General features: G+C 50.8%; 12 protein-coding genes across 28 annotated transcripts in view; 8 read left to right on the top strand and 4 right to left on the bottom strand.

Annotated features, from left to right (window-relative positions):
• R3HDM2 (R3H domain containing 2) overlaps positions 1-50,574 on the top strand; it is a 114,487-nt gene extending 63,913 nt beyond the window's left edge. For 4 of the 12 annotated variants that reach the window (XM_080935226.1, XM_080935232.1, XM_080935231.1 and 1 more), the window contains 24 exons: positions 769-967; positions 7,478-7,519; positions 8,102-8,188; positions 10,054-10,180; positions 12,639-12,717; positions 13,303-13,362; positions 14,015-14,155; positions 14,571-14,679; positions 17,179-17,274; positions 20,031-20,062; positions 20,176-20,229; positions 26,296-26,525; positions 31,184-31,350; positions 35,773-35,874; positions 37,925-38,167; positions 38,462-38,588; positions 38,821-38,981; positions 39,411-39,565; positions 41,366-41,466; positions 45,499-45,668; positions 46,442-46,589; positions 48,373-48,470; positions 48,792-48,876; positions 49,596-50,574. In XM_080935226.1, the coding sequence (XP_080791352.1) occupies positions 803-967; positions 7,478-7,519; positions 8,102-8,188; positions 10,054-10,180; positions 12,639-12,717; positions 13,303-13,362; positions 14,015-14,155; positions 14,571-14,679; positions 17,179-17,274; positions 20,031-20,062; positions 20,176-20,229; positions 26,296-26,525; positions 31,184-31,350; positions 35,773-35,874; positions 37,925-38,167; positions 38,462-38,588; positions 38,821-38,981; positions 39,411-39,565; positions 41,366-41,466; positions 45,499-45,668; positions 46,442-46,589; positions 48,373-48,470; positions 48,792-48,876; positions 49,596-49,936 (3,120 nt within the window). In that variant the 5' untranslated portion in view covers positions 769-802 and the 3' untranslated portion in view covers positions 49,937-50,574. The remainder of the gene's footprint in view (positions 1-768; positions 968-7,477; positions 7,520-8,101; positions 8,189-10,053; positions 10,181-12,638; positions 12,718-13,302; positions 13,363-14,014; positions 14,156-14,570; positions 14,680-17,178; positions 17,275-20,030; positions 20,063-20,175; positions 20,230-26,295; positions 26,526-31,183; positions 31,351-35,772; positions 35,875-37,924; positions 38,168-38,461; positions 38,589-38,820; positions 38,982-39,410; positions 39,566-41,365; positions 41,467-45,498; positions 45,669-46,441; positions 46,590-48,372; positions 48,471-48,791; positions 48,877-49,595) is intronic. The other 8 variants (XM_080935233.1, XM_080935235.1, XM_080935234.1 and 5 more) reach the window with 8 other exon arrangements.
• Positions 50,575-52,851: 2,277 nt separating this feature from the next.
• STAC3 (SH3 and cysteine rich domain 3) lies at positions 52,852-59,461 on the top strand. Of its 2 annotated transcripts, XM_080935034.1 has the most exons (12): positions 52,852-53,048; positions 53,778-53,844; positions 54,079-54,343; positions 54,574-54,671; positions 54,864-54,936; positions 55,896-55,993; positions 57,964-58,030; positions 58,213-58,265; positions 58,401-58,486; positions 58,623-58,674; positions 58,773-58,910; positions 59,054-59,461. In XM_080935034.1, the coding sequence occupies exons 2-12, from the start codon at positions 53,779-53,781 to the stop codon at positions 59,150-59,152; spliced, it is 1,095 nt and encodes a 364-aa protein (XP_080791160.1). In that variant the 5' UTR covers positions 52,852-53,048; position 53,778; the 3' UTR covers positions 59,153-59,461. The 2 variants fall into 2 exon arrangements, with proteins under 2 accessions (XP_080791160.1, XP_080791161.1); XM_080935035.1 differs by lacking the exon at positions 53,778-53,844.
• A 5,900-nt stretch (positions 59,462-65,361) lies between these two features.
• Positions 65,362-67,387, top strand: NDUFA4L2 (NDUFA4 mitochondrial complex associated like 2; the record flags this gene model as incomplete). The annotated part of the gene is made up of 4 exons (XM_080935350.1): positions 65,362-65,418; positions 65,764-65,852; positions 66,578-66,635; positions 66,740-67,387. The coding sequence occupies 4 exons, from the start codon at positions 65,362-65,364 to the stop codon at positions 66,794-66,796; spliced, it is 261 nt and encodes an 86-aa protein (XP_080791476.1). The 3' UTR covers positions 66,797-67,387.
• A 110-nt stretch (positions 67,388-67,497) lies between these two features.
• SHMT2 (serine hydroxymethyltransferase 2) lies at positions 67,498-72,533 on the bottom strand. Of its 3 annotated transcripts, none has more exons than XM_080935323.1 (12): positions 72,401-72,533; positions 71,002-71,199; positions 70,494-70,573; positions 70,127-70,327; positions 69,849-69,930; positions 69,645-69,767; positions 69,389-69,528; positions 69,027-69,192; positions 68,754-68,853; positions 68,515-68,670; positions 68,315-68,422; positions 67,498-68,197 (listed from the first exon to the last, which is right to left on the bottom strand). In XM_080935323.1, the coding sequence occupies exons 1-12, from the start codon at positions 72,431-72,433 to the stop codon at positions 68,070-68,072; spliced, it is 1,515 nt and encodes a 504-aa protein (XP_080791449.1). In that variant the 5' UTR covers positions 72,434-72,533; the 3' UTR covers positions 67,498-68,069. The 3 variants fall into 3 exon arrangements, with proteins under 3 accessions (XP_080791449.1, XP_080791450.1, XP_080791451.1); XM_080935324.1 differs by having other exon boundaries at positions 71,002-71,190; positions 72,401-72,519; XM_080935325.1 differs by lacking the exons at positions 70,494-70,573; positions 72,401-72,533 and having other exon boundaries at positions 71,002-71,185.
• Positions 72,534-75,889: 3,356 nt separating this feature from the next.
• On the bottom strand, positions 75,890-84,587 carry NXPH4 (neurexophilin 4; the record flags this gene model as incomplete). Its single annotated transcript, XM_080935317.1, has 2 exons — positions 75,890-77,283; positions 84,531-84,587. The coding sequence occupies 2 exons, from the start codon at positions 84,585-84,587 to the stop codon at positions 76,426-76,428; spliced, it is 915 nt and encodes a 304-aa protein (XP_080791443.1). The 3' UTR covers positions 75,890-76,425.
• A 4,109-nt stretch (positions 84,588-88,696) lies between these two features.
• LRP1 (LDL receptor related protein 1) lies at positions 88,697-163,695 on the bottom strand. The gene is made up of 89 exons (XM_080935572.1): positions 163,201-163,695; positions 155,376-155,498; positions 153,450-153,587; positions 151,448-151,567; positions 149,684-149,812; positions 149,308-149,571; positions 139,720-139,882; positions 139,385-139,607; positions 138,257-138,446; positions 137,829-137,972; positions 136,562-136,798; positions 135,364-135,544; positions 134,421-134,643; positions 133,194-133,395; positions 132,838-132,963; positions 129,771-129,911; positions 129,536-129,661; positions 129,085-129,201; positions 128,672-128,752; positions 127,007-127,174; positions 124,316-124,498; positions 123,646-123,846; positions 122,569-122,814; positions 122,267-122,464; positions 120,873-121,077; positions 120,598-120,762; positions 119,908-120,152; positions 119,604-119,735; positions 119,010-119,237; positions 118,641-118,815; positions 118,461-118,555; positions 118,123-118,272; positions 117,819-117,959; positions 117,163-117,297; positions 115,396-115,527; positions 115,009-115,143; positions 114,718-114,847; positions 114,482-114,608; positions 113,407-113,558; positions 113,198-113,322; positions 112,563-112,940; positions 111,359-111,548; positions 108,381-108,585; positions 107,922-108,114; positions 107,081-107,206; positions 106,824-106,952; positions 106,563-106,682; positions 105,814-105,927; positions 105,281-105,430; positions 105,073-105,195; positions 104,756-104,872; positions 104,501-104,629; positions 104,169-104,291; positions 103,950-104,090; positions 103,610-103,800; positions 102,949-103,132; positions 102,684-102,769; positions 102,389-102,508; positions 101,905-102,092; positions 101,582-101,787; positions 100,961-101,149; positions 100,385-100,533; positions 99,967-100,060; positions 99,448-99,564; positions 99,136-99,255; positions 98,762-98,884; positions 98,520-98,645; positions 98,036-98,152; positions 97,317-97,423; positions 97,094-97,226; positions 96,173-96,292; positions 95,725-95,847; positions 95,318-95,458; positions 95,100-95,234; positions 94,904-95,023; positions 93,785-94,053; positions 92,691-92,869; positions 92,189-92,295; positions 91,869-91,985; positions 91,349-91,525; positions 91,116-91,256; positions 90,839-91,012; positions 90,493-90,654; positions 89,966-90,140; positions 89,746-89,847; positions 89,532-89,596; positions 89,337-89,427; positions 89,104-89,248; positions 88,697-88,971 (listed from the first exon to the last, which is right to left on the bottom strand). The coding sequence occupies exons 1-89, from the start codon at positions 163,265-163,267 to the stop codon at positions 88,831-88,833; spliced, it is 13,635 nt and encodes a 4,544-aa protein (XP_080791698.1). The 5' UTR covers positions 163,268-163,695; the 3' UTR covers positions 88,697-88,830.
• Positions 163,696-178,915: 15,220 nt separating this feature from the next.
• Positions 178,916-195,284, top strand: STAT6 (signal transducer and activator of transcription 6). Of its 2 annotated transcripts, none has more exons than XM_080935787.1 (22): positions 178,916-179,098; positions 182,685-182,821; positions 183,406-183,544; positions 183,834-183,917; positions 186,187-186,325; positions 186,433-186,485; positions 186,639-186,787; positions 187,400-187,531; positions 187,640-187,828; positions 188,402-188,489; positions 188,612-188,728; positions 190,326-190,418; positions 190,685-190,891; positions 191,713-191,807; positions 191,896-192,032; positions 192,302-192,448; positions 192,634-192,697; positions 192,781-192,885; positions 193,027-193,110; positions 193,866-193,931; positions 194,018-194,146; positions 194,222-195,284. In XM_080935787.1, exons 2-22 carry the CDS (start codon positions 182,706-182,708, stop codon positions 194,406-194,408), a joined length of 2,520 nt encoding a protein of 839 aa, XP_080791913.1. In that variant the 5' UTR covers positions 178,916-179,098; positions 182,685-182,705; the 3' UTR covers positions 194,409-195,284. The 2 variants fall into 2 exon arrangements, with proteins under 2 accessions (XP_080791913.1, XP_080791914.1); XM_080935788.1 differs by lacking the exon at positions 178,916-179,098 and adding an exon at positions 180,098-180,195.
• Positions 195,285-195,361: 77 nt separating this feature from the next.
• NAB2 (NGFI-A binding protein 2) lies at positions 195,362-200,857 on the bottom strand. 2 transcript variants are annotated; one of them, XM_080935892.1, is made up of 7 exons: positions 200,644-200,857; positions 198,456-199,329; positions 197,969-198,102; positions 197,653-197,704; positions 197,435-197,567; positions 197,035-197,226; positions 195,362-196,093 (listed from the first exon to the last, which is right to left on the bottom strand). In XM_080935892.1, exons 1-7 carry the CDS (start codon positions 200,724-200,726, stop codon positions 195,984-195,986), a joined length of 1,578 nt encoding a protein of 525 aa, XP_080792018.1. In that variant the 5' UTR covers positions 200,727-200,857; the 3' UTR covers positions 195,362-195,983. The 2 variants fall into 2 exon arrangements, with proteins under 2 accessions (XP_080792018.1, XP_080792019.1); XM_080935893.1 differs by lacking the exon at positions 197,035-197,226.
• Positions 200,858-209,851: 8,994 nt separating this feature from the next.
• On the top strand, positions 209,852-230,326 carry NEMP1 (nuclear envelope integral membrane protein 1). The gene is made up of 9 exons (XM_080935275.1): positions 209,852-209,996; positions 219,641-219,762; positions 220,601-220,820; positions 221,965-222,037; positions 225,101-225,194; positions 225,625-225,739; positions 227,192-227,417; positions 228,100-228,273; positions 229,080-230,326. The coding sequence occupies exons 1-9, from the start codon at positions 209,870-209,872 to the stop codon at positions 229,219-229,221; spliced, it is 1,293 nt and encodes a 430-aa protein (XP_080791401.1). The 5' UTR covers positions 209,852-209,869; the 3' UTR covers positions 229,222-230,326.
• Positions 230,327-237,873: 7,547 nt separating this feature from the next.
• Positions 237,874-252,581, top strand: MYO1A (myosin IA; the record flags this gene model as incomplete). The annotated part of the gene is made up of 27 exons (XM_080935241.1): positions 237,874-237,987; positions 238,084-238,199; positions 238,420-238,514; positions 239,161-239,265; positions 239,437-239,483; positions 239,617-239,680; positions 239,861-239,959; positions 242,005-242,108; positions 242,236-242,383; positions 242,752-242,870; positions 242,949-243,035; positions 244,160-244,225; positions 244,327-244,431; positions 245,237-245,299; positions 245,456-245,656; positions 245,767-245,993; positions 246,294-246,494; positions 246,662-246,755; positions 247,020-247,169; positions 247,258-247,326; positions 247,654-247,728; positions 250,425-250,559; positions 251,157-251,263; positions 251,553-251,685; positions 251,782-251,934; positions 252,060-252,187; positions 252,455-252,581. 27 exons carry the CDS (start codon positions 237,874-237,876, stop codon positions 252,579-252,581), a joined length of 3,132 nt encoding a protein of 1,043 aa, XP_080791367.1.
• A 5,083-nt stretch (positions 252,582-257,664) lies between these two features.
• TAC3 (tachykinin precursor 3) lies at positions 257,665-261,226 on the top strand (the record flags this gene model as incomplete). The annotated part of the gene is made up of 5 exons (XM_080935242.1): positions 257,665-257,769; positions 259,902-260,007; positions 260,194-260,223; positions 260,819-260,872; positions 261,171-261,226. 5 exons carry the CDS (start codon positions 257,665-257,667, stop codon positions 261,224-261,226), a joined length of 351 nt encoding a protein of 116 aa, XP_080791368.1.
• Positions 261,227-270,440: 9,214 nt separating this feature from the next.
• Positions 270,441-278,002, top strand: ZBTB39 (zinc finger and BTB domain containing 39). The gene is made up of 2 exons (XM_080935967.1): positions 270,441-270,545; positions 272,274-278,002. The coding sequence occupies exon 2, from the start codon at positions 272,318-272,320 to the stop codon at positions 274,457-274,459; it is 2,142 nt and encodes a 713-aa protein (XP_080792093.1). The 5' UTR covers positions 270,441-270,545; positions 272,274-272,317; the 3' UTR covers positions 274,460-278,002.
• Positions 278,003-279,571: the final 1,569 nt, after the last annotated feature.

Raw genomic sequence — 279,571 nt, 5'->3', positions numbered from 1 at the left:
TGACATGATTTACACCTCATCAGATTTGCATTTCAGTTTACATAGGTATCCTGACCTGATAGCACATGCTTGTAACCAGTGTGAGCTTGAGGGAAGCCTGCTTTATCTATATATGAAATTCTAGGCTAGCCAGGACAACACAGAACACCCTATCTCTAAACGTGTAATGTAATTAATCAGATATATGCTATATTACATGTCAGTTTTACTACAATAAAGTTTAAAATGAAAGCTGGGTGTGGTTAGTACACACTTTTTAAAAGACTTATTTACCCACCCTGCCCCTGTGTGTGTGTGTGTGTGTTTGCGCGTGCGTGTGCGTGTGTGCGCGCTGTCACTGTCTTCAGACACACTAGAAGAGAGCATTCAATTGCATTACAGATGGTTGTGAGACACCATGTATTGCTGGGAGTTGAACTCAGGACCTCTGGAAGAGCAGCCAGTGCTCTTAACCACTGAGCCATCTCTCCAGCCCTAGTATACATTTTAAAACCCAGTACTCAAGAGGCAGGCAGATCTTTGTGAGTTCCAGGACAGCCAGGGCTACCTACATGGTGGTACTTTGTCTTAGAAAAACAGAAAATAAAAGCATAAGTGGAAATCAATTAATTAAGTAATTAATAAAAGAAATTAATCCAAGGGCAGCATTTACTAGAGGACTTTAGGAGGGAGACTGCTGGCAGTGTGTGGGTCTGCGTGTGTTTAAACAAGTCTTGTGTGTGCACACAAAGCTGTGATTCTCATCACTTGCCTTTCCTGTTTGTTCAGAAATCCGTAGAAGCTGCTGTGCCTGCTGCAGAACATGTCTAACAGTAACACTACTCAGCAGACTCTAGAAATAATGAAAGAGTCAGAAAAAAAACTGGTGGAAGAATCTGTAAACAAAAATAAATTTATATCCAAAACTCCAAGTAAGGAAGAAGTTGAGAAGGACGGTGAAGAGAACAGTCTGCGTCAGGAGACACAGGTAAGGGTTAAGTGTTCACAGTCCTTTAACTGTCGGAATCTGCTGATTACTGATGTCACTCTCCCCAGCTTCACCCGGAGCCAGGCATAGTGGTGCACTGGTGTCCTCGTTTGTTCCTGTTGCTGTGGTAGAGCACCGAGGAGAAGCTCGGGGGAGGAAAGGGGTCATCTCAGCTCACAGGTCACAGTTTATCTTCTGGGGAGGCCAGATCAGGGGCTCAAGCAGAAACCATGGAATTATTGCAGAAGGCTGCTTCCTGGGCCTTCCATCCAGCTTCCTTATACAGCCCAGGCGCACTGCCTAGGGATGCCACCATCCACAGTGCACTAGGCCTTCTGCATCAATTAGCAACTAAGAAAGTGCCTTTAATCCTAGTGTTCAGGAGACAGAGGCAGGCAGAGGCCAGCATGGTCTGTGTAGAGTTTCAGGACTGGCAGGGCTACACAAAGAAAGATGGCATAGCAGAGGTAAAGAGAGAGACAAAGTCAGTGCTACACAAAGAAAGACGGCATAGCAGAGGTAAAGAGAGACAAAGTTCCTCACACGTATGACCAGTCAGTCTGATTAAGGCAGTTCTTCAGTTAATGTTCCCTCTTCCCAAGTGACAGTAGGTTTGTGTCAGTCAAAAGCTGATGCCCCCTGTAATGGCGTGCAGTCCCTCAGCAAGCAAGGGCAGAACAGTCAGAAGGTCAGAGTCATCGCTGGCTTGGAGAAAGTTCAGGGCCAGGCTACCTTAAAACTGCCCATTTTAGTCACGGAGTCCAAGATGAAGTAAAAAAAGAAATCTTGACTGCTTGGACCTGAGCTCACTGGTTTCTTATGCAGTTCCTACACTTTCTTCTGATTCTGCCTCAGCCCTTATTGTATAAGAGGAAGGGAAACTCCACAACTTTCTTAGGCACATGGTCAGATATTCATTTTAGTATAATTTGGATTGCTTCCTTCTACACAAAACGGAATCGATTCTAAAATAGTTTATGAAAAAGAGTAACATCACCAACCATAAACTTTATATGGATACAAAAATATAAAATGGCCAGAATAGCATCATTTTATATCAAAACAGGCTTCAAAATGTCTTGAACAATGACAGGTACATTTTCTGAGCCCAGTCAGGCAAACTCATTCTTTTCTTTTTGGGGATCCAAGAAGAAAGTTCCTCCATCTGATCTGGTGGTCCTGTGCTTACTCCTAAGTGCAGGGTGTACTGTGGTCGTCCCTCTGTCCAGCAAGAGCCCTTGCTGTAGGAGGCTGACACTGTGTGTTTGCTATAGGGGGGCACAGCTCGCCTTGGTGCAGCCATCAGCTTGCTCTGGGGTCCTGGCTGCTAAGCTTTCTTCTGTCAGAGGCACACTGAGCTCAGTGCTGGCAACCTGGTGGGAAGAAGGCAAAGTAAGGGAGTGGACATGGGGGAAGGATTACCCCCTTCTCTTTATTGGTTGGCAGAACTAAGGTCCTGCAGCCCCAGGCAGCATTGCTTGCCTTTGTCAACATAGCATCTTCTATCCAAAAGGGAGGTGTCTTCTGCATTTCTGGCAGCATCTCCAACCAGTGAGAAGACAGGTGTTTTCTCCTCCACTTAATTACTCTACAATCAGGGTTGCAACTAAAAAACAGGCCCAGCACAGGGACACCCACTGCAGTGTCCTGGGCCAGACCACAGGGACACCCACTGCAGTGTTCTGGGACAGACCCTGGGTGGCTGTGCTGTACTGAGTACATGGAGAACCTATACTTGCACTTTTTTATTTATTTGCTTATTTCCTTTTAGTGTTTTCATGACAGTTCAAGCTGTCTCTAAAACATGTTATATAGTCCAGGCGGATGGATGGATGGATGGATGGATGGATGGATGGATGGATGGATGGATGGATGGATAGGGAGAGGAAAGAGAGAATGAGAAACAGAATGAGTATTTTGTCTTCATGCACATCTGTTCATCATGTTGTATATTCAGTGCCTACAGAGGCCAGAAGAGGGCCTTGGATCCTCTGGGGCTAGAGTTAAACAGTTGTTAGCCACCATGTGGATGATGGAAACTGAGCCTAGGTCCTGTACAACAGCACCCAGTGCGCTTAACTACTGGCCTGTCTCTTTATACCCAGCAGTGATACTGATGTTTTGAGGTTTTATTTACTTCTATGTGTTTTAGTGCTTTACTGTATGTATGTCTGCACCATGTGTTCTGCAGTACCTGTGGTGTTGGACCTACCCGAGTTACAGCAGTTGTGAGCTACTCACCATGTGGTGCTAGGGACTGAATTCAGGTCTTTTGGAATAGCACCCAGTGCTTTTAACCACTGAACCATGTCCCCAGCCCTACCAGCAATATTTTTTAACTATCAAAAAATAAACTGCTGCTGGCTATGGTAGCACACGCCTTAGTCCCAGCATTCAGGAAGCAAAGGAGGCAGATCTTTGTGAGTTCAAGATCAGCCTCATCTATATACTGTTTTTGCCTAGCCAGGGCTACATAGTCTCAGACTGCTAACTGAACATAGTGAGTTGTACATACCTGCATGTCCAGCATTTGAAAAGTAGAGACTGAAGAGCAGCCCAGATGTAAGACACTGCCTTAAACAGAACAAAACAAACTTTGCATATAGACACAAATTTAGCAAGTAATAATTGCTGATTGGGTGGCTCAGTAGCTAAATGCATCTGACACAAAGCCTGAATCCAGTCCCCAGGACCCAGAGCATAGTTCTTTGGTGCCCAATTCTGAGCCTTTTCTAGCTAGGCAAGTAGAGGCTTTTTTGTGTGTGGTTACTCTAATTTTCTTTGGCTACACAAGCCCCATTTCTGTAAATCCTTCGTTTTATTCCTAAGGGTAAGAGTAGTCTTTGTTATAATCCCAGGAGATAGAACATTAACTCCAGCAAAAGTCAGATCAGAGCCAGGAACAATCTCAATTTGGACAAGAAACTTGATGCATAATTTTTCTTCCTTCCTTCCTTCCTTCCTTCCTTCCTTCCTTCCTTCCTTCCTTCCTTCCTTCCTTCCTTCCTTTTTGAAGCATAATTTTTCAAGACAGCTTAATTCACCTAGGCCTTGTCTTCTGTTAAGATTAAAGCAACAACCTACAGAGATGAAATAAAGTCACACAGCTCCCCCAGCTGGGTGTTCTGCAGCTGTCTGCTGTCTTCTTCCTCTTACAGCATGCCAGGTCTTTCCTGGATGCTTTCCTCTTCATTGTCTTTTCCATGGCAATTGTCATTCCCTCCAGAATATGTGGAGACAGTTTGCCACAGCTCCAAATAGACTTCCAGCCTCTACTGATACCAAGAATGAATTTTAAATACTCAAGACAGATAAGGGATGAATGTCTAATTATATGTTATCAAGATTACATGAAAAATAATTGTGAACTTTTAGATCCAAATTATTTGTTCACAATTATCTTCCGAAGTCCTGTTGTGTATATTTCTTAGAGATAGACAGTAAAGAAAGAACATTTATAGGCTTTATAATTCCTATGAGGCAGTCATATCACAGTAAACAAATAATTTGTAGGTAGTGTTGGAAGAAGCCTTCTTCCCCACTTCCTTAGCTCCTTTTGTTCTGAGCAGGGCAGCTGGAGTCAGTGCTGCCGTCTTTTGGAGATCTTTCTCCTTTTACAGTCCTTGGTTCTGTTATTGACCTTGGATCCCTTAGCAATCTCTTAGGAAGCCTTCTGTCCTCTTAACATACAGATATTTCTTGAACAGCCATGAAAATCCATCTTCCTCGCTCCTGCTCAGCTTCTGTGTCTCTCTTCCTTCTGCAGTCTTCCCAACAGTCTGGCTTGTGTCATCAAGGACGTCTCTGTCCAGAGTGGAAGCTGGAGAGTTTGAAAGGCAGGAGGTGTTTTTACGAGGCCTTGTGATGTGGTTGTGGGGGTCAGTTATTCAGACCAGCTTTTATAGGGAGATGTAGTGACACACAATGCAGGCTCTGAGATTCTTCTTACAATGAGTAAGCCATCAGTGTAACACGTACTGAGTTCGGGTGCCATATACAGAACCAGCTCAGTGTGGCCTCCTAATTGGGCTTTCTGTCTTTGTATATCTTTGGATTCGTCTGTTGTGCTGCCTGACAGCAGGTCCCATTGTCTCCATCATGTGACCTAGTCCCTTAACCCCAGCCACTGGTGCTGTATTTTATGCTCGCCTTCTCTCTCTGCCTGGTACCTGGTACCTGGTGCGTGTTAGGCTTTAACCTGAATTTGGCTATTCTGTGAAAACTGCATTATGGGGAGTAGATATACTGTATTTATAGATATACTCAATGCCATTGTCACTGTTTATACTTTTACAGATTAGAAACATTCTGATGGTCTATATAATTATCGGGGTTGGTAATAAACTGTAGCACGCACAATGTAGCCACACAATGGAACACTATATATCAATTACCAAAAGTAGTACATTTTCTGTGGAATGGTATCTCTGAAAATCAGTTGATCCATAAAGCTCAGAGCAGTGTATATAGTTGAGTTTTTCAGTGTACGTATTTGTAGCAAGCTTGTATGCATAGAAGTCTATGGATAAACTTTTTAAGATTTGTACTGATTGACTAGGAAGGAACCAGGTCAGATATTTGTGGGACAGATTAGAAACTACTCTAGATAACTCTGTTATTCCTGCTGTGTTTGTACTGGCTACACCTCTTACCTGTTTGAAAAGGCAGTAAAAAGCACTGCTCTGTGTTTTTGGACAACCCATCCCCCTGGTTGCAACAGGTTTTCCACTAACCAGCCAGTTCTCCTGCCATTTCTTGCCTTTTCCCCAGTCGCTCACCACCACTCACTTCTCCATTTTGTGGTGTGGCAAGTTGTTTGTTTAATTTGTAAAGACAAAGGGAAGAGAAATCCTTATCTCACCAAAACTATGTTGATATTCTACCTCTGTCTTGTCTTCCTCTCCATCCTCCAGCCTCAGTTTTTTTTTACATGCTCACCCCTTCCTCAGAGCCTGGACTTCTGACTTCTCACATGTGTGCTCAGAAACCATAACAGGTGCTTAGTGGTTTGTATCCACATCCTGCCTCCAGGGTTCTTCCTCTTCCTCGGCAGATGCCGTGTCCGCACCGCTCTGATTTGTCTGCAGCTCTTGTCCCCGTCTGCCATGCTGTTTGCTTTTTATCTAGAGAAGCTATGATACCATCACTGGATACTTAGAACTAGGAGAATTATCTTGTTTAAGAAGGGAAGCATTGCTCAGGAGGCAGAGGCAGGGGGGATCTCAGAGTTGGAGGCTACACTAGTCTACATGAATTCTAGGACAGTCATAGACTCTGTCTCATTAAAAAACCAACCAAAAGCATGGCAGTGGAGGGAGAAGCATTTGGAGGGAAGATTCCCCATTTCTGCAGCTATAGATAGCTGTGTTCTGGGCACAGTTCAGCAGGTGAATGTGCTTGTGGGGAAACGTACTTGTTGCCAAGCCTGATACCCTGATTTTGATCCCTGAAACACATGTGGTGGGAAACCACAGACAACTCTGCAAGTTATCCGCTTACTGCCACTGCATTCCATGGCATTCTTGTAACACACACACATACACACATGTGTGCACGGAAAATATAATTAAAATATGTTATTGAGGCTGGAGGTAAGAAGACTGGATGATTTTCCAGAGGAACTGGTTTTATTTTCAGAACCTACATGCTGCTCACAGCTGTCAACAGTTCTAGTTCCAAGGGCTCTAATACCCTTCTCGGATGTCCATGCATACCAGGCACATGTGCACAAACATGCAGGTAAAACACCTATACACATAAAAAAAAATAACTGAAATTAGTTGCATACATCTCTGACTCCAGGGCTTGGGAGGTTAATGCAGAGGGTTGCAAGTTCAGGGGTAGCCTAGGCTACTTAGTGAGAGACAATGACAAATGAGGAAGGGAGGAAGAGTGGGAACTCACTTGGTCCAGTGCCTGACTGGCATGCACATAATCCTGAGTTTGATCCCCAAGCATGGTATAAACCTCATGTGGTAATGGATGCCTGTAGGATTAAGACGGTCAAGGTCTATATATATGCATGCGCGCGCACACACACACACACACACACACACACATACATGTGTGTATACACATACGCACACAATATATATAGTGGGTTCAAGGCCAGCTGGAATACATGAGAGAGAGAGAGAGACATGGAGAAATCATATTTCATTTCGTTATAGATTAAATAGACCTCTTTGAGCAAGCTTTTAAGGAAAACATACTTCATGCTTTAGTAGTGCATACAGTCAGGAGAGGATCCCATGATTTGTCTAAAGCTTTTATCAGTATAATAACCTAGGAAAATTGTTGTCTCCTGACTCTTTATGATGGATGGTGCTCTGACAGTAGATAGTACAGGATCTGTTCTGTGTGACAGCTGCTGGAGTTGGAATCAGGCAACACCACAGGTTACTGACTTCATGTGGCAGCATTAAAACCAGTTGATGATAGTGTGCTGTCGTTAACATGCATTGCTTGTAAGTATTGATTATCTGTATCTTTTTTTAATCCTCTTAACAGAGACGGACATCCAGTCATGGCCATGCCAGGAAAAGAGCCAAGGTGGGTGTTCTTCCCCCGTCACTCACTCTGACGTTATCCATTCTGCAGTTAGAAGTGTGTGTCAGTGGAACCTGCTTTGTTCAGCTTAAACAGAAGTAAAGCTTTCTTCTGCTGTTGGTATCTCAGTCTCGGGGATACATCACACACAGTGTGAATGTGGTCACATGCATGTGCACACACATTTCCCACTGCAAAGTCTGGCTTGTTCTCTCCCATTCAGGTAGTCTGTATCTGAAGTGACACCTGACAGGACTCCGGGGAGCCTAAGAGTGTTTGGTATCATTCATACTGAACTGCTGCTTTCTCTGCTCACTCAGAGCTTCTCTAGAATGGCTGTTTGTATGAGTAATAATATTCACCAAATTCTCCCTGTGCCAACTTGGTCTACATCGTGAGTTCCAGGGCAGCCAGAGCCACAAGGCTAGGCACTGTTTCAATATAAAAATGGGAAAAAACAAAGCAAAGAACAACAACACTACTTGATAAAATTGCAACTAACAGTGTGTGTACACATGCACACATGCATATAGAAGGTATATTTTTTGATGTTTGTGCCATTTTGGTTTTTTTTTTTTTTTTCAGTCTAATTCTAAGCTCAAGTTGGTACGCAGTCTGGCAGTATGTGAGGAATCCTCTACTCCATTTATCGATGGGCCATTAGACACCCAGGTAGGTCTTTTACAAGCTTGAGTAAACATGACATGGGTTATTTATTCTGAGCATGACAGTTGTTGGGTAAAGCATGGTAGCAACCCCAGCATGGACACTGGACCTCGAAATCAAGAAACAAAGTGTCATTTTGTTCTGAGACATGGGCTTATGTATCTCAAATTAGCCTCAAACTCCACATGTAGCTAAAGATGGCTTGAACTTCTTATCCTCCAGCCTCTATGTCTCAAGTGATAGAATTACAGACCTGGGTCACTGAGACTTACATGGAAAGGTACCTTAAAGAAGAGGTCCTGGGGGCTGGAGAGATAGCTCAGGGATTAGGAGCACTAGCTGCTTTTCCAGAGCTCACAACTATCTGTAACTCCATTTCCAGAGGATCTGACACCCTCACACAGACATACACACAGGCTAAACACAAAAATAAGAATGCACTTAAAATAAGAATAAATAAATCATTGAAAAAGAATGAAGCATGGGGCTGGAGAGATGGCTCAGAGGTTAAGAACATTGTTCTTCCAGAGGTCCTGAGTTTAAATCCCAGAAACCACATGGTGACTCACAACCATCTGTAGTGGGGTCCAGAGCCCTCTTCTGGTGTGTCTGAAGAGAGCAACAGTATACTCACATACAATAAATTTAAAAAATTTTTTTAAAAAAGAAACAAAGAAAAAGGCTCTAGTGGTAATCTACAAGACATCGAGGAGGATTTCGAGTCTTCATGTCTTGCTCACGTGGCAGAGGACCTGAGGCTGAACACACCCTTCCTGACACACCCTTCCCATCCCATTCTTACTGGGCTAGCCAGAGCAGCTTCAGCTGCGAATTCTGACAGGAGAAGGTTGCCCTCTGCTGTTAGTGGAACAAAAAAGCAAAGTAATTAACAATAGACACGCTTCTTCTTCTGTAAGATAAAGGTGGGGCAGGGGAGGTGATCCTGTGGGTGTCTTAGTCAGTGTTCAGTTGCTGTGATGAGACACCAGGAGCACAGCAACTCTTACAAAGCAGAGCATTTAACTGGGGCTGTCTCGCAGGTCAGAGAGTTAGTCCATTGTCGCCATGGCAGGAAGCACTGCGGTATGCATGCACGGTGGCATGCAGACATGTTAGCTGTGAGTGCTACATCCAGATCCACGGGCAGCAGGAGGTGAGCCGCTGGGCCTGGCTTGGGCTTCTGAAACCTTAGAGCCCATCCCTAGTGGCAGACTTCCTCCAACAAGGCCACATCTTCTCATCCTTTCTAATAGTGCCACTCCCTGGTGACTAAACAGTCAAAGCCATGAGCAGGTAGTGGCCATTTTTACAGCACAGTGGATAAAGCCTTGTTCTGTCAGTATAAGGACCTGAGTTCATATGCCTACCATATGTGCTCCTACAGGAAGGTAAGAGGCAAAGACAAGAATCTCAACAGGGTAAAGGCTAACTGGCCTGGGACACACTACATACAGGAAACCCTATCTCAAGCAAGGTTCTCTGACCTTCACAAGTTTACTGACACAAACATAGAGACGCATGCATTTGCGCATGCACACACACACACACACACACACACACACACACACACACACACACACATTAAAAAATGAAGAAAAGATAAATCTTTCCTCCCAAGATTTGCTAATTGGATTTTGAGGGAAACACAGAAAGTTTGGTTTTTAAAAGATTTATTTTATGTGTGTGACCATTTTGCCTGGTGCCTGCAGACCTCAGAAGAGGTCGTCGGATCCCCTGAAAGCCGAGTTGCAGATGGCTGTGAGCTGCCATGAGGATCTGAGAAGTGAATGCAGGCTCTCTGTCAGAGCAGCAAGTGCTCTCAATGGAGCGGAGCCCTTTTCTCCACTTTATACTTCTTAACTTTCTTTAAGGATATAATTCAACTGCACATCAGCTGCCCCTCTGACAAGGAGGAAGAAAAGTCCACAAAAGATGTCTCTGAAAAGGAAGACAAGGACAAAAGCAAAGAAAAGGTCCCAAGGAAGATGCTATCCAGAGGTAAGGGCTGTCCTTTCATCCCACTTAGCCCAATGTCACAGTATGCTGTCTGTCTGTCTCCCCTCCCTTATTTTTTAAGGGGGAAGGTGTTTTATTTATTTTTATTTTTTTTACATATTTTTGAGAGACTAGCCTTTTGCTGACCTGGAATTTACTATGTAGACCAGGTTGGCCTTGAACTCCTAGATACCTTTCTGCCTCTGCCTCCCGGTGCTGGATTAAAGGCGTGCGCCACCTCTGCCAGCTCTCATTTTCTTTTCAGGATTTATCTTTATATTATGTGCATTTGTGTACCATGTACATGTACCAGAAGAGGGTGCCAGTTCTCCAGGGACTGGAGTTACAGACAGTAAAGGGCCACCATGTGGTTGCTGGGAATCAAACCTAGAACCTCTGGAAGAGCAGTCAGTGCTTTTAACTGCTAAGCCAACCCTCCAGATCCTTCTCTCTTAGATTTTGAGGCAGGGTCTCATGTGGGCTGCTTGGCCTATTACTTACTATGTAACTGAAGATGACTTGAACTTATGATTTCCCTTCTTCTCCCTCCTGAGTCCAAGGATTACAGGGTGTGCCACTGTGCCTGCTTTTACTGGACCCTCTACCAACTGAGCTGCACCCACAGCTCACTCTCCCACTAGGGATTGAACCCAGCCCTTGCACTTGTTAGGCAAGCAAGCACTCTACCACTAAGCTATGTCTCTACCCATCTTTTACTTTAAATGTTGAGGCATAATCTCACCAAGTTTTCCAGGCTGTCTTTTGAGCTTAGATTGTAGTCCAGACGTGCCTTGAATTTTCCTGCTTCAGCCTTTGGAACAGCTAGGAGTAAAAACCACAGTATTCTTTCTTTCTGTCTTAACACTCTGCGTCCACTGCAGTTCAGTGTTTCCTGCTGCCTTGGTTACTTGGGGGAGTCATTAACTGTATTACGTACTTTTTTTTTCTTCTTTAACCACTCTTGCCTCAAGACCTTACATACCACAGAGAGGTACTCTGTCAACATTGACACTACCTAGACAAGGCAGTGTAGTCAATGTCCTGACGTTTATGCTCCAGGATTGATGGTGGTAGCGTATCTTCCATTGGGGGTGCCAACGGTGATCCACTTACGTATTTCTTTATCTTCAAGCAGGGTTCGCATACTTTGGCCTTGACCCTCCTTCTACCTCCATCTCCTGAGAACTGGGCTTACCATGCCAATTTATTGGTGCTAGGATCAATCCCAGCTTCATTTGTGTTCGCTAAACCCTCTACCATCTGACCAGCACCTGCCCTGCTATGTTATGCTTTAGAATACAGATCCACTTTTGTTAGAATCTGGCGTCAAAGACACAATCTATAAAAATTATTATATTTGAGGTGCAGCAAAATAGTTGTGTGGATAAAAATGTTTGCAATGCAAGCCTAACGACCTGAATTCAGTCCCTGGAATCCACACGAAGATATAAGGAAAAAAGTGACTCTACACAGCTGTGCTCTGCCCTCCTGTGCCAGGGTTGTGGATCTACACCACACACACACACACACACACACCATACATACACACACATCACATACCACACATACACTAAACATTTTAATTGTATCGACAAAGCAATTTGAGATTAAAAAATAAAGCTGGACAAATTTCCTGAGACTTTAGAAAATTCAAGTGTGATTGCCCTTACCTGTTTTCATTTGTAAAATGAAGCCTGCTTTGTTTTCATCAGGACATTCAGTAGATACTTACTAATGTGAAATAGTATTTTAGTGTAATATTGACACAGTACTGTAGCCCAAATAGTCATCCTTCTGTTGCTGCAGTGTGTGTTCACGTGTGTGGAGGACAGAGGTTGAAGTCAGGTGTCCTTCTCTTGCCCTCTACCTTATTTTTTTAACACATATTTCTGTGTGTGTTTGTTTGCTTACTGTTTGTGTGATATCTGTTTAGAGGTCAGGGACACCTTTTAGGAGTTAGTTCTTTTCTTCCACTGAATAAGTTTTGGGAATCAAGTTCAGGTCACCAGCTGTGGCACCAGCACCTTCACTTCTGAGCAGCTAACCAGCCTCTCCACCTTATTTTGAATAGAGTGTCTACACTGAGCCTAGAGCTGACTCAGCCAAACTTGCTGGGCAGTGGGTCCCCAGCATCGGCTCAGCTCTGCTGTGGGTGCTTGGCGTCTACACGTGTCCACCCAGCTGTGTCCTCAGCTCATGACTCCCTTTTGTCTTTAGCAGTCCTTGGAATTGAACCTCGGACCGAGCGTGTGCGAGACCAGTGCTTTACCACAGCCCAGCCCTCACAGGAACCTGACAGAGCTGGCGGCAGATGCCATTCAGGCTTCTGTGCTGAAGCCTTTAGTGTAGTTCTAGTGTCCTATTAGCATGATGTCTGTGTAGACGTTGCCTTTTGTTTAAAATGAGATAGTATAAAAACAGTTTCATTTCTTTTACATTTCTTTTGTTGTGGTGGCTCTAGACTCCAGCCAAGAATATACCGACTCCACTGGAATAGATCTACATGAATTTCTTGTCAATACACTGAAAAAGAACCCAAGGTAATAACATGATCTCTGTGAGGGGAAAGGGGAGCAGTGGGAGGGGCTCTGAAGCCAGACGGCTGTCCAGCACTTCTCTATTATTAGAATATAGAATGCCCACTGCTGCTTAATTCTTCTAGAGCATTGTTTTTATGTTTGAAGTATTTGGGATATTGTGACACTGAGAGTTATGTACTTTGAAGAGCTGAGAAAATGTTGTAAAAGAAGAGAATGATGATTGAGAATCAAGAGCCTGCACCCACTGCCTACAATCCACAGGAACAGCCATAGCTGCTTTAGAGCCTCTGAGCCCTGGGTGGGAAAGTGCAGTGTCAAGACTTACAGAGTACGTGTTTACATGAATCTGCTGCTAACACTCAGAGGACATTAGGAATGATCTATAAAATATGCACTTGACTTGGTGTTCTTTTTCAGAATACCATAGGACAGTCTACGGAGGTTCCTTGGCGTGTGCATTATTATGTCCATTATTGATTAGAGTTTGGATACATCCCTCAGTTTTTGAGATGAACAAGTTGGTTTTCAGTCCTGCTTTTAATGTCTATGGGAGGGCTGTGTTTTGTTTTAATTTTGTTTAAACAGGGACAGAATGATGCTGCTAAAGTTAGAGCAAGAGATTCTGGACTTCATCAGTGACAACAAGTAGGTCACTCTGATGAAATGCACTTGAGAGATGGGGGGGACACTGGGAAGGAAGGGGGGCAGCCTTGGCATTAGTCTTTCCTCAAAGGAAGAACTTTGAAGTGATTACTTCCTGGGTAAAAGAATTTGGGAGAGGGGTTGGAGAGATGGCTCAGTTAAGAGCACTGACTATTCTTCCACCTGAGTTCAATTCTCAGCAGCCACATGGTGGCTCACAACCGTCTGTGATGAGATCTGATACCCTCTCCTGTGTGTCTGCAGATGGCTATAGTGTACTCATATTCATTAAATAAATAAATAATTCTTTAAAAAGAAGGACTGGGGAGAAAGGAACAGTCTGGAAATATTCAACGTGAGCCAACGAGGATTTATATTGTTTTTTAGCAGCTAGGTATTGCCCCAGATAACACTCTGCTTCCCCCATTTTCCTTTAACAGACACCATTCAGATGGGTGGGAGCGAGGCCTTAAGTAACATCACTCACTGGGGCTGTAACAAATTAATCTACAAAATACTGAGAGAAACTTATTTTATTCTCATAGAATTTTTTTGTATCTTATCCTCCTAATTTTTTCCCCCATTAGACACTTAAGAAAAATTACTTGGCTTCTATTGTTGCTGTCTTTTACTTTTTACCCTGGTATCTCTTTAGTAACCAGTTCAAGAAGTTCCCTCAGATGACCTCGTATCACCGGATGCTATTACACCGGGTAGCTGCCTACTTTGGGATGGACCACAATGTTGATCAAACGGGGAAAGCTGTCATCATCAACAAAACCAGCAGCACGAGGATGTAAGGAGAATCTGGGGGAGGGAGGAGGGCATCTCATCAGTTCCTACTTCCTTTGAGGTCTTCGAGATAGATTCTGATTAGAGATAGTGGGGCTTCATGTAGACTGGCCCTAGCTTCTGTTCACCTTGCATAGGCCAGACACAACTTTGAATGAAGAGGGTCACACTGAGAACAGGCATCATGTAGTGGTGTGCACCTGTGGTCTTAGTGCCAGACTACAGAGCTGCTATCTCAAGAAGGAGGACGGGTCAGACACAGAGGTTTCACTTGAACCTTCATGTGACTTTGTGGATTCCTAACACCAGAAATTCTCTTGAGTAACGATGTGGAATTTAGGAGAAGTGTGCATAGAAGTTTTTCTCCCTAATAAAAAGTCTCTTTTTCCTCCCCTTTCACATTTCTTTCCAAATCTCAGCCCTGAACAGAGGTTCTCAGAACATATAAAAGATGAGAAGAACACAGAATTTCAACAGAGATTTATTCTCAAGAGAGATGACGCCAGTATGGACCGCGATGATAACCAGGTAAAGAATGGAGGAGGGGTACAAAGGGTGGGCTATAAAGAGAGATGCTGGGGAGAGAGGAGGGTTTGGGGGTAGAAGAAATTGAAAATATCTTAGAATGGAAAAATACATAGAGCTGTTATCTTGACTTGGTTGGGGCTTAACAGTGGTGATTGGCTACAGTTGTTGAGCCAGACACCATGCTCGGAGCCCCAGAGAGACTTGGTGCTGAGGTCTCATTTGGCCTACAGTTCTTTAGGTTTGCCTCTAACTTGTAACTACATTTCATTTTGGACAAACACGGTCCCTCCCTGTGTCAACCTTGAGCTAACTGACTTCAGTGTCACCTCCCCCTGCCCACCCTCCCCCGACTCACATAACTTACATTGGGAGCTACCAAAATAGGCAAAAGTGACTTTATCCCATTTCTACTCTTACTCTTGCTGAGGGCTAATCTTAAAGTGACAGTTATACAGGTGTGTCTCTGATCCCCTTTGGTAAACGACTTAATCTCTCCCAACTCCTGCCACCACAGTGAGCTAATCTGACTTTCAGTGCTGGGAACTCAGGTTCCTTTTGATCTGCTCTGGTGCAACTAGCAGTAAACATTAAACTGTCCTATCCCTTCATTTATGGTGGGGCTGGCTGCTGTTCTGTCCACTGTCCCTTTAGGTAGCAAATGATTGAGGATCAGTTTTCTTAGCTAAATAGAGTTTAGACTTATTCTGCATCTGCTTGGCTGCCAGAGGGGATTAGATTCAAAGAGAATGGTTGGGTAGAACCACCAATATTAGTCTTGGTGAGGAGTAGTAACTATATAATACCACTCTTGTACGGTCATACTTAGGTTTCTTGAAATACTATATGGTCTTGTGACCAACTTGAATGTGAAAGGGAGTCCTTTTAAGAAAGACACCATTATCTAATGTGGACAAACACGCTGGGTCTGATTGAAAGCAAAGAAAACTACAAAAAGACAAATTTTTGTAAAACAAGAGAAAGCCTTTCCATCCTGATGCCCTTCTCTACATTTTCCCAAAGCCCCTGTCATGAGCAGGAAGTCCTCAGGTGCATTTCAATGGAAGGTGCTCTGCTCCCACTGTGGGCTTTTTGTCTCACAGCTTCAGGCTTGGCCCCTCTAAGGTAGATTCTCTGTGCTTTGTGGCTGTGGAGTTAGTAACAAGCATGGTATGGTCATTTTATTGTTTTTCTTGGCTGAGCTTTGCTTTAAACATATATATGTTATCTCTTTTAATCCTTCTCACAGCCCAGTGTAAATGGGTTATTAACCCCACTTTACACATAAGAATACTGAGTCCACCAGATGTTAAGTCACTTGCCTGAAGTCAGTTTACTGATGCCCCATTATGCTTTCTACTCTGCTTGAAGGGTCTTTTGTCTCCTTGTAATAGAGCTGATGAAACTATTAGGAGAATACAGGTTCCAAAGAGTAGGGAGGACAATATCTAATCAGAGTTAAGACCTCAGAAGTCTTGGGCTGCCTTCAGAACTGGGTAAAGACAGAGCAGTGGTTTCCTCAGCTTCATCTGGAGCCTCTGACCTAAGGTCACAGTTGTGTGTAGCATGATGACATTGAGTAGTGAGTTCCCTCTTGGAGCTCCTTGCCTTTGTAGTCACCATAGAGGGTCTCTGTTACACTGGCTCAGGACATTGTTCACAAATAACAGTTCCAGAGGAAAACCGGTGGCGGGAATCTAGGTGACGGCTAGCCAGAAGTGGTCATTTGCCCATCCAACATCACTATTGGTCTGTCACTCTGTCTGTCGGAGAACATGAACATCTCTGTCCCCTGTCCCCTCCTCCACCCTTGCTGTCTTCCACGCCTCCTTTCACTGTGCCTCACATTCTCTGCTTGTTTTTTCCATTTGCTCTCTCTTTCTCCTATGTTGCGCTGTTCTCTTCCTATTTCTGTCTCGGCTCCCTTCAATTGCTATAATTAAGATGAGAAAAATGCTTAGTCTTTGAGTTTAGCCCCACTCCTGAGATTTTGCTAAGCCCTGTTTGACTTGGATTGCTAGGCTGTGGCATTAGTGACTGAAGAAGGTTCTGCTAAGTGCTAGCTCTATACACCTCCTCTACACTCAGCTGTGCTAAACACTTCTTCGCCCTTCTCAGCTTCCTTCTTCCCCTTACGTGCCCTCCAAAGCACTGTGGTTTGTTTTCCCAGGGCTGTTTCTTGATCTTTACTTACTGAGCAGTACCTGAGTACTCCAGGGAATCAACCCAATTCTTATACATAGCTGTCAATCTTGATATTTGGGGTTTGGGGGAGGGTGGAAAGTCCTCTACCATCCAGAAAAGCTGATCTCCCAAACTGCATGATCAGGTGTACCCAGTGAAACCTGTCCAGGGACTGGAGATTTTATTTTATTTCTTTATTTTCCTTTTTTTTTTTTTTATGGCAACTATAAACTTTCCTGGTTTCTCTTCCTTGCTGGTGTGCAGTGAGCTTGCAGTACGAGGAGAACTTAACTAGCTTAATTCTGCTCACCGATCTAGATGAGAGTTCCATTGCAGGATGGAAGGAGGAGCAAGTCAATAGAAGAGAGAGAGGAGGAATATCAAAGGGTCCGAGAGAGAATATTTGCCCGAGAGGTAAGTGTAGCTTCTGAGAGTTGTCAGACCATAGCTTTTAGCTCTTAATCTTTGGAACTGTGAATGGAATGAACCCTCCGTAAATGTTGTTGGGTCTTTTGTTTCTTTTTCTTTTCACCAACATCAGTCAGTCCCAGATTTGACCTTTAACCCTGAGTGTGGCTTCTTGAGAACCATATTGTGCTTTGTGCTATATAAAGAGAACCAAAACTTGGAGTGGCTGAATTTGGTAAATATGACTAGACTGGAAAGGGAATTGGTTTTGGTAGAACTGATGAAAGGGCCTTAAGTCTCACCTGCCTAGCCTCCTCCAACTCCCCCTCCAGACTCCCCTCCCCCCCTCCCCTCCAGGTCCCTCCCCTCCCTTCCAGACTCCTCCCCCTCCCCCTCCAGACTCCTGCTGTTTGTTCTACACATCTTTGCTTCTCAGTAGAAGACTCAGCATCTGTGCAGGCTCAACACACATCTTGTTTGGCCAGTTTGTTTTTAGGACATATTGATGCTTTATTAAAGCGCTGCTCTGGCATCATCTACAGATCCCATAGTCCCTATGCACAAAGGGCACCCCCAATTCCCTGCACTCACTACTGGGATGGGGAAACCTTCTTTTCCTATTTCTTACCTTGCTCCTAGAACAGGAATGACTTTGTAGTCCAAAGGGCAACAGCTTAGGTAACTTTGTCTTTAAATCTGTGGGCCATATCAAATGCACTTGTCACCCTGTGTCTAGCTAGTTGCCTTTGCCTGATAGGTCTAAGAGCTATAGAGCAGGATTTCAGGAACAGGTTAGATAAACAACAAATGAACAGACCTCCAAAACACGTGGACCCAGACAGAGTAATATCGTAGCAACAAAGGAGGTTTAAGTCATGTGGATGGCCACTGTTCTCCTTCCCTTCCTCTGTTCTTCTTCATTCATCAAGACACCCTCCCATTTTTATATCACACACAAACGCACACAAGACAACGTGTGTGTCTTCTCATCATCACCTCACTCAGAAAAATAGTGTCTCCACTCCAGAAAAACGTTTGTTTGTGGTCTAGCAGAGAGCCAAGCGCTTACAACTCCTGTGAACATGGCGCACATCAAGCTTTCTGGCCTAGAATTCAAGAGGCAGTCTTCTTACCTTCTATTAGACTTCCATAGTGGGTCAGGAAGGTCTGTCTTCCAAATTATCCCTGCTCAAGAGAGTTCAGTATAGTACTTGTAAAGCAGGTGGGTAGATAAGAGGAGAGATGTCATGGTTACAGCCAGGATGACCGTAACCTGTGAATAGAAATGCTTATGTAGCACTTACTTTCCTTTGGGCATTTCTTGTAGGTTAACTTATGTCATCTTCACAACAGGTCTGTGAAGTCATTTTAATTATTTTTCTCACTTTATAAGTGAGAATCTAAGACACAGAGAGATTTGTAACAACCTATTATAACATTGCCAGTTAGCCAGAGTGCTGGTGTTTGTGTGGACAGTCTGGGCCCAGAGTCCATGCTGACAGCCTGATGGAAGCTGCCTCTTGATAGCTTGCTCTGCTCTGGGCTCTTAAACTAGGTCGTCCCAGCAATGACAGCCTACCTGACTGTCTGTGTCCTCCTCTGCTTCACTGGCACATGGGAAATGACTGCCTCACCGTGTCAAGTTATCTGAAAGCACAGATGGCTTATTACAGGACATCAGAGCTAGTTTTCAGCCGTAATGGAACATGGCTACCTACAGCCATAGTAAAGGCAAAGTTAGCGCTTCTCTCCTTTTTCTTCCTGGTTTCTAGTCTCTCAAGCCTCTACTAATACATGTATTCTTTATTAAATCCTTGTGGATTTATCACTTTCATTTCAGTATTTCCTAGCTCTTGTAGTAGAGGCCTCGGGAATTTCAGAAGATCTAGATGAGAAATGGCCAAAGCCCACCATCATCCAAAGAGTCCATGTGGAGAGGAGCCTGCCCAGTCAGAGGGGATGAGGAGGGGTAGAGTGAGGACAAGGACAGGCTCAGAAGAGCGGGAAGTGCCAAGAAGGGTGTTCGGATGGAAATGCTGCTGCTGCAGCCTTCTCTAGAGCCTGAGCTGCCTGGGAAAGCTGCCCTGTGCAGAACTGCTGTGCTTGACAGCTGGACGCCCATCCTCGGCCTTTCTGTGGTCTGGGCTCCACCACAGTGGAGCTTCACTCAGCTCAGTGGCTTTGTCAGAAACGATCCTGGTGGAACTGTCTCAGACCTTAGTGTCCTCGGTGTTTTAAGGCTCTAAAAAGTATCTGCTTCCCCAACATCGAACCCATAATGGGGCTCAAGGCACAGCACCTTTCATTTGGGCAAATGGAAAGGGCAGAAAGAGAAGCAGCCACTGAGGTTGTTAATTTCTAAAAACATGAAGTTTCCTTTGCACGTCTTCTCCCTTTGGACATGCTTAAGACAAAGTATGTCAGTCACCACACTCACTCACTGCTAGAGCAATGAGTGGAGAGCTAACAAGGAGGGAGGGCTAGCCAGGCTCGCAGCTTTCCTGTGCCTCCTCGAATGCTTCTCCCTTACCCACCTTCATGGTAAAGTGTGGAAAGGCTAACACTGCCAAACGGTTTCACACGAAAGCTGAGAGGCTAGTCTGGGGTAAGTCGGTGGGTTCCCTAGCCAGGCTCCCTCTCCCTGCTGATGGGTGAGAGCTTCGGTTTGGAGAATGTGGGTATTCATAGCATCGTGGACATCCTTTTCTGTTGTGCCTTATTATTTTCTTATGAGTTATTTTTCCATTTTCTCCCCTACCTAGACTGGCCAGAATGGATATCTAAATGACATCAGGTTAGTACCACTCAGCATGCTCTCTGCCTTTCACTCAGCTTTCTCAGTGAGGTTAATAAAATCCTGTAATGATACAATTCTTGTTTTGTTTTGTTTTTGATATTAACCAACAGACTCTCCAAAGAAGCCTTTTCTTCTAGTTCTCACAAGAGAAGGCAGATTTTTAGGTACCTGTGTGTGATCTATATCTCTCCTTTTTATTTTTAATTTTGTTTTGCTGTAATCTTTTCAGTGGAGTGAGTTTGCTCCATGCATGGCTGCTTGTGAAATAATGAAATGTGTGAGATTTGCAATACTGGATTCTTTTTTCCTTTGGGGGGAACAAAAGGCTCTACCTCAGTGACTTTATTGTTGCCACTGTCACTGAGCCCTGAGTAGATGTGTAAGAGGCGGGTGCCCCCCGTGCATACACAGATGGGCTGAGGGCGGCACTTTGAAGAGGTCCACACATGCGCCTGTTGTGAGGTAAAGGATGGGCTCTGCTGACGGCCTTTGCTTACTCTGTGGGAAGGTGTGGACAGCTGACATCTGAGTCTAGAACAGGGACTGATGATACCCGCACATATATAAATACATATGCGAATAGCTCTGTGTGTGAGAGACAGTGTAATATCTAAGACACCAACCTCAGAGAGGGTAGATGTGCACTAGAAAGGACGTAGGGCATGTCCTGTATCGACTTACTGTCTGTTCCTTACCCTTCATTTTGAGGAGAGCTGCTGTTCCTTGCTGTACTAACTTCTCCAGTACCCAATACTAATACTCTTACTTTTTTCACAAAACAAACATAATAAGATCTTTTCGTTTTGAACTCTCAGTCTTATCCTAAGGGATAATGTAAGTTGGGGTGAGAGAAATACCCTATGCTGGTACCAACTCATTCTTCCTAACTTGGCAACAGAAAAACTTCAGGATGTAGAGAGCCTGAGAGTCTTGTCCATTTTTTTTTAAATCCTCATTACGATAGAAGACTCAGCATATAGGTCTCACTTCTGATAAGTGTCCTCTCCTAGTGCCCTTCCTGAAGCTGAGCTGTTCAGTGGTCACCAGTGTGCACTGTTCTACAGAGACCTGAGTTTCTTCCCAGCACTCACATCAGGTGACTCACAGGGAGGGGCCCTCTGGCTCTGCGAACACTAGCATTCTACTTTGATTCATGTCTGCCTACTCCACACAAAGATGCACACATACATATCAGTAAAAATAAATCTTAAAAGGGAGAAAGAGACACTGACATTTCCCACTTTTGGGAAGGATAGAGAAATTTACATTTTTCTGAAATTTTTAAAGATTTATTTTATGTGTATGTACCACATACACAGTGCCCATAGAGGCTAGAGGAGGGTGTTGGAGTCCCTGAAAGAAGTTACAGACAGTTGTGAGCTGCCATGGCAGTCCTAGGAATCAAACCGAGGTCTTCTGGGAGAGCATCCAGTGTTCTTAACCAGTGAGCCTTATCTCCATCCCCTCTAAACTCTAGACAGTGCCACCTTGAAGTCCATCTGAAAACCAGAGGCTGAGTGAGCTTTGCATTGTTGATGTATCAAACAAAAATTTTCACATTTTAAAAAATGAAATTTTGTAGTCATAATTGTTTTGGAGAACAGTGCCTTATAGTTGCTGAAGTATCTTACCTGGTTCAACTTTCTTGGAAGAAACAGATGCTAGAGATGGAATAGGGAGCCCTAGTTTACGTGGCTGTAAGCAGCAAGACTGAGGCTGATTTTGTCCAGTGTTCTCTTTATTGTCCCACACCAGATCTTTACAAACAGCCCTTCTTCCTCTCAAACATGTGTTCTATTTGAAGCCTAATTCAAATTCACTGCTCAGACTGATGCTTTCCTGTGAGCATCAGGCTACAGCAAACTGTGCAGATAATAGCTTGGAGAATCGGGTGAGCAGGTGCAGCCCTCACCTCTACAAATCTTTTTTTCAAGCCTGAAAAATCAAACTGTGTTTTGATTAAAGACCTGGGTGAAGACCAGTGGGATGGCTCAGCAGGTGAATACAGCTGTCAGCAACCCTGGTGACCTGAGCTCAGACCCAGGAGTTACGTGATGGGAGGAGAGAACAAGCTTCTGGGAATTGTCCTCTGACCTTCACACACACAAATATAGGAAATGATTAACAATTAAAAATAAAAGTGGGACTAGAACAATGTCTCAGCAATTAAGAGCACATACTGATCTTGCAGAGGACCCTGAGTTCAGTTCTCAGCACTCACGTTAGGAAGTTCACAACTGCCTATAATTATAGCTTCCTGGAATCGTACACCCTCTTCTGGGCACATTGCATGCACATAGCCTCCTACTGACACTCACATATACTCATTATTCAAAATAAAAGTTTTTAAAAATAAACAACTGGGTATGGTGATGCACACCTTTGATCCCAAAGGACAGAGGTAGAGTTATGAAGATCTTTGTGAGTTCAAGGCCAACATGGTCTACATAACAAGTTCTCAGACAGCCAGGGCTGTCTCACATAATCAGATGAATAAATTAAAAGAAAACTCAGATTTAAGAACAAGAGCATTTTTTTAAAACCTGCGTTAGGAGCTGGTGATGTGGTCGAGCTGGTGGAATACTTAGTGTACCAAGGACCTGGGTTCAGGAGTAGCACAGGAAGTGGGGATAGTGTACACGCCTGGAATCTCAGCACTCGGGAGGAGGGGACCAGACGTTCAAGACCATCTTTATCTGCTTAGGTACTTTGAGGCAAGCTTGAGCTGCATAATGCCCTGTCTCAAGAAAGAAAAAAAATGTAATTTAAATGCAGATCCTGGACTGACTGCCTACCCTGTTTTGGATCATAGTCCAGAATCTTACTAGTAAAATGCCTCATACATTTCTGTTTGTTTCATGTTTTTGAAAATGTATAACATACCAAATTTTAACATCTACACTGACACTAACTCTGGCACCCCCCAGTTCTTTGGAATCCACAGAGAAGCCTAGTGCTCTTTATCAGGTGCCTCTGTACAACCCACCATTTCTCAGACCCGACAAACTGGATGTTCTCCTATAAGAAACTAAATTAAATCTACTTTAGAACTAAATCAGAAAGGTGGGGTAAAGCCCAGTTGATAGTATTCTTCTTGCCTAACATGTGTGAAGCCCTGGATTTGATCTTCATACCACAAGAACAGAGTCTAGAGTCACACACCAAGTCCCGGCACTAAGGAAGTAGACACAGGAGGGTCCTTGGCTGCATGCCTGGCTTGGGACCCATTGGACTACATGTGCCCCATCTTGAAACAGCAGCAGAAACCAGTGCTAAGTTAGCCTACAGTAGCTCTGGTTTTCAAACACATGAGGTAAGGGTGTGTTCTTTTTCCTTACCCAACCCAATCATTCCTCAGAATGGAATTTAAGTAGCTTTCCTAAATTACCATATATTTGGTGATATGATTATTTATAGAGAAAGAAACTGATATGTTTTTTTTCTGGGTTCTCTGTCAAGAGAATAATGTATTAAATCATCAGATAATCCATTTTTGAGCATTTGACCATTACTGCTTGGAGAACTGGCAGGTCCAGAAGCACTATTTCTTAACTAGTTCCTAAGGCACTTAGTTCAAAGATGCCTCATTCTCCATCTGCCTCAGGTACCAAGAACAAGTAAATGACAGGCGATCCTGATGCATGCAATGTTTTAGTTGAGAAGACCAACAGACTCTATGCTCTAGTGTTTAATGAACAGCTTCATCCATTGGCACTGCCAGTAACCTACATACACATATTGTTGAGTCTTCAATATCCTGGCTTAGACAGAGCTGTTGGCTCTTGCTACAATCCTGCTTCTGTTTTGAACAGTGTCTGATTTATGTTTGTTTCCTTTGCACTTGGCATCTGGAGAATAAAGGTTAAGTTTTAGAGAAGCAGGACTGTGGTACAGTCCCTTATTCTAGCTCCATGTAGAGAAGCGTGAGATCCCGTGTATTCAGGGTAGCAAAGAAGAACTGGCATATTCCTCATCGCTGTGCCAGTGTGGTGTTAGCTCTCTGTGGCATGGTCAGTACAAACCAGGAAAGTGACTGCCAGCCATGGCTCTCGTCCGCAGTCCCTGCACAGCAGAGGGAGGCAGAGGCGGGTGGGTCTTCAGACCGAGTTCCAGGATGGGCAGCACAGAGTGATGGGATTCTGTCTGAGGGAAGAGAGGGAACAGGGGAGGAAGGAAGCTAGCTCACTCTCTCAAAATAACCCAACAAAGGGCCTTTGGAGTTAAAGTGATTGGGGTAGCATTTTCTATTTAGTTTTGATGGGATAATGATAAAAAGAAGGGAATCCACACCACTGTGATTTTGCCAAGTTACTCACCAATATATATACCAAAATCTTAGTGATTGTTGTCATGTAGTTCCCTCAGGTAGATGTTGGGATGAAACTACAGTGAAGGAAGTAGCTGCTTTTAGTAAGAAAAGCAGAGGAGAGGCTAAGGAGACAGTGTCTGTGCAGTCATGGAGACCTGACTGTAGATTCCCAACACCTTTAGAAGAACTGGCCATGGCAACACAGCTGTATCCCTGTTCTGGGAGAAGGGCTAGAGACAAAGGCAGAGTATCCATAGAGCTTATTGGCCAGAAGTCTAATTGCATTGATTACTTACCCAGTTTTGGTGAGGGCCAGTGTCTCAGAAATAAAGGTGGAAGGCCGGTGGGAGGATCAGTGAGTAAAGACACCAGCCACCAAGCCCGAGACCTGAGTTTGATCCCAGGAGTCACATGGTAGGAGAGAAACAAGCACACCTGCAAGTTGTCCTCTGACCTACACACAACATAAATATACTCATGTAGTAATGAAAACATTTTCAACATACTAGAACCTGATCAAGAAAAATACACACATGGAAACACAAAACTCCCTACACAACTCACAAGAACAACAAAATTTGAATCCCAGCACCCACACATGTTGGCTGACAACTTTGTACTCCACGGGATCCTCTCTTCTGTTTTCCTTTGGCATCTGCACACTTGTGGCATTCACACACAGAGACACAGGTACATGTAATCAAAAACTAAATCTCTAGGGGCTGGAGAGATGACTCAGCAGTTAAGAGCACTGGTTGCTCCGGCAGAGGACCTGGATTCAGTTCCCAGCACCCCAGTGGCTGCATATGACCATCCTTAACTACAGTTCCAGGAGATGTTACCCTCTTTGGGCTTTGTGAACACCAGGCACATCATAGGTGATAGACAGTCATTTATACAACCAATGCCTAACTACACCTCTTTTTTTAAAGACCAGGCAAAGTTTTCAGATCAGCGGTGGTTATTTTGAGGCATACTGCTATTTTTAACCACAGGCATTTTTTTTTTTTTTTTTTTTTTTGAGACAGGGTTTCTGTGTATAACCCTGGCTGTCCTGGAACCTGCTCTATAGACCAGAGTATCCTCAGCCACCTGCCTCGGCTTTCTGAGTGCAAGGATTAAAGGCATACACAGTCAACACCCTGTGCAGACAGTGCTTTTAATGTCAGGATAAGCCTGACATTTTATAGCAAACAGGAACAGAAGAATCCCTCTCTCAGTAGTTTTGTGCCTTGCCCAAGGCTGTGAGATAAGTTAAGTACAGTCAAACCCCTGTCCCTTTCTACCAAGTCCCAGGCGTATCTTTGATATTCCTGACATTGGTCCTTAGCAACTGTGGCATCTCTTGTTCTCTGATACCAAGACAGTCAGAATGTTCACTGTCATCTCCCAAGCCCTGGAAAGATACCATAAGTAGTGCCTCCGCTGGCTTAGATGCATGCTGTCTGGAAGATCTGTGGGACTTACTCATGTCACCGGCTACTCCCACTTCCTACCAACAGTAACTTCTCGGAGTCCTCTTGTTGTAAGAAGTCCCAGAAGTTGCTGCTACCCTTATGTTGCCCTTCATTTCCTGCATGTGTGAGATCCCTGCAGGGTGCGGAAGGGAGGCCACGGTCAGTCTTAGTACGGTATATGTTGCTTCCTATTTGCCTTGGATGTCGCACTGTGTTGAACTAGCTGCCAGTGCGCTGTCTTTCAGACTTGCCTCTGTGCTCTTTGTACTGGACCTTGTTCTGTCTGCTCCCATCAGATCTCAGTTGGCCAGCCAAATAACAAGAAGTCAGTGTCCACACCCTTCCCCCTCTTCTTTATTTAGTGAGAGAATAAAAAAGGAACTCTCTTTCTCCTGGCCTTTCTGCTGAATTAGAGGGCTGGGGGAGGTGGGGGGGAGGTCCTCTGACCACTGTGGTTTCTGCAGGGGAAACCGTGAAGGGCTGAGCCGCACCTCCAGCAGCCGACAGAGCAGCACAGACAGCGAACTCAAATCTCTGGAGCCACGGCCTTGGAGCAGCACAGACTCAGATGGCTCTGTTCGCAGTATGCGACCGCCTGTCACCAAAGCCAGCAGCTTCAGTGGAATCTCCATCCTCACCCGAGGTGACAGCATTGGCAGTAAAGGCGGCAGTGCAGGCAGGCTCTCCAGGCCAGGTACCACAGCTGCTCTTCCTTCACCTCACACTGTCCTTGCTTGTCTTTTGCAAAGTCCCTCTAGTAACTCACTTCAGGTGAAATATCAGGTGCGGTGCAGTTGCTTGGAAACTTAACAGCATTTCTAGAAGAGAGGAAATCTGACTTCCTGGATCCATTACCCATTATTTTAAATCTCTGTCCGTTAGTTTTTTTGAGATATGGTTTCTCTATGGAGCCCTTGCTGTCCTGGAACTCACTCTGTAGACCAGGCTGGCCTGGACCTCAGGTCCACCTGCCTCTGTGTCCTGAGTGCTGGGATTAAAGGCATGAGCCACAACACCTGGTGCCATTACTCATTCTTAAATCTAGTTGCCTCTTTGATTTTTCTTTCAGACTTTGTTCTTTTTTTTCTTTTTAGGAAGGCAGGCTGGTTGGAGTTGAGTTATTTTGTGTATTATCTAACTGAGGTTACATGGTAAGATGTAAATGACAGGTGCCTCCATTCTGTGCCCCGTGGGAATGTAACTGTTTATAACCAGTCAGCAGTAGCCAGCATGCCAGAACTTACTAGACAGGTCCTGCTGCACCTGCTTCTCTGGAGTGTAGTTACTAGGAAGAAGGAGACTCTCATGTTCTGCATGACAGCCTGTCGCCACCTTCCCATGCTCTGGGTCACCCTCTGTCCCTGCTGAGGTCTTACCAGAGGACCGTTTAGTCTGTGTGAGGTTGACCTGTATCTTGGCACCGTTGCCCCTGTGAAAAATTCCTTGAATCTCACACCACAAGATCTAATTGGTCTTATCTTCAGTAGATACCACTAGTGGTGGAGCCCTTTGCTTCTATTGGATTTCTCCTAACCTTTTCTCTTAATCCCCTTTTCTAATACCACTGTCTCTGCCTCTAACTAGGCCTTCATTTTATTAAATTATGGTATTAGCTCCATGATAATCTCTCCACCCTATTCTAAGCCATCTTTAGAGCAAATTTACTAATCTAAAACACAGATCTACTCACTTTTTGTCTCCTCCTAAAAATGTTCATATTAGAGCCAAGTAGATAGTTCAGAAGGTAAAACTCCCACTGTGCAAGCATGATGACCTGAGTTTGATCTCTAGCATCTGTGTAAAAGGCCAGGCATGGAGGCTGGAGAGATGGCTCAGCAGCTCAGCAGTGAGAAGCATGGGTTACCCTTTCTCTTTCCTTTTTTTTTTTTTTTTTTTTGTCTCCAGTAATTTAATTTTTATTCACTTTATATCCTGATTGCAGCTCCTCTCCTCCCAGCCCTATCCTTATATATCCTTCCCCCATCCCCCTTTCCCTTCAGAAAGTACCCCTTGGGTATACCACACCACCCTAGGATATCTAGTCCCAGCATGACTAGGCACATCCTCTCCCACTGAGGCATGGGATCCAGTGGCAGGGAACAGAGTCAGAAACAGTCCCCGTTCTACGAACAGTCTGCGAATTTTATACAAATGCTTTCTGGTTGGTGGCCCAGGCTTGGGCTCAGATTAGCTGGCCCTGTAGGCCTTGTTGTGTTGTTCTTGACTCCTGGCTTCTTCAATTCTATTCCCAACTCTTCCACAAGAGTCCCCAAGTTCTGCCTGATGTTTGACTGTAGGTTTCTGTACCTGTTCCATCTGCTGCTAGAGGGAGCCTCTAAGGAAACAGCAGTGCTAGGTTTCTGTCTGCAACCATAGCTCAGTGTTGTTGGTAGTGTCAGTGATGGGCCTCATTGGTTGGCTATCCCTGCACAATCTTGTATTCAAGACACATTTTGGGTTAAAGGTTTTGTAGGTGGATTAATGTCCCTCTTCCTCCTCTAGAAGTCTCACCTGGCTACAAGAGGTGGCCACTTTAGTCTCTGTATCCCTCTCTGGTAGGAATCTCCGGTAGGAAGCTAGGGTCGCCCTTATACACTCCCATATCCCTCCTCCCAGAGATGCCACTGATGTCATTCTCACTTCAACCCTCTCCTGCCCCCCCATATCTGATTGCCATCCCTGTTCCCCTCCTCATCCCCTCTCCTACAGTTCCTTCTCTCCATCCACCTCTCCTGAGTGAGACATTTGCATCCTCCCTGGAGATCTCCTTACCACCCAGTTTCTTTGGTCTGTGGAATGTAGCATCCTTACCATGTGTGTCTTTCTGGCTCTGGGTTTGATTCCCAAGGTTGATACAAACGTCTGTAAATGCAGTTCAGGGTCAGAAGCTCTCATTAGTCCCTGTTGGCTCCAGGCGTAGTGCACACAGATAAATAAGGTGCAGGCAGAACGTCTTCATAAAATAAAGTTATTTTAAAAAGCTAAGCATGACGATGTGCACTCACAATGCCAGCTGGGAAGAGAGACAAGCTTTCACTGGTGAACCAGCGTAGCTCAACAGATCCACACAGCAAAGTGAATGGTTCCTGAAAAACAGCACCCATTGTTGACCTTGGAGATACTCGAGCGAGCACACACACACACACACACACACACACACACACACACACACACACACACACACACGCCCATACAAGTTCTTGTTTGTACATCACCTATATAAAAAGCAGGGCAAGGTGGCAGCCTGGGAAGCTAAGGCTAATGTTTGAAAGCACACCCATCTCCAGCTCTCAACCATTTCTTGAATATGACATTAGCTTTATCCCCTCTCAATCTGATAAACTTTTTGTTATCCCTCAAATGCACCTCTTTTATTAACTTCTCTTTCTCGACCCTAGGCTTCTCTCTCACTCAGCTTCTCTCTCTCACCCAGCTTCTCTCTCTCTCTCTCACTCTCTCACCCAGCTTCTCTCTCTCTTTCACCCAGCTTCTCTCTCTCTCTCTCTCTCACCCAGCTTCTCTCTCTCAACCCAGCTTCTCTCTCTCACCCAGCTTCTCTCTCTCAACCCAGCTTCTCTCTCTCACCCAGCTTCTCTCTCTCACTCTCTCTCACCCAGCTTCTCTCTCTCACTCTCTCTCACCCAGCTTCTCTCTCTCACTCTCTCTCACCCAGCTTCTCTCTCTCTCACCCAGATTCTCTCTCTCACTCAGCTTCTCTCTCTTTCTCTCTCAACCCAACTTCTCTCTCTCACCCAGCTTCTCTCTCTCACTCTCTCATCCAGCTTCTCTCTCTCTCTCACCCAGCTTCTCTCTCTCACTCAGCTTCTCTCTCTCTCTTTCTCTCTCTCTCTCACCCAGCTTCTCTCTCACACTCAGCTTCTCTCTTTCTCTCTCTCTCTCTCTCACCCAGCTTCTCTCTCTCACTCAGCTTCTCTTTCTCTCTCTCACCCAGCTTCTCTCTCTCACTCAGCTTCTCTCTTTCTCTCTCTCTCTCTCACTCAGCTTCTCTCTCTCTCTCTCTCTCTCTCTCTCTCTCTCTCTCTCTCTCTCTCTCTCTCTCTCTCTCCAGCTTCTATCTCTCACTCAACTTCTCTCTCTCACTCACACTGCTTTGGTGATAGTACTACCAGTTAGTTCTCTGTCTTCTTAGCAGATTTTAGGAGCTGCCAAGGATGGTACCATTCATTACAGGATCCATCTTGTATATAGTTAGTAAAAGTTTGCAGTATGCTGAGCCAGAATAAACCCTAATCTCTTTATTAAAAAATGTGTTGTGTGACTATTGCAAATGCCTGAGCAAGCCTGGAAATAGGAATGGATGCTGGTGATGGAAGTTGTTTTCTCAGCAGCTTTCAGAAAGGACAGTGCTTCACATGTGGGAAGGAAGAAGGTAGGTGACAAAGTCCCACAGTGGGCAAGAGTCTCTGTAGCTTCATATTTTAAGCTTTCCCATATGAGACACAGATTGACTTTAGACACACAGTGAGGAGCTGTTTAGTTAGCCGGCTTTTTTTTAAGGTTTATTTATTTCATGTATGAGCACACTGTCCCTGTCTTCAGACACACCAGAAGAGGCATCAGATCCCATTACAGACGGTTGTGAGCCACCATGTGGTTGCTGGGATTTGAACTCAGGACCTCTCCATGCTCTTAACCACTGAGCCACCTCTCCAACCCTTGGTTGTTTTTTTTTTTTTGTTTGTTTGTTTTGGTTTGGTTTTTAATTGTTTGTGTGTGTGTGTGTGAGAGAGAGAGACAGGTTTCTCTATGTAGTCCTGGCTGTCCTGGAACTTATTGTGTAGACTAAACAGGCCTTCAACTCAACAGAGATCGGCCTACCTCTATCTTGAGAACAGAGTTCTCAACCTTCCTAATGCTGTGACCTCTTAATACAGTTCCTCATGTTGCGGTGACCCCCAGCCATACAATTATTTTTGTTGCTACTTCATAACCATTATTTTGCTGCTGTTCTGAACTGTAGTTTAAATAGCTGGTAATGTAAATGGTGACTCTGTGAAAGGTTGTTTGACACCTACTCCCAAAAGGGATTGCGAGCCACAGGTTGAAAACTGCTGCTGTAGAACATCTTTCTTGTTCAGTTCTCAAACCAGCCGTTAGCATTCAAGGTGTTTCCTGACCCTAGGGAGCAGAACCCTTCTAAGAGTTGGACTCCTATCAGCAGAAAAGCTGTAATATAGCTATATCTTTTCATGGATCTTTGGCCAGCTGTGGGGAATAGGAAGAAGGAAGTAAGCAGAAAGGGCAAGGAAAAAGTAAAATCCATATCTGGGCCTTCAAAATTACATTTGTGCTTTGTATTTACAACTTGGGTGGGTCTCCTCTTTGCCTTAGGCATGGCACTAGGTGCCCCAGAAGTGTGCAACCAGGTCACCTCACCCCAGTCTGTCCGGGGCCTTCTTCCTTGTACTGCCCAGCAGCAGCAGCAGCAGCAGCAGCAGCTTCCTGCCCTCCCACCCACTCAACAACAGCCACCCTTGAATAATCACATGATTTCACAGGTGAGTCACTGCTCAAGTGTCCAGCACCCTTTGCTCTGATCCACTGAAGCTCTAGAAGTGAGGCCACCATACCATTTGTGGAAGTATTCCATGCCTGCCTCCATTTCTTACTTGTTAGTTGTGGGGAGGGCAGGATAAGGGCAAATGTTTGGCCAAAGCATTTCTTTTGTTGTTTGTTTCTTTATGACTAGGTGTCATGAAGCCAATGTTAGCTTTAAAGTTTAGGCTTGGGGCAGCCTCAGCTGATGTCCTGGTGTCATCCCGACACTTCCCCGATGCTGGCATTACAGATGTGCACTGTCACACATGGCTAACCTGAGAACTCCGTTTTACATTTCTTCCTCTTCTTATGAGACAGGATCTGTCTGTGCAGCCCTGGCTGGCCTGGAACTCAGAGTCCACCTGCCTCTGCCTCCTGAGTGCTGAGAATTTAAAGGTGTGCACCTAACAGCTAACCCCTGGTTATCTGAGAATTTGTGGGTCTTTTACTGCATATTGTGTTTCTATTGTACCCTTTAAAGTCCCATGTAAAATTAGCAGTAATTCTGCTCACCAGATCTGTGTATGGAACTCGAAAATAGCACAGCCAGGCCTCCTACCCACATAGTCCAACAGGATATGTTGATCCATAAACACACACAATTTACCTACTTGTTGGTTTACAGGGGGAATAACATAAGACCCCACAACTTATTACTGTAAACCAGGTAGCATGGCACATGCTGCGGTGGGAGGGTCGAGTGTGAAGATGGGCGGGGCTACAGAGTGAGTCTGAGCTCTGTGAGCTGCTGAGTAAGAGCTTCCTTTAAAGACAAAAGGCTCTGGCCTTTAGTCACAGCACTCAGGACACAGAAACATGCAGATCTCTGATCGAGGCCAGCATGGTCTTCAGAGCGAGTTCCAGGACAGCCAGGGCTACACAGAGAAACCTTGGTTGATGTTGCTGTTAACCGGGGTTTGAGAAGCATTGTGCTTCCGTGCAGACCATGAAAGCCTGAGGTCAGCTCTTCTGTCAGTTGAATCTTAATACTCTGAGTGGAGATCTATAAGTGGAGCACTTCATGGCAAGAGGCCCATGTGAACCTGGCTGTCCTCTGCAGTGGGAAGCCTGTGCTCTGCTCCTGAGCGTCCTCCCTGTCCAACATGGCAGCTCTAAGGCAGGAGTCGGCTCCCTGCCACTCTGACTGCTGCCTCATATGCCATGTTGGGGTGATGTCCACGGGAGGCCTGCCCTTTCTGAAGAGAAATGAAGAAGGAGTGGATGGGGAGGGGCAGTGAGGAGGTTGGGACTAGGAACTGGGAGGAGAGGAGGGAGAAAAATAGCAGTCGGGATATAATAATAATTAATAATAATAATAATAATTTTGTTTTTTAAAAGAAGAATCAGTTCCCAACCTGGTCAGTATAAACTGGAAACCCAGGATGCCTGTTAGGTCTTGTTCATACTAGCTTAGGTCTCTGCTAAGACATGCTCTTGGGTCCGTTGCTCTGACTGTGAGTGGGTAGTGTTCCTCCCCCAGCCTCCCATGGTGTTCTGTATTCCATCTCACTTGCTAAGGTCCCAGCGTTTTGTAGTCTTCTTCTCTGAAGTGCGGATATTTTAAACTGTCCTGCTCCCTTTCTCCCTCTTAGTCTTTGTCCTTTCCTCCACCTACCGTCCACACTTCAAACACAGCAAGAATGGAGAAGAGATAGAGAGAGGAGTGATGTTTGCGACTAATATTCGGAATAAGTGTCAAGGGGTAGGCTCTAAGTTCCAGCCTTATTCGCCTGCTCCTGCTGTTTAGTGGAGGGTTTGTTGGTATATGTGGCATTGAGTTAGATGTTACGGATTGTCCTCTCAGAATATACTCTGAAAGTTAATCATAATTACAGACTCACAAAACAGCCCTACCTGGGGTTAGGTTGAATGTCCAGAAGCATTTATTGGAGCTGTTAACCTTACCATCATCTGATACGTGTCCCTGCCTTACCTCTTCTCTGTACCCCTCGCTTCTTCCATGGCCTCTCCTTACTTCAGTTCTTCTCCTCCGTCTTCTGTGGTGCTGACTTTGCCCTTGAGCCTCTCTTTCCTCACCTCCATTCCTGCCTTCCTGTTCTCCTTGTTGTCTGTCCTCATGGCTGTCAGCACTGTGGGGCTGTGAAGTTTCACAGAAGTAATCACCAAATGTAGCAGTGTAGAAATGAAGGAGTGGCCAAATAAACATATTGTGTTTTTTCTTTCTTTCTTTTTTCACTCAGTAGGTATTTATTTAAAAAGAAAAACGGTGGCATGAAGCTGGAAAGTGGGCATGAGGGGAGGTCTGAGAGGGACTGGAGGTGACAGGAGACATAGAAATGTGCTATGCGTGTGTATAAAATGCTCAAAAATAAGAATAAGTCATATATGTATAATACATAGTCCTCAAAGTCTAAACCATGTCAGTACATGCCTCTAATGTCAACATTAATGAGGCAGAGGCAGGAGGAGCTCTGTCAGCTCAAGGCCGGCCTGGTCTACACAGTGAGTTCCAGGACAGTAAGAATTACACACTGAGTCCCTGTCAGAAAAAAAAAAAAAGGAACAAAGGACAAGACATCAAATCATTACTTGCCAGAGTCATCCCCACTCACTGGCTTATAATCTAGAGAATTCCAGACAGGCTATGACCTGATTTGCACAAGATGTAGCTAGGCATAAACCACATTTTTAAGACTCACATTCTTCTTGGGATGCTTCCTCTCACTAAACAGAACTGACCTCCTGCACCAGTGACAGGTGCCTCCAGGGAGTCAGGCTCAGTGGCTGGGTTATGTTGAGTTGAGTTGAGACTGGAGTGAATGTTAACCTTGTAGCAAATCCCTGAATTCACCAGTAGGTGGCAGCAGATGTCCTGTGGTCTCTTAGAGATATCCTGGTTCTGGACTTTTGAGACCATCCAAGAAAATACTGGTAGAATAACCAAAACCAAACCACCACCAACAGAGCAACAGTGGCAGTCCTGAAGAGACAGTGCAGTAGTGGCTGTTCTTAGAGAAGACCCAGATGGGAAACACCTAGACACATTAACCAGAAGGGACTCCCTCCCTTACTATGACCCTTCCTAGTTAAGGAGCCAGAGGGACACTGTCCTGTCACCTCCTTCTCCTTTCATGTCCTTATTATGTAATGTGACCCTGGAACTCCCTGTGCAGAGCAGCCTGCCTCTGCCTCCCACTGCTACAGTTAAGGTGTGTGCCGCACTCCCAGCTCGCTCTCCTTTAAAACTGACAAGTGTGTAGAAAATCAAAAGGCCTGAACCAGGGTAAGTTCTCCCCTGGAGGTTTAGGAAAACAGAAAATGTACGTATGAACCACCAACAGCATTCATAGCTAATGTTGGACAGCTTGGCCAGCAGTTACGGTCATTGCCATTGATTGGTGTGTAGGACGCCAGCAGGGCTGAGCTAACTTCCCAGGCTTCAGCAATATCCAGTCCTCTGCCGCCGCCTCCAGTCCCCTTTGGGTTTCAAGCCATGTTCTTTGGTAGTTCTGTGATCCCAGGTGGGCCACTTGGTTTCTCTGTTGCTTGGGGTTGGGCTGAGCCCTGCACTGCCAGGCAGGTGCTCTGCTCAGGTAGAAGTTACCCTGTCTCTAGATACTCTCTACGGCTGTTGTGAAGTGGTGTCTCCATTCTTTCCTCTTTGTTCCTTCTCTGGTCTCTCATCTTCCTGCACCCGGGCTGCAGCTAGAGAACTGTTGAAGTGATCCAAAGGATAGACAGGAAGATGTGAGGGAACTGTACTTAGTTGATTTATAGCACTGTGTGTGCTCAGTAAACAGACTCCTTCCTGAGGCTAGCGAAGGGATTCAGGAGTAAAAACCACAGCCTCTGGTTGTACTTTACTCCAAGTTTACCCCATTCACTCATGAGGGCATTTTCATATTGTCCTCACAACTTGAAGGAGCACAAAGAAAGTCATGAGTCAAGAATGTACGATTGTTTATTCATTTTCTTCTCTGTAGAGCAGATGTCTCTGTGGGTGAGCACTTCCTCTAGGAGAACTGCCCTTGGGTGTGCACAGTATCCCTCAGGTGGGCATTTAGGGAGGTGTTGATGGCGCACCTCAGTGATGCATGGTCAGCACAAAATACATCTGGGGAAGCCGGTGCTTGGACTCACACCGCAGGCCTTGGTCCTGAGAGGCCTGAGAAAACTCACAGCTGCAGAGTTTAAGCGGCTAATGGGGCAGAGAATATACTAGGTCTCTTCTGTGAGAGAGGAGAGACTGCTTCTCTGAGAGAGACGTGAAAGCCACCGGCTATCCCAGGCTCAGTGGGCAGCCTGCTCAGTGTCCATGTGATTCATATGGAGTGTCTTCTATGATTAACCTGTTCCTTCCGTCTGCCCTCCGCCTCCCTTATGCTTTTCTCTTCCTCTCCACATGCCTGTGCTGCCCACAGCCAGTCCCGGCCCTGCAGCCCTCTCCGCAGCCGGTTCAGTTCTCTCCAAGCTCCTGTCCCCAAGTCCTTCTGCCAGTCTCTCCGCCCCAGCAGTACAACATGGTATAACCACCACTGCCCATCTTGTCCTGTCCCTGTGTGGCCTGTTTCTGTGGGATGTCTGGGTCAGTCTTTGATGGCCTTGCAAGCATGTGGTGCTTTTGGAAGAGATGTAGAAAGTTGTTTCTTGAAGGACAAGCACAGCATGCAAAAGATACAGTAAAGCCAGGGCAGGGATGGTGGGCTCCTGAGTGTCAGGAGGAGTCTAACCACCCCGCCCTCAGCTCCACCCTCTGTCCTTCATGGCAATTTCCCAGTTTGCTCTGTTCAGACTTGTTCTCTCTACTTCCTTCATTGCAGACTCCTCAGGTCCCCGTTCAAATCCTCCCTATCCCTCTGTATCAGTTTATGTTCTGTCTAGATGCTTAAGACATGCTGTGTAGATTGTCTGTAAAGTGAATGCAGTGGCACAGACTTTTAATCCCAGCACTTAGGAAGATAAGGCAGAAGGATTGCCCTGAGTGCCAGGCCAGCCTAGGCTACATAGTAAATTCCAGTCCAGTCTGGGTTAAAGTAATATCCTGTCTCAAAAATAGAAAAAATATTTTATTTTTAAAGGAAAAAATAGCAAAAATAAATAAATAAAATTAAAAATAAATTATTTGCATCCTAAATACAAATCCTTTGCAAATCTAATTTGCCTCATAGTTGATTACTTCATGGTGGTAATGAACCCTTCCTTTTTTACTTTATATTAATCACACCTCTCTGCTTTTTCACTAGAATCCCCTTTTCCTCCTACCTCTTAATCTCCATTCTGAAAAGTGCTGGAATATGGACCTCAAATTAATCTGCAATCTAGTCCTCTTGTCATCTATTCCTGACCAAGAAGGTAGCAAAAAGTTCCCTGAAAATGGAATGGAACTAGGGCAACATTTTCTTTTGGTGTCTAGTATTTTCTTTTGCAAAAGAATTACTCTGATATGTGTGCATGTGTGTTTGTATGTGAATTACTGTTCAGAGCACAGAAATCAGAACAGGAAGCTAAGAAACTAACCTGTCATCACAGGAGTAAGATGGCACACCCTCACTCTGAAAGAGGTAATTACAACCCAGCCAGCTTCTCCCTCAAGTTCAGCCACTCTGGCCTCCTTTCAGAGGTGAGAATTGGAAGTGGTTTTTAAAGGGCAGGAGAACTCTAGGCTAGTGTCAAAGAACAAAGGTGGAAATGAGAGAGTATGAGACAGCAGCAGGAGTGAGCCCACAGCTCTGGCTGTCTGTCCTGGTCTGTGAGGCTGTGTTCTGTAGGGACAGGATTTGTGGCAATTCAGGAGCATGAGGAATACTGGAGACAGAGTCATATCATCTTTAATTCTCATTTATCCTATGTTCCTGTAGGTAGCCCCATCTGAAGAATAACTCTAATTAACAGCTGTGATCAGGGCAGCCATTGTTAACAGTTCACAGAGATACTGTTTCTAATATCCAGAGCAACAGCTGTGATCAGGGCAGCCATTGTTGCACTTTATAGAGACTGTTTCTGGGTTTAGGCTTCACACAGTTATCAGTTTAAAATGCCTTGACATAGTCTTGAGGCTAAAATGCATTTCTCAATGCAGAGAGCAGACTATCCCAAGTGGTATAGGGAATGCTGTAGAGCAGTGGTTCTCAACCTGTGGGTTGCCTAAGACCATTGGAAAACTTGCATTATAATATACTTGCATTACAATTCATAACAGTAGTAACACTGCAAAGTTACAAGGTAACAGTGAAAATAATTTCATAGTTGAGGGGTCAGCACACCATGACAAAATGTGATTAAAGGGTAGCAGCATTAGGATGGTTGAGAACCTCTTCTGCAGAGCATGGCTAGTGTGTCTTTCTGTTCTTGGTTTGGTTATTAGTATATTTGAGACAAGGCCTATATAGGCCAGGCTGTCGTAGAACTTAGTATGTAGCTGAAGCTAGTCATGAGCTGGTGATCCTCCAGCCTCTACCTCCCAAGTGCTGAGATTACAAGCGTGTGCCACCCCATCCAGCTCTGTGTGTCGTCTGTATTGAAGCCAAATTCGGAGGTTTAACACAGTCCTTCAGTCCCCTACTCTCTCAACAGGCAGAAGACCTCAGCAACCCCTTTGGTCAAATGAGCCTTAGCCGCCAAGGTTCTACTGAAGCAGCTGACCCATCCTCAGCTTTGTTCCAGCCCCCACTTCTCCCCCAGCATCCTCAGCAAGCTAGTTTCATCATGGCTTCCGCAGGACAGCCCCTTCCTACTTCCAACTACTCCACCTCTAGTCATGCACCACCTACCCAGCAAGTCCTGCCACCCCAAGGCTACATGCAGCCCCCTCAGCAGGTAAACACCCCTCCCACTCCCTCCATTAGTGCACCAGCTATCCCTTATCACAGTCCTTCTTCCACTAGTGTACACGGGCGGGAAGGATGCTGTGCTCATTGTCGGCTGTGGGCAGCTACCATTCTGCAGAACACAAGTGTGCTTCATTTCAGACTTGTATAGTCATCCTAGAGATGTGAACCAAACTGTCCCCACTTAGAAAATTCTGATTATCAGCCCCTGAGGCATTTAGTAAATTTGCAAGTGTTATGTCTTGATTAGAGAGACCTCTTGCATATCTGTTTCCTCTCATAGATCCAGGTTTCTTACTACCCTCCTGGACAGTATCCCAATTCCAACCAGCAATATCGACCTCTGTCTCACCCGGTGGCCTATAGCCCACAGCGTGGTCAACAGCTGCCTCAAGCATCCCAGCAGCCTGGTAAGAGGACTGCTGCTGTAAGATGGTGGTGCCCAAGGAGGACAGAGACCTGGGGAACAAGTGCTTCCCATCTGGGGGTTAAAGTGGGGGCGAGGAGTGGGAACGATTAACTTTCTAAGGAGGGGTCAGGATCCGTGGAAGAAGAAAGGTAAGAGTGGAGGGGGCAGCAGTTTGAGATAGTGGGGCTTCTATAGATTTGTACTGACATTTTCTGTGCCTGGACCATTTCTAGGCTTACAGCCCATGATGTCTAGCCAGCAGCAGACGGCTTTCCAAGGCATGCTTGGGGTCCAGCAGCCTCAGAACCAGGGCCTACTCAACAACCAGAGGAGCAGCATGGGAGGCCAGATGCCGGGCCTGGTGGTTCAATACACTCCACTGCCTTCTTACCAAGTGGGTATATTCTGTGTTAGGAAAGATCACTGAGGCTTAGCAAAGCCAAAAGGATGGCTTCCCCCAGTTATGCAGACTTAAGATTCCAGTACTGAGATGTCATGTTTCCCCTAGAACCTCTCTGGGTATTTTCTTCTCAAAGCAAGCCCAGAGAGTTTGAGAAGAGTTTAAATTGTGGTCTTTATACAGTCATATAAGTGAATGTGTGTCCAGGAAGCATCTGAGAGGAAATCAGAGCTCCTTCCTTGTGTCTGCTATCTCAGGGTAGTGTTTAAGGGAGAAAATGTTGAGATGGCTTTGTGAGTGTTTGCTTTGGGCAGAGGAGGGCTGCTGCAAGAGCCCCTCAGTGGGAGGGGCTGTGTGGTGTACTCATGAGAAGCCTGTGGGTGAGCTCGGTGAGATGACCTTACCCATGTTCTTCTCCACCAGGTCCCAGTGGGCAGTGACTCACAAAATGTGGTCCAGCCGCCTTTCCAGCAGCCCATGCTGGTCCCTGCCAGCCAGTCTGTGCAAGGAGGCCTCCCAGCAGGAGGTGTGCCTGTGTACTACAGCATGATCCCACCAGCTCAGCAGAACGGCACGAGGTGAGGACTGCCGGAGAGCCGCCACGAATTTCCCATTGACCTTTAGCGATTGCTACACTATCTGTCTTTTTGTCTTCACTGGTCTAAGAAGGCCAGTATTACCCCAGCCAGTCTCCTGGCACAGTGGCACACATACAATCCCAGCAGCACTTGAGAAGCTAATATGTGAGGGTCACAACTCCAGATGAGCCTGGACTACCTGGTGAAAAAGTGTGTGTGTAGGAGTCACTCTCTTTCTCCTCATTGGTTTGATATTTGCATAGAGCTTTGCAGCAAGAACTGCCTGCTTCCAAGACACTGGTTACAATGACCCCAGTGCTTGTCAGTCAGGTAGCCAGTCTCAGAACTGTGAGATAGGGACTGGTCACGATTAAAACAACCAATTTTACCATATACCCATAGTCTTCTTTTACTGTAGAGAGAGTGCAGAGACATCATGGCTAAGATCATTGTAGCAGAAGAAACATCTTAGGAATAACCTAGTATACTACCCTAGTTTTATTTGTTTCTTTGTGAGACTTTTTGGTTCTACTATGTAACCTAGGCTGGCCCTGAGCCCTGTGCCTTTCTACCTCAGCCTCTTGAGTGTTGCTGAGATTATAGTGTGTAGCACCATGACTGTATCTTGATACATTTTTAGAAACAGGATCTTTGCTCAGGCTGGCCCCCAATTTATGGTTACATGATAAGTCACTATGTCCTGGTGCGTTCTCTCTCTCTCTCTCTCTCTCTCACTGTGTGTGTGTGTGTGTGTGTGTGTGTGTCAAAGGGGAGTGGGATATACTCAAAAGGCAGAAGTGAATGTTAGATCTCATAGAAGTAGAGTTAGAGATTTAGAGGTGGTTATGAGCTGCCATGAGGGGGAGCTAGGAGTTGAACTTTGCTCTTCTGAAAGACCAAAACTGTTCTTAACCACAGAGTAATCTTATCTATCTCTTCAGCCCTCTCATTGGGTTGGATGGTTGGTTGGTTGAGTTTGGTTTTTGGTTTTTTGGTTTGTTTAGGGTTTTTTTGTTTGTTTTTTGGTTTGTTTTTTGTTTGTTTGTTTGTTTTGCTTTGGGTTTTGTTCAGTTTTTTGAGACAGGATTTCTCTGTGTAGCCCTGGCTGTCCTGAAACTCACTCTGTAGACTAGGCTAGCCTTGAATTCAGAAATCCACTGACTTTTGCCTCCTGGGTTCGAGGATTAAAGGCATATATGCCTCCTTTTTTTTTTTTTTTTTTTAATGAAGAAATTCAAGCTAGGAATCATAACAAACCTACAGTCACAGAGCTGGATAGAAGTAATGTCTGTCTATTGTATGTGTCTGTGTGCGCATCTCCAATGTGTGTGCTTACCTGTCTATATGTGTCCATGCTGTGTTGAATTTTGCAGTATGTTTCTCTTGTTTGTCTTGAGGGAGCCCCAGTGTTAACCACTGTGTGTAAATCCTCAGTCATTCACCCTTTAGTTCTTTTCATTCCTTTTTCTAGCACTGTGGTCTGACCCTGACTTGATTTAGTTCTTTTTTGTTTTTAAAACCTCTGTGTGTTTGGTGTTCTGTATTGTTAGGAAGAGCATGCGCTGCTAACATTCCATATTTAGTGCAGATTAGCAGTTTCCTAATTGAAAGATGATCAAGTACAAATATATATAATTAAGTTTCAACTGATGAGTGATTTTAGAAATTGCCTGGTAAATTGGTCTGGGAATGACTTGTAGCTGCCTCTGCCTCCTAGGGGAGGCCTAGGGAGCAGCAGCTGTTTGTCAGAAGCTGTTTCTCCCTCTGTCCTGTTACTACTCCTTTCTTCTCCCCTCCCAGCCCTTCTGTGGGGTTTCTACAGCCTCCTGGCTCTGAGCAGTACCAGATGCCTCCGTCTCCCTCTCCCTGCAGCCCACCACAGATACCACAGCAGTACTCAGGTAAGGGCAGAGTCTGGGGTAGGCTTGGGCACTGGCCACGGCATGCACTCCTGAAGGGCTTGCATGATAAAGCACGGAACGGTTCAGGGGTGGGCTCTGCTCTCATCACAAAGGCCTGAGTCTTTTACACAGGGCAGTGCACACCTTGATCCTACCTCTCAGAAGGTAGAGACAGAAAGGTCATGGTTTCCTTGTGCTTTTGTTGGTACCTGTGTACCAACACTCACTGTCAGAAAACCCTCTGTCTCCTGCACTCCTTCATTCTTTAGACAGCTTTTCTCTCTCTTGGGAATGTGAAAAACAAAGCTGAGAAATGCTTTTTAAAGCATCATAGATCTGTTTAGCAGATTTTAGTGAGTGCTCACATGCACAGTGATGTTTTTATTCTGACCACAATCTATAATGAAATCTAAGACTTAAGAGTGGATATTGTACTGAAGGTCATCATAGTTCCAGGACTGGACCTTAGGACTTTTGTCTTTGTGTCCCCTGTGAGCCACATTGCCAGTCACAGGTCTTCAGGAGACTTTGTGCTCTATCCCTTTCTGTTCAGGAAGGAAGCGGTTTTATGTTAAACACCTACAGGACTTCAAAGGGGCTGGCTATGCCATGCAAGTGCATATGGCCATGTGGCCCGTGGCTGTCTGTCCCAGAATACAAGGGACAGGGGCCCTTGTCTGTTTGTCTCTCAGAGCTCCTACACAGACATGGTACAGTCAAAAAAAAACTTCAGGGCTTTGGAGAAGAAGCCTAAACTCATCCTCAAGACATCCCCATTTTGCTCTGTATAGATCTTCTCTCTCTTTTGGTGACAGGGAGCCATTTGGCTGGGTTTTCCATTTGGAATGAAATGCTTTCACCTAAGATGTTTTGTACTTTTGCTGCTAGGTGCTTTGGGCAATTACAGAATTAATCTCGCTCATAAGATATATTTCACCTTTAAGGTGAAATGACTTCTGGTTTCATCTAGACCAAATGGGGATCTCTCACAAGCCAAGGTTTTAAATCCATCCACCCTTTATTACGTGAGTGAGCTCTCTGGATGCCTTTTCTGTCTGCCAAGGGCACTTGGCCTTGAATGTCCCTGTGGAAGTATAGCTCTTCGGTCTCTGGTATCTGTTGTTCAATATAAAACGGCCTTGAATCAAAAACAAAGCCATTGGAAATAGTTATGTATCACTTACTTGGTCTAGTACTAAGCTGACTAAAACATCTTTTGTTCTGGAGACCAGCAACACTGGAAACCAAGGCTTTGGGTGAAAGGAGGAAGTAGTCCAGACTTCCCAGGTCAAGGAAATGAGAAACCTTCCCCATCGTCTGTTCTCCTTGCTGCTTAGGAATTTCTCCCAGTTAAATCTCCATTCTTCCCTGAGCTGACCTACACTTCTGACAGTTTGTGCCTTCTCTCAGCCCTACATCCTAACCTAGGACATGATGCTCACATAACCATGATGTTTAAATGTTTACTGTCTGCTCACAGGAAGTAAAGACATTTTTAAAAAGAAACCAGTGTCTCTTACACTTTCCTTTCCAGTTTACTGTTGACTTGGAAGAGAGATGGCAGGAATGGCCCACAGAGGTCACCCTCACCTTCAACATGGTCACTTTTCCAAAAATAAAGGCAGGGATTAGGATTGGCTGTTCCTGGAACAACTGCTGTGGTTTATTAATACCTTTTTGTAGTTGCCCAGTTCATCTGAACCTTAATTCTGCAACTATAATACTACATATAACTCTAAGTCCAGGAAATACCTTGTCACCACAAAAATGGTGGCTTACAGGTCCCCTGAGGTTTATACAGGCAGGACTCCTGTTTGGGAAAGTCCACACAGATAAGAAATGACAGTGACACAGCAGCAGAGACGCCATGCAGAACAAACAGGCCTCTCACACACTTATGGCTCAGCTTTAAGGGTTTTCAAGACTGAGAATATCTTCCACTTTAGAAAGATCTTCCTCTCCCCTGCCAAGTAAGGATAGGGGCAGCGGAGCCAAGATGCTGGTTTCTGTCCTGTCATTTTGACTTCATTTCTTTTTCATAGATTTGGTCCCTGCTGGTGAGGAAGAATCCCTATCAGTTTTCAGTTTTCTCTCTCAATGATCTAAAAAAAAAAATCTAAACAAAAAACGAAAACCAATTCTGCCAGACATAAATGTCATCTGCTTGTATTTATGTGGTTTGCTCTGCCCATCGACCTTTCTACCCGGGTTTAATGATGCCACTTAAAAAGCCATTCACACGTCCCCTCTCCTTTCTTAGCTCTCAAGCTGAAATTGATTTCCTTACTCAGCCCCCTTCTCCCTCTTACCAGACTCTCAGTCCAGGCTCCTTCCCCAACCTGAGGAGAAGGAAGTGTATCCCTGGGCAGTGGATTTTTTTTTTTAATTGCCATGTCCATTAAGAAGTAGGGACAGCTCAGCTGTTAACAGACGCCACCTGCTTTTGGCTCGAGGAAGAGAGGCATAAAATCAGCTCATCAATTGAGCAGTGCTAGGTGTCCTCGGTTGAGTGAAGGAACAACGCTCCAGGCCAGCGGGGGAGGACTGAGTGGGGAGGAGTTCAGAGCAGAGACTGCAACCAGGAACACTGGCTTTATTATCGTTGTTGGAGTTAGAGAAAATAATATAAAGACTTTGTCTTTTTCTTCCCTCCTGTGGAGCCCCCAGTAGTTCCTGTGTGTATATTCAGAGGAGCTGTTTTCTTTGTCCTGCTTTCATCGAATAGACCCTGGCACATGCCCCACCTTTTCCAGCCCAGGGCATTAGGCTCCAATCATGAACTGCCTTCCAGAAGAGCTGCAGATCTGATTGTTTCTTCCTTGGGCCCTCAGGTTGCAGTGAGGAGTTTGAATAAAGTCAATTGCAGTGTTGTTGGTAGAGGATGTTAGAGTGGGTAGGGCTGGTAGGATGGGAAGTAACGTGCCCGGAGCAACTTCAGCAAGCAGAGAGTTGTTATGGATGCATAGCACACCACAACTGTGTCCTGTGGCCCTTTCTGTAAGCCACACTGATAGATGCCCTTTCCCTCCTCCACCTGCAGATTAGAGGAAGTAACAGTGGCTGCCAGCACCAGAGCTCACAGTCATACCCAGTTGGGCCCTGGAGTCTGCCAACGTAGCCTTCAGTGCAGACATTATCCTTCTGGCTACCTCCTACAGAACTTCCTGCTTCATTCTTCCTACCCTAGACCCCTTCTTCCTTTGCCCTATTCATTTAGCCAATGCATGTACAAAGTGAGCTTCACCAAGCACTGGTCCTGTCCCAGAATCTCTAGGGCACACTCCAAGTGTCTATCAGAATGTACCTCAGACTCTGCTACCAGCTCTTGTTTTAATTTCTGCATTGTTAATAGACTATCTTTCTTGTGAAGACAGTGACCGGGCTTGTCTGTGGTACACTCAGTGTCCAGCATAAGTACTAGCACATAGCAAACATACAATAAATGTTTGTTAAATAAGCTTCTTATCTCTTAGTGTTTTCCCACAGTACAGTTATACCTTAGCACCTCAAAATTATTCCTCATTTTCTGAATATGACTTGTGCCCTCTGCTTGAGCTGTACCCCCACATAACCAGCTGGTGGCAAACAGTGCTTTGTAAGGTGATCTAGAAGCTGTGAGATTCTGCCTTCTCCAGAACAATAGAGTTTGCTGGCATTACCTGCAATCCTTCCCAGAGAAACTTGAACATATCTGTAGCCCTGGCCTGTGACCCAAACCCAGATGCAGATCTGACCTAGGTGTTTGGTAATATCAATTTGGACAGAATGGAGTAGTTTTTCTGCCAATCATAACAAAATGCCCTCAGCAGGTGAAGGGCAGGAGAGCACTAGCGTCTGGAACCATTTCTCTTCCACTCAAACCTCCACTGGTTAGGGGGTGGGGGTGAGAATCAGAAGCCAAATCAGCAGCTGTTTCAGATTCTTGGCAGGACACAGTTAGAATGGCCCTGAAACAAGTGGGTGGATTTGCTTGCTGGCTTCTCCATTCAGAGATAACTCTATTCCAAAAACTGCTTTCCTCCTGCTACTCAGGAGTGTCACCTTCTGGACCAGGTGTGGTGGTCATGCAACTGAATGTCCCTAATGGACCCCAGACCCCCCAGAATCCATCCATGGTCCAGTGGAGTCACTGCAAATACTACAGTGTGGACCAGCGTGGTCAGAAGCCTGGAGACCTGTACCGTCCTGACGGTGACCCCCAGGTAAGCCCAGACCTTGTTGTTTGTCTTGTCTGGTTGGTTTCCAGGGTCTCACTGAATAGCTCTGGAACTCACTGTATAGACCAGGCTGGCCTCAGACACTCAAGCTCACAGAATTAAAGGGGTCCAGGCAGCTAGGATGACACACTGACTCCATCAAGGCTCCTCCTCATGGTACCCCTCCCTGGCTGAGTGTACTCAAGCCACCACAGATGGGTCTACTGAAGGACTCTTTCATCAGGGTGGGTTCCATTCACTGAGAGACTAAGCTCAAGATAAAGGTCTAAACAGTACCCAGGATTTGGGGGAAACTCAAGAAGGATGACTCCATAGAATAGCAAAGATCATGAGGTCGACAGACAGTATCCCCTCTGGCCTTCTGGGTGACCAAGCACTACCTAAAACCCTTTGAAGAAAATAGGCCTTCGTGTTTACCAAGTCTTTTCCTCCAATGCTATCTCTGACTGTGCCTTCTAAACACGTACACACAGTTTGGTCAAGAATGGGAACTAAAAACACAGGGTAGGGCTGTCAGGATAGGTGAGTGGTTCACTGCTTGCCTAGCATGCATGAAGCCCTAGGTTTGATCCCAAGCATCAGAAGTAAGATTAGTACATAATAACAAACTAGGGAGCAAGAAGGCGGTTGGGAGCGGCAGTCTGACTTGGGCAGTGCTTACAAGACCACTGTGTTTCTTGCCAATTATGAATTGGAAGCCGTGCAGGCACACAAAGGATATTCTGTGTTTATGTGATATGTGCTCTTCTCTTTCACAGACCAATGCACAAATGGGCAGCAGCCCCGTCACATCTCCGACCCAGTCTCCAGCACCCTCTCCTGTCACAAGCCTCAGCAACGTCTGCACTGGACTCAGTCCCCTGCCTGTCCTCACACCATTTCCCCGGCCTGGAGGTCCCGCACAGGGTAGGCAGTCAGATGAAGGTGGGCTGCTCTGGAGCTCAGCATTCATATTCCATTACAAAGGGAAAGACTAGAAGATAGTGACAGGGAGGGAACATATCTTCTAATAGCTGCTGAGGCAAAGGACACCGGCCTCCTGCTGCTCTTCTGTAACTGACCCCAGCATCCTCCACAGACTTGGTATTAGCTAGTGAATGTGAGGCTGTGTCAGAACAGTATGGCCTTGGCTGTAAGATTGTTTCACTAGGCACGCCTCAGGAAGCAGAGGCAAGAGGATGTCTGAATTTGAGGTCAGCCTGGTATACAAAGTGAGTTTCAGGACAGCTAGGGCTGTTACACAGAGAAATCTTGTCTCAGGATGGAAAATATATATGTATATATAATATATATATATATGTATATATATATATCATATATCATATATATTATATGTGTGTATATGCATGTGTGTATGTATAAAATTTTCTTATTTATGTGCTGTTCCTATGTAAGTTTATATATTTTTTGAACTGGACTCACATGTGGTTGTGAGATACTGATGTGGGTGTGGGAACCAAACCAAGTCCCCTGTAGGAGCTAAGTGCTCTTAGCGGATGAGCATCTCCCCAGCTCCAAGAAGAATGTGATTTCTAAACAGGCAACAATGAATTTCAGTTAATCAGGACAAAGTAGCTTTGTGATGTTGAACAAGTTACTTAACTTTGTAAGTAGACCTTAGTTCCCTCATCTGTAAAATGGGCTTAAACATATTTAAGATGGAAACAGTCTTAGTGCTTTTTGCTTTGGCCATTACAAGTAGTCTAAAAATAAGATTAAGATGTTACTTAAAAACTTCAAAAAATTTTTAAGACTTATTAATTTTATATAGGTGAGTACACTGTCAGTGTCTTCAGACACAAGAAGAGGGCATCAGATCCCATTACAGATGGTTGTGAGCCACCATGTTGTTGCTGAGATTTGAACTCAGGACTTTTGGAAGAGCGGTCAGTGCTCTTAACCCCTGAGCCATCTCTCCAGCCTGTTTAAAAACTTTAAAATACTCCAAAATAAATCATTTGTGAATAGTAAGTTACAAGTGCTTTATGGGCTGTGTTCATCTGGCTGTGATCCAGCAGGACCAAACGGGGCTCTCCTAGCATTGCATCTGCCGTACACAGCCAGCATTTCCAACGGGGCCTCACCTGCGCTCTCTCATGAGTCAGGAACTGATATCCCTGAGGAGATGAGGGACATGCATAAAGGTTCTTCCCTGGTCATTTTCCTTTTCTCATTTTCTTGAGACTAAGTTTCACTTTGTATCCCAGACTGGCTTGGAATTGACTGTGTAGTCCAGGCTAGCCTCAAACTCACAGCAATCCTCCTGCTTCAGTTTCCCAAGTGTTAGAATAACAGGCATGTACACCGAACTCTTCCCTGACAATTTACATAGGGTCTACAATGGAGAGAACTCAGAGGGATCTAATAGTCCTGCTCAAAGTTTAGGAAGGGACATAGCTGTTAGTTTGTTTTGTTTTTCTGAGGCAGGGTCTTACTATGTAGCTATGGCTGTCCTTGAACTCTCAATGTAGACTAGGCTGAGCTTGAACCCATAGATCTGCCTGCTTCTGCTGAGTGCTGGGATTAAAGTGTGTGCTACCACATAGAAATGTAGCTCTTAAATCAGTTACATAGGCACTCCCAGCATAGGAAAGGTAGGAATAGGATGCATTGCTGTTTACCTAAGGTCTCAGACTAGACTCACCGTGAGGCTTAAGCTCCTGCAGAACCATCTGCTCTCACTCCTTAGGTGATGGGCGCTATTCCCTGTTGGGTCAGCCATTACAGTACAATCTGTCCATCTGCCCTCCCTTGCTCCATGGCCAGTCAGCGTACACGGTGCACCAGGTAAGCATATCTGCTTCAGTCTTGAGGCATCAGACTCCCCTTCTCATCTGGGCCCTGCCTGTGAGCCGTCTGCGTCAGCCACCTGGGTGGACACAGGAGAAAACAGAATGGACAAAGCAAAGAGTTTTGCCCTATTCTTGTGCTTCTGACTCCACCTCGATGCCCAGAGGGAGAGGTTTTATGTCCTGCTCCCTGGGAACTCTAACTACCTGACTGGGCAGGGTCCACAGGGTGGAATGCTGCTCCTCGGAGTCTAGGGCAGATGTTGGGGCACAGGGCAGTCAGTGCTCACATGGCTGAGAGTTGTGTTGGCTATTGAAGGGACAGAGTGGACTGAAGCACGGGAACCGAGGCAAGAGGCAAGCACTCAAGTCTGCCTCCACTGACCTGGGGACGGCAGATGTTGGTGAGTAGCAGAAATCCAGACACCTCAGGAGAAATGCCCTTCATTGCCATCCCAGTACAAGTGGGAGCAAGCTGAGAGTGGGGGGTAAGGTCTTCTCTGCGCAAGAGCAATCAGAAGGTAGAGCAATGAAGTGTCTGTGTCCCTGAGCCACTATGCAGGGTCTAGAGACATTTGGAATAACACAGTATGGGTGGCTAAGCCTCTTGTTATCTGCAGTCTGCTAGAGGCCCTCCTGTCCCTAATCTAGGACATCTCCCCTTGCTCATCCTAGACTGATTTGGGAGTGTAGGGAGAAGCTTTTCTCCTCAGGCTTCCATGCTTGGCACACAGGTCTTTGGGATTCTAGTCTGCAGCTGCCCCTGTGGACCAGCCTCTGGGTGGAAAGGGAGCCACTGAGTTCATTAAAGGTTTCTAGAAAACTGCATTTCACAGCAGGGACTCCCTGGAAGGAATGCAGTTGTAGGTGCAGATCCTAATTCTCAGTCCCTTCTTACTTACATCTCTGGGTTAGGAGAAAGGAAGGTTCATCTTAGCACCATGGCTGCCCTCTACACTCCCTCCCTTATCTTGATGGGGTTAAGTTAGGTTGATCTGAGCAGATGCTAAGAGGGAAAGGTCGGGCTTTTGAGGACTTTTTGGGTACAGGCTTGGTCAGTGACATAGCCAGGCCACTGTCCAGTCTTTATTGTCACAACCGTTTGTCTCTTCTCCCCTTTCAGTGCTGGGAAGGGTGCTGGAGGTGACCGATCTCCCTGAAGGAATCACTCGCACAGAGGCAGACAAACTCTTCACCCAGCTCGCCATGTCTGGTGCCAAGATCCAGTGGCTTAAGGATGCTCAGGGGCTGCCTGGTGCAGGAGGCGGGGACAACAGTGGGACTGCTGAGAATGGCCGCCACTCGGACCTCGCTGCCTTGTACACGATAGTGGCTGTGTTTCCCAGCCCCCTGGCTGCTCAGAACGCCTCCCTGCGCCTCAACAACTCTGTGAGTCGCTTCAAACTTCGAGTGGCTAAAAAGAACTATGACCTGAGGATCCTGGAGCGAGCGAGCTCTCAATAGCTGCAGGGGAGAGGGGCTGGCACAGGGAGCCAAGGCGGACGATTGGGCAAGAGCCTACCACATTATGGCTGAAGAGAGAAACAGACAGATTCTCATACCGGCACGGGACTCCTTGCCATGGCCCCCTTTCTCCTGGTTGGTCCCCTTCTGTCTCCCTCTCCTTCTCATCATCTGTCATTTTTAAATCTCTTCTCCCACCGTGAAATTAATTTCTTTCATATTTTTGGCCAAGTAAAGTTGAGAGGGCCCAGCCCTCCCCTTCTCCCATTTCATCACCAGCCCAACTGCCCTTCCCTCTTTTGGTCTTCATGAATATATTTATATGGACAGAATTAAGAAAAATAAATTGATTTCCCCATTCATTCACTTCCCCCATCTTGTCTCCCCAAACCCCACAGAGTTAAAACTTGGGACACCCCCACCCCTAATCCATCCCCAGAACACTTGTATATTGTTTGTTTGAGGTTTGTGCCACAGTAACAGACACAGTATTTAATTGCACATACAGATGTTTGCTGGGTTCACTGTAAATTTTATTTAATCTGTTTTTTTTTTTTTTTGTTTGTTTGTTTGGGGAGTTACTTGGGGGGAGGTTGGTTTTGTTTATAAATATAAAAAAGCAAAAACCTGTCACTGGCCACCAGTTGCTGTCTGACTGTTTCTCTGTGGGTATGGGCTGGGCTGGAAGCTCTGAATAGGCCCAGTTCCCCAACTGCTCAACGGGATGCAGCTTAGGAAGGTTTCCCTAGTGCACATGTTTCCTAACTCCTTCCAGCATCCTCTCCCCTGTACACAATTCTCAAAGGCTGCTGAGTCTCTGGAATTGTGGTCTGTGGTTCTCAAACTCTGCAAACTGCTCTTCACCAAACTTATTGCTCCTCAACTCTGGGCCTTTGTGTCCACACCAGAGGTTCCTCTTGCTCATTAATTCTAATATTCATTATAGCCTGACTGCCCAGCTGGGCAAGTCTGGTCCAGAACTAGGTCAGGATGCTGGCCTCATTTCTGTCCATCTGATCTTCCAAAACCTTCAGGGATGAAGAACTTGCACCTTTAATCCTTAAAAGCGTAGCGGTAGGTTCTTAGCAGAAGCACAGTGAACTCGCAGTGCCAAGACCTGTCCCTGTCCCTGTCCTCTGCAGTTGACAGCTGAGAATTACAGATTACCACTTGCAAGGCAGAGCTGTCTGGAGGAGTCTTCACCTGCCTCAGTAATACAACCTGTTCATCCCAGCACTTAGGAAGCAGACAGGCAAACCTTAGAATTTAAGACCAGCTTGAACATAGCAAGTTCCAGGACAACCAGGGCTACATAATAAGGCCTTCCCCAAAACAAACAGAATCTATACACAGTCATAACCTTAACAAATGACCCACAGAATAGAGAAAGCTGTGTCTCCCAAGAATGCAGCTGCCCCCTTGGCCTCTCTGTTCCCATGTGGGGCTGTCCAAGTGAGGTGGCGCTGCCATTAAAATGGGTAAAGACTACAGCTTGGCAATCTAGAGTTTACAGTTCTCGTGGGAAGGAGCATTCTTCACAGATGATAAGAGCTCAATATGTGGCCATCAAGATGGCTCAGTGAATAGATGCTTGCTGCTAAGCCTAAAAGGTTTAATCCCAAGATACGTAGAGAAAGGGGAGAACTAAGTCCCGTGTGTTTTCCTTTGGCCACATGTTAGAGGGCATGCTCCAGTAAGTATACACACATAGCTTAAATGACAAACGTATTCTTGGACAGAAGCCTCTCTATGGAAGACCGCTGTGGGCCGGTGAGATTGGTTAATAGCAGTGGTGCTTGTGTGTAAACTGGCAACCCTGGTCCAATCCCCAGATCCCACAGGGTGGCAGGAGAGCACTGACTGCTAGAGTTGGCCCCTGACCTCTGACCTCTGACTTCCACACACACCTGGGTTCACACACAGATACAGACAAGCAGAGAGGACAGAGTTGGCTGTAACCTTTCCAGAGTTAACTACGCTCATCTGCTCCTGAGACCACCAGGACCAGCCTTTGTTCTTTTAAGTTTATCTATTTTTATTTTATGTGTATAAGAGGTTTGCCTACATGTATTTATATACACAGTGTATCTGCCTAGTGCTTAAGGAGACCAGAAGAGGGCATAGGTTGTCTGGAGCTGGAGCGGGTGCTGGGGACTGAACCCAGGTCCTCGGGAAGAGAAGCTTTCAGTTTGCCACCATCTTTTCCAGTAACATGTATTCTCTTCATCTTAAGGACAGGGTTTTATCGGGAAAGGGAGAGAAATGCACCTGTGCACTTCAGAAAGCGCTGCATCCTCTTTGACAGGCTGCAGGTGAGAATGGTTGACAGCATTCTGAGTCACACCCTCTTCTCAGCTCCAAACCCTTTCCTAGCCTAAGGTTTGGTGTTGGCTAGGCAGGGTGGCACACACCGTTAATCTCGGGACTCAGGAGGCAGAGGCAGAAGACTGCTCTCTGAGTTCAAGGCCTGCCTGGTGTACAGAGCAAGTTCTGGGACAGCCACAGCTATACAGAGAAACCCCCGGGGGGAGCATAAGATCCAAGAATGTAACTGAAATGAGCCCAGGGAGGGAAGAATTGAAACAGTTATTTGAGCCTTAAGGGGAGAGTATGGGGACTTCACCATCAGTTCTAAAGTTCCCTCATGCGACTGTCCAGAACAGAAGTTCCTTTCCTGCTGTGGTTCGGCACATAGTGTGCAAAACCCTGGGTTCAATTCCCGGTACTTGGGAGTGGCGTGGGGTGCTACAGTGCTGGAAAATGGGTGGAAAATGCCCCTTCCTGATAAGCCAGTACTGACCTGTAGACACTCAGAAAAGCAGCTCTGGGGGGATGGGAGGAGTCAGGGTCGAGCCCTGCCCCAGACCTGGTTCTAATTTCTGCCTGTCAGCTGTGCTCTCAGCTGTCCACTGCCCTCCAGCCCTGTCACTTCAGCTCTGCCACCCCGGTGGGAGGCTCCAAGGCCTGCCAATACTGTCTGGGTAGGTGGTGTGGGCCCAGAAGGTCCCAGAGGGGGCTTACCGTGAAGAAAGAGGGCTGGCCTGCCCCAGCAGCACAATCGAGGTCTTGGGGATGCCCTGTCTACAGTGAGCTGATTTAGGGAGTCTCCAAAGTAAGTTGTCTCTATATTATCCTCTCATTTCTCCTGCCTTGAGTCTGTTGGGCTCCTCTGTCCTCACTGTGAGTAGTTTGGGTTTTTGAAGTGAAATTGTCCTAGTTCAGGATGAGCCAAGATTAAAGGAGGGGGTGCCGGTGGTGGGGTCCAGGGAATGGAGAAGGAAGGGAAGAGAAGGCTCTCATGTTACTCTGAAAACCTAAAATAGCTGAGGCCTAAGACAGGCCAGGAAAGAACTAGACACAAGGCCCCCAAGGCTCAAAAGAGAGGTAGGGAAGGGCAGATCTCAGGACACACCTTCATACATGCAGATGGGTTAATCCTGTTAACCAGGTTAAATCTGAAGCCATTAGAAGATGTGTATTATCGATCAGGACAGCCGTTCTCAGCCTGTTGGCCACATATCAAACATCCTGCACGTCAGATATTTACATCACAATTCATGATAAATACATAGCAAAATTATAGTTGGGAGTAGCAATGACATAATTGTATGGGTCACCACCGCCTAAGGAACTGTATTAAAGGGTAACAGCATTAGGAAGGAAGAACCTAGAAGCCAATGGCCTTGAGTAGCATATTGGGTTTGTCAACTCATGGACTGTTCCTTGATGTGGAAAGTATCAATTTAAGGAACTGGGCCACCTACTGTGTGCAGCAAGAAGGCTGGGATAGAAGAACAGCAGTCAGAGATTAGATCTCATAGTGGGGTCCAACCTCTTGTAGGATGACAGAAAAAGAGGTGGTGGAGTCCCCTCAGACCCCCTTTCCAGGAGAGACTCCGCAAAGTGGGGTGAGTTTAGACCTGTGTCCTCTGGTGGGGAGGGGGTCCAAAGGTCTGGGAAGCCATCACAGCATCTGCTTGAGTTGATATCACTTGTGTGTGACTTGTCTGCTACTGGGGTAGCCAACACCTGCAACACCCAGTACCCTAATCCCAGGGACATCCCAGGGACATCCCAGGGACATTGATTGAAGAAGAACGTGACTGTCATTCAACATTGGGCTTCCTTCACCCCTCCCTCAGCTACAGCGACTGAAGCAGTTATTCAAGAAGGGCTCTCCAGAGACAACAGAGATGGAGCCTCCCCCAGAGCCCCAGGCCAATGGAGAGGCAGTGGGGGCTGGGGGCGGGCCAATCTACTATATCTATGAGGAAGAAGAAGAGGAAGAGGAAGAGGAGGAACCACCCCCAGAACCTCCTAAGCTTGTCAATGACAAGCCCCACAAGTTCAAAGAACATTTCTTCAAGAAGCCCAAGTTCTGTGATGTCTGTGCCCGGATGATTGTGCGTGAGTCTCGAAGGGGAGCAGAGAGTAGGATGGAAGGGTCATGGGAGAGGGACAGGACCTAGGAGAGATGTGTCTGTGTAGACAAACTGTGGCAAGATCCACCCTATGAGAATACTGAGGTTGACAGTGTAGGGTCCCAGAAGAGGGCAGGCAGATCAGAGCTGAAGAAGCCACGGGGTACAAAGGAAAGAGGGCATCCAGAACCTCACTCAAATGTTCTCCCCCTAAAGTCAATAACAAGTTTGGACTCCGCTGTAAGAACTGCAAAACCAACATCCATGAACATTGTCAGTCCTACGTGGAGATGCAGAGGTGCTTCGGCAAGATAGTGAGTACTGAGGTTCTGGGGAGCGAGAACGTGGAAGGGGAGGAACAGGCCGTCAAGTACTTCTTGCCGGCCCCTGAAGCCAACCCGTGAATCTGCTTTCTCTTCCTCTAAGGGCTGAGCATGCACTTGTGGGTGGGGGGATTCTAGACCCTGCCTTGCTTCCTCTAACGCTCTCCCCATCCCGTCCTACAGCCCCCTGGTTTCCGTCGGGCCTATAGCTCCCCACTCTACAGCAACCAGCAGTGCGCTTGTGTCAAAGATCTCTGTAAGTGTACAGGACCTGAGGGAGGGAGCAGGCCTCCGAGGTGGAGTCATAGCACCCCTTAGGGAAATAAATTCTGAAACAGAATCATTCTCTTTCCATGGCTCTCCCTCGGTGTAGCCTTTGTACAGCTATTTCTGGTGCAATGGTGAGTCCCTTGGTTTGTGGCTGAGAGAGACATGAGTGAGCCAGTTAGACGCAGAGACAAGGACGAAACTTTAGACTGTGCCCTTTAAACCGCTTTTAAGCAGGAACAAGGATTTAGACTGTTTCTACCCTGTTACAGAGTGATGCCGAATTCCGGGCCTGCTCGTGAACTTACGGATATCCCCTCGCACAAGCTCCTAATATGGCATCCCCTAAAAGGGTATTGCATTGGTGTTTCGGGCCTTGAATCTAGTGCTCACAAGGCAGAGGCAGGCAGCTCGCTCTGGCTTCCATATGTAGCCAGGCAACATAGCAAGACTGTCTCAAAAGAGGAAACACAGTGGCAGGGGCCTGTGTGCAGAGCCCCTGTTTCTTTTGGACACTTGGTGTGCACAGAGGCTGAAAACACCCAGATTTGTTTGGCAGAGAAGCTGGATTCTGTGAAGAGCGTGGGTACAGAAGAACGTGCCGGCGGTAACACCCCAGCTTGCACACGTGCCACTTAACAGGCAGGACAGTAGTGACCCCAAGCATGCCCCAACTCCCAGTAAACTTACCAACTCAGTCTTTCCAACACTGTCTAGTACTCTGCCTGGAAAGGGTCCCATCACAAGGCATTCCCAGTAGCGGTTTAGAGCCCTTACAGACTGGTGACCTAGGTGCTACATTGCCGGCCCTTCCCTCTTCCCTCCATCTCTAATCCCCAACAAGCCCTGTGGGCATCAGCCAAATCCAGATGCCCCTCTGAGGGGTCTCTCCTCCAAACCCTCCTCTTCCTTCCCAGTAATGTCTTCTTCTTCCTCCCATCTCACCAGCTGCTGCCAATCGCAATGACCCCGTATTCGAAACCCTGCGAGTCGGGGTGATCATGGCCAACAAGGAACGGAAGAAGGGGCAGGCGGATAAGAAGAATGTAAGCACTGCGTGTCCCCACAGAGGCCCCGTGGGTCAGGTCATTTCTCCCTCAGGAACCTCTGTGTGAGAATTCCTGCCACGGGGCTGACAGTGTAGTTCAGTGGTGGAGTACTTGCCTCGGGTGCATGTGTGAGGCATCCTGGTTTAAAACCCAGTCCTGAAAAACAAACTGGCTCCTGCCACAGAGACACTTCATCTGCTCCCTTCTAAAACTGAGAGATTGCCACAGCAGGCTGCGTCCAGACCCCAGCACTGCTGCACAATGGGCTAGGTCTGTGCTTTTACATTTGGAGGAGAGAATTTGTCATTCCAAGTAAGGAGAAAATTGTAGAGCCAGCAGGTGTCCATGAAGAACTTCTGGTGTGAGTGTGCATCTTGTAGGTGAAACTGAGGTACAAAGCCACTGGTCAAGGGCAACTTCCTTGTCTTTTACAATAGACTTTCCAGGTTGGTAATGGCAGAAATGTGTTTGCCTGGGCAAGCAATTAATTTCTCCCTGGACAACCTTTTGAACTAATAGGAAAGGCATTAGTTAACTCAGTTCCAGTCCCGGGGTCTCTGTGGGCACCTGGCATGCACCTGGCATGCACCTGGCATGCACCTGGCATGCAGACGCCATGCAGGCAAAGCACACACGCACATGTAAAGTGAAAACAATCTTCGGGGACAGCAAACACTCATCGCCGTGCGCTGGCCCTCTTGCCTTCATTCCCCAGGTGCTAGAGTTACCGTCACTTATCACCACACTGCTTTGTGCGACGGTGGGGATGAGAACCAGGGCATCGTGCATTCTGGGCAAGCCTTCTACTGAGGGAACCATACCTCTGACCCACACCCCTTTCCATCTGCTCTGAGGGCCTTGCTATCCAGCACAGGGTGCCTGTAACCTCATAGGAGAAAATTTTATTTTTCTTGGATGGAAAAAAAAAACTGCCCAGAAACAAAGATAGAGATCTCAAAGTAGTTGATGTACAGCCTGGGTGCAGATAGCAAATTTCAGTCAGTGAACTATGCACGGCAAGGCTGTCTCAGGAAAAGCACCCATATTCTTAGATCCTGTTCTCAACAGGGAGATGCGAAAGGGCATTGCCAAATAGGTAAGGTGAGGTATACTTATTGTCCCAGCACTGTGGAGCTGGAGGCCAGGGGGTCAGAAATCCAAGGACAGGAGGCTGGAGAGATGGCTCAGTGGTTAGAGCACTGACTGCTCTTCCAGAGGGCCTGAGTTCAATTCCCAGCAACCACATGGTGGCTCACAACTATCTGTAATGAAATTGGATGCCCTCTTCTGGTGTGTCTGAAGACAGCAACAGTGTACTCATACATGAAATAAATATATAAATCTTTAAAAAGAAAAGAGAAAGGAATAAAGAAAGATCCCAGGTTAGTTCTGGCCAGGTAAAGAGAGGACAGCTGGGTTGTCTCCAAACAACCAAGAGAAGAGGAAAAAGAGAAAACTATGCTTCCCGCCCCCCTCCCCCTACACAGACCTTTTCTTACGCACTGGAGTATTTTTACTCCAGATATAATGAAGGGCCTGAAGTCTAGCACATAGGGGTGATTAGAAGGGACTAAAGATTGCCGGGGAAGAAAAGCCAGAAAGCGCATGTTTGCTGTTCTTAGATTTTTAAAGGGACCCCATTTGCTCAACGTGTAAAGCTCAGGACAGTAAAGCAAGACAAATAACCACAGACAATACAGACTCCATGAGAGAGTTTTGAAATCGTGTAAGGTAATAAACTCCCTGCCATTAGCTCTACTCAGCACAGACAGTATGGGTGACCTACCTGGCAGCATATTTCAGAAGAAATCTCTGACTTTCTTCTGGTGCTTGGACCAGACACTTCCTCCAAGTATCCTCCCAGAGAATAAGTACGATTGCTTTACTGCTCTCTGGCCTGCCTGGAGAGGCAGAGAAAACGCAGGATCCTGAGACAGTCTGTCTCTAACTCTGGTGTCCCTCTCTAGCCTCTGGCAGCCATGATGGAGGAGGAGCCAGAGTCAGCCAGGCCAGAGGAGGGCAAATCACAGGATGGTGAGTGTCACCCATGTGTATCTATGGAGATGGGATGGATGAGGTCAAGGGTTTGGCTGCTATGTAGCAGGTGGAGAGAGAACGGCTGAACCCAGGGTGAGCAAAGTCTCACCACAGAAGTGGGGGGAGTCATGGATGCCCTCCTAGAGGCAGAAGCAATTTGTCCGTATTTCCCATCCAAGGAAACAATACAGAAAAGGACAAGAAGTCTGAGAAGAAAACACCTGATGACAAAGTAAGTCTTTCCTCCCAGTCAAGGTGTGACATCACCGGCAGCTCTTCCCGTCACTCCCCACCACCCCCTCCATACTGAAACAGACACACAAAACGATACGGAGTCCGGTAACTTGTCTTCCTCTTGCACCCTCAGCACAAGCAGCCTGGTTTCCAGCAGTCTCATTACTTCGTGGCTCTCTATCGGTTCAAAGCCCTGGAGAAGGACGATCTGGATTTCCCGTGAGAAGGCCTCCAAGGGAGGCGGGAGTGTGGGGCACCGATGGGAATGGGAAAGGAAGAAGGGCGGGTACCCTGCAGCACAGGCAGGCGCGGGCATGTGAGTGTAACTTATAGAGAAGACCTCCTTCCTGTCCAGGCCTGGGGAGAAGATCACAGTCATTGATGACTCCAATGAGGAATGGTGGCGGGTAAGACATGGCCACCGCCAAGGTGGCCGGGAAGACATGACATGGGAGATGGGTAGTGTAGAACCTGAGCACTTCAGCCTGCCCACTGCCTTCTCTAGGGGAAAATCGGAGAGAAGGTGGGCTTCTTCCCCCCAAACTTCATCATTCGGGTCCGAGCTGGAGAGCGTGTGCACCGCGTGACCAGATCCTTCGTGGGGAACCGCGAGATTGGGCAGATCACGCTCAAGAAGGACCAGGTAACTCGAGTACCTTAACCTAATCCCAGGCCTGGTCACACCTCTCCATCCACACACGTCGGAGGGAGAGCCTAACCCAGGAGTGTGAACGACCCTCCCCAGCGTCCTCAGTTTTTCTATTCCTCAACCCTTTCAACCCCTAGATCGTAGTGCAGAAAGGAGAGGAAGTTGGTGGCTACGTCAAGGTCTACACCGGCCGCAAGGTGGGGCTGTTTCCCACCGACTTCCTGGAGGAGATTTAGGTGTACTGGCGCCTGCTGGCGGGAGACACCCACGCCTCATTCTGGGCGGGGCCCAGTGCGAGCCGAGGAAGGAAGGGGCTAGGAGAGTACTGGATGAAGAGGGTCGGAAAGGCCTGCCAGAGCATAATGACATTTTCGGGGAGGGTCTGGCTCCCACCTCTCTCCCCTGCCTAGGGCTTTGGATACCTGGCAGCCTGCACCGACAAGGCCCATACAACCTTCAAGCGCTTGGGGATGGGGGATGGGGAAGCATCTCCATAAGGAGGGGCAGAACTGTCAAATGTTTCGAATTTATTAAAGTTTTGACAAAAGTTAGGAAAGTTCGTTTTGTTTTGTTTTAAACTGCGGACGAAGAGAAGGCCTGCGGAGGCAAGGAGAATGGAGTGTTCCCTGGCTGCTCCCCCAAACTGTCAGGTTTTGGAACCCCAAGGCTGGTGTGAGCAGTCAGACTTGCGCTCGCTAGGCTAGACTTCTGCCGGAAGTGAAGAAAAAGCAGCGCTGGAGTCTCAGCCTAGTGCCCTGTGGTTGGGAGAACAGCAGAGTAGGTACCTCCGCTGGATCATGCCCATTTAGCCCATGCAGTTCGGAACCTGGCTCAGAGCCCAGCTTGGCCACCAGGGGGCGATGCAAGATCTCAGTTGGAGAGAGGGATGGGGAGGGGCTGGAGGGGTGGCTAAGGGGAAAGAACTGAAGACACCAAGCCTGAGACCCTAGGTCTGGGAGGGGGGTGGGGTGCGTGCCGTCTCCATGGCAACACTTCCTCTAGTCCTCAGGGAATGGAGCTAGCGAGGCCGGGGGGCCTAACCCCTCCCGCACGGCCCCTGCCCCAGCCCTTTTCCGACAGGTACTGAGAGGACGGCTGGCAGACAGCTAACCGGTTCTAGCGGAGACCCCCCCTGCGGCGCGTCGTATGCAAATGTTATTATTTGCATATGCAAATATGCAAATGTTCCGGCCCTGGTCAGGGCGGCAGGTGGTGAGGAGCGGGAAGGTGTGCGGAAGGGAGCAGAAGGAGATGAGGAGTTTGGGGACCTGAGAGCCGACCATTGAGAAGCAGTTTGGGGTGGTCGCTGGAGTGGGGCAGGCGGAGGGTCTTGGGTTTGATAGCGAGTGGGGGAGGGTCGGCCTGGCCAGCCAGAAGCTCCTTTTCTACTCTATGGGTTGTCTGCCAGGACTGAGGTTGGCACCGCCTAGCAAGGTTGGCAGCGGGAGCCCGGGCACCATCTGCTGCTGGAGGAGGGGGGAGGGCAGAGGCTCAGCTGGGCTGGGGAGAGGAGGGCCCCGGGACGGGCACCCCCTCCCCTTCTGCACAGAAAGATGAGGTGTGCTGGGGGTAGGGAAGCACACAACAAAACTCATTGCAAAACCGGGTTTAGTTTCTTGTTCCCTTCGCCCTTGGCTGTGACGCTCGAAGCCTGGAGGTGAGAGCCAGGACCTTAGAGGAACACTCGGACAGTCCCCCTTTTTATCATGACTGGACTGGAACAGGAGCAGATCACAGGCACACACCCCCAAAACACACAAGTCAACCTTTTGCCCTATCCCTCCTGGGAATCTGCCTACCACAAGTAAGGGGAGGGAGGACGGAGGAGGACCTGCCCGTAGTCATCAAGAGGTCTGAGCACTGAGCACCCCCCTGTCAAGAGTCCCCCAAAAATACTGAAGCAAAACCAATTTACTGGCTCATTGGGTGGCAGTGTTGATGTAGGGGTGTCGGAGGAGCGGGGAGAGCGGCTGTTCTCTCCCTATACTTGCAGGGTGCCCCCCTTCTCCCTCGCCTTACCGAGCCGGCAGCTGTCCCTAATTAGAGCGGCGGTTTAATTGGATTTATCAGCAGTTAATAGGAAATTAAGCAAAGGGCCCGAGAGAAGGGGGGCGGGAGGAGCCGGGAGACAGGCTGTGCTTAACCGGAAGGAGAGAAGCTGGGGTCCCAGGATTGGAGGACACTGTCTTGATTGGACCCGGTGATCACACCTCCCCCTCAGCTTCCTGCCAGTTGAGTTAGTCCCTGACCAGTCCCAAGAGAGGGCAGGAGGTTTGACAGGGACACTGTTTGCCCCCCCCCCCGCCTCCCACTCCCACGAGCCAGCTGCCTGGTGATGGATGAGTCCGCCACACTGCGCAAAGGTCATAAGTCTAGGCCAAGGAGCAGACTGAATTGAAAATAGATCAGAGAAAGGGCGTTACAGGGTCCAGGACACAATGTACACGCCCCTCCAGGTTCTAATTGCTATTACAAAAAGAAGGGAAGGAAGGAAAGAAGGAAGGAAGAAAGGGAGCTCTTTTTCTTCAGTGACTGGGCAGCATGCCTGAGGATGTGAGGGACAGACTGACCCTGTCTTCAGTGTCTTCAACCTTCATCTCACCTCAGCTGGGACTTCTGGGGACCCCTTTGTGGTTCTTGCTTGTGTGGCACCGGCCACCATTCTCCCTTTCAGATGTTTAAGTTGGGGTTGTCAGGGCATGATGCAGAAGGGACAGAGGAGATCTGGACCTGAAGGTCTGGGAAGGTAGCTTGTGGGTCACACGGGCCTCTGAGTCCACAGCCTCGGGCAGCGCCTGTCACCACCCCCTCATTACACTGCTAGCCTAATGTGGGCTAACAAGGCTTGCTGGGGGTGGAGGGGACTCAGCGATTTCTCAGACACTCAACCCCTCAGGGCACAAATGGCAGCTCCTGCTTGCGCATGGGTGCAGCCCCTTGAGTGGGTGTATAAGGGTCCCCTCTGCACTCCCAGTGTATGGTATGTGTGTGCCTGGAGGTGTGATGTGTGTGATGTGTGTCTTTATCCCAACTCCAGATGTTCCTGTATGTATTTTGATTTTGTCGGTGCCTCTGGGTCTATACTGCCCGGTTTATCATTTCTATAATTTCTGTCTGTAAGTCCCAGGGTGGCTAGGTATGTTGAGCATTCTTTCAAAACATGCTTCCACACCCATGTCAATGTGCCTGTGCACTCTGAGTCTGGATGTGCTTCCAGGAACGTATGTGTGAAAATCAAGAACCACTGCTGTGTGTTTGTGTGTGAGCCTGTGTGTGTGTGTGTGAGAGAGAGAGAGAGAGAGAGAGAGAGAGAGAGGCATGCGTGTGCGCACGCTGCTCTGGTGTCTGCTTGCAGGTGTGTGTGTGTCTCGGTGACAGTGCGTGGGCGTGTGCCTGGGTGTGAGCTGCGCGGCAGCAAGTACCCGAATGACAGTGGGACACCCGCGCCCGCGCGCGTTCCCGAGCTCGAGAACCTCTGATTGAGTCTCCCGCCCCCGCTTCTTTTTCTCCCCATTTCTATTCCTCTCTCCTTTCCCGGCCGGCTTGCCGTCCGCATCATCTCCATCCATTATTGAAGAAACAGCGCGTCCTCTCCAATCACATCAACACCCCGCCCCCTCCCTGTTGTGCTCGCCCCGTGGCCCCTCTGGCTGCTGGGGAGGAGGGGATGCCGGGGCGTAGCGGGAGCCCTGGGCAGAAGTGGGTTCATGACCCTGTGCCCCGGTCTGGGCAAGGTACCGGGACACCAGGGTCCCTGGCGGTGAGCGCTTTGCATAAACAGATGGCGCAGCGTCTTTGTCTCGCTTGCTAGCCTGCTTGCCGCCAGGCTCCCGGCTCCACTTGTGTCTGGCTGATGCAATCATGATCATCTCAGAGCCTCAGGACCCAGCGCCCTTAATAGTGGCAGCGGGGGTCAAGGGCCCGAGGGGCTCCTGAGCAGATGCAGGGCATTGTGGCTTCCCTCTCGGGCGCCCTCTCCAGTACCTCAGCTGCAGCGGGAAGAGAAGGCCGCTGCCAGGTGACAGGGATGTTGAAGAGATGGGAGGGGACCCTGAGCAGCGCCCCAAGGTGTCCGCGGGCTGTTCTGTTGGGTTGCTGCAGCTCCCCGGGGACAGGTACTAAGTCACAGAATAGAAATAGAGCTAAAGGAGGGGCGGGGGGATAAATTTGCAAAGAGACCACAGCAAGGTAGAGGGGTGTAGAAGGAAGAGACTAGCAAGAGACCCGACACAGACACAGAAGGACTAAGCTAGGCTGAGAGCAGAGCGACATGGACAAACCTAAAGACAGTCTGAAGGGGGAAAAAAAAAAGCAAAGAGAACCAGGGAACTGAGGGGAGGCCAAGTCAGAAGGAGGTCCCGGTGGTGGTGCTAGGGCAGAAGCCCCAGGTGTCTGCGGCCAGCATGGCAAGGAGAGGCTCCAGCCCGAACATGGATACCATGGGCCTCTGGCGACATAGTCTTCCTCGTCCCATCTATGTCGTCTGGCTGAGAGACTCCACTACCTTGATGGCTTGAGCGAGTAAGCCAGCAGGCACAGACCTGTATACACACTCCTGACTTAACTTGAACACTGGAAATGCAGAGTAGGCTCTGCCCGACAGGGGGAACCCGAGACCTCGTCCCGCAACCTGAGAGCGGCTCGGCCTCCAGAGGGCGCCGGCACCCACGGACCACCGTAATCGGCTCGCTCCGGAGAGCACAGCTGCATTTGACTTGCTGCGCCGCCAGCCACACGGATTAGTATCCTGGAGCGGTTTAGAGTTGAAGAGTCTGGTCCCCTAGGGACCACGGGTTGTGCCTAATCCTCGGCTAACGACTCACGTTGTCCATCACCTACTGGACCAGCATGACCTGAGTTATCCTAGGGGGAAAGTACTAGGAAGGAGGTGGGGAGGAAAGACCTAGAACCCCAAAGACCACGTTCAAACATGGAAACACAGGAAGGGAAGGGTCTCACAGATGGGCCCAAAGAGCCCCCCTCCCGGGTCAGGAGCATGCAAAACGTGAAATTGTGGAAAGGCAAGAGCAGATGCGACAGTGGAATGGCTGAGCTTAAGAATAGACTGGACACCTAAGGGAGGAGAAATGGTGGAGTTTCCAAAATAGAGAGGCTCTGGGTCCAGGTCACCAGCACCAGGCAAGCCAGGGCCAAGAGCAAAGGGGCATAAAGCAAGGGCCAGATGTCCCTCCCAGAGTCCTGGATCTCCAGCTGTGCCACAGAGTACCAGATGTGCAGCCCAGCTGGGCAGCTGCTGGGGCCTGAGCTCCAAGATTGGTATTTAGCACCTCGACCACCACCACCCTTATGGGTCCAGGCTTGGGGACGCTGGTGACAGGACACACCTTCCCTGGCCTGGCTCTAGAGGTGGGGATGCTCAGGAAGGGCCCTGTTCTGCTCCAGGCTCTGACATCCCATCAGCCCCCACTCCTCCACCCCATCCCCTCCCCCACGCGCGTCTCAGTGAGTCTCTGTCTCTTTGTTCTCGCCACGTCTCTGACACTTTATCTCATTATCCGCCGGAGGGAGGCGGAGAGCCCGGACCCCGCAGCCTAATTACAGCAGAGCTTGTCAGCTCAAGGGGCAGCGAGGTATCTGTGTGTAAGACAGGGAGGGGACCCTCAGAAAGGGTTGTCTCCCTCCCTGTACCCCAGGGAGGCAGTGGCAGTACACAGCTCATCCCAGCAGGGGCCCACCACAGTACAAGTTCTTTAGGGGAGAAATGGGGGCGTATGGCAGGATCTAGAGGCAGGAGCTAAGTGAGGGGGTGATAGAAATTAACATGGGAGTGAGGAGATGAGGTTCATGTCCTGTGTCCCCAAAACCAGTCCCTGCCCTGGCAATATAGTATATACCTAATTCCCCCCCCACCCCCGTTTCAACATCTCTTCTAGCTTTCTATGGCTACCTTCATTCAGAGACCTTCCTCTAGTCCCAAAGCTAGAGATGACTATGATGGCCTCCCCTCGGAGAGCACTGCTCCTTAAACTGCTACAGCTGCTGTCTTATGCTTTGAGCAGTGCAGAGACTCACACACCTGCACCCTCCACCTCTAACTACTCCAAGCCAAGCACAGCTCAGCAAAACCGCCCAGACCAAGAGGGGCTGGCGGCACCCACATTGCTCCCTAGCCTCATAAGGCTGTCTGCTTGTCTGTCCCACATCCGGAACCCCCTTCAGTCTCTGGAAGCTGGAGAGGTCCCTCCCTCAGATACTCAAAGACCCAAGTGTAATGGTGTGTCATGGGCCAGGGTTTCTCTTTTAGTGTGAGTGAGTTGGGGAGGAGAAACTCTAAGGCTCCCCAGCAACTTCCAGACTGTTTTTGCAGGGAGAAAGTAAGCTGGGTGCGGCTGGCGAGGCTAGGCTGACCCCTCCCCGATGAGGGGCGGGACCCCAGGGGGAGGAATAGAACAGCTCCACGGAGAAGACCAGACACTGGAACAAGATGGCAGGAACCAGTCTAGGGTCCCGCTTCTCCCGGCAGATAAAAAGACACCCTGGGGTGAGTTCAGTCAGAAGATCTAATCTCCCCTCTGTCACCCTGCCTCTCAAGCCCTCTTACCCCCAAATCCTGCTTCCTGTCTGTTTCTTTAATGTTTCCAAGTTTTCCCAGGGACACTCATGACCTATCTCTGCAATGTACCCCCGTCCCTGCAGCCTGCCTTGGACAGGGTCACCGTAGAGTTAGGGTGTCCCACATGCTGAAGAAGTGTGTGGCTGTAGGTTTCAGGCCCCACTCCCGAAGAGAAGGTGGCATCAGACCTTGAGTGAAGGGTCTGAAAACTAGGACAGAGTGAGCAGGAACGGGGCAGAGTCCCGACCCTAAGAGTGCCTGGTCTCTCTGCAGCTCATCCCAATGATTGGCTTCATCTGCTTGGGCATGGGCAGTGCTGGACTTTACTTGCTGCGACTTGCCCTGCGAAGCCCTGATGTCTGGTAACAACAGGTCTTGGGAGACAAGGGGGGCGGGAGGAAGGAAATGGGAAGGTGCGTGCGACCCTAGCAGGCACCTCGGCCTGTGTCCGTCCTTATTCCCACTTCTGCCCAGCATTTCTGAGGGTTGCAGTGGCCCCTGACCAGAGAGACCCTCACCTCCCCTCTGGACCACCTGGTGGCTCACTGTCCGTGGCTAGACATGTGGGGTAGCTGGAAACCCAGCAGCTCGCCACAGAGTTGCCATGGTGACACAGCTCTACTGGCCATGCCTGGCTTTTAGGTGCCTCTGTGCCTGACCGGAAGTGCTGGAGGTCTAGCATTGTGGTGGTGCGGGACGAGAGGGTCTTTGGTAGTAATGGGACTTCTCTCCTGCGGAAGCATCAGGGGGTCCTTTGACAGGCAGAAGCCCAAAACACCCACCCACTCTGATCGTGGAGTCTGAGGCACACCACTGAAAGCCCTCCTGTGGGGTTTCTGCCTGATTCCCAGGACCCTGCTCTGAGCAGTTAGGTGAGGGAGGAAGGAGTCCTGGAGAGACTGTCTTTTGTCCTTCTTGCCAGCACCTGCTGACACGTCCCCTTTTCTGTCAGTCTCTTGGAAATGTACTCCCCTTCTCAGGGTAGGGACCGAGGAGGAATGGTGATACTGAGGTCATGTTTAATGCTTAATGTTTAAAATCCTGGTTCCCAGGAAAGAAACTCTTAACTCTCCTGTCCTGTTCACAGCTGGGACAGAAAGAACCCAGAGCCCTGGAACCGCATGAGTCCCAATGACCAGTACAAGGTAACTGTGACTCTACTGTTCCCCTATCCCCTTCTCTCCCAGTCCCCAAGTCAGTGCCACACACAAGACAGCGATGCCCTTTCAACTCCTTCCCCTCTCCACAGTTTCTTGCTGTTTCCACCGACTACAAGAAGCTGAAGAAGGACCGGCCGGACTTCTAAGGCAGGGCAGCAGGGTTCCATGTAAATCACTCTCTTCCACTCCCAGTCTCAGACCCTAGGGCGTCAGTCTAGCAACAACGTTCAGCTTCTGCTTACACAGGCTGGATTCCCACGCAGAGGGGAGGCGGTCCCACCCCCACCCTTGCTCCCAGGAGAGGAAAAGCCTCTGACCCTCCGCTTGAGTCCCACGTGGGGGAGGGGACTCAAGCAGGCACACAGCAGTTGGGGTTGACCCAAAAAGCCCAAGCCAGTTCCCCTCTCCTCTTGCCCCTCCCCGTGCCTGACTGGGTGTGGCGCAGGCTACGTGTTGAGCGTGACTGTCGTGCGCCAACCGCAAGCAGGGGGCCTGAGTGCCAGCAACGTGGCAGGCCCCACATTAGTTCGAGTTTTGAGAAGGGTTCAGGGCGGGGTCTGCCCAGGCTCGACTGGGCTCACCCTGAGTACCTAGCCTGCCTGGGATGGGGCACCTCTACCGTGCAGTGAGCTTCTTTCCTGCCCAAGCCTGCAGCCTCTCATCAAGGACACCCCCTCCCGCCTTGCACCTGGGCAGCCCCGTGCCTTTCCCCACCCCTCCCTTCCCTTGCTTCTCTGTCCCTGGGGATCAAACAGAAGCAGCCGTGGGCAAAATACAATTTCATTTAACAAATTGAATTTGCTGCGCCTGCTAATCACGTCTGGTGTCGGCTCTGATCAGACGGGAGGCTACAGCCCCGGGGGTCCTTGTGGTGGTGGGAGGGAAGGAGAAATCCATGTTGAGGGAGTCGAATCACTGGCTGGCCCAGGGGACCCCTCCCACAGTAATAGGAACTGGGGGCAGGTTAGCATTTTATTAGATAAAAACAGGAAGGAGGGTGCTTGCCCACCCCTTCCTCTGGCTCAGCTTGCCAACTCCCTTTCCCCAGGAAAGAGCAGGAGTCTGTAACACTGAGATGTGGTGTAGGGTCGGGGAAGCCAAGGGTGAAGTTGGGTGTCACGGTGCATACCTATAACCCCAGCACTTGGGAAATGGAGGTAGGAGGGTTGGTCCAAGGCCAGTCTTAGCTAAGTGAGACCCCCGTCTTGAAAACAAGCCGGATGTGTATTGGGTGCTTACATGGTTACAAATCAGGGATCTCAGCTACAAATTCTGGGGGTAGTTTATGCCTGGCTCTTGCCCTAAATGGAAGGCCTTCTTCCCGCCACTAAAACCCAAAGGGATGAGTAACATCTCTTTTGTGGTCCAGGGAGGTGGAAAGAAAGGTAACTTCCGCTCTGTGGGCTTTGCCAGCTGTCCTCAACGTTCGTCAAACCCAGGCATCGGGAAGCCCCTGGCAAACTGTTCCACCTGTTGCCGGAGGCTGGCCAAACGCTGGCTTGTTTCTGGGTCCTTGAGCAGGAAGGACTTGAAATCCTGGAGCTTGGCTGAGAACGTGGGGAAAGTTGGTCAGAGGGCCTCTGGGCAGGGCCGGGAGCTTGGCTGAAGGGGCAGAGCCTACGGTGGGTGGAACCAGTTGACCGCTGACCCCTGGAGCTACTCACCAGTCTTGCGCTTCACCTCCAAGCCAATGCTGACTCCTTCATCGATAAAATCAACGACTCTCCGGAAGTCATCCTCACGGAATTGGCGAGAAGTCAATGCTGGGGCCCCTGGAAGAGGGTAGAAGATGGTTAATTAACATGGCCAAGACACAGACGACCCCAGTGGGGAAACCTTCCCCTCCTCAGACCCCAGGTCTCACCAAGCCTCAAGCCTCCCGGGGTAATTGCGCTCCGGTCTCCAGGACAGGTGTTCTTGTTGGCCGTGATGGACACCAGCTCCAGCACACGCTCTGCCCGTGCTCCGTCCAGGCCCTTGGGCCGCAGGTCCACCAGCACCAGGTGGGTGTCAGTGCCACCTGAGAGGGGCAGTGACAGGGGATTGGGGAGTCCTGGGCCTCTGCTGGAGGCCACAAAGGCCTTCACCCACCCCCTGGCTTACCAGACACCAGCGAGTATCCTCTCTTGAGCAGGGCATCAGCCATGGCCTGGGCATTCCTCAACACTTGTAAGGAGTACTCCCGGAACATAGGGGTGCAGGCCTACAGATGAGACAGGAGCCTCAGCCCTGTCTTGTACTGAACAAGACCCTGAGACCCCAGCCCTGCTGCCTCCCAGCTTAGCCATTTTCCTTCCATCAGCCTCAGCTTTAGTTACGAGAAGGAAGCGAAACCTCTGGATCAATGCACCCCGACACAAGGGAAGGTCCCCCAACCTGCTTGAGAGCCACAGCTACTGCAGCAATGGCATGGTTGTGGGGGCCCCCCTGTAAGGATGGGAACACAGCGAAGTTGATTCGGTCCTCAAAAGTATAAGGGATCTCTTGGCCAGTCTTGGGGTCTACGGTCCGCACTCCCTTCCGGTAAAAGATGAGTCCTGACCTGTGTGGAGAACTCATGGTCAGACGCTAAAAGGAGGAACAAGTGATGGGGGAAGGGTGGGAGATGCCTGGCTTAGGTGCTCAGGGCATCCGGGTCCCCTCAATTGAGAGGCTGCACTGGGTTCCAGGGGTAGAAGGGACCAGCCTCAGTCCACCCCAAAGTCCCCTAGCAAGGTGTGACCCCAGAGAATTCTGACCTGGCCCCCCGAAGAGTCTTGTGAGTGGTTGTGGTAACAACGTCCGCATACTTGAAAGGCGAAGGGATCACTTTGGCAGCCACTAGGCCACTGATATGGGCCATGTCTGCCAGCAGATGTGCCCTGACCTCATCACAGACCTGGGCAGGCAGAGAGACAGGTCTCAGCCTGGGGAAGAGCCAGACAGGTATACACAGGGCAGCTTCCGCCCCGCCCCCAGAGTAGAGGGGCGCTTGGTCTGCAGTCCGCCACTGACCTCTCTCATGCGTGCATAGTCAATGAGGCGGGCATAGGCACTGGTGCCTGCTATGATGAGCCGCGGTCGGAAAAGCCGAGCAGTCAGCGCCAGCTGGTCGTAGTCGATGAGGCCAGTTTGGGGCTGGACAGACAGACAGACAGCTAAAGCCCATGCTCCTGGAGGCTGAGGGCTGCCCAGAGCTCCAGCCCCTGGGACACTTACGTTGAGCTTATACGGCATAGACTCAAAGAAGATGGACGTGGCGGAGATCCGCTTGACATCGGACATGTAGCCGTGGGTGAGACTGGAAAGAAGGGAGATCTCAAAGTGATGTGGCCTGACTTAGTCGGCTGCTTCCAGCCACCTAGCAGACCTGTCCCCACAGCACTGGTTCCAGCTTCCCTCACCCCCACTGCTCCACCCATGTCATGCTAGGCACTCAGTGTAACATAGACCTAACGCGTATTCACTGACTAACTCCTGCCCTGTGTCATACTCACTGGCCCCCGTCGGGCAGGTCCAACCCCATGATTCGGTCGTGAGGCTGCAGAAGGGCGGTGTAGGCGGCCAGATTAGCGGGGGACCCCGAGTATGGCTGCACATTGACTCCCCAGTGTGCAGGGTCCAGGTCAAAGGCTTCCAGGGCCCGGCGCTGGCAAAGCCGTTCAATCTCGTCCACCACTTCCGCTCCCCCGTAGTATCTGCCGCAGAGAAGGTGCGTGAGGGCGGGGAGGAAGCACCCTTGACCAGCAGCAAAGGACTGGGCAGCCGCTGTTCCGTAAAAAAACGCTAATAGGGCTCAAGAAGGTTCCGCCACTGGGGGTGCCATCCCTGCTGCTGCCCTCCAGGCCTCTGGTCTAGCCTCACCTCTTGCCAGGGTAACCCTCCGAGTACTTGTTGTTGAGACAGGACCCCAGGGCCTCCAGCGCAGCTCGGCTGCAGAAGTTCTGGGGTGGTGGGGGGGCAATGTCAGAAGGCAACAAGCCTCCCTTCCCCTGGACTCCCACGGCCCCACCCCTGCCAGAGCCCACAGGCTGCAGGGGTGGGACACGATACACAAGAAGCAACAACATTCTCAAAAACTCAGCTGCCGTGACCGGTGGCCCCAATAGGGCTACCTGTCCACTCAACCCGTGTTTCCAGGTTTCTCTTTCTTCCGATGAGAGGAGGTAAGGAAGAGATGAAGCTATATGGCTCTAGAAGCTCCCTAACGCCCAAGCCCCATAAACTGGTCCTGCTCTATGCTTCAGAGGACAGTACAAAGAGGGAAAAGCTCTGAGTCTGACAGGAAGGCGTGGAGAAGTCACGGTAAGGTGACGTGTTGTTCCCTGCACGCACGGCAGCTTGCTCTTTGACCCATATCCTCATGTCCTACCTCTGAGGCGATGAGCTCCAGGCCACGACACTGCCTGTCCTTCTCCCTCTGCAGAAGCTCCCATATCTCAGGGTCACTGTCTGATAACCTCTCCTGGCCCGTCCAGCCTCCAGCTGCTCCCTCAGCCTGCGTCTGGGCCACCTTGCTGTGCTGGGCCCGGGCAGCCATGCAGACGAGCTGACCACATCTCTGCAGAGGCTCAGGGCAGAAAAGCCAGGATTAATTAAAAATTGTCCAGATCTCTCCCAATCGCCCTTGGTCATAGGTACAGGTAGAGCCCTCTGGCTGAGTAGGCAGCCCAGTCCAGCCAGCAGCCAGCTCTCTCTACCCCCACTGTCATCTTGAAAAGCAAGTTCTAGTGTCAAAGGTTCAGATCATTATCCAAAGGGCAGTTCTGACCAACTCTAACACAATGCACTCCCAATCTCCCTTCGCATCACCCTGAGTGACTCTGCAAAGTCACAGAGCAAAACTTGTGCTCCAGAAGCCCATGTGCCCCGAATCCAGGTGACAGACACTGAGATTCCAGAGTCTCCCCACACGCAGGAACAAAAGGGCTATCCCAGGTCTGGAGAGGTGGTTCTGTAGATAAGAGCACTGGCTCTTGTACAGGACAGGGGTTCATCTTTAAGCGCCCACAAAACAGCTAACAACCATCTGTAACCCCAGTTTCCAAGAGATCTGATGCCCTCCTGACCTCTGTGGGTACCCAGACATGCACGCAGTGCCCATATAGTGTGGTCAAAATATTTGTGAACATAAAGGGGAGGACTTCTTACAGGGCCTCCATACGTGAACACTCCAATGAGAAAAGAAACCAAGTAAGTGAACAGGGATCAACGCAAGGGTGATTTCCAGAGCAACTAAAGTAGGACGACTATTAAGCAGTTCTTGGAAAGAGGTGTGTACTGGCGGGAGTGAGGGTAGGGTGAAGGTGTCTGCCCAAAGGGAAGCCAAAAATACTAATTTTATCTCACACACACACACACACACACAGCACCTCGCTACTTCCTGCCCACACAGCAGCAGGACCCTTGCGTGATGAAAGTACCGAGGCTCGGTTGCATCATCTCCATAGCTCAGAGCTGGCGGGAAAAATTCAACTACCGCATCGAAGCCGGGAACCCCACTTCTTCGCTAGGATAGTGCTAACACAGCGTCTGCAGACCTTTATCTTAAGAGCCGAGTTAACCAGGCGATTACAAGACCCTAGAACGTCTGATCACCTGAACTAGGGGCCCAGGGTACCGCACGCGCGCTGTCTCAGGGATTTCCTGGTTAAGCATCCGTTCCCCGAGGCCACAGAACACGTGCGGCGAGAAGCCAGGGGAACCCCACTTTGTGAAAGGCGGGATGGGCCTTTCCACTAGTCATCTTGCATTTGGAACCCTGTTCTTACCCGAGTGGTCCGAAGCAAAGAGAAGGGTACCATCGCTACCGGAGGCCACAGGAGGACTAGCCGCTAACTCTATATTAGTGTAGTGCCGGGGTCGGAAAAACCGGCTGCTCCTAGAGCGCTTGCGCGAGAAAAATGCCCCCGTGAAGTCCAAGTTAAAGGGGCGTTCCCTGCGCATGCGCATCACTGATCTTAAAATTGCCTTCTGGGAATTGTAGTTTTTCTTTATCCTTCTTTCCCATCTATATGTCCCGGTTTAGAGAGCTTTGCCTGAAAGAGATTTAGAGCTCCTCCATGTCCTTTCTTGAAGCACTTCAGAGTTTTTGTTTTGTTTTTCCTGCCGGTTGTCCAGACAAGCGCTTTTTGGTTTGTTTTCGTGTGGTTTATGCTTACCAAGTAGCCAGCATATGGTTCTCAGGGAGATTCAAGACATATATAGAAGGTAAATAAACTATGATGCAATGAAAACAAATGTAGTTTACAGTGCAACAGCTCTTCCGGTCCTTCTTCCCCAGTGAAACCATGACGTCATCCCGGCACTAGGGAAGTGGAGACAGGAAGATTCAGAGTTCAAGGCTAGCTACATATGAAGTTAGAGGCCAGTGGACCACAAACGAACCTGTCACACCTTGCCCCCTCCAACGCAAAGATCTTGTAGAAGGGATTAAATGGAACTGTGCGTGTGAACCTGATTCACGGCCTGCCTGCTTTCTCCATGTCCATTGAGCCATGGCTGAAAGCAGAGTAACCACCTTTTCTTTTCTCTTGTTTACACGTTGCTCATCCACCAGCGGTCGCCCACTTCTTGAAACTGGTCTGAGTAAACCTTCAAGTGGGGTGCTCACTGATCTCTCCAGGGGAAGAGTCTAAGGGAGCTGGGGACATTGTTTTTGTGTTAACTTAGAGACCAGGGTTTGTAGTGGCTATTCCTGGTTGTCAACTTGACTATATATGGAATGAACCACAATCCAGAATTGGAGGGCTCACCTGTGATCCAATACTTGAGGCTGGAAGACACAAGTTTCTGACCTGGATGATGGCATGGAGATCTTGAGGCATAGGGGCCATGAAAAGTTTAGGCCCAGGTAAGGTAGTGCACACTTTTAATCCCAGTTCAAGGTCAGTCTGGGAGAAAGCAAGTCCCAGATCCAGGCTTGGTGGCACACCATTAATCTGGGCCACACCTGCTGAAAACCACACATAAGCACATTGGAAGAAGGAAGAGATCTGCTCTTCAACTGCTTTGCACTTACTTGCCAGCACATTTGCTAGAACCTACTTCTACAGAAGAGTAGTTTAAATAACTAGCCTCGTGGGACTGAGCAACTACAAGATTCTTGGACTTCATCCACTGCTGGGTGGGTTGTATGGCAGACTACGTCATCACAATAAATTCCCTCCATACAGAGAACCATTCCATGCGTCTTCTGTGTATCCTGGAACTCACTTTGTAGACCAGGCTGGCCTCAAATTCAGAGCTCCACCTGCCTCTGCCTCACTGGTGCTGAGATTAAAAGCATGCACTGGACTTGGGGCTACCTTCTGAAGGCCTCTACTTAAGTGGCTCTCAAACACACACAACCAGACCTCTTGGGGATTCCAGTAAGCAGCGGTTTTGAGAACCATTGGCCTCCGATAGTCATTTTACACCTTTGTTCACCCGGTAGACATGGAGCCTTAGCCCTGGAGACACAGGGACTCACTGATGGCCGTGAAGAGTCCAACAGTGACGGTACTGAGCACTTCACCCTGTTCTCTTACACCCAGATGAACGAGGGAGAGAGGAAGGCATAGCCTTGGAGGAAGTCTGTCAGTCAGGGTTTGGTGATGGGTTTTGTTTTTTTTTTGGGGGGGGGCGGAGGTTGGTTTTTTTGGAGACAGGTTCCACTGTGTAGCACTGGCTGTCCTGGAACTCTGTGTAGACCAGGCTGGTCTCCAGCTCACAGAGCTCTGCCTACCTCTGCTTCAGTGCTAGAGATAAAATCTAGGGCTCATGTACGTATGCTGGTTGTTTTTTTTGTTTGTTTAAAACATTTTTTAAATGTAGATGAATACACTATTGCTCTCTTCAGACACACCAGAAGAGGGCATCAGATCCCATTACAGATGGTTGTGAGCCACCACGTGGTTGCTGGGAATTGAACTCAGGACCTCTGGAAGAGCAGTCAGGGCTCTAACCACTGAGCAATCTCTCCAGCCCTGTGTATAATGTTTCATTGAGTTGCAAGTGAGGAGATGGAATCTGCTGATTTCAGTCACTGCCCTCCTAAGCATCTCCACCTGGGTTCACAGGAGTGTCTATTGATGTTAACCGCCTTCTCTTTACAGCCTGGTTTCCCTCAACAAGCCCGGAATGAGGAAAACACCTCCCATCTTCTCCTCTCACACCAACTGGTTCCTTATCCTTCCTACATTTGTTTATGTACTGAACCCAGGGCCTCGTGCATCCCAGCCTGGGAGAGCTACATCCCCAGCTCCAGATATTTATGACATGGTCAGATCCATCTCTAACTCAGAGTCCGAATGAGCTGTGGGCAATCCTGTGGAGGACACTGCCCCCTTCTCTTCCCGGTGGGCACCTTTACCAGGGGCTCCAATAAAGTCAGACTTAAGAGGAAGAGACTCTGCCTCAGCTTGTCTGCACCCCGCAAGCCCCAGTCAGGGGGTCCCAAGGGGAAGGGGGGCTGTTGAGCTGAGAACTACTAATGAAGCCTCAGCCAATTAACGCCCGGTCCAGGGTTGGGGGCGGATAAAATTAGCAGCCAGGGCTGCGGGAGGGAGCTGAAGGCGGGAGGGGGAGGGGGCGGGGGTGGAAATGGTGAGCAGCTGGCTGAAGGGGGCTGTCCGCTAGCTATCCGCTACCAGCAGGGACTCCGCCCCGCCCTCCAAACCTGAGCCGGTCCCTTCCCCCATCACCTCGTCCCAATGCTCCCTCCCTCCCTCGTCCGTCTGCAAACTCAGCGCCCACGAAATTAGGAAGGAAAAGGAAGATCGATGGCTCCAGATGCCACAAACACCGTTCCCCTTCCCTCCCAACCTTCCGCTTCTCTAAGCCCGGTGGAGCTTACCAGGTTGTCATCGCTCTGCCTACGCTGTCCCTGCTTCTCCACCCCACTCAAGGTCTTCAACCTCCTTTCCCCTAAATCTCCCAAACAGACTGCCGGAAGTCCCACCCCAGGTCTAGTCCCCGCTCTAATTGCCTCCACGAGCGTCTTCCCACCTTAGATAATCCCCACCTGGGCAGACGCACCTTTGGTTGCTCACTCCTTGATCAGGTCTGAAATGAACTGCAAGGTGCTGTGTCTGTTAGTCTTTGCCTCGGTTTCACCAATGTGCGCCAAGAAGTCCAGGTTAGCCTCTGCCAGACAAAAACCCACACCTACCCCCGCTCCTTTCCTACAAAGGTCTCACACAGGCGAGTATTGGATTTCGCTTTATTTGGTTCCCTTCCCGTCTGTTTTGGTCTTAAAAAAAAAAAATCACGGAGAGGAAGCAGCCAGAGGGTAGGTGGAGCTGGACTGGGGGCGCCAGAGGGAAATGGGAAGGCAGAGCGCATGGGCCAGGCAGAGCCCCTTGATCAGGACTTTTACTTCAGCAAGGTTAGGAAGGGGGACTGACACGGGGCACGCAGAACGGGAAATGGCTAGATGGGCTTTTAGACTTTTACAGTCTCGGAAGGGAGGACTAGGGCTCGGGGAAGGAGTGCCAGGCCAGGCGTCACTGCGGCGGCGTGGGCAATACGTATTCATGGGAACCCTAAGAAACCCTCAAGCCCCACCTACTCTGGGACTATGCTCTTACTCCTGCAGTTTACCCTTTGAAGGGACCACCCCAGTCTCAGGGACACTCGGTACCACTAGGAAATGGAGGGCCACACTGGCTGATAGTCCCGGGGAAGGCTGTTTTTCTCCACCTTACCCGTAGTGGAAGAAGTGGGGGCAGTCACAGGAGCATGGGGTATACAGGGAGGGGGTCCCACCTACTGAGACTGCGATCTGGTGGGAAGCTCAGGGCCCAGGACAGGGGCGTTATCCAAAGTAAGGGTGCTCACTCTGGAAGTTATAGTCTGGACACACCTTCTGCACCAGTTTGTAGTCAAAACTGAGGAAGGAGACGAAGATACAGATGACTTTGAAGGGCTTGGCGCAGAGCCAGGCAGCTTGGCTCTGCGTGTGCTCGGTGAAGCACACCTGTGACGGGTCGTACAGGCACGGGCGGTGCTTGCGAGCGCGGTTTGTCTTCTCGTATTCCACGTGGCAATTAAAAGTGCGCGACTCTTTGGCCCCGGGAACTCCCAGAGCGCCTCCAAGAGGACCGGCAAGAGCGCCCCCGAGGTTACCCCCCAGCCCCTGCCCCGCCATCCCCAGAGGGGGCCCCAGTCCAGGAAGCACCCCTTCTAATGCCAGCGTGGACTGTAGAGGGTGGGGGGCAGGCCCAGGCAGCCAGACTCCCCCGAACTCCACACGCTTGGAGGGCGGCACGATACTAACACTTAGGTTACCCAGGCTGGAGGAATTGTGACGGAAGTACACACTGAAGGTACCGTTGACATGGTCCACGATCTTGCCGGTCACCAGCAGCGAGAACTTGAGGGTATGCACACGAAAGTAAAAGTCCCCCCATCCGAAAATCTTCTTGGCGCGGGCCGCTTTAATGGATGGCTTCCTTTTGGTGCGCGGCACGGGCGGGCCCCCGGCTGCCCCCGGCTTGGCCAGCGCCCCGGTGTGGTTAGCCGGCCAAGCCCAGCTCCAGGAGCGCACCGGATTCAGGCCCTCGGAAGACGCGGGCGCCGGGAGCTGCTGGCCGCGGGCGCCCCCTCCGGCCATGGCGGGACGCAGGTCCAGGTACTGTGGCCTCCCGGACTCCACGATCTGGCCGCAGACAGCCTGTGTGGGGAGAAAGAAGGGAGACGCTGGCCTGGGCCACCCACAGCGGTGGCTCAGACGTGTGCTCTGGGGTCAGACATCGAAGCCCTTTCAAGCTCTGTGATCTTGGTCACGTCATTTAGTGTATCTGACCGAAGCTTCTGTACCTGAGAAGTGATCTGATGAACGCTAGGTTGTCACAGAGCTCCAGGGTGGGCATAAAGACAAAGCCAGCTTTGGTGTGGGTGAGGAAAAGGGAGAGGTCCCTTCTGGATAGTCCGTTCTGTAATGTTCCCAGTGATGGGCCTGACAACGGAGGTAAAGAGATGGGGAGAGCTTCCTGACTTCTGCAGTACCATCTCCATCCTATCCTTCATCCTTCCGGGAGGGGCCTCTAAGAACCCCTCGGCTTGGAGGGGCTGGAGGAGTCACCCTGCCCGCCCACGGTGCTGGCCTGTCTCAGGTGGCCAGGGATCTGGGAGACAGCGCAGATGCTAATACAAGATGGATCGAGAGGCGGAGCGGCCGGGCCAGGTCCGGGCCATCAATTATCTTGGGGTGTGTGTAGAGGGGTGGCCGGGAGTGAAGGAGCAGGGAGAGAGCGACGGGAGAGTGAGAGGAAGAAATATGGAGATGGGAGATGCCGCTCCGCACAGGGAGCGGGAGGGAGGGGAGCGGAGCGTCAGAGTGTCAGTCAGCCAGCACTAGACCCCACCGGTAGTGTGGCCCTGACAGCTGCCTGCCAGTCCCTTGGGAGAGGCAGTTCCACGAGTGCCTGGGGTGTTGTGTATATGTGTCCATGTGTTCTGTCTGGGGGAGCTTGTACATATTTAGTCTGTGAAGGCTGTGCGTGCGTGCGTGCGTGTGTGTGTGTGTGTGTGTGTGTGTGTGTGTGTCTGTATTGCCTATGTACATCAGCCTGAGGAGGCTGTGTGTGTGTCTGTGTGTCCCATCTGCTCTCAATGGCTGCCTATTCATTGTGTATTTGTGCCTGGATTACCTAGGGTATATCTGTCTGTTGTGATATGTGAAACTGTGTGTCAATTTGTGGTAGTGTGTAGCTATAGTATCTGTATGCCCATGTGTGCATGTATATATATATATATAATGTATGTATTATGTGTGTATTATCTATGTGTATGTATGTATGTGTTACATGTGTGTATGTATGCATGTATATATGTATGTATTATCTATGTGTATGTATGTATGTACTGTGTATTATGTATTACATATGTGTGTATGTATGTATGTAGTATGTATGTAGTATTATGTGGTTGTGTGGTTGTCTAGAGGTGTTACTTTTCTTGTGAGTGGCCCTGTGTCAGGGTCTTTCTAAGTGTGTGTCTGCAAAATGAGAGTGCCCTGTGTTCATACCACAGGAGTGTGTGTATTATACACACACACACACACACACACACACACACACACACACACGACATGTATTTTCCTACCAACCTTTACAAATTGTGTATGAACAACAGGCATGCTGACTTTAGGCTGAGGGACTCTTCAGGGGGTCAAAGGCCTGGAAGCACAGGTGACCTGTCTGTTTGCATACACCCGCGTCTCTATATACACTGTGTCCACAGGGGACAAGAATGGCCGAGCTGGGCTAGAATCTCTCCTGGCTGGTCTCCGTCCCTGCGACGCCTGGGTTATTAATGCCGCCGCCCGCTCATCATACATATTTATTGCCCCCTCATTTCTTCTCCTATCCAGTCCTCCTCCCAACCCAGGTGAGGGTGGTGGAGGTGGTGAGAGTGATTGACTCACGAAGACAAGCAAGAGCTAGCATCTAACGCCCAGAGGGTGCACCTGAGTCGGGCTGGGGATGGGGGCTTAGGATGGAGAAGGGGGCAGGGGAAAAGCTGGGGAGGTGGAACTAAACCCTCCTGGAGGGCGCCGGAGACAGAAGTGAGTGAGGCTTCTGGGAAAGCCAAAGGGTGGGTCGTTGAAATCTTACCCCCTAATCTCTCCCCCTCTGGACCAAACCCCTCCTGTTTCTAGTGAAGTCCTGTTTCCAGCTGGTCCAGCCCCCCCCCCCAAGCTGCTCAATGCTAGGACATCAAATGCCACCAAGCTACTACTTCCCACGACATCCTTGAGCTCTTTGCCCTGCACCTAACCCGGAGACCTGCTCAGGGCTGCCGGGCTCACTCTCAGAAAGAGATGGGGGAGGGGGTGAGGTTTGGCAGGACAGAGAGGTGCCAGGATGTCCCCCCACCTCTGATCCCAGACAAATTGCTGTCTCTGCTTCTGTGATCCTGGCAAATCCCTGGGCTTTGGTACCCATAGCCCCCACCTACTGCTGGAGACAGCTAAGATAAAAAGGAAGAGTTGGGGGGGGGGTAGGCAGCTGAAGCGACCTTGGGAGTGGGGAGCTTGGACCAGGAGGGGCGAGAGTCTGAAAGGAAACGAGCCGAGAAATGGGAACACGGAATAAAATAAAATAAAATCCTCCCTCTGGCTTCCTTGATCGCTCACGCTCGCTCTCCCTCTCTTGCTCTCCCTCTTTCACTGGTTCTCTCTCTCTCTCTCTCTCTCTCTCTCTCTCCCTACACACACACACACACACACTCTCTCTTTTTTTCAATCTCTCTGTCTCTGTTTCTCCCCCTCCACCATCTCTTGATTTCCAGTTCTGGGGCGTCCCCCTTTCTGTCTGTCCTTCTGGCTGTCTGTTTTAGCAATGGGTGGGGGCAGGGAACACAAGGTGGTATGGGAGCTCCTTTTTGCCACAGCCACCCCCTTCCCAATGACTGGGCCTGAGCGGGGTGTTGACCAAGGGGAACTCCTCCCAACTTGAAAGCTAGTTTAATTAAACTAATTGGGCGCAGTGACATTTGCAGAGGGGAGAGGCTAGCAGGCTGGCTGGCTGCTGGGGTAGGAGGTGGAGGTGTGGTTAGGGGGGCTTTCAGTAGACTCCTTCGGGCATATTTGGGAGAAACTCAGCCAGGAACACTTTGCCCCAGGGCAGCAGGCCCACGCACCTGAGGGGGAGTTGAGGCCACCTCCTGATGCTAAACAAACTCCATCAAGGCTCTTTGGGGATAGGCTGGCTGGCTGGGGATTGAGAGGGAGGACCGGGATGACAGGCCCCTTAGCCGCATTGCAGGGTGCACTCCCCAGGGGCCTCCAAACTAGTCCGTTGCTTCTCTTTTCCCTTTGGGTCAGAAAGAACTTACAGTTCATCAGAGGAAGAAACCAGCCTGGGTTTGGGGAAGCAGGTGATGTGACTACTGAGTCTATGCAAGGAGAGAGTCTCTGCAGTCAGGTCAGGGTGGGGTGACTGGGAATAATGGTGTATGTGCCAGGGTGGGGGTGGACAGGAGGGCTGAGGTGAGAGCTAGGGCAGAGATGGTTTGGGACTAGGATTGGGTACTAGGCTGGTAGGAGCGCAGTGTACCAAGATGAGGATCCACAAAGGTAGACCTGGGGACAAGAATGGAGAGGTTGGAAATGACGACCAGGTACTGGGCAGAGACCTAGAAGGCGATGATGGGTCCGGAGGCCAAAGATGGGACCTGAAATGGGACGGGCACGCTCAATGACAAATGGGCTCTAGAGACTGGCTGGCGTTGAGTTGAAGATGGGCCAGGGAGACAGTGACAGGGACAGGATGGGGCAAAACAGAAAGGGGGGAAGGAAGATGGCTGTTAGGAAAGAAAGATGCTGATGGGTAGAGAGACCTAGGAGATGAGGTCGGGGAAGCCACTGGGAGGGTTGGAATGGGAACCAGAAAAGTGACAGTATGGAAACAGCTTGAGGACAGGTATTCGGGTGAGACAGGAAAAGGCAGAAGGCCAGCTTCACTATCAAGTTTGGGAGGGGGGTCAGGCAAGTGGAGGCAGTGACACCTCTTCCAGACACTCCTACAGAGCAGGGTGAAGGTCTGCTGGGGAGTTGGGCTCTGTCCTTGGGCCAATCGCCCTCTCCCCCGCAGCCCCACCCTCTCGCCTGCCCGCGGCCTGCTGCACAAGGCTCACCGTTATCTGAATTTTGATTTTATTTTATTTTATTTTATTTCCTTGCTTCCTAGAGCCGGCGCGGTCCCCCCGGGAACGGCTGCCCCCCCGCCCCCCGCCCCGCGCCTCACTTTATTATTGCAATAAATGTGCCTATAAAGGCGCCGGCTCCAGGGCGCGGTGGGGGTAGGGGGGAGCCGCGGAGCGGGGATGTAATTTCCCGAAGCCTGAGCCGGAGGGGGAGTGGGCGGGGTGGAGGTGGAGGAGGGGCAGGCGGGGGAGAAGGGGAGACTCGCCAATTTCCAGCGTTCAAGGCCGCAGGAGTGCTCCCTGTCCCGGTTCTCTGCTTCTACTGTGTGTCTTGGGAACCCCTTTACGCTTGAACCAAAAAAACCTCTCTTCACAACCCGACCCCCTCTCTGTTAACCTTGTCCCCTTGCCCACACCTATTCTGGGTTACAGGGTTTTCTATTCAAAGTTCCCTAGCTCCCTGAGAATTGCTCCTTACTGACCCAAGGGTCCTTCCACCTACCTGCTGGCTTTCAATGTTTTTCTTGCCACTCTCCCAACTGTGGGTCCCTGACCCTAGTGACTCTTCTTAACCTGCCTTCTGCTTCCTTACCAAATATCTTCACCATTGCCTCTTAGAGCTCTGGCTAGCTCCTCAGCTAGCCCAACCATGACCCTCTGTAAAGTCTCTTTTCCAACAGTGCCCCTCCCATTCAGGATCTGAGGTTTGGCTGCAAGCTCTGGCCCAAGGGGACAGTCACTTTAGACCCCCTCCTCCAGTATCCCTGGCCCAGCTGCGGCCCCTGATTACCCCAAATCCCAGCCAGCAGCTCTGGGACCAAGCCCAGGCTGGTGCGTGCCTAAGTGGCCCAGCCAGAGATTAGTTAGGGGGCTTGAGGAGGGTAAGGAGCTAGAAGGTGGTGGTTGGCACAGGGTTGTGGCTGGCCTAGACTGAGAGACTTGTGTAGCTGTAATCCTTCCCTGAGGCAGGATAGAGCTGAAAGGTCCCACAGGACCCCCTCCCCTGTTCTCCCCCAGCTAATTAGTGATTAGTGATTAGTGATTAGTGACTATTGATCGCCTGCTGTTTCTCCCAGTAGGCAGCTGCTTTGGCAAGGGGCAAGGAAGACAGAGATACAGAGGGAAAGGGGGTTGAAGACTGTATTGGAAAGATCCTGAAGCTGCCAGTCCAGCCCAGAGGCCCTGGAGCGATGGAGGCCTGGAGAACCAGAGCCTGAGAGGGGTCTCAGGAGCCTAGAAGTAGAGGAAGAAGCAGAGAAGTCCTGAGGGAGGCAGGGCAGGAAGCATGGATAGTCAAGATTTTTCCACTAGCTCTCTTAAGAAATGCCCCCCATCAACGGGCACACTCAGTGCACAATCATGTTCACACTCAGGTGGACATATCTGAGGCTCACAATCCATGCTTGTTCAAAATCTAGCACACTCACAAACCCAGATTCACATACAAATAACAGATGTGCTCCAGCATTGCAAACACATCGGAGACCCTGGGGGGTGTCTGTGCATGTGCACACACCCGACTGTTCTACTCATAGGTCCATCTGAGAACAGATTTCCTCACACGGCCCTATGCAAAGTAACAGGTATTCACACATAAACATAGTCCCTCACGCGGCCACAGGCTGTACCAAATGGCAGACAGGCACTTCCCTGCTGATTCCGACATAGCCACCCCGCAGCTGCAGCTCTTCTCACAGGAAGACAGATTCCCATCTCTCCTCATGCTTAGCTTCCTCAAGTCTCTACCAGATGTTTCCTTCCCCTTCAGGGGGCAAAGGAAATTAAACCAGATCTGTCCACAGGGGAGTTAATTTGATGGGAAGAGAGTGGAGAAAGCCAGTGGGGGTGGGGGAAGGACCAGGGCAATGTATCCTTCCCTCCTCTGTGACCCCAGGCCTTCACACTCTGTGGTTTTGGGCCTGACCCTCTCCTGCAGTCTTCCTGGGTGAAACCAGGCCTTAGGTTCAAAGGAAGCTCCTACCAGAAGCAGCAATTTTTACACCGGGGGCTCTTTCTTTTTTAAAAATTAATTCATTTATTCTTATGTATTTATTATTAATTTATTATTGTCCCGTTTCCACTCCCTCAAGGTCACTAGGAAGCCGGGCTTGGGAGAATCCGAGGGCTCCACTACTGGCTCACTGGGGCAGTGTCCACCCTACTGTAGTTATGGGGACACCACACCAGGGAAGGGCTCTAAATGTTTTGGAGAATTACTGGACTCTCTTAACGGCTGAGGATTGAGGTCCAAGAGTGAGGGTGTGTGGAGCCAATTGGTTGCCCATCAACTAGGTAGGTGAGTTGAGAAAGGAAGTCGGGGGCCAGGGTCTAAACCACCCTCGTTGATCACACTTCAGGGCACAAATAGATGGCGGTGGCGGTGCTGTGAAGCAGGCACAATCACCCGTGGAAAAAACGTCTCCACGGCAAGCCATCACATATATTCACCCTGGGTGCCAGCGCCTGAATTCCCTGGACACAGGCTAGCATAAAAGGGCGGTTTTAACCCATACACTCCACATCGACACGTACGAGCCCATTTGGGCTGAAGATCTGAAGCCAAGAGTCAGGCAGGATGAGGTCTGGGCCCTTTTAGCCTTTGGGTCACTCAGAAACCCCAGGGAAAGAGAAGGGTGGGGGCAGGGAGGAGATGGGAGGAGAGACTCCTCTCTTAGGCAATAACCCCTGTCCACCAGGCGCGAGAGGGGGGTGTGTCTATGAGGTTGTGCAGGGGAGATTGTGTCTCCGCGGGAAATGTGATGGGAGATTGTAGCCAAGTTCAGCCCTGCTGGTGTGGGTCCGTGTAAGCGCGTGTGCCTGGGCAGTGTATGTTCGGATCTCACAGAGCCTACCTGGCATTATGACAAGTAAGGAGAAGAGAAATGGGAAGGTGGAGGGTGAGGGGTGGAAGGACAGACAGACAGAGAGGGAGGCATGCGAGGTAGGTGCGGAAATAAGGCTAGGCTAACACCCTCTGGCTTGTCTGTCTGTCTCACACTCCTTCTCTGTCTGGCGCGCTCGCGGGTCGCGCTTCGTCCCCTCCCCCGTCGCGCCTGAAGCCGACCGGCCTCCACCCAGCACCTTCTTCTAACCCTCAGCCAACTTGCTGGGTGCGTGCCAGTCCTAAAGCGGGCAGTCTGTCTGTCCGCGTCCCCCACGACGCACAAAGTTGGGACGCTTTAGTGCTGGGGACCCGGCAGACGCACAGAGCCCCCTGGCATGCAGGGTTCTTCCGTCCCGGACCCCATGCCTTGGTTCTGCCACCCTTACCTTCCTAAGGAGCCAAGGACCAAAGAGCAAGAGGAGCCATTCCGGGAGCAGCCGCATCTTCCCGGGCGGCCGAGCGGGTCGGGCAGGGCGGGTCCCCGGGCCAGCCGGACTGGGCGGAGGGCAAGGGGCGCCGGGCTGAGGGCGACGGCGCGAGCAGCGGGAGCGGGCGGCTCGGCCCGCGGACTGAGCGCGGAGCGGAGCGCGGCGCTGGGGGCGGGGCGCGGGCGGGGGAGAAAGTTGGGTCTGAGTGGAGCGGGCGGGCGGAGGGGGGGTGGGGGGCGGGGCTCCGTGGTGCTCCAATCCCGGCCGCGCCCCGCGCGCCCCCTCCCGCCCAGCTGGGGGCACGGAAGGTGACTTTCACCGCGACACACCTCGGACACGCCCCTGGCTCAGGTGTGAAGCTGAAGAGGGTCAAGGGGTTTGGGGGGGCGGCACCCCAAAGACGCCAGGTCTGGGCGCGGATGAGGGCTAGGACAGGGCGTGGGACTCTGGGCTCCAGAGTGTGAACGGGAAGGGGGCGTCGCGGAGCATGAGCCCCACCAGGCTGGGCGGCGCCGCAGGACTCTGGTCCTGTGATGCCCGAGGTGGGTGGGGAGTGTTTCTGTGCTCCTGGCAGAGGGGGGTCTAGGGCAGTGGTCCGGACAGGGACTGAGGTGAGGGCGGGCGGGGCCTCGGGCGACTAGCACTGAGCGAGGCGCTGACGGGGATGGATGGGCGCCCCGCGGCTCATTCGGCCTGGAGATGAGAATCATTGATCACGGACGGAAACCCCATCACGTCTGTCAATAGGGCTGACAAACGGCGCCCGCTGCTGTCCCGCCCCGCGGCACCTCTGCCGTGCCCGAACCCCTTGGCTAGACCGGGTCCTTTAAGTTAGCCCCTCGACCCACACTGTTGACCCTTGCCCAATCCAGCACGCTCTTGTTTGGGGGCTGGGCAGGAAGTCTTCAGTGCCTTCTGCCCAGTTTCTTGGTATAGTCCCTGTGCTTTCTCTCCCACAATCCCATCTTCCACTCCCAGCTCTTCTCATCCCGTCCCCTTCCCTGTCTCTGTCCTTGTCTCTGTCCCCAGCTCCAGCACGGTCTCTGTTCTCATCCTCTGGGCTGTTTCTTTCCGTCTCCTCCTCCCACTGGTCTCTCTCCCCTGCCCAGGGAGTCTTCAGCTGTCAGCTGTTGCTATGCGCTGAGGCGGTAGTGTGACCAACACCTAGACAGCAAGGATAGGACGGAGCAAAGAGATGATGAGACCAGGTATGTCTCCAGGCATACCCCACTGTGGTAGTACCCTGCTATACTGTATTGGTGAGGTCACGTTCACACACAGGCCAGCATACACAGACGGGCACACATGATTTATACACACAGGAGCATACAGTGATATACAGAAATAGCTAGGTACCCAAAGTACCCTCTTGTCTTGACAGAGGCAAATACCCACAGAGACACACACACGGGGGGGGGGGGGGAGACAATCTGAAAGACAAGCCTGAGAATATGAAAAGATCAGACACATAGGATGTGGCAGACACCAAGAAGAGGGTCAGGCAAAAGATAGGGGTGCATTCATGACACTCAAGGAGACAAAAACCAGGAAGCAGTCATTTGGGGCACAGTCAGGGCTGAAAGGATAAGGGCAGGATGGGACAAGGCCAAATGACTGACTAGGGCTGACCCCAAACACAGGAGCTGCTTTAGTTCTGGGTGAAGGCAAAGGATGGTCCCACATCCTGGGTGTGCTGAAGCCCTTGGCCAAAGTCTCCATCTGTAGGACACCTGACCCTCCCCATCACTGTTTCAGCTAATCTCAAACACCCAGTTCTCCCAGAGATTACAAGTGTGTGCTCACATATACATCTACACAGTACTCATCTCTGCGTCATCTTTGCCTCTGTCCCTGAATCTTTCCATCTGAGAATATCTGCTTTTCAATTTGATGTGGATCAGTCAGTGTCTTTTTGGTTTTTGAGACGCCCTTCCATTTGGCTGGGTGGTTGGTAGGGAGCGGGTGCACCCTTCTGGTCTTGGCCAGTAGAGGGAGGGTGCTAACCGAAGGGGTGTGCTTTCAAAAGCAGCAGCTGAGGTCCGTCTTGCTCTACCGGGGATCTTGAGGTGACAGGCAGAGAATCAGTGGTTCCCCGGGGGGCTACAGATGCAGGCTGGCAGGAGGGGGGATGAGAGGGTGGGTGGGACTGCTGGTGGTGGGGAAGGAGCAGGCTCTGGGGGAAGGAAAGAAGATGGCTGACAGAGGGTGGAAGGGTCAGCGCGAAATAGCCCAAGGGAAGGAAGTGAGAGGCTGGGCTGGGGTCCTCAGTGGCAGGTGCATAATTGGTGTGGAGAGCTTTAGGATAAGCAGCGTTACAGCAGTGTAGACGCCACCTGGTGGCCAGAAGGAGCCACAAGCCAACACTTAAGGATCAACAATGACCCCCATCCCCACCCTCATTTTATTCTCAGCAGGATTGCTCATCCCAGAGCCCCAAGAAGTCCGAGGAAGCTAGGAAGAGCTCAGAGCAGGCTTCAGGGATGAAGTTAGAGATAGGATTGAGCATGAGGGGAAGGGACGGTTTTGTTTCTGGATGTACATCTAACCATAAGCTTCCCTGAAGGGAGAAATCGAGGGAGAAATACCCGGGGGGGGGGGGAAGCCAGGGAGGGTCAGGGGTGAATTGCTGGATTGCTCCTTTGGGAGGCATTCTTTGCTGCTGTTGGGAGAGCAGGGTTCTAACCCTCCCCCAGTCCTGGACAGTATAAAGCTGCAATAATCCTCTGTAAGGGGTTCATTCCCGTTAGAAAGAGGTCCAAGGAGATCTGGAACAACTTAGTGTAAGCCTTTTCCCAGACAAGTCCTGGAATGTCTGCAATGTTTGGTGAGAGATTCGTATGTTGGAAATTGATGGGCAAACAGCCCTGCGGACTCTCCTCTCCTCTAGCTCCTCCCTTAATCCAGGTATCTAATTAAAAAAAAAAATTCTGGGTGTGCATCTGTCCCAAGCACACACATGGAGGTCAGAGAATCATTTTATGGAGTTGGTCCTCCCCACTCTTAAATGGGTTCCAAGAGCAAAAACTCAGGCCACCAGGATTGCACAGCCAAGTGTTTTGCCCACTGAGCCATCCTCTGGCCTCACAGCCAGGGTTTTACTCGTAGATCATAGAGTAAGATGTCAACATTTCAAAAGGAGCCAGGGAGCTGTAGCAGGCCGACCATCCTGAAGGCCTCACTGCCCAGTGTACTTTCTTCTTCTAGGGTGGCCAGTGTAGGGCAGGTGTACAGTGAAACACATCTATCTCAAAGTCAATGTGCTAGGACCAGGGACACCAGATCCAACCAGCATAAGTCACATCACAAGGCTCAAGGTCATTACACCAAGAAAAACAGCTCTTCCCTGCCATAGCAAGACCGTAGGATGGAGTGAGGCTGGAGACGTGGACCTTGGGATTCTCAGGCCAGCCTCCAGCACGCAGCAAGGCTCCCTCTGGTGGCTGAAACAGGCAAGCGCAGCCCCAGCTCCCAAAGTCTCACATTAGCATGCAGACACAGTGGGTTTTTTTTTTTCTTTTCTTTCTTTTTTTTCCTTTTTTACAATTTTATTTATAACAATATCTGTGTTATTTAGTTGTAAAGGAATTCAGCAAAAATTATTAAAACGTTCACGTCCCCAAAATGGGGCTGCCCGCTTGCCCTTCCTTGGTGTGCCCCAACTCTTCCTGGTCCTCAGGGGAGGGGAGGCTGGGAGACAGTTACCAAAGAATGTGTTCAGCCCTAGGAGCCACAGAGGGGGCACTGGAGAGGGGAGGGCCTGTCTGGAAGGGATGCTGAGCATGACTATCTCAGAGGTGCCCCTAAAAGTGAGAGCCGGGGCTTGGAGTGACTTCCCTCAACTAAAAAACTCCTACCTCAGCTAGAGCCAAATCTCCCAGACAGGGTCAGCAGAGGCCTCCGCCTCCCCAGAACTAACCCCTGAGAGCCAAGAAGAGGAAAGCTGGGACACCGGAGCCCTGTCCAGTGTCCTGTACAGGCTGTGCTGCCTGCTTCTGTGGGGCATGTAGGGAGCGCATGTGGACTCCTTCGTACCTTTGAGCCACAGAGCCCTCCCTGCCCCCTCAGGCAGTGGGGGGGATGCTGAGGAGCAGGCAGGGAGGAAATGCAAAGAGATAATACTGTGCTCGCTTGCTCACTCACATATAAAAAGTAATTCCTTCATTTTTACATTTGTACATCCGGCAGGGCTGGGGAGGGGGCTCATTGAAAGACTCGTGTGGCAGGGGGCCTTTCTGGGGACGTCCGCTGGGGCAGGGCCCTATGCCAAGGGATCCCCTATCTCATCTTCAGGCCCCTGGCCCAGAAGTTCTCGTTTCTCATCCGTGCTGGCTAGGGAGTGGCGGCTGCCATGGCCCCCCATGTAGAGTGTGGCATACACTGGGTTGGTGAAGTTGGTGGGCTGCAAAGAAATGAAAAAAAAATCTCTGAGGTCCATATGATTAGACTACCCTAGTCCCTATCTCTGGTTACCTTGATCACCCCCTGCCTTTGGACCCTGCTCCAGAGGTCCCTCCGATGGCCCCCGGCATACCTTGTCAGGGTCAAGAGCAAAATCAGCATCCAGTAGGCCCCCAACATCATCGGGTTCTCCACCTTCATACATCTTGTAGGTAGGGTTTCCGATTTCTACATTCATGGCTCCATTGGTCATCCGCTGGTGCTGGAAGCCCTTAGCCCTGGAGGGAGGCAGGAGTCGTGATGTTGGTGAGGCCATCAGATTTGTAAAATAACAAGCCAGAATTTTCCAGACTCCTAGTGGCTCACCCTCGGACTCGCCGTTTATACCAGAACACCACGCCTGCCACCAGAAGCAGCAGGAGCAGCAGCAGCAAAGGGATCAGGATGGAGGCCATATCTAGAGAGAGAAGTGGGAAAACGGAGTCTGAAGCCTAGGGAGATGGGAGGCACAAGGCTCTTGCTCTATGTCTTGATGTCTTGGCAGCCCCGCCCTCCACTTACGCCCAGGCTGTTGATGACTGACAACCTGCTCCTCACACCGGGGTCCTGTCATATGGGGCGGGCACCTGCAGGCAAAAAAGCAAAACTCAGTGGGCCGGCATCCCTTCCACGACCACTTTAGCTGTAGGGACTAGGCGGTCACGTCCTCTTTCCTTTGCTCGGGTTTGAGGGGGAGGGGCCGGGCTGTGCCTCGTGAGGCTCAGGCCCAACTCACTGGCACTCCGGCATCATCTTGCTGTTCATGGTGCAGGAGCCGCCGTTGCTACAGTGATCAGTGCAGGTCAGACAGCTGGGGGCGACCCGGCCATCAGTGCAGCTGTGGAAAGGAATCAAAATCTGGAGTTGGGGCTCGCAGAAGGGGCGGGGCAGGAAGGGGCAGGATGGGGGCAGACAGTTGCCTCGGGGCAGAATGTGAAGGCAGGACCCCCACTCACTTGCAGGTGACATCCCCGGTCTGCTTATTGACCACACAGGCTCCTTGGAGACAGCGACTACACTTGTTCACCTCACACCTTGGTCCCTCAAAGTAGACAGTGCAGCGGCACTGTCGGGAGCCATCAGCGGCCATCTGACACGTGCCAAAGTTCTCACAGAAGCCAGAGCACTGCCCTGTGGTTGGGAGTGGAGAGGAAGTACTTCAAACCCCACCTTCATGAGGATCCACCAGGCAGGGTCAAGGACTGTCCAGGACATATGGACGATTCCCACCTCCTCCTGAGCCCCCTAATGGCCTGTCACAGACCCCAGGACACTAGGATGTCCCTAAGCATTCAGACAGGGCATTCCTTTTTTTGAATGATCCTGACACCTGGAGGCTCCCTATACCAGGAAGGTGTGCCACCATGGTGGTCAGTGTTCCAGCCTGGGCTTGGTTCCTCTGCATACGGCTTCCATCCTCTCGAACTGCCCCTTTGGGTGCCTGCTCCCCTCTTCCTTTCCCGGGGTTGGGGTGAATACTCACGGTACTGGCAACGGTCACCCAGGAAGCCAGACAGACACCGGCACTGGGGCTGGTTGCCCTGGTTGACGGTGCAGGTGCTGTTGTTAGCACAGTGCCCGGCACACACCTGCTGGGCGCACTTGGGGCCCGTGAAGCCTGTGGGACAGCGGCACGTGGGCATACCTGGTGGGAGAGGATCCCTCAGTGAGACCGTGGCCCTGGGGACCACTGGGCCTATAGCGGAGCTGGAGGGAATTGAATCCCAGGGAAGCAACAGTCAGATGGAGAGGAGACAATTGCAGGACCAGGCAAGGAGAGCTTAGGGGCCAGGATGCTGGGAAAGGACCAGTCCTGGCTGGGGGTGTACCGGATGGGGAAGCTGCGCAGGTGCCTCCGTTGTGGCAGTATTCCCAGCACTGGTCCAGCTCACACTTGTCGCCTGTGTAACGGGGCTGGCATCGGCACTTGGGTTGCCTCCGAGCATTGAGGAAACAGCTTCCACCATTGAAGCATTGCAGGGTGCAAGTTCCAGGCCTGGGGGCTGCAGTAAGAACCCATCAGGGCACAGGAAGGGGAACAAGGTCAGGGGAGCCAGAGGCTATAAGGAGGGGCTCCTCGGGTACCCGGGAAAGGGGTGCGCATACCGTCCGGAGGGGGTGTTGGAGAGGGCACAGGCACACAGGTGCCGTTATCCAGCCTCTTTCCGTTGGGACAGGTGCAGACCGGCCCGCTGGGGCTCAGAAGACAGAGCCACTCGCATTTCTTGCGGTCGCAGGGGTTGGTCACTGCAGGTGAGTGGACGTGTTAATGTTGAGCCTCGGGACTTAGAACACCCCCCTTCTTACTGCACCCTCCCCGGGTCTTCTCTCTGGAGCACCTTCAGGCTGCTTGTGTTGATGATACAGAACTACGTCAGAGGCATGGCTCAGGCCCCCAGTCAGGTTGATCAAGGGGCTGTGTCCAAACTTGTGGATCTTGAAGACACGGTTATTGATGTAGGTGACACCGTAGATGTAGTCCTCAAACACATCGATGCTGAAGGGGTGACTTAGGCCTGGGGTTGGGGGAGAGTCAGGTCTTTAAGATGCCTGTCAGCGTGGGCACCTCAGACTTAGCATATCCAGAACAGACTATCCCTGCTGCTGGCAAAAGGTCTCATCACCCCCAAGACTTCTGGGGTCACGGGAGACTTCAGCTCCCCCACCTCTGCTGACCCCACACAACTTGAAACTCATTGGTAGAGCAAATACATGGTCAGGGGGCGCAGGCCCACAGGCTGGCCGGGTGCCGGGCTTCCGAAGAGTGTGAGCAGTAAAGTGAGGCCTTTGGGTTCAGTGGGGGTTCAGTGGGAAGCCTGTTGACAATGTTGGGGATCAAGGTTGCCAGCGCCCTCTAACCTCGTTTGCTGTCAGCAGCCACAATGGGGTCAGTGCCGTTGAGCCGGATGCTGCCGATGACTGAAAGTTTGGCATCCGCCCAGTACAGCCGTTCATTGTGATAGTCCACAGCCAGACCTGGGGTGAGAGCGCGTCAGGGATCAGCTTCTGTCACACCAGGTTGGGCGCAGAGAACAGAGCCGACTCTGCCCGGTATCCACGGCAGTGTTACCCTGCACTCCCATGGCCCTCAGCCTGGTCTGCTGGACACCAACCGCCCCTCGGCCTGCAGGGGTGACTTTTGAAGCAGCTGTGATCAGAGCCCACCCTTCCCCAGAGACCTGTGGGCCACTGAATGTTGTCCTGCACGAGGGTCTCCCGAAGAGTTCCATCCATCGCCGCCGTTTCAATCTTGGGGTGGTTCCCCCAGTCTGACCAGTACATGGTGCTGGGAAGGGAGAAATGAGTGGGTTGGGCCCCAGGGCCAAGGAGACAGAGCGAGAGGGAACAGGGGGCACCTGGCCTGGTGTGAACTCTCCTGGGTTTGTGAGGAAGCACCCTGACCCAGGCTAGCCTCGTCTGCTCTAACTACAGTGTGCTAAACCAGTAGCATCAGAGTGGGGAGAGCTGCCCCTTCGGGGGGCCCAGATCTTGGCTGCACGTGCCAGTAAAGCAGAAGTGAGCTATTCAACCGGGGAGTCCCCGACGGTGCTTTGGGAGGGCCAGGACTGGGGTAGCCTAGAAGCCTGTGGTCTCTGTTCCCTGCCTGTGGATGTCCCTACCACCTGTCTTGAGGGCCTCATGACACCAGCCCAGATACCTCCCCCCAGGACCCGTGCCCACCCCCTCAGTGGGTCCACCACGATGGCGTGGGGCTCATCAATCATGCCCGAGATGAGCGTCTTGCGGTTCTCGCCCTTCATTTGTGCCACCTCAATCACATCTCGGCCGGAGTCGGTCCAGTACACGTTCCCGGCCACCCAGTCGATGGCAATGCCCCTCGGCATCTTCAGCCCTGAAATCTAAGTGGGGGTCACGTGTTCAGGGACCGCCATCTTTTGTCTCCCTGCTTGTCACCCCATCCTCCCATCTGCCCACACTGACATGACCAGACTCTAGGTTCTTTCGTTTTTGAATAGCTCTCTATCCTAGCCCAGGCTGACCTGGGCCTCACTGTGTAGCCCAGGCTAACCCTTTTCTCTTGATTTTCCTTCCTCTGCTACTCCACAGCTGGAGCTACAGGCATGAGCCACTATGCCCGGCATAGAAAGGCTATGGGGTGGGAGTAGGGAAGTGGCTCAGTGGGGAAAGGAGCTTGCTGCCAAGCCTAAGGACCTGAGTTCAATCCCTGGAACTCCTGGTAGAAAAGGAGACACTTAAAGTTGTCCTCTGACTTCTACCATCGCATGCACATACAATGTACACGCACACTCACACACATGCACATATACATTCACACGCACACAAACTGTTTTTTTAAAAAGGCATCTACAAAGCTGGGAGTGTAGCTCACTGCTAAGGCCATTGGCTAGATCCATGAAGTCCTTCATTCAAACCCAGCAGCCAGCTCTACAAAGAAGCTTATAAGATCAGGTATATATCTTCCACCTCTGAACTCTACTTAAGCCCAGGAGAGGTGTTGCTCATCTTGTTGATGAAGTGAAACCCACGCCGTTAAGCACATTGGCCAGTTCCGACATGGAGATATCAGAGTGGGCTACGCCGCTGAGAACCCTTCTGCCCTGGTGTCCCATGTCACCACATGGCAGGGCCGTCTACGGATACTTGTTATTGCTCTGGCTGTTATCTGTGCCCAGCAGGCAGGCCTGACGCCCCTGTCTTTTAGTTTTCTGCTTTCCCAGCTCCCACATCGTCCTTTCCAAGTCAGCCCTGTCCTGGAGCTGTTCCAGCCCGTCTCTGACCAGCTGGACACTTACATTGAGGTGGGTGACTCCCCGGTCGATCTGTCTCCGGTGACGGTTGGAGGTGGTAGGAGGGGCGGCAGGGGGCAGGCTCCTATAGGAGATTGTGCCCGTGTGCCAATTAGTCCAGTAGACACGGCCGGCCTTGACGTGGACATCCATGGCGTCTATGCGGACACTCTCGTCACCCTGGAAGGCCTGCTCGTAGGCCGAGTGGGGGTGCCCCGGGAACAAGCTGCGGATCTCGTTGTCATCGGCAATGTATAGCACCTGGTACTCAGAGCCTGCCAGGTTAAGGGACTACCTATCAGATGTGCTTGAAAGGTAGACATGAGAACCCCGAGTTACATCCCTGGGACTCATATGTCCAAGTACTGGAGTAGGTGACTTCCACCCAAGACCCTGTGACGCTACAGTAGCCTCCAATGTAAGCAGACCATTTGTTTTAGACAGAAAGAGATGGTTCAGGCCCTGGTGGCAAACGGCAGCTCAGAGGGCTCGAACCTGTGCCCTAAGCTGATCCAGAATAGCCGGATCCTTCCGAAATCCACCCTTGTGCTACCTGCTTTCCCATCTGACAGTTCCAGGAATTCTGTCTTGTGGTCCCTGGGTAGCACCACCATGTAGGTCTGCCACAGACTGTGATAAATGCTGAGAGGGTACATGGACATGGGGTATGTGTGCGTGGCCTGAGACTTGTATGTATACACCGGAGTGTGTATATACATGCCATGAGTGTACGGTGTGTGAGCACGGTCACATGAAAGGTTACATGCAGGTGGACCCATGTGACCATGAGTACCCTCAACCTATGGTAGGGGGACGCTTGTGTTACATGGGAATGCCATTCTCATAGACTTTCTCCGGAAAGCCAGCCGGTGCCTTCTACCTTTCCTATGTTTGCTTTGCTTGGGATGGCGTCCTAGTGTCTGGGCGCCCATGCCTGAGCAACGGGCCAGCTCATTTTATAGCTGATGTGGTTTGGCCCCGCCCACCCTTCCGCCCCGCCCACCCTTCCGCCCCGCCCACCCTTCCGCCCCGCCCACCCTTCCGCCCCGCCCACCCTTCCGCCCCGCCCACCCTTCCACCCCGCCCACCCTTCCGGTTCTTCCGGATCCTTCCCGATTCTAGCACCTTCAGCTTTGCAGGTATTGTGTGTCTTCATGAAGTTGCGGGCGCAGCTGCAGAGGTGGCCTCCCTTGGTGTTGTTACAGAGCTGGGAGCAGGTGCCGAAGCGCAAGCACTCGTTGATGTCTGGGGGTTACACTGGGGGTCATGGGGGAGTCTAGGAGTTAGGGTTCCTGCCCCATCTCCCATCCAGCTTTCCTACCCTGGCATCCAGGCTGGCCCGGCACAGTATGGAAGCCGGAGCGGCAGGCACAGTAGGCAGCCTTTTCAGTGCGCACGCAACGTGCTTCGTCTCCACACATGCTGGCGTTGGTGGCACAGCTGGTCAGCTTGGGGTCTGTGGGGGACAGACGGTGGATTCCTTCCCCAGAGCCTCACCCCCTGGGGCCCCCCACCCTCTGCTCTCAGGCCTGGCCCTACCAATGCTGCAGTCTTCTTCATCAGAGCCGTCACCGCAGTCATCAAACATGTTACAGCGCAGCAAGGCTGACAGACAGCGCTGGTTCCGGCACAGGAACTCCTTCTTGTCTTTGCAGTGGGGGTTCTGGGCTGTCGGGGGTTCTGGGGAGGGGAGAGGCTTCAGGCTCCTGGTACTGAGTATGCTACTCCTACATCCTCAGAGACCTTGTGAGCCTTGTGTCCTGGCTGCTTGTCAAGCTGAGGGTGTGTGTGTGAGTGTGTGTGTGTGTGCTGAATCTGCACTCAGAGCCCCAGAAGGCCTCCCACACCTTTCCCAAGGGCTCCACTCTCCCCAGATTTAGAGACCTGTCTTCAGGCCTACAGCAATGTCTGCTCCCCTCAACCCCTGCATATTGCTGTCAGCTCACCACAGTCCTCCTCGTCAGTCCCGTCCCCACAGTTGTCAGTGCCGTCACATTGGCGCCCAACCCACAGGCAGACGCGGTTGTTCTTGCAGCGGAAAGGCCGGTTGGGAGGGCACACGAACCGGGCTGTAGAAGCCAGGAGACAGAACCATGGTCGGTCTTGGGGGCAAGTGGTAGGGGGAGCTGGTGACTGGGGAGTGTGGGACTCACATCCCGGCATCCTTGCCGTGGGCAACCCCTAATCTTGTCCCACCCTAAATCTATTTATTTAATGCATACGAGTACGCTGAGCAGCTGTCTTTAGACACACCAGAAGAGGGTATCAGATCCCATTACAGATGGTTGTGAGCCACCATGTGGTTGCTGGGAGCTGAACTCAGGACCCTCTGGAAGAGCAGTCTGTGCTCTTAACCGCTGAGCCACCTCTCCAGTCTTCCACCCTATATCTTACCGCATTCCTCAGGGTTCTCATCAGAGTTGTCCCCACAGTCATCCTCCCCGTCACACTTCCAGGCCAGTGGCTTGCACAAGGTGTTGTTACATTGAAATTCATCCAAGGGGCAGGTCCTCACTGGGTACAGGGGGAACAGAGGGGTAAGAATGAACACAGCTGTGGCTTAGGATGCTGTCCATCCCTCCTCTGTGGGCGGGACTGAGCTGAATTAGCTCCTGAATCAAACTCAGTCTTCTTTTCCTGCCCAGTGGGCAGAGGTGCAGTGCGATTCCTCTGGAGTTTAGGGGAAGGAGAGGCTACACAGGGCAGTGTCAACAGTTTAGGATGCTCTCCTTCATTAGGTGAGGTCAGACACCTGAGTCTAGAATTGTCTTTGGCAGGCTCAGATATGCGGCAGTTAGGAGACTTAGCTTCGGTTGCTCCCATCAGCCCACAGGGCAGAGCTAGAAGGCTGCCTTGCAGGTGAGACCCTTGCTTCTCTTCTGACAAGCGTGGGTGAGAGCCCAGGCATGTCTGGCTGTAGCAGGCCCTGGCTCACGGCCTGCCTCAGGGAAGGAAGAGGAGCAAGAACTACTGGCTGGAAGGTGAGTGGAATGGGTGGACTACAGGCTTCTGCTGAATCTCTACCTAGCGAGCCCCCTTAGCAAGCTTAGAGTACTGCTGAGGTTACATTGTATTGTACCACTGATATTATATTGTTACATTGTATTGTATCACTGTTGTTATATTGTTACATTGTATTGTATCACTAGGTATTGTGTTGTTAAATACTGGTCCTGGTTGCCCCCAGGGATGAGGAGATTCTCACAGGGATCCAAGTGATGATGTAACTCTGTCCCCCAAGTTATCCCTTTATTGGTGAATAAAGATGCCTACAGCTTATAGCTGAGCAAAAGAGGATGAAGGGGGCTCACTCACCCCCAGTGCCGCAGGCCTCCTCGTCACTGCCATCCATACAGTCAGCATCCGCATCACACCGCCAGCGCAGGGGAATACAGTGGCCACTCTTGCACTGGAACTGGTCCATGTCACAGCGGGGGGTGCAGTCTTTCTGTGGACACGGGGACCAGCAGCCCAATCAGGCCCTTGGGGTCCTGCCCTAATTCAACCGAGACCACCCCTTGCCTTGAACTCCCCTCACCTCATCGGAGCCGTCGGCACAGTCATGATCCCCGTCGCACTTCCAGCGCCCAGCGATGCAGCGGCCGTTGGCACAGGAAAACTCACTCTCAGAGCACGGCCGCGGCGCTGAGGAGAGAGAGGCCCCGGCAGGGTGGGCAAAGGGCACTTCCAGCCCTCAGAAATACTAACTCCAAGTACAGCACTCATTCCTACATCCGTGAAGAGGCCGCAGCTAACTGGTGTACTGATCGAGACACTCAGCCGACGGTAGGCAGCTAACTGGCTGTCCTCACGAGACTGACTGTGCCCAGAGGGTACAGACACATAGGAGAGGGCACGGGTCCCTGGTCCCGTCCTTAGGACAGGCCACGTGGGGTGGGGGGAGAACAAGACCACCGAGACAAGCGCCAGGTCTGGGGAAGAGGCTGGTTAAGGATGGTAGGCAGACCAGCATGGCACAGGGATGGGCGGGGCTCCAGGCAGAGGCAGAGCTGGCAGGAACAGGGGCACACCAGAGACACCTACCTCTGCAACCCCAAGAGGACAGTGTGAAAATGGAGAGAAACACGAGATGAGATGAAATGTCACAAGCTCAAGTACAGGACGCAGGGTGGGGTGGAGCGCAGGGGAGGGGTACCTGACCCCCTTGCCCTGGGAGGCCGCCCCCTGCACAGGGGTAGGAGGGAGGTGCTGAGGCCTGGGAAAGGAATAGCGGGTGGGGTAAGAGGTGGGACATACTGCAGCTCTCCTCGTCCGAGTTATCCCCACAGTCATTGTCATAGTCACACTGCCAGCGCCCCGGCACGCAGCGGTTGTTCTTGCAGCGGAACTGGTATGGCTCACAGGTGCGCTCATCTGGGGGAGGCAGGACGCGGAGGCAGATATTGGGGGTGGCCATTGCTCTGAGGCTCAGACACTGACTCTCTTGCCATGGGCAACACTGGCAAAGTGTGTGGGGATAGGCAGCTGATCTCAGGGCACGAGGGGGGCAGATGAACAGAGAGGGTACTGCAGATTCTGCATAATTCTCTTCTGAGGGGCAGCAGGATTCAGAGGTGGTGGGCACTACCGGGAAAGTGTCTCCCATCAGCCCTGCTGAGTCCACAAGAGCCGTACGCTGGGTCATGCCGGGACCCAGCCAGCGGGCAGCCAGAGGCCTACTACCAAACTTCATTTTACCCATAATCCCAAAGTGCCATCCTCTCAAGATGGCCGGGCTTACCGCACTCTTCCTTGGGCTCGTCAGAACCATCCCCACAGTCATCTTCTCCGTCACACTTCCAGCGGGCGGGGATGCAGCGGCCAGAGTCCTTGCAGCGGAACTCATCCACTCCACAGGTCATCTGGGCTGCAAGGCACCAGCTTGGGTGAGGAGGAGTCCCCGGGCAAGGGTGGCAGCCAAGGGAGGGGTCTGTGTGCTGGGGTAATGGAGCCACAGAGGCCACGAGGGCGACGGGGACTCACTGCAGTTGGCAGGCTCATCGCTTCCATCCACACAGTCATTGTCCCTGTCGCAGACCCAGACTCGGGGGATGCAGCGCTTGGTGATAGAGCACTGGAACTGGTTGGGGGCACAGGTCACCTCAGCTGCAAGACAGGACGGAGGGTAAGGACCCCACCCTGTATCTCCTCATGGCTTCGGTCAGGAGGAAGGAATGATTATCCCCAGCCTGGTTCTGCAGGCTGTCCATACGGAGCACAGCGCTTTTATGAGCAAACTTCCAATGTGATTAATGTCCCACCCCTTACAGAGCCAACTCAGTGCCTCTACGGGAAGCAGTGGGCAACTACGGTGTGTGCCAGTGTCCCCTGCCCACTTCCCTGAACTTGGCACGTACGGCAATCCCGTTCGTCCTCTCCGTCCCCGCAGTTGTCCTGTCCGTTGCAACGGAAGATGCCAGGGATACAGCGGTTGGTGTTGGTGCACTTGAACTGACTGGGCAGGCAGACATGGATGTCTGGAGAGGGAGGAGGAGAGGTAGAGAGCTCAGGGCGGGTAAGTATCTCCATGTCGCTTGTAGGGGAGGGGTGGGCTGCAGTCCCAAGCCCAGAAGTGTTTCCTGAGGAGAAAGCTGCCGCAGGCTGGCATATCCTTTCCCAGCGCTCGGGCGTTCAGAGAAAGGAAAGGCTGGTACTTGGGAGCTCCTTACCACAATTGGCTTCGTCACTATTGTCTTGGCAGTCATTGTCCCCATCGCAGATGAAGGCAGGGTTGGTGCAGATGCCGGTGGAACACTGGAACTGGCCTGGGCGGCACTTGAACTCAGCTGCCGAGAAGGGAGGCTCAGTGTCAAGGGTGGGAGACGGGTCAGCGCACAGGCGTTGCCCCTTAACCCTGATCACCCAGTGATCTTCAAACACAGCGAGGAAAGAGAAAGCTGACTGTCACACATTCCAACATGGTATGTGCGTGCCTGCACTGGCAAATGCACACTGCACACATGCAGGCACACACGTGCATACACAGACACACAAGCACAGGCAGGCACACACACAGACACAGATGCACACACACATACACATACATGTGCACACAGAAACACATGCAGGTGCACGCACACACACGGGCACACCGCCCCACACAAACAGGCATTCGAGCACACACACAAAGAAGAAGCAGGGAGAAAGTGGGCCACTGAGGTCCCCCCTGCGACAGCGAGGACACTCACGACAGTCTGGAGGCTCGTCCGAGTGGTCCCCACAGTCGTCCTCTGTGTCACATTTCCACCAGAAGGGGATGCACTTGTCATTCTTGCATACAAACTGGAGGGCAGGTGGGCAAGAGGGGGTGGAGGGGGAACGGGGAACTCAGGTTTTCTTTCACGGAGTGGAAATGTTTCAGAGAAAGACTAGGTGGTGTTAGAGTTTGTGAGCTGGACAGAAAGCGGGGCTGTGGTGAATCTAGGAAAACCAGGCGAGGGGTGTCCGTATGGGGAGAGCATGGCAGGTGAGGGATCGCTGCTGTGGGGCAGGTGCTGGCACAGGAATGCCAGATGTGCAGGCATTAGTGGATGCCAAGAAGCAGGAGTGAGTTTGGGGCCAGGGGACTGGGGTGCTGTAGTGTGGGGGTCTTGAGAGGAACTTCACCTGGCTTGCTGTGCAGTTGGACACACAGGTCCGGCCGTCACCACCCAGATAGAAGTTGGTGGGGCAGGCACATTTGTGACCACCCCCAGGGGACAGCAGGCACAGGTTGCTGCAGCCTCCGTTGTTGACTTTGCAGGGGTGATTGGGTACTGCCAGAGGAAAGAGGTTGAAGGGTCATGGCTGCCCACTTGCTGCTCTGACTGTGAGGGTGGGTCCTGCTGGGAATGGTTTCCAGCCTTCTAAAGGATGTCTAGCTTGCTCCAGTCCCACACAGAGGCAGGGTAGATCTCTATCCTGCCCAGAATCTGTCTCTTTGCCCACACTCACTAATCTATGGACTCTCTAACTACCTCAGGGCCTGGTTGCAGAGACCCCATGTTGAACCCAGGGCAACCGAAGCTATCTCTGTATCCTCTGTACATCTGGGACCTGGTAGGGATGCTCAGTTAGTGCCTAAGAGGGGAGGAGCAGAAAGTCCAGCTGAGGCTGTGTGTCTTGCTTTACCCTTGCTGAGAACAAGCCTTTCATCCCTGGACCACTGTTCCCGTACCTCCCCTGCCGTGTCTGCTCCCTTACCATCTGGCTGGCGCAGGGCGTGGAAGACATGTAGGTCCATGGGCCGGTGCAAGGTGCTGATGAGGACTGTTTTGTTGGCACCCGTGGTCTTGTGGGCCCGGTTGATGGACTTTGTCTCCCAGTCTGTCCAGTAGACATAATCCTCAAATAGGGTCAGCGCAAAGATGTGTGGGATGTCTTGGCTCAGCACTGTGGGAGGGCATGCAGGGGAGGCACCACAGTAGTTGGCACCACGTACAGCCTGGGTTCCGTGCCTACCTGACCTCCTTAAATCTCAGCACAACCCTGAGATAGGAATGAATCCCGGGTCCAGATATTTCTACGATTGTACAATGACAGTCTAACAGCCACACTGCTGCTCTGGAGTAGGACATAGCTCCTCTGAGGAAGCACAAAACACGGGTGTTCTCAGGAAGTCCTCATGAGCCCACCCTTCAGGCCATTATCCCCATGCTGCACAGGAGATAGATCTTTTCCTCTAAGGAGCCTGGTGTCTGAGCCAGTCCCAGAGAACCCCCAAGACCCCTGATTTGTGGTTTCTGTATACTATACCTTCTTGCCCCACCCCAAACCCTTTAGACCCCTCCCCTAGGCCTCAGGCAGCCTCACTAGCATACGGACCAACATGGCGGTTGGAGCCATCCAGACTGGCAAACTCGATGTAGTCTTCACGGGCATCGGCCCAGTAGATGCGCTCCGTGACGTAGTCCACGGTCAGACCATTGGGCCATGTGATCTTAGTGTCCACAATGATGCTGCGGCCAGACCCATCCATGCCGATCCGGCCAATCAGTGAGTGGTCACCCCAGTCTGTCCAGTAGAGATACCTGGCAGGTGGGAACAGTGGGACCCTAAGAGTCTAGAGACTGTTCCCACCAGGAGCCTGCAGGTTGACCGGGCTTGAGTGTTTCCCAGAGGTCCTCTAACCCCTCTTGTCCACTCACCCGTTTTGCACATCCACCACCAGCGCCCTGGGCTCACGGAGGCCAGAGCTGACCAGCACTGTCCGATAGGCCCCGTTGAGCTTGGACACCTCGATGGTATCTCTGCCCTTGTCACACCAGTACAGGTTGCCACCCACCCAGTCCACAGCCAGCCCATCTGGGTTACTAAGGCCTGTCCGGTGCAGAACCTGTAAGGAGCAGAGAAAGAGGGGCTGGTGGAACGCTCTGTCTCTGGAACATGGCTTCTCTCTCCCGTAACATGCAGCACAGCTCCCCCTGTTGGCTTTGTTAGGGAGGTGATGCTTCTAGAATGTTCCCTCACCAGGAGCTCATGTGCTTGCACGCTTTGAGTTTAGAGGACGGCGAAGCGGTGTTGACAGGTTTGAGAGAAGAGGCAATCTTATAGCAGAGGACTGTGGGGAGGGTGTGACGCTCCGCCCCAGGGCCCCTGGTGCGTGTCACACGGGCCGAGCTCTGTTCTCACCTGCACGTTGCTGCCATTAAGGTGCATCCTTCGGATCATGCTACCCTGGGTCGTCACGTCTGTCCAGTAGATCATTTGCTCTCGGTAGTCAAAGTCCAAGGCGACTGCGTTGTTCAGGCCCTGGGTTTGAGATGGGGACAGGAAAGTCAGCCTCCCCAGGGGCACGGGCGGATCTGGGGAAGGATGGTTAGAGGGAGAGGGAGTAGCAGACAATCAGGCCCCCGGTGGGAAGAACTGGGGAGGCCGTACTGGGCCCGGGCAGGTAGCGGGTGTGAGGAAGGCTTGATTTGGGCACCTGCTTAAGCAGTGTGTAGTTGGAGCCATCCAGGTTGAGCTTGCGCAGGTAGTACCGGTTGGCAAAGATGAGAAACGGCTCCTCGTCTGTAGGGGAGGGTCCCGGCTTAGCGCCTGGCTTATTAGGTATGCCCACTCTGGCGCACTGGTCCTTCCCCTCCCCCCACTATCTCCAGCTATGTTCTATCAAACCACCCTACCTGCCGCCCACTGCCCAAGCTCACAGCTGACTGCGACACATCTCACCCTCCAAGTGCCTGTCTCACCTGTCACAGCTTTGCAGCTGTGGGGGTCACCGCCACGGGGCGCATAGCCCTCCACACACAGACACTTGTAACTGCCGTGGGTGTTGATGCAGAGCTGGCTGCAGGGGAAGGTGGTGCTGCACTCATCCACGTCGGCACAGGTCCTGCCATCGTCCTTTAGCCGGAAGCCGGGGCGACAGCGGCACTGTGGGGGTAAGGGATATGCAGCTGAGGACGCGGCTGGAGTCTGCGCTTCCCTTTCTGGAAAGGGGCGGCCAGAGCCCCTCTGGAGGGAAAGGGAAGGCACACTGGCTGCAATCCGTGCATCCGGTTCCCCGGAGTTGTCCTCATTGGCGGTCATTCTGCCTCGGTGGTGTCCCTCACCTCTCGATCCCTCGGTATAGCTTAGTGCTGGCTAAGGCTTTTTATCAACTACATTCACTTCCTTGGGGGATTTAAATAGCCTCTCTGGGGTGATAATTCTTCCTTCAGGCTTGGGCCTTTAGCTTGAACTCCAGAGCAACGTGTCTGCTTGACGACCCGCTCTCTTCTCTCCCAGGCTTCATCTTATCCGCGAACACACCCCGCTGGCTCTAACGGAGACTGTCTAACTGGAGAGGGCCTTCTGTCTGCCCGGAAATGAGGGGGAGGAGCAAAGGGTTCTGGCTGGATCCACACGTACCTTAAAGCCTATCTTGAGGTCCTCGCAGTCCTGACTGCAGCCACTGAGCTTGCGGCTGAGACACTCGTTGACGTGGCAGCCACGCTCGTCTGAACCGTCCCCGCAGTCGTCCTGGCCATTGCAGAGCAACGCCTCAGCCACGCAGCGCCCACTGCTGCACAGGAACTGTGATGAGGCATTGCATTTGTGCTCTGTGGAGGGTGGCGGAACCAGTCAGTGGGGTCACAGGAGAGGAGGAGGAAGGGGCAGGGCGCCACCTAGAGGCGGATGTGGAAGGTGGCAGGAGCAGGTCAGTGGGGTCACGGGAGTAGAGGAGGGAGGGCGCCACCTAGAGGCCGACCTGGGCTGGTGCAGTGTGGGTTCTTGGGCGCCTCGTCGCTGTGGTCATGACAGTCATTCTCCCCATCACACTCCCACTGGCGGGAGCTCAGACAGCGCCCATTGGCGCATCGGAATTCGTTGGGGCCGCAGGTTGGGTACTCTGTGGTGGGGAAGGGGATGATGAGGCTGGACCCCCAGGGCAGCTAGGCAGGACTACTCCTCCAGTCCCGGGACTCACCACACTCAGGGGATTCATCAGAGCCGTCGGCACAGTCGCGGTCGTGGTCACACACAAAATGCTTGGGAATACACAGGCGGTTCTGGCACATGAACTCACGGTCGTCGCAGGTGCTGTTGTACACTGGGGACGGAGGTAGAGTCCCTCCTCAGGCCTGCCTGGCTCCAGCCCACCCACATCCCACATCCCGAGGCTCTGGGCAGAACGAGAGGCGTCTGGATCCAGGAGCAGCCCCTACGGCTCCCACTGAAGCTCTTCCAACCCTCGACCTCGTTTGCCAGCGTTCGCAAAGCAAGGCTGTGATGCCGGCTGCCCACCCTTTCCTCACTCACAGCAGCCAGCTGAGATGCTCTCATCCGCGCCATCGGCACAGTCCTTGTCACCGTCACAGAGCCAGCGCTCCGGGACACACACGTGGGTGCCGGGACAGGAGAAGGAGGAGGGGCCGCAAGTCTTGCCTTCTGTGTGAGGGGCAAGGAGACACGGACTCAGGAGGGGACTGGGCAGCCATGACAACATGGCCCCCAGGACTCCTCCTTAGGGGGTAGGACCGAAGTGTCTCCTGGAGTTTTCAGGACACTCCTTACCACAGTGAGCCGCCTCATCAGAGCCGTCCCCACAGTCATCGCTGCCGTCACACAGCCACTGCTTGGAGATACACCGGTGGTTCTGGCACTCAAACTGGGCCTCCGAGCAGAACTTGTCTGGAATAGACATGGGGGGGGGTGGACACAGTGATCAGACAGGGAAAGACGGCGCAGGTGCCTGCGGCATCCCTCCGTGAGAGGCTGGTCACACGATGAAGGAGTGACCCTATTCTGGAGCCTGAGAGGGTGAGGGATGGTGGGAACCCAGGCTTCTCTCCATAGGAACTGTGAGGTGGGTGTGACGGCTCGACACTCACTGCAGTGGGTCTCGTCCTCCCCGTTCTCACAGTCGTCCTCCTTGTCACACGTCCAGCTCATGGGGATGCAGCGCCCGCTGGGGCAGGCGAAGTAATTGAGCGGGCACCTGGGGCGCTTCACACCTGGGGGGAGAGGGAGGCGTGAAGACACTCCCAGCCCCAGGCCCCCCGGCCTCCTGTCCTCCATCCACAGGCCACCGCTGCCGACCTGGGCAGTCGCGCTCGTCACTGTAGTCTCCACAGTCGTTGGCACCGTCGCACACCCAGCTGGGCGCGTAGCAGAGCGAGGTCCGCTCACATGGCTGGAAGAGGACGCCTTTCACACCCAGGCGGAAGTAGCTGCTGCAGTCTGTGGCGCCTGGTGGAGGGAGAGGGAGGGTGAGGGGTCACACCCAGCCCCCTCTAAGACACACTCTGACCCTGTGGTACCCTCATGGTTTCAGATTTGGTGCCTTCTGCCTACTGACTCACTACCTCCTAGAGGGAGATAAAGCAAGGCCAGAGAGGATAGAGGCTACTGTCTGGGTTAGGGGACAGAGATGGGCTAGGAAAAGCAGTCACAGGCCAGCTGTCAGTCATGGGCCGGCTGTCAGTCATGGGCCAGCTGTCAGTCATGGGCCAGCTGTCAGTCATGGGCCGGCTGTCAGTCATGGGCCGGCTGTCAGTCATGGGCCGGCTGTCAGTCATGGGCAGGCTGTCAATCATGGGCAGGTTGTCAGTCATGGGCAGGTTGTCACTCACTGCAGTTCATCTCATCCGAGGCATCCTCACAATCCACAAATTGGTTGCAGCGACTGGAGTTTCCGATGCAGGATCCATCCCGGCAGCGGAACTCACCCACACCGCAGGCGGTCTCTAAAACAGGGCCCACCAGTACCATTAGGTCAGCATTCCTCTGCAGGGCCACAAAGGCCCAGGACAGAGCTCCAGCCTGTCCTCAAAGTGCCTAGGGACAAATGCTCAGCCAGAATGAGGACTGGGTAGAGACTAAAAACCAGGGGTGAGGCAGGAGTGAGGTAGGAGGCTGAGGTGAGGGCAGGGGTGAGGCGGGAGGCTGAGGTGAGGGTAGGGGTGAGGCAGGAGGCTGAGGTGAGGGCAGGGGTGAGGTGGGAGGCTGAGGTGAGGGCAGGGGTGAGGCGGGAAGTTACAGTGAGGACAGGGGTGAGGTGGGAGGTAGGGGTGAGGGCAGGGGTGAGGCAGGAGGCTGGGGTGAGGGCAGGGGTGAGGCAGGAGGCAGTGGTGAGGGCAGGGGTGAGGCAGGAGGCAGTGGTGAGGGCAGGGGTGAGGCAGGAGGCAGTGGTGAGAGCAGGGGTGAGGTGGGAGGCAGGGGTGAGGCAGAAGGCTGAGGTGAGGCAGGAGGCAGTGGTGAGGGCAGGGGTGAGATGGGAGGCTGGGGTGAGGCAGGAGGTTACAGTGAGGGCCGGGGTGAGATGGGAGGCTGGAGTGAGGCAGGGGTGAGGCGGGAGGCTGGGGTACAGCAATCTCCTCACTGTTGCACAGAATCTCGTCGGAGCCGTCTCCACAGTCGTCCACCCCATTGCACCACAGCATGTTGGACACACAGCGGCCATTGTTGCACTGGCGGAAAGTCTTCTTGCAGCGGCGTGAGTCTGTGAGGGCAGGGTGTGCGTGGTCACAGCAGGCATGGGGGAGGCAGCCCCCACCCCCATGACTGTTTGGTCCCCTCCTAAGGTCTAGCTCTGCACTTTGTGAGCTCAGGCTGTGGCGCAGGGGCTGGAGCGGGCTCTTACTGCAGTAGGAGGGCTTCTCATCAGACTTGTCCTTGCAGTGGGAGACGCCGTCACAGGTGAGGCTGAAGCTGATACACTCTCCATTGGCACACTCAAACTCATCTTGTGCCCGACAAGAGGAGTTCACAGCTGGGGGGCGGGGGAGGTTTCGTGAGTTTCGGCCCAGAGCACAGCCTTGTAGCCTGGGCTGGAGTCTGGAAGCGTGTCTCTTGTGCTGACACCCCAGAGCAGTCCCTGCCCCAGATCAACCCACTCACCCCGGCAGGTGAAGTCTTCCTGGAGGACCCTGCCCCCTCGACAGGAGCAGTTGACGTGGCCTTGGTGGGTGAGCAGACACAGATCCTGGCAGCCACCGTTGTTGATGCGGCACGGGGAAAGTTCGCCTGAGTAGAGACGGGGGGGGGGGGGGGGGGGCGGGGGGGGACCGCGAGCTGAAGATCGTTCTCTGATCTGGACACTCCCAAGATGCCCCCTAACATTCCAGCGCTCTGCAGGACCCCAGCAGCTATGGGGGTTCACAGCAGGGGGGAGGACCTGGCATGGGGTGCTGAGGCTGTGAGGTATGTGGGCACAGAGGGCTTTGGGATGAATCTTGGGGTGAGATGCTAGGTTAAGTTTTGGCCAAGAGTGTATGCAAGGAGCAGGCAGGAGGCTCAGGAAAGCCTTGTATCTGTTAGTCACACACACACACACACACACACACACACACACACACGAATGAGAGGCCCTGGTGTAGGTGTGTATGTCTATGTGCAGGCTGGGGGAGGGGAGGGCGGGCTACACCTGGTCTATGGGTATGAGGTGAGGTTTAGGGTGTGGCTCTAGGCAGATGGAATTATTAGGCTGAGTGACAGGATCTCCTGGGATGGAACAAACCTAGAGCCATGAGCAATATGAGTGTGTGTGTGTGTGTCCAGTTGCATGAGATGAACCCAAAGTATCATGCACACAGACATCTCGAGGGAGCTAGGTTTGAGGAATGTTAGGGCTTTTGGAGTTTCTGGGGGCCAAAGGTATGTAAAGGTATTTATCTGTACAGAAGAAGTCCTGGGAGAGACAAGAGTGTCATGTACACATGTGTGTGCAGGCCCCACTTACAGCTGTTGGTGTCATTGGCCACAGCGATGATGCCCATGGGCTGCTGGGGGATGTCCACTCGCAGCAGCTTCATGTCGCTGCCCACATACTTGTTGGCCCGCTGCACGGCCCGCCGCACCCAGTCCGTCCAGAAAATGTGCTCTCCGTACACTGCTAACCCGAAGGGGTGGACGGGCTCGGACTTGAGGATCACCTGTTGAGACAGGAGCATGGGTGCTAACGCCACAGTGAGGGCAGGCAAGGAGGACGTGGGGAGTCACAGAACATCTGAGAAGGATTTGGGTGCATCTTGCCTTCTCCCTTGTCCACGCGGTGTCAGAATCACTCAGGGCAAAGGCTACCCACAGTTAAGAACTCGACTGGGAATGTTTAGCCTCACTGTGTCCTGGGTCTCCCCGTCTGGTGCTCTATCCTGACTTGGTTTCTCCTATCTCCCGACCCACCACCCCACGCACTCACATAGCGGTGGGAGCCGTCGTACTCGCAGCGCTCAATCTTGTCCAAGGTGGCGTCTGAGAAGTACAGCTTCTCGGCCCGGTGATCGATGGCCAACCCGTTGGGCGTGCGAATGTCCTTCTCAATGAGGGTCAGGACATTGGCTCCGGATAGGGCTGCCCGCATGATGCTTGGGTGAAGTTCGTTCCAATTGGTCCAGAACATTAGGCTGATGGGAAACAGGCAAAGGGATCAGGACCCTAAGGGGTTGTTGGCCTTGGAGGACATGGGCCAACCTCGGAGTCAACTAGAACCCAGGATAAGCATCACAGCCCCGGAGCCACGGAAGCCAAGCCAACATGGCCTTGGTGCCCGACAATAGCCCAGCCAGGGAGCTTTGTTACTGCGCTACACGGCTAGGTCTCACTGTGTGCCCATAGACGCACACTGCAACATGGGAAGAATCATCTGCTGAGACCGGAGGCTGTGTGGCCAAGCGAGTCACCTCCCAGCCCCCAGGCCTGGCTGCACCACTTTCCAGCAAGGTAGGCTGGGAAAAATAGAGTAGTAGGCTGCCTACTTTAGGCAACTTGCCTGAGCACTCTGACTTAGTTTTCTCTTATTTAGTGAGGATAATATTGATTTGGAAGGTTGAAAAAATTAAGTGGCGTGTATTCATCTCAATGGGAGTTTTCCATGAGTTTATTTAACTCCTTCCCCAGCACCAAAACACCCGGGGAAAGCCGTAAGTATTGACTATTTCCTTGGGCATACGTGGATTGTAGCCTCAAAAATAGTTTTCTTGGGTTGAAGAGATGGCTTAAAGGCCAAGAGCACTGGCTGCTCTTCCAAAGGTCCTGAGTTCAATTCCCAGCAACCACATGGTGGCTCATAGCCATCTATGATGGGATCTGATGCCCTCTTCTGGTGTGTCTGAGGACAGCTACAGTGTGCTTATGTATAATAAATAAGTCTTTAACAAAAGGGCCTAGCCATGCCCCACTGTTTGTGGGGTTGTGGTGGGGACCTGGGCAGGATGGGGGTGGTGGGGTCACCCTCACAGTTTGACTCACTCACTGGACCTGGGGTGGCGAACTGTTTTAGAATAGACCTGGTCACCTGGGCCTCAGCCCCTCCCTTCTCTGACTAACTGAAGAACTTGTAACCTGTCTGTTTAATACCTCTCTCTCTTCTCGATCCAGCATCTCCAGCCTGGGCTGGCCTTGATGTTCTTCACCTTCTGATCCCCCTGCCTCCACTGTCCAAGCACTGGGATTACAGGAACACACTACCATACATGTGCTGGGCAAACAGTCTGCCAACTGAGCTACATTCAAGTCCTTCCAGCTCAACCACAGCAAAACCCTTGCCTCCTGCTTAGAGGCCCCCGAGGACCCATTCCTCGAGGACTGGATTGTTTTGTTGTTGTGAGACCAAGTTTCCTATCGCTCTCACTGTCTTGGAACTGGTTCTATAGACCAGCCCAGCCTTGAACTCATAGATCCGCCTGTTCTGCCTCCCAAGCGCATCACCACACCCAGCCAGGGAGAGGATCCTTTATGGTTGGAGGTGGCAACCCATTCAGCCTGTCCGGGGGCAGCAGCTGTAGCAGGCTTTCTCTCTCTCCTTTCCTCTCTCCATTCCCCTGATAGAGTCTGATGTATCCCGGGCTACCCCTCTTAGCTAGTTACATAGTACCTTAATGACCTCAACTCCCACTGTTCCTACGCCCACCTCCCCAGTGCTGAGATTACAGGCATGGACCACCTTGCCCGGCCCAAGTCTTGTTTCTTGACATGTTGCGTCTGGCTTTATAGTGACTTCTACACTCTCAGGTCCAGCCTAGACCACACCCACAACGGAGCACCAAATGGGCTTGCCGTGGGTTAAGAATTTGGCAGAGCTGCTTTGTGGGATGGTGTGACGGGGGAGGGGAGGCTTCTCTGGGGTAGGGGTCAGCAGCTAGAAACATGGATTTCCTACCTGTCCCCACTGCTTTCCAAGGCCACTAAGGCTCCAGTGAGGATCAGGAGTTGGCTGTCTGAGCCTCTATCCTGACACACTGGCTCCTCCCAGGTCCCAAGACAATCTAACACCTCTCCTTGGGTGCCCTCCAGTCACTCCTGAGCTCCCTCCCTGAGGGCATGCTCCCAGACTTCCACAGGGCAGGTCTTTGGCAGTCATGAAATCCTCCAGCCTCAGCATAGCTTGCCAACCAGCCCACTCTCTGTGTACTTGGGTTTGTTTGGGCTCAGCCAGGAAGAGCTTGGTGGAAAATGAGGTTGCCTCTTTCAGGATGGCAGAAAAATAGCATGACAACCCCTCCCCGAGGCTCTAGGCCCGGGAAGGACAGGCCCTGGGACCAGCACAGACAGGTGAGGTCACCAAGGCTGTGGAGTTGCTTCTGGGTTTGTTTGAAAACATTCTGATTCCAGCTGAACTGAGGTGGGCAGGTGGATCAGACATGAGCGGGGACTGTTGTAGAGAGGGTGTGGCTCACTAGAAACCTGCACATCAAAATGAAGAAAGACAGGGTAGGCAGGAGACAGGTGGCCATGTCTGTCCTGCTTTGATCTCTTCTCACTTTTCCCACTTTGGGGTCTTGGGAATTGCCACAATTGCCTTCACAACGCCCCTCGATCACTGTCCCATCTCACAGTAAGACCTCTCTGCTCAGCAAGAAGTTTGAACAGGCCCAGCCTGGAGTTTCTATATACTCAGGGTCAATGAATCTCCATTGAGGCTTTGATTCCCAGAGTCCCACAGACTTATTCTGTGCGATAAATGCCAGTCACAAAGCCAGAAGCATCTCCCCCATGACCCTCAACCTTCCCTTCGGTTCTGACACGTGTGTTACCCAGAGCTCAGAAAAGTGATAACACCTCACCGAGGCCATATAGCAGGAAATGGCAGGCTCTGCCTTTCCTATTCCTGCTCCTGTTTGGGACAACCTCTGTTGTCCCCTTGGCCATGGCTCCCACCCTGTGGGCCCAGCAGCTCACTTCTGGCACTCGTCCAGGACAAATGCCCTCGGGTGGTCGTCTCCAGACATGGTGATGACCGTCTCCCTCTCAAAGGCCCCTGGGCGCGTCTGGTCCACGGTGTGGCGGGTGATGGTGGATGTTGTGTAACTGGTCCAGTACAGCGTGTCCCAGCCACGGTGATAGGCCAGGCCTTCCACAGAGCCCACATCTGCGAAGAGACAGGAACAGCTGTGGGTTGGTGGGTTGCGATGAGCCCGTGAGCTGAAGCACAGGGGCAGCCTGGTAGCTGCTAAGGAGATGGACTGGCTCCACTGAGAACTGTGGGACCTGGGAGTTCCTCAGAGGGCTCTTTTATAAAACAGACATAAGGTCGGGCTAAAGTATACAGACAGTGCTTGAGCACTAGCCATGGGCGGCCTGGTGGCTCCCAGTCTCCCCTGAGGGAGCTGAGATTTAGAATAACCAGTTTAGCTGCTGGGGACAGACCCACAGTCTTATACATGCTAAGCACACACTCCACCAGCCCTCGGACGCTCCATTTTTAGACACAGACAGGGCATTGAGGAGAAAATGTGCCAGGAGCCGGAAGGACAGGACAGGTCTGTTCTTTTCTATGTTGCACCTAGTCAGTACCTGGCTAGTCTGAATGGACCTACTGGATGAAGAAAGGAACTTGGGAGGTCTGGAAAAGGACCTGAGGTTGCATGCACCAAGCTCCGAGTTCAAGTCCTACTGCCACATTAAAAGAAAGGTATGGTGATGGTGCACACCTATAACCCCAGATGACCCCAGCATTGTACAGGGTGAGGCACAGGCAGGAGGATCAAAAACTCAAACCAAGTTTACGTGTGGCTACAAAGGAAGGTTTTTAAATGGGGGAGGGGCGTAAAGAAGAAGAAAGGGAAAACTGAAGCGGTAAAAGGCAGCGTTGAGACCATCTCTTTTTCTGGTGACAGCTCTGAAGCTTTCACCGCTCCGTGGACGCCCTGACTCTTGAGGTCAGGATAAGAGGCTCACTGGAGTGAATGGCTCCCACCCGGGGAGATACGCGTGAGTGCTACTTCATAACTGTGACTTTTCCGCTGCTCTTATGAATTATACTCTAAATGTCTGATGTGGGACCTACAGGTTGAGAACCCTGCCTTGGGACAGGTTTGTCCACACTGACCCTCTCCCCCCACCACACACACACTATTCTTGGGAGGACTTGGGCTCGACTCACTTTCCACGATGGTGGTCCTCCCTGAGCCATCGTCGTTGATCTGCTGGATGTTCCCAAAGTGGATGTCACTGAAGAAGATGCGGTTCGGGGTCCCTGGGGAGGTGCCCGCTCGGTAGTCAAAGGCCAGGGCAATGACATTTTTCATGTGCTCAGGGTCTTCAAAGGGCTGCACCGGTGCATTGAGGTTACGCTCATCTGACAGGTGGATGCTCTTGAGGATGGTACGCTCTGAATAGAGCAGGTAGCCAGCGTACTCTCGGCACGAGGCCCCGTCTTCTGCCAGCATCCCATGGGCACAAGCACAAGCTCGCTGTCCACCACCCCGATACAAGCAGAGTTGCTGGCACCCACCGTTGGCCACCGCACACACATTGGTACCTGGGGGCAGAGAGCGTCAGAAGAAAGGCTCTTTGGTGCCTCTGTCTTGGATCAGTTGGAAATTTCATCTGAGTCCTGCAAAGCCATGGCCTCGTATATCCAGATCTACCCTGATGCTCAGCCCTACCTTCCCGGCCTCCACCTCTTGTAAGTCACTAGAAAGTGCCCTGGGGCTCTGACTTCCTGCCGGTGGCTCTTTTTCCAAGGCTCGGCTGTCCTTGTTCACTTCTCTGCCCTGGCCCAGAGCCCAGCCTTACCCTTCTGCCTGTCCCTGTTGAAGACCTTGATGTCTTTCAGCTGCACACCAATGCCTGTTCTCAGAGGCACAGAGTCTGTGGCATTGTCTTTGCATCCACGCTTGATAGAACCATTGGCGTGAGTTCTGGAGAAGGGCAAGTCGTGAGCAAGACGCCACCAAAAAGCCAGAAAGGAGAAACCCCAGGGAGAAGTGGGACCCAGGCTTCACCTGTCGCTCCAGTAGATGAAATCCTCAAACACAGACACCGAGAACATGTCCATGTTGTTGCTGGACAGGACGACCTCACGGTTCTCACCCGTCTCCAGATCGATACGCTCGATCTTGTCCATCCGGGCATCACACCAGTAGAGCTTGCCACCCTGAGAGCAAAAGTGCCCAGCTCACCTTGGGGCTCTGAGTCCTGCACAGCCAAGGCAGTAGGGATCTGGTCTATGTGTAACCACACTTACTGTGTGGACCTGTGTAGTAACATACCCTCACTCCATACTTTTTAATTAGTTTATTAGTATTGCTATCCTTGCAGCATTGAAGACTAAACCTAGGACCAAGTATGTCAGGCAAACACCATGTCAACACCTTATCTATGTATCTATTTATCTATCACCTAACTATGTGTCTATCATCTATCTATGTAACTATGTATCTATCATCTATCTATGTAACTATGTATCTATCATCTATCTATGTAACTATGTGTCTATCATCTATCTATGTAACTATGTATCTATCATCTATCTATGTAACTATGTATCTATCATCTATCTATGTAACTATGTATCTTTGTATCTATTATCTATGTATTTATCTATCACCTATTTAACATCAATTTATCTATCATCTAAATATCCATGAATCTATCATCTATCAAGTATCTTTTTATCCTGTCTATAATCTATCTATCTGTGTATCTATGTACCTGTCCTGTATCTGTTATCTATGGATCTATGTTTCTATGTATCTATCATCTATTTATCTATGTATCTATCTTAAGTTTTTGAGATAAAAATCTTGCTGGATACTCTAAACTGGCCTCAAACTTGAAGCGATCCTCCTATCTCAGTCTCTTGAGCATTAAGCATATACTACCACACTCAGCTTTCTCATGCTCTACTTCTGCATGATCACCCTCCATCGTCCTAGGGCAGATTACTCTTCTAGGTGATAAATGGGTTAGAAGACGCCACCAGCCTCCCTGGTCCATGACTAACCCTGATTGGTTAACCACAGGGAAACTGACAGAGCTTGCGTCTCCTCCCCCATCAGCCCCAGGGTGTGTCCATACCTGATAGTCTACTGAGATGCCATTGGGCCAGCTGATGCTGACATTAACCAGCACCACCCTCTCCGTGCCGTCAAGACGAGACCGCTCGATACGTGGGTAATGACCCCACTCAGTCCAGAACAAGTACCTGTGGGTAGGGACGGAAGTGAGGGTGAGACCCCATTGCATGCAGACATTGGGCCTTGTCAGAATATATTGTGGTCAAGAGGTCTAGGCCAGCCTGCCCAGCTCCTTACCCCTTCTCTGGATGAACAGTGATAGCCCGAGGCTTATCCAGACCCTGGGAAATGACCACATAACGGAAAGATCCATTGAGCCGGGCAACCTCGATGACGTCAAAGCCCTGGTCTGTCCAGTAGATGTTGCCTGAGGAGGGAGTCGTGGGGTTCAGGGAGATTGGTAGGGAGCCTTCCATCCAAGTTTTCCCTGTGGCTCTCTCTCATTGGCTCTTGCCCATAGCTTCACAGACCTCATGTCCCCATGGCCAGTGCCTCTCCCCTAAAGCCTATTTCCCTTCTGCCGTTCACCTGCGATCCAGTCCACCGCGATGCCCTCCACGCGGCCAATGCCATTGGTCACCACATCCTCTCGCCATGTCTGGTCACGCTTGGCCCTGCTAATGGTGCTTAGGCCCATGTCCACCCAATAGATGGTGTCATTTTCTGGAAGCAGAGGGGCAGACACAAGAATGCCGCTCAATGCAGAGGCAAGGCAAGGGGGGGTCAAACTACTTGGAGGGTCAGGCTAGCACTGAGCAGGGACTGGAGGTGCTGGGTGCCTTTTTGGAATTGGGAGGCAGCAGGAAGGAGTGAGGAGCTACTACAGTTGGGACAGGCAGCCATTCTAGGACTTTAAGGTGCCACCCCCGTAAGCTGTTGGGGCGTGTTTACCAATCCCCAAGGCCAATAGCTCACCAGCATGGAAGTCGATTCCAACAGCCAGTGAAGTTCCCGACACTGGAACCAGGGCATCCGACTTGTCATTGGGATCCAGGGGGATCCCCCGAATTCCCTCATGTACAGAGTACAGGAGAAAAGAACCCACACCTGCAACACAAGGACACTTCAGACATGAGCCTTGCTGATGGAGCTAGGTTCCTGTCACCCTCAAACTGCTTTTCTTGGCTCCCCCTTTGATTGTTTCTTCTACCCATCTCCTGGACCTCTAACTGCTCACACGATGTTTGAGGCCTGGAGCTTGGCCAGGAAATGGGACCTGACTGGGACCTCTGAGAGCCCCTGCTCCGGGGAGCCACCCGCAGAACCACTATTCACCACTAGATGGCAGAAACGAAGCATTTCTTTCTCAGCATCCTGGCCTCTTAATCCATCCCCACGTCTTCCTTCCAAGATCCTCAGGGGAGGTTGTAGCAGACAACCAGAGAGACAAGACTCCAAAAATCTAGATTCCCAGTTTGGCACTTGGTTTGACATTAAGTTTCTCATTGTCTTGCCTCTGCTCTATTCCAAATCTTTTCCCAACACAAAGTTCCCAGCATCTTACTTGCCCCTGGACCAGTCTTGCTCCCAGTTTTCCTATTTCTTAGAGGGCATTGCTATCTGGGAATCCCGGAATCCTCCCTGACTCCCACCCCTCTGATATAATGTGTGCTCCCCCAAGGAAATCCCCACATTAGGTCTTGGTTGCTTAAGCTCTGTGAAAGAAAAACACAGCCAAGTGTATTTGGGGAACCCCAGACACTAAAAGTCGCCAGAAATATGCTCGGTGTACATAGGCACATTCAGGGTTCTGAGGGGCTACATAGAAAAAACAACCAACCAAATAAAACCCCCACGCTTCCACGCTGCCCTGCCCAGCAATCCCTTCTGTAACACCACCCACATCAAGGCAGGAGGTCTCTGGCAGAGCACTTTGGGGAAAAGGGCTGTCCAAGGGCAAGCTCGTAAACCAGCAAGTTCTTGTGAAGTGTCTCCGACTCATCCCTTCCCTGCAAGCCAGCTGAGTATCCCAGCCTAGAGTCTGCCTCCTCACACGTACGCACACTCCTAATAGTCTCCTAACTGGTCTAACTGCCTTGGTCTCTCCCTCCCCCATTCCGTAAGCTTTCTGCCCCCAGGTTAATCTCCAAACACCACTTTCCAGGCACTCCTGGCTGAGAGCCCACAGGACCCCACCCTAGCTCACAGCCTTATCACAGTCCTTCCCACACAGCCCTCGACAGGGCTCAGGGGTCCGGAACCTGACGGCTTAGCTACATCTCTTGCCTCTCATACAGCATGTGTGTGTGTGTCCCCATTGCGCGCATACCTATCTGGGATTTAAGTCAGGGCTCAGGGCACATTAAACACACTCTATTGTAGCACCAGCTTCTTTCTTCAATGTACCAAATATCAAATTCTCCCCACTCTATAAAGCCAAGGCACAGCATGGAGTACTCCTGTACCGCCAAGGTAGCCTGCCTCCGTCATCCAGTGACTACCTCACCAAAACCGACCGCAGGTGCTGGACAGTCACCAGCACATTGTGGTCTGGCTTCTCACTATGCTGGCCTCATTTTCTGGCTCAAGCTTTTGTCCACAGTACCCAGAATCGGGGACTGGATAAGCATCTAACCCAGAAGCCTCCCGGTAACGCACGGTGAACACTGTCTTTCCCAAATGCATGATGTTGCAACTGGGTAGAAGGGGTCAAGGTTAGGCAGAGGGGTGCCAGGAACTCACCTTCACAGGTCTGCTGCCCACTGCGAAGGCTGTACCCAGCTGTACACATACAGGAACGGGTTGTCTCTGACGTTGGCAGGCAGAGCTGGGAGCAGTCTCCATTGTTGGTACTGCAAGGATTGGTGTCCTCATGCTCTGGGGGAAGACATGGGGTTATAGAGGGGGTGAGATGGCCTTCAAGGAGGACAGGCTTGGGCTGCTCAGAGAGGACAGTCACTAGGTTCACCTTGGACCTGTCAGGGTCCCACCCAACTCTCTGGTCTTATGCTTTCTCAGGCCCCTGGACCTTCTGGCCAGACTGAGTCGACATTTCACGTGAGTGGGGATAAGGTTAAAAGAAAAGTCCTGGGCTGGAGAGATGGCTCAGTGGTTAAGAGCACTGACTGCTCTTCCAGAGGTCCTGAGTTCAAATCCCAGCAACCACATGGGATCTGATGCCCTCTTCTGGTGTGTCTGAAGACAGTGACAATGGACTCATACATAAAATAAATAAATCTAAACAACAACGAGAAAAGAAAAGTCCTGCTGGTGAGGGGAAGCTCAGCCCTCATCTATCCCCTCATCCCACCGTTCTGGAGGCTGCTCACGGCTCTGCAGCTACCCCATCCTGGCTGCTGCAGACCCGCCGCGTGTCACACCCAGCACCCGCCGCATACCTAGCTGGATGCTCTCGTCGTACACCTTCATGTGCATAACCAATGTGGTGCTGTTCCGCAGCACCACGGACCCGGAGCCGTCAGCCTTGTTGCACGTGCCCATCTTCTCTGACACCTGATCTGCCCACCACAGCTTGTCCCCTGGGGCAACAGGAGGGAATAAGACCCTCGGGAAGGCACCCCCTCCTCGCCCTGTTGCAGAAGTTTCTGGGGTGGAAAGTGGCCCACAGGATATCCCCCACCCATCCATCCGGCTGTGCCTGGCCTGCTCTACTTCCATCCCTCCGCCCACCCAAGCCCTCACCCATGATGGCCAGGGCAGTGGCCTTGCCCAGCTGGCCACGCATGGCGTCGATGACCTCTAGCTCACTCCCATCCAGGTTGCAGCGGTTGATCGTGTGGTTCCCAGAGCTGATCCAGTAGAGTTTGCTCTCAGGGAAGTCAATGGCCAACCCTGGAAGAGGGGTGGGTATCAGGCCGGATATCTGTGGCCCCCTGTGGCTCTGGGACAAGGTGTAGCGAGGGTAGGTACCAGGCTGGGAGCTGGAAGAGGCCTAGTCAGGGACAAACACAAGAGACACTGGGAGCATCTCCTAACTGGGGAGCTAGAGGCCTGCAGGAGGACGCAGGGTCCGTGCGTACCCACAGGGCCCTTCTGGCCACTGAAGAGCAGGGTGTGGTTGCTCCCATCCATGTTGGCCATGCTGATGTTGTCCCCGTCGGTCCAGTAGAGCTTGCTGGGAAAAGAACCAAGGAGAGGGTTAAGGGTCCTCCTCTTCCCTCCTCACAAGGGTGTGCCCCAGCCCCAAGCTGTAGACTGACCCACGAAGCGGGTGGACGGCCAGGCCGTGGGGCTGCTCCAGGCCCTGCACCACCGCGTTCTTGAAGGAGCCGTCCAGCCGGGCCACGTTGATCTGCTTCTTGTTGTTGTCATAACTCGTCCAGAACAGATTTCGGGACACCCAGTCCACAGCCAGCCCGTGGGCGTTTGGCAAGTCTGCGGTACATAAAGGGAGTCAGTCGCTGGTTGTGTATTTACAGGCATAGGCTGAGGAAGCTGCGGGAAATGAGGGTCAAGAAATGGGCTAGGGATGAGGTTGGAGAAAGAGCATCAGGGGGACCGCAGGGGACAGGATTGGTGGGGACAGGATCGGTGTAGGCCGGGGGGGGGGGGGGAGGCATGGCCAGAACCTGCAGAGACAACAGTTTCCACGCCTGTGCCATTGATGAACGCCCGTTTGATGGCCTGGGTTCGAACATCAGACCAGTAAACTCGCTGTTCACGGGCGTCATAGTCCAGCACGGTGACATTGTCGATGTCGGGCACCGTGAAGGAGATGATGTAATTGTAGTACGGGGCATCCAGGTCCACACCCCGGATCTCCATCTGACGCGCGTACAGCAGGAACTTCTTAAACTCTGCGGGGCGCGGGCAAGTCACTGAAGGCGGCCCCTGGCCTTCAGGTTTCCTGCCTACCTTCCTAATGCCGTGACCAACCATAAAATTATTCCCATCGCCAAGTCATAACTGTAGTTCTGTTATTATTATGAAGAGTAATAGTAACATGATATGTAGGCTGCCTGATATGCGACCCCCATAAAAGGGTCATTTGGCCCCCAAGGGGGTTGAGAACCTCCGTAAAGAGACCGTGTCAGGTCCTTCCTCTGCTGCTAGTTTTCAGAGCCCCCTTCTTTCAGTCACTCCTTTGTTTAACAGCGGGGACTTCAGATCTCTCTCCTTCTGCCTCAGTTTACCCGCAGCTGTTAGGGGAGGTGGCTTCCTACCGTAGCAGGTGGTGTTATCCTTGTGGAGCTTCATGAGATGGGGACAGGCACAGGAGACCGTGCGGTTGTAGTTGATGAGGCACAGGTGGGAACAGGGGCCCCGGCCCCCGTTGGCCTCACAGGGGTTTGGAGCTAGCCCGGAGAGAAGAAGCAAGAACATCCTGTGACGTGTTGATCCCTCCCTAGCCCTTCTCACCTGGATCTCACCCCAACTCTCACCACCCCTGACCCCCGTTATCCCAGCACCCTCCCCATCCAGGGCTGGTGGTTCCTCTTCAGTTGCCTGAAAGGCGCAGGTCCTTACCCATGGGCTGTCGCGAAGGGTGATAGACCTGCAGGTCGAAGGGCTGAGTGTTGGTCCTCTGTACCACGGTGACATTGTGGCCAGTCCACTTGTTGGCCTTAGCCAGTGTATTTGTTCGCCAGTCCGTCCAGTATACCTCTCCACCATACAGTGTCACGGCAAACGGGTGTGACAGAAACTCGTGTCCCCGGAGCACCTCCATGTGGCCGGAGCCGTCATACCGAGCTGAGTAGATGGCATCTGACCTGAGAGTGTAGTGGAGGGAACAATGGGGGTCTCAGCAAAGTACCCTGCCCAGGTGTCCACCTTCCCTCCCCCTTGCAACTCAATACACCAGTGTCCTCTTCCCGAGAGACCGCAAGGCTGCAAGGGTTGGAGTGGGGGTTAGTCCAGTAGGTTAGGAGCCTAGCCTTATGTCCCCCAAGGGAATCTTCTAGATGTCCTTCCCAAGATTACAGCTGGCATTTGGAGCTCTGGCATGAGCTAGGAAAAGGCACCTTCTCTTCGTTCTGGTCGGGCAGAGCCCTCAGCGGAGGACACGGGGAATGAGGAGGACCGAGGGTGGATGGATGACTGCAGGTTCCAACCCTGCTCCTTCTCGCCTTTCTCCCTCCCTTGTCCCCCATCCTCCTCTTGGCTTCATCTTTGTTCACGATGGCCCCACCCCTACCCTGCCCGGGTGCTGCTGACCTGGCATCGATCCAGAGGATGCGCTTCTCCAGGTAGTCCACGGTGAGCCCGTTGGGCCAGCCCCCAGAGCCTGTCTCTCGGTGAATGGTTCGGCGTCCGGCCCCACTCATGGATGCCGCCTCAATCCGTGGCAGGCTGGCATCCCAGTCTGTCCAAAACAGAATCCTAGGGAGGGAGGAAGGCCAAAGTTGGGGCGGGAATCGACAGTACAGAGAAGACAGGTGTCCCTGGCCAGGCCAAACACCAGGCTACGGAGGGGCAGGGGGAGTTCTCACCCATCCCGAGGGTCCAGCGCGATTGCTCTCGGGTGCTCGATGTCACCCGCCAGCAGGGTGGTTCGGAGGGTTCCGTCCAGTTTGGCGACTTCGATCTGGTCCAGGTTGCTCTCCACCCAGTAGATGTTGCCTGCAATCCAGTCTACAGCCAGGCCCTCTGGTGTGGCTAAGCCATACTGAATCACTACCTCAAAGCTGGTCAGCGCTAGGAATAGAAGGTTGCGGATGGTTAGAGACGCCTGGGACAGGGATTGGTGGAAGTGTGGATCTCAGGATCCCCCAATTATCCAAATTCACCCTGACACTTCTGCCCAGACTGCTGAAGGGCCTGGTCCCACCCTCCTCTCCCAGACTTCTTTCCCACCGGGAGGTAGGTGGGAAAGGGGGCTCTTGGAGGAGGGGATGAAGGTAGCCATTTTATGTATGTACTATTCTGAGAAGGGTAACCTGGGAAAGGAGATCGGGGGAGATGGGAGCTTCTGAGAACACACTATGAAGACGATGGAGAGGCTCCGGGAGGAACAGGATGGAGACAGATGTTTGTGTTTCTCTCGGCGCACAATGAGGTTATTATTTCTAAGGGTTTCTACGGGTCTTTTTTTATCTCATATAGAAGGGCAGTTTGTATCTTTGTCCATTGGATGTAAGCTTATTGTGTAGAGAGTTTGTGGGTTGAGAATTTAATATATAAACCTGCTTGATAAGAAAAAAAAAAAAAAAACCACCTGATAGAACATGCTAGAAACTACCCATAGAATGTCCTAAAGAGGTGGTAGGCTAATATGTCCGTGTGTCTTGTAATTTTAGAAACTGTCATGTGACGAGTGACTGTTTACTTAGCCATTCTCCTCAAGATGGGCACTTGAGATGTTTCCAAGTTTTCTTTCTAATAGAGATGTTTCCAAGTTTCCTTTCTAATCAACAACACAAACTCCTCTATTAAAACATGCCCTTTCCTTGCCTCTGCTCAGGGACCGCCCTGACACACGATTTAAAACTGTCTTGACCGCTGCTGTGTCCAGCGCCTGGCGTACAATAGATGCTCAATGCCGAGCCTGAGATGGCTCAGGCTACCCTGAGACAGAGGTAGTGCATTTTCCTACAAGGCATTTTCCTTCTAAGCCTGAAATTCCAAGATTGGGGAGCCAGGCTTCAGGCCTTTCCAAAGAAAGGGTGATCATTTTGTTAATTATTGGGCTAGCAACAATGCTGACGATAATTACGGGGCACTGGGCTCTGAGACCCACAGCAAAACCTAACCCAATTAACAGAGGGTGGGGGATGGGCAGTCGGAAACTCAGCTCTGGGGCCACCTGAATCGGGGCCCGTGACCCTGAGTGTCCAAGGGCCATCTGTGTGCAATTCTGTCACCATTCCCAGGCCCAGAAAGTCACCTCCGTTGTCCAGCAGCTTCCCACGGTAGATCTTGTCCTCTACCACGTCCGTCCAGTAGAGGGCGCTCTGGCTGAGGTGAAAGTCCAGAGCAATAGTGTTGCGCAGGCCAGGCACTAAGACGCTGTAGTCCCCCTTGTGAAGGTCAATGCGTCTGATCTCGTGGCGGTTGGAGAAGATGATGAACGGTTTGAAGGGATCTGGAGAGAGGCATGTGATCAGGTCAGCGAAGGGCTTACTGACGCTGTGCCACCCTGTCCAGAGGCTCTGCTTGGCTGGCTCACCCAGGCCCACTGTGTCTTACCCAGACTTCGGCAGCTCTCCCCATCGGGCTCCAGGACCCAGCCTTCATAGCAGGAGCACTTCACACTGAACTTGTTCTGGTCACACTTCTGGCTGCATTTGAGGTGCTTGGCACAGTAGCTCTGGATCTGGCAGGTACGGTTGTCAGGCCCCAGCTCCATGCCCAGAGGGCAAGAGCACACAATGCCTTCACCAGGAGCCACCGAGCAATTGTGACTACAGCCGCCATTATTTAGAGAACATTGGTCTGGGGGGGGGGACAGGCAGGGGACAGGGTCAAGATCTGGGAGGGGGCAGGACACAAGCCCTGCTGGGCCTTCACGCTTCTCCATATCCCGTTCCGAGCCTTGGAGCCCTAACCACACAGCCTGCTGAGCAGCTGCCACCCACCCAGGCTGTACCAGGATCAGGAATCAGACACTAGAACCTGACATCTAAGACCATTATCCTTTCTCCTTACCCGTCTGCCCCCAGTGCCCTCACGTCCACAGCTGGGACCTGGGCATTTTGCCTCCTCTTTGGAGAATCTTTAGGTCAAGGCCCTTTCTTTGGTCCTTCCCAACTCAGGTGTAACATGGGGCAGGGTGCAGAGGGGAGGCCCCATGGGAGCAGTTTCGGGCCAGTCTCAGATGGCCTCATTTTTAACTTCTCTATTTCCCAGAAGTCAGATGTCATGTTTGCCCGGGGACCTGACCCTCCTCACTCATTCTCACACTTTGTCCCTTTCCGGGAACCCTCCTGAAGTTAGCTCAAATCATGTCTCCACCCTGTGCCTGGCCTCCCTATCCAGCGGTCTGACTGAGGGTGTCTGTTCCAGGTCAAGAGACCCAACCGCTCCCTCCCTGCCATGCCTTCAGAGCAGGATGGCCCTGGGCTAGTTCATTTAAGGGCTCCATGCCTCCTCTTCCTCAGAGCAAATGCTACAAGAGTCGTGGGATGCCTCACGCAGGGTCAAGGCTAGCCCGAGATCAATGATGGAGACCTGCCTCCTCCTGCCCCAGACCATTTCCTACATCTCTGCCGTGGACAAGATGCCCCTCCACAACGCTGGCCAACCCCAGGCCCTGCCAGGGCTCACCGCAAAGCTCGCCCTCATCCGAGCCATCTCCACAGTCATCCTTGCCGTCACACAGCTTGTCAGGAGACAGGCATACAGAGGTGTTGTTGGCGCAGGGGTGTGAGGGCGGCCTGCAGGCCAGGGCCTCACAGTCCTCCTCGTCGGAGTTGTCTTCACAGTCGCTGTCACCATCACACACCCACGCTTTGCTGATGCACCGAGCTGAGGGAAGGGACAGGGACAGAATGAGGACCCAGTGGGGCCTGTCTTAGAGCATCTATGAACTGGAGACCTTTTCTGTCACGTCCACACAGCTAACTAAGGAGAAGGAACTTGCAGAGGGTGCTGACGCTAGCCTGGGTTTGGGTTCCCAGGATCCTTCATTCAGGCTTCTTACCCTCCCCACCACACAATACCAAACCACTGTTACATTCTCAAGATGGCTCCCTCCGGGCTGGAGAGGTGGCTCAGTGGTTAAGAGCACTGACTGCTCTTGCAGAGGTTCTGAGTTCAAATCCCAGTAACACATGGTGACTTACAACCATCTGTAATGGGATCTGATGTCTTCTACTGGTGTGTCTGAAAACAGCTACAGTGTACTTATATATAATAAATAAATAAATCTTAAAAAAAAAGATTTAAGATGGCTTCCTTCTACCCATGTGACCACATCTGAGGGCCCCCCCCTCACCTGAATCCTTGCAGCCAAACTTGACATTCGGGTCACAAACGTGGGTCACCCCCTCACAGCTCTTCTCATCGCTGGAGTCCATGCAGTCAGTGTCCCCGTCACAGCGCCACCGCAGGGGGATGCACAGGCCATCTAACCTGCACTGGAACTCATCCGAGTGGCAGCCACCAGGCGGTCTTGTGGCTGGAGGACACGGGTGGGGGAGGGGATGTGGTTGCATCAGGAGGGAGAGGCAGTCTGCACAGATCTTTCCCACCACCTCTGCCTAGCCTGGATGCTGAGCTGAGGATGCCCAGAGTGTCCTGTGAGCCAGAAAGCACTAACTCATCAAGAGACTCAGATGTCAGCTCTTCAAGGACCCCAGATACCATCTTGTCTAATGCCGGCTCTTCCTCTCTAAGCTCATGATGCTACTGGCTACATTCTGTCAGGACAGAACTCAAAGGCATCAACCTAACGTGTCCCCTTCATTCTCTGCACACTCACGACAGACACGGAGACCGCCAAGTGAAGGGGGTTGGGTCTAGGCTACAACTGCAAGCAATGGTGTGGTTCGATGAAATGACACTTCAGACACAACAGCCCCGGCAGGCCTCTGCACAGAAATCGCCTCAGCAGGGATGCGAATCGAGAGTGGGCCACATTCAATGGCACACCCAACAGAGGACCATCCCTTGGGAAGCCTCTGAGAGGCAGAGTTGGGAGGAAGGGGGAGGCAGAGCATGGATTCATAAGTGGGTGAAGGGCCCAGAGGTCTCAGCGCCTTTTCCATGTGCAGCTCTTGCAACCTGAGGGCAGTGTGGGGCACAAGTGGTCTGTCAGGGTCCCCCTGTATCCCACCTGATCCTGTAGGCCAGCAGCATAATGGAAATGGAAAAGCCCTCCCCCCACCCCCGCCAAGTGTGAGCACTGATGATCAGTAACTGGGGTGGCATGGCGTGCCCACCTCCAGCCTGCTTGCCATGAAAGGGCTCTTCTCACTTCTCAGCAGCTGCCTATGACCCAACTTTCCTTCCCCGGGGGTGAGGGGTGGGATTGGGTGGCTGAAGTTCACTGTAAGGTAATTTCCGTCCAGGGCTGTCTTACAAAAGTACCACCAACTTCACCCCATCTTCCAAAGCTCCCACACTGCCTCCCAGGTCAAGCCTCTGCCAAACTGCCCCTGTTATGTTATCAGAAGCAGCTGCTTCCGCTTCCAGGGTAGCCCCATTCTCTTATCCCTGCATGAGGTATCTCCCGGCTGACCAGCCACCCTCTACCCCGTAGGAAGCCTCACACTCTTCCTGTACAAATGCTGTAATCACTGGTCAGGCCCTCCTCCTCCTCAAGGTCCTGGGCCATGCCAGCTCAGAGCCACAGGTTAACTACTTCTGCCAATCACTGTCCACACACCAGGTCCCACTTCTCCTGTCTCCACCGACTGCCTGCAGGAGGAAGCCCAGATGCAGAGGAAACCAGGACTACCTGGCTTGTTGGGCAAGGCCGGCATTGCTTCACACCGTCTAGAGTCCCCAGTCCTACTCAGAGATGGTCCTGACTGAGCTTCCTGTGACCCTCTTGCTGCCTCTCAGCTGATGTAATGAGTGATCCATGGTGCCCAGCACGATGCTAACTCTGAGGCAGAGACTACTTAATGGAGGGCCACAGGCCATGTAAGGCTTGGAGAAACATTTTTGACCCATAGGTAAACTGTCAGTCATCATGAGCCAAACTACAGTCCCTAAAAAGATGCTGAAACCCCACCTACCACCTTGTTTGGCAATAATGTCTCTGTAAGGTTGAAACCACCAGGGTAGGGTTTAATTAATAGTACTATAAAAAGAAAAATGTGGACTCAGGGACAGACGCACTTAGGGTGTATGCCGCTTGAAGATGAAGTCAGAGACCGGGTAAAGCGTCCCGAAACAAAGGAAGGCCAAAGGTCTCTGAGGACACAGGACACGTTTTCCTTCACAGGCTGGGGAGTTTGCTTTTCTACTCTGCACGCTGTGTGTTCTGTTGCTTAAGCCCCTCGCTTGGGGCACTGTGCTACAGAAACGTCACCAAACTGATAGGCCAGTGAACATTTCACAGAAAAAAAAAAAAGGGCATTTCTGACTTTTCATAAAGCCAGAGCCATCTTATCCCAGCTCTTTCATAGCAGTGATGGGGTACAGCTAAGACACCAGCACCCGCAGAGAGGACCTGTGTCCTCTGGGAAACTCAGCCTCTCCCATGATCTGGGCACTGGGAGTCTCCTCTCTGTCCTTGGCATCTTTCTTCTTCCTTTTTGGGACAGGGCCTTACTCCCTAGGCCAGGCTCCTGCCTCAGCCTCTCCTGTGGTGAGATTATCGGTGTGAGCCACCAAGTCTGACTCCCTGTCAACCCGCCGTTCACAGACACAACCCTGCGCCCTGATAACCGGCGGGTCAGTGCTATTTGCTGAGAAAACTCAAGAGGCCCCTCAGAGATTAGGTAACTTGCCCAAGGCCACTCAGATAAGAATTTGCAGAGCTGGAGCCGAAACCTAAGGCCACCCAACTGCCAGGCCTTCAATGTTAACAGTGTGTGGCAACAATCCCACAGCAACCTCCCTCTCCCGCGGGACTGGAGCCTCCTCAAGGACAGGAGGCGAGCGTCAGCGATCTCAGGGTGGTGACATCCGTGGGGTGGGTGGCTGGATGGGCTGACCGCTAGTCTAGAGTGCTCACCCTGGTTGGTACAGTTGGCGTGTGTCTCGTCGCTGTAGTCCCCACAGTCGTTGTCCCCGTCACACGTCCAGTGCTCGGGAATGCACCTGCCACTGTTGCACTTGAACTGGGTACTGGAGCAGGAGTGGCTGCAGCCGGCTTCGTCACTGTTGTCCCCACAGTCATTGTCTGGTGGGAGGGAAGAAGAGGAGGAGAGTTGAGGACAGGGTCAGCAGAGCAGCCTTTCTGTGACCCCAGCTTGGCTCACTCTGCCCCCTCATTCCCACCCACAGCCCGCCCCACCCCCCAATGAGAAAAATAACAAACAGAAAAGACACAGAAACTGCATAGACTGCAACATGCACCATGGCCCGCAGGGTGGGGGAGGCAGCGGGTGGGGCTCTAGGAGGCCCCTCCCTGAGTCTCAGAAAACGGGGTGGGGACATCATTTGCAGCAGGATATGGGGACAGGGATGGCTTACTTTGGGGAGCTGGGGAGGGGCTCCCATTGGTTTAAGAGAGGAGGGGGCTGGGATGTAGGTAAGACCCAGCCACATGCTGAGCTTGGACATCATCAGACGCTGGCACTGGGTGCTGGCTCCCAGAGGCTCGCCTGTAGCTGAGGCTCAAAGACTGTTCTGAAGCAGGTATCTGGGTGAACATCCTGCCTCCTAAGCCCTAGAGTAACTTTCCATCTGCATCACTGACAGGACTCTCAAAGACCGAGGTTAGCCGGTGCTCACAGAGTGTAGTGTGCTCCTGCCCACTTGTAAATGGCTTTGATTTTCTTCTCCCAGGTCTGGGCCTCCTCGGGGTCACCTCTGTCACCTCTGTCCTCTGAACATTCTCTTCTGCTTCTTCCCTGTAATCCCCCTGCCCCGCCTCTGCCTCTCTTGTCTGTGTGTGTCTGGCAGCTCAGGGTCAGGGAACCTAGGGGACTGGGGAGGCTAAGGCCAGCTGGGGCTCTGGGGTGATGGTGCATGTGCCTCTATGCACTGACCGGCAGGCTCAGGACAGGTCTTTTCGTCAGAGCCGTCCCCACAATCCTTCTCTGAAACACAGAAACCGCCAGGGCAACCATTGGCACTTGGGACACAGCACAGAGGAGAGAGACATGGTACTGATCCAACCCATTCTCACAGGCGAAGCAAGGCTGGAGCCCCTGGGGCAGCACATCACAACACAACACATCACAACAGCACGCCAGACGGGACAGAGTCCGAAACGGCACACACAACAACCACTTGCGCGTGCACTTACACACACTGTGGCCCCTGAGGCTCAGGGCTGACATCACCTGGTCCGTGGCTGACCTCCAGGTGTGCTTCCAAGACTGAAGCCCAGAGCCTGGGGCACGCAGTAAGGACCCCAAGAGGCAGAGGATGTAGGGAGAAGAGGACGGGCTCTAAGCTCCTTTCTTTGCTCCTCTGCCCTCAGTTAACTTTCTTGCCAGAGGGTGGGCAGTTCTACTCTGCCAAAGCAGGGTTCAGAGAGTCCCCCTTCTGCCCACCTTGGTGTCCCATGGTATTTCTGACTCCTTCCTGTTTCTCCTAGCCAACCCCTCAGGGTTTCAGTGTACGGCAGAGAACCCCGACTTGAGTCTAAGATCTTGCCTGCCTCTTCTGAGGCCTGGCTGTGGCTTCTGGCTTTCCTAGGAGTTATGGTAAGAGAGAGGTAGGTTCTTACCATTGTCACACCGCCAGTTGATGTTAATGCATCTGCCGTTGTTGCAGGTAAACTGAGTCAGGGGGAAGCAGGTGGGATAGGCTGTCAGAGAAAAAGAACAGTTGAGGACCCTCAAAGTCACGTTCTCATGTTGAGAAGCCGGTGGTGAAGGGGACCCTTCCATGAACGGGAGCCTTTAGCAGAGCCAGATGGGGAGAAGGGCTCAGCCAGAAACAGTCCATTCACCCACACTAGGCGTCAACACAAGCCCCAAGCCCCCCAAATCAACACGGTGATGGTGGTACTCTTATTCCCTGCTGCAGACAAAACTCAAGGCCACAGCGACAGCTTCCTCAAGGTACACAAGTTCTCCAGCCCCGACCTACAAGGCGCCCCTCCCCTCTGCCGGCCATATTTCCTGCCATCCCCCTCACCGCATGAGGCTGACTCATCGGACCGGTCCCCACAGTCGTCATCCAGATCACAGGTCCAAGAGATAGGGATGCATCGGCCACTGGCACAGGAGAACTGGTTGGGTGGGCAGGTACGGGCTAGGGGGCGGAGCAAGTGCAGATGTTCATCATCCAGTTCCCTCCTCCCCAATCGTCCTCCGTCCCGCCCCCCATTCTGTTTGAGATGTTATTCTCCAGTGTCCAGAATCACACTGGTGCCTGACCCCATCTCCCAAGGGAATCTCTGGGGTCTCTGGGGAAAGGTTCCGTCTGCGTTTTTCCTCATCTCCATCTAAGGTTGCGCCTGCTCCCTTGTACACCCAGTTCCGTTGGTCTGTCCAGCCTGGCGGGGAATAGAAGACCCCACTTCCTGCCCAGGGTCTCTTCCCCGCTGGGTTCATGGGCTCCGGGACTACCGTGCCCGGCTCCACACCTGAGCACGTGGCGTTGGACTCGTCTTCGCTGTTGCCACAGTCATTATCCCCGTCGCAGAGCCAGCGGTTGGGGATACACCGGTTGTTCTCACATTTGAATCGGTCCGAGGGACAGGTGTGTTGATCTGGGGAGGGGGAGCAGACCAGGGGTCAGTGGGAACGGACTCTCTGTTCACTCGGGCGCACATCCAGAGTCCCGCTGCCCGGCCCCCCGGGATGGGAGCAGTGACTCACGGCACAGTGCTGGGGCTTCATCGCTGTTGTCCAGACAGTCGTTGTCTCCGTCACACTTCCAGCGCTCCTGGATGCAGCGATTGTTGGCACAGGCAAACTCGCCCGGCTGGCACTGGGGTGGGGGCACGTAGGATGGGTTCGCTGTGGGCACCACAGGAGTGTGAAGGGGAAGGTCAGACCCGGGCCACGGGACAGGCGCTAAAACCCCTCAACTTTTCTTCTGATTTACTGTTTTCTGATACACTACTGAGTAATTCCCCCTCCCCCGCTACATAATTCTCCATGAGCAAATTATTTGGTTCACTGTGGTGACTCCTTGTCAGACAACACAGTCTACCGGGCTGGCAATGTGTGTATCTCCCTGTGCTCTGAAGTAAAAATAGTTCTCAGGACAGCCTGGTCACAGGTCACACAGGTCACAGGGATGTGCTTGGTCCACTGCTGACTCTGAACCTTCCTAGGTGTCATCTTAGGGGCCCTCAAGGTCCTGTCCTAAACTTTCCCCTCGGGAGTGAAGACACGCCCCCAGATCGCTGCATGTTACCCTCTTCCCTCCCCAAGGGAGACACCTCCCCACCGCCTTAGCACCCAAGCAGACCTTTGTCTATGCCATTGGCCACGTGGAGCTGACAGTGGTGTCAGTCACAGGCAGCCAATGTTCTCTCTACTCTATGGACCGCTGGGACCCGAAGTTGGTATGTCCACTCCTTGCTTCACACAGCCGGCTTTTCTTCCCCTTTCTAGAAACCAGTGTTGACCTCGGACTGCTCCCTCATGGCTAAAGATGCTCTGATCCTGGTACACTGTCACCTTCTTTACAACCACTCCTGCCTCTGTTCTTCTATGTATGTATGTGTTTATTTTTATTTCATGTGTGAGTACACTATCACTGTCTTCAGATGCACCAGAAGAGGGCGTTGGATCTCATTACAGATGGTTGTGAGCCACCATGTGGTTGGCGGGAATTGAACTCGGGACCTCTGGAAGAGCAGTCGGTGCTCTAACCGCTGAGCCACCTCTCCAGCCCCCAGCTCTATTCTCAGTGATGTCAGTGTTCACAGAGACAGTTCTATTGCCTTGGCCTCTTTCACATTTGCCAATGTCCTCCACTGGCCTTCAGTCTTGTTCTCTGATCTCTACTGAACCCTTTTTCATTGATTTATTTATTTTTATTTATTTTGTGTGTGTTTGTTTTGTTTTTTTTTTGAGAGCAGATTTCACTGTGCAGTCTTGACTGGCTTGGAACTCTCTGTGCAGAGCAGGCCGGCCTGGAACTCACAAAGATCCACACGCCTCTGCCTCCTGAGTGCTGAGATTAAACATGCAGGCCACCACATCCAGCCACCGAGACAGAACTGTAGGTACTCGATCAACACATCAGACTTTCGGGTCAGGATGCCTGCGTAACTTGGACCTTGGTTTCATCCCTTGTCAATAAAAATGCTGCCCCCACAGAGACGTGTTAGAGGATAAGTAAGTTACTATACGGGAAATTCTGAAACCAACACATTGTCTATGTGCAGTGAATGTTGACTGTGATCATAAAAATAAAAACAAACAAACAAACAAAAAACAAAGCTGAAAACACATCAGCAGAGAAATGGCTAAGTAAACAATGGGATATTTACTAAATGGTACAGTTTGGCTGCTAAAAAACACCGCTTATATATTTATGGTACAGTGCTAAGTGACAAAGGCAGGGACCAGAAGTGTGTGTGTGCAACATATATGCACAGAGACATGTTGGGGAGGGTGCCCCTAAAACGGCATCACGGGCTGGTAGAATGGGAGGGGTGTTTTTCGAATCTTTTGTTTTTCTACACTGTACATTTATTTGTTTTTACAGAGTGCCTTCTTTGACTTTAACCCTGATTGTGGATGCGATAGTAAGAATCCGACCTAAGGCCCTGCCTGAAGGCCAACATCCCTGGAACCCTTCCTGTGTTTAGGGGATCAAGACTATTTACATCATGGACTTGGAGGCTGGAGAGATGAATCAGCTGTCAGGAGCACTGGCTGCATTCTCAGAGGACCCAGGTTCTAGACCCAGCACCCACTGGTGGCTCACAACCATCTCTAACTTTAGTTTCAGGGAATCTGATACCCCTTTTGACCACTATGGGCACCGCATGCATACAAAACACAGTCATACATGTAGGTGTAATACACACACACACACACACACACACAAATGTGAGAAGTCCAGGGTGTAATGTGGTGGTAGAGTGATTATCTAGTGCATATGAGGCACTGGCTTGCTCCTCAGTACTTTAATAAATAAGTAAGGAAAACACAGGGAACATGTGTTGGAGACGTGTGTGCACACCGGGTGCTTGCTATGTATAAGACAGAACTACCTACCCAGGGAAGAAAGGACCTGCGTAACTTACCACAACATCATAGTCATGTTCACTGGTTGGATCTGGGCTTTTATTTCTCCCAATTTCCTTTATAAAATGTGTTTGGTTTTGAGCTATAATATGCTGGCCTGGGACTTGTAACTGGGAAGTGGAATCCCCCTGCTTCAGCCTTCTTACTGCCGGGACTCTAGGCACACATTCCTTATCTGGCTAATTTACAGGATTCTTCTGGTTTTACTTCTGATTTTTTAAGACAGGGTCTCACTCTGCAGCCCTGGTAGTCCTGGAACTCACCAGGCAGACCACTCTGGCCTTAGACTCATGGACACCCACCTGCCTCTGCCTCCTGAGTGCTTAGGTTAAGGAGTAATACCACCCCACCCCCAACCCTGCCTACAGTATTCTGAAATATTACTTTACTCCAACGATAGTTAAAGCTAAAACGAGTTAAGAATAGTTCCTTTCTAACTGCCTCTTTTCTCATTCACCTGCCCCATCTTCATGCCTTCAGAACCACCCAACCCCCAGCCCTCCTTTAGCCCCAGAGGTTTCCCTGAACCCTATCTACCCCTTTCTTCCTATAAGCAACACATGGCCCCCTCTTTGCTTCCTTGGTCTCAATTGGGACCAGAAAGCACACTCCTGCCCTCTGCCGTTCTCCTATTGGAGCTACCCGCCCCCTTCGGTCCAAGCCAGGCCCCTCATACCCAAGCAGGTGACTCCGTCTGCGTCCAACGCCTGGTCCTCAGCGCAGGCGCACTGCCGACTGCCCGGGGTGGCTAGGCACAAGCTGCTGCAGCCCCCGTTGTTTACCCGGCATTTGTTGGTACCCACTGCGGGAGAGGGCAGCACAAGGATGGGGCGGCAGAGTCAGGAAAGGAAGCACATAAAGGGAGGAGACAGAAGAGGAAGTAGGGAGAGGAAGATTGCTGAGAGGGAACACGGATGTGGGAATAATAGTGAATGTGGGGGGGGGGGCGGACAGAGGCTTCTGGGGAGCCTTAGATATTAAAGCCCGGGTCCCACCCTAAACACCCACTGTCCCCAGCCTATAAAGGAGCACCTTGTTGCTGCTGTGCATCGTACATTCGGATCTCAAAGATAGGGGGTCGCTCGCTGCGCAGAAGGGTCACAGTGGGCGGTGCGCCTGCCACACCCCGTTCCAAGCGGTAGACGCTGCCGCTCCGGTACTCAGTCCAAAAGAGGTAATTGCCGTGATGACACAGGCCGAAGGCGTGATTCAGTTCAGGACCCTCGTATACAATCTAGGAAGGGGTGGGGGATGTTTCTGAGGACAGGAGGGCAAATAGAGATGTCCAAGGGACGACTAGGGACCTGGTGGTGCTGATTTCAGGTGACCCAGAAAGGACACTGTCCATACAGACTTCTCATAGGGCTATTCAATATGAATGCCATTTATGTTACACACACACACACACACACACTCACAGACACACACTCACATGCACATACACATGCACATACTCACACACACATTCACATGTACACGTACACACACACATGCACACTCTCACACATACACATGCACTCTTACACACGAGCACGTGTGCTCTCTCTCTCTCTCTCTCTCTCACACACACACACACACACACACACACACACACACACCAGCCAACATTCAGCCAATTATTCCTCTACCTAAGCAACATTTACTGGGATCTGTTAAGGGCAGAGCTGTACTAGGCATTATGAGCACCCATTGTCTCACAGAGGGCATATATAGGTAATCTCGGGGGAACAGAGGCCTGGAGACAGCATTCAAGAGAAAGGGAGCAAGGAGGAGCTGGGGGATTCCCCGGAGGTGAAGGCTTGGGGAGCAGAGGCCTATGATGTTCTGGAATAAGCTGTCTATTGTACTTGTTCAAAGAGTGCTGAGTTGTGGGAAGTAGGAGACACAAGACTGTAGAGGTGCCCAGAGCTGTACTGTGAAGGGCCTGACACACCAAGACAGAGTTTGGTCCATACACCCAAAGACAAACACAACTCATGAAGTGCAAAACCAACGGAACGAACAAACATGCATACACGCTGTCCCTCGGCACCTAACATGTCGCTGTGTGACTACACTGGAGGTGTGTTGTCGGAGGTGCACACACAGGTGCAGATAGACATCCTCAAACGAGACAACATACCCGCCATACAACTACACATTTATAGAGTAGCCACGTGTAAACCAGCAAGAAACACAAAGGCCTGCATACACAGACACGTACATCCTCATGGAGCTGTCAGAACAGAAACAGAGTTAAACGCACACATGCCTGCCCACCTTCCGGTCTGTGCCATTGAGCAGTATGGTCTCAATCCGATCATAGAAGGCATCTACCCAGTAGAGGCGTCCAGCTGGGATATCCAGGCTTAGCCCATTGGGCCAAAGCACTGTCTTGGAGGTGACAAAGATATCTCGGTGTGAGCCGTCCATCCAAGCCCTCTCAAGCCGCCCTCGCCGGCTGTCCTTAGGGTCCTCCTCCCAGTCTGTCCAGTACATCCACCTGTGGGAAGTCACTGGTTAACATCACATGGTCACCCTTGCCACAACGCCTTCGGCTGTGGTTCCAGTCATTAGGAGGCATCCAAAACTCTTCCCAGGGCTTTCTATGAACTGTTTATTCCTGAACCCCACATCACACCAACTCAGGATGCCATACAAACACCTGAGAAATGGCTACAGTAAGTGGGGTGTGCCTCTGGCACCCCAGGATGCAACAGAGACCAAGGTTCTCTGTCCCTTAGGAGCTCACATCATGAGAAACAAGTCGTTCAAGAAGGTCGTGTTGGAGTGATAAAATCAGGAGGAAAATTAAAAGTCACAGGTGGAGGGGATCTAGGGAGCAAGGTAGGGTGAATAGGGTGGGAGGTGGGAATGGGGGGGGTGGGCTTCTCTGAGACCTGTCGAACAAGAAACCAAACGTGCCGGCATCTGGGAGCTCCAGACAGCAAAGGATGTGAAAGGAAGTGAAGGGTGAGGGAGGAAGATAGGTGCAGATGTTGGCAAGCAAGTACTGCACAGACCCAAGGCTCAGGGCCAAGGGGAACCAGGAGACAGCTCTGTAGGGGTGCGGCACAAGCAGACTTCCCCCACTCAAGACAGACAGACGGATGGACACATGCTCTTTTCAGGTTCCCATTCCTGCCTCAGCCGCCCCCAGGCTTTGCTGTTTCCTTCCCAAGTCCTCTGAGATGCTCCCACCCCAAGAGCTGGGCAGACTCACCCGTTGAGTGGATCCACTACAATGGCCCTGGGGTGTGTCATCTTGCCCTCAATCAGAGTCTTTCGAGTCTGAGCAGCTTTCTCCAGCCTGGCCACGCTAATGGTCTTCTTGGGGCCATCATCAGTCCAGTAAAGGTTGTCTCCCATCCAGTCCACAGCTACGCCTTCCACGTTGTGAATGCCTGTGAGGGGTGAAGAGTGCATGGAGCTGACCCTCAAAGACAGTCAAGCAGGGAGAGGTGGTGGCCAGGCAGGGGGAGGGGGATGGAGGAGACCCTTGTGGATGTCACAGCATGGGGCAGCCAGGAAACTATGCGACTGAGGTGAGCTCTCAGATGAGGGCATGTCTGGGCCTGTGCTGAGGTGGACAGCCGTGGCAATGCGCACTGGCTCCCTGCTCGAGTATGACGCTGCCATCCTGGGTCTAAAAGCCCTGAGCTCACAAAATGAATAAATTAGGAAGTGAATTTTCCCTTAGCCAAAGGCTTCATATCAAGTGTCCCGTAAATAGCAGTTCCCCTGTACAGGGGTCCCCAGTGTCTTCCTGACCAGGGGTTACTCTTGGTTTCCACACAGTCTTATGATTGCTGACTGCTGAGGTTCTCTGAGCTGCACACAGGGTGGGGAGTAAGCCGGATGACTGCTTAAGGAAGATCTTGGGGCCCCAAAATACATATCTGAGGTAAAGCACACACAGCTCAGAAGCCCCCTTGGGGGTGGCTGTACCCCACAGTGGCCCTGCCTGAGTAGGTCAGAGGGAGACAGTTTTCTCAGGCCGCATAAAGGAGCAGGTTTCCGAGGCTATGAGATGGAGCTCTCGCACACATTTGAGCATTTATACTTGTGCACGGACCCTGTCTGATGTGCAGACCCATGGCCTCCCCTGGCTGTATGCTGCACACAGCTCCAGGGCTCTGAGCCAATGGCAGCGAGACCCTGAGTTTTCCCAAGGGCTGGCAAAGGCAGCCCACACTGCCTAACCCATCCATCCTCCTAACTCTTTTTGGTTCAGCCAAGAAGGGGGTCACGCAGGGGTCAACCTGTCTATCCCTTCATCTCCATGCCAACCAGCCCAGCCAGCGAGTCAGCAGAAGACACTTCACACTGTGAGGGAGCAGAGGAAGCCTCTGATGTTCCAGTTTCAGGTACCACATCCCTCAGCAGCACTTCCCACACACCTCCCACCTCTCCGCCCTCACCGTCCTTCAGGATGGTCTCTCTCTCCGTGCCGTCGATTTTCTGGCGGCCAATGAGGTAGCTGGTGGTGTCAGCAAAGTAGATGAAGCCAGTCTCAGCGTGGAAGTCCAGAGCCCGGGGATTCATCAGGTTCTCGATGGGGATCATGTGTTCGTCAGGGACCTTGGCGCCCATGTCCATGCCCCTGATGATGCCTGGCCGGCCCTTGCCGTACACGAGGAACAGCTCATGTTCAGGTTCTAGGGCGGGACAAAGCGCACAAAGTTACAGACACACATGAGCAAGTGCATGCACACTCGCATAAGCATGAACAAGTGCATGCACACATACACAAACACATGCATACATACAGATACACATAAGCACAAGCATGCACACACACATACACACACACAGACACGTGCACACTGCACACACACATATGCACACATTCACACTCGCACAGTCACCACCCAACTTGAAATCTGTATCTGAGTTGCTGCAGTGTGTTGGCTGGGCTGGATCAGGAGGGCAGACAGGGCTCTGAGTCACTCAACAGAAAACACAAGATAACACGCTCCACTCTAGTCCTAGTCCACTGCGTGATGAGGATTTGACAGAAGCAGCTTTGGACTGGAAACCAGAGGGGGTCGGCTTGTTTTCACTTTAACGCCCATCATTCAGGAGTGAAATCCCGGGTCTAAAAGGAGTGCTTTCGGAATACGTTGGTACTGGTCACTCGCTACCATTTCTTCTACCACTGTCCTAGGCTAAAACCACATCACTCTGACACACGCCATGGAAGGAGCCAGGCTTCTTCCCTCCTGCTCAAGCACAGCATAATCTAACGCAGGGTGGCCCAATCACGCCATTTCTTTCCACAGCAGTTATAAGCTCCTCGTCTCAGTGAGAAATTCTCTTCTTCCTTCACTTACACCACTCGGCCCCACCCGTCTTCTGGCACACCACACCCTACACTGGCCTCAAGGCCTTTGAACTGAAAGTTCACTCCTCCATAAACGATCTCCCAGCAGTCATGTGGCTGGCCAGCAGAGCGCTTAGCTTAGACAGTCTTACAACTCCTCTGTCCCCCCCACAGCCTCCACCTGCCTGAAGAGTGCGTTTGCTAATGAGTGAACCGCACGTGTCCTAGGAACATCGCTGCTCTTGGACGTGGGTCCCCTATGTCTCAGCTCTGTTTCTCTGCTTCTAGGCAGAGGCACTGGGCTACAGGGGAATGTCTGCAGGCCCACCCCTACCCCCAGAAGGCTCAACTCTCCCCATACTCACTCTTGCAGGATTTCCCATCACTTCCCAGGCTGAAGCCAGACCGGCACCTGCAGGTCCTTGCCTTGTGGCTGTTGGCCAGCAGACAGATGTCAGAGCAGCCACCTGGCTTCCCATACTGGTCGTTCTCACAGGCATGGCTCCTCACTGGGGGGCAGAGGAGAGAGCTGTGTGCACACTTCAGGTCTCTGCTCAGGTCACTGGGGGAGGGGTGTCTTTGCTCTTGTCCCATTTTAGGATTTTGAAGCCACAGAACTAGTATCCACTGCCTTGCTACAACTCAGGCGTAAGAGGACTGGGTCACAGAGAGGCAAGGATATCTATCTATGGTGGGGAGAAGCCAGGGTTGGGAGGTTGGGGCAGGTGCCTAGAAGCACTCCCGATGTGAAAGAGAATAAGGTTCTGTGGAAGACCTGTGATCCTGAGCTTACCTCGGGGCTGGCGTCGCTGGTGATAGATATGTAGGGCCCCGCCCTTGTCCACTCGGGTGACCACCTGGTACTCGGTACTGTTGAACCGGTTCACTCGGATCACACTTGTCTTCTGCTGGGTGTTGGCGTTGTCTGAGTTGGTGGCGTAGAGATAGTTCTCAAACACGGTCAGGCCGTAGAGGTGCTCAATCTGAGACGGCAGACAGCATGATGAAAACGATGCTCCCTCCACCCCAGACCTGTGACCACCACCCAGACTCCAGCATCTGCTTCCGAACTTTCCCTTCTCGTTTTGTTTAGCCCGATGCTGAACTCTTGACTCCTGCGTTCTGGAGACTTCTGTTTGTCCATCTCTTATTCATCCTTTGCAAAGTAACCTTTATCGAACTGGAGTTTTCGAAGAGATGCTATTGCCCCCTCTACATTCTGCCTCTGGGGTAACACCGCTATCCAGCACCGAATGTGCTGATCACTGGACCATCCTACCACTGAGGATAGGAAAAAACGTCCCTCACAGAATTAAGCTCCCTGCAGATGCTTTGATAATTTGCAGATGACTTACACTTGGACCCTAACCTCTGTCCACGGAGAGTGTTCAGCTTTGTGGGGACACACTCGTGTCCCAAGGAAGCCTACAGGGGCCAGCTGCCTCAATTTGCCCAAGATAAGGGATAAGGGGCCTGCTGTGAACAGGAAGTTCCACGCACAGCCCCAGGGATACCCAAGCTACTCCAGAGCGGACGCTCCACACTCCACATGGCAGGACCCCCAGCGGGGTTTGAGCGTTGCTCCCAGTTGTGTAACCGCTGGCAAATTACCAAACATCTTTGAACCCCACTTTTGTCAACTGCCTGCCCATCTCCCAGGGGTTATTTTAAGCCTCAGATAAGAAAAAGGAAGTACAAGGGTGTCTTTAAAGGACTGTTCCCATCAGAAATGAAAGCCATATCCTTCCTCTCTGACACATTCCTGCAGGCTCCACCAGAAGACACGGGCTGGTTTCACTCCACTCTTTCCACGCCTACTGGGAGTTCTAGCGATCAATTCCCCAAAGGTGTCCCCTCACCAGAAGACTCTGGTTGATGGCTCCCCCGCCCCCGAAATACTTCAGACAAAAATCTCCCTCACCAGGATGCCTTGGATGATTGTCTGCCGACCCTTTCCTTCATAGTCCACCACCTCGATGTAGTCTAGGTAGGCGTCCGCCCAGTAGACGAGGCGGCTGACCAGGTCCAGGGTGATGCCGTGTGGAAATACAATCTTGCTATCGACCAGCTTGGTGCGATTCTGTCCGTCCATATCACAGCGTTCAACCTTTGGGATCTGCCCGTAGTCAGTGAAGAACACCTTCCTGTGGGTGCACACACATTAAACGGGGTGTCGGCACTGGGACCCGCCCCCACTTCCCACCATAGCTTCTGCCTCCTCTTTCAAGAGTCAGAAGCCCTGCCTGCCACTCTCACCCCATGGCAGGGTCCAGGGCGATCCCTTTGGGATTGTAGAGCTCCAGGTCCAGCAGAGTGACGCAGGTGTCCCCGTTTCGGTTACAGACAAAGATCCTGTCATCGATGTCATCGACGAAGTAGAAGTTTCCAGTCAGCCAGTCGATAGCCATCTGCTCCACGTCTGGAGGACGGAGGAGAGAGCTATGTGGGGCAGGCCCGCCCACAGGTATCCATTCCTCCGGTGAGCTCACCTTCTCTGGGACCTAATCCTCCCCCCCCCCCCCCCAGCCAGCTGCAGCCACCTTCCCCGGAGCTCCTGTGGGTGTTAGCAGCAGATACAGTCACACTTTGATACTCTTTTTTGTTTCCAAGTATCTGGTCTCTCCAAATAGAAGTCTCCAAATATACTCAACCCCCAACCACAGCCCCCATCCCGGGCTCAGGATTGTCATAAGCGGGAGGGACTAGGTAAATATTGACTGACTGATATTCTCTTCCAACTTTAATCCAGGAAAGCGCCATCTTGTAGTGTCAAGAGGCAGGGGGTCAGGCCTACCAGCTCAACCCAACATTTTCTTTTTTAGCCTGTTTTCACTTGAGTTAGTAAGTACCCCCACTAACCAAAACAGCACATATCTTTGGTTTGGGCCTGATTTATATATTCGCTTTACATGGTAAGTCTAATTATTTCATACTAACAAGAAGTACCGGCTGGAAGCTGTACACGTTGCATACATTTAAAGAAAAATAATATTGGAACGCAGAATGTTCATAAGGGAACTGGGCCTGGAGAAAAATGTTTCAGATTATTAAGTCAAACTCCTTCTCAGCCTCACGTCCCTTCCCTTCCATGTTAGCACTTGATCCCCTCACACCCCGAGAAGCACAGAAGAAACTGAAGAACAGAGGCAAAAATAGGACCCTGGAGATAAACCAGGAGACACGGAGAGGGGCACTTCCTGGTGGTACGCAGCAGTTCCATGGTCACTCTAAGCCACGAAGGGACATAGGAGGAGGGTAAGACAAGGGCTGTTGGAAGTCAGGGGACAAGGACAACTGTTGGCAGCCTTCCCAACACGGCCCAGGACTCCATGGCCTCCACTGGTCCCTTTAAACACACCCTCAGCAGACATGCCACCTGCAGGCTTGGACGCTCTGTTTCAACAGCAGGCAGCCATCTTTTTGCTTCTTGCCTCTGGCTGAGGCTTGGCCCAAACTGTCAGGACTCAGCCGCACAACTATAAGTATAATGGTGGGCTCTGCTCAACTCCTCCCTAATCCCCCTTCTTCCTCCCCACAGGGATCCAGGAGCTGTTTCTTAATAGTGGGAAGGGGTGCAGTCATCCAGAGAAGTTGGCCGGCCAGGGCTACTGACTCAGAGTCACAGGATTGAGGATGGAGGGGGCGGGGAAGTAGTCACTGGAAGCTCGCATAAATGGCTTCCTCTTCAGGTCCCCTCTGGTAAACTCCACCCTGAGACAACTGCAGAAAGAGATCATAGGGATGAGGTATGACCCCTACAAGTGCCACCACATTCCCAAACCCAGCTACATTGTCCTCAGGGCTCCCAAGACTGTTCCATCTTGGAGAGCAGAGCAGGGGATCATGAGATAGACAAGAGCCATAGGGGCAGAAAAGGAAGCTCAGTGCAAGCACTCGTGTACACACACACACACACACGCACACACACACACACACACACACCGTCACCACAGAGAAACCAGATTAAAATGAAGCCCACTGGGCCACCTCCAAAAGAAACTGAAGTCCCAAAGCAGGAACCTTTCTGCAGCCCCAGCAGCCAGCAGGGCAGCTGAAACCAGCAGGGCTCAGTGCCCTTTACTTGGTGGGCACTGCAGGGGTCTGGGGGGCACTGGCATGTGTGCAAAATTCATCAGTCAAATCTGTTTTCCTAGCACCAGCTGGCACAAATGCCCTTCTCTCCAACTTCCTCAGGCTTCCCTGAGTCACTGCCCAGCCCTAGAACTGGCAACACCCTGCCCTGCTCACCATCCACCCTTGGCAAGAGGGAAAGAGGAAGAAGCCTGCAGAGAGCTGATGTCCCGCTCCCAGATGCAGCTCCATATTCAGGCCAAGCCTCAAGATGGGGGGAACCTGAGTGGGAGCCTCTCTCCGGGCTTGCGTTCCCTCCCACTTCTGGGAAAGAAGGGTAGTGACAGTCCCTTGTGTCTGTTCTCATGTGTCTGCCCTTGGCTGGGCTCCCCTTACCTCCCCAAAGGCCAAGCAGGGTCCCATTCAGCAGACCTGACTGAGGAGTTGGCAAGAACTGATGTCCCTAACCAGCCTGGCCTCCCCTTCGGTATTTTTGCAGCTGGAGATTATTAGTCTCCAGCAAAACTCCTTTGTTACCCAAGCCCACTCCACCACATTATTTCCTCTCTCCTAAAGTTCAGATTCCTCTGCCTCCCCTCCCTCCCCGCCCCGTCCCCAGCCACAGGCCACTACTCTATAAAGTTGTGCAAAGACTAGGGCACACTGGAAAGGGATATAATTCAGCATTTTCCATCGCTCTCTGAGATTCTGACCTTGGTCCTATAGCCTGGGGTTCAGGGAGCCTTGGGCTTTTGCCTACAGGAGCTGAATATTCCTGCTCCACAAACCTAAACAGGTTGTGGGCATGATGACAAACATTTATATGTAATCCCAGAGGTGGGGGAAGGAGAGTCAGACGTTTAAGACCAGCCTTGACTACTCAGCGAGTTCCAAGGCCAGCAGGGGAGACATGAGTCTTTGTTTCAAAAGAAAAAGAAAAAAAAAAAAAAAAAACAACAAAAACCAAAAAACCCAAAGCCGTAACAGCCAGAGGCTGGAGAGATGCTGTAGTTAACACCTGCTGCTCTTCCAGGGAAACCAAGTGTAGGTCCCAGCACCTACATCAGGAGGCTCACAACCACCAGTGCCTCCAGCTCCGGGGCATCTGCACAAGTATGAAGCACACAAACTCACACAGGTGCATACATAGACACATGAACTTAAAATGAACAAATAAATCTAAAGCAAAACAAAATTCATCCATCCAACCAGATCAAACCAACAATATAGCAAAATCCCTGAAGGGCTGAGGTTCTCTTGTGCCCTGCACCCCCAGGGCACCCCCAGGGCGGACCTAACCTGAAACACCTTCCTGCTTTCCAGAGGAGCTCTGGCCAAAGGCTGTAAGCCCTAACAGGAGCAGCTCCGATAAACCCAAGGAGGAGAAATGTGGTGTCTGCTGTTGGAGTGGCGGGTCTTCTATCGGAGGGGGAAAGGGCTTAGGGGGGAAAAGGACGAATAAGTCAAAAGGTAAGACCACGCTCGATGGTCTCACCAAAAAGGACTTTCGGTTCCAGGCCCTAGAATAGACCTGGCGAGTGTTTACAAGTACCAAGCTCCCCTTGCAGCCCCAGACTGGCTGACCGGCCACTGTCCCTCTCAACTTCTCCATCATCCGCATTGCTCAAGAGAGATTTCCTAAGCAGTGGGCCGTTTTCCCAGAAACACAGCCCCCAGCAGACTCCCAAGACCTTAGCTTCAGTTCCACGATTCTGGTCACTTTCTGTAAACTAAGGAAATCTGGGTGCAGGAAGGGGGTCTCTGTAGCTTGAGAATTTATCTCCAGAATCATCCATTTACCCAAAGATTATAGAGCATGCGCCAAGTCCCATGAAGATGAAAGAACCCCATTTCTATGTTAGCTACGTCCCCAGAGAACGTACACAGTTCCGGTCCTTATTCTAATTTCTTCCACCCTATTTCCAATGCTATGCTCTGCCCTGGGTCCAGCGGGGCTCCAAACACTGGTCTGAATCCTGGTCCTATCATTAGGTCAGTCATCAGTAAATGGGATGATATGTTTGGGGCATGTAGCACATGACCACCCCATACATGTCACCCTCTTCCCTAACCCCAGTCTTTCCTACCATCTTCCCTCAGCGGAAGGTCTCCCTACACGGAGGAACTTGCACAAAGGAGTTTTCTGTGCTGGAACTTGACCTACTCTCCTTGTTACGGGCTCCAGTGACCCCAGGAGCTCCTGTCATTATGAATCCCACCTGCCTTTACATTTCCTCCCTAGTGCCAGACACACACACACACACACACACACACACACGTATTGATTGGCTTAACAAATATTTACTGAGTGCCGATTTCCCCCTCTGTTGTCCTAGAATCAGAGCATTCCTTCCCTTCCTTCTCTGGCTTTGGAATGCTGGGAACATTGGCAGAGGACAGTGTGCCGTCCCACTGAGGGATCTGGCTAGTGAGGAGGGCCTGGCAGGTTTTATTAAATAACATGGCCTCATGTTCCCGTTTGCTACCAAATCCTGACTTCAGCTCTTGCTTGTTCTACCAGCAAGTCCAGAACTTACCCGTAACTTATTCCCTGACCACCCTTCCTGCCCCTGCCTACACACCCAGCCAGGGGGTCTCATGGATGGAACCCTGGCTTCTGCTCTGCCTGACTTAAGGTCTTTGCATGATTGAGAAATTCTCACTGGCTCTGAAATGTCTGTCTTGCTTAAGTTACTTCCTCTGGATGGAAAACAGGGAGGACGGAGCTGGGGTTAGGCTGGCTTGGGAGGCAACTTCAAGGAGACAGCGGGGGAGGAGAGGACAAGGCTGGATCTGGGCCCGGAGACACAGGGCTGGTGCTGGCCAGGAGAGGAGAAGCAAGAAAGAGGGGAGCTGTTAGTGGCTAGGAAATCGAAAGGGAGATGAAAGCCAAAGAGCCAGGGTGAAGGGGTCCCGGGCCAGCGGACAGAAATCTGGAACTGTTCCATTTGAGTGTTTTGTGTAGTTTTTCTGTTCAGATAGGGTCTCACTGTGTACCTCAGGCTGGCCTGAAATGTTCTAACACTCCTTCCTTGTGGGGGCTACAGGTATGAGCCATGATGCTCAGCTTCCGAAGTAGGAGACAGAGATGGGGAAAGAACACAATCCCCACGCCCCTTTCAGTTGATCACAGAGGCAGGCACAGGGTCGCTGTCTTTTATTTTTGCCTGCCCTCTAGAAAAAGCACGACTTCATTTCCTGTTGAGATTTTTAAATACACATCTACCAGCTCCACCTCCCCCCAAAAAAGGTGGAGAGGAGAGAGAGAAAAGCCAAGTTGGTCAGCTGGGCTTGAGGACTTGTTTTGCAACCCTGGTGCCTGCAACATATAGGTCCTTTTCCTAGGCCTTCCTATCTCATGTAGCTCGTCCAGGGAAGGAAAACCCCTCCAGATTCCCGTGTCTCACACGGTACAACACAAAACAGCTTCATAGAGTGGTATTTCCTTCCAAGCCTCTATCTGCAGCTTCACCTTCCAAAAGCCTCATCCTTCTTATAATGGACACATCCTCAGGAGAGGAATGGGAATACACCAGAGCCCTTCAGCTGAGGAGTTAGAGCTCAGGAGGGGAAAGAGTGAGGTCAGCAGGCTAGGTCACTTGTCCTGCTAAGGGCACTTAAGGGGTTGAATGGGAAGGCCGTGTCTGGGCTCTGGGAATATCAGGACTGTTGACTCTCTTGGGAGTCAGTTTCAGAACATTGGTCGTTCATGTATCACTTTCAAAATATTTATGTGTGTGTATATTTTACAATATTATTTATTTACAATTTGATATATCACCTACAATCTCAGAGCAATGAAAGAGTATTATCATGAGTTTGAGGCTAGCCTGGACTATAGAGTTGTTTCTTTTTTAATTAACTAATTAGGGATGGAGAGACGGTTCAGTCAGCAAAGTATATTCTATTCCCAGCATCCACTTCAAAACAGGGAGTTGTTGCTGGATATGGTGGTGACATATGCCTTTAATCCTTTAAGCAGAAGCAGGCAGATCTCTGAGTTCAAGGTCAGCCTGGTCTACATATCAAATTCCAGGCCAAGCAAGGCCATACAACAGAACTGTGTCTCTAAAATAATTTTAAAAGGTGACCCTGGTAGTGCACTCTTATAATCCCAGTACCGGGAGAGGGAGAAACAAGAGGGCACTGGGTATGGCTGAGACCAGCCAGGCTACCTCAGTGGGCAAGACCTGAACTCAAAAACTAAGGCACAGGTCAGGGCTGAAGCAACGGCTCAGTGATTAATTTAGGATTAATTGCCACTCCTCAGTTCCCAGCACCCAGAGGGTGGTGACAGCTACCTGCAACCCCAGTTCCAAGGGATCTGCCACCCTTTTCTAGACCCCTTGGGCACTAGGAATACATAGACATACATGCAGGCAAAATAATCACACATATGCAATGACAATTTAAAAACATGACAGAAGGGGATGGAGGAAGATGCTGCCATCGATTCCTAGCCTTTGCACACGAGTGCACACACTCACACATACACACAAGCTCACACGTACGTGAGCAGGAAAAAATTAATCATGAAACTATAGTATAGGAATCTCCCAGTGATACTATCAGATAAGAACGGGTAAAGCTGAACTTTACAACTGGGGACTAGAGGCAGGAAGAACCAGAAGTTTAGGGCCAGCCTTGGCTGTGTAACAAGCTAGAGATCCAACTTCGGCTGCACAGGGATCCTGTCTTAAAAAGATAAACCAATCCTGTTAGGAGGGCTGCTGAGCTGACTCTGGGGAAATCGCAAAGCCCAGGTCTCTGAATTAACCCTCCAGGACCCTTGCAGTGAAGGGCTCTCATGTGCTGTCTTCCGGTTTCCACATGTGCACCACCATGAGTCATGTGTGCACCAATACACACACACACACACACACAGAGAGAGAGAGAGAGAGAGAGAGAGAGAGAGAGACAGAGACAGAGACAGAGACAGAGAGAATAGAAAATAATAAGATATAAAAGTATTAAAACCTGGGGTTGGAGATTTAGCTCAGTGGTAGAGAAACTTGCTTAGCAAAGGCCCCGAGTTCAGTCCTCAGCTCCAAGAAAAAAAAAAATTAAAACCTTTAACAACATTTTTTTTTTAACTTGTGCACATTCAAATGAACACATCTCTGGAGAAGGGATGACTGAAAACTCTTAAAAAGAGAAATTACTTATGTCCTTATCATTTTTCTTGAGTAAGGATCTTGCCATACTAAGGACGTGGGCTCTTTACAGTGATTTCTCTGCCCTCAACTTCAACCCCACTATCTTTCTCCCTCTTCAGTACTAGGGTCGGATCACAGCCTGCCATGAGCCACACTCCCAGCTCTCTCCCCTTCTTTTCTGGCCTCACCCAGTCAGTCTCCCAGTCTGTCAGGCAGAAGAGAAGGTGGGACTGTAGCTGAGGGGAGAGAGGAGAGACAGCCACACCAATCTAGGCCAGTGCGGCCATGGGGCTATGGAATTAGCAGACTGTGCTGTCTGAGGGAAGAGGTAATGTGTGTGTGTGTGTGTGTGTGTGTGTGGATGGTGGGCAGGCTTACAGGGCTTTCAGGATGCAGAGCAGACCAGTCCCCCCATGCTTCAGAACCCATGTGAACAGGCCCCCTTCCCAGCTTCCTTCCTTCTTTCTGTCTATTTCTGTTTGCAGAGGGAGGTCTCTCTGAGGCAGGCTACCCCATCTCCCCACACCAGGAGGCTATCCTCACTGACTCTCTGAGTCATAAGATATACACCCCAACCCCCTGACCCCCACTTCCCACAACACTACCCGCTTTAGACATGCTCCCGGGGTCTTACAGAGGCCCCAGTCATGGGGAAGCTTGGGAGGATCACAGGGAGAACTGGCTGGAGGATGGAAGGCAGAAAGCAGTGGACTTTTCTTTCATCCTCCAGGGAGCTAATTATAGGACAGCAGCCCCCTGTGCAGGTATCTAACCTGGGCCCCTGGAGCTCCCTGACCCCAGGGCAGGCCTCCTCCTGAGGAAGGGGCTGTACTAGGGGTGGGGGAGGGTGTTAAGAGAGACACTTCCGACATCCTCAACCCAGGGCCCATAATTAGTTTGTGGGATGTGAGCAAACCACCATCCACAGGGTGACAGCCAGACACTCTGGCGTCAGGAGAGGGGGCAGGGATGAGGTAGGGAGAAATAAAAGCTGGGGCACATGGAACCCAATCATTCTTTCTCAAAGTATTTTCTCCAAGAACCTTGGTCTCTTCCCGATTCCTGGACTCTGCCCCAGAGGCCCAGTAAAGTCCTGAAGTCTGGTAGGCAAGCCAAATCTGTTTGCCAAGGGAGGGGTGTCTCTACCCAAGGCTACTTCCTGCTTCTTTAGGGTAGAACAGCCAGGCCAGGGTAGAGGTTGAGAAGGTTCCCAAAGGGCACTTCATAGCCACCTAGCCAGAGTACCAGTGTCTGGCCCCAAGGCAAGGCTACCATTGGGTTGCCTCTTTGCCCAAGCGGACCTGTTGAGTGGGATGGTGAACAAGAAACAGACAAGGTGGCTGTCTCCAGTCTCAGCACCTGGCAGCTCTCTGCTGTGCACCCCAGAAGGAAGACATCCAATCACAGGCAAACCTTGGACACTGAGGAGTCCTGGGTTGATGTTTGAGCAGTATCCTGAGGCCACACACGATTAGGGCTGCTCTGCTTTCTACCATCCCCCCCGAAAGAGCCCTCAATCAGACTGAATCCTTTATAACCTCATGGGACCTTTGCTTTCATTGGGGGGAGCCTTACAGGCCCAGAAGAAAAGAACTCACAGACCTACTACAGGAGCAGGGATCTAGCCAGCCATCGGAGGCACGCTCACATTTGTCAGCTAGCACCACCGAACCAAACCAAACCAAGAACAAGAGACTATAGGATCCACAGTTCATAACCCCAAGCCTCATTAGCAAGGCGTTCTTCACCGCCGGCTTGCTCTTTATCAGATCTGGACAGAGTAACGCCAGCCCATTATGCAGTTTAGGGAACCAAAGTTGTGGTGAGGAGCTCCGGTTTACTCAGGGTCAGAGACTTATGTCTGAGGGCTGGGGACAGACCAACCGCGGGCCAGACCCCTCCCCTCAGCCCTGTGTGGCTTTTCGGGGAATGCGACTCAGCCAGCTGTTGACTCCGAAGCAACTCTTGTTTGTTTGTGTAACAGCGTGAGATGAGACCCACACCCAGCCGTGCGTGAGCCCGGCCCCGTGACACCCTTCCTCGAGCTCAGACAGCAGAGTTGCGTAGGAAGACAGCCTGAATGGGAATAGCCAGCACATCCTAAATGCTCAAGTGGCCCATGGCTCCTCCCTTCTGCTCAATGACTGCCACAGACAGGAAATAGGCTCGGGGACTTGGCTTGTACCCAACAGCAGGACGTCCTTTCTGGCCATATTCCTGAGGGTAAGGATACTACTTGCATGGAAGCCCACGGCCAGGCTTAGGCTCCCCTGCCCTCTGCTACATAACATCACCCTTCCCCAACCGTCCTCCAGATCCTTCTGTACGGGAAAGCCCCTCTGTCGTTTAATGACACTGTGCTTTCAAGGACTGGACAGTCCCTGGTCTCTGGAGAGTGACAATTCCTGGCCCTCCCAGCTGACACTTCACCGCCAAAACCTTTCTTAGCCCTGAACCAGAAATGAAAGAGCCATCCGGAGACGGCTCCGAGTGTAAAGTGAGAATGGCTGTCTCTGCTCACGCTCCACAGAAACAGAGACCCCGTCGCAGCCTCTGCCAGAGGTAGGGCTCCTCTCTAGCCCGCCTCCCCTACTTCTGTGCCCTCTGAATGACTCACGGTGCAGACTCAGGGAGATGTTGATGGTGTGCTCATCCACAAAGCCCTTCAGACCAGGCATCCGGGCACACTTGAGCTGTGTCTGAGCAGCGCTGTCCCCGACATGTACCCAGCACACGGTCTCGTTAGCGTAACTGAAGTCCATGGCCGTGGTCTGTCGGGTGCTGGTGGGGGTGATGGTAGACACCTGGGCCCCGCTCAAGTACGTAGCTAGGATGTTCTGGGAGTTGGCAATCAGTAGCACGGGGGGCCGATCTACTGGCTCTGAGGACGGGGCAGAGAAAGGGCAGTTGGGACTTGTAACTGTTGAAGCCATATTCACTGGGGAACTGCACTGCAGGTCCCTGGCTCTGTGGCCACAGGCAACCCCACTCACCATTCTTGGCCTTGCACGAGCGGTTGTCTGGTTGCAGCAGGTAACCTTCAACACAGCCACATGTGAAGGAGCCATCTGTGTTTGTGCACATTTGGCTGCAAGTGCCATACACGGAGCATTCGTCAAAATCTGCCCAGAGAGAAAAGGGAGACAGTGATTCTAGTGCAGCGAGGGTGCCCCAAAACGCCAGCAGCGGACTGGAATCGACCACAGTTCAGAACGTGGAGAGCCACTGCCCGGAAAACCGTCTCCGAATGTACTGGGTCATGCGCACCAACAGTCATTCACTCAGCAAACGCTTCTTGGACAACGGATGGGGCGGGTATGGAGGACAACGATGGGTTTGAAAAGCGAACTATGTGACTGTCTTCATGACACTTGCATTCTGGTCATAAACGGAAGGCTGGTGTTACAGTGAAAGAAATAAAGGGTCAGAGGAGAGCGGATAACGGAAAAGGGGGACTAAGGCCTACGTCATCAGCGCTCGCTTGACATGAGCAAGGTCCTGGGTTTGATCCCTAGACTTGCATTAAAAATGAAAGTCAAGGGGCTGCAGAGATGGTTCAGTGGTTAAGAACACTTACAACTCTTCCAGAGGTCCCAGGTTCTGTTCCCAGCAACCACATGGTGACACACAACCATGTGAAATGGCAGTTTCAGGGGATTCCATGCCTTCTTCTGACCTCTCCAGTCACCAAGTATGCATGTGGTACCACACATACATGTAGTCAAAACACTCAATAAATAAGTCTTACAAAAATACAGAGAGGCCAGACAGAATGGTTCAATGGTTAAGAACACTGCTGTTCTTGCAGAGGACCCAGGTTCTATTCCCAGCACCCATGTGGTAGCTCACAACCATCCATTAGACTAGTTCCAGGGGATCCAACACCCTCCACCGACATTAGGTATGCCTGTGGTACACAGACATATAGGTAGGCAAAACACTCGTACAGGAGAAGGAGCAGGGAGCAGAGAAAGGCAGGTCACGGTGTATGATTTAGAGAGGTCAGGGTAGTTAACACCGAGAAGGGAGAATTTGTGCAGACTTGGGGCAGGCAATTTAAAACAGAAAAGTTTGCATTGTTTGTGACAGAGGAAAACTGGGTACATCTTACTCATCAATAGGGAAATGGCCAAGTAAACTGTGGTAATAGTTTCACGTCACAGTGGTTTTTTTAATGAATGAGGTAAATTTCTACATACTACCAGGATGGGGGTGGGGCTCCCTGGAATGAACTAAAGAGAGAGAAACATTTTGATGCCCACAGTGAGGCGAAAGAACACAGGCAAGCAATACTTCCAATTAGATTTATGGAAAAGGGCAGCCACTCCACTAGGAGGGTCACCCTGCAGAGAGGGCAACTGTATCAGAATGGAAGAAACTTTGTTTCTAGCTGAAATGCTTGGTATTTTCTTTTCTTTTTTTTTTTTTTTTTTTTTGGAGAAAGGGTTTTAATGTAGCCCAGGTTGGCCTGAATTCCCAGCAATCTACATAGCTCAGCTTTCCAAGTATGGGAGTTACAGGTGCAAGCCTTACCATCAGGCTAATGTTTTCAATTTTGACAACAAAATTCACGTGCAAGCTACAACTTTTGGAAGCATTTTTTAAGGGTAGGCCGAAAGCAATGCTTAGGGCTTATAGCCACACTATTCCGGAACTGCCCCTTGGATCCCTCGTTTTTTATTTTCTTCCCCCAGCTTGGCCCAGCTGCAGACCACCTTACAGCCAGCCCTTCATGTGCACGTCACACGCTCACGTACCTTTGCACGTCTTGCCGTCTGCCTGCAGCTGGAAGCTGCTGTTACAGTAGCATGTGGGCCCACTGGGTGTAGGGACGCAATGGTGCTGACAGCCCATTCGAGAACAGTTGACACGGAGCTCTGCACAAGGGCAGGAGAGACACTCAGATCACCCCAAGACAGCGACCACGCCAGACACACACCCACCCCAAGACAGTGACCACCCCAGACACACACCCACCCCAAGACAGTGATCACCCCAGACACACACACACCCCAAGACAGCGTCCACCCCAGACACACACCTACCCCAAGACAGCGACCACCCCAGACACACACACACCCCAAGACAGTGATCACCCCAGACACACACCTACCCCAAGACAGCAACCACCCCAGACACACACACACCCCAAGACAGTGATCACCCCAGACACACACCCACCCCAAGACAGTGACCACCCCAGACATGCACCCACCCCAAGACAGTGACCACCCCAGACACGCACCCACCCCAAGACAGTGACCACCCCAGACACACACCCACCTCAAGACAGTGACCACCCCAGACACACACCCACCTCAAGATGGCGACCACCCCAGACACACACCCATCCCAAGACAGCAACCACCCAATCCACCCTATGACAGCAACTCCTCTCCATTTCCAGTCACCCTTCAGAAACTGCTTTGAAATAAAGGCCATCATGTCTGAGAGGGAAGGGTCGTGGAAGCAAGTGCAGTATTTTGAAAACCAATAAGGGGCTAACATAGCAGGTGCAGGGTCACAGCCAAGTGTGGCTTGTCACCTGCCTCTTCCTGCCCTGGCACGCAGTACATCTGTGCCTCCCCTAAGATGGGTTCTGGGATCACCAAGAAGGGACAGTGACTCTTGTCCCTCTTGTGTGCCTCATGTTTATACCCAAAGGGAGTTACTACGTCAGCTTCAGCTGAAAGTGAAGAGCAGACAGACTCACGGTTGCCTTTGTATTCCGGCCTAAAAGTACTGTTCTAAGTCAAATTTGAGCTATGGGGGCCTCAGCGGGAAGACCCAGAGTCCAGACAGAGGATGAAGAGGAAGAACAAAATGGATTCTTCCTTCTGCCATGACCCACTTCCATAGGGGAGACAGAAGGGGTAAGAAAGGGGAAGGAAGAGGTATGAGAGCAGCCCCTTCCAAGACCAGCGACCCAATTATGGGCTTGCTGGGGCTCGGCAACTAGGCCACAAAGACCCCTTTGTCCAAGTGCCTACTCCTCCACTCAGAAGGGACAGCTAGAGGCTAAGGTGTTTAGGACGCTAAGCCTGCCAGGAGGAGCTGGGATGGGGAGGTTGGCCTGGGTTATTCCTCCTGCCCTTCTCTGACCAGAAAGCCCAAGTGTACTGCCTTCATTGTCTTTTGCCAAGTTAGAAAAATGTTGTCTACTGTGGAAAATCTAGAAAAGAAGTTTTGGTGTGTGTGTGGGGGGGACTTCTCTAATATTGGGGGAGGTTCAAAGTCAAGTTTTTGTTTGTTTGTTTCTGTAACTAAAAAGGTTACAAGGAAGCTAACCCGGGCACACACTGTCGGCTAAGATTGGACATGGGGCTAAACCTAATTTCTGCATCTCATTCCAAGATCTCCAGATGAAATCAGCCAAAAGGAAGGAGGGGGAAAAATCCCCCACAAATTCCCTTGCTCCACAGTCCGTGCTGGAATGAAAGGCTCCAGATGTGTCTCCTCCCACAGGCAGATGTTTTCTGGCATGTGTATGACATATGCCGCTGGCCGCACCCTGACTCCCATGACTGCCCTCCTCGAAGCCTGTCAAACATGGCTTGCTCCAGGCCCAGAGCCCAGGGCAAAAGAAGAACAGCTACTATTTCTCTGAGAGCTTTGTCACTACCCCCGCATCACGGATTCCTCTCAAGCTGCTACCACAACTAAATACACACTAAGGCTCAAGGATGGTCCTTGATCATGAACCGGACATCCCACTGGATGTTAAGCCAAGAGGCTCGGGAGAGTGTGTGGAGCCCTTACCTCGGCAGTGGGCACCCTCGTCTGAGCCATCCATGCAGTCCTGAATCCCATTGCAGAGACGAGACATGGGAACACACAGCTCGGTCCCCAGACAACTGTGCTCATTCGGTGGGCATCTCTGGGCTTTACTCTGTGGACCTGGGAGCAATGAGAAGTGACATTATGATCAGGCTGTCTAAGGCGGCCGTCTAGTTGTCTCTGTACTGGGAGGGTAAGTTTAATAAGCCAAGATTAGCATTTCAGATAGCCGTGCGTTCCAGATCTCAAGAGGTCTCAGGGACTGAATGAACCCTGCTCCACTCACAAAAGTAGCTAAACATAAACATCTGGGGACAGCCATGCAAAGGGGAGAGCTAGGGCTGACTTTCACGGAACCTCCACCTTCAACATTCGAAAATCAGCAGACAGACAGAAGGCAAAAGTGAAAGCTTTTGATGAGCTTAAGGAAACAGTCCCTGGCAGAAAGGAGCTCAAACGATAAACATAAACTACCTTTGTGTGGGTCTCAGAGCGCAGAGCTGGGTCTACAAGTGAGCCAACTCACACACACAACACCAGCCATATGTGGTTCTCAGATGCTGTGAGTTAAAACTACCTGTAGTTTTTGACATATCAAAAGAGCACAAAAGGTCTCTAATAGTTTCATAGATGGTATTGACATATTGAAACAATATTTTGAGTGCCTCCGGTAAAAAGCTTTCAAATCAGCCTTAGCTGTTTGCTCTTTTAGTGTGGCTACTTGGAAAGTTCAGAACCGTGCATGTGACTTATGCTGTATTTCAATTAAACAGTATTATTCTAGATTTGCAACCCAGAGCAAAGATCTAACAAAAGGATCTGGAGAGGACAAAAGTTGTAGCCTACTGACCACATCCCTCTTCATCACCACAGCTGCCTGGAGGAAGGATGGGAGGGTAAGACAATGGTCCCAACAGGCAATGTATTAGAGGGTGTGTGTGTGTATGTGTGTGTGTGTGGTGTATAGTGTGTGTGTGGTATGTAGTGTGTGTGTGTATGTGTGTGAACACGTGTGGGGATTATCTAAAATGGGATTTGTATCAAACCGGAAGAATAAACAGTGTGACCCGGCCCTTCTCTGTGGCTTTGTGTCTTTCCACCACACAGTCAGGGGGTCAAACGTGGGCAGGAAGTAGTGTACCCAGGAGGAGGCTGCAGGTCTAATTCCTCAGCTCCCTCTTCTCCAGGCAGGATGCAGGGGTGAGGAAGAAAACAGGTTCATTTCCACCCTCAATGTTGCCCTTGATAACTGTGGTTGAGGTATGGGGAAGGATACATATGGGACCAGAGGCCAGATGAAGCCCAGAGCATGCTAAGACGTAGGGGGATACTGGAGGTGGAGACCCCAGCACTCTAGGGTCCTGGCAGCAAGTCCCCCATCCTACAAACCGCTCCCCATCCTGGCCATTGACAGGGTGAAGGCTGGGTGGGGACCTTTCTCCCAGTTTAAACAGCTGCCTCTGATTACACCACTTATTGGGGGCAGGGGAGGGCAGGGTGTCGGGAAGGGCACAGGGCGGGGCTTCTGGTACAGGGACGGAGTAAGGGCAGTGGCCTTCAACCTGGGACTAAGGGCAGCAGGGTACCTGGTAAGACCTGAAGGCTGTGTACTGAGCACCAGCCAGAGAAGCTTCAAATCAGGGAAGAGGAAAATGCTCAAAGGAAAGGGTCTCCTCTTGATATAGATGAAGCCCAGAGGATACTGTCCCCAACAGGACCTGGGGACGTAGTAGCCAAAGGAGAACTCCAGGGTGCCACGACTACATACACCAGGCTCTGTGCGGGGACTCTGAAGAAGCAGGGACACTTTTAGCTGTGTCATGGGCAAACACAAAGCACAGAGCAAGGTCCATGCTAGGCTAGAGATGGCTGCTCTTATCTGGAGAAGGAGCCAGGGAAGGTACTCACAGATCTCAGGGGCTTCATCAGAGCCATCTGGGCAATCTCGTTCCCCGTCACACCGCCAGCCCTTCGAGATACAGGTGATTTGGTCTCTGCAGGCGAACTGCTTAGGGCTGCAAGTTTTAGGGGCTGAAGGCAAGGAAAGAAAGGGTGAGTGGAAAGGAGGGGACGGAAGTCAAGCCTTGGGCCCTGGAGCTTCCTAAGGCTCCTCTTCCCCAGCACTAATGCTCTCTGCCGGTGCACCTGGAACAGTGGAGGGGCCGTTATCACGTTACCAAGAAGACCTTATCACCCCTGTCCAAGTCTCTAGGTTGTCTGTCCGGCTGCTCTAGCTCCTTGCTGTTTGTCACCCCACCAGACACCAGCACCCCTCATGCTGCCAGGGAGGACAGTGGGGCTTTTTCTCCCTGTGCTTTTTCTCCAAGTTCCTCTTGTTCCCACCAGCAGCTGGCCTTTCCTAACCTCTCTGCTTCTCTAACCTCGGGACACTACTGTCCTCTTGACCTATATCACCCAGCTCCTACCCCTTACCACTGGACACCCCTCCAGATGAGAACTGGGGGGGTACCCTTGGCACACAGTGTGGCTTGGGGATGTTATCTGCAGAGGACGCTGGGCAGAAACTTTGGCTTCCACAAGACACAGCTTCCCTTGTTGGCAGGACCACAAGTGGGGACTTTCAGGGGACTTCTTGGAATAAAAAGGGCCTAAAGCTCACTACCCAGCAGAGGTATGGCGCTGGCTGGCTTACGCTCTCGGAACTAAATCGGAATGCCTCTCACCTGTGGAATGATTCTATCCATGGGGACCACCTGGCTCGGATCCCTCCCATCCCCCAGTGAGGAGCTACACAGGAGACAGTGATAAATTAGCTCTTCCCACATGCATGCCGTCTTATTTAGTCTTTCCCACAAGATGGCAAGGGGGAAAGCTAACCCACAGTTTCTGGGCCAGACCTGCCCAGGATCACACATCTGGCAAATGACAAACCAGGACTCAACCCAGTTCAGCCAAATCTAGGTTTCTGTTGTTGCTGTTTTCTTTCTTTCTTTTCTTTTAAGTTTTATTTTATGTGTATGGGTGTTTTGCCTTCGTGGCTATCCGTATCCATTTGCCTGATGCCTAAGGAGGGCATCGAGGCACTGGATCCCCAGAGGTGGGGTTAGAAGGTACGAGATGCCTTTGCATGGTGGAGATTGAACTCAGGTCCTCTGGAAAAGCAAGCAGTGCTCTTAACTACTAAGTCATCTCTTTAGCACTAGGGCTCTAGGTCCTTAAGAGAGTGCAGCCCTCACCCAGTAGCCATGATCCGCAGCCACCTGTCCTATTCACCAAGTCCTGCATGGGGTAGGGGTCTTTTATCCACACCAGGGCAGGAAGCTCCTCTCCCATCTCCTCACCTTCTCTCCTATCCGGTGAAGCCCATTTCTGTCTCTCTGACACATACTGGAGGCTGGCTCTGTGCCAGGCACTGAACTAGGTACCAAGATGTGTGCAAAGGTCCTGGACCCCAGGAACGCACAGTTCCCGGGAAGACAACACAGTACTAACTCAGGGCTGAGACAGGAGAGTAAGGAAAGTGTGTCAGGGCTCTGAAGGAGGGAGTCCGATGGCCACACTGAAATGTCCTCTCTCCTTCATCCCCAGCTCTGGCAGAGGGGGACTGTACCCAGGCCCCTGGCCAGAACCAGAGCTGACTGAGTTCAGGAAACACATCAAGGATGGCCTGGCCAGGCCCCCTTGGAGTCCCCCTCCCTCCCTCCTACCCTGATCCGGGAATAAAGGCCCCTTGAGGAGGTGGATAATGCTGAGTTCATTGCCCCACTGGGCCAGCTGTGAGGTCTTCCCGGGGAAACAGCCCGCCAGCCTAGTTAGCATGCTGAAGACCATCACGTCCCGGCCAGCCAGGCGGCCTGAGGGGGGAGAGGGACCGCAGTGGGATTCAGAGACAGATGGGGTGTTTGGAGCTCAGAAGCGGACCCCTGAGACACCCAGGCTGACGACCTGTCTTCCCTGTCCTCCCTGTCCCACCTGGGGCTGAGTCTACACTCTGACAATGCCCATGGCAGAACCCACAGCCGGGGTCTGAGGTCACTGGCTGGTCACTCTGACCTCCTCTGTCTTCTGAGTCCCAGCCGTGGATCCCCTCCTTTGGCCCTCACATGGTTCCCCCACTGTCCCCCACCCCCATTTTTGGCCTGAATTCGACAGAGGAAACAGCAGCTGGCAAACTCCAAAAGCTGAAATGAGAGATTCACAAACCAGATGTGCTCTTGTGGAGGGCAGTGGGGGATGGGCTCCCTCCCTCTCAGAAAGGAAGAGGAGGACTCAGACCCTGTCCGGCACCGTCTCCTCAGGCCCAGGGGCAGAGGGTGGATGGGGGAGGGGGTTGCAGGTCTCTCAGGAGAGCCGGGATAGCAGAAGGATTGGAGAGAGATAAATGAAAGCCCTTCCTGTCAGCCATGGTGCAGAAAGCCCTAGGAATTTTGAGTGAGAAGGCTGAAGCCTGTCTTTGATTTCCTTCAGGGGGAGAAGGAAAACACATAACCTACTTTGGGGCAGTCTCCACAGCCAAGCGAAGCCTCCTCCAAGCTGGGAGGGAGCCGCTGGGAGTGGGATGGGGGAGGAAATGTATAATCTCTTTTAAAGGCCAAGCTAACCTACATGCCCTTAGCGCAGTCTTCTGCACCTGAACTCCACACTCAGGAAACCTGTCTTTGTGGCCCTCAGATGGGGTTAGGAATCAGCAGCCCTGGTCCCTGCCTGTCCCCTCACCATCCCCCACCCCAGATGACAGTGAGCATTCATTCTTTAAAGGTGACCACTTAGTGCCAAACACAGATCTGAAGCCCTGGGGCCCAACTGTCAGGCTGTGAGATGCTTGCCGGTACGATCCCATCCTACAGAGGACACTGAGAAAGAAGAGGGAGGAATATGGTTCTCTGTCAGAGGAAGGGCAACAGAGACTGAAGAGACTGGGTAGCCTCTGGGGAGGAGGACGTGAAGGAGTGGGGCAAGAATGGAGCAGAGGAGGGCTAAGGGAGAAGCAAGAGAGAGGGAGGAGGGAAAGAGAGCTGCAGGAGCACGGGGACACAGGGGCGTCTGTTCTCAGCTTTGCCTAGAGATGTGACCGCCATGCTAACTTGGCCAACACCCTGCCCCTCCCCAACCAGGCACCCAGCCCAGCTATGGCCCCCAGGGCCACCAAGCTGGAGCCAGGGCAGGAGGTGTGGGGTTGGGTGTGTATCCAGACACAACACAGACCCCACTGCCTGGCTTAAGCCTTGGCTATCTCCTCTGTCCCACTCTGGGACCTTGGGGCAGGGTGGTGACGGGAGGCAAGTATGCCTGGCTAGGGAAGAGAGGGAGGAGAAAGTGTAGCCCGGGACAGAGACTTCCAAAGAGGGGGCTGCCCTTCAATAACCCCTGGAAGCCCCTGGCATTCTTCCCGAAGGATAGGAGACTGAAGGCAGGAACAGCAAGAAGTGACCGTGGGCCACTTGGAGAATGACAGGGAGGGGGGTAGGCACCCCTGATAGGTATAGGGACATTCTGTAAGGGAACAAACTGAGCTGGGGACAGACTACAGGAATCTGAGCTTTCAAACACTTGAGGGCCAGGCAGTGAAGGCCTCCTGCCCAACACTGAGCTTTCCCCAAATTTTATGTATTTTGGGTGTTACCAGTGGCTCCTTCTTGCAGCTCAGTGAGGTTCAGACACATGTTTGTCATTCCTGAGTCTGAAACCCTGCTTTGCGGCCTGGGACAGATGGACAGACAGCGTAGCTTGGATCTCCAGGGGAAGAGAAAGGTCTACCCTTCAATCCTGAGTCAATATTGACTCAGCAGGACATCAGCCTGACCCACAACCCTGTCTCTTCCTTTCCCCACAAATAAAATCCAGATCCCAGGAATGCCTGCAGAGGCCAACATCTCTCTCCTAAGGCGGAGTCATTATTCGCTCTCCCCAAGCCCAGACGGCCTGCACTCATGGGTGGTAAAGACTTAAGCTCCTGACCTGTTCTCTAGGTCCTTCCCATTAGGAGGAAGTTCTACCAGAAGTCTCACCTCCCTTCCTTCTTTCTGAAATACCACCAGTCCTCCCTTTTAGCCCACAACAAAACCAACAACAACAAAAATCAAGGTTTTTGCTTGTTTTTGTTACTGTTGTTCCAGAAACATGTGCCCTAATGACAATTCCCAAAATTAATGAGGATTAGGAGAGAGGAACTTGGAGGAAGTTGGAGGGGGCAGTCTGGGTCCAGGAAGATAAGAGGCAGGCAGGAAAGCCCAGGAGAAATGCGAACGCCAGGTAGATTTCAAGATCTAGGGGACCACACAGAGGTTAGAGTTAGACAAAAGAAATTAAGACTGAGAACAGAGTCAGGCTGCAAAGAATGTGCAAATAAAAGATATGAAGCAAGAGGGCCAGAGTTACAGAGCGGACAACCAAGGGGGCTGGGGTAGAGGGTGCCCGGAGGGTGACACAGCTCTCCTGGGGTAAACCCAGAGAATGATCCCCTCTCCCTATGACAGAGTGGAAGGCAGACATATCCTCCATATCCTCGCCTTGGGAGACCAAGTCCCAGCATCAGCAACATCTTGACTAACAGGAGTTCAGATTAGTGCTGCTGTCTGTCCTCACAGAGTGGGAGGGTGCTTCCCCAACCCCCACAAGGAAGTCAAACTCTTCAGCCAGGGAAGTCAGGGCCTGGGACCGTCCACTCTCTCTGCCCCTCACCACCTTCTGTGAGGCTCCCGCACTGGTTCCATGAGGTCGCAGCACGGGAAACACTCCAGAGCTAACTGCTTCCTTCTCCAAACAACACGGGATCCTGCTAACCAGGCTGAAATCTGGGACAGAATGCAGGAGGCGGGACCAGGTTCCCTGGCACAAGTCACCACCAACTCAGGGACCCTTGCATAGTCCCATTCAACAGCCCAGGTTCCCCATAGCAAGCAAGCTCTCCTACTCAGATCTGGATCTCAGGCAGAGTAAAGAATCCAAGGGCCGGGGAAGACCAGAGAAGAGAACTCAGGGTGCACGTGAGAGAATAAATTCTAGATTTGGGGTTAAAGTAAAATTGGGATAAGGAAGGTCTTTGCAAAGGTAAGAAATGGCTAGTTGATTTGGGTTTTGTTGGTAGGGGACAGAACCCAGGGCCTTAAGCAGGCTAAATGTGTCCCACCACCTCCCTGAGCTGCATCCAAACTCAAGGAAGAAGTTTGAAGAGGGCATGGTTTGGAAAGGATCTGACTTAGGGCTGGGCCTGGGGTGACATGGATGGAAGGCCCGGCAAAGGCGGGTGAGAGAGAATAACAAACCAGACAGAATAACAAACCAAACAAACTTGCAGTGTTGTTTTCTGTGCTTTCTGGAAGTGTCTTGTGAAGTGGCCCCCAATGTCTAAATAACAGCCCCAGTGAATTTCCTACACAAGCCTGGCTTTGAAGGAGAGATGTTTAGGATTCGGGTCTGAACAGGGAGAATAGACTAGAATGTTCTCCAGGAAGACAGGAAGCTTACACTTGAACCTCATCACACTTCAGTTCTCCATCTTTCTTAGCAGCTACTAGCATGCATGCTCAGGCGGGAGGGGAGAGGGCTGGGGGAGAAGTCAGCTGTCATTCCTGAGCTGGCTGCAGGTCAAACTCCTCCACCATGAATGGTCCCAGCTCAGCAGGGCCCTCAAAGATCCTTCTCTCTGCCTTTTCCATCCTCCTTGGCTACAAATGTATCCAAATGTGTCTACCAGGAGGAAGTGAACCCTCTCACCCCACAAGGCAGAGGACTGTAGAATAAGTTTCAGGCACAGGGAGAAGAGAGTATGGGGCAGTCCCTAGAGTTATTTCTGAGCAGCAGGAAGGGCAATTAGAATTCTTAGGTAGGTCGAGGCAGGAGGTTGTGTCTAGAGGGCTCAGCTAAGAGCTCCAGAACGCTCCGGACCTACTCCTCTACAGGTTCTCTCTTCCTCCCCCGGAGGTGGTCCTTTCCTCAGGACTGTATTTTTTGCCAGAGATGGGACAGAGGGCATCCCATGTGCTAGGGCAAATACCCTACCATTGACCTTTACCCCAGCCCTGACAGACCATGTGCAGAACTGAAGGTACTTGGCTAGAAACAGTTAAGGAGTTCCTCATTCAATCACCACCAATCAACTTAGTGCAGCATTTAGGGTCCCCAGGACCCAGTTCTGAATGAGCCAGGGGCATCTTTCCCTTCTACCTGATTCCATCCACCCTCCTCCACAGGTCTGTTCCTTGCTTAATACATTTTCTTCCCAAAGCTCTTTGCCTCAGTTTCCTCTCTCGCCTCCCAACGCTGAGACCAAGAAGAAAGCACAGGATGACGTGAGATGTGAAGGGCAGAGGGTGGCTGCACAGGCTTGTCTGACAGGGCAGAGTCTCTTTCCTCATCGCAGGCAGAAAATTAGGGGTGGCAGCCAGGCAAGACAGTCCCCAACATGGCATGACTGAGAACCACTGAATACACTGTTTTCCTGGGCACAGCTGCCTCCTGACTCTCTTATCCTCCCCCTACTCCCCCCCCCCCACCACCGAAACAAGTTAGAGAGGGGGGAGGACACATAATCTGATTTCAGAGAAAAACTTTCCCAATCCCGGCCTGGCAAGCTCTGGGAGGCAGAAGAGGGCTGTAAGATGCTGTGAAGCTGTTGTCCCTAGTGAGAAGCAAACCTGACAGGAAGTCACAAAATCTCAACTCAAGTTAGGGACCCAGCCCAGTTCAACCCCATGACCCCGGAGTGAAGCTTGGGCAAGTTTTGAACTGTCGAGTCATTGCAAGAGGAAAAACAGCTGACAGACAAGAGGCGAGGGGCACGCAATTCCCCAAAAAGAACACAGTGGCCCAAACCTAACTAATATACAAAGTGTATGTATGAGGTGAGGTGGGGCTGGGCGTTATACATTTACTAAATGAGCAGGAATTGGGGTGGGGGGCACATTCATAACCCCATCCCAACCTCCAACTCTCCTTTTAATCCAAACTGTAATCTAGCCAGAAATCAGGGAGACAGAGCTCCCTCTGAACCCCTCCCCAGCGTCCCCGACCATTCTCCACTCTTCCAGAATGATGGCATCTGACGTTTTCCTCTCGTCTTAAAGCTCCCAGGAATTAAGAAGGGAAATTCAGCCGTAAGCATCACCAGACCCTTCCATCCCTCCACCGGACTCCTGACAGAGGCCCTCAGAGGGGGAAGTGCTCACTTCGGAACCCAGGCAGGCAGCCCAGGATTCTGGACCCAGGCCTCCATGCCTGGGATGCAGGGCTCATTCCACACCCAAACAGGGGGCCCTCCCTATCCCCACCCACAGCTTTCTCGGCCTGCCTGCCCTTTGGCCAGCAGGGCACCCCTAGCCAGCTTTGCCTTACTGCCTTCAGAGGCCACTGCAAAAGGCCCTCCGCCCCCTTTTGCAGCGGTACACAGCAAATCCGGATTCCTTCACAATTCAGATGGGGGGGCGGGCGGGAGGGTGGAGGATGTAAGGGAGGCAGAGGCCCTCCCGTACCAGAGATAGGAAGAGAAGGCCTCTCAATCCCAAGATCAGAAAAAGGGGGAGCCCTCCTTTCCTAGCCAGGCCTCTAGTCTTTGTCTGAGCTGGGGGGGCCCTAGAAGCATCATTTGTCCCAGGCTCCCATCCCCCAAATCAGACCCCATCCCCGCCCCCAGTCAGGCCGCTGCTGTGTCAGCTGGACTGGGGATAACAAAAGGCACCCCCTCCCGCGTCTCCCTTCCCCATCCAGACGCAGGAGTGGGGGTTGGGGTGGGGGAGCCCCCAGGGGTCCATGGGGCCGCCGGAATCTCACTCACCATCCATAGTGGCCCCGGCGACCAGAGCTGAAAGCAGGGGCAGCAGCAGCAACGGCAGGGTCAGCATGGTGTGGGCCGATGCAAACAGTAGCCCCCACCCTCTGGTCCTGTTACTTCTTGTCTTCGCCCCCCCCAATTGGGGGGTCCCCCTTTATCTTCCTCTTCCCGACTCTTCTATTCTTATCCTTTCCTTAAGCAAAGCGAATCAGGGGCATAGGTGAAATGCTACAGTTCCGAGACCCCTGGGAAGGGCCTGCTGACGCGGGTGCGCCCCCTGCCCCCAAATTCGAACCCTTCACCCCTGCTTTACTCCTCACTCCTCTCCCCCTCCCAGGACGAAGCTCACAGCCCCATCTCGGAGCCGCCTCCGGCTGCAAAAATGCACAATTGGGAGGAGGCGGGGTGGGGGGTGGGGGGCGTGGACCCGATGGGGGTGCCTTTGGTAAGGGCCTGATGGAGCACTAGGGGCTCCCCCGTTTCCGCCTCCTCAGTGCACTGGCCTGGAGCTCACACCGCTGTTCCCCGGACTGAAGTGCCGCGGGTGGGGGGGGAAGGGAGGGGGTGCTCAGAGGGGAGAGGGAGGGGACAGGGAGAGGAGGGAAGGAGGGAAGGGGCGGGGAAAGAAAAAAGAGGAGGGGGGGGAGAAAGAGCTACGCGGCAATCCTGACAGTGCGCATGCGCTGATTTGGCGCGCTGCCCTGGGGAGGGGGAGTCGGAGGCGCGACAAGCTTTGGAGTTCTGGGAAGCGGTCCGAGAGTGGGAGTCCCCGGGCGCCCTGTCCTCTAACTGCATCTACCTCTTCCCAGCGTTCCCTAGGGCCGGTAGAGCCGAGGGTGGGATGGGGTAAGGGACGAGGAGAGCTGTGCGTTAGCGCCTCTTTAAAACTCAATGTCACACCCCAGGATTTCAGATTCCCTCCGTGGGGTCCCGAGCCGCTGTCTAGGCGGAGGCCTGATTTCCTTGGGGGAAAACCAGACAGTGCCTCCCCAACCTAGGGTGGGGGCAGGGGTGGCCGGTCCGCAGGGAAGGTGCGGGAAAGGCTGAGCTTTGATTTGGAGACTTTGTAAGAACCGGTCCGGATTGGGGCCTGCGTCCTCAGGGGGCGGAGTGAAGGAGGGGCCACGTGGGCCCGCCCCCACCTCGCTCCAGGGCGCAGAGTAAACAGGGACACCCGCGGGGACACGCTGCAGCTTGTCGGCCCGCCTAGGGCTCGGGGATGGAGCCCACCTTAGTTAGTACCCGCCCAGCCCTGCTCGCCTGGCACGGGGCGCGGGAGAGGCCGGCTCTGCTTTGGAGGGAGGTGACTCACCAGCGGGTGGGGTTGGGGTAGAGCCATCCCCTTTCGCCCTAAGAGGTCAGGCTCGATTTTTTTGTTTGTTTGTTTTGTTTTTTTATACCTTCTGACTGGCCTCCCACCAAGTCAGGGTTTCAGAGGCCGAACAACAGGGAGATTGAATGCGTGGGGGTGGGGGGGAGCTGCTGAGCTCCGCTTCCAGACACCGGTTCTAGGGTGTTGTGTGCTGAGCGCAGGACCTTTGTCCCCAGTCTCAGTCGGTTCGGGAACGGTACTCTGGAGTCCAGAAAGCATCGGGCGGTTCCTAGGGCGGGCGAACGTGCTTCCGGCCACTGCCCTCTTGTGGACGGCGTTTGAAGGCTTAGCGTCGACTTTCTCTGTGACCTGAAGAGAAAGTTCTGGGAAGCTCAGCAGGCGACATCCCTGCTAGAGCCGGACTTTAAAGGCCAGGGACCAGTACACTAACTCCATAGGAAGGACCCCCACTCTAGCCTGTCACTGTCAGAAAACGGACAGACTTGTGCATTACTGACAGAGCCTTTCCCACAGGAGAGCTTCCCACCGAAGACGGGCTTTTGCCTAGGGACATCTGTCTTCATAGTCTCCCAGGCTGGACCCTCAGGGTCATCTTTCCTCTATCCAGTTTCCAGACTGTGTTCAAGTAGAGGTCTGCTGTCTTTCTTCTGTTTGAAATACTGCGGGTCTCCCTCCCTCCCTCCCTCCCTCCCTCCCTCCCTCCCTCCCTCCCTCCCTCCCTCCCTCTCTCTCTCTCTCTCTCTCTCTCTCTCTCTCTCTCCTTCCTTCTTCCTAGCACAGGGTTCCTCCCAGCAGAAGTGGTCTGTTACTCTTCCTTTTATCCAGCTTTGGTCTAACACAGTACTAGGCCCAGGCAGGGAGTCATTAAATATTTTTAGTGGATGCTTAAAAGCTTCCTGCTTGGTCTCCACCCATACTGTGGTCCCAGAGAAATCTGGTTGAAACTGACCTCAGGCAATGTTGACAGGAACAAAGGTATCAATAGCTACCAAGTAGCTTTTAGCCCGAGACAGCTGAGGGCTGGGCTTACACAGCTGAGTCTTCATGAAGCTTTCTTACCTCTAGTCTCTTCCGTGGACCTGTACTGAATATTTCCAATGTCTGCTCTTTGTCCCTACCCCTTCACAACAACCACCATATCAGGAGAGAGAGAGAGAGAGAGAGAGAGAGAGAGAGAGAGAGAGAGAGAGAGAGAGAGAGAGAGAGAGAGAGAGAGAGAGAGAAGATGAAGAAGAAGAAGAGAAGACAGACGTGGGCTAAAGAGAAGAGCTCTTGGTGCTCTTACAGAGGTCCTAAGTTGTTTCCAGCACCCACACTGGGTGGCTCATAACTGCTTGTAACTCCAGCTCTAGGGGATCTGATGCCCTCTTGTGGCCCTCATGGAGGCCTGCACACATGCACGCTTCTACACAGACACATGCATGAATAAAAAATTTTAAAAATAGGTATGTATTTAGGGGCTGGAGAGATGGCTCAGTGGTTAAGAGCACTGACTGCTCTTCCAGAGGTCCTGAGTTCAATTCTCAGCAACCACATGGTGGCTCACAACCATCTGTGATGGGATCTGATGCCCTCTTCTGGTGTGTCTGAAGACAGTTACAGGACATTCATATACATTAAATAAATATGTATACAACTTTCTTTCTACATATATGCCTAGAGGCCAGAAGAGGGCACCAGATCACCTGATAGATGGTTGTGAGCCACTATGTGGTTGCTGGGAATTGAACTCAGGACCTCTGGAAGAGCAGTCAGTGCTCTTAGTTGATGAGCCATCTCTCCAGCCCAACCCTCTTACTTTTATGTGGTCTAATTTGGGTCAGCAGGTTTGTGCTGTGGACACTGGCTCTGTGAGATGACAGAATGCTTATCTCTACCCAAGCCTATCATGGCTCTGTTCTGCTAGCCCTCTGAAAAGCTTTGCTGTCATTCCTGCGAGTTTCAAAAAGTCAGTTGTGGCAGCACAACCCTGTTTCCCCAAAACTCAGAAAACAGAGGCAGGAGAATCAGAAGTTTGGACATGGTTTGGAACAAAAGGGGGCATTCCACACCAGCCTGGGCCATGTGGTAAAGTCCTGCCCTAAACAGAATAAATCTCAGAATCTACTGGCACTTAATGTTATGGATTCTTTGTCCACCAACAAACCATAAACTTCTTTAGAGCACAGATTTTGTCCTGTCTCTTTTAGTGCCCCCCCAGCTGCCTCCCCACAATTCCCCCTGGCCCCTTCCCATGTGCATGTGACATCATCCCACCCCACCCCCAGTTTCAGCTCTTGATTGATGCAGAAACTAGTTGCACCAGGGAAGTGGGCTGGGTAGAGGAAGGCGGCTGTTCCTGTAAGCATCCTCTCTAGGATGAGCCTGTAAGCATCCTCTCTCTGTGGCATCACTACAATGCTCATTGTTAGTACCGCTTTGCCTCTCAGTGTCCCCTCTCCTGCGCTTTCCCTAAGAAAGCCCGTCTTCACATGCTTTGAGTTGAATGATAAACGGAAAAATCAAGTAAGATTTTTCAGAAGCATGTGACCAGGCTACCAAGAATGGTGTTAGGCTTTCAAAAAGCTGTTTTGGGAAAGAATGTCCTCCTTTGCTTTTTTTTTTTTTTTTTTTTTTTTGTTATGGTTTGGTTTTTTCTTTTTTGCTTTGAGGTGGTGGGTATAAGAGGACAGAGCATTGGGAGGCAGTGCTGGGATAATCAGGCCCCTGGTTATCGCCGCCTAGTGGCCAGTTCAGGAAGTGTAAGTAGGAAGGGACAGCTCTGAGAGGTCTAACCTTCCTGATGCTGCCACCCTTCAATATAGCTCCTCATGCCGTGGCGACCCTCAGCCACAAACTGTTTCCATTGCTACCTCATAACTGTGGTTCTGCTACTGTTATGAATTATAAACATGCATTTCCAGATGGTCGTGAAAGGGCCATTCACCGACCCTCAAGGGGTCGAGACCCACAGGCTGGGAATCACTAGTCTAACAGAAGGTAGGGAAAAGAAGGGGACAAACACTTTCTGAGAAATTGCCATGGAGCATGTCCTTACAAAATTTGGAAACCAGGCCTTTAATTTCAGCGCTTGGGAGGCAGAGGCAGGCAGATCTCAGTGAGTTCAAGGCCAGCCCGGTCTACATAGTGAGACTGTCCTGAAAAACAACTACAACACAAAACAACCAGAGTGCAGATACCCTCTAAAATTTCATACCGAGTTGCTGCATAGGTGTTCTATACAGTTAACAGACCAGGAAATGAAGACTCCAAGAGATTACGGGATCTGTTCCAAGCGTCTATGCAGACGGGAGACCATTTCTTTACTAAACATTTCTTATGTATCCCAGCATGATGGTAGTTCCCTAGGGTCAAGAGTTAGAAACAAGTGGTCTACCTTTCCAGAACGTACAGTTAACAGAGATGCTCACTAAGGTAAATGGCTGTCATAACCCAGATGTTTTATGTCTGTGATGGAGTTCACAGAGGAGGCCGTGGAAATCTAGCTAAGGGGTCCAGATAAAATAATGATCTCCATTGAAGAGGAGGAAGAGGATGACAAGCAATGGCCTGAGGATTGTGTGTTTCGGGGCTGGAGACAGGCACAGGTGGGTGCAAGGACTTTCAAACTTAGAAGAGTGAAACAGCTGGAGAGATGGCTCAGAGGTTAAGAGCACTGACTGCTCTTCCAGAGGTTCTGAGTTCAAATCCCAGCAACCACATGGTGGCTCACAACCATCTGTGATGGGATCTGATGCCCTCTTCTGGTGTGTCTGATGACAGTGACACTTGTATATGTAAAACAAACCTTGGAGAAGAAGGAGGGGGCTGTGACATAGCTGAGTAAGATTTTGGGGGGCAGGGGTAGAGGAAATAGAGGATAAAATATCTGGAAGGCAAATCACAGAGGACAAATTTAGCAATGCAAATGACTTCATCTTGTCCAAAACTTAAGAACGGGAACCAGAAGAGAGACTCGAAGGCGGTGAGACAAAAGATACTAATGGCTACCCCGGCATGGTATTAAGGTATTAACGGTGCCTGCCCTCTAATTTCTGGACTCCAGAGGCAGGCAGGTCTCTGAGTTCAAGGCTAGCCTGACCCTCAAGTGCTGTGATTAAAGGAAGGCGTGCACCACCACTGCTTGGCTTGTAATATATTTTTAAAAATAACGTTCCCAACATTTGGCTGCACATTGTATGTTAGTGCTAAAAACTGCTGGATCTCAAGACTGGTAAGCTAAAGAACTCAAGGCAGTATGGTCCTGCTACGGGATTCACAGACTCACGGGACAAAAATAGACTTACATTTATAAATTAAAACTCTATATACACGTATTGTTTCTTGATTATAGTTTTATACATTTTGATCTCAGGAATGTTTTTCATTTTATTAATTTTTTCAATGCAGCCTCTTGTCAATTCCCTCCAAATATCTTTCAATATAATAAGACCAGATAATCTCCAGTTTCTCTCAGTTCCTTCACATTTACCAAACCTGCACCGAGCTTCCTGTTCCCTGCCCTGTGTCCCTCAGTCTGCCTAACACCAGTAAGACAGAGCATTTCTTCTTTATCCCTCCTCCCCATTGGTCTGGGACATCACTTGGCTCTGGGGTCTGTGGGCCCAGAGTGCTGGAGGCTTCGCTGCAGAAGTCTGTGTCACTGACTCAGACGTGAAGCAGGAAGAGGGCAGTGTGTTCTGTCTATCCCATCCTTTGGGGACCGCTACCTCTCAGAAGGATTCTTGGCTTCTCATAAAGGTGTTCCATGTTTCCTTAGGGAATTAATTCTGTTTCTGTGAAGGGATGAAAGGTGAGACTTCCCACCATGCCAGCCTGCTGACATCACTCCAAAGGGTCACTTCCTCCTCCTCCTTATCATCTCCCTCCTCCTCTCCCTTCTCCTCTTCTTCCCCCTGCCTCTTTCTTTTAACAAAGATGCGCTGATGGCTTACCTCACAGCAAATACCAAAACTAATACAAAGTAATTGTAGTCTTATAACATGAAAGCTAAATCATGAAGTCTTTCAGAGAAGACACAATGCTGACTCCCAGACTGTCCCCATGCACTTAGATACATAGCACATACAGGCAAGCAAACAAAAGCCTGTCTTTGTATTGGAATGCTACCTGACAATGCAAATGAACCAGGACCACATGCAACAACACGCATGAATCTCAAAACACACTGAGAAGACATCAGACCCGCCCTCCGTTAGCCCATCTCTCTTGAATTTTAATAAATCAGAATGAATCCATGGATGTACAAGGACCTCCTTTAAGTTAAGTAAGAACCTAAAGTTACACCGCATGGTTTTCATTTTAATAGGACTTTGTGTCTCAGAACCACCATATATACGTGTGGGAACTGGAGTCCATGTGACTTGGCTCCAAAAGTCATTGTGAACCAGTCGACACATCAGATCAGGTCAGCCTTATGCATGAATAAGATCTCACCAGAAAAGCAGAGTGTGCAAGGAGAGAGAGGAACAGGGGACGCCACAGGGTGTGATAGCACCTGTAAAGGGAGCAGCAAAGTTACCAAATGCCAGATCTTGGGATCTGGGTTCTACTCCTGAGACCCACAGCACAGAAAAACAGCCTCCCAGAAATTGTCTCCAGGGTACACACACGCTTCTCCTCCAACATACAATATTCCCACTAAACAAATAAATAAAAATCTACAAATATTAAAATTGGCTAGATGTGGTGAAGCACACCTTTAATCCGAGCACTTAGGAGGTAAAGGCAGGAGGATCTCTGTGAGCTCAAGGCCAGCCTGGTCTACAGAGTGAGTTCCAGGACAGCCAGGGTGACATAGTGAGAGACTATGTCTCAAAAACCAAACTGAAACAAAAAATAATAATATTTAAAAAATATTTAATTGAAGGTATTATCAGAGGCTTGGAAAAAAAGAGAGACAGTGAAAACCAATTTTAAAAGTGACTCGTGTGGTTGGGGTGCTCGACGATGGAGCATTTGCCTTAAACACAGAAGGTCCCTCTGACACTGTCAGCCCCCAATGACCCCTTTCTTCTATAGGCTGTCTTGGTCATGGTGTCTCATCACAGGCATAGAAAAGTAACTAAGACAGTTCACAACTAACTAACTGTTGGATATGCCAGGAGTCTTCCTGAAATAAAGATCTGAGCTGGTGGCCACGCTGGTGTCACACATGTGACATGAGCCAGGACACTTCCATTGGATTGGCAGGTAAGGCAGGCAGCCGGCTGTGTAATGAGGTGAACAACTTTCCCAAGAAGCTTGGCTGCACAGGGAAATCGAGAAAGGCAAGACACTAATTAGAGGGCTGGAATTTCCTTGCAGAGGCTGAGTCTTGACCACAGCTGGCTTATCCACAGATGCCCGGCCTCGCCTACCCACCCGGACTGACTGCCCCTTGAGATCTGCAGCCCTGACTCAGCTGACCCCACCATTGCTCACATCCTGTCACCGTTGGCAGGCCTTAATGGGTGTCCACCCTTCCACACCAAGCCCAGTGCTTCCTCTTCCTAACCACAGCTCACCACTTCCTTGTGCCAAACCCTGGGCCACTCCACTGCTTTGCTAGTTTGAAATTGGTGCTTCCCTGAGCACATGCTTCCTCAGGAAGATCTCTGTTCTTCCAAGGCTGGGGCCGTAGGAACGTGGAGATGCAGCCATTCTGGGCTGTGTTCCCTGTGTTTTCTACACCTCCACCTCTATACCTCCATTCCTACAGCTCCCCGGGGTTTCAGTTAGGGTTGCATTTAGTGAAGAGCAGCAGAATGCCCAGTCAGAGCAGACTGATGGAGAGCCCAGGGCAGCTGTGGGTAATGCGGTGTTAAACTGAAAATCTGAGGTCTAGCAAAGGACCCACAGGGACAAGAAGAGACCTGACTCCCACAGTTGTCCTCTGACCTCTGCATCTGCACACATATGCACATACACACACATATGAACATACACACAGATGCATACACACACTCATACACATATATATGCTCACACAGACATGCACATACACAGACACACACATGCACACACACAGACACATACACACACAGAAACACACAGAGACACATGGACACACACACAGACACACACATGCATACACATGCACACACACATACACACTGTAAGGGGTTGCTTATGTCTTCACACTGATATTTTGTCCTCCATGACTGGTACGATCACAACCACTATATGTTTGCCGCTATCCCAGGTGTTCCAAGTGGGCAGCCACCAAAGATGGATGACATCTCTCCCAGAGAGTTTTCTAATTGACCAGGCTCAGGTCACTGACGGGAATGTAAATACCTTAATTGGCTAAACCAATTACACGCATGCCCCAGTCTCCTGGGGGGGGGGGAGTGACTGTAAAACCCTGGACTTTGCCAGTGTGACTCTGTGTCCTTACGGGAACTCCGTGACAGCTCGTCCTCATCAGAACTGCACGCCGTTGTCTGTAGCAGACTGAGGAATGATGAAGGGAAGCAGTACCTGATAAGGCAAAAAGCAGGACCCCTCTGGATATGGTGATGGCCCCACACGTAATCCCAGCTAAAGCAGGGAAGACAGGAGGCCAACCTGGGCTACATAGTGAGACCATTTCTTTCTCTCTCTGTTTTAAGAGGGCTACAGATCCCATTACAGATGGTTGTGAGCCACCATGTGGTTGCTGGGATTTGAACTCAGGACCTCTGGAAGAGCAGCCAGTGCTCTTAACCACCGAGTCATCTCTCCAGCCCAAGACCATTTCAGAAACCAAACAGCAGCAAAAATAAAGCAGGGGCCTTAAGTGTTTACCTTGGGCGGGAGAGGGGCCACCTCTCAGAGCCCCCATTGCTGACATTTGTATAGAGAGCAGGCAGACAAGACACTGGGATCACTCCTGGATAACTTTGCTTAATCTAAGTAATGGTCACGTGTTGTCAAAGTGAGTGGAAATAAGGGTCAGAGCTGTCAAGGGACCCCCAGTGGCTTCATCTCACCCCTTCATCTCAGACCACTGCCCAGTGTTTCTGAGCTATCTCGTCTGTGAAATGCATTTGGTGCCTTCAATCAATCCACCCACAAGGTTTTGTTTTGGAAGCAAAACACTTTACTGGAAACTGATCAGGAACACGGAACTTTGGGGAATTTGAAAAGAAAAGGCTCCAGTGAAAGGTGTGTGTGTAGAGACCGGAAAGGACATAGATTATGTTTTCTCAAGACACACGGACCATTAAGCTAAGATATCAGCATTACCTCATCTGAAGAACAGTATAAAAATGTTCACATGCAATAATGTCCAAACACTTTCCTGAGAGAAGTCTGCCCTTCTCCACACCCGCCAACGCGTAACTTGCAAGCCTTGTAAACACTTGAAACACGGCTGACACAATTGAAACCATTAAACTTTCATAACTGAAGTAGTCACAAGACTAGTCATTACTGATGTTTTGTGGGCCAAGCCAAGGGTTCGCGGTTTGGGGAGGGGAGGCTCTCTGATCACTGCTGAGAAGTTAAAGGTTGGGTGAATTGATACACTTACTCTATTATACGTATTGAAATGTAATTGCTCTATTAGAAGTTGTGGGGGTTTCCCGTCGACTCCTTTGAATGCTTGGCCCGTACGGAATGGCACTGCTAGGAGGTGTGGCCTTGTTAGAGGAAGTGCATCACCGTGGAGGCGGGCTTTGAGGTCTTATATATGCTCAAGGTATGCCCAGTATTAACCCAGTCTCTTTCTACTGCCTACAAGTCAAGCTGTAGAATTCTCATCTCCTTCTCCTGCACCGTGTCTGCCTGTACACTGCCATAATGATAATGAACTGAATCTCTGAAACCATAGCCGGCCCCAATTAAATGTTGTCCTTTATCAGAGTTGCCTTGGTCACGGTGTCTCTTCACAGCAATGGAAACCGTAAGACAGAAGCATTAAAGGCTCTAAATACATCTGGAAGTCTTAGCTGGTTTTAGAGATGGGGCTGGCACAGCCCACCAAGGGAAGGACTCCTGGTCACTCAGGAGGATACTGTAGTCACAGAGAGTGAGACTGAGGCCACCCAAGAGCCATCTGTGTGCTGACTGCGGTAGGGCTAATGAAACGCTTGTTTTGGGGCAAGGTTTCCAGAGCCAGAGGAGGGTCTAGGGGTAGGGGGAGTGTCTTAGGGTTAGCACTGCTGTGATGAAACACCATGACCAAAAATCGAGTTGGGGAGGAAAGGGTTTATTCAGCTTACACTTCCACATTGCTGTTCATCACCAAAGGAAGTCAGGACTGGAACTCAAGCAGGGCAGGAAACATGCAGCCAGAAGCTAATGCAGAGGCCATGGAGGGGTGGTGCTTGCTGGCTTGCTTCCCATGGCTTGCTCAGCCTGTTCTTATAGAATTAGGATCACCAGCGTAGGGATGGCACCACCCACAATGGGCTGGGCCCTCCCCCATCAATCATTAATTAAGAAAATTCTCTACAGGCTTGTGTACAAGCTGGTCTTATGGGGGTATTTTCTTAACTGAGGCCCCCTTCTCTCAGGTGACTCTGCCTTGTGTCAGCTTGACATACACAGGGACTAAGGGACTGGAACGTTCCTGGCCACCTTCAGGCTCCCTTCTTCTTCTTCTTCTTCTTCTTCTTCTTCTTCTTCTTCTTCTTCTTCTTCTTCTTCTTCTCCTCCTCCTCCTCCTCCTCCTCCTCCTCCTCCTCCTCCTCCTCCTCCTCCTCCTCCTTCTTCTTCTTCTTCTTCTTTTTTTGAGATTACGATCTTGGTCACAAGCCCTTTGCCCAGTGAGCAGGCTTGAGACGTAGTCCATACATTTATGTATGCTCAACCATTGCTTGGCCTGTGGACTAATGCCATAGCTGGTAAGGACATATTGCCATTGTGTCTTGGATGATGGGCTGGTAGTAACAGGCAGGGGAGATAACCTGTGAGAAAATGTCAGTGCAACCCTCTGGCCGGGAACCAGATCTCAGTGTCATGAGCTAACTTGAGTTTCTCATGGTTGCAAATAAGGCAAAGCGGTCCATCCGCATGGCTGTTTAACTATCACGCTGGCGGGGTGGGGGGTGGGGTTAGCGTGAGGTTGTTCTGGCTGGTCTTCAATAGCTTCATGAGTATCATCCCACTAAGCGCCAGGGTTGGTGATTGACTAAGCTGAGTCACTGTTGAGGTCGTTACTCACTGCGCCCTCCAGTGGAGCAACACGGTGCTGCACACTCTGCGCCACGTGAAAATCATAGGTCATTGGGCAAAGGCCATGAAGATATCATACGAAGCCTTTCTATTGTGATCACCTCCTCCGCAGCTAGGAGAGGCTCCAGGACATAGCTGCCGCCTTCTTAAGGGGGACAGTGTCTCCTCCGTGGCTCATGGCTCACGTCTCTGCACTGGGAGAAATTTAGTTCTAAGAGTTCATGCGAACCGTTTAGCCTATTGCCAGGTGCATAAGGGATGCTTAGTGAATGGCAGCCCCCAGTTTTCACTCACAAACGCATTGTCTGCCCCACCTGCTTCACAATAGGAAGCTGCTGCATTTTGGGATGAGCTACCATCCTCCTCAAGTCTAGCCACTAATGAGGAAGAAAGACATGCCCACGACATAATTCTAAAATCAGTGCAGGGGCTGGAGAGATGGCTTAGAGGTTAAGAGCACTGACTGCTCTTCTGAGGTCTGAATTCAATTCTCAGCAACCACATGGTGGCTCACAACCATCTGAAATGAATCTGATGCCCTCTTCTGGTGTGTCTGAGACAGCTACAGTGCACTTATATATAATAAATAAATAAATCTTAAAAAAAAAAATCAGTGCAGAGTGGTATGTAATGGCCACCAACATCCAAAAAGCATTTCTTCTCCTCTTCTTTCTTCTTATCACACACACACATACACACACACACTCACACACACACAGAGAGAGAGAGAGAGAGAGAGAGAGAGCGCTCACAAGCATGTACTTGTATAGGTCAGAGTACAACAATTGGGAGTTGGCTCTTCTACCATTTAAAGCAGGCCTGTTGCCTCTGCTGGCCTAGGAGCTTCTGGGTGACTCTGGGATTACAGATATGCATCACCACATCTCTCCGTTTTGTGGGAGATGGGACAGGTCTCACAGTGCAGTCCCAGCTGGCCTGGAACTCAGCGTGCAGACCAGGTTGATCTTGAGCTCAGAGATCCTTAGGCTTCTGCCTCCTGAGTGCTGCCGGTATTAAAGGCATTTGCCACCACCAAGTTCCTACAGATACTTTGTTTTATTATTTTATTTTATGACTGTGGCTATTTTGCCTACATGTATGTCTGTATACCACATATGTGCCCAGTACCCTCGGAAGCCAGAAGAGAGATATCAAATCCCCTAGAATGGGAGTTACAGGCAGTTACAGGCAGTTGTGAGCTGCCATGTGGGTGCTGGGAATTGAACCTGGGTCCTCAGGAAGAGCAGCCAGTGTCCTCCCACTGAGCCATTCCTCCAGCTCCTTCTAATCCATTTTATTTTTTAAAAAAGCAGTCAAGATATTGTCATGGCATGAGCTATGTTCCTTGAAAAATTAATATATCAAAGCCCTTCACGGTCTTCAGAGAGAACCAACCCAATAGCACCTCGATCTTGGGACTTTGGCTTTCCACATCCTGAGTTCAATTTCTGCTGTTTAAGCCATTACAGCAAACCATAGCAAAACTAATATACCCACAAAATTGTTTTTGTGACTCACTGGGTTGTAACCTCGAGTTCCCACACCATACAGGTTTCCCCCCCACCTAATGCTGTTTCTCATGTCTGTAATCTTTGCAGACACTGGGTGGGATTGCAGGGCCTGAAGGGCGGTGACGCAATGAATGTCAGGCAGGTGGGTGTCATCAATAAAAGCTGGCCTGACCCTACATTTACACAATCTGAAATGAGTGCACCCTAGTCACCTCACGTACTCCAGTCCCCACGGAGGTACAAGTAACTGCCGTAACTACTGTTCTATCTGAACGCACCACGCCCTGCCCCCGAATCAAGGGAACACCTGATCATCCCACTTGATCGACCAACAGTCATGGATCTCTGAAGTAGAATCAGATATACTTCTAAACACTGGGTTCTCCTGTGACATCTGGAGACATCTGTGTGTCCCCACTGGCATGACCAGATATAAAGGAAGATGAAGTTTTGTTTTTCTTCTGGTATCTTGCTAATTTAGCCGATAGGAGCCAAAGTCTCTCTTCTCTCTTCCTGCCTGTTCTTGGACTCAGACCTCCTGAGATACTCAGACGGCAGAACCCAACTTCCATTTCTGTCTGTGGACATTCATCTGTGTACTGAGCATCTGGAAGCACATAAGCATGTGCCATGAGGTCGCTCTCTTTCTCTTCCACTCACTGCCTTACAGACCCAAGATATTCATAAAGAAACACAACTCCTCTGGGCTCTGCCTTTCAGGCGACAATATTATCTTCCCACAACCCAGGAACCTCTGGGTAAAATGAAGAGCCTTCTGTATTTTTTTTTAACCTAATATTTATTCTGGGCCATAAAAACAGTGTCTGGGACTGGAGAGATGGCTCAGTGGGTAAGAGCTCTGGCTGCTCTTCCAGGGGATCTGATTACCAAGACCCACATTTTAGGAATCTGCAATTCCAATTCCAGGGCATGTGATGCTTCCTTCTATCCTCTGAGAGCACCAAACATGCACATGGTACACATTCATGCTGACAGTCTATCTATATACACTAAAAACAATCCACCAAACATTATCTGTTGGGCTGGGGATGTGGATCATTTGGCAGCATGCCTGCTCAGCATCCAAAAAGCCCTGGGTTCGGTTCTTCGCGTCATAAGCCCTATGTGTTGTCTGTTGCATATTTCTAAGCCTGACACTCAGGAGGTAAAGGCAGGAGGGTAAAGATCATGCTTGTCCTTGGCTACAGGGCAATTTCAAGGCCAGCCTGGGCTACATGACCCTTTGTCTCAACAACAGCATGGACAACCCAAGCCCAACCAAGTAGTCAAGCAACAACAACAAAAGTACCCAGTATTTGCTGTTTACTAGGTGACAGTGTTGCTCTAAGCCTTTCTGTCTTGGTGTTTTCTGTTCTCACAGCCCCATGGGCTAAGCTAACTCTGTGTGCTCCGTTTTACAGATAATAAACCAGTCAATTTCACAGTTAGCATCTTTGGCAGGACTTGGACACAAATAGGTCTTGCTCATCGTCCATGACTATATTATATGTATATGTGCAATTTGTTCCGCCCACCGGGTGGATGGAAGCCTGAACTACGTCCAAGCATGCACTGCTTACAGTGCCCACGGATGTGCAGGGGAGGAATCAGTTCAAGCACCAGGGGGCACCATAAGCCTGGCTTTGGCTCTTCAGCCCAACCCTGAAAGGCAAGAGGAAAGCCAAAAATTCCAACTTGACAGAGCCAACCCTCAGACCATCCCTCCATATACTCGACTTTCAGGTTTGGTCTTTTGTTATCCTCCCCAGCAAAAACTACAGGACAATCCTCTGGTTATGACGGTGACTCAGAGGCTGAGAGCAAGGGACGTGTGTGTGTGTGTGTGTGTGTGTGTGTGTGTGTGTGTGAGAGAGAGAGAGAGAGAGAGAGAGAGAGAGAGAGGTTCTAAGTGGCTCTGAGGGCTGTCATGTGTGAAACACAGACACCGGTGTGTGTGTGTGTGTGTGTGTGCGCTTGTGGCTAGGGAAATTGTACATATTTGTTTTGGGGTGTGTCTCAGTGTTTACCTCAGAAACAGATAGGAACTTTGCCAGGGTTGCACAGTACATTCACATTCAAAATTGGCACCTTATGAATATTCTGGCAACCCTTAGTGGCTATTGCTAGGGTCTGGGACGTGGTATCCTGAAGGGACTCCTCTTCCTCCAAATGACTCCGGGGAGCCTTCCAGAATTCTGAGCGAAGGGTTCCCCTCCCCCACTTCCTCCCTACAGTATCACGGGACTTCTAAGGCGTTCCCGCCTTGGAAGGAGGTGAACCTAGTTGTACGGGGCCTCAGGCTCCTAGCTGCTTTTCAGGGTCCTCCACTGGAGGACGCACACAACCCAGATGCCCCAGAGCACAGTCCCCCGCGGCTCTAACCTCTGGCCCGGAGAAAGTTTGTGTGGTAGCTAGGCAGTTTGGGGTGGCATGCCTCTGCCAGACATTAGGTGACTTTTCCGAGGGGTGTGGAACGGATCAGTGCTACAGGGGATTAGAGTGAGGGTCAGCCTCCCTCCAGTGTGGTTCAGTGGAGCCCCAGCTTTGCCCTCCCCACTACATGCTTCTCCACTGGGTACATACATGTTCACCCCACTTTCTTCCTCTTCCTCCTCCAGCCCACTTTCTCTTCTCTGTGTCGTCAGAGCTCCAGGGAGGGACCTGGGCAGACAGAGAAGCCGGAAACAGCAGGCCGGGGCAGCCAGGGTTTACACTGAAGAGGAAGGCCGGGAGACGAGTGCGTGCCTCTGTGTGTGTGTGTGTGTGTGTGTGTGTGTGTGTGCGCGCGCGCGCGTATGTGTGTGTGTACATATTGAGTTTTTAAGGCCAGCCCAGAACCCGCTGGACAGACCTACAGACTCATGGGGCTTGGTAGTGCCCGCTGAGAGAGGGAGAAGATAGCAGCAGGGCTGCCGAGGTGAGGGGATGTCTCCGTGTAGGGAAGGTTGGGGGGGGGGCTTTGATTAAACGTGAGGGATAAATTTTCGGGGCCTCTCGGATCCTCCCCACTGGGCGGGGCAGTTGGTCCCCTGGAAATTGTTTCATCTGGGGTTAGCCGATGGCACTGGGTTTTTGGCAGTTTCCAACTTTTGAAGGACTCGGGTGGATACAGGCCTCCACACTCCGGTCCCCAACGTGTTGCGTCACCTTCCCCAATTCTCAGCCCAGCACCTCCTGGGACTTGGGACAGTCGCTGGGCAGAGGGGAAGAAGGGTCCTCTGGGTTTGGGGACATGGCTGCCCCTCCCTAGAAGTTGATGCTACAGGGTCCCCTAGTTGCTGCCCGACCGCTAAAGGTTCCTACTCAGGGTGTGGCTGGAGGATGAGAGAGACCCAGATATAGACCTCATGGTGCCCTAGAGGTGGGGGACTTTCCCCCCTCACACTGCTTGCTTGGAAACCCTGAGATTTCCCCGTGGGAGGGCGGACGGCTGGGGGTTAACCCTCCTCGTGCTGACCTGGCTCCACCTCCTCCCACCCTTTCCCACCCCTACCGCCAGCGCCACCGTCACATATACACACACTTTGGACAAATCAGGGAAACCCTACTTTTGATATTGGGTCAGCGTACTCGGAATGCAGAAAAAGAGAGGGTAGGACTTAGGCCACCAAGCTTAGGAAGAAGCTTCTGGGTTGTCGGGCTTCCCCTACGGCTGGGAGGGAGAGTCTGGAAGGGAAAGCTCGCCCCGCCTCTTGCAGTGTGACTCCGCCTTCCCTCCCTAGGGGACTGATCGCAAACAGCGTAGGTTGGTTGGTGTCCTAGCCCGACCTATAGACCCTGCACCGTTACCGGCTGCTCAGGAGAGAAATATGGCTTCATGGCGTCTGGGGAGGGAGGAAGATGAGACTTGAATTACTCTATAGGGAGAATTAGAGGAAATGGGAGCTGTTCGTGGCTTGGCGTCCTGGTCCTCAGTAGGCCAAAGGTCTGGAATCTGAACACTCCAGAGACTGGGAGGAAGAGGGAACAGAATCCTCCCTTTTGTGACTCCTCGAGGTGCTCCATCCAAAGCGGGTAGAGTAGATCCTGGTAGACGACCCTACACAGGAGATGAGGACTCTGCCTTGGGGAGTAAGAGCTCAGGGAGTGGGAGAGCAAAAAACAAGATGGTTAGCGGTAGGAATGTCCTGTGAAGGGGCCTCCTTCTCTTCTACATGGGAGTCCCGGGGGAGTTGAGAGGCTCAAACGGCAGAAGGAATTGGGGAGACCCAGGGGGTTTCCATCCCATCTTCCTCCTCCTACTCTCCGAGAGGTCATTATGAGAACCGTGAACCGAGAGCCCTCCCCCACCAAAACACTGTTCTTCCCAGCCCACTCTGAGGCCCCTGAGAGGATCGGGAGCCAGCCCTCTGCTACCTCCCCCCCGCAGCCCCTCCCCCGCAGCCCCTCGACTCTCAGTCTCACCCCCCCACTTCTTCTCTTCCTCTGGTTTTTGGCTATCTTGTTGCTTTCCTCTTCAATGCTGAACAATCCGATTGCTTCGCTGGTCTTCCAGCCTCCCTTCCCCCACTCCCAGGTCCTCCCGCCCTCTGTCTTCTTAAGGTGGTGGGGTCACCTAGCTGGAAGGAATTCTAACAGCACAGTATAGTGATTAATCCAAACGATGATTTAAGAGTCGGATTACGAACTCCTTGCCCAGTATCCTTGGACAAGTTAACCTCTGAGCCTTAATGTCTTCATCTAGGAAAAAGGATAATTGTATACTTTAAAATAGGGCTGGAGAGATGGTTCTGTCCTTAAAAACATTGGCTGTTTTCCCAAAGGACCTGGGTTTGATCCCCCCCCAACACACACACACACACACACACACACACACACACACGGCAGCTCACAATTGTTTATAAGTCCAGTTCTATTCTAGAGGCACATATATAGGCAAAACCATTAAAATAATAAAAAGCTGAAGAAAATATTGTGATGGGGTAGGGATGTAGCTCAGAGATAGAGCAGTATGTAGTGCTCTATGTATCAATGAATGAGGCCCTGGGCTTCTTCCCTAGTGACAGACACACGTGTGCACACATACTCGCCTGTGCACAAACACGTGGCGGGCACACATGTGCACAGAAACACACACGCACGTGCACACGTTTGCACGGGCACAGACACACACGCACACAGTTGTTGCTGGGTTCCAATGAGCTAAGGCATTGAGTATGATGTACCTGTGGAATAGTGCATAATGGTGAGTAGACAGTGCTACTCTACCAATATCTTCATCCCTTAGCTTGGTGGCTTTTGCAGTGTTGGGCACTTACAATTTCACAACTGCTAGGCATGGTCTGCTCCCTTGCGGTGAGCCACGCTCTGAGAAAATGAAATGGAAAATACCAGAAACAGGGAGATATAGATTTTTAAACAGCTTTTGTTAGTGTGTTGTATGATTTATTTATCGTTGATGATCTCTTTGTGCACCCGAATGATTAAGCTTTTCATAGCTATACATGGGAGAAAACTGTGGTAGACGCAGAGGTAGACGCTGCCAGCTGTCTAGGGCCCTGTCGACGGTATTGCGTGTCGTTTTCCAGACACTGGTGTCACATGGATTAAACACTAAAGTTGGAGTCAAGTGTGATGGTGCACATCGGTAGTCCCAGCCCTGGCAAAGTGAGAGGAGAGGATCAAGGGTCTTTATTGTGGTGCATGCCTTTAATCCCAGCAAGCAGCAGGTGGGGGCGGGGCAGGGGCGGGGCAGGGGCGGGGCAGGGGAAGGGAGAATTCTCTGAGTTCAAGGCCAGCCTAAGCTACATAGGGAGATCCTCTGGTACTCAGCACTTGCCTACCACATCCAGGCCCCTGAGTTTGTTCACATCACCTCTAAAAATGTTAGTGCTTTCAAGGGGGAGGGTACCATGCACCTGAATCCCACTGCTCAAGAGGTTGAGAAGAAAGGATTCCTTGCGTTCAGGAGTTCAAAGGCAACCTGGGCAACATAGTCAGAGAATCTTAAAACAAAAAAACTTAGGAGGTGCTCTGCTCAGTCAACCCTTCTTTTTCATGATAAGAAGATCAAACTTCATAGAACACAGTCTTTATACCCCACAGCCAGACCAGGTCCTGAGCTGCAGTGGAAACCACCTGTCTTCACAGAGCCTGCTCTTTCCCTTCCGTCTTATGTCCTCTTGTCCCCTCACTGACCTGATTGTAGTTTGTCCATGTCTACCACAGAAGGTTTTGTCCTTTATTGGCCATTGGCCAGGAGGGCCTGTGGCGTAAGTGTCCTGGAAATAGGTGTGATCGAATGACACAAGGAGAATGTTGCGATGCTCCACGTCCTAACTCTAGCTTGTGCCATGAGAAACTAGAAAAAAACAAAAACAAAAAAAAAAAACAAAACAAAACACAAAAAACCCCTGAAGCTCTGGAAAGATCCAGCATTCTAAGCCCAGCAAGACTGAAGGAGGTTCTCAACAAGCCTATCTACATGGAGGAGCTGTGACTGTCCCAGAAGCCAGACTGCTTTCTTGGGAGCTTCACTGAATGGCCTTGTTCTTCTTCCTTAGGCACCCTACACACCCCAGATCATGTCTCTGTGGAGTCTCATTTCCAAGATGTCCCCAGAAAAATTACAACGGCTCTATGTTGACTTTCCACAACACCTGCGGCATCTTCTGGCTGACTGGCTGGAGAATCAGCCCTGGTGAGTCTTGATCTAGGTCTTCCCTTCTTTTAAGAGCCCTTGTTGCTAGTAGAATTCAGAATTAAGGACTTGTTAGTGTGTGTCTAATGGTCTAGACTCAGTAGGCCATATGTGTTGATATGTAGACACTGCGCCTCTTTTTTTTTTCCTTTTTAAAAAAGATCTATGTATTTTTTTAAATTATAATGTATATGAGTAGTACACTGTAGCTGTTTTCAGACACACCACAAGAGGGAGCCAGATCCCATTACAGATGGTTGTGAGCCACCATGTAGTTGCTGGGATTTGAACTCAGGACCTCCGGAAGAGCAGCCAGTGCTCTTAACCACTGAGCCATCTTGCCAGCCCAACACTGTTCCTCTTAGAAGGCTGAACCAAGAAGGGAAGCCAGGGCTGGAATAGAAGCAACTTTTTTTTTACAAGCCAGCAAAGTGGGGAGCAGGAGTCATGGGTGGTGGCTGTAGTGAACTTGCCTAGTTAGGAAAGGAGAAGAAAAAGAAACCTGGCTTCCTTGCTATAAGTTGAGTCTCAGAAGCATTAGAGAAGCCCTGGCCTGAGGCATCCTAATCTTACTGTCCCCACAGGGAGTTCCTGGTTGGTTCCGATGCTTTCTGTTACAACATGGCTAGTGCCCTACTTTCTGCCACTGTCCAGCGTCTTCAGGCCTCTGCAGGAGAGCAGGGGAAAGGAAGCAGCATTTTGCAGCACATCAGCACCTTGGAGGTGGGGCAAGACCGGAAGGGAAAAGCTTGGGAGGGGTCATGGTAGAGCTGGAGTGTGCACTGAATCCTGGAAGAAACTGGTCACGTGGTAGATGTTGAAAGCAATTGCTCTTCCTGTGGTTAGGTGCTAGCTGGCATGCAAATTGGTTTTTAAGGCAAGCAAATGTATGAAACCCGAGAGTCTACAGTTATGCTCTCTAACAGTGTTACACATGAATGGGGCAAGGAATCTGAGGAGGGAGGGGGCATGGGTAAAGGGAGCTGACGGCTGGTTACTTTCAATTCTACAGAGCATCTATCAGAGGGACCCCCTGAAGCTGGTGGCCACCATCAGACAAATACTTCAAGGGGAGAAAAAAGCTGTTATAGAAGAGGTATTGTGCTAACCCACTTCCTATGTACACACACACACACACACACACACACACACACACACATTAGTTTTATTAGGATGGTTTATATGCTGTGGTCCAGCTAATCCAACAATGGCTGTCTACCAAACAGAATCTCCAAGAATCCAGCAGTTGTTCAGTGCATGAGGCTGTAAGTCTCAGCCGGTCAGTAGACACTGGAATCCTGAAGAAGTCAGCTCTAATGCCAGTGAAGGAATGGACGGGCTAGTGTGAGTGAGAGCAAGCAGGCAGAGAGAGCAAGCTTCCTCCTGTATCCTCTATATAGGCTTCCAGCGGAAGGTGTGACTCAAATGGAAGATGGACCTTTCCATCTCAAAAGACCTGGATTAAAGAAGTATCTTAATCCCAGCACTTGGGAGGCAGAGGCTGGTGGGTCTCTGGATTGCAGGCCAGTTTGGCTACAGCAGGTGCTTCAGGACAGCCAGGATTGCACAGAGAAACATTGTCTCCAAAACCAAAAACAAACAAAGGAAAAGATTTATCTTCCCACCTCAAAGATCTGGAATAGGTGTGGGTCTTTCCACTTGAAAGACTTAATTAACAACAAAAAAAGTCCCTTACAGGTGTCCCAGATATTTGAGTTCTCCTTAGTTCCAGATATAGTCAAGTTGACAACCAAGTATGGTCTTTACAAGTCCACACCTTATCAACTTGACTCACAACTACCTTCTTAGGTCACGCTAATTTCCAAATGAAAACAATAACCAGGTCATAGTTCCGCCCAGCATAACTATCCAATGTACAATCTCAAACACATATACTTAAAGCAGACAGTGGCAATGTGCCTTAAAGAACACTTTTTAAGTATCTCAAGCTTAAATATTACAACCACTGATATTTTCTTAATTGGTGTTACAATACATGATAAAGAAATCGAGGGAGGAAAATACAAATATCTGTAAAACACATTTTAAACAGAATATGATAGAAAACTCGTGTCAATAATTCTTGTTTCTGTATCTCATCGTCTGGCCTTAGCTTTTTTAAAAAGTAATTTATTTTATGTGCCTTTGGTGTTTTGTCTGCATGCACATCTATGTGTGAGTGTTGGGTCCCCAGAAACTAGAGTTACAGAAAGTTGTGATCTGCCACGTGGGTGCTGGGAATTGAACCCAGGTTCTTTGGAAGAACTGCTAATGCTCTTAACCACGGAGCCATCTCTCCAGCCCCCTTAGCTAGTGTTTATAACTTTCCTCTACCACCCATTCTGTATTTCTTTCACTTTTAGCAGTCGCCTCAGCAGGTCTTGGCATTTTTCCTGGAGGACTGACCTATATCTTAATTTCTGAAGGGTCTGTGCCTTTGTTTTTCTGCCTGGATTAGGTTGTTGTAGTTTCCCATTGATTTTAATCACAGGAAATGGTCATGGCAGTTCTCAACCTGTGGGTCACGGCCATCAGAAAACACATATTTCCGATGGTCTTAGGAAATGAGACACTGGCTCAGTAACAAAATAACAATTATGAAGTAGCAATGAAAATAAATTTACAGATGGTGTTCCTAAGACCATCAGAAATATGTTTACTGATGGTTATGACCCGTAGATTGGGAATCTACGCCCTAAGGAATCTCCTGCACTCCAGACATGATCCTTCTTACCTCCACTGTGTAGACACAATCCAATTTCCCCGTGGTATCCGGATCAGTCACCCCTCCTAACACTGTTATTCCTTTCTTAGTCTGTGGGCATCAGGGCATCAGAAACCCAAAGTGGGCTGGGGAAGTCTGAGCTTCCAGTTCAGTAGGATGATCCTATCTCCTGGCAGGAGTGCTCCCTCCTCTGAAACCAAAACTCCTAGGCCAGCAGAACTTGATGTTTCCGGAACAGAAAGTGAAAATGTTCCTGGTGGATCCCTAGAGGTGATAGTGAGTGGAATTATTCCCCTTTTAACCCCTTGATTCCTGGGCCCACAGATCCTAGTCCAAGCCATGAAAACCTAGGACAGATTTAAACTCAGGACCTAGGATAACCAAAGGAAGTTCTTGGGGTTAGAGTGAACCCCAATCCAATTTTAAGGAGGCTTCAGACAGAACAAGAGCTGAGAAGCTAGTTCTGCCAGGAGAAAAGTGTTGTCCTGAGGAGGTTCTGAGAGGTTTGAAATAAGTGCCAAGGGAATGAGTAAAGCAAATGGTATAAACGTCTTTGGAGGGGTAGAGTTGGACGTGAAGGACCAGTTAGAACAAGCTCACCTCTCTGTATCTGTACACTCGCCTGCCCCACCCGGAGCAGTTCCGACACCTGCCAGGGCCCTTCCATCGGAAGCAGGAAGAACTCAAGTTTACTACAGCCCTTGGAAGGCTTCAGCACAGAGTCAGGGAGACCCGGATTCTCCGAGAATCTCTGCAGCAAGGGACCAAGACTGCACAAGGTGGGATCTGGGGTCTGGATGCCTGGAGGGTTCCGAAGTGATCTTTTCTTGGATCTCTACCTTTGAGTGACACTTTTTACACCCCCAACTTCTGCCCCTGCCCTCAGTGTCTCTGCAGAACTTGATAGGCTCTTCTGCCAATGGCGCTGGTCCAAGTGAGGTGAGTTGGACTCAGTCAATGGCTAGTAAGTCAGGAGGATGGAGCTGACTGAGGTGTTCGAGGGGATGGCAGGGAGGTGGGGGAAAATCCTGTTCCCCGGTGTCCCAGGAGAAAATAATGGTGGCTCTGACTCAGGCTCTTTTCTGCTCTTAGGATCTGACTACGATGCTGCAGGGGACTGTGGGGGACCTGGAGGCCACCCAGGCTCTAGTGTTGAAAAGGATTCAGATTTGGAAGCGGCAACAGCAGCTGGCAGGGAATGGCACACCCTTTGAGGAGAGCCTAGCAGGGCTGCAGGAGAGGTAAGGGCAGAGCTGCCTGCCAGTCAGGGAGCGTGCAGGGGTGGTACCCACTGTCTCTGCAAGATGGTGCAAGAGAGAGAGAAAGAGGGGGGAAGAGAGGGAGAAGGGAAGTAGCTGAGGACAATGGCTTTGAAGTAGGCCAAGGCTTACAACTCAGTTGAGAGAGTCATCCTTCATTTCTCTCTTCAACTCCACGCCCACGGGAATGAGGAGGCTGGCTTGTTTGTTTTTAAGACACAGTCTTACAGTGTAAGATGTCCAGTCTGGCCTTGAACTCACTGCACGCCCCCTGTCTCAGCCTCCCAAGTACTGGATGTACACATGTGGATCACCAGACCTCATTGTTGTTGAGTGATAACACTTTCCAGTTTTCCCTAAAGCACATAGTACCTCAGATAGTAGAACTGTGCGAAGAGGCAGCAGGGCTCTTCACAGGGAGTCTGGACCCCTACAGTGAGATCCTCATAGCAGGGCAAAGTCCTAGAACCCACTTCAGCCCAGGTGCCACACCCACAACCTACGCTCAATCCTGTGCTTCCCCCCCCCCCCCCCCCGGGTTTGGGCTGAAGAAAACCTGAAATCTGTGCTCCCTGACAACCGTCCTGACCCCAGGTGTGAAAGCCTGGTGGAAATTTATTCCCAGCTGCAGCAGGAGATTGGGGCAGCCGGTGCGGAGCTTGAGCCCAAGACCCGGGCCTCTCTGATTGGCCGGCTAGATGAAGTCCTGCGAACCCTTGTGACCAGGTAGAAACCATAAGCCCCTCCTTGGCTGTAAGCAAGCCCCAGGGAGTGAGGGGGTTTATAGAGATGGAACCCAGGGTCTAACACTGCTGTCTCCCTCTTACCCCCCAGCTCTTTCCTGGTGGAGAAGCAACCACCCCAGGTTCTGAAGACACAGACTAAGTTCCAGGCTGGGGTTCGATTCCTGCTGGGTCTGCAGTTCCTAGGGAGCTCAGCCAAGCCTCCACTGGTCAGAGCTGACATGGTGACGGAGAAACAGGCCAGAGAACTAAGTCTGCCGCAGGGGCCTGGGGCTGGAGTGTAAGTGAACACTGACTGGCTGAGGCTGGAGAAGGCCTGATGGGGTGGGAATTGAGAGGCTGACGTCATAAAGAGTGGAGCTTAGGGAAGGAGACCCCCAGAATGCAGACTCAGAACTCCCACCAGTTAATGCAGAGGAAGGGAAGGGATCCATTAAGGGGAGTCATCAGGATTTGGCCAAGATGGAGACTTCTCTCTTAAAAACTCCAGAAGAGGGAGGCCAGCAAGATGGCATAGTGGGGCTTGCTGCACCAGCCTGATGATACGAATTTGGTTTCTAGAACTTATGTAAAGGTGGAGGGAGAGAACTGACTACTAAAGAGTTGTTCTTTAACCTCTATATGAGTGAACCCCGTCACACATACAAACAACAACAATCAAAGTTAAAAACCAAACAGGTAGTGCATTTCAGTGGGGGGACAGGCTCTTAGCAAGCCGTGGATTGGATTTAATACTAGCAGAAAATACGGAGGAGGAACATGAGTAGGGTCATGGAGAGCCAGGGCCAGTGGCAGGAGTGGTCCGCACCATTTCCTCTGACACACGCTGCTCACACTCTGTCTCTCCTGGCAGGGAGAGCACGGGAGAGATAACGAACAACACCGTGCCTCTGGAGAACAGCGTTCCTGGGAACTGCTGCTCTGCCCTGTTCAAGAATCTGGTGAGAGGTTGCGGGTGCTGTGTCCTCAGACTGTGAGGCTGGCTCTTCTCGGAAAGGATGCTGAGGGCCCAGAGAGGAAGTTCTCAACATCTTGGCTCTTTCCTGCATTCTTCCCCTCACAGCTCCTGAAGAAAATCAAGCGCTGTGAGCGGAAGGGTACAGAGTCTGTCACCGAAGAGAAGTGTGCCGTGCTCTTCTCTACGAGCTTCATGCTGGGCCCTAACAAACTCCAGCTTCAGGTGAGTGCAGATCCCAGACCTGCTGCAGACAGGGACCCACTTTTCCTTGCCCCACTAGAGCCCTGGATCCCCCCCACGCTGACTGCCTCATATCCCATGTTTCTGGGATAATACACTAGGGCCAGACAGGGGTTGGAGGAACAAGTCCTGGAGGGACACGTCCAGGGAGTAGTGTGTGTAACAAGCAAGGCTTGTTGTTTTGTTCTGTTTACTTCTCTAGGCAGGGTCTCCTGATGTAGTCTATGCTGGCTCAAGACTCTTTTCCTTGAAATATTATCACCATTATTGTGGGGGCCACACACTCACTGTGGCGCATGTATGGAGGTCACTCACTTTTATTTGTATTATAATTTTTAATTTTTAAGATTTATTTATTTTATGTATATGAGTACACTGTAGCTGTCTTCAGACACACCGGAAGATCAGATCCCATTACAGATGGCTGTGAGCCACCATGTGGTGGCTGGGAATTGAACTCAGGACCTCTGGAAGAGCAGTCAGTGCTCTAACCACTGAGCCATCTGTCCAGCCCAACCCTCTCACTTTTATGTGGTCTAATTTGGGTCGGCAGGTTTGTGCTGCACACACTTCTCACTAAGCCCTCCTACTGCCCCTCAGACTCGTTTTTATTTTGTTCCTCTCCTCTCCCCTTCTCCCTCTTCCTTCCCCTCTTTGTTTGTTTTCCTGTAGCGCAGGCTGGCATTACACACAATATCTGGCCTCAGCCTCCCAAGTGCTAGGGACTATAGGTCTCTACCACTAAACCCTACTCTAACGCTTATCAAGCACTTTATATACATCAGGAGAGCAGGGCACTATTATAAATGATGTGCTCACACACACACACATTTGTGACATACACACTCACTTGGGCACAAACACACGCCCATACACACACATCAAGAACTTTTTATAGAACGGGGCACTGTTTCCAGTGGCATGCAAACACACATGGTCTGGTGGTTTTGTCTTCGTTGGGGTTCTTACTGCTATGATAAAGACCATGGGCAAAAGCAACTTGGAGAGAAAAAAGATCTGTCATATCTTACTGTTCAGGTGACATCCACCACTGTGGGAAGTCAGGCAGGAACTCAAGCAGAAAAGGAACCTGGAGGCAGGAACCGAAGCGGAGCCATGGAGGGCTGCTGCTTACTGGCTTGTTCCCCACGGTGCACACAGCCTGCTTATATACACCGCCCACAGTGACGAGGCCTCCCACATCAATCGCTAATGTGGAGATGTTCCACAGGCCTGCCTGCGGACCAGCATCATGGAGGCAGTTTGCTTCTCTCTTCTCAGATAACCCGAGCTTGTGTCCACAAAAACCCAGCCAGGACATGTTTCTAGATAACACTATAAGATAGGTATGATCGCGAGCCTCGGTTTACTGATGATGACCTAGGGTCACAGAATAGGTTCAGTGGTTTGCCTACGTCACACAGCTTCTAGGCACCGACTGGTATTTGAGCCTGAGTGTCTGGCTTCCTTGCATTGAGTTGTAGCAGCTTCTCTACACTGATGCCCTCATCGAGTCTCAAAAAGTATCCGGTGACACTCCTGACTCTAGCATGGAGAAACTTCTCTCTTCACCCTGTAGGCCCTGTCTCTGCCATTGGTGGTCATCGTCCATGGTAACCAAGACAACAATGCCAAAGCCACCATCCTGTGGGACAATGCCTTCTCCGAGCTGGTAAGGAAAGGCCCCAAGTGGGAGACAGGTAGGGTGGGTCCCTCTGTGGTAAGGGGCTGTCCTGGCTGGTGGGTGGCAGACTTGTTCAGTTGTGTGAGTTAAGTCTTTCTTCGTGCTTCTTTCTACTCCTGTTGGTCTTAACAGCGGTCACGCCATGACACCAGAGATGACAGCCTCTGAGAAATCATGCTGTCTGTGGGCTGGGAAGAGCAAAGGCCATTAGGGGGAAGACTGGCTATGTTCTCCTTCTCCCTCCTTTTATCCAGGACCGCGTGCCCTTTGTGGTTGCCGAGCGAGTGCCCTGGGAGAAAATGTGTGAAACTCTGAACCTCAAGTTTATGGCTGAGGTGGGAACCAGTCGGGGACTGCTACCGGAACACTTCCTGTTCCTGGCTCAGAAGATCTTCAATGACAACAGCCTCAGCATGGAGGCCTTTCAGCACCGCTGTGTGTCTTGGTCACAGTTCAACAAGGTCATTTCCCGCTCCTTCAGTTTCCTGCCTCAGCTCTTCACTCTGGGGCACTCAAGAGCTCCTTAGCCCCGTGTGCTGGGTAGCTCAGGCTGCCCTCAAACTCACCAGATAGCCCAGGCTGGCCTTGACCTCACAGTCCTCTCACCTCAGTCTCCTATAGAAATGTACAGGAATGAGCCACCGTGTCCAACAGGGGCCCAGCATTCATGGCTTTTAATATTAGCTACTGTATTTTTCCGTCTCCAAAGCGAGGCGGCTCAGGACTGAGTCCATTGCGAGAACAGGGAGAGGAGCTCATGCCTGTGATCACCAAATCAGTACTAAAGCCACCTCTCGAGGAACTATGCCTTCCTCCACCTCCACTTTAGGCCTTTCCTCTTGCGAACAAACTGGAGGGTGGGGGAGAAGCTCATGCGGCCAGAGAATGCATTAGAGAACGGGAAAGCAGGACCATCTTCATCTGGGACAGACCTTTACCAGGAGCCATGGAGAACAGGACTGTGGTTACGAGGGTCTCCCCTGCTCGGCTGCACCTAAACCTCCACCCTGTCCTTTGCCAGCAGTGTGGACCTAAGGAAGTCACCTTTCTGGCTTTTGTTCCATTGCTATGACTGGTTGTTGTGTTACAAAAAAATCGAATAAATTAGCATACGGGAAAGCCTGAGGAGCCAGTGCCCAATGTGGCTGGGGCGAGTTGTCACTGACGGGCCGTAGGTCCACTGTGGTCTTCAACCACTGACACTCAAACTCTCCTGGCCCCGTGCTTACTCCAGATCAGCCATCCCATCCCCCACTCACCTCTGTACTCCTTCACCCTTCAGGAGATCCTGTTGGGCCGAGGCTTCACTTTTTGGCAGTGGTTTGATGGTGTCCTGGACCTCACTAAACGTTGTCTCCGGAGCTACTGGTCAGATCGGTAAGTCCATGCCTCAGGGACCAAACACCTATGGCTCCCTCTCCAGACCCAGTACCCACAGCCACGTCTTCTCCCTCCTTCCGACCAGGCTTATCATCGGCTTTATTAGCAAGCAATATGTCAATAGCCTTCTTCTCAACGAGCCAGATGGGACCTTCCTTCTCCGCTTTAGTGACTCTGAGATTGGGGGCATCACCATTGCCCATGTCATCCGGGGTCAGGATGGTGAGTCCCACAGTCCTCTGGCTCTGTGTTGTGCCCTCTCAGGTTCCTGGGGAAGGAAATGCCCCATCTATCCTTCATGTCCACCGGATCTTCAGGAAGTTCTTCCTTCAACTCTACAGCAATGGGGATGAGTGGGTTTCCTTCACTCCATCCTTCACCCTAGGTCTTCTCTCACCTGCCATGGCGAATTGAGAATGGGTGTTGTGTGATGGCGCTGGGGAAAGAGAAATTTGGACTGGGGGAGACTTAGAGTCTCATTCCTCTTGTAGGCTCCTCACAGATAGAGAACATCCAGCCATTTTCTGCCAAAGACCTATCCATTCGCTCACTGGGGGACCGGATCCGGGATCTTGCTCAGTTAAAAAACCTCTACCCCAAGAAACCCAAGGATGAGGCCTTCTGGAGCCACTATAAGCGTGAGCGGGCAGCTCTGAAACCTGTTACCCACTCTCTCCCTGTCCGGCTGTACCCCTCTTCCTGCCCTGTGCTCTCTCTCTTCTCTCCCATTTTTGCAGCCCCACCTCCACCTGCCCGTCAACCTCCCTTCCCCCACCTCCATGATAGTGGGATACCCCAAGTTCTGCTTTCCTTCCTACCACAGCCGAACAGATGGGGAAGGACGGGAGGGGTTATGTCTCAACTACTATCAAGATGACTGTGGAAAGGTGAATAAACGGTTAGTGGGTGGAGACTGGGGGCAGAAAGGAGTGGTCTTTGTCAGTCACGCGTGCTTCCTTCTCTCCTCCAGGGACCAGCCCCTTCCTACTCCGGAGCCCCAGATGCCTGCCATGGTGCCCTCTTATGATCTTGGAATGACCCCTGATGCTTCCATGCAACTCAGCTCAGATCTGGTGTAAGGACCTTAAGAGACGGGAGGGGACAGACCCGTGCATTTCGGCATAGCCAGCTGGCTTTCTCAGAATACAGCAGGGAGTGGAGATTTTCCTTTCACCGGAGGCAGGGTTCGAACTGGAGTTTGCTTTCTTTGCCCTAGGTATCCTCCACAATCTCATTCCATCCACTCATTTCAGAGCCTTCCCCTAGAAGAGTCCATGAGTGTCCTGCCATCCTTTCAGGAGTAAGTAAGAACCTGCGGGGGGTGGGGGGACGAGGAGGGGCAGCGTCACCAGCCATGGAGAGCCGGGCTTTGGTGGGGATAGGGTTAGGGTCCCTCTATGGGGGTGATGTGTAAGACTCAGATTGCTGGAGTTTGAGTTCTGAGCCCCTGGCAACAACGATGATAATGACTTTATTGTGAAGGATGTGTGAATTCATAATGTGTGTAGGCCTGAACTGAGTGCTTATAGCAAACACTGGTAGCATATTCTCCCTTGCCTGTGAAGTTACAGTAACTTACTTGTTGTATTGTTGAGGTGCTGGAGGTTAAGCTCAGGGCTAAGGACTGAACACATGCCAAGCACCTGCCCTGCCCCTGACTACAACCCAACAGCTGTGGTGATTTTTATTTATTAATCTTTTCTAATCCTGAAAATGATGTAGACCTTTTCCTTCTTCGAGTACCACTTGGTGGTTTCATCAGCTCTCAGACAAGGGCTTATCTGAGTTCTGAGATTTGATGTGGGGTGGACCTAGGAAACAGAACATCGTTCAGACCAAAGACACATTGGAAACCGGACACATACACACACCATTTTACAGGGGAGGGGACATCTGATCTCAGAGCCTCAGAGCACAGAGACGGCTCGCTGAGGGAAGCCAGTCAGTGAGATGCTGAGTCAGGACTTAGCATGACAGATTGTTTCCTGACTCATGTCTTGACTTTTGAATATTCTCTCCTCTCTCTCTGTGCCGGATTTTTCTTCCTGCTTCCAGGCCTCACCTGCAAATGCCCCCCAACATGAGCCAGATAAGCATGCCCTTTGACCAGGCTCATTCCCAGTAAGTGACAAAGCCATTCCTGGCCCCACCCTCTGTTCTTCCCTTGCCTACTCCACCCCTCCTAACTTTCTCCTGCCCCCTGGCAGGGGCCTGCTGCAGTGCCAGTCCCAGGAGCATGCTGTGTCCAGCCCTGAGCCCTTGCTTTGCCCAGATGTGCCCATGGCAGAGGAGAGCTGCCTAACTCAGCCTGTGGGAGGGTTCCCCCAGGGCACCTGGTAAGTGGCAACCTGGGAGTGGGGGCTGAGAGAAGGTCCTGTGCCAGCTTCCCTACTTTCCCCTCCTCCCTGCAGGGTCAGCGAAGACATGTACCCTCCCCTGATGCCTCCCACTGAACAGGACCTCACCAAGCTTCTCCTAGAAGGCCAAGGGGAAGCAGGGGGGTCCTTAGGAACCCAGCCCCTCCTGCAACCATCTCCTTATGGGCAATCAGGGATCTCAATGTCCCACCTGGACCTAAGGACCAACCCCAGTTGGTGATCCCAGCTGGAGAAGCCCAGAGACAGAGCCTCTTCTGTCTCTACGGACCTGCTCTGAACACCTGCTTGTGCAGGTGTCTCCCGTCTCCAGCTGTTCCTTGGTGGAGAGAAAAGAACTGTCTGGGAGAATGTATCACCCGGTGTGTGGAACTGCTGTGTTCTGTCCTTCCATCACATCAGCCCCGCACCCCCTTTTCCAGCACTGGGTACAAAGGGATGAGGGAGGGATGTTCAGGCTCCAATGTGATACAGGCCCTTGCACAAAACACACACCCAGAACTGTGTTGAGCCAGAGCCTGGGACTCACATGTAGAACATATAGACACTGTGCAATGACAAGAGGGCATAGGCCTAGGGCATTGAAGGTGGGTTCAGCGGCTGGGTGGGAGAGAAAAAGAGAAAGTAGGTATATGGTTACTGGTGTGGATTTTACCCAGACTGAAGAACAAAACTCCTCCAAAGAGGCCCTATGACATTTGAGACTGTGCATTACAAGAGCTAAGCTTGGGTGTAGCTGTGCCTTGTTTACCTGAGATATATTAATCTATAGATGTCACACACCACTGTATGACTACACACATGTATCTCTGCTTTTGCCTGTGTGATCTTATGTATAAGAGAGGCTGAGACATTGTAGAAGAGAGTGACCTGGTATCATTGGGGGGGGGGTGGTGGGAGTGACTGTGGCTGTGACATGCATAAAGCTAAAGCCTTGGTGACTCCAGGCTTCCAGTGCTGCCTAGAGGTGCAGACCTTACACAGTGTCCCCAACTGCCATCTCTTGCATTTTTCTGTCCACTGCCAGCCGTGCCCCCCACTCTCACCCAGTCCTTTTTCCCTCACGGGGGGAGTGGGGGGGAAGGGGGCCATGGATCCTAAGCCATAAAATAAATTTTATTCCAAAATAACAAAATAAATAATCTACTGTACACAATCTGAAAAGAAAGACACGCTAAGTTGTTCGACAGGTGCTGCAGACCTGCTGGCTGAGGAGGCCCAGGGTCCAACCCAGGCCTCCGAGGGGCTGGTGGAGGGAACTGTGGGGCACCCTCAGTGCTAGAGAGACAACTGCCGGGAGGGGGTGATGAGGACGGCGGGCAAACTGCAGCACTTGTTAAATTAAAGAAACAAACTAGAAGCACAAAAAAATGGGGATGGGGAGGGGAGACCCAGTTTTCCCAAGCCCCCAATCTCGGAGCAAACGGTTCCACCGTACGCTGCCAGACCTCCCCGGGGAAGTTCTTTCTTCCGTGTCCAAGTGAGTAGCTGAGCTGCTTACACCAAGCTGGCCACCTGGAGAATGGGTGTGTGTGGTATGAGAGGAGCCCCAGCAGGCTGGAGGCAAAGTCCATGCCCCTGAGCCGGGTGAGGGCGCACCTTGCACCCTCCTTGTGTCCTCTGGCCAGGCCCCTGCTTGTTATTGCTTGAAGCCCCATAGTCCTGTGCCCATGGAGCGGAGGGGGGGCAGAGGGCAGCAGAAGGATCCTTCTAGGGTAGTGACTAGTGCAAGGATGGAGAGCGTGGGGGGTCTGAGTGAGCCAGAAGCCCGGGTCCTGGGTCTGAGACTCCCCCACTTTTACTGCCTGCTGGCTTCTGCTTCCACTTTGACGCTGCTCCTGCGACCCTCCACCAGAGCAGGATGAGGTCCTGGGGCAGGGCAGCGATCCAGCAACCCTTCCTCGAACTCTGCAGGAAAGAGGTGTAGGTTGGTTAGAACACTGGGTTGGAGGCTGAGCAGAAGCGTTGTTATGAGGCCAGGCAGAGAAAAATGCGAAGACAGCTCCATTTATTGAATTACTGCTTCCTGCCCACTGCATGTGTATGGGGGTTCCATACCCAAGGGTATGCAGCTCCCCCCTCCTATTTTGGTTGTGTGTAGCTCTCTGTCTCTGTGTCTCTTTCCCTGTCTAGCCCGCCTCTGCTCTGCTGGAATTTCTGGTTCTGTCAGGAGCTGCGGGGGCGGCTTGGCTCTGACCTCTCCCCCTCCCCCTTCCCAGGCCCAGCCACCCCCACTCACCTCGGGGTGGGGGGGCCCTCCCAGGCCTCGCTCTCCCTGTAAGTGCTCCCCGAGTTTTTGGTAGCCAAATCAGGGGAAACACAGGAAGCTAGACTCCCAGCTCCTCCCTCAAGAGAAGCACCCCCTTCAGTCCCCGCCCCCACTTTCCACCCACGCACAGTTTAAAAATACCAAGCCAGGGTTGGTGGCTTTGCCTGCGGCATCGCTCTCAGCCCAGCGGCTGCCCGGCCCTCTGCCGGGGCCCACTCCTTTCCTATGCACACAAAGTGCCCAGCTTTGGGCTCCTTTGCTTCCAAGCTGGGGAACCCTATCCCCACAACTCCCAGCGACTCCACCCCCTGCATTAGGTAGTTCTAGCCAGGCCTCCCTTACTTCCGACTCTCCTGCTCACCTTCGGTTCTCTGTTCCTTGGTCAAAGACCCCCTCCTGACTCAGACCCTCCCAGTTGGAAACAACCCAGTAGTAGCTTGCCCTTGCAAGGACCAGCTAGCTGGAGCTCCTTTCATTGTTCTGACAGCTGTATCCCTCTTCCTCCCTCTGGTTCTGTGAGGACCCACGTGGGGGCCTGAGTAGCTGGGGTGTTAAGGGACAGCTCTGCTGGCTGCCTCACCTGCGAGAGGCGGCTTCGCAGGCACACAGGGGCTGAGGCGGCCCACACGATCATGGGAGACGAGGCGGGCGAGCCGCAGCCCCTCATCCATCAGTGTCTGCTGCAAGATGTGGCGGCTCCATAGCCCATGCGCTGGCAATGCCAGGGGCAGGTCAGCAGGGGGCGGCGTCAGCCTTGGGCACGACCCCACAGCTGTGGGCATGGGCACTGGTCAGGTCAGGGGCTGCCGCCAACAATACCCACCCTCAACCGACAGCCATTCCCGTAGGCTCTTCTGTCCCCATCCAGCCAGGCCTCCCAACCCTGTTCCAGGCGGTTGACTCCTGGCTCATTCCTGCAACCCACCCGCCCGCTTCCATCTCCTCCCAAATCAGAGAAAGGTGCTCTAACGCATACTCACCCTGCAAGTGCCCGTCTAGGCTCTCCCCAGACAGACTGGCGCTGTCCTCCTCTAGGCTAGGGCGGTATGGAGGTGCATAGGACTCAGGGCCTGGAGGAGGCTGCTGCATTTCAGTGTGACTCTGTTCTCCAACCTGTGGATGCCCAAAAATTGGAAAGTGAGGGCCCAGCAAGGCAGTGGTTGGGGCAGGCTGGCCTTCCATGCCCCCCAAACTATACCTCTTGTTTCAGTTTCTTCAGCGGTGGGCCTCCCAATTCTTCAGAGTGAAGCCTGCAAAAAATAAAATAAATAGATAAAAAATGGAGAATAAGGAGGGTGGAGTTAGGAAGGACCCCACAATGCACAGGGTGCACAACCCAGTCAGGAAGCACGCATTAGAACCGGCAGGAAGAGGCTGGCTGGACAGGAGTGGGGGGCTGGGAACGGACAGCAAGCCTCAGACAGGTTGAGTTGGCAAGGGGAGGCCAGGCGGGTGGGTGGGAAGCAGGCCTAGAGATGCCAACCGAGTGAGCAGCCTGGGGAAGGGGGTCTCACCTGGATCCCTTCAAGGAAGAAAGGTAGGTGCTCTCTCGGGCTACTTGGCGGGACAGCGAAAAGAGTTCTACCCTTCGCAGTAAAAGCGTGTTGTCCCTCATGCAGAACTGGGCAGCGGCTTCATTGATGGTCAGCTGTGGCAAGAGGACAGTCGGCGTGAGTTCTTGATTCTCTTACTGCTTTTCCCCCCTTCACCACCAAGAGAGGCCCATCCAAAGAATGCCTGCTTAAAATAGTTCCCAGGAACTGCCTGAACTTAAAGACAGAGGTGGGGCCTCAGTGCCCCTACCAGGCCTCCCCTGTTCCTAGAATGTGAGCCATGAAGTAAAGCAGCAGCTGGGGTTAGGTTAGGGATGTGTGGGTGTGTGGAAGGAACTTGGGTGGTCAAGGGGACAATGACATGGAGGTGGGGGATGGAAGAATGCTGAGAGGCAGGTGGACTGAGCCCCAGGAATGAAGGGGCAGTCCTGAGGACCCAGGTCCTCACCTCATGCAAGCTGAGCTGTTTGCCCTCCCGCCGTTTGGAATCCAAGCGGCCATAGATGACGCTGTACTTCCTGATCTCCTCTTCTTTCTGGCTGTCGTTATCATCCATGTCAAAGATGTGCCCCACGCTCCGTGCCAGCTTCTTATTCAGCTTCAGCAGGGATGTGATCTCTCCAGTGTCACCCCTGGGGAAACTCCGGAAGATCCTCTCCACACTCTCCACCACCATTCGCACCATCTCTGGTTCCAGGCGGTCTGGACCACCCCCTGTGCCACCTGCAGCCACCCCCCCTGCCCCAGTGCCCTCAGGGACTCCTCCCCCTGCAGGTGGGGAGAAGGGGGGAGACCCGGCCTCCTCTTCTCCTCCTGCTCCAACATCAGATTCTGGAGTGCTCTGGCCTGGCCAGATCCGGGGATCCCCTGCCCCAGGTCCTCCAGGAAGTGGTGATAGCTTCTCTCCGAGTTCAAGGGGACTCTTGGGGCTAAAGCTTCGAGCACTGCCCGCCTTTTCTCCTGGGCTACCATGCCCATTGCTCATGCTCCCTTTCCGGGTACCAGCGGTCTCAGAGATCTTGAAAAGTGGGATACTGGAGACGGGCACAGCAGGCACTGGTTGGCTGAAGAGCCCTGGGTTGGTGGCCCATTCTCTTAGAGCCTTCTGGAGACGTCGGACATGGAGTGGTTTGGTGGCCATGCCCACGAGCGCCATAATTTCCAGGAACTCCTCCTCGCCCGCCTCACACAGCTGCTGTACATCGTCCCCTCCCTGCTGGATGAAGGTCTCGTAGTAAGAAAGGAGGTTGGCACGCTGCAGGACCCGGTACAGCTGCAGCTCCCCCAGTGTTCGAGGCAGTGCCATCGCTGGGGCACTTGCCCTGAGAAGGAAGGGTAGGAGAGACAGTGAGTGTGAGTGTCCTGCTGGGGTACCAACCCACACCAACAACTGTCCTCTTTCCTGCCCAGTGCCCAAGGCTGAGCACACTTGAGACCTGAGCATTGCTCAGAGGCACAGCCATGCCCGTCCCATCCGAGCCCCAGAAGCACAGAAGGCCAGAAACAACTCTTAGAAAAACACAAACCCAAAAAACGCTTATCTCATCCTGTACGTTGATCTTTCTGGTCTGGGGCAGCACAATCTTAGCTTGAGACCCATTACAACTTCCCAAAAATGGCTGGACCCACTTTCCCCCAAATTACAGTCCTTACCTCTTCCCACTAGACACTCAGCAGCTTCAACATTACTTAATGTAACATCCATATGAAAGTTAACTTAGAATACTAGGGACTACTGCTGGCCGTTTTATTCCTTGCCCAGGTAGCTCAGAGGGAGGGGTGTGGCCTCTTCCTTGGCAGTTAGGGAACCTGGTAGACCCTTGCTCCTGTCTTAGCTTCCAGGGATTAAAGCACCCTTCCTAGAATCCGTCCCAACTTCCCAGGCTGCCCAGTACCTTCAGTTACCCCTGTCCTTTGGCCCTTCTCACTATTCAGCAGGCCCCTCTCTTCTGGGAAAGTGGGGGGGCTCGATTGTTCTGCTCTGGGACCGCTCTTCCCACACACTCCCCCAGTAGCAGCGTCTGTGGGCGAAAACCGCCTGGGGGCTCCCGCCTACTCTCCTCTCCCTTGTTTTCCACCCTGATCTTCGAAAGGGAGTGAGGGAGAGGTTGAAGGCCTCTTGAGGAAGGGGCTGCACTCGGGGGCTACCCCTCCTCGCCCTGTGAATGGTCATTTCATGACAAGGGAGGCTTGAAGCACACCCCCTTCAGACCTGCAGATGCTTAACTCAAAGGAACCACCTTCTCCCAGACCTAGGGGTGGTGCGATGTGTGCTAATGACACACTGAGACAGCTAAGCGCCCCCACCCCTCACGTTGTTGACAGATCAAAAGCTCTGTAGCTTCCCCTGGCGCTAGGGGATATTCTTTGCATGGGGGCTCACGCTCCAGGTTATGCCCACTGAGTAAACCTGGAATAGAAAATGAGGCAGTGCTCTACCGTACCCAGGTTCATTGGGTCTTTGTTTGCTCCCAGGATCCCCTAATTCAAATACTCACCCCCCCTTTTCCATCACTCTCCACCTCCCACTTCCACCGCTTCCCCACGTCCTCTTTTCGACCTCCACCCTCCAGACCCCATTCCGGAGTCCAGCTCCACCCATCTCCACTCCCTGCCACCTCCTTTTGCCCACTAACTTGAGTCTGGGTTGTGGGGTCCGGCGGGTGTTATCCCCTCTGCCAGGTGGCTGCTCCGCTGTGGGAGAGGGCGCTCTGTGCATGGACGGCCAGAGATCACCCGTGTCTTCCCTCTCGGTGCCCGGCGCCTGCTGCGCGCTGCTCTTTGCCTGGCGCGCGCGCGGCCCGGGTCCACCGCTGTCCAGGCTCCGTCCCTCCCTCCACGTCTTCTCTCTCGGAGCCTCCGCGCCTCTGTCTGTGCCTCTGCCCCCACCTCCCCAGCTGAGCTTGCCGCCTCTCCGCGCCTCCTCCCCCGCAGGACGCACAGGGAGCTAGGCCAGGCGCTGCGCTGCCTGCCGGGCTGGCGGGAGGAGGGCGTGGGCAGAACCGGGGGCTGGGACCGGAGGCGGTGGGTGGGAGCCCAGGCCTGAGCCTCCGAGAGGCTGCTGCGGAGACTGAGAGGAGGAGACTTGGGGAAAGGTGGGGGGGGGGGGGGGAGCTGTGGAGCAGGAGGCGGAGGCGGGGACTCAATAGTCGGCGCCAAGTTGGGGACCGAGGTGACCGAGGCCGAGCTGTAGAGGGGGGGAGCTTGGGGACCCAACGGGCGGGGCAGGTCGCTCCTTGCCGCCCACGCCGGATGCACAGCCGGCCCTCTTTGCGCCCACGTACCCACGTGAGCGCCCCGCCGGCTACATTCCTACTCCCTGCACCACTCCTACTCCTGTGAGCCGAGAGCGCAGTTTCACAACCACGCACAAGTATACAAAGACACGCGCGCGTACGTGCACACGCGTCCCAACAACGACGCGGACGCCCGTTGGCCGCACTCTGGCCGCGCCGTGCCGTTAGTTTGAGTGTTAGAAGTGATGGGGAAAAGTTAGCGAGGGGTCGGGGTGTGCGGCTCCTCCTGCTCGGCTCCCCTAGGATGTGCCTTTAGGGTAAACCTGTTAGCGCGGGGCTGAGCAGAGGTCCCTTCGGTGTCTTAACACGGTTCTCTGGCCTAAAGGTTGTAATATGAAGAGGCGGCTCTCAGAAACCTTGGTCGTAAGTTATACTAGAATCTACTACTTACTCGAGCGTCGGTTAGGCATGTCGGGGTTTGCTAGCGAGGGCAGGGATGGGGTTACCATGCCTTCGTGGCACCCCATTTTCTGATATCCAGGCCTTATAGACGATTGGATGGCAAAGCCAGGAGAAGGCGACTACCTTCTTTGAGGTCATGAGTGATTGGACCTCTCTGGACAGTGTAGTGGAAGCTGAGCAAGAGGGGAAGAGTAGTTAGTCTACGTGACTGCCCACCACGGAGGACTGCCTTGAAGGAGCCCAACCCCCTCCGTTTCTTCCAGCCCCATCTGGTTCCCATTACACGCCCACGGCTAGGAGGATTGGGGGGGGTACTGGGCACGCGGGGGTTGTGTAGGCCTTTGGGGAAAGGGAGGGTGGGGGTGGGAAGCGTGGCGGACTGGCCAGAGGAAACGTCTCCCTAGTTCGAAACCTCGGCTCCGCCCCTCTGCTCCGAACTTGTGAGTGGCTTGCCCTGGCAGGGCGTGGGTGGTGTGGGTCGGGGCGGGTTCTACATTCCAGATTCATTCCAGACTGACGAGGGGGATCTCTGGGTTTCCGAAGAGGGATGGGTACTTTATCAAGGAGGAACGATTTCAATAGCTCAGGTTTTTGTCTTCCTTCCAAACATACTAGGGATGGTAGGAAGGCGCAGGGTCCTTCTCACGAACCCCTTTGCTCCTATGGAGGGCGCGACTAGACGGCCTTTCCTTCGATGTGCGCGGCGCCCCTCCCCCCTCCCGTCCGGTTATTTTGGAGTCTGGGCTGCCAGCCGCTCGCCCCGGGTTTCCTCGTGCCCCCGCCCTCCCCCTGCCCACGCTCCCCGTGACGCACATCCTTCGCCCACACTGCCTTTGCTCCAGGCGCCCCCCTCCCTCCCACAGGTCCCTTTGGGGTGGCGCTAAGTCCTGGGGTCTGGAGAGAGAGAGGGCAGCTAGTGCAGCTGTAGGGGGTGGGGAAGCTTGGGGTGTGAAACCCGGGGAGACGGAACTTACTGTGCGCCTGGTCCCGGTCCAGGAAAGAAGACGATGGAGGGAGGCGCCGAATTTGAGGCCTTGGCTCCCGTGTTTGGGACCAGAGGGGGAAGGAGAGGAGATAGATTTCGCTCAGACACTTGTCCCCGTCCCTTTGTGGGTTAGAATGGGTCCCGATGGCAACCTGAATGTGAGAGTGAAACTACGGAGTATCGTTTGTAGCTTTGTTTCTCAAGACTTGCCATGAGATTTAAGTAGTGTGTGGAAACTTAACTGCAGAGTGGTAGTCAGATTGAAGACTATTGACAGTATTTGGAGTTTGTGTGTTTGTTTATACCTACCTGTGTATCAGTATGCCTGTAGATTGTACCCTGGCCCTCGTGTATTTTAAAATACATAGATTATAAAAAAACAAAGCAGCATTGACTTCTCAGGTCCCACCCGAGGCCCGGAGCGCCCCCGCAGCCCGAGCAGCTGAGACGTCTGTTCTTCGCTTTCCTCCCACGGCTGCCACCCCCACACACCCGCCTACTCTCTTCCGCTGAGAACAAGGAATTTCCAGCCTTTAGCAAAGGGTGTGTGTGTGTGTGTGTGCTCGCACAGACAGGTGTGTGTTGGGGCTTGACAAAAGGGGAGTGGGAACAATTTTTTTTTTTCCATTTCATTTTCTGCCGGGCTTCATTTTTCCCAGTGCCCGAATTCGCAAGACCTTATCCTTACCTTCTTCCCCTGCTCCCCCCCCCCCGCCCCCCCAGTCATCTCAAACGAAGAGCACAGCCGAGTGATGTCATTTACCCAAAGTTTAAGATTCCCTTTATTGTCCGCAGCGGTCTGTTTTAGGAAGGGAAACAGAATCTCAAGTCGTAGTTCTTGAGCGGTGGAGGAGACTGGAGAGGGGAGAAAGTGGGTGGGTGAGGAGTGAGCTTACTGCCTGCCAGGGTTGTCTTCCCAGGCACGTGGGGATTTTCTCATAGCAGATTGCTCGGCTCACTCCCCACCCCCAACGCTGTCACCTCACCCTGCCAAAAGAGGCTCACTCAGCAAGGTTTGACTCAGCCTCACCTTTCTCAGACCATACCTTCTGGACCCCCGTACCCCACCTCCCAGGCAGAACTAATTCCTCTCATCCTTTATGGGCAACTGTTTTCTGTACCCCTTAAACGATACTTTTTTTCATGTGTATGTGTTCTTGAGTGCAGGTGCCCCACTGAGCTGGGTGCATGGGTGCTGGGAACTAAACCCAAGTCCTCCGCAGGAGCCTACCCTGCCGCGTAAAAATAACTACTTTATGTATGACTGAGTGTGTATGTATGTGCACCTTGTGTGTACAACAGCTCACTGAGGTCAGAAAAGGCATTGGATCATCGGGAACTGGAGTTGCAGATTATTGTGAGCTACTGTGTGGGTGCTGGAAACAATTCAGACCTCTGCAAATGCAGCTCTCCTTTAGCCTCTGGCCAGGCCCACGCCCCCAGTGTGCTTTTGGGGCAGGGTCTCTCTCTGCGGCCCTGACTGTTCAGGATCTTACTACGTAGCCTTGGCTGGCCTGGAAATACTTCACCTCTCAAAAATAAACTACACCTATAAGGAAACCGCAGGTCGGTAGAAAAAATGACCATATAAACAACACACAGTGAACAACAGGAAACAGTAAAAGGTGAGATTAGTCTTTTGTGGGAATTCTGACCGGCAGTGATACCCTTGCACACAGACCGCCTGTTTAAAGGACTGGGATACACAAGCTTCTGGCATGAGCAAGGAAACAAAGGTCTTGATGCATGAATAGAAGTTTTCTAGGAAGTCTGGAAGTCAAGTAAAGAGAGAGATTTACTGGATTAGAAGTGTAAACCAAAGCCAAACGCTTCAGAGGCTCTAAGTCAATGTTCACTGGGTGGGGGACTATTAGAAATGAATGTGTGTGAAGTCTGGACACACTTAAGTTTGTGTGGATGTCTATGCCTCCTGTGTACAATTCCCAAGGAAGCCAAAAGAGGGCGTCTGACTGCCCGGGATTGGACTTGTCAGTCCTTTGCCCTTTGTGGGTGTTGGGAAACAATCCAAGTCTTCTGGAAGTAGTATTCTTAAACTACTTTAACTTCCATCTTTTTTTGCTTTTCATTTTTGAGACAGGATTGTGTGTAGCCCAGGCTAACCCTGAACTTGGCCTCTTGCTGTCACTGTATTCCCAGCACTGAGATTGCAGACCTGTGTCACTCTGCCTGACTGTCCCCTATTTTTATAAAATACACCTGAAAGCATACCAAAAACCCCAAATCATATCCAGTAACTGTAAAGCCTCTTTGTCAAGCCGGGCGTGGTGGTGGTGTACACCTTTAATCCCTGCACCCGAGAGGCAGAGGAAGGCAGATCTCTGTGAGTTTGATGCGTGATGTAGAGTGAGTTCTAGGCCAGCCCGGAAGGTTATACAGAGAAACCCTGTCTCAGGGTGGGGTGTGTGTGTAAAGATTCTTTGTCAGATTGCTATTGATCTTTTCAAATAAGGCTGGAGAGATGACTTAGCACTTAAGAGCACTCCCTGCCCTTCAGGAGCCAGAGTTCAGTTCCCAGCACTCACAGCAGACACCTGTAACTCCAGGTCCTGAGGACCGATACCTTCTTCTGCCTTCTGTGGTCACCTGCACTCACATTCCATACCCCTCCTCGCAACTACTAACACGTACAAAACAAAAACTCTCCTACTTAGCAAGGCATGATGGTATATGTTTTTAATCCCAGAATTTGGAAGGCAAATGCGGATGGAGTTCTGTGAGTTTGAGGCAACCCAGGCCTACACAGGGAGTTACAGTCCACCCAGGACTGCATAGTGAGACTCTATTGGAAAAAAAGAAAAAAAACAAAAACAAGTCAGAAACAATAGAATGTTTCTAAATATACTGCTTAATTTCTGAAATTTTATCTACTCAAGATGAGCACAAACTTTGAATAGCATTATAGTTATTTTTTTTAATTAATGGATGTTTTACTTTCATGTATGTCTCTGTATTACATGTGTGCAATGCCGGTAGAGGCCAGAAGAGGGCATTGGATCCCCTGGGACTGGTGTGACCACAGTTGTGAGCTGCCCTGTGGTGGGACTCTAATCCTGGTCCTCTGGAAGAGCGGTCAGTGCTCTTAACCGTTGAGGCATCTCTCCAGCCCTCTTTGGAGATATGGTAGGATCATAAAGACTTAAACATGGAGTAGAGGGCTAGACCTGCATTTAGGAGAGGGAAGGACTGTAGTCCCTAGAGTACCAGGGCAGTGACAAGATGGCTCCCAGGAACCTCCAGCAACCCGTGTAAAGGTGGAAGGAGAGAACTGAGTCCATGAAGCTGTTCTGACCACCTGCCCGAGTCATGCACATGGGTCAGTTGGAAGAGTTGGTGATTCCAAGCCTGAAGATCTAAGTTCCAACCTGGTGACTCACATGAGGTCACACGTGTCCCCTACCCTAAGTACATTTAAAGAAGTAACAAAATAAAAAATGAGGGGAGACAGCTTGAAAGGGAGTGAGAGCCTTTCCCACAGGAACACACCAGTGAGGGTGGCCAAGGGGAGAGAAGGACAGACTCAGAATGTAGCCCACAGAAGCAGTGTAGCCCACAGAAGCAGTGTAGCCCTCAGAAGCAGTGGGATTCAGTCAGTTGCCTTTGACGGTTCTAGTCCTTTTGCAATTAACGTCATCAAACAGTTGATGGCTTCAAATCTTCACAATTCCTATATCCAAAAAGTTAAAAGATTTTTCCCCCCATAACTTACTTGGCAATAACACCTAGTTCTGGGGACTGAGGAATATAGCTTCGTGGTAGAGCACTTCATAGCTTGTAGGAGGCTTAAACCAGGAAACCAGACCCATGTAATCTGACCAGAGTCATTTTATGACTGAAAACATGAGCAGCTTGCAAGTGGACGGTCTCCATTCATTCCATCTCGGGTTTGCCAACACCACTCCTCCTATATCTCATTACAGAAATACTCCTTTCGTGATTCTGTGATTCCTTAGATGGCCGTGTGGTTGCTCTTTTCTTTCTCTTTCTTTTTTTCTTTGGAATGTTTTCAAGTCAGGGTTTTTCTGTGTAGCCCTGGCTGTCCTGGAACTTACTATGTATATATCAGACTGGTCTTGAACTCAAAGATTTGCCTGCTTCTGCCTCCCAAGTTCTGAGATTAGAGGTGTGTGCCACCACCACCTGGTGGTTGCTCTTTTACATAGTGAATGTGTGACATGTTATTCTAAATTAAAAAAAAAACAATCCTGGAACATATTTACCACCACACTTCTCACACTAATTACTCACAGCCTTGGCCAGAGTTCTTTCGGCTATTTGCATAAATCAGATCCACCTGCAGATAATGAATATTCATTCTACCCTGTGCTCTAAAACACTGAAGGTTTCTTGAAATGTTCTGAAGAGTATCTTCAGTACTAAAAGACATAGAGTTCTTTACTTGCTCTCTTGAAATGACAACACTTGTTTGGATGATGAAAGTGTGCCAGTGATCTCATGTAGTTAGTTCTCAAACCTGGAAATAGTTCACCTGTTTTTGACTTTAGTGAGAACAAAAGAGAAAGCCCAGTCAGTGGTGAGACTGGAAAGGCCTGGCCAGGTATAGTGGCACGAGCCTGCCATCCCAGCACACGGGAGTTAGGGGCAGGAGTCGAAAGTAATCTTCAGTTATACAGGAAATTTGAGATGGCCTGGGGCACATGAAACTACATATGGAAGTCAAAACCGGGCTGAAGAGACAGCGTGGTGGTTAAGAGGACTGGCTGCTACTACAAAGGGCCTAGTTTTGGTTCTGTACGTCTTATGGCAGTTAATTGTCTGTGACTTCAGTTCCAGTGTTATCCACAGACCTTTCTGACCTTTACAGGCATCACACACATGTGGCACACAAACATACATGCAAGCAGGACACCCATACACATTAAATAAAAATGAATCTAAAAACAAAACAAACAAACAAACAAACAAAAAAAACCACAGCAAAACCAGAGAGAAACAAAGGAAGAATGGACGGGAGGGGGGAAGGGAAGGAGGCCATGAAAGAAAAGTGAGGTATGCCAGGGTGGCCACACATGCCTGTAATCCCAGCATTTGTCAGGCAGAGTCCGAAGGATCACTGAAACTTTGATGCCAGCTACATGTCTACACAAGCTCCAGAACAGCCAGGGTGATATAGCTAGACCCCATCTAAAAACCACACATCTGTGTGTATATCATGTCTTTTCACACACACACATTTACGTACACAAGAGCATCACTAGAATTTACTTTTTAAAAACTGCCTTGACTTCCTAGAACGCTGAAAAGACAGTAGAGACCTTGCATAGATCTGCACCCTATCCCCTGTTCTCTCCCACTGATATGCAGGGTTCACTTGCCACCCTGACTCATACATTAAGAAAAAAAAAAAGCTTAAGGTTTTATTCTATTTTATTTTTTAATTTTCAGTTACGTCCTGACTTGCTTACCTATGAATGTAGTACTCTTGGTGGCCAGAAGAGGGTGCTGGAGAGAAAGTCAGGCCTGCACTAGAGCAGTACCCACTCTTAACTGTGGGGCCAGTTCTGCAGACTCTGTTTACAGTTTTTGTCCAGTTACTGAGCTGAAATCTAAGTTGTCTTGTGCATGATGCTCCTTCCCACTATATGGCTTGACATTTGCAGGTCAGGCAGAGAGTGTGTCCAGTACTCAGAAACCGAGGCAGGATCAGAAGTTGGGGAGGGACGAGGTGACCGGTGCTTGTCATCTCGGTTGTTTTTCGTCTTGAGGTCAGCTCTAGAAGTGTAGTGCAAGCTAATCTTATCTGTGATCCTCAGACGTGAGTCTTCTGAATACTGGGGCTAACAGATACGGACCACCGTGCCTCCTGCTAACCTTGACAGTAAACGTTTTTTACATCTGTTGATCCATTGTGTGTGGGGTACTGTGTGCCACAGAATCAATATGGAGGTTCTGTGGAGTAGAAGTTGGTTTTCTCCTACCCTGTAGGTTCTGGGGATGGAGCTCAAGTCTTGCAGTTTACACTGAGCCATCTCAATAGGTCATCTATATGTGTGTTGTGTATGTATAAATGTGTGTACATATGTGCACGTGTCTACACACAAGTGTGTGTATATATGTATGAATATGTATAAACACACACAGGCTCTCAGGATCCAAACTCTATAATCTCTTCAATTCTCAGCAAACCCTCAGCCTCAATTTCCCAAGTGACAGGATTACAAGCACACATCACCACCCCTGCCCATCTTCAGAGCCTCTTCTGTACACAGTGCCTGGACCGCAAATGTTATGTCGTGTACTGGGAAGCACCCAAGCCATAGAAAGAACTTAGATTTGAGCTCAGAACCCCTTTTGTGTTTCCTCTGTCTCTCTTAGCCTTGGTTTCTTTTCAAACGGAGAGGATAAACTCTGTCTCACTGATCACTTGTTTTGTTTCAAAATCAAAACTGCTCGTGACTTGTGCTTTATTCTTGTGGCGTTGGTGATTGAAACCAGGGCCTTGTGCATACTTCAGGTACATCTCCAATGGAAAAAAAAAAAAGAAAAAAAAAAAAAAAAGAAACTAAAACCAAATCAATACTCCTCCCCCCGTTTTTGTTTTGTTTTGTAGTGCCAGGGATCGAAGTCAGAGCCTCCAGCATATGCTTAACGTGGGAGGTATAATCTCAGCTCTATGTCTACATTTTCAACCCCAGAAAATTCCTACAAAACCTTGACAAAGCACAATATTCCTATACTTACGATGAAATCTTTCAGAACTTTGGAGATGGGCTGTCAATCATTTTACCTTAAGAAACGGTCACGGGAGAACCTTATTCGTGAAGAGTTACCACTGGCTTGCATGTAATAAAAAGACCGAGGAAGAAAGGAAAGAAAAACTAGAAGAAACTCGACCTTTGGATGAAAACCTGCCGTCCAGGAGGCCTCGCCCATTCTGATTTCCTATTGGGTAAGCTTCCCATCAATCTCACGTGTAAATAAACCGCGGACGGAAGCAGGTTGGGTAAAGGGCGGGCTTTTCCTGTTGTCACTGCCAGGGTTGGGGTTGGGAGGAGGTGTGGCTCCTAGGGGCGCGGGAGGGCGGAGCGCGCGAGGCCCTGCCCCCTCCACGGGTCTCGCAGCTGATTGGCCGGTGACGCTGCCTGTTCGGAGGCAGTTGCTGAGGAGGGGCACGCGAGGAGGAGGCGGTGTGAGGCAACCATGGCGGGAGGACTCAAAGTGGCTGTGTGGTCGGCGGTTGGTCCCCGGCCCCGGTGCTGGGGGGCCCGGGGCGGCGGCGCCGCATGGCTGCTCTTGGTCGTCGTCGGCTGCGTGGTCTGCAGCACAGGTACAACTGGGGTAGCGGCTGCCGAGGGGCCGGGCGCGAGGGCGTTAAATTTGGTTCATCCCGAGGGTGCGGTCCGTTACTCGGAGCTTCGCGGGAAGCCGGGGGAGACGCTTCAGGGACCAGGGACCAGTGACCGTCCGCACTAACGGGTCCGGGGCTGTCCTCCGGAGAACCCGGGTCGGGCGGAGGCCTGAGCTTTCCCCAGGAAGGGAGGCCTGGGCCGGGAAGGGGGACCGTTTAGGGGCTGCGTGGCGTTGCTGGGTCCCTTGAGTTTCTGGGTGAAAACGGATTTCTGGGGGTTTCACCCTGAAATGTGTCATGAGAATGTAAACGTCCCACTCATTCAGATGACTGAAAACACCTCAGGAATTGGTGTCTCGATACAGTGGAGTAGAGGTCACCTTAATGCTTTTTCAAGACAGGGTCTGTGTGTAGACCAGGTTGACCTCGAATTAAGAGATCCACCTGCCCCTTAGTGCTGGGATTAAGGAGGGTGTCACCACCGCCCTGTTGTGAAGGCCCTCCTCCCAATCAGCCCTGGAGCACACACCTGGAATCATTCTAGTCCAGTTGCCCAGAAAAGATAGAGAGGCCATTAGCTTTGAGCTGGACATCGTTCCTGAGTTTATTCATTCTTTAAAGTGCATTTACTTTGTACCTCCTGCTGGACAATCAATTCCCGACTGGGTAAGAAATTTATTTTGTGTTCCCGTCCAGGAAAAGTAGAAAGTTTATAAGAAGTCGCTCCCCCCACCCCCATCATTGTTAAATAGTGGACAGGAAAGTAAGTGATGTTTGCCAACTTCCACTGGAGGGAGTAGCAACTCCAGAGAATAAAGACAGCCAGGGCTTGGAAGCTTAGAAGACATCCACACTCATACCGCCCCCTTCCGTTCCTGCCTGCCTGTCACTTGCTTTCACTCTGGCTTTAAAGATGCTTAACACCCATAGATACATTGTTCAAAAGAGACTGAGAACTTATTTTTGGAAAGAGTATATGTTCAGGAAAGATTCTTTTCCAGATCCAGGGCCTAAAAACCTAGAATGGGATTTGGAATAAATCCTGTTACCTGAATAAACTTTTAAAATGGGGCCTTGGGTTTCGAAAAAATAGGAAAATATTAAGCATAATCAGCAGTTCCTTTTTTGGGATTTTTTTTTTTTACAGGGTACTGGGGATTAAAATATAAAAAAGCCAGGCATAGTGGCACACCTGGTCTACACAGTGAGTTCCAGGACAACTGGAGCAAAGTAGACCCAGAAGCAAGCAAACAAGCAAATAATAAAATAAAAAAAGCAGCCTAGAGCACACTTCTGCTTGCTTCCCTTCCTTTATTGAAACAGGTTTTACCATGTTGCTCAGCCTGCTGTGGAACTCACTGTAACTCTGGTCAGCCTGTAACTCAAGATCCTCCTGTCTCACCCTCCAGACTGCTGGGATTACAAGCATCACCAAAGGTTCCAGCCTCTCTTCTAGGAGGGACAAGTCAGAATGCTGACCTGGTTGTGTGAGCGTCAGCTGTAAAGAGCAATCTTGGGACACTCTAAAAGCCAGGTTCTCAGAGGGTAGAATGGAATCTTATTCAAAGGTTGATTACTTGTTAATTACATGTTTTAGAAACATTTAATTCTAAGAATAATGCATGTTTTAGACTATTTAGCAAGTAAGCATGAATAAGTAGGCAAACCCTTGCAGTTGTGTGTGTGTGTGAGCACAGGAGAAGTCATGTGCACCTGTGTGCAAATATAGGCCAAAGGTTGACATCTGGTGTCTGTTTCAAACCCTATCTACCTATTTTTGAGACAGGCTCATCTAGTGGGCCTGGAACTCAGAGATTTGGCTAGGTGGCTGGCCAGCAGACTCCTTGGATCCTGTCTCTGCCCCCAGTATTGGGGTTTAGAGGTGAGCAGCACTCTGCCTCACTTTTATGTGAGTGCTAGGCTTCTGAACTCAGGTCCTTGTGTTTGCAAAGCAGATACTTAACATACTAGAGGTGTCTCTCCAGCCCAGACTTTAAATTTTGAGGGTGTGTGTGTGCCCTTCATTCATGGCCTACTGTATTACTTAATTTTTTTGAGCTGGGCTTTTGTACCCCATGCTGGCCCTTTGTATCCAAGAGTGACTTTTAGTTCTTGATCCTCTTGTCTGTGCCTCCCATATGCCACCCATACCTAGCTCCAGATTTCTAAATTATATGTGTGTATATGTATACACATATGTTTAGACACATACATTTTTTTTGGCGCTAGAAATCAAATCTAGGACTTAACACATTAGGCATGAGCTCTACTAAGTTACATCCACAGCACTCTAATTGTTATTTATGAGGATGTTTATATAATTTCAAGATAAAATTTAGAGCATATTTTCTCCCCTCTGGTTTTGTGTGTGTTTTGCCTGTGTTTAGGTATTTGTGCCACGTGTGTTTGGTGCCCTGCGACTGGAGCTACAGATGGACAGACAGTGCTGGGAAGAGCTGAAAATGCTCCTAACCACTGAACCATGTCTCCAGGCCATGCCCCCTTTTATATTTTATATGTGGTCATTTGGTTTCATTATTTGGATTTATACTTAAGAGATTTCCAGGCCAGTGAGCTGGTTCTGTGGGTAAACAGGACTTGCCACACAAATCTGCTGACCTTAGTTGGATCCATGAAACTATCATTGGAGATTGACTCCCCAAAGTTGCCAGGGTGGGCAGACGCACACATGAAGCCATCATACATACATACATACATACACACCCACATATGTATGTATACATGCACACATACAGTAATGGTAATAAGGTAGATCTGTAAAGTTGAATTGATTTTTTATTTTGAAGGATAAGTTTTAAAGATTTATTTTATGTATGAGTACACTTGTCACTTTCTTCAGACACACCAGAAGAAGGCATCTTATCCCATTACAGATGGTTGTGAGCCATCATGTGTTTGCTGGGATTTGAACTCAGGACCTCTGGAAGAGCAGTCAGTGCTCTAACCACTGAGCCATCTCTCCAGCCTGAAGGATAAGTTTCAAATACGTTTTTATTTCACTAATTATTATTAGCTGAGCTAGGAATTGAACCTAGGGCTTCCAACATGCAGTGTTAGTGCTCTATCACTGAACTCTACAATTCTAGACCTTTCCCCCCCAAACAGGGTCTTACTAGGTAGCCCTGCCTCTTTATTTTTTATTTATAATTTGTATTAGTGTTTGGTGTGAGGTGAGGATCTTGATGAATTTTATTTTTTAAATAGTTATTTGTCTCAGCATGTAGTTTAGTAAAGCTGCTGACTGAAGATGCTAGGTTTTAAAATACTTTTATTAAATTTGTTCTTTGACAAATTCATGCATGATTTTTTTCTGATTACCATTACCCAGGCCCCCTGCCCTGACTAGCCCCTGCTCCTCCCTGCCCAGCCCTGTCCAGCCCTGTCCAGCCCCTTCTGGTTCCTGCTGGCCCCTTTCTTCCCCCATTTATATCTTTTTGTTTAAACTTAACACTCACTGAGTATAACGAGGGCCATCTCCATTGTCATAGATTTGGAACTATCCATTGGAACCTGGAAGATGGCAGTTTGGGACCAGCCAGATGGCTCAGGGGTTAGGTGCCTGGTGGCAAGCCTGAGAACCTGGGATTCACATGGTAGGAGAGAACCAATGGCAACCAGCTCTCTGACTTCCTTTGCACCTGCATACACACCAGTGCAATCTTAGAAAGATGCTAGTTGTTAATGAGCTGAGTAATTAGATTACTCTTGACAGGAGTGAGTTGAGGGTCTTTGAGTTAAAAGGGGCTGGAAGGTGTGGGTCTGATTCCCAGAACCCACATCAGGTGGCTCAGTCGAGCTCCTTTGAAGGCTAGAATATCCACACACTGGTAAACAGACATATGCACACAATTTAAAGCGAATGTGGAGTCCTGGGTGTTTCCAAAGATTACCCTCCTGGCTGAACTGGCAGTCATGTTTTACATTAATGAGTTGCCAAGTGTATGGGCTGGCCAAGGTGCTGATTTCAGTTGGAGGTTGCTACCTGAAAAAGTTTAAAATTCTTTCTCACGAATGGTATAGAATTAAGGGGAAAAAACCTAGATTTGTTTTGTTTTTTTATTTTTTGAGACTGGATTTTTTTTTTTTTTTTTTTTTGTCTCATTCTGGCTGCCCTGGAATTAACTCTGTGGACCAGACTGGCCGTGAATTTAAGAGATTTGCTTGCCTTTGCCTCCTAAGATTAAAGGCATGTGCCACTACTCCCTGGCTCAGAAAACTAGATTTTAAATAATGTTTAAATAGTGGATCTATTTTTAAATGTACATTTAAAATAATTAGTTGGAAGAGTACAGCTTTTCAGTGGTCCTGCCTCTGTTTCCTGAGAGCTGGAACTACAGATGAATGTCAGTCACCATCCATCCATCCTCAGTGAGTCATAAAGACAGTATTTTCGAGTCTTACATGAAGTTATTCCATGTTTTTATGTATAAGGTAGGATTTGCTGTGCAGCTCAAGCTTCAAGTTCACTGTGTCGTGTAGGCTGCCTTAGGACCTACTTCAGCCACCTCCCTTTCGTAGTTTCACCAGAACTGGAATGACAACCTTGCACCATCATGCTCAACATAAAAGGTGTGTGTGTGTGTATGTGTGTGTGTGTGTGTGTGTGTGTGCACGCGCGGGCGCGTGTGCGCACACGTGCTTGTATACATGTGTATGTACAGGCCAGAGACTGATGTCAAGTGTTTTCAAATTCACTACACCTTATTTTTTGAGATAAATTTCTTTCTGAAAATGGAGCCCACAATAGTGGCTAGACTGTCTAGTCAGTGAGCCCCAGGGATGCTCCTGTCTTTGCCTCCACAGGCTTGGTGTATCACTGTGCTCGTTTCTTGTATGGGTTCTGGGGATTGAACTCTGGTCTTCATGCTTGCATGGAAAGCACTTTAGTGCCTTAGCCATCTCTAACCTGCTCTTTCTCTTCCAAAGCAAACAATGAAAATGCCTTGATCTATATTTATGAGTAATTATATTATTATTTATGAGTACATATGTGTAAATTTATTATTTATGAACTTGCTAGGGAGATAAATATCAATAGAGTTTAAGCTGCTTCACATGGATGCTAGGAATTGAACTCAAATCTTCTGGAGGAGCAGCAAGCACTCACTGCTGAGTCATCTCTCCAGCCACTCAACAGGAATTAGAAAAAATAAAGACTTTTCTTTTAGCAGGAATCTTTTAGAGGAAATCGGATTACTATAGGATTGGACTCTGTAACGAGAAGCAGGCGCCCAAATCTGACCTAACCCTAACTTTGTATTAGCCCACAGGGTACGTCACTGTGGCGCCTCTTCTCAGATGAGATTTGCTTGCTCTCCATCCACCCTGCTTCTTTGCACTGTGTGTCTCTTCGTCTTTCCATTGTGACGTCATATGTGAGACCTGCTTTTACTCTATAAATGCTATTTGGTGGATTTAGTGTTTTCAGTGTTGTGGCTGTCTCCAGCCCTGCCTTCTCTCCCTCCACACCCTGGCAGTTGCTCAGTCCATTTCTTGTCATGGCGTCCACTCCTTCCACACATGTTATGTCATTTTCTTTCTTTTCTTTTTTTTTTTGTTTTTGTTTTAAAGATTTCTTTGTTTTATGTAAGTACACTGTACACTGTCTTAAGACACAGCAGAAGAAGGAATAGAATCTCATTATAGATGGTTGTGAGCTACCGTGTGGTTGCTGGGAATTGAACTCAGGACCTTTGGAAGAACAGTCAGTGCTCTTAACCACTGAGCCATCTCTCCAGCCCCTGATCTGTCATTTTCTTCTTGTGGCCATTTTTCTTTTGTGTGGCTTCTTTCACGTGTAACTTTTTTTTTTAAAACAATTTACTTATTTTAAGTATATGAGGACACTGTCATTCTCTTCAGACACACCAGAAGAGAGCATCAGATCCCATTACAGATGGTTGTGAGCCACCATGTGGGTACTGGGAATTGAACTCAGGACCTCTGGAAGAGCAGTTAGTGCTCTAACCACTGAGCCATCTCTCCAGCCCCCACATGTAACATTTTTAAGGTTCATCCATTTTATAGCACGTGCCAATATTTTATTTTTTAATTCAAAAACTTTTTACTGTATTTTCTTCTTATGGATGTTCTGTTTGCATGTGTCTGTGCACCTTGTGCATGCCAAGGGCACAGATATGCCAGAGGAGGGCCCTCGATTCTCTGGGACTGGAGTTAGATGGCTGTGAACTGACATGGAGGCGCTCTAACTGCTGTGCCGTCTCTCAGCCAATGCTTCCTTTCTTTAGAGCTGGGTGGAGTCCATTGTCTGAAAGTAACGCATTTGTTTGCCTGCTCATTAGCTGACTGGCACTGGGCCTTTCCCTCTGTGGTGCTGTAGGAAACTGTGTGGCAGGTGTTTGAACACATTTTCAATTGTCTGGAATTGTACAAGGAACTATTGAACTACAGTTATATCGTTTTACATATCTGCCAGCAAGCAGTATCTGGGTGTGTGTGTGATTTCCTAATTTCTCCATATTCCCAGCCAGCATTTGTTGCTGAGTTTGTTTGTTTGTTTGTCTCTCTCTCTCTCTCTCTCTCTCTCTCTCTCTCTCTCTCTTTTCTTTCTTTTTTCCTTTTTAAAAGATTTATGTATTTATTTTATGTATGTAGTACACTGTTGCTCTCTTCAGACACCAGAAGAGGGCATCAGATCCCATTACATACAGATGGTTGTGAGCCACCATGTGGTTGCTGGTATAAAACTCAGAACCTTTGGAAGAGCAGCCAGTGCTTTTTGACCACTGAGCCATCTCTCTAACCCCATTACTGAATTTCTTTAAAAAAAAATTATTTGTGTGTGTGTGTTATACATTTGTGTTATGCATTTTGCGTGTGTGTGCATGTGCTCACTTTGGTTCTCATCTTCCATCTCGTGGGTCCTGAGGATCAAGTGCAGCTCACCATTCTAGGCAGCAGTCACCTTGTCTGCTGACCCATCTCTGGCCCTAAGCTTTTTTTTAGACAGGGACTCACTCTGTAGTCCAGTCTGGCCTCCCACTCACACCCTTTGCGTGCTGTGATTAACTTCGTGAGCCACGTGCCCAGCTCTGAGCATGTGTTTGATTGTAGCCATTGTAGTAGGTGTGAACTGGTGTCTTACTGTGGCTTTGGTTTTTATTTCTTTGATTTGCATCCTGTTGTCACGTACATTCTCTTGATAGTATTTTCTTTGGAGAAATATTTATTCACATCTTTTGTTTGCTTAAAAGGGTTGGGCCTGGGTTTGGTGGCATATACTTGTAATCCCTGGTACAGAGAGGCAGAAGATTCTGGGATTCAGGGTCATCTTCAGCTACATAGCAAGTGTGAGGCAGTTAATGAGACTGGCTCAGAAGGGGGCAGGGGAGGAAAAGAAAGGGTTATTGTGTCATAGTTGTATGCCTGTTCCAGCTGCCTGTATTGTCAGGTATGTGACTGGAAAACTTTTCTCCTGTTTCCTGAGGTAGACTTACATTCTTTGTGTTATCTACATTACAGAAGTCAGTACTCTGTAATGTAAATCTAAGTTTTATACATGCATACGTATGTATGGGTGCATGTGTGTATGTGAGACTATGTGGAGGATAGAGGGCAGCCTCAAGTGTCATCCTGAGGAACGTTGTCCCTTTCCTTGAGTCAGGGTCTCTCATTGGCCTGAACTCATCAGCTACTCTAAAGTGACTGGCGAGGGAGCCTCTGGGTACCTTCTGCTGTGTCTCCCCTGAGCTAGATTATGATGCATGGCACTGATAGTTTTCCATGGGTTCTAGGATCTAACTCAGATCCTTAGCTTACAAAGCAAGAAGTACTTGCTTTACTGACTTGGCCTTCCTTCTCTCATGCCATCTCTTTTCTTTCCTCTGTTCTGGAGCTGGTAGGAATCAAGGAATTCCATTTCCCGAGTCTGCTAATGGATTTTCTTGACTTTATGTATTTTAGGATCCTACCTAAGAAACGATTGTCTAATCCAAGGCCATGGAGAGTTATGCCCATGTCTTCTGTGTTTTGCTTGGACTAATGCTTATGGTTAAATATAACTTTAAAGTTAGTCTTAGTCTGGTGATGGGGATGTCTCTCAGTGATAGAGAGCCTGCCTAGCATGTACAAAGAAAGCCCTGGGCTGGATCCTCACCACAAAAACCAATCAAACAAAACCCAACAACAAAAGGTCTTAGTTTCACTTTAAAATCTTTTTAGCTGGCAAGATGGCTGTGTGGGTAGAGGAGGCTGCTCCTCCAGTCCACCAACCTGAATTGAATACCGACGACTCATTGGTGGAAGAAGAGAATTGAAAGTTGGTCTTTGGCTGCAACACTCACGGTCAGGCTCCCCACCAAAATAGATTAAAAATAAGATGGGCATTGATGCGTTCAGGTTTGGTTTGGTTTGGTTTGGTTTTGGTTTTTTGAGATAGGGTTTCTCTGTGTGGCCTTGGCTCAGAGATCAGCCTGCTTTTCCCTCCGGAGTGCTGGGATTAAAGGTGTATACCACCATACCCGGCTCAGTAATGCTTCCTGTAGGGGTAACTTTGACTTGGATTTAGCTGAAGTTTTTCTTTTTCTATTTCGGGTGTGGGGTTAGGGAGAGGAGACAGGGTTTCTCTGTGTAACAGCCCTGGCTGTCCTGGAACTCAGTTCAGACAGATCCTGCCTGCCTTTGCCTCCCAGTTGCTGAGATGAAAGGTGTGTGCTACCATGCCTGCCTGAGTGTGGACTAAAAATTTCTTCTTTAAATCTGTCTCCTTACACTGAACCACACTGATAATTAAGTTTGTGCTCACTATTACTCAGTAAGTGTTGCGCGGAGGGTTTTGAAGATGGCTTAGATGGTAGGGTGCCTGCTGTCTAGCCTGATGGTCAGAGGTGGACACCTGAGGACACCATGATGTAAGGAGAGTCACGGTGCCTCTGATGTGCACACCCACAGCTCCCGCACCCCAACAGAAAATAGAAGTAAACATTTGCATCATACAGAAACTCAATGAAGAAATAGAAGTTTTAAAAGCATTACTTGAATATTTGTGTCAAAGAAAGGTCGGGTAGGAAGGTATAGGAGAGTGTGATTTCTCGTAAATCTTTTTTTATTTTTTTAGATTTATTTTATGTATGTGAGTACACTGTAGCTGTCATCAGACACACCAGAAGGGGGCATCGGATCCCATTACAGATGATTGTGAGTCACCATGTGGTTTCTGGGAATTGAACTCAGGACCTCTGGAAGAGCAGTCAGTGCTCTAACCACTGAGCCATCTCTCCAGCCCCTAAGAAGTAGCTTTTATTGTTTATTCGGTGTTAATGTAATGTTAACTATCTGTAATAGTTAAATAATTAAAGGTTGGAGATGTGACCCAGTGATAGAGCTTATGCTTAGTGTGCCTCATGTCCTACAGTCCGTGCTAAGCTAGTACACGTGATTAAGTGTATGCACGTGGACATTAGACGAGAGAAAACTGCTGCCTTCTCTCATTTCAACTGTTTTGTTTGTCGTGTTTGGTCTGTTTCACATTTTAGGCAGAAGTTTAACAAAGTGGTCAATTTAATTCTTTGACTAAAAGGAGTTATAGTTATGACCTGTTCTCTTACGTTGTACTTAATTCTTGTTTCCCTTTTTGCCTAAAGCTGGAATTGATGTAAATGTGGTCATGCTTCAGGAATCCCAAGTTGATATGAATTCCAGTCAACAATTCTGTTATAAAAATGTGCTTATCCCAAAGTGGCATGATGTGTGGACACGGATACAGGTAATCAGAAGCCCCGCCTGGGCATCTCAGCTCTCTGTCAGCTTAGAGCACACTATGACCCTGAGGTAACGACCTTTCTTCTTCCCTTGGGAGTCTGCACACTCACACCTCTTCTGAAATGTCTGTCCTACTTTATCTGGAATCTGGGATGTCTGTCTGAACTCTTGTCCTATGGTCCCCATCCTATTCTGTGAGAGAAGTTTCCTCTGGGTAGAATGACTTTGGGCTCTTTTATTTCATAACACAGTTAAGTCACCCAGCAAGCAAGAGACTCTGGCTGTGATATGATTGAACAAAATAAGCCTTTTGAAGACACTGCTGTAAATACAGACATCAATAAGGGTGTTTGCTGCTCACATTAACAACATGAGCTAGGCTGTGGGTTTGTGAATTCATACTGTATCTGGGGCACATTATCACCAACATTTACACATAATCAGTGATCTGTGACAGTGCGTTGTACTCTCAGCCTGTCATTATGGGAAACATTTCCCGTTTTCTGGGGCTGTTTATGTCTGGCACTTTTCTTAATATTCCTGATCCTTGCTTTGTATGATCTCAGAAATAGCTGTATTGATAACTCTTTCTGCTTGGGAACTCCCCCCTCCACCTTTTCTGGTTTAATAGTAGATTCAGACCATGATAACAGGGAATGGTAGCAGCTGCCTTTATCAGAGCAGCATCATTTGCCAAATTATGTTTTTGCTGCTGCATCTGTACATTTTTGCCAAGCTTTGTGTGAAATGGCACATGGCTCATTAGCTGCTAAAGGGTTGTTTTTTAAATTATGTTTATGAAAATTTCCTGCTTTTTCATCCTAATGTCATTTGTGTTACAGGTTCGGGTAAATAGTTCCAAGTCGGTGCGAGTTACCCAGGTGGACAATGAGGAGAAGCTGAAGGAGCTAGAGCAGTTTAGTATCTGGAACTTTTTTTCTTCTTTTTTAAAAGAGAAATTGAATGACACCTATGTTAACGTGGGTCTGTACAGCACAAAAACCTGCCTCAAGGTTGAGATTATAGAAAAGGACACCAAATACAGTGTCGTTGTGACCCGGAGTAAGTCTCACCTCTGTTTTCTGGTGGATTCTGTAGTGAGGGGACAGAGCTTTGGAGGGTGTGTAATAAAGACAGAGCAGTCTGCCTGGGACAGTTGGATTTGTCTGTTTTACAATCTTGATGGCGTCATGGTCCTCAACAGCTTCTGGAGACTCCACTCTACATAAGTCTTTGGGCCTAGTATTAAAGCGTCTCCTTTAGTAGCTTGGTGCCTAGAACCGGGCAGGTCCTGAGTTGATATGGACAGCCGTGTTCATGCTTTCTGGAGACGTCTTGACAGAGGTAGTTGTGCTGTTCCATGAAGGCCGGAAAGCTAAACAGTATCAAATTGGTAACTCGTGAAATAGTGCTTGTGAAATCATAAAGATTAGGACTACTGTGAGGCTTATTTACTAGACCTGGGGAAGTCTTTTCTTCTCTGAGGGCATCTGAGAAAGTTTGAGAGGAGGGGAGTCCATCAGATCCTGACTCAGCTTCCCCTTGGTTTCTGCTCAAGGCTCATGCTCGTAGTTTTTGCTACAGAAAGATTGTGCTGAGAGGCTGGCCTGTCTTTGAGTGCTCCTTCTGTATTACTAACCCAGCCACCTCCTGTCCATTCCTAGGCCTTCCTTGCACTCAGATTTTGAATGTGAAAGCCATGGGATACTCTGGTGTGCCACCAAGGGGTCACTGGGGTCTGCTTGGGCCTCCAGGTCCTGAGTAGGATATGTTCAGCAGGCAGACTTTCAGCACAGGGCTGTATAGTGAAGGAAAGTAGGAGGTATGGTTGAGCAGGTAAAAGGCTAGGTAGAGGACTCGAGGCCATCTCTCAGATTCCCTGCCTGTGAGTGACGGAAGGCTCCGAAACAAGTGGCAGAGACCCTTCTGAGCCACAGTATGAAGTGATGATGGCGTAGTAGGTTACTTTGTTCAGCTCCTTTTTAAAAATCCTTAGTAGAGGAAGCCAAAGTAGGGATAAGATCTTCAGGAAAGTAGAGGTTAGACAGAAACCTAATCGTGCGTTTTCTCTGGAAGGCACAGGGCTTGTGGTGTATTTGTGCTGCCATTTAGTTGAGCTGCTTGCTTTACTTTAGTGACAGCAATGCCATCTTTCATAAACCCTTTAACAGATTCTTCTATTAAGCACATGTTTTATTTGTTTCAGGATTTGACCCCAAACTCTTCCTTGTTTTCCTCCTTGGACTGATACTGTTTTTTTGTGGAGACTTGTTGAGCAGGTAGGTATGGACCTGACAGACTCTTGCGTCGCCTCCCTCACTCAGGACCCTTTTGGCTTACATGTTGGCTGCTTGGGTGTTTTTAAAGTGGAATCCCCTCTGATTTGAATGATTGTTGGTTAATGCATGTTCTCATTAGGCAGCTCCGCCATGGTGTTAATGAGTGACCTAGGATGATCCAGTTGACTGTCAAGTTATAATTAATATGACTGTGGAGATTTATACAGTGAAATCACTGCAAAACTACACTTGATGAGCTTCATGTTGTGTAGATGCAATGAGTCAAACACCAATTCCTGTCTGTTTCCTCCTAGAAACCTGGTAGCCATCTATGTAAAGCTGACATGCACTAACCTAAAGGCTAACCCTAACCTTGAGACTAGTGAAGTCATAGGTCCTATGGGAACCTACTTCAACGCTGCTAAAAAATAGCAGTAAGATGACTCTTAATGAGAGTCAGAAAAAACAACAGAAAAAACCAACACCCACAAAGAACAAAAAGAAAAAAACAACAGCCACCCCCCCCCTACGAGTCTGTTTTCTATTGGCCAGCTATTCCTGGGCACAGACTTGGAGTGTGGTTCATGTGTCCAACAGAACTTTTTGAAGCACATGGTAGTTGGCACAGAGACCCACACAGGAGAGTCAGAGACTCAGAGCACTCATTCCTAGGTTGGCTGTCTGTATCTGACTCCTCCCCCTCAGGGATCTGTGTAGAGAAGGAGGTGAGGTCGTGAGAGCCCCGGATGACTTTGAGCTTTTACAAAGGCTCATCCCAGACAAGTTCCAATCAGTCAAAATCTGAGAAGGGGAAAGGAACACAAAATTCCACCCTAACCAAGAAGCTATGTATTTTCAATCGATGCCTGCTGGGAAAAGGTGATCAGTTTTCTCCAAGGGAGGGTCACTGCACATCGCCACACTCCAGGGCACGTTCCTGCCCAAGAGTAGTTGGCGAACATAAAATAGACTCTGGGTTTGTTTTTTTTTTTTTTTTTTTTTTTTTTTTTGGGGGGGGTGGATAGTTTATTTATTTATATTTTAAATGTTATTCCCTTTCCCAGTTTCCCCACTGTAACCCTCCTGTCCCTTCCCCCTTCCCCTGCTTTTATGAGGGTGTCCCCCACTCCTGGATCACTGCCCTGGCATTACTCTACACTGGGGCATCAAGCCTTCACAGGACCAAGGGCCTCTCCTTGCATTGATGCTAGATAAGCCCCTTCAGCTCCTTCAGTCCTTCCCCTAAGTCCTCCAGTGGGGTCCCTGTGATCAGTCCATTGGCTTTGAGCATCTGCATCAGTATTGGTCATGCTCTGGCAGAGCCTCCAGGACACAGCTGTATCAGCTCCTGTCAGCAAGCACTTCTTGGCATCAGCAATAGTGACTGTGTTTGGTGTCTGCATGTGGGATGGATGCCTATGTGGGGCAGTCTCTGGATAGCCTTTCCTTCCTTCTCTGCTCTACCCTTTGTCCCTGTATTTCCTTTAGACAGGAGCAAGTCTACAAAGGCACTTTCTGTTTTGGTATATTTTGTATGGAAAATTTTTTTTAATGCACAGATAAGTATTGAGTGATGGTAAAGTGAGCATTATGGTCATAGTGAAAGGTGAGCAGCTGGGGTGTGAAGTCAGGCTCTGTAGACTTGGAAAGTTAATCTCTGAAGCTCCTGAGAGAGGCTCACAGTCAGGGAAAAGTGCTAGAGGTTAGAATGGGAGTAGAATCTGTCTGTCTGTCCTGGGAATTGGTCCCATTCACTTTTTCATCTCTACTTGGAATTGCTGCTAACCCTTCTCCCCAGACAAGCTGTGCAGTTCCCAGAGGAGTTACTGTGTTTCTTTTTAAAATGTTTCTGTGTAGGGGTAGGTTACATTATTGATGTGCTCATGCATGTTCATCATTGATTTTTATCATATTGCCCTAGTACCCAACTAGCCATGTGTGCGTGTGTGAGTGTGTGTGTGAGTGAGTGTGTGTGTGTGTGTGTGTGTGAGTGAGTGTGTGTGTGAGTGTGTATGTGTGAGTGTGTGTGTGAGTGAGTGTGTGTGTGTGTGTGAGTGAGTGTGTGAGTGTGTGTGTGAGTGTGTATGTGTGAGTGTGTGTGTGAGTGTGTGTATGTGTGTGAGTGAGTGTGAGTGTGTGTGTGAGTGAGTGTGTTGAGTTTCCTTAGGGTGGTTTTATAAGCACAGGTGAAGATTTGTTTATAGCCTAGGCTGCAGTGCTGAAAACCATGTCTCCTATCAAGTTGTTGGCGGGTGTGGTGCTTGGTGGCTTATAAGAGGCAGGGTAATCTCTTAAGTTTGAGGCCATCCAGGTGTGTGTGAGCTTCAAGACAGCCAGGGCCACAAAAGACCCTGCCTCGAAAAACTGAGGTGTAAGAAATTAGTGCATGCCATGCCTGGCTTGGGTTCACACCACACTTCCCATGCATGGCATGCCTGGCTTAAGTTCACACCATGCTTCTTTCTCCTTTCAGTTCTTCATTCTTTGAAGCCCTTCTTCCATGATGTTCCCTAAGCCGTGGAGGGCATGATACATTACCCCATTTCTGGCTAGACATTCAAAAGTCATTTACTGTTGGTACTTTGACCAGTTGTGAACCTCTGCAGTCAACACAGCACTGTGCAAGAGCTGCAGAGCGGGTGGTTTGGCGGACGGCACATTGCATCCATTTAGCAAAACGGCTGCAGCTCTCCCTAGTCAGGCGTCTGACGGTGTCACAGCAGCAGGCTGAGGTGGCCGGTTACTCCTCTGTGCACTGTGGTGCTCGTCTGTGGCCGGTCAGTATTCCTGCAGGAAGAGAGTTCCAGTCCCGTTTGAACTTGAGTTTTCTATAGTATATGGTGGATTTGGGCCGAGATGGACATAGGAGTGAGATTTAAGGGGCCGTCATCCACACTGACCTTTGTAATCTGTCGACTGTGATACCGGCTTACATTTCTGTGGTCTTCAGTACCAGGCAGCGTCTCCTCTAATCTCGAAACTATAGCTAAGGCACTTGTGATTTTGCCAGTGCGTTGTGTAGCCTATGGCATTACATAGTCAAGTAAAATATTTTCTCTGCAGGAGTCAAATTTTCTACTATTCTACTGGGATGAGCGTGGGAATCGTGGCTTCTCTCTTAATCGTCATTTTTATGATCTCTAAGTTTATTCCCAAGGTAAGTAGTCAGATCCCTCCGAAGTGTTTATCCTTGCATAGCTGGAGGGTTGGGTTGTCTTCTGGGGTAGTCTTGGAGCCCTGGACATCTGTGTTGATGGCTGATGAGTCAGTGCCCATCCTGTTGTTTGATTCTGAGAAGCACTTGCATGGTGGACCTGAACCCTGATTACAACAAACTGCTGAGATCATGTGCTCAGTGGGAACGGAACGCTGCTTCCTGTTTGTAATGCATAGCCAGCCTCTCGGTTGCTTAGCCTGTCGTTATCTTGCTGTTCTTCGCATTCTGTACCTTTTTAGGCATAGAGCACATCTTTTTAAGAGATAAGTTTTTATGCATTTTGAGTAGGTTGAGTTGTAAGAAAAAATTGTCCCATTTGCTTCTTATATAAAAGCCCTATAACTTTTGCCTTCATTTCTACTTTGTCTAGAGAAGTCCCATTTATGTTATCCTGGTTGGAGGCTGGTCCTTTTCTCTGTACCTCATCCAGCTAGTTTTTAAGAATTTGCAAGAGATATGGCGGTGTTATTGGCATTATCTTCTAAGTAAGTACTGCTGACGTAGCTTTCCTTTGTGCGTGTTTACAGGAGGTTTGGTTACTCTGATTGTGAGAAGATGCTACCTACTAACAAGGGGTCAGTAGCTATTAGCATTTGATTAGCCTGTAGGAATTAGAACTTCCTAGTTTTTTTTCCCCTTGAGAACCCCTCTATATAGGGTTTCTCTGCATGGAGCTGGCTGTCCTGGAACTCACTCTGTAGACCAGGCTGGCTTCAAACTCAGAGATCCTTCTGCCTCGGCCTCCAGAGTGCTGGGACTAAAGGCAAGTGCCACCACTTCAAGGTGTTTCTGATGGCACTGTCACTGTGCCCTGAACATCGTGTGAGCCCAGACACTGTTGGTAAGGTCAAGACTTGAATTTGCTGGTGTTGTTCATTTTTAAAGATTTATTTCTTCATTATATATAAGTACACTGTAGCTGTCCTCAGACACACCAGAAGAAGGCATCAGATCTCATTACAGATGGTTGTGAGCCACCATGTGGTTGCTGGGAATTGAACTCAGGTCCTCTGGAAGAGCCGTCGGTGCTCTTAACCACTGAGCCATCTCTCCAGCCCTTGTTTATTTTGTATAATAAGCAAAGTTTAAAAACTTTTAAATTGGCTCTATTAATGTTAAATATGCTTGGGAACCTTAAGAAGTAAAAGTGCAATGAATCTCTCATACAATAAAAATCTTTGGTCACACAGATAAAACTTGCATCTCTTGATAGGAACTCAATTTATTATTTGAGAACATTAATATGGATATTTATATTTGGGGATTAAAAGACTATTTACAAATGTTCAACATGTAGTTTTTCAAGCTTTCCTCTTGCCAGGCAGTTGGTGGTGCATACCATTAATTCTAGCACTTGGGAGACAAAGACAGGGTGATCTCTGAGTTTGAGTCCAACCTGATCTACAGAGAGAGTTCACCGACAGCCACAGCTATGAAAAGAAACACTGTCTCAAAAAAATAAAAAAACACCAACCATTACCACCACCACCACCAACAACAACAAAGATTTAGTTCTGTGTGGGTGAGTGTGCACTTGAATCTTGGTGCCTGTAGAGTCATCCACTGGAGCTGTAGTCATGCGCTGCCCAGTGTGCACACCGGGAACTGAGTGTGGGTCTTCCCAAGAGCATTGAGTGCTCTTAACCCATGAGCCATCTCTTCAACCCCTTTGTAATTTGAGTAAATAAATTTGTGACAAAAAGGATAACAGGAACGATCCGTGTGTGTGTGTGTGTGTGTGTGTGTGTATGTGATGAACAGTGAGTGATCCGTGTGTGTATGTGATAAACAGTGAGGAAAATGTATTTTCCAAGAATTCAAAGTAGGTGAATGATGAAGTGCAGACGCGTGTACCTCCCTTGTTCTGTAGACGTGTCTAGGGAACTCAGCATGCTGTCCACCTCGCAGCTGAAAGGCGTGTCTTGTGCCCCTTTCAGGCTACATCCTCACAGTTGGATTCATGAGTTTTGCAGTGTGCTACAAGTATGGGCCCCTGGAGAATGAGCGAAGCATCAACCTGCTGACGTGGGCGCTGCAGCTGCTGGGCCTGGGCTTCATGTACTCGGGCATTCAGATCCCAAACGTTGCCTTTGCTCTCATCGTCATTGCGCTGTGCACTAAAAACCTGGAGTACCCTGTCCACTGGCTGTGCCGCACCTACAGGTGACTAGCAGCAGGGTGACTGTGACATGTGAGGTGTGGCTGCACTTTGTAGTGAGAGGATGCCGAGCTTCTTCTCAGGAACCTCTGTGAGTGGGATGTCATTGTGCCTCCGCCCTGTTCCTTCTCCCTGAGATGCTATCTTCTTCTTTATAAAATAAAAGCATCCAGTAAAGTGTCATGTGTTCCTGGTACCACTAGGTGGTGCACATCCCATCATATCCGTGTTTCGCTTGTAATGAGGCCTCAGGTTCAGGTTTCAGGTCATATCTCCCTGTCTGTCAGGTTGCTCTAAAAACCTTAATCTTATTTAAGATGTAATTCATAGCATGATATTCTTGCAAAAGTAAATATGGAATGGTTCTGGGTTCTGAAATAGTCAGTGGCTATTCCGTTGCAGATAATCAATTAAAACAGTACCTTCAGTTTGGGGAACTGAGGTCATGAACCACAACATAACATCATTTTGTTGCTTTTCCACTTACTGGAAAATAAATTACTATTTATTTGAACATAAGTGAGTTTGAGTGCTCTGGCTTTTCCTCATGTTTGGAATGATAGGAGTGCACTCTAGTGAAAGGTGTGTGTGGAAGAAAGATGGGTGGTGGCTGTCACTGCTGAGTCTGTCTGTGTGCTTGTGTGTGGGTACTGACTAATGCCTCCTGGTGTTATTTGGTGAACACAGAAGGATATGTAAGGCAGCAGAAAAGCCTGTGCCCCCTCGCCTCCTGACAGAAGAGGAGTATCGGATACAAGGAGAGGTGGAAACCCAAAAGGCTTTACAGGAACTCCGAGAATTTTGTAGCAGTCCGGAGTGCTCTGCCTGGAAGACGATATCTCGAATTCAGTCTCCAAAAAGGTAAACTCTGATAAGCCAAGTATTTATGGGTAGTTAATGGACTTGAGCCTGACAGATCATACTTTTAGATAACTGTTATATTTTGCCCTTTGATTATTGCTCACCTAGGAGTAGTCAGGAGAAAGTAGTAATCTATTTCCTGTTTCTCCAAGGCAACTACTTCATTGGTATTCTGATTATAGCATTAACTTGTGAAGATTTCAGTACCATATTTAAGATTTTTTTTTATGTATACAGTGTTCTGCCTGCAGGCCAGAAGAGAGACGGTTGAGAGCCATCATATGGGTACTGGGAATCGAACTCAAGACCTCTGGAAGAGCAGACTGTGCTCTTAACCTCTGAGCCATCTCTCTAGCCTTCAGTACCATATATAAATGTGGCCCTTGTAAGTTGGACATTAATGTCTGAGTCCCCATCCCCACCCCCCTTTGGTTGAGAGTACTTGTACCAAAGAGTATGTGAAGTTTCAATTTGGAATCATGATAACATAAAGTTTATAGGGCCATAAGTGCAAAGAACTGTAATGCTTAATCTTATCAGGAACATGGTGACTCAAGGGACCTTAGCACTTCGTAACTACAGAGGACAGTGTAGTGAGTGTCAAACAGGATGACAGGCCCATCATGTTGGCTCATGATCCCAGCCTTGTCTCCCGCCTATTCCTTGCCTCAGTCTATGTATCTGCCAAAGCAAGGATTGGCATCTGAACTACAAGCATGCTGAGTCTTTCAGTCTATGCTTTCTTTTGAAAGCTATCCAGGAAAGACAGACATGCACTTCCTGATGAACATCCCTCTCTTTTGCAGATTCGCTGACTTTGTGGAAGGTTCTTTCCACCTGACGCCAAATGAAGTTTCTGTTCATGAACAGGAGTATGGACTAGGGAGCATCTTTGCCCAGGATGAGGAGCTGTCCTCAGAGGAGGGGAGCTCAGAGGACCCTCTCTGACACAGAGTCACTTCCTGACTTAAACTTACTGTTTTCACACAGACTGGCAGGTTGCCTTGATGACCCAGGCTTTTGTGGCAGCCTGGAGCAGGTGCGGAGTTCTACTGAAATGAGGGGCGCAGTGGGTTACCCTCTGGCAGTACTTCTGGTGCACCTCAGGCTGGTCCTCTGCGAGGCGAGAGTGGTGGAGGCAGTGAGGGCTGTGGTCACTCGCTTCTGACCTTGAGCACATGGCCCACCTTGCTGTTTCTGAAGTAATTGCCCACAGCCAGCACAACAGCCTAGCTTCTGTTTGAAAGTTTACTGAATTCTGACAATTTGTCACTGTGACAAACCCTTAAAAATGAGTATTAAGTGCAGTGAGGCATTCAAGTGGAGGCTGCATCTTTTAAAGAGAATCTGAGTCTGAGCCAGTTTTTACTTCTGTCTGCTTTTAATACAATGGGTTCTTATAATAATCCTTGATGATTTAAATATCGAAGAAAAAATAGATTGTTACTTATCTTGTTTTTTAAACAAATGTATTTTTTTAAGTGCAACAAATTCATGTTCCAGAACCATAAGTGCTCCAGAGTACAGACCCTACTGACCCCAGGTATTTATTGGTATAGACGCTGTTGAAACCCCGGGGCTGCTGCCGTTGAGCCTCAAACTGTCACGAGTCTGACTTTGAGTTTGCTTGCATTTAGGAGAAGGTCTGCTGCCCTTCTGTAGGGTCGGTTCCTAAGCTTTGTGTTGTATTTAACACTGGCATATTTCTCTTGCCATTTCTCACCACTGACTTTTTCCACTCGGGAATGCTGTGTCCCTTCCTGTGAAGTGTGCACAGTTGAGAATTTGTCTCCTTTTCTGTTTTGCTGCCATCTCCTTCCTAACATTTCGGTTCCCTCCCCATCTCCTGTGTACCTCAGGCTGGTCCTTTCACCTTAGCCTTAAACTGCTGGAATTTTAAGCCTGTGCTGCTGTACCAAGCTTCTTTTTTTCTTCTTTTTTGGTTTTCAAGACAGTTTGCACAGCCCTTGCTGTCCTGGAACTTGCTCTATAGACCAAACAGGCCTGGAACGCGCAGGATCCACCTGTTTCTGCCTCCCGAGTGTGCTACCACCGGCTGGCATGTCAGATTTCTTGTTTTGTTTCTTATATATAAATATCCCCTTTACCTTGGTTCCTACATTATGGCTAGGCAGAGAAGTCTTACACCCCTCTCTCCCAGTTACTACATAATCAGGAAACTGTCCCAGGGTTGGGGATGTAGCTCAGTGTAGAGTGCTTACTGGTTCAGCTTGCAAGCACCATAACAAAACAAATCAATCTTCTCTCCATGTCCCTCGTCTCCCTTTTATATATCCACTCAGCCTTCCTTACCACCAGCATGCTCCCAGTTTGTAAGCCCTGAACAAGCATCCCAAGTTTGTTCCTATGCATTTTAGTTTTCTGGCCGCCACATTTCACATGGCATAGAACAGACCTTTCAGGTCACTCCCTGCCTCTGGTGCCCATTGTGCTGTTAGATCAGACACATTCTCCAAGGTTACTATCTCCTTACAGTCTGTGTAGAGATGCCGCCTCTGCAGTGATGTTAGCTTCAGAATCCTTGCTCTGCAGGTCCTTTAGAAGCTAGCAGGATTGTTTAGAGGGACAGACTCTCAAGTTTCTGCCGTTTGCTTGGTTCTTTCATTGTGATCTTCACCACTGCTCTGGAAGAAGTGTGTAACATTTGTGATTCCTTCAGCCAGGGAAGTCAGTGCTCACTCAGGAATACAGCATCAGACTCATTGTCTTAGGATCATTGAGGAGGAAGATGGTATTTTCAGGAAGCTCTCTTTAGATCCATTTTCAGTATGTAACTGGGAAGGCCCTGGGCTCTACTGCTAGCATCCAAAATGTCAGCTGAGACACCTCTCCAGGTGGCCAGTTAGTTATTTCAACCAATGTCCCCATAGCCTTAAATTGTCCTAAAGTGACAACTACCTCACCTGGTAGACGGTGATAGAAGAGAAAAAAATGGATGATATTTGAGCAGGTGCTGGTTAGAGCTGCAGGTCACAAGAAACTTTGTAAGGGAACCTTTTTGTCTTTGTGAATTATGAATATGGTAGATGTGTCCAGTAAAGCTGCTGAAGGGCGGGAGTGAACCTCAGAGGCAGTGAGAGCCGTCCCGCAGGCGCAGGCTGTAGTCCAGTTCCCGAATCCCCAAAAACAAAGTCACCACTAACAAGAGCCTCTAGAATACACTATTTTGGAGGCTTCTCTACAGAAATTTATACGTAGTATATTTTAGTATAAACTCAGTTGTACTACTGGTGTAGCTATATCTTGGCAGACCTTAGTGCCTTCCCCCCAGATCATTCCTTAGGGATGGCAGCTTGCTAAAGGGGAGGGGGCTTTGGACTTCTATTCTTTTAATGAGAATTCACTGTGAGTGACTTTGCTCTTCTGTGGGTTGACTCCTTGTAAAATACGGATTTCTTTTCAAGGCCATTTTTAAAAAACTATTTGAATTTGGGGTGAGCAAACCAAGCTCATTTTCTTACCCCTGCCTGGTGGTTGGAGAACTGAGCTGCTCTCAGACGGTGAAGGACGTGCCCCATTTGTGTGCTGTGTAGCCTTGCCGCCCGCGTGGCTCTGCTGGATGCTTCCCAGACACTGCTTGAGTCAGCTCACTCTCATTCCTCAGAATGATCTCATCAAGGACTGGAGGAAAACTGGAGTGAGCTGGACACTGGAGCCGTGTGCTGCCATGTCAGCAATCAACCCAGAAATTGGTTCCAGGACTCGGGGTCTCAATGGTTATTGGAAATCTATTGCTTTTAATGGGTCTGACCTGAGTTCATAGAACATGACTCCCATTAATGGGAACACAAGAGGCAGCCGGCATAAAACTTTACAGTTTACTTTTCCTTATGAGAACATAGTGATCAAAGCCAGAAAAAGTTTAGCAACTTTGATTACTTGGTTACCTTGAACTAAGAAAGAGCCAGTTCCCCACCATATTCTTGTGCTGTCAGTAGCTGTGGGTTTGCCTGTGATGGCTCTTTGGGTCCCACAGTTCCATTTTATCATATTGCCTCCCATTCAAGGGCATAGCCCCCAGCTAATCAGTTATGTTCTCTTTAGCCTACCCTACTTGGCATGGGTGATTGAGGTTTGGTGAATGAAAGGACCCAAATAGGCCAGAGACCCCTCCCCCCACCTGCCTTGATACTCATGAGGGGTTTGGGAATGGGTTACGTAATTGTTCTCAACTTTTTTGTTCCGGAAAGAAAGGTGTTCGGAAATGGATACCAGAGTTAAAATGGTCCTTAGCTGTGCCCCCAACTCTTCTGAACCTAGTGGTACAGGTTGAAATATGCAGACAGAAAATTAATACCTTCTAGTATTCCTTTGAACTCCCGTCCAAGGTGATTGCCTGTATTTGAATGCTAAGAGTTTTGTCTGAACGCAGGAGGGGCAGGGGCAGGTTTCCTGAGTGCTCTCCCGTAGGCAGGCACTGAAACCAAGGGATAAGCACACAGTGGCTGTTGCACTTACAAGCATGCTGGAGCGTTTTTGCTTGCAGCAGAAATGACTTCTTTGGGGAGCTTAAGCAGTTGTAACCCAGTGGCCTCTTCGTGACTTGATAATGGGCTCTGTTGGAGGCCAGGTGGTGACTACCTTGCAAAGGAGGTTTGGAAGTCAGACATGGTGGTTAGTGTCTGCCTGAACTTGGAAGGCTGAGGCGAGGGGATCACTTGAGTTGGACATTGGCAACAATGGGGACCCCATTTCAAAATAGGAAAGAAACAAGAGTGTTGAGTGCCTTACATGGCAGGACCACTGGGAACAAGCAAAGCACATGGATACTCGTTAACCTCAGCAGGGACAGAAGAGGTCACATAGACTCAGACACGAGACTTTGGGCCACACGTGTCATCCATGTGTCATTTTTCTTTGACATGTTCTCCTCCTCCCTAGGGGGCAGGCATTGTTTAGACAGGGCACCACTCTAGCTCAGGCTGGCCTGGAACTCAGTATATTTATGACCCAGGCTTGCTTAAAACTCACGGTAGCCCTGACCAGCCTCCTGAGTGCTGGGATTACAGGCTTGAGCCACCAAGCCCAGCTTCTTCTTTTTCATACTCTTGGTGTTAAAAATGGTGAATTCATTTGCTTTGCACTTGTGGGCAGTGTGAGCATTGTGGCCATGACAGATTGTCCCTGACGTGAACCTTAAAGCCCATTACAACCTGCAGTGGCCACAGTTTCCATGTCTATGAATTATTCCTGAAATGACAGGGCTAAGAAACTACTAGATAAAGTGTGTGTCATTTATATTTAATACATGTTAGTGAATGTTGAGGAAGAACGTTTTCAGGGATAGCTGTTTGCTATGAGTCTTCCACATTTATGTAAGAAAAATTGATGCCATGTAGTTTTTTATTTCTCTTGTGGCTTGTAAATAATCTCAACATTAATAAAGTTTTATACACTGCATAGTAGTCTTTTAAAATTAAAGCATTTCAATATTTATTTCTTGTGTGTATTCATGTGTGTGTTCATGTTATGGACAACTTGTGTGAGTCTGTTCTCACCATGTGGATTCCAGGGGTCAAACTTAGGTCATCAGGCTTCACAGCAAGTGTCCCTACCCACTGAGTAACTCCCTGTCCCAAATATATTTTGGTTTAGTATTTTGGAGTCTGGGAAGTAAGTTTTGAGAGTCGTGTAGCCTAGGTTGGCCTTGAACTTATTTTCCCAGGTACAAGTCACCACACCACACCTGGCTTACTAAAGATTAGCATCTTTTAATTTACTATGTCTGAGAGGCTTGTGGAGTGAATTGGTGGGAACAGGTAGCTGTCCTCAACTATCAAGTCAGTGCCGAAGGACTGGAATTATTTCCTTACCATCTCTCCTGTCTGCTGCTTCAGATTGTAAGTCACATAAATAGTCAAGTCCTACGTTTAAGTGCATAGGTGCTGCTGGGTCTTGGCAGAATCACTTCCATAAACTGCCACCACCGCCACCACACCATGAGACATTCCTGCATCCCATTAGGTTCCTGTACATCCACTGTATGGGGTAGGCTTGTTTTTGATTTCAGGTTTGGAGGTCATTCAGGGACTCTGTGCTAACCACATAATACAGACTGAGCTATGCCTCCTATCCCTGAAGTAGGTCCAAGACAAAGATGATTTTAGGAGTAAACTAGTACCTGGATTGCTTCACCTTAGTTTGAAGTAGTTCGCAGTGCTGTGCCTGCCCATAGCACCCCTGTGCGGCTGATTTTAAAATCCCAGGAGACTTGGATGTGCGTTTGATACATTGTAAACAGCCACCCACTTGTTAGGTTTTATACCCAGGTCTTACCTAGTTTTTGTTTTGTAGGCTGAGGGGCAGGGTTTTACTGTGCAGCACTGGCTGGCCTGGAGCTCCCTATAACAGAACAGACTGGCTTCAAACTCAAGGATCCCCCTGTCTGCCTCCCTGTACCAGGATTAAAAGTGCATTACCTTACCCAGCCACTGTCTTCCCTTGTTTTAGCTCCCAGGTTCACACCTCCAGGTATATGGGAGCCCACTGTGGGTCCCAGGCAGACCAGCACGGTTGGTAGCTGGAGATGTAATGTTTTAAATCTAAAGCATGCAGTAGGCACTCACATGAGTCGATGAGTAGAGAAAGACAAACACCAGGCGGCTGCAGATTCCTAGCCCTGAGAGCATAGTGCCAGTTGTGGAGGTTTGTGTGGGTGTGGTCCTGGGAAAGTATTTCTTACTCTGGGTCTCTTTCTTCCACAGGACAGTGGGATCAGTAGTCACCTTGGCTCTGAGGCCATTGCACCACCCTTCCCCTGTAGCAGGGGATTATACCTTGATGCCACTTCTGTTCAGCGGTCTCTTCCTTTTCCTTGCTCTTTCCCTTCAAATAGGCACAGTAAATCAATAAATTATGTAAGGGCGGGTTTGGAAATGGAACTGCTGATGGGCCAGGTTTATGCGGAGTGCTTCTGCAAGAGCAACAGAGCTCGGACCTTGAACCAAGCAGCAGAGGCTGAAGTTAGAATACCAAGTCTCCATGTTAAGTGATACAATTATCTAATTTTCTCTTTGTGCATGCTTCAGAGGCAGAGGGGCATGCTGCTTAGGGATGTTCCTGGGTGGATGAAGGCATGTTTGGGAAATTGGAATGTATAAGCTTTTACCTGACTGGCAGGGCCATTTTCTGCTAAGCTAAACCCAGGAAACATCTCAGGGTCTTATTTGGTGTCCTATTGCTGAGAAATTACTAAAATTATAACCCTCAGACCTTAGGCTACAGTCATTGAAGGAAGATCAGGAAGTGTGTTGTCCATGGTCCCTGATGTGCCAGCCATGGAAGTGGAGAGCAGTTGTCACATGAACATGACATTGGCTTCTGTGTGGCCTAACGCACTGGGTGGGAGACAGTGGAATGGATGTCCAGGCAAATGTAAGGAGCCACAGTTCTTACTTCAGTCTGTGGGTCTTTATGATCATTTGTCACTAAAGAGAAGGGACATGCACAGGACTTGGGATTTTGTCACTTAGCCCTTCAAGTGATCTGAGTACACACACACACACACCTGCCCAAACCTGCTTCCATTCATGACAACATTTCCAACTCTTTCCTGGAAAATCTTTTCTTGGATACAAATTCTGTTAACTCTGCTCTTATTTCAAAATTCCTGGAACAATGGGGCATGGATTCTTCTTGATTGGAACCCTCAGTAAGAGCCAGGCAGATAGGTTTTCCCTAAATGCAGGGAGTCTGCTTCAGGAGCTTGTGAAGGGTTAAGGGAACCACACCCTCAGCAGGAACAGCCCTGGACTTTGTGCTGAGCAGCCATCTCTCTGGCCTCTTCTGGCCTGAGTGGCACAGGGAGCTGGGGTGAGGAGAGCCTGCACAGAGGAAGGTCGGACAGAGGACACCTGGCTTCTTTGACACCATGGACAGCTCCTGTTAACGAAGACACTGCTCCATCCTTGGTATCTGTGGCCCATACCCTTCCCATCAGACTGGGAGTTGGCCCCCCGACCCCATTCTCCAAGGGGCACTGAAGATATAACACCCTTATTTCTACTGTTTGGTAAGTCCCACCCTGCCCTGTCACTTTGGGGTGCCCTTTCTGGGATTCCTTTCTTTTTTCCATTTCTTACCTCCAAATAATCAGATTTTTATTTCTCTCAATTCAAAATCAAAGCTGTGTCATCATACCCTACCTCTGCTTCACACCCTTCCCTGCCAAAGACTGTGTGTGTGTGTGTGTATGTGTGTGTGTGTGTGTGTGTGTATGTGTGTGTGTGTGTGTATGTGTGTGTGTGTGTGTGTGTGTGTGTGTGTGTGTGTGTACTCAAAGGTGGGAGAGAGACAGAGACAGAGATGGATCTTACTTTGTACTTCAGGCTGGTCTGCGGTTCACTGTGCAGCTCAGGTTGGCTTCAGTCTTAAGCGATCTTCCTGCCTTGGCCTCCTGAATTCTGTGATCACAGGCACAAGCCACCATGCGTGGCTACATACTCCTAACCGGAGAAACATGGGTTAATAAAAGCTTCTCTACTTCATGGGCTGTTGTAGCTGTCAAGTTGCTGTGTTTAGAGCTCTGTCTGGCCTGTGATGAATGCTGCATGTTTACTAGAGACTGTCATCATTAGTATTCATGTGGTACTCCAGGAGTTTAGGAAGTTACTGGAGCTTGGGGAAAGCAGAATGAAGGGGAGAGAAGGATGGGTGGCGTCCTTGCCCTGGATGCTACTCTCATTCTACCCCTTGGTTAAGAGAGGCCAGAGAGTGAGGGAATGTGTTCTGCTCCTGCTTGGGAGTGGCGCTGACCATTGCACTAATCCTGTCACCCCGCCTATTCAGTCAGCTTGAGCAGGGCTTTGTATTTCCTGCAGAAACACCTGCCACATGCCTGCAGCCCGGCCCAGCCCTCCCCCACCCCCCAGAGTTCTCCTTAGAGCACTCCTTGCCTGTTCCCACCAGCTACTAAAAACTGGGGTGTGTCTCTTTGGGCAAAGTCCATGCCAGAAGACGATAGGTATGGGTAAACAATGCGAAGCTTTCACAGTTAAAGGACAGAATCGGGCGGGACAACTGGAGACCGGACAGTTGAGAAAGTATACCCATTCCTGTTGGCTATGGGCAGTTAGGTCTTCTGTTTATGTTTCTGAACACAACACCCTGTCCAATGCCATCTAATAATGAAGTCACTGTGGTTATGACAAGAGAGACCTCTGGAGATGGGCATTATGGGGGGATTTGGTGACTGAAATAGGGGTTGGGATTGAACAAGCACTGACTGGGGCAGGGAACCAGAGAGCACCCCCTCAGGAGGGAGGAGGGAGAGCAGAACAAAGCTTGGCTCGCCCTTCCTTCAGCCTTCCCTAAACACAATTCTGCCCCCCTTTCCCCAGGTGGGCAGACAAAGGTAGTCCTATCTAATGCCCATCCCACCCTATACCCAGGGTTCCTCCACTCCTGGCCAGCCAGGTTGGTCCGGAGACCCTTCTGCCTAGAGTGCTCTCCTTAGAGAGGGAGAAGAGGGCTCTTGTAGGCCCTTATGCCTTCTTCCCCTCCCACTGTGACTTAACTCTTAAGCTGAGTGGTCAGCAGCAATTCACCATGTTTACTCCTAGGACCCTCTAGCCTCTTGGCATGCCTCTCCTGGAAGGTTCCGTCGGGGTGGAGGACCTCATCCTCCTGGAACCCCTGGATGAGGAGTCTCTAATCAAGAACCTCCAACTTCGTTATGAAAAAAAAGAGATTTATGTGAGTTTGCCATGGGAGCCAGGGTGTGGGGGTGCCCAGGGGGTCCCAGTATTCCTCCTGCCAGGTTCATTTGTCTCACCTTCCTCCTGACTCCAGACGTACATTGGGAGTGTGGTGATCTCAATGAATCCCTACCAGCAGCTTCCTATCTATGGCCCAGAGTTCATCGCCAAATACCGGGACTTTACTTTCTATGAGCTGAAGCCCCACATGTGAGTAAAGGGACCAGAGGAGGGCTGACAGGTGTCCGTGACACATTCTCATCTTCAGCCCTTCCCCAAGGGAGGTTCTCCCGCATCCCTCTCCCCTGAGAATTCTTCCTAGACTGTCAGTTCTTGTCTGATCTGGTCCACACAAGGAGGGTGGTAAGGATTGGAAGACGCCATCTTGGGCTCACCTCATTTTAGTTACTGCCCACTTTCTCCCCACAAGCTATGCTTTGGCAAATGTGGCCTACCAGTCACTGAAGGACCGAGACCGGGACCAGTGTATCCTCATCACAGGGGAGAGCGGAGCCGGCAAGACCGGTGAGGAGACTCCAGGCTTGGGGGAAACCAGAAAGCATGTCTGGAATCATCTTATCTCTCTAAGCCAGGCCTGTCCCTCTTCTCAATTTCCATTACTTCCTTTCTAGGCTTTCTTTTCTTTCTTTTTTCTTTTTTAGGGTTTTTACATCTTTGTGTCTCTATGAATATATGCCTGAGTGAATGTATATATTTGCACTACAGACATACAGGTGCCTGTGGAATCCAGAAGAGGCTATCAGATCCTCTGGAACCGCAGTTCCGGGTGGTGTTGAGCCACCTGATATGGGTGTTCTACAAGAGTAGCACGTGACAGAGTGGTGACACTCATCTTTACTCCCAGCACTCGGGGCAGAGGCAGGTGGATCTCTGAGTTTGTGACCAGCCTGGTCTACAGAGCAAGTTCTGGGACAGCCAGAGCTACCTAGAGGAAGGTCTCCAAAACCAAAAACTGAAGCACGCATGTGCGCCCACAGCTAAATGGGATGGGAGTGGACGTACCTTAGCTAGGGACTCTCTGAAAGCTAAGGGGTGGAAGCTGTTGTATCCTGGCCAAGGGCTCTAACTGTGCGTGTGAGTGTGTGTGTGTGTGGGTGGGTGGGTTGGGGAGTGGACATGTCCTAACTCACTTGGAGCTTCTCCTGCACAGAGGCAAGTAAGCTGGTGATGTCATACGTGGCTGCTGTCTGTGGGAAAGGGGAGCAGGTGAACTCTGTGAAGGAGCAACTGCTTCAGTCAAACCCAGTGCTGGAAGGTGAGCCACCAGCCTCTACTCTCTTCGTTCCCAGAGTCCCTCAGCCTCTGACACTCTTCCAAAATCACTGGTTCCCAGACCAGAAGGAGCTGTCCCCACTAGACTTTTCTTCTCTAGGTTCTAACTCTTGGGAGCTTCAGCCCCTGACTTTCTCTTTCTTTGTTTCCACAGCATTTGGCAATGCCAAGACCATCCGAAATGACAACTCCTCTCGATTTGTGAGTGTCCACATCTGCCCACATCTGAGTGTGCATGTGTGCGTGGACTGAGAGCAAGGAGGGCAGAACAGAGCCCTCCCACAGGTGCAAGGAGAGAAAGACAGCCAAGGCGTTCTCTGGTCTCTCCATGCAGGGAAAGTACATGGATATTGAGTTTGACTTCAAAGGGTCCCCCCTCGGCGGCGTCATCACCAACTGTATGTGTCCCCCTCCCATGAGCCTCATCAACACTCCCCACCTCTGTCCCTTTGTGCCCATGCGCTTCTGCAGGGGAGATGATTGTTAGGTTCTTAGGAACACTGGGGCTCAGGGCAGGATGGGAGGGATCTGCTGAGTCTCCTGGACGCTCAGACAGATCTTTCCTCACTCCCTCCCAGATCTGCTTGAGAAGTCCCGAGTGGTGAAGCAACTCAAAGGGGAGAGGAACTTCCATATCTTCTATCAGCTGCTGGCTGGAGCGGACACACAGCTGCTGAGTATGTGATCATCCTGGGAGCCCCAACCCTGTGCTATCACCGGAGCCCCAGGTCGCTCTTTCTCTCATGCCTCCTCCCTGCATTTTATACCCAGAGCCTTATAGCTCGGGGTTGACAAGTCCCCTGGTGGTGCTGCTCTCTGCTGGCACAAGGCCAGAGATGGCCTTCCTTGTGTCCTTACTGCCCTTGTCCCTATGCCCTGCCCGTGTCTTCTCTCCCCATGCCGATGCTGATATCAGGCCTGGGACACTGATTACCAGATAGATACCTTCCTTCCTCCTTCACCCCTAGAGGCTCTGTTGACAGCTTCACAGAAGCAGGCAGGACAGGTGGGTTTTTAGAACTGTGTCTAGCCTTCTATGTCTAGCTTACCTAGGATCTTCCCTGGTTTTCTTTCTTTTCCTTCTATTCTTTGGTTTGTTTGTTTCCCTGTGTGTGTATCCCTGGATGTTCCGGAACTAGCTCTGCAGACCAGGCTACCCTCGAACTCACAGAGATCTGCCTGCCTCTACTCTTGAGTGCTGGGATTAAAGGCATGTGCCACCACTGCCCGGCAGTATTCCTGGTTTTTTTTTCTTAGATAGCGCTATTGAGGTTCAATCTGTCCATCCATCCATCCATCCATCCATCCATCCATCCATCCATCCATCCTTCCATCCATCCAGCATCTCCTGATCATGCATATGTTTGGGCTCAGTGAGAGTGTGACATGGATCAAAGAACTCAGTTTTGTAGGGATGGCAGGCGTGTGAGCAGACATGCCCCAGTGCACTATGGTTGGTTCCAATAAGCCTGTGCAGGCAGCCACAGGGGTGGATAGCATGGATCTTGGCTGTTCTGGGGAAGATTTCCCAGCAGCCTGAAACTGGACAGGCCAGAGGTGGCCCTGGGTGAGCATTACTGAGGGTGCAGGTGGGGGTTGGGGGAGGAGGGGTGTGGGGGGATGAGGGAGTGGGGGTGGGGAGGACTTGGCTCTTGACAGAGTTTGAAACCCTCCCCTCCAGCTGGGAGAAACTGTGGCTCTCCAGCCCCTAAGGAGCTGTCTCTTGATTCCTTGTTATTCTGTGCTTGGTTTTTGCATACCCCCCCCCAAGTCTCTATGGCTCAGGAGACTGCTGTATAGTCTTATTCTCCCCTTCTTGGCTTAATGGCCTTAATGCTGTTCAGTTTGTCTGACTCACAGGCACTAGGGTTTTGTTCTGGCTGGGTTCATACCTGTTCGTTTAAGTTGAGTCTGGGTGGATCTCCCTGGTTTCATTCTACCTGAGTTTTCTGACTCATTCTTTCCAGCTTCCCTTCCTTTGTAAGAGCTGATTGCAGAATTTGTGTGTTAGAAGGAGCTGCCACTGATTGACGTTCACTATCCTCAGATCATTTGCACAAAATATAATTGATACAGCTCTGCTCTACGATCAGCCTAGTCTTCCTATCTTTGTAAACAGCTTGGGACATTTCCTTGGCTCATTTATTGAAATGAAAATAAAAATCCTATTTGCCAGCCAGGTAACATGTAAACGAGAAGCAATTCTGACACACAAAACATTCATTTTGGGGGAAGAAAGGAAAAAAAATCAAAACCTAGCTCTTCTGATGTGGACCGGGAGTCTCGCTTATCACAGGGGAACACGAGAAAGCCCTTTAGCTCAGCAGCCAGCATCAGCAAGAAACTTCGTGGGGCGGGGGTGGGCTGGGTGGGGGCAGTGTTAGGGAGCAGACACTGCTGTGTGGGCACAGCAGGGGTCGGTGAGGCTGGGGGCACATGTGTGCCAGAGCAGGGAGGACTTGCTTGGTTGTTTTTATTGTTTGGAACCCCAAGGATGGGGATAATAGTCAGTGAGACTCTTGTGGAATTCTCTAACAGATACCAATACCCAACCCTAAAAACCAGTTTAAAAATTCATTTGTCATCATAGGACTGTATTATCCCCAACCAAAGGAGACAAAGGATGAACCTAAATCACGACCCAGGGCAAGATCGTGAGGTGTCAGGTATTCTAGAGAACAGGTGATCACCGCCCCCCCCCATACTCTCTCTGTACACCCAGAGGCCCTGAAGCTTGAGCAGGACATGCGTTGCTATGCCTACCTGAATGGGGAGGTGTCCAGAGTGAACGGTATGGATGATGCCTCCAACTTCAGGGCTGTGCAGGTGAGTGCGGCGTGTGGGCAGCCTGGGGCCCTCAGGCTGCCGGGGCCACCCTCTGAGCCCAGGACCTGCAAACAGAGCCATTGGGCTGGCCCCACGAGCTCAGCTCCACCTCTGCTCTCTTCCCAAGAGTGCAATGTCCGTGATCGGGTTCTCGGAGGAGGAAATTAGACAAGTGCTGGAGGTGGCAGCCCTGGTGCTGAAGCTGGGGAATGTGAAGCTGACCGATGAGTTCCAGGCCAACGGGATTCCAGCCAGCGGCATCTGTGACGGGAAAGGTGGGTGCTAACCTTCCTGGAGCCCTCCATGAGTTCCCTTGCCCTCAGTCCAGTTTTTGAACCACCTCCAACCTGACTAGCCTGGTCCACTTTCGCTAAGCCTGCTCCTGCGGCCTCCTCCAGGGAGACCCACTGGTCACCCTTCTGAAGCACTTCAGAACAAGCTTCCGAAAACAAATTAGGCTCTGGTCTGAGACGTTCAGAACCTTAGTTGAATCTCCTGAGATATGGTGTAATCTAACCTGCAGTGGGCCCACTCCTCCTGGGTCAACCACAGTGACTTCCCATTGTGGGTCATTCGTCATCCAGGCAGCTTTGATGGTCAGCCCCTCCCCCCTCGGCCATGCTGCACTTCTGTCTCCTTCTAGGTATTCAGGAGATTGGGGAGCTGATGCGTTTGAACTCTGTGGAATTAGAGAGAGCTTTGTGCTCAAGAACCATGGAGACAGGCAAAGAGAAGGTGGTCACAGTGCTGAATGTCACGCAGGTAAGAGCCCTCCCGAAGGAGCTGACTTTGAGACTGTTCTGTGGCTGCTACAATAAGGAGACTGTGTCCCCCGCCCAGGCTCAATACGCTCGGGACGCCCTGGCAAAGAACATTTACAGCCGCCTCTTTGACTGGATAGTGAACCGCATCAACGAGAGCATTAAGGTGAGGTCGCTCTTCCCCAAGCCTGTTCACCCTCTCTGGCTGCCAGCTCTGAAGAGGAGTCTGAGCCCTCTGTGTGATCCAGTTCTCAGAGATACTCAGCCTCAGGTTCCTGATTTGGCAACATCCACTAACACCCGTGATTCTGCCTGCTTCAAAGCGTTTACTGCAGACCAGATGCACACGGTTGCCGTATGACTCAGCAGTTCCACACCTTGGCATAGATCCAAGAGAAGGTTGTAGAAATGTTATACATGATAGACCAAAAAAAAATAGTGAGCCATACATAACTTATTTAGACAAAAAATGGAAGAAACAACCCATGTTCATCAGATTACAACTAGATAAACAGATGTACTATTCGGCTGTACAAAGGAACAGAAAGGCTGCAGTGGTGGCTCAGGCAGTCAATAAATGAATATTTATTTATGGCTTTGACGTGGGGACACAAACAGGGCCTCACTCATGCTAAGTATGGCTTCACTACTGAGCTACAGTAAAGCTGTCACTGCCCAGTAGTTTCCGTAACACTGACTACGGAGAAGGCACGCCAAAGGCCCCAGGGTTAGGTGACACATCTTGGCCGGGGCAAATGCTTTTTTCCCCCTCTTCAAACTGCAACTAATCAGATCATGTAATAGATGGCATGGGACTTCCTTTTATAGAATGTTAAAATGTAAGGGACAGCCAAATCCTGTGGGTCGAGACAACAACCCATTCACAGGGGTCTCCTAAGACCATCGGAAAACATGGATGTCTTTTACATTATAACTCATAACAGTAGCAACATTACAGTTGTGAAGTAGCAATGGACATAAATGTGTGATGGGAGGCCAGCGCGGCAGGCACGAGGAACCGTGTTAAAGACCGCAGCGGTAGGAAGGTGAAGAACCGTTGCCCCGAGAGCATCTTGAGCCCTCCTTGTTCATGTTATGGGGGCCATTGGCGGAATCTGTATCTTCCCCTTTCTCCTTGGCTTGTCCTGCAGTGAGCGTAAGGGGAAGAAGGGGGACACCACAGCTCCCCTCCAGCCAGCTCCAGCATACCATAGTTTGTTCCTGCGATAGTCCTGCTTCCTGGTTCACGCAGCGAGCCATTCCTCATACTTCCCCCTCCCTCTTCTTCAGGTGGGAACTGGGGAGAAAAGGAAGGTCATGGGGGTCCTGGATATCTACGGCTTTGAGATACTGGAGGTGAGAGAGCATCGGACCTCAGTGTCCTGCACCCCGGTGTAGGGGACAGGCTCACAGTAGGCAAGGGGGGACTTGAAGTGAGCCTCCCTCCTTACTTGCAGGATAACAGCTTTGAGCAGTTCGTGATCAACTACTGCAACGAGAAACTACAGCAGGTGTTCATAGAGCTGACCTTGAAGGAGGAACAGGAAGAATACAAGAGAGAAGTGAGCACAGCTCCTGCTAGCCCTGCTAAGGACTTTGAGGCGCATGCCTTTCTCCTTGATCGCAATTTCCCTCTAACTGTGCCCAGACGGGAACACAAGGACAGAATGTCTCCCTCTCACAGTTGAGCGTTCAGCAAGTACTAAGTTACCCCAACGCTGTGTGTCCTTCCAATCCTCCATGTCCCCAGCCTTGCACTCGAGGCTAGCCCAGACAGGAGACAGACAGACGGAAGGATGTTCATGTCCTGGTGTGAACGAAGTGACAGCTATGCTTGGCCTGTGACAAACAGAGACAGATTGAGAAGGGACATTTCTCCTGGGCTTGGCACCCACACAATTCCCATCTAACATGTCAGAATCTGTTGCCTTCCCCAGTGCTGGGTGATGTTGCCTTCCGCTGTTAGAACTGCAGCACTCCAGACTTGCTCATGAGCAGTGCCCTGAGGCTCCGGATCTTCACACCCTCTCCCTGACTCAGTGTAGACCACAGCTCCCCTTGCTGGGTGTTAGAAAAGCTCTCTGATTAAGCCAGTCCACTTCCAAGTGTGAATGTCTGAGTATCTCACAAACATGGAGACATTCCCTGTGAGTTCAAGAACCTGCTTCCACAGCAGGCCTTCAAGCACCATAGCTGCAATTTCAGAAGTTGTCCCCGTCCCCCACCATCCTGGGAGGGATGAGTTGTAAACGGAATGACACCAAGACCTGTCTGAGTGATTAGCCTTTCTAAAGTTCCCTTGTAGGGTGGGCTAAAGGGAGCCTGGGTCTGAGACTTGCTTCTGTAACCGATGTCTCCCTTGTCCAGGGCATACCGTGGACAAAGGTGGACTACTTTGACAACGGCATCATCTGTAACCTCATTGAACATGTAAGCAGCTGTCCCTCTCACCCCGGGGGAACCTCCCTTTCCAGACTACCTGAGAATCCATGCCCCCACACAAGCGGGTTGAAGGGACATCTGTGATACTGTGGACATCTTGAAGGACCAGGTGGAGGTTACCCTAACTCTGTTCCCTTGGCCTAGAGTCAGCGAGGCATCTTGGCCATGCTGGATGAGGAATGCCTGAGACCTGGGGTGGTCAGCGACTCCACTTTCTTAGCGAAGTTGAACCAGCTCTTCTCTAAGCACAGTCACTACGAGAGCAAAGTCTCCCAGAATGCCCAGCGGCAGTATGACCGTACCATGGGCCTCAGCTGCTTCCGCATCTGCCACTATGCGGGCAAGGTGAAGCAGTAGGGCTGCGTGGGCCAGCTGAGGGTATTTCTCAGTGAGACTGGGGGTCCAAGTGCCAGAAGGAAGCCATAGGTTCTGAACCCACATCTGCTCCTCTGCAGGTGACATACAACGTGACCGGCTTCATCGACAAGAATAATGACCTACTCTTCAGAGACCTATCTCAGACAATGTGGAAGGCCCAGCATCCTCTCCTTCAGTCCTTGTTCCCAGAGGGGAATCCCAAGGAAGCGTCTCTCAAACGTCCCCCGACTGCCGGGACCCAGTTTAAGAATTCCGTGGCCGTACTCATGAAGAACCTGTATTCCAAGAACCCCAACTACATCAGGTGAAAAGCTGGACACACTGTGAACACCCTCCATCTGGGTCTGTGCACGTGTCAGGGAGTCTTTGGAACAGGGTTTTAGAGACTCTGTCCTCGGGGAAAACAGGACCTGATGAGGAGCTGAGAACACCCAGTGGCCGACAGAGTGGAGTCAGAGAGTGAGACTGGAGGGTCTCTTTTCACTGCCTTGAGATGTCCACCTCTGGGAGTTGTGGGAAGTGTAGGTGTGTGGAGACCAGAGCCGTTTCTTTCAATGGCAAGGTGTCCGCTCCTGAGCCTGTGTCTTCCCGACTTCCCGACCAGGTGCATAAAGCCCAACGATCAGCAGCAGCAAGGCAGGTTCACCTCAGAGCTGGTTATGGTCCAGGCTCGATACCTAGGGCTGCTGGAGAATGTTCGGGTTCGCAGGGCTGGCTACGCCTTCCGCCAGAGCTATAAGCCTTTCCTGGAAAGGTACTGCTTGCTGAGCCGCAGCACTTGGCCACGCTGGAACGGGGAAGATCGGTAAGACCCAGCAGGGAGAAGGGGCTGAGTAAGTCTGCTGAAGCAGCTGGATGGCTTCTTGGGGAAATGACATTTCTCTTCAGCAGGGTTGCAGAGGGATAAGAGAGATGTGGAAAGGACTCTGCCCTGACACACCTCTCTGTAGCAATCCCCATCTGCTTCTGCAGGGAAGGTGTGGAGAAGGTGCTCGGGTCTCTGACTTTGCCATCAGAGGAGCTGGCCTACGGGAAGACAAAGATCTTCATCAGAAGCCCCAAGACTGTGAGTGAGGAAGTGTGGCCTTTTGGTGGGGGTGGAATGTGGAGCTGAGACAAGCTCACCTGAGAAAGAGGAAGGTGGCGTCCAGTACAGGACTGGATGGTACCCGAGGAAGGTGCCACCCTGGGAACTGAGTGCTGGACGTTCTCCGCCTGGGCTAGGAGCTCATAGTAGGGCCTTGCTGGGTGTAGCGGACGCTGAACGGCAGGTGCATTCAGGGCAGTGCAAGTGAGAACAAGCCCCTCTTCGCCCCCACCCCCACCGCAGCTTTTCTACCTGGAAGAGCAGAGGCGACTGAGGCTTCAGCAGCTCGCCACCCTCATACAGAAGATTTACCGGGGCTGGCGCTGTCGGACCCACTACCAGCAGATGCGGAAGAGTCAGATCCTCATCTCGGCTTGGTTCCGGGGCTACAAGGTGCTGCTACTTCCTGTTGTGGGGGGTGGGGTGGGCGAGGGTGGGATACAGGTGGCTTTTCCTAACCGCCGTGTGGTGTTTCCTACAGCAAAAGAAGCAGTATGGGAAGATCCGGGCGTCAGTACTGCTGATCCAGGCTTTCGTGAGGGGGTGGAAGGTAAGGGCAGAGGGGTCTCACGCGCGGTGTCTGCTGGGTCCCCCACACCCCGCCACGTGCCTTGAGAAAACCTTCCTAGGGCCACTCTGCAACACTGGGACCCCCCCCCCCCCGCTCTGGCTGGGGGTGTGCATCCAGGAGACCAGGGTGTAGGTCTGGGGGCGTTTCTGCCCTTAACTGTAAGCGACTTCATACCATTTTTCGGTTATAATCTCAGCCCCCTTTTGTTATTCATTTTTCTGACTCTGTACTCTGGTTGAAAACAAAATAGCAGAACCTCTTCTAGACTGTCTTCACACTGACTTCCTCTTCACATGTCCCCTCCAGGCCCGCAAGAACTATCGGAAATACTTCCGGTCAGGCGCTGCCCTCACCTTGGCAAATTTTATCTACCACAGCATAGTAAGTAGGACTAAGCTGGGAGAGGGGTGAGGAGTTGGGGCAGTCTTGGGGGAGTATGGGGAGTGGTTCTAAGCTTTTCCTTGGAGCTTTTCCACTCCATGGGATGGAGCAGTCACACACTGGGAGTAAGCTCCGGTGTCCATGGCTGGAGTCACATCAGACATCACTTGGCTCAGGTAGATGCTGTCTGCATCCTGGGCTGAGAAGTATTCCTGAGCCTCAGCCACAGACTTGGGGAGAGACTGGCTGTGCTAGCCTTCTTACAAAGTGGACTGTGGACCCCGCAAGATTAACTAGCCTGGCCTCTGAGATCCATTCTGAGGTGGAAAGAATCACATCTTCCTCCTCTGTAGCCCATGAAAGTGAGGAGGGGCATCTCTGGGAGGAACTGAAAGGAGCTCCCCAGCTGTGGGTGCAGCATGCCAGACAGTGCTGGTGCTTCTGAGCCACAGAGGGATAGGACCCCAGGGAAGCTTTGACAAAGGCCAGACGGGGGACACTCGGGCTAGCCTGGGGGCTGCAGGAAGGTGTGGCTGACCTCAGGCGACTGAATTTGCTAGTTCTTAGGACCCTCACCAGGTTTGCTCAGTTGAGCATGAGGTGCCCCCTCCTTTGGAATTCCTGTTTGTCTTCCTGAAGCCTGGACTGCATGCCTGGGGGGGGGGGAGTGGGAGCTCTGGAGCTGAGGCCTCGAGGCACCCTCTGCTTCCGCCTCCCCCTCCCCCACCTTCCCCTTCCCCGTGGCCCCGGGCTACCCTAGCCTGTTGTGCTGGCTCCACCTTGTCTTGTCTCTCCCCACAGTACGTGCGATCTCACTAGACACCAGAGGCCTGCTCTCTGGTTTTGCTCTTATCTCCCTTCTTCCAACATTCCTTTCACCTGCGCTTTGTCAGGCAGCTGTGTGGTTCAATAACTCACACTCTGAGAATCCCGGTCACGGATTCTGTCAGCACTTCTGACGCTTTGCTGTGGCCTTTGGCCTGGTGGTATTTCCTCTGAACACTGACACCAGGCCACACTCCTTCTAACCACCCTGTTCCATGGGCTCTCTGCTCTCTCCAGTTTGACAGGTTAAAAAAAATTAAGACTTGGGCCAGGCGTGGTGGGTCACGCCTTTAATTCCAGCACTTAGGGGGCAGAGGTACGTGGATCTCTGTGAGCTGGTCTACATAGCTGTTGCGATAAATATTAATTGGATTGTCCAACCTTTTATCCCGAGCTTTGCCGGCTCCTGTGGGGCCATCTGGCACTGCTGGGATCTCCAGCTTGGTGCTCCAGGCCATCCATCTCTATGAACTCAGTCCCTGTCCACTCCACCACCCTGCTGCTTCTGTCCCGGGTGGATACAACCACCCCGGTGTGTTTTTACTCACTTCCCTTTGGCGAGCTGTTGCCAAGCCTAAGACATAAACATCCCAACACTGTGGTGGGCTTTATGCATTCTGCCTCTACACCCTTTGAACTCAATTAAGTAGTCACACCAAAGCACACACCAAACTCCTCTGATCCAATAGGTATCATATAATTTGCCAACCTTTATAAGTCAAATGATCTTGCACAATTCCATCCCTTATAAAACATTCATGACAACCTTATTTATGAAGAGATGCACCGAGAGAGACATAAACATCTGCCTCCATCTTTGTTCCTCCCGGAATCTTCTCTCTCCCAATCCCTATCTCCAGCTTCCTCTTCCGCTCCTAGACCTTTCTCCGCCTATCTCTCTTCTGTCCAATCATGTATCACCTTAACATAGTAAGTGCCAGAGATATATAGTGAGATCCTATCTCAATAAACAAAGACTTAGAGAGGCTGAGTAACTTGTTCCGGGCCCTGTAGCTGGTAAATGGTCGGGCTGGGATGTAAAACACTTGACTTCTGAGTTTCTAGCCTCTGCCTACATTCTTCCAACAGAAGCTTAGACAGCCCATGGCTCTAGGCAGGTTTGGACATTAAGATCTAGCAAAGGCAAGCATTCAGCAGCTCTACACTGGTTGGAAGGATGCTATGGGAGGTACTGGGGTATCTGGGTTCAGGCCTATGGCTCATAGTTGGACAGAATCTCTGTGAACTATCAGATACGCAAGGAGTAGGCCGGGTGGCATTATCCTCAAGAATGCAGAGAAGTGGGTACTGTGGCAAGGAATCTTTGTGGTTGGAATTCTGGGAGTCCATGGGTTTCTGGCACATGACCCTGGGCTCCAAGTGGAGGGCTTTGAATGGCAGGCTGAGGTGTCAGGCACCATTGATTAGAGCCGAGGGCAGATTGTCTATCCAACAACCAGCTCGCGGGTACGTATACACACGCACACCACACACACACACACACACACACACACACACACACACACACACACACCACACCGGCCCCAACTGTAGGTCAATGTGACCTGAGAGAAGAAAAGGCCAGGGGACAATATATAGAGACTGGCTCTGGTGTCCGAGTGCCCACTTTCCTCCCTACGTGTCAGCCCTCCTATCCCACTGCTTCCCACGTTCCTAACTCCCACCCCTAGAGCTCAGCGTGAGACCGCAGAGACCCAGAAGGTGAGCCTGTCCCACCTCCTCCGCTCCGCTCCACCTCTCAGGATGGGCGGGGCGACTGCTCTCTTGAGAAGCTGGACCCGGGTGTGAGTCGGCCTGCCTCAGAGCAGATCTTCTCAGGTTTCCCCCTAACGCTCTGCTTTTCAACCCAGACACAGAAATTCCTCTTGAACCTGAAGAAGAATTTGCCATCCACTAAAGTGTTGGACAACACGTGGCCAGCCGCCCCTTACAGATGCTTCAACGCAGCCAATCAGGAGCTGCGGCGCATCTTCTACCAGTGGAAGGTGGAGTTTCTGAGGCCCCTCCCTTCTCTCATGTGACCCTCCCTCATTTTTCTCTTGATTGCTTTTTTTCCGTTACTGTGGTAAATATACACAAATTATGTTCCCGTTTCTAAGTGTTGAAATGTTGGCAACAAGCGTACCCAGGTTGGTGCAAGGTCACTCCACCATCTACACCTCTGCTCTTTGCTCCGTGGTCCTGGCCCCTCCTCCATAACCTATAGTCTACTTTCTGTTTCAGTGACTCTCACCACTGGGGGGGGGGGGGGGGGGACTCCTGCTGCCGCTGGGAACCACACAACATTTGTGACTAAGTTCACTTCGCGGCATGGTGACATCCGTTCTTTATTCAGCGAATACTGTGGGATGTCCACCTGGGCTAAGCCTGGGCCGCGTGCTGTGTGCTGGCCACGGTTTTGTGAAGCTTGTATTTGCTAGCGTCTGCTCTCTCAACACCTCACTTCCCTCTGAGTCCCTCCCTAGCTCTCCACCAAGACCCCTCCTCTCTGTGTCCCTGTCATTTCCCAACCAGCTCTCTCCTCCCCAAATGTCCTCGAGAGTAAGATTACCCCCACGATCTGAGGTTTCTCCTCCTCACAGTGCAAGAAGTTCCGAGATCAGCTGTCCCCGAAGCAGGTGCAGACACTGAGGGAAAAGCTCTGTGCCAGTGAACTGTTTAAAGGCAAGAAGGCTTCCTACCCCCAGAGGTGAGGGTCTCCAAATGCTGAAGCCATGTCTGTCACATGACACCTCTTAAGCTTGAACTCATATCAGGGTTGCCAGGGAGGACTGGAGACATTAAGCTGTGCCATCCTTGAAGTCCTGTGTGCATGTGTGCTTGCTTGTGTGTGTGTGTGTGTGTGTGTGTGTGTGTCGCACTGTACTGATGATGGTGTTGATTCTGGACCATGTCTCTGGATCTCTAAGACAAGATGTACAGGAGCAGGGCCCCCAGGAAGGCTTTATTCACATGGTGCCTCTCTCACCCGCCCTCAGCGTGCCTATCCCGTTCCGCGGAGATTACATTGGGCTGCAAGGGAACCCCAAGCTACAGAGACTGAAGGGCAGGGAGGAAGGGCCTGTCCTGGTGGCAGACAACGTGAAGAAGGTCAACCGCGGCAATGGCAAGGTGAAGAGCTACAGCAGCCCACAGAGGGCCTTCTGCGTCGGCTTTGCCCAGCGGTGGGCGGGGTGACAATGCCTCACTCTCCCCTCTCCTCTCCAGACATCGGCACGGATTCTCCTCCTTACCAAGGGGCACGTGATTCTCACCGATGCCAAGAAGTCCCAGGCCCAAATTGTCATTGGACTGGAGGACGTGGCTGGGGTGTCAGTCACCAGCCTCCAGGATGGGCTCTTTAGCTTGCATCTGAGTGAGGTATTTGAGGCCTGTAGATGGAGTCTCTGGAGTGGGCGTGCTGGGGCTGAGGTGGGCTGGATATGCTAGAACTAAATCTCTCACAGGGACATTAGTCTCTACTAATTTTTCCTCCTTTTTCTAAGATGTCATCGGCAGTATCCAAGGGAGACATCCTGCTAGTCAGTGACCATGTGGTTGAACTGCTGACAAAAATGTACCAAGCAGTGCTGGATGCCACACAGAGGCAGCTTTCTGTCACTGTGACTGAGAAGTAAGGCCATGGGCTGGGACAGCTCAGGACAGGCGACCGGAATCCTGGTCATTGTGACCGGGGAAATTCATGCACTTGGAAAGTGAGGCAGACCGTGTCAGGGCAGGGCTATGGGTTTGTCTCAGTGTTATCCCGGCCTCCCTCCCCTTACTGCTGGGCTCTCAGGTCTTGAGTCATCAGATGGGGGGAGGGGTATAGTGTCCAGGGAGAGGAGGCAGGCACAGGGGACGGAGGTTCTAGCTTGAGTTTCTCTGTCTCTTCTTCCAGGTTCTCAGTGAGGTTCAAGGAGGGCAGTGTGGCTGTCAAGGTCATCCAGGGACCCCGGGGGAGTGGGAACGGAAAGCTGAGTTGCAAGAAGAGGGGGAGCAGTTCCATGGAGGTGACTGTGCAGTGAGGGGGTTGGGGCCTCCCCAAGATGCAGTTCCTTCCTCTGGAGTAGAACTCGGTGTCCAGCTCTTCTGACCGCGAAGCGCAGCTCAGAGATGAAGAACCCTTGAAGACAGATGGCCCCTCTGTTCCCTAGACCTTTCTAGAATTCTTACCCAGATGCAGCAGCAGCCTCCCCGCTTCAGCCCGTTTACCCGTTAATAAATCAAGTGGTTCACAAAGGTCTGGGCAGTGCTCGTGGGCCCAATTTCCTCCTCTCCTCATTCAGATACGCAAGCACATTCATGCCTCCATTCCTTGACTTTTACAGTTATACTCCGATCCCATCCCCCGCCACACGTCCCCGTGTCCCTGGGAGCTGGACAGTAGAGACAATAGGGGAAAGGAGAATTGTCTCTGGCCTCCTTGACCGGCTGAGCTCCGGCAGAGTTTCGAGACAGTGGGGTTGGGGGTGTAGAAGTCTGGGATGGGGCTCAGGTCGCAGGTGGCCAACAAGCTGATTCATTAAATGTGTCCCTGGAGGAAAGACCTGAGGCTGCCCTTCTTGGAGACTAGGCTCCTGAGACCTAGAGCCTGAAAAGAAACCTAAGGCTGCAGGGCTCGTGAGAGCTGAAGCAAGCTGGGGTGTACAGGAACACTCCCAGGGTCTCCCCCAGCCTCTGCCCCAGAGATGGCAGCCTCTGACGGGCAGACCCCCTGGCTCAGACATGCTCATCTCTAGGACTGACTCTGTCCCTCCTGTCTTCTGTACTTTCCTCTGCTTGGTGTCATTCACCTCACCGGTTCTGCTTGTGTGGGCTTTGACAATGTTAGTACGTAATATTTTATATCTTTCCTCTCTGTCCTCTGTCTCTCTTTCCCGATAGACTGTCTGGTCTCACCACCCTGTTCTGTCTTGGGGGAACACGCCGCACACAGCAGTAAAATGTAGACGTGTACTCAGGGAGAGGCAGGAAGGGCACCGTAGTTCTGTCTCTGGAAGTCTCTCCACCCTCCCTGCCTCCCCCTTGCCTCCTCCACTGAGCTCTGAGCTTGCAGAGTCCTGAGGCTGGGGTCCCTTGCGGCCTCCATTGGTAGGCAGCTCACAGGCCCATGTAATCACACTGGCGGGGAGACCTGATTAACTACCTTCCCGCCTGCAGATTCATCTCTCTATCCCCGAGCCCAAGCCCCAAGCTTCCGCATACCCTGCTCTGGGCAGCAAACGGCCCTGGGCAGCGTGAGCCTGTCTGGAGGGTGCTGAGTCTGGAGGAGGGGTAGCTCAGGCTCTGTCCAGCCTCCCACTCCCCAGATGACAACGCCAACCTTGACTTCTCAGAATCAGAGCGGGTGGTGACCCACACCCGATCGCCCCCGCTCTCCGCCTCGGCTCAGACTCCCAGGGCCCAAATTGTCGTCACTCTCCCAGTGAAGTGTCTGGTCATTTTCAGAAGCAATTTCAGGAGAAAATGCAGCTGCTGCTCCCCTTCCTGCTTTTCTTTTCCCAGAGTTGAGGGAGCTGCCAGCTCCCTGGGTGGGGGCGGGATGGGGAGGGCTAAGTAGGGTTTGAGCTTCCATTCTTCCTCCATGATGACAGATGAGGCTAGTTCAAGAATGGGGAGGGCTCAATACCCTGTCCTGCCTCCCCCTGCCTCCTAGCTCCTTTCTTCGGGAGCCCCGGGTCCATTTTCCCCATGGAAAGAGCTGGAGTTGACTTTTCCACTGCAGATCAGGTGCATCTGCAACTGGTCCCACTCCAGCCTTCTGCCTCAGCACATCCAGTCCCCTCAGTGTGTAGGTTCCTTCAGAGGCCACAAGCATCCTGGGCCACCCTGACTACCCCTCTCCTCCTCCTCCCCCAAACCCCCTGCTGGGGAGCCATTCAAGGGCTTGCAACTCCAACACAGTCCAGCCTCCTGTTTCCTCTCTCTGCCCTCAGGGCCCGTCCTAGTTCTTGGTGGAGGTACTGATTGGTCAGAGCACTGTCCTCTGTCACACACGGCTCAGTGTCTCTCCGGATGCCAAGGGAGCCCACAGCATAGCACAGGGAGGACAGGCACATGTGCCCTAGAGAGAGTAACCTGTCTCAGCTCTGGACACACCTACCGTGTGGTCAGGGATGGGGGTGCCTGCTGCTACAGACCCCGACTTTGCCTTCTCCACGGTGACAGCATCTGAGATGTTCAGAGAAATAGAACTCCTTGCAACAGGCATGTCACTGGCACATGATTTGTGGGCAAAGCGCCCCTGCTCCAGTTCTCTGCAGCCTTCCTCCTCCACCACCCGAGCTCCTGCCATCCAGTCTTTCAAGTCTTCCACTAATCCCAGAGATCAAGGGGTGATCAGCTCCCCCCAACCCCGACTCCTGCCATCCTCTCGAGCTCCAGCATCATCAAAGGACATTATTCATGGTAGACCTTTGCAGAAGTCCTGCTTCCCTGATGTCAGGGCTGTGGGGGAGGGGCTGACAGAGCTGGGGCCACCAGGCTTTTGGTCCTCAGCTTTTGGGCTCACATCTGCTCTTGCACAGCAAACTCCATTGGACTGTCCAGCTTGGTTCCTGTCCCCAGGTTGGTGAGGTTAGAGGGGGGGAGCAATATAAGGTTCACTTAGAAACAGTTCTCTAAGGAACGTGTCAAGCAATTCAAATGTAAACAGCCCCCCATTTTTATTCTCCTTGGCAAGTATTCGCAACTCTGGGTGCTGGCCCCTGTTCTTTGCCCACACAGCCTGCAATTAACTGGGTAATGAGAAGCTTTTAATGAGGCCCCATTAGCCTCCCATATCATAAAGAGACCTTGATACCCAGCAGCTGCCCATAGTCTGGGGTGAACACAGGGCCCTGTGTAGCCAGCTAGACTTTATCACTGTGACCCAAGTCCCAGGGTGTATAAAATGGAGAAAGTACTTCAGGACCCAATAAGCAATTCAGATGCTCATGTTTGGGGTGGAAATTAAAAAAACAAAAGCAAAACCGAAAAACCTTGGCTCTGGCTTCCTTCTTCATAATTTTTTATGGAGCATCTATGATAATGCCATGCACTGTAGGGTGAGGGCACAACAGGACTCCAAAAGTCTTGTTCTCCAGATGCTTAGTAGAATTGGTGCGTTTGACAATGAGTAAAACATCAGTGGGGGAACATGGGGGGGTACCAATTTTAAATGTGATGGAGAAGAAGCCTATGGTAAAGAGAGTCACACACCACACTCTCCCGTGTGAAAGGGTTGACGTTTCCAAATCTCTGAGACTCAGGAAGAAGGCCCCCTGTGCCCTCCCCCGAAAGTCAACATGCCATGCAGTAAAAGAGGTGTAAGAAGAATAAGAAGTAATTTAGAGTAAGAAAACCCCAGGCCATGGCTCTTCACTAGCTAGTAGCTCTGTATACTGGAGTGTGTCACCAGACCTACCAGCCTCAGTTTCCTAATCAGAAAAATGGGTATATTTTTATTTCTATTGTGGAGGTGAGGAGAATGAAATGCCTGCTGCATATCTAAGCTCTTGGCGAGTGTCTAAACCCTATGGCTAGGTCCCAGTTGCAGCTTTTCAAGTGCATGACTAGCCTTCTCTGAGCACCAATTCTGACGATGGCTCTTTCTCCTTCCCTGGGTCTCTCTCCTAGGCTAAGAAACCCACAGAAAAGCCCCTTTGTCTGTGTGGGATGTGAAGGGGGGGTCGGAAGGGTCAGAAAGGAAGATGTCTGAGCTCTGAGGCAATTAAGAGCCGAGGTTTCGAAGTGGAGCAAGGTGGGGAGGTGGGGGCAGGATGGGCGGGTTTGTTCCTTCTCTCAGACTGCTACAGGAGGGGTAGCAGACAGAACTCCAGTATAAGGAGAGGGGTGGGTGGGAGGGAGGTCTCAGTGCAGAAGACTGCATCTTCCTCTTCCTCAGGGTGAGAACCAGGAGGCTAGAAGAGCTTCCCCTGGGAGAAGAGCAGGGGGAGCAGCTTCACCCCAGCATTCAAATGGGATTATCTTGATGGCAGGGACGGAGACCCTTGTCTGAGCTGTTCCAGGCTGATAGTCAACCCTGGAGCTTTGTCTAAAGGGAGAGGGGCTGATGAGTTCTTGGAATGGGGTCCAGGAGACACACCTATTGGGCTAGACCTGCCATGTGACATTTTGAAGAATCACACACTACAGCATTCCTTAAAGCACCTGCCTTGGCTTCCTCTGGAAAGTGGGCTGCTGGACAACTGTAGCTCACTGCTGGGCCTGGTGCGTGTGTGTGTGTGTGTGTGTGTGTGTGTGTGTGTGTGTGTGTGTGTGTGTGTGTGTGTATGTGTAATACTCGAGTGTGTCTGGGTATGTGACTGCAGCCTGCATTTCCCCCCCTACCAGCCTTCCTCCTCCCCTCCAGCCACCCTGGGATTGGTGACTCTCAGCCCCTCCCCTCGACTCCCCCAAACCCTCCCAGAACCTTTATCAGGGAGCTGGGACTGGTTCCTGCACCTTCCAGAGCCCCTGCACTCTTGTCTCTCTGTCTCAGCAGCACCAGCTCCCTGATCCTGCCATACAGCCAGCTCCACAGGTAGGTTCAGGAAGGACATTGTGGGAGACTGTGGGAGACGGTGGTAAGCTGGCACCGAGGATGAGGGGTGCCAGTCAGGAGGGGACAGAGAAGATGGTGGCCTCTGATGGGTAAGCAGGGCACCAGGGAGGAGATCAGAAAATGCCCAGCAGGATGGAGAGCTGTTAATGTTTGGCATCTGGGGCCGGCCGGAATCAAGACTGGTTCTGACAGGTCAGAAAGTTTCTGAGTAAGTCTTGGGTTACTTAGGACTGTAGAACAGTATCGGGGGCTCTTCCAATGCTGACTAAAGACACCGACAGTGTATCTCATGTGAGTCTACCATCTGTGGGACCTGGAGATCCTAGCACCCCACCATTGCTCATTGTTGGGGCAGATCCTGGGGGGATGCTTAATGGGGATCTGGGAAGCTGAATCAGAATGATGTAGCCCCTTCTCAGAGATACATCCGATGCTCTTCTGATCAGGGCTTGGATAGGGGAGCTGGGGGCTAGAAAATCAAGGTGGAAGCCAGCTGCTGGTCGGGGCCTCCTGTGTTTCCACCAAGCTGTCTTCCCTCTGTCTTAGCATTGTCCTTCAGCACCATGAGGAGCACCGTGCTGTTCACCGCTGTCCTTGTCCTCAGCTTGGCTTGGACCTTCGGGGCTGCGTGTGAGGAGCCACAGGAGCAGGGCGGGAGGCTCAGTAAGGTGAGATGTCCCCTGACAGAGCCCAGTACCTTAGGAGGATCGGGGGTTCTACAGGGGAGAAGTGAGCTTATGAGGTCGGGTATTTTGTCTCTAATTTCTCTATATCTCTGGTCCTCTCCTGTGTCCACTGTCTCCGTGTCTCCATGGCGTCTCTTTGTGTCTTGGATATGTGTAGATAAAGTGTACCCTAAAGAATGTTGTTCAGCATTGTATGGACTAAGCAGTTTGCAATGTGTGTGTGTGTGTGTGTGTGTGTGTGTGTGTGTGTATGCTTGTGTTCTTTAATTTTCAAGATGCAGATCCCCTCTTAACCACCTCTTGCAGTCTCAGGTGTCCAAGGTTCCAACCCTTCCCCTTCTCCCCTCTTCCCTGCCTACTTCTAGCCTCTGCTTAGTCAGATAAGTAAAACCGAAAGCCAGGGTGAGCCTGAATCTCCAAAGTTCTTCTAAGAAAAAGAATAGGCCCTGTCAGGTCGGTGTAGGGGAGTGCAGGGAGGAAGTCTTCTCGGGGTTTTGAGTTGACAGCAGTTACATTGGTACAAATGCTTTTAAGATGATTACAGGTGGGACTTATTACACATTCAGTGTGTGAAGCCTCAGTGCCTTCTCCAGCTCCAATCTGTTTAGCATCTCATTACATACAGGAGGTGGGCTGAGTATTCGAACAATTTGGAAAAAGTGGCTTCTGGGAAGCTGTGTGCTGGGCAGGGGGGGGGGAGGGAGAGCGCACATGTGCACATGAGGACATGGGGGGGAGGGAGAGCACACATGTGCACATGAGGACATGGGGGGGGAGGAGAGCACACATGTGCACATGAGGACATGGGGGGGAGGGAGAGCACACATGTGCACATGAGGACATGGGGGGGAGGAGAGCACACATGTGCACATGAGGACATGGGGGGGAGGGAGAGCACACATGTGCACATGAGGACATGAGGACATGTGCTCATCACCAGGGCATCGAGGTGGCAACACTCACGCCAGATTCAAACAGAACCCAGTGCTCAGAGAGTGTCAGATCCAGGCTGGACCCTGTGCGGGAGTGGAACTGTCAGGGTGTCACTGTCTGGGTTCTCCAGAGATGCCTGTTTCAGTGCCTCAGGCTACAAGAAGACCCCTCTGCCTCTCTTGGTCAACAAAAGAGATCAATCATCTCTCTCCTCAAGGTCTGTGAGGATGAGGCTACAGGGTGGCATACATGTGTGTGTGGTACCTGGGAGGCTCATCTGGGGTGTATTCTGGTGTACACAGCAGCCCAAGGGGCACAGTTGAGGTCCAGGCACGCATCCCCCAATACAGTCAGAAGCAGCACCTCTCTGGGCTCTAGTTAACGGCATGTATGTCCTGCACCCACCAGCTCTCCTGTGCCCGAGTTGTTAGGGAAAACAAACAAACAAACACAAAACCATGAGGATAATGCAGTGTTTTTATGGGGCAGCAGCTCTGGAATCTGAAATTCTAGATCTAGGACGGGAAGGGGAGAGGAAACAAACACGAGAAGCAGAAAGCTGTGTGGAAGAGCAAGGAGAGGCAGTGAAAAGCCAGGGACACTGCACACAGTAGGGAGTCTTATCCTTGCACGTGTGCCCTGGTTGCCCGTCAGGACCAAGCACAGGTTAGAGAGGACAGCTGCTTTTTTGGGTGTGGAGAGTTCATGGCTCACTTAGTGGACTAACCGTGTTTCTGAGCAAGCTGGCTTTGAACTTGTGACTTTATCACTGAGGGGTGGCAGCAGTTCCGGGAGACAATCACCCTTGACCCTGGGAGATCAGCATCCCAGGAAGTCAATCCCAGACAATCAGGCCCACAGGTCAGCCACCCGGCAGCCTCCACATGGCTCCAAACTTCACCATGCACATTAGCACCATGGGGTCACATTCAGATTCAGGTCCTGTCCAGGAGGTCTCAGGTAAGACTGGATTTCTAGCATGGTCCTGCTGCTGCTGTTCCACGTGCCATACTTTATGCACCTATTTCTCTTCCAGGGAGGAAGAGAAAATCCTGAAGGAAATGGGGTGTTGGGCCCAGCTGTGGTGGGTTTGGGTAAGGCTGTTTGTTTTGTGCAGGAAGAGAGCAAGTGGGCGGGGTGTGGACCTCATCCCTCAGCTCTCTGCTCCTCTCCCCCACAAGGACTCTGATCTCTATCAGCTACCTCCATCCCTGCTTCGGAGACTCTACAACAGCCGCCCTGTCTCTCTGGAAGGATTGCTGAAAGTGCTGAGCAAGACTAGCGTGGGTAGGAGGAGGCTCTGGAGAGGGAAGAGGCAGGCGGGCAAGGGGCAAGGCAAAGGGCCAGTGTTCTAGAGATTAGATTGGCCAGGGAAACACCTCGTGGGGAGGAAGATGGGGTGTCCTAGTTAATAGGGACAGTGATTTGAATTCTTCTCTGTTTCCATTTACACATGTGTGCGTGCCTTCACAGGACCAAAGGAGACATCACTTCCACAGAAACGTGAGTAGCTTCTTCCCCATCTGTGGTGACCATTTGTCCAAAGTTCCATGGGTACGGGTGGGGCCGATGGGCAAGTTTGGCCGGCATCATCTCAGCTGGTGCAGACAATATACCAGCTGCAATTGCTTAGCCAGCCTTGCTGAGTGGGAGACAGCAGGAGAAACAAGAGAAAAACAGGTGTGGGGTGTGGGAGACCGTCCCTCTCTGGCTGGCTGGTCACTGGGAACTAAAAGGCTCTCCTGGTGGCAAAGATGCTAAGCCAGCACCTGCTGCAGTAGGAAAGAAATGAAGTGTGTGTTGGGTGCGTGTGTGTAGGAGGGCTGAAAAGAAGATGGGCAGAGAGAACAGACCTGCTAGCTGTTGAGTTCAGGCTTGGATGAGACAAAGACGAGCCAGATACGTTTGCAATTCCGGAAGACAGGAGGTTAGGGAGACTGGAGAATGCAAGACTAGCCTGGGCTACATGGCAAGTTCCAGGGCAGCCTAGCCTACATAGACCTGGTTTGGATGGGGGACAGAGTTAGTGAGAGGGAGCTGATACTCCAGGCTCAGAAGTCTTGGCATGTATGTTGACAGCATCGGTCTTTTCTTTCAGGTGACATGCACGACTTCTTTGTGGGACTTATGGGCAAGAGGAACAGCCAACCAGGTAGGGTACACCCAGAGGAGGGTGTGGGTACTGCTAAGAATATGTCAGAAGTGCCTCCCAATTTGTCACCAGAGAGGAAGATGATCAGTTGTCCTGAGTGTCTGTGGTCTTTTCTTTCTCAGTCATGGGGATCAGCCCCTTCCCTGAGCACAGAGTAGGACAGCTCAGCTTGGCTGAGAGAGGGACAGAAGGCTCTGCCTTCCCTGAATTCTCCCAGCTCTGTCTTTCAGAGCTGTCTGTCATATCCAGACCTGATTCAGAAGAATCCTTCTTAACCATATTCCTTACTTCACTCCAGACTCTTCTGCTGACGTGGTTGAAGAGAACACCCCCAGCTTTGGTCTCCTCAAATAGGCCTCCAGTGCAGAAAAGGTAAGTACTGTTGGCTGGAGGGGGAGGGGACAGCAGAGAGGAAGCTGTCTTGCTGTGGGTCTCAGAGATGCTATGGCTGCACACACCTTTGCCCTAAACCACAGATAACGTGGACAGAGCCCAGCACCCCAAGTATCAGGCACAATGACTCTTAGACATACACATACTATGTTCTTTCATCTCTTTCTCCGGTGTCATGGATTCCAGTGATTACTGGGCAGACAGACTGAGGGGTGGGAGACAGGGAGAGAAACCTGTGGGGCTTCTCCAGTGCTCAGCTGTTGTTCTGGACACCGTCTTCTTGTGGTCTGTACAAAAGATGGTGAGATCATCTATCACTCACTATAGGTCCGAGTCACAGCAGGAGTGTTTGTCTCCCAAGCAGGTTGAACTGTGCTGAGGTATAGACTGCTCAGGATGCAGTCAGGAACACTGTGATTTAGGAAGAGATTCGGGGATACTAAAAGTCTGTGGCAAGAGCCAGAAACCACATCTCAGCCCCTTGGAGCAGCAGAATGTATTAGAACATAATCTAAACTCAGTCTTCTACCTGCTTTTCTCTAGCTGTGTCTCCTCGGCCAAGTGACTTAATGCTGTGCCTTAGTTTCCCCGTCTGGAATATAGATGTGGCGATAAAATCTCCCAGGGCTGTGGTTTTATAGACAAAGCCTTTATGATGGTTCCTGGCACACAGAGAGCCCTCTGTATTATGGCTCTTCTGGTCTGGGAGCTGGGTGTTGGGGAAAGAGGACAGAGAATGTCCTTACGTGTTCCCTGGCTGGCTTTAATCTGACTGCCTAAAGCCATCTAGGTCAGACCTCAGGACTGGGTGGGCTGAGAGATTCCTCACTTTCCAGCAGTGTGAAAGTTCCTCAGGGAAGTCTAGTCAAAACAGAGCTTCTGTCTTGACACCATCTACCCACACGCGGCAACAGCAGCTCAGTTGATGCCTTCCATTTTGCTGGGTTCTCAAGAGAAGGAAGACAGGAATGAGTGAGGATCTGGGAGCTTCTGCAATCGCCCCCCCGCCCCCCCCCCCCGCACAGCCTCCTGCCTCTCTCCCCTCACTCTGGGAATTCAGGGTGGCCAGTCTAAGACCCAAGAGGCTGACTCTCAACACCCCCTGTTCACGACTCCCTAGGACCGGGGTCTGGTCTCCTTTGCTGTTGGGCGAGAGGGCATAAAGGGCTGTAATCACTGTAACTGGCTGATGACACGGTGCATACCATACCATTTTGCTCTCATTAGATGGCTATTTCAGTCCAGATAATTACGTGGCGGCCGTATCTGGGTGATATACTCTGGTGTTATGCACTGGCTGTAAAGATAATTACAGTGTGTGTTTGCCATAATATTTCATACAAATGGTAGAGGAAAATGCATTGTGGAAATCTTAATATTTGCCGGTGAATCCAAGCTCTTCCAGAGGGATTGCAGTAACTGTAACCTTCCTAATCTCACCAACAAGGGTGTTTTAAGCCAGTTAGGTGTCGCACAGACAGGGCGTGGAGTCCCCAGGGGCTAGCATTTAAAGGCAATTAGAAGTGGATCTGCACAGATGACTGCATCCTTCTATTTCATTCACGTGAAGCTGTTGAAAACAGAATCCCTTCAGAGCCTGCCTCGGAAGACCAAGAGCAGGAGACGACTGGTCACTGTGGGTGGGCTGTCTGTGCGGGCCTCCTGGGTGATATACTGGTCACTTCACCTTTCTGTGTGTGTTCAGGGGAACGGGCAAGCACCTGCATCAGCAGCTAGTTCTCCAACCCCCAAAGGCTGCAAGGACAACCGGGAGTTAAGCTTTTCCTTCCCTGAAGCTGGCCGGCCCTTGTTCCTTCAGTGGGTGGGATGGTGGGCCTTTTGTAGGACAAAGATATGATTTAAAGTCTTATGTTTGTTTTTGTCTTTAGCACTCTACTCCTGGACCCCGACTGCATCCTAAAGACAGGGTCCCTGTGGCCGTCCCAGTGCCTGCGCCCCTGCTTCCCTGCCTGTGAGGTCCTCCTGTTGGCTCCTTTCCCTACTCAGCATGGAAGCTGCGTATGAACAGCCTCAACCTCCTTATCAGTGATGGTTTCTGCCGTGTCCTGCATTAAAATACAGTATCTCCTCTTCAACAATAAAGGGTTTTTACAAATGAGTGGCTGCTGGGGTAGATAGGTTGATAAATGACTGGGCTTTTCCATAAATACATATATGCAAAAAAGATGATACAGGGCCTGCAAGGTGGTTCAGCAGGTAAAGGGGCTGGCTATATAGGCCAATGACCTGAGTTTGATCCCTGGATCCACCACAGAAGGAGAGATTGTCATCTGGCTCCACATGTGTGCTGTTGCACAAGCCACTTTTCTTACACACACACACACACACACACACACACACACCACAAGTATGCACACACATGAACACGCTCATACATACACATGCACACAAAGTCCTACATATGACATTTAAGTAGACACACTCATTTTAGATACATAACTATTCTAGAGCCCTAAGTAATTCTCCATACAATTAACAACAGATTTGGTGATTAAAAAGAACAGGTACACACCACTGTGGTGGTGCACACCTGTAACCCCAGCACTCAGACATCTGTGTGGTACCACATACCTGTAACCCTCAGGAAGTAGAGGCTGGAGGATCTTGAGTTTGAAGTCAGTCTTGGCTACAAAGTGAAAGTCTGTTTCAAGAAAACAAAAACAGCCAACCCTCAGATTTGGATAGTTACTATCAAGAACCTTCCTAGGCTAGCTCAGATAAAGGGAAAGCAGCTGTTCTGAAAAGCTTGCTTGTGTGTCTAGGCAGGGCCTGGGAAAATAGTTAGCAACTCCCGCACTTCCTAATTAGGGGGCTGTGTAAGGACCATTTTCTCTCTCCAAATGATAGCGTGGGTTCCAACAGACCCTGGGGAAGATGGCAACCATTGTCACTGCCTGCTTCCTCTGGGTTACATCTGATTATTGCCGTCTTCAATCAGAACAGCTGTGATCTTCTGCACAAGGCTCTCCTGTGGCTGACTTATTAACATTCCCATGTGAAGGGCGGGAAGGCTAAGGCATCCTTGCTCCTCCCCAAGGATGTGAAGTAGTAAACTATGGCAGGGGACCCCTGGAAGCTCCATGGGATGAGGCTTTCACAGCGTTGCCTATTTTGGAGTGGGGTGGGGGGCTTTTTTACAACATAGCTACCCACATAACCTGTTCCTGACTGTAACTTCAAACTCCAAACTAAAATGTTCATCAAGCTGAACTTGGACACAGGTCTTGTCTTTGGTCTGTCTTTGCCCTCTCTATCCAGGACCAATAAAAATAGAGCCCCCACTCCTTAAAACCCCACAACACCTACACATGGATTTTGTAGTATGGCAGGGTCATAAACAAGCAGATGCAGATTGATCCGGTGGGGGTGGAGGCAAGGCAGGGAGATCACTACAGAGGCCGAAAGAGAGGCAAATGCCCTCAGTGTGGCTGCTGTGGTCATGAAAGGACAAAGCATTTCTCCCAGATTCATCCTCTGCAGTGTGTCAATTACCCTTCCATGCCATGGGGTGTGCATGTCACTCTGATGTGCTAATGATCCCTTGCCACTGATGGGCTGTCCCCAAGCTCCTAGTCTCAGCCAGGTGCAGGAGAGATACAAAGTTGACACTCAGCCTTCCGGGAGACAGCTCCAGGCCAGGGCCAGTCCAGAGCTTTGGAGCAGGTGCTGTTTCCTGCAGTTCTTCTGCCTCAGGGAAAGTTCTAGTTTCCCTGGGCCTCCTTTTGACTGACAGCTACACAGTGGGGAAAGGAGAGAAGGCTGCCCTTTTATAGCCAGGTCACACACCACACTTGGTGGTGACAAGGACTACAATGGAGAATGAGAAGTCGGCAACCTCTTCCTCACCCCCAGGAAAATTGTGTGTCAGGAAGCTGCTGGGGAGGGTCCTTAAGGATTGTGATGGATGTAGAGATGTAGCTCTTCACAGCTGTTGGCTTCCGGGAGTGAGGGGGGATGGGAAAGGAATCAGTTATCTTTGAGGGGCTGGCTGCTGGGCATTTGGCCATGCTCTAACAAGGGTAGCACGAACTGTACTTTATATATGTGTGGTGTGGGCACAGGGTGAGAAGATGAACCTTGGAGGTATGGGTGTGTAATCGGAATACATTGTTCGAAATTCCTAAATAACCAATAAAAATATCATGCTGGAAAAAAAAAAGAAAAGTGGCCTCACTCTAGATTCTAGAGCCATTCCCTACAAGTCACCTCCTTGAACTTTCAAAGGGAGCTGCCTTGCAGGGTGTCTGAGACACTTCTGTGGGGTCTGGGAGAATTTCTTAGGACTGTGAAAGCCCCAAGAGTTGGTTCTGCTCAAACCTACAGTCTGGCATGTATGCTGAGCCGCGTGACAATTATCTGCCAAGTAGAACATGAATGCAGAGAGGCTGCTCTCTGGTGGAGCTGACAAATATTACAGTGCCAGGGATCTCAGAGGAAAACATGCCTCTCTCTCTCTCCCCCTCTCTCCCTCTCTCCCTCCCCCTCTCTCTCTCTCTCTCTCTCTCTCTCTCTCTCTCTCTCTCCCCCTCTCTCCCTCTCCCTCTCTCTCTCTCTCGCTCTCCCTCTTCCCCCCTTCCCTTCTGTCCCTCCTTCCCACCCTCCCTACCCTTCTGTCCCTTTCTTCCCCCCCCCTTCCTCCCCATGTAACTAGTCCAGGCTGAGTTGAATTCACTATGTAGCCCAGGCTGGTCTTAATTCCCCAAAGCCTCCTGCCTTCTAAACTCCGGGTTAACAGGCATTTGATACCACACCTGTCTTCTCAAATTCCTATTTACTCTACTTAGAACCAGGAGACCTCCCCCTAAATTTCCAGCCTGTTCTTCCCCATTGAGCTTTGTGCATGTGCATCATTGTGGGTGTGATTTATTTCAACATCTCTAGATAATAAGCAGTATATACATCGGTTTGTTAGTTGGTGAAGCTGACTAGGCTCCACACTCTAAAGGCAGCTGGTGAGGAAGGTTGAACAGATCTGTGAGTCCTATGCCTCAAGCCTCTGGAGTCATGTCTGAGCTGTGGGGGCTGTAGGCTTAGATAAAAACAAACAAACAAACAAAAATCCCCCTACTTTGTAATAAGGGCTCTAGTACAATGTCCAAAGGTAGGGGAGAAAAGACGGTGAATAGGATAAGGGGATGTGGACCGGTTTAGAAGTAGTCCTTTGGGGCAATTCCAATCTCCGTTCATCAGGATGCCAGCAGTCCAGTTCAGTAATGTCGAGGTACCAAACATGAATCAACAGCGGCGGCAGGATTCAGCAGAAACAGCCAGGCCTCTGCAGAAGTGGCTGAGTCAGCGAGCAAGACCAGGACTGGCTAGGAGCAGTTCTCTGCCACTGTGCCTCTCACAACAAAGTAAAGATCAACAAAGACAGAAGACCAAGGCTAGCTATGCAAGCACACCATCATTGTCTGTCGAACCCTATTTATACCCTCTTCAAACATCACATGGGTCTTGCCTGAGCACAAAAACCACGTGAGTCTGCCTCACAAGGCACAACCAGGAACTTTGGCTGCCTGGCCCAGTTGTGGGAGCCGGTCCTGCCATTGAAACATAGCATTCACCTCAAAGAAACTCTTCCACTGCAGAGCAAAGTGAAACTCCCCACCCCAGACCATAAGAACAGGTTGCATGGCTTTTGTGTGACCCTTTGTCACCAATGGCAGACCAAAGGAATAACTCCATTTCTAGTCTAACCTGGTGAACCAATGTGTTTAATTAGGTTTGTAGCTTACAGAAGCATGAGGGAGGGGTTATTTATAAAGTATGGGTGATTCACGGGGGCTACATTACCAAATAATCTCAGCGAGCTGTAACTACTTATATACCCTCAGGGAAGTGGCTACGCTCCGATGGAGCAAACAGTAACTTCCTGTGCTGGTTAGTTTCTTGTTAGTTTGTTACACGCTTGAGTCACCTGAGAGACAGGAACCTCAACTGAGAAAATGCCTCCATGAGACCAGGTTGTGGGTAAGCCTGTGGGACATTTTCTTGTTGAAGATCTATGGTGGGACCAGCCCAGCATGGGAGTGGCACCCCTAGGATCCTGCCTGAAGTAGAAGTTAGCCAGTAAGCAGTGCTCCTCCATGGCCTTTGCTTGTTTCTGCCTCCAGGTTCCTGCCTCGACCTCCCCTCACGATACACTATAAACTGTGAGCCAGATAAACCCTTGCTTTATCACAGCAACCTATACCCTAACACAGACACTGTCTATGTATCCTGGAAAGGGGTGGAGCCTCATGAGAGCCCCTCCCTCCCCATGACAGTAGCCAATGGGTCCAGTCTTATGCATATTTAGTCAGTCTGAGCTACAGGGTAATTCATGAGGCCAACTGTTTTGTCACACTCTGAGGATGGTGATCTACAACAGTCCCCTCTTTCCCTGACCCTTGTATATTTTCTGTCCTGCCTATTTTGTTAAACTTGAGACTCAGGAGGAGAAAAGACCAAGGCCACGATTGTCCAATTAAAGCAGTCTCAATCTTTGGGTGCACCCAGGACAGGCTAGCTGGCTGCTAGTCAGCTAAGCTGGGATTTGAGGAAGCAGCCCCTGCCTTACAGGAGAGATAAGGTGTTCACAGGAGCAAGAAGGTTGGTTGCTACACTTACTGAGAAACACTGTTTCCTTAGAAGAAAGGAAGGCTAGGAATCCTGTGCATGGGGTTGGCTCTGAGTTACACAGGCCTAAGAGACAGAAACTGCCTCTTAATGGCAAACAGAAACCTTATTTTGCAAGGACTTAACACAGGACAAACAGGAACTTCCTTTTGACTATCTTAAGTGCACACGGAACTCTTAACCTCAAGGTACAGTTTTCCTGTTTTGTTTCAGATTTGGTTTCAGATTCCTTGAGCCCTGGTGGGGTACCTACAGACATTTCACTCCTGGCCCAAGACTTAGTAACCACTTATTTTCAGCAGTTACTGGGTGTGAGTCTGCAGGTAACCACTGCAGAAAGCAGCTCCCCTGACTGTGGACGGCCAAAAGGATAAATGAGGCGTTATCACAAATTCAGACAAAGGAGTGGTGGTCATGGTGCTGAGTCAGAAACAGGCCGTGTCTAGAACACAGGAATCGATGGGACATACCTGGCACACACCACCAGGCAGTATGTGCTAAGCTCCATCCCATCAAGAATCCCATCAGGGGATGAGGAGGAGGTATGGGATCTGGAACCATCAAGGGGGCTGGGAGGAAGCAAGGGGGCGGGGAGGAAGTATGAGATGTGGAACAGCAGGAGGATGGACCAGGAGGAGATAAAATAAAATAAAAACATTTAAAAAATTGCACCAGGCATGGCTGTGTCAGAGATAGTTCATGCTGCTGTAAACTCAAAACTAGAGGCTGAACTCATCCGGCCCAGAGAGGAAAAGCCCTGATACAAGCACTTCAAAGACTGAGTATTCTGATTACCTTAGTTTTATGTGCTGGGCCTATCTGAATGCCACACCACAGTTTGCCTTCCTCGGAGTTGAAGGTCAGACCTGAGAGCTGCCTCCGGTTACTCTTCAGGCTCTTCTCTCTGTTCAAGTCCTTTCAGGACTCAGGAACCCAGGAGGGGGTATTAACACAGACTTTTTTTTTTTTTTTTTTTTTTTGAGATAGGTTTTTATGTAGTCTAGGCTATCTTCAAACTTGCTAAGTAGCTGAGGATGACCTTGACCTTCTGAAACTGTCCTGCAGACGGGCAACATAGTCACTTGGTAGTACAGTTGAAAGGAAGGCGTTTCCTTGATTGTTTCTGTTTTAAAAGATTTAGTTCTATAATACATTTTTATGTATACAGCATTGTGCCTGCATGTATGTTGGGAAAATTAAACTCAGGTCCTCTGGAAGAGCAGTCAGTACTCTTAACCACTGAGCCATCTCTCCAGCCCCCAAAGGGAAGGTTTGTTTTGCAGATATGAAAGAGAGAGACAGACAGAAAGAAGTAGGCTTAACATAGCCGGTTGGCTGGACTTGGCCGTGAGAAACAAGGCCTAGCTGTCCCCTCTCCTCAGGCAGGATGGGAAGGCGGTAGGCTTCTTCCCTGGGGAGGAGCCAGACTGGGCTGTCCAGGCTGTGTAAGGATGTATGTAGGCAGGGACTTTTGATTTTATGGCTAGTCTTGAGCAGGATCATTTGATGAGTGGATTCAGAAGAAGGCGGAGACCAGCGACCGAATTCTAGACGGGGCACAGACCAGTTTTGGAACTGACCTGGGTTGCCACGGTCCAGGGAATTCTGTGACTCCATCTGGCCATCTATAAAGATGGCAGGGGTCAGCTTTGGACCATCTGAAGAGCTTCTCAGGGATCTAATCTGAAATACTCCATTCGTTAATCATCAGCCCTTGCTGAGAGCTTTTGGTGCCCCGTCTAGGAATTTGGCATTTGTCACTGGGCTCCTACAAGGAAGTAGGCTCAGATAAGAATATTAGAAACAAAGGCCATGGGGCTTTGTTTGCTACTTTGCTTAATTATTACCATATGTGATCTTTTTGCTTACTATCTTGTGTGATCTCCTTGTTTACTTTTTTGCTTGATTACTTTGTCTTTGACTTAAGAACTGGCCATGTTTTTTTGGATATACGTAGATTGATATAAAAGCGGACTGGGGAGAATAAAGCTGTTTTAGCCTCAGCACTGGCTGGAGTCATGTTATACTTTTGTCGTTTTTTTTTTTTTTTTTTTTTTTTTTCCTTTTCAATTCTCCCTCCCTCCCATGAGACGCTGTTGACTGACTTAGCTGGCTACAGGCCCCTCATCCACACATCTGCACCCGTGCACACACACCGGTTTTAGAAGGCGCCTATAATCGCCTGTGCAGGACAAAACAAAAGACCAAACAGGGGTTCCTGCAACACCACAGATCCGTGCCCTCAGAAAGCCCGCCGGAGTCGCAAATTAACGGAACAGGAGCACAACTTTTTGTGAGGCTGTTGGGGGACAGGCTCAAACCTGCTTTTCACTCCCCAGGCGACAGGGCGAGGGGCTGGCGTGGGCTCGTGGCTCCGCCCGGCCGTCGGGGGGCGCTGCCTCCTCCGGGACGGCGGGGGGCGCTGCGGGCCGTGCGGCGGGGGGCGCTGCCTCCTCCGGGACGGCGGGGGGCGCTGCGGGCCGGGCGGCGGGGGCGGCCCGGGCCGGCGCGGCGAGCGGCTCGGCGGATGGAGAGTCTGGCCGCGGCCGGCGGCGCCGCCTCCTCGTCGGGCCGGGCACGGCGGGCCGGGGCCTTTGTGTGAGGCGGCGGCGGCGATGGTGCTCGGGCCCCGCGGAGCCGGGTAAGCGCGGTCGGGTCCTGCGGGACTCCGGCTCGGCCTTTCTGTCGCCCTGGCTGGGCGCGCCCCGCCGGTGTGTCTCCGGCCGGCCCTGCCTTCCCTCCCGGCGGCCGGGCCGCGTCTCCCGGGCCTCCGCTCGGCCGGCTCCCGCGGCGCCGGGCCTGGCTCGCACGGGGGCAGCCCGCGCTGTGTGCGGCGACCGAGGTGCGCCCTCCCGGCGGTGCTGCCCCTGCCCCGGCGGATCGCGGGGAGACCGCGGCGCCCGCAGACCGTTGGTTGGGGGCGCACTCCTTGCAAGTTGCAGACCCACAGGGTGCCCGGAGCCTCCCACGGGAGACGCGTGGTCGGTACCCAACAATACTCGGACGAGTGCTGGGCCCCGGGAAAAGTTGGGAATTGTTGGTAGAACCTGGTGCGATGGAGAAAGGGGCTGTGCTGCTCTGGGCGAGTTGTGCAACACACACAGGCTTGTGACTAGCTGCTCCTCCGAGGTGTGCAAGACCCGAAAGGGGGAAAAAGTGACGCTAAAAACACTTGAAGGAATCTTCCCCTCGCTTAAGGCATCCAGTTGTTACTGTACGGCTGGTAAAGACAGATACAGCGTACCTAAGTACTTAAGTAATGTTAAATACCACCGTTCTGTTCTCTTTAGTTATGAGTTTAGCATTATCCACAGAATACAGTAACGGTGAGAAATCAGCATGCCAAATGGGTCTGGGAAGGGCCAGAGAATAGGCAAGTAGGGCATGAAGGGCGAGATGGGGATTCAAGAGTGAGATTTTGAACTGGGTCTGGTGGCTCATGTCTGTAATCTAGCATCTCAGAGATGGAGGCAAGAGGATCTTAATGAGATAAAGACCATTCTTAGTACCAGCAGTTTCAAAGTCAGCACGGGCTACCTAAGATCTCAAAAAGGAGAGAGGAAAAAAAAAAAGAGTTGAGAGGTTTGTTTGAGGACTATAGCAGACACCTGAAGGGGCAGCCGTTACGTCTTCCTCAGCAGCCAATGGAACGTTGACAATGGCGTTCAGGTATATTTGTGGCATTTGGCATTGTGAGGGGAGAGAATAGATTTAATGACGGAAAAAAAACTTTATTTAGGAAGAAGTTAGATAAGACCTGCTGCTTTGGTAGTTGACTCAGTTGGAAGATTCCTAGCTAGACCCCCATAACTTACTCCCCTCTTTTTAAAATGTACCGTCTGTACTAGGCTATCCTAGAACTCCTGATATTCCTACCCCGGCCTTCCAAGTGCTAGAATTCTGGGTATATACTATTGTACCCAGCCTCTTAAGGTTTTTTTATTTAATGAATTTATTTATTTGTTTTGTGTGGATGAGTGTTTGCCTTCCTGCATGTGTGTGTCTGTTACCGGAAGAAGTCAGAAGGAGGTGTCAGATCCCCTACACCTAGAGTTGTAGACATGCAGATGTTGGGGATGAAACCTGGATCCTCTACATGAACAGCAGATACTCTTAGCTGCTGAGCTGTCTCTCCAATCCCAACTCCTTAGACTTTTAAGATCAAGCTAGTTGGTTTTTTCCTCATCCCTTTGGGTTTGTCATGGTGGTTCTGTAGTTAGGTACGTGCAGGGTGAAGACCATTTCCCCTTTGTTTTCTTTGGCTTCAGTTTCCATTCATTCGGCTAGGACACTTTGAGGATGGTTGTGTTTTTCCCCTGCACAGAGCCCCCTTTTTTAGGGATGTTTCGCTATCTTGTCTTGCCCACAGATTGACCTTACCGATACAGAGGCAACTTCCTAGGAGCTGCTAAAATGGGCATGAGGATCAAACTGCAAAGCAGCAACCACCCCAACAACCTGCTGAAGGAACTCAACAAGTGCCGGCTGTCAGAGACCATGTGCGATGTCACCATCGTGGTGGGGAGCCGCTCCTTCCCTGCCCACAAAGCTGTGCTGGCCTGCGCAGCCGGCTACTTCCAGAACCTCTTCCTAAACACCGGGCTAGATGCCGCCCGGACCTACGTGGTGGACTTCATTACTCCTGCCAACTTTGAGAAGATCCTGAGCTTTGTGTACACGTCTGAGCTCTTCACAGACCTGATCAACGTTGGGGTCATCTATGAGGTTGCTGAGCGCCTGGGTATGGAGGACCTGCTTCGAGCCTGCCATTCCACTTTCCCCGACCTGGAGAGCACCGCAGTAGCCAAGTCCTTGACCAGCACCAGCGACAGCCAGTGTGTCACTCTGAGTTGTCCTTCGGTAGATCCCACCCACCCCCTGGGAGAGCTCCGGGGGAGTGGGGAGCACTTCGGTCCTGATAGAAACTATGTGCTGCCCACTGATGCAGGAGGAAGCTATAAAGAGGAAGAACAACGGGGTGTTGCAGGTGACACCAGTCCTAGCTTGCCCCTGCCACAACTACCACTGCCACCAAAGTCAGAAGACCACGATGCCCCTGTTCCCTTCACATCTGTTCCTAGTATGGTGACCCCAGCACCAGTCCTAGGCACAGTCAGCACAGGCATCCAAACCAGCGCGAGTTCTTGCCAGCCATACAAAGTTCAAAGCAATGGAGACTTCAGTAAAAGCAACTTCTTTGCCTCTGATAGTGCCGCAGACATTACGAGCCAGGCCAATCCCTGTCTGAGTAATAGCGACCACTCCAGAGATCCAGGCTTTGGGCAGATGGGTGAGCTCCAGCTGGAGGACCTGGGGGACGATGATCTGCAGTTTGAGGACCCGGCTGAAGACATCGGGACCACGGAGGAGGTGATTGAGTTGAGTGATGACAGCGAGGACGAATTGGCTTTCGGTGACAGTGACCACCGGGAGAATAAGGCCATGCCCTGCCAGGTATGCAAGAAAGTTCTAGAGCCCAACATTCAGCTGATACGGCAGCACGCTCGGGACCATGTGGACTTGCTCACAGGCAACTGCAAGGTCTGCGAGACCCATTTCCAGGACCGAAACTCCCGGGTGACCCATGTTCTGTCTCACATCGGCATTTTCCTGTTTTCCTGCGATATGTGTGAGACGAAGTTCTTCACCCAGTGGCAGCTGACCTTGCACCGGCGGGATGGGATATTTGAGAACAACGTCATCGTCCACCCTAATGAACCCCTGTCTGGGAAACTGGGTCTCTTTCCAGGAGCAGCCGCCCAAGAGTTGAAATGTGCTGCCTGCGGGAAAGCATTGGCCAAAGATTTCCACATGGTCAGAGGCCACATCTTGGAGCATGTGAACCTGAAGGGCCAGGCCTGCAGCGTATGCGATCAGCGCCACCTCAACCTGTGCAGCCTCATGTGGCACACGCTCTCCCATCTGGGCATTTCCGTCTTCTCCTGTTCCGTCTGTGCCAGTAGCTTTGTAGACTGGCACCTCCTGGAGAAGCACATGGTGGTGCACCAGAGCCTGGAGGATGCTCTGTTCCGCTGCCACCTATGCAGCCAGAGCTTCAGGTCTGAGGCAGCCTACCGCTACCACGTCAGCCAGCACAAGTGCGGCGGTGGCCTGGACGCGCGGCCGGGCCTGGGGCTGCCACACCTAGCCCTCCAGAAGCGCAAGCTGCCCACCGAGGAGTTCCTGAGCGAGGAGCTGGCTCTGCAGGGCCAGCCTGGGAACAGTAAGTACAGCTGCAAGGTCTGTGGCAAACGGTTTGCCCACACAAGCGAGTTCAACTACCACCGGCGGATCCACACGGGTGAGAAGCCTTACCAGTGCAAGGTCTGTCACAAGTTCTTCCGAGGCCGCTCGACCATCAAGTGCCACCTCAAGACGCACTCGGGGGCGCTCATGTACCGCTGCACCGTCTGTGGCCATTACAGTTCCACCCTTAACCTTATGAGTAAACATGTCGGGGTGCACAAAGGCAGCCTCCCACCCGACTTCACCATCGAGCAGACCTTCATGTACATTATACATTCCAAAGAGGCTGAAAAGAACCCAGACAGCTGACTGGGAACCAGCAGGGCCAGAGGGCGCTCCCAGGTAGCAGCTGGGATAGTGACCTTCTAAAGGCTGTTGGTCCCTCCCCAGCTGACGCTACAGTTTGCCTTGTCTGTGTTGTGTTGAGAGAAGAAATAGCACATAAGCTGTTACTGCTTTCGAGAGGCAGCAGCCCCGTTACATTTACCTCCGTACCTATTCTTGCCCACAGAGGGCTGCGTCTTGATGATTTTGAGGCTGGCTTTAGGATCTAGTCAAGTGGCCGTGTTAACTCGGTCCCCTTTGCCAGTTTCTCTAGTTTTAGTTTACCGATAGGTTTTATGCTGCTAAGAGTCCGACCACCAGCCTCACTCGATGGGGTTTTCACTGTGGCTGTGACCGCCAGTCTTTGGCGGGACCACGGCTATGAGAAGGTTTGGGGAATGTGGTCATTCAGAAGGGACTAGCAGCAAGGCAGTTCATCTCGGGTTCCCACGCCCTCCTCAGCAAGGGCAAGGTGTCAGGAGGGGAGGGCACTACTTGCTCCACAGCTCGGATCTCCTGATTGGACGGTGATAATCTCTTGGCAGCTAGATCCAAACTGGGGACCACGCTTTCCGTTTAGGTTGGAAAGCTTTGGTTATCCCATGGTTCCCACGGTGCTGCCAGCCGGTGCAGCCTGGGTGGATGGAAGGAAGGGCCTGCCTTTCTCCTCATTTCCAAAGAAACACGTTTTTTTGAGTGATAACCCTGATGTCAAACCTGTCAAGAGCAGGGAGGGCAGAGGGCCACCACAGCGTAGTTGTCTGCCCTCTGGCTCCCTGACCTTGCGTCTCCTGGGCAAGGAGGAGTTGGCTCAGGCAGCAGCAGTCTTGCCTTAATTTACACCGCGTCCCCCACTCAGGACGGTTTGACCTGCAGTGTAGAGGAGAAGACCGTGTGAGTTGGTGGTGGATCTTGAGCCCTTCGGGAGTAAAGGAACCTGAGTCACTGTGGCATACAGCAGGGTGTACATCCTGACTGTCCCAGTTGGGTAACTTGTTTACTTGGTGGTTCACCGTGTGGGAGTTTGGCAGTTCACCTTCGACCTGCTGGAATTATCCTGATCTGTCATTGCATCACCCCCAGGGGGCGCTCTTGGATGGCAGCTGGCTTAAGCCTTCTGCAAGGCTGTTTGGCTCCATTCTTAGTCTATGAAGGTGGTCTTGCCCAAAAAAGGCTGGAGAGGACCCTTGATCTTGCATACTTCTAAGAGGCACTTCAGTAGCTCATACTACCTCACCCCGCTCAGGTGAGCTCTAAGAGTCCCTAATTTTGGGCCCTGCCTCCGACACTGCCCCCAGTGGGACTCAGCAGCACTCTGGGCTGTTTCATAAGCAAGTGGTTTTAATTAACTCACAAAGCCTTTCTAGACATTAATATTTATTTTATTATTATTATTTTATTTTTTTTGTTTTGTATACACACTACCCAGCATCTCTTTTCGATAAGTGGCTTTAGGAAAATTAGTTTCTCTCAAGCAAGGAGCCACATTTCAACGGAGGGTTATGGCTGTGGAGAGGAGAGCAGGGATGTGACTAGGAGAGAGTGTGCCAGGCCTTCTAAGCAGCACAGTTTCTGCAAGTATAGTCTCTAGCAGAACAAACCCAGATCAGTCACAGGAAGAAGATTTTTGCACAGTGTTTTATTCTTCCGACATGGGGCGCCTCCCATACATATCTTTAAGACACAGGTAAACCAAAGCAGTACACAGTTGTGCCGGCCGGTGAGTCGGTGCCTAGGCCTTCCTGAGGGTCCGAATGATGCAGCTCCGACAGTTTGGGATACCCCTCAGCATCTGAACCCGGTTTCTGACTTACAGTTTACACAGTAGATCTGCTGAGCTTTCTGACTCTCCCCCTAGACTGCTGCTGAGGAGTGTGTGTTGACTAGAGACAGGTTCGTTGGCACATGGCCTTGTGGATGCTGGGTGGTCTGTGTACTTATCCTGAAACTGTGAAGTTTTCCCTTTTTGCCATAAACCAAAAAGCAGATCTTTGAAGTTTTGCCCTTGGATCACTAAAACACAAACTGTATCTTCTGATCCCTTCAGGTTAATTGATCAGGGAGGTCCAGTTGGTCCCAGTCAGACATGTAGCAGTTGGGACCAGTAGCCCACAAGGCTCATTGCCCAAACCATGCCTCTTCGGGTAACCCCACGTTTGTGCTGTGTCCCCTTCTGTGTGAAGTTGTATTTGCTTTCCCTGCAGCTGGCTCATCCTTCTTGACGAGACTCGCAGCATTACCTGGCAGTGACACCGGTGGGAAGTGTTGACTTTAGTTTGAATTTTTAACTTAACACCCATTTGATTTTACCCCAACCCCTTGGATTCCCTGCTGTATCCTGTAGAGTTCCCTTTGACCTTTGAGTGCTCCATCTTTGCTTGCCCCCCCCCCCGAACTTTCCTTCCCCCCTTTTTGGTCTGCACTCAGAACCATCTGTATAATGTTCAGAACTCTCGTCCAGCAATTATTAGGAGTGTCTAGTTGGCTATTTGAAGAACATTAGGCCAGACTTGGGGACATCCCTGGCCTGTTTCCTAAGGGAAAATTGTAGTGTTGATGTAGCACACTGGCATTCACAGCGTGTGCTTCTTGTGGCCAGAGGACGTGTGCACGGATGCTGGTGTCCTCTGACCGCTCCCCAATGCCACAGATGCCAGAAGGCCCTACCAAATGAACCTCATTATTTGGTTCTAGAGTTTAGGGTTCTGTGGAGTTCCCACAGTTCATAGCTAGAAGAAACAAGGTGCTGGTGGGGTCAGGTGACCCTAAAAATAAGACATAGGTGAGAATATATTTTACTTTATTGTGACCTATCCCTAGCCCTTTATCTACAGGGCAGACCTATAAGCCTCAGAACGTTATACCCAGGCAGGGCTTTGCTACTGATTATTTTCCTTTTTCTGGCTTCCTGCTGTGCTCTCCAGCAGTCCCCAGACTACTCAACCTTGAAAGTGAATTTAAATCCCTCTATAGATGGACACTGAATTTGTTGGCATGGGAGTGGGCCCTATTAAGTGGTCTCTGTCTGTCTGGGAGTGTGTACGGTCCCAGTTGCATCAGGTGAGACAGAAAGCAGGTGCACAGCCTCCCTCTCAGTGTGATGATCTGTCATGATCAAAGTCAAAGAAGATGGCCCCCGTGGCAGTGATCCTGACATTTCCCCTCTGCCAGTCCCCACCCACCCCACCTGGAGTAGCTCAAATCTCTCGTGAAGCAAAGAAGTCGTCGCTGTCTAAGTCCTTCCATTAAGTTAAGAAGTACTGACCTCCTAATATTTAAGTGTTTACTATCTGCTGTAAAGTTTTGTATATTTTGTAAACCTTTTCCCCCAAATGGTAGACGTCTAAACTCGTACATCTGATTCTTTTATATTCCATTGTTCAGCACAAAGTGTGGTTTTTATTTAGAATAAAAAAAAAGAGAGACAGAGGAAAAAGAAATCTGAAGTGAGAGTTCCTTTTCCACGTCCACACACATCTGCCTCCAGTGCCCTCCTGAGCTCACATCAGCCCAGCAGATGCCAGGACTCTTTCAGTCAACACACTGTTTCCCTGGGGCTGGAATTTCCCAGAACCGGCTTGTTGACTGATTTTTAGTGGGAAATGAGGTCAAAGACTCAGTGTTTCAGGGAAAACCTTGAGGTGATCTGTCAGATGTGGAGGACAGTGAGCCTCTGCAGTGGTCTCAGCCCGAGCTCGGGAGCCAAGGGTTCTTGGTGGAGTGGTGCGTCTGAGCAGGAGGTGACAGGGGAAGAAGCCTTGTTTGTCAGGTAGAAACTAGTCCCTCAGAGAACACGGGCCTGTGGTCTGTTTGGTCTCAGAGCTCAGCTAAGACCCAACGCCTGGCCAATCAATCATCTGTTGACATGAACAGGCTTGTAGCCAGTATGTCTGTCTGTCTGTCTATCCCTTCCACGGGTGCACAGGCCCTCAGATTCATCTGGTGATGATACCTGGTCTCAGGGACGAGGCCTCTGCGGTCATCTATGCATAAGATGTAAACAAAGCTCACATCAGACACATGGGCATCAAAGCTTAGCTTGCACTGTGTGGGGACAAGTGAGAAAGGCCTTTTCAATGTAATCTCTGCATCATCTGGTTAAGTTTGTACTGTACCTTAAGCAGCAACTAAGACTTCAGCTGTGCTACTGAACTTCCCAGGACTCAAGACCCTCTTTCCCTCTTCATGTTTGATAGACCCAGGGTGCACCCACTATGGAACATGGGAGGGATTTGTCTGGTAAGTACAGGCTGAGGTTTCTAATAGCAAAAGTGGTTTCTTTCATATTTATGTATGTGAGCACACTGTTGCTGTCCTCAGACACACCAGAAGAGGGCCCACAAAAGTGGTTTCTAGTTGAGTAGTTGTTAAGCCTTCCAGGTTGTTAGGGAGGTGGCTCAGTAAAGTGTCTGCCACACACAGGAGTACCCACAGTGGGCATGGTAGTGATACACATTTGTAACGCTGGCCCACCAGCCGGTGAGCTCGAGGTTCAGTGAGACCCTATCAGAATAGAAGTTGGAGAGCCATTGAGGAAGGCATCTGCTGTTGGCCTTTGGGTTTGGTCTGCACATTCACACACCTGCACATGTATCTACACACACACACACACACACACACACACACACACACACACACACACACACACACACACATTCCAGGTGCACTGCTGGCGGGAGAGCCAGGGAGACAGATAGGAGGAAAGTGTGGAGGCCCCATTTACCAGAGCAGACTGTGGTCTCCAGAGGCCACGGACACAGAAGGCAGAAGCTACAGTCTAAACCTTATGTGTTTGAGTCCTTCACATTCCCAGCCCTAGTTTCCCAAGTCTGGTAAAAGCCATTGCCAGGGGACCCACTTGTTACCAAGAGGATATCTTTTCTTTCTGTAGTTTTAATAGACAACTCGCTGGGCAGGGGAGTGGGGGCTGGAGAGATGGCTCAGTGGTTAAGAGCACTGACTGCTCTTTCAGAGGTCCTGAGTTCAATTCCCAGCAACCACATGGTGGTCAACAACCACCGATAATGAAATCTGGTGCCCTCTTCTGGTGTGTCTGAAGACATACAGTATGCTTATATATAATAAATAAATATTTAA

Source organism: Micromys minutus, assembly GCF_963924665.1.
Source record: "Micromys minutus genome assembly, chromosome: 22".
NCBI classification, from domain to species: Eukaryota; Metazoa; Chordata; class Mammalia; order Rodentia; family Muridae; genus Micromys; species Micromys minutus.
The sequence above is the reverse complement of the archived record's forward strand: the minus strand, read 5'-3'. Positions and strand labels throughout refer to the sequence as shown.

Coding starts and splice junctions, on each gene's coding strand:
- STAT6 (XM_080935787.1), top strand. CDS start 182,706: ATGTCTCTGTGGAGTCTCATTTCCAAGATGTCCCCAGAAAAATTACAA. Junction 186,326..186,432: donor AGGGACCAAGACTGCACAAG/GTGGGATCTGGG, acceptor CCCTGCCCTCAG/TGTCTCTGCAGAACTTGATA. Junction 188,490..188,611: donor CTGCCCTGTTCAAGAATCTG/GTGAGAGGTTGC, acceptor TTCCCCTCACAG/CTCCTGAAGAAAATCAAGCG.
- ZBTB39 (XM_080935967.1), top strand. CDS start 272,318: ATGGGCATGAGGATCAAACTGCAAAGCAGCAACCACCCCAACAACCTG.
- NEMP1 (XM_080935275.1), top strand. CDS start 209,870: ATGGCGGGAGGACTCAAAGTGGCTGTGTGGTCGGCGGTTGGTCCCCGG. Junction 222,038..225,100: donor TGTGGAGACTTGTTGAGCAG/GTAGGTATGGAC, acceptor TTTTCTCTGCAG/GAGTCAAATTTTCTACTATT. Junction 225,740..227,191: donor TTATTGGCATTATCTTCTAA/GTAAGTACTGCT, acceptor TGCCCCTTTCAG/GCTACATCCTCACAGTTGGA.
- LRP1 (XM_080935572.1), bottom strand. CDS start 163,267: ATGCTGACCCTGCCGTTGCTGCTGCTGCCCCTGCTTTCAGCTCTGGTC. Junction 113,559..114,481: donor GCATCTCAGTAGACTATCAG/GTATGGACACAC, acceptor TTTTGCTCTCAG/GGTGGCAAGCTCTACTGGTG. Junction 96,293..97,093: donor GGAGGCCTGCGGCACTGGGG/GTGAGTGAGCCC, acceptor CCCTGTACCCAG/TGAGGACCTGCCCCTTGGAT.
- SHMT2 (XM_080935323.1), bottom strand. CDS start 72,433: ATGGTACCCTTCTCTTTGCTTCGGACCACTCGG. Junction 69,193..69,388: donor AAGACTCTTCGGGGGGCCAG/GTCAGAATTCTC, acceptor TTCTCCACACAG/GTCAGGACTCATCTTTTACC. Junction 68,671..68,753: donor AGGATACTCGCTGGTGTCTG/GTAAGCCAGGGG, acceptor TGCCCCTCTCAG/GTGGCACTGACACCCACCTG.
- STAC3 (XM_080935034.1), top strand. CDS start 53,779: ATGACAGAAAAAGAGGTGGTGGAGTCCCCTCAGACCCCCTTTCCAGGA. Junction 54,344..54,573: donor CTGTGCCCGGATGATTGTGC/GTGAGTCTCGAA, acceptor CTCCCCCTAAAG/TCAATAACAAGTTTGGACTC. Junction 58,675..58,772: donor CCAATGAGGAATGGTGGCGG/GTAAGACATGGC, acceptor TGCCTTCTCTAG/GGGAAAATCGGAGAGAAGGT.
- NAB2 (XM_080935892.1), bottom strand. CDS start 200,726: ATGCACAGAGCGCCCTCTCCCACAGCGGAGCAGCCACCTGGCAGAGGG. Junction 198,103..198,455: donor AACAGCTCAGCTTGCATGAG/GTGAGGACCTGG, acceptor CTCTTGCCACAG/CTGACCATCAATGAAGCCGC. Junction 196,094..197,034: donor TGCGAAGCCGCCTCTCGCAG/GTGAGGCAGCCA, acceptor TCTTTCCTGCAG/AGTTCGAGGAAGGGTTGCTG.